Raw genomic sequence first — 288358 nt, forward strand, 5'->3', positions numbered from 1 at the left:
GCAACTGGTTCTTTCTAAGTGACAGTGGGCTTGGCAGCAGGAATGGCACAGCCAATTATCTCAATGGTGCTGACCATAGTGTTGTCTGCCCTGATTAAACACACGTGCAGCTACATTGGTTTCTCCCAGGTGGAGGATTAGGCCACAGTGAAAGCTGACTTCTATGCAATGGGACATATCCCCAACATCATTGAGGCAATTGATGGTACACATATTGCATTTGTCTCTCCCCTGCAAAATGAACAGGTGTTCAGAAATCGAAAGAGTTTTCACTCAATGAATGTCCAGATGGTGTGCTTGGCAGACCAGTACATCTCCCATGTCAATGCTAAGTATCCTGGGTCAGTGCATACTGCCTTTATCCGGAGGAATAGCAGCATCCCAAATGTGATGGGCCAAATACAGAGGCACAGGGTGTGGCTAATAGGTGAGCCCTGATTCCCACCCAGTAGAAGTTGGTGTATGGTTATGGTGTGGGTCATATGGGATAGTGTGTGGCTGATTGTTGTCCCTCGATATTTGCAGGTGACTCTGGTTACCCCAACTTATGGCTAATGACCCCTGTGAGGAATCCCAGGACAAGGGCAAAAGAAAGTTGCAATGAGGCACATGGGCGAACAAGAAGGATTATCGAACGTACCTTGGCCTCCTGAAGGCCAGGTTTCGGTGTCTCCATCTAACAGGTGAATCCCTGTGCTACCCACCCAACAAAGTCTGCCAGATAATCGTGGCATGCTGCATGTTGCACAACCTGGCCCTGAGACGCCATGTGCCTTTTCTGCAGGAGGAGGAGGCTGGAGATGGCCGTGTGGCAGCAGTGGACCCTGTGGACAGTGAGGATGAGGAGGCAGAGGATGAGGATGAAGACAACAGAACTGCAGTGATTCAACAATACTTCCAATGACACACAGGTTAGACAGTGTTACTTCACATTTCATTGGCAATTATTTGTATATCTTTGGCATTGGCATGTTGTTATTTCCCACTTCTATGCCCACTTACTGTACCCTCTGGCAACTCATTTTGCAGATGTTGGTGCCCCACTATCGCTCCTGGTGTGATCACTGCAGCCAACTACAGGTCTTTCCAATTTGAAAATTACTGTACATTTGAATTACAATGTTTGCACATTGTTAAACGAATACATACTTTAAAAAGTTTGACATACTCCATACTTGCATTTTTTCAAAGGGTGTTTATTTAAGTGCTAAGAAGTAGAGGGGCTAGTGCATTGGGGTGGGGTGATGATGGAGGAAAGTCCAGGGTATTGTTCCAGTCTATTTGTTTCACGGGTGCATTGTCCAAGCGGACATAGGAAGGGGAGCAATGGCAGTTCAAGGTGGACAGGGTGACACAAGGGTGACAATCAGGAGAGACTCATTTCCAGGCAGGGGTCTTGGCAATTGTCTATGGCTTCTTCCTGGATCGCAGGGAAGGTTTGTGTGGTGGTTCTCCTTCTGCAGGGGGAGGGGTGCTGGTGGCCTGTTGGTCCTGTGGTGAGTCCTCCTGTCCACTAGCAGCAGCGGAGATGGAAGGAAGTTCAGATGTCTGGCTAGTGGCAGGGGCCCACTGTTGTGAGGCTGCCTCCCTCATAATGTTGGCCATGTCTGCCAGCACCGCTGCTATGGAGACCAGGGTGGTGTTAATGGCCTGCAAGTCCTCCTTGATCCCCTGGTACTGTCCCTCCTGCAGCCGCCTGTTCCCCTGCAGGTTGGCCAGGATTTGGCCCATCGTATCGTGGGAATGTTAGTAAGCTCCCAGGATCTCGGTGAGTGCCTCCTGGAGAGTCGGTTCCCTCTGCCTGTCCTCCCCCTGGCACACAGCACTCCTCCCAGTGTCCCTGTTGTCCTTTGCCTCTGTCCCCTGAACTGTGTGCCCACTGCCACTGACCCCAGGTCCCTGATTGTCTTAAAGGCAAGGTGTGCCCTGGGGTCCCTGTAGTGGTGGACACACTGCTGACGTCCTGCGGACAGAAGTATGGGTACGCTGGGTGGGTGCTGTGGTTGTGTTTCCTGAGGGGGGAGGCTCTGTGGTGGTGTGTGACTGTGGATGGGTAACCGACTGTCCAGAGGTCCCTGATGGGCCAGGTTGGTCATCCAGATCCATGTGACTAGAGTTGCTGTCATCACTGTGGGCCTCTTCTGTTAGGGGACTGGATAGTGCTGGCACCTCTTTGCCACTGACATTGGCTGGGGTACCTGTGGGGATGTAAATGCAGTGTTATTGTTCCTGTGTGTGACATATTGTGCATCAGTGGCTTGCCCTCTTTGGTTGTATTTGCCCTGGCAGCTTTAACTTGTGTAAGTTGGTATGTGGTAGGCTAGCTGATTCTCTCTAGTGTGCATGCATTGGTGATAGGTGTTCATGTAGGGCTGTGAGTGGTCTCAATGCATTGGTATGGCATGCAGGGCTTGGCATTGGGATGGGTGGGATATGATGGTGGGGTGTGTGGGAGGTGGTGGAATGATGGGAGTGAGGGTGAGGCTGAGGGTATGTGATGGCATCCAGGGAGGGGGATGATAGTAGTAAAGAGTTGACTTACCAGAGTCCAGTCCTCCTGCTACTCCTGCCAGGCCCTCAGGATGCATGATTGCCAAGACTTGCTCCTCCCATGTTGTTAGTTGTGGGGGAGGAGATGTCGGTCCACCGCCAGTCCTCTGTACAGTGAGTTGGTGTCTTGCTGCAAGGAAACATACCTTCCCCCGTAGGTCATTTCACCTCTTCCTAATGTCATCCCTGGTTCTTTGGGTGCTGTCCCATGGCATTGACCCTGTCCACGATCCTCCTTCATAGCTCCATCTTCCTTTCAATGGATATCTGCTGCACCTGTGCTCCAAATAACTGTGGCTCTACCCTGATGATTTCCTCCACCATGACCCTTAGCTCTTCCTCTGAGACTCGGGGATGTCTTTGTGGTGCCATGGGTGTTGTGTGGGTTGTGTGGGTGAGGCTGTGTATGATGATGTGTTGGGGTGCGTGGGTGGTGTATTGGTGAAGGTGGTGTGTGGCTCTGGTCTTGTCTGTGATCGTGGTGTCTGTCTTGTGCCAATGGTTTGTAGTCATAAAGGGTTGTGGGTAATGTGGTTGTGTGTTTTATAGTGGTGTGGGTGTGGTGTGTGTATGGGTGTCAGGTGTGTATAGTTTGAATTGTCCAATGTGGTGGTGTTTTGTATGTGTGTGTGTATTTTGAGCATGGCGGTATGTACAGCTAATGGTTTACCACCATAGAATGTCCGCGTGGTGATTCGTGGGTCATAATGTGGTGGGCGTAGTTCTGTTGGCGTAACGGTATGGGTTTTGATACTGCCAGTTTATCACTGACCTTTGGTGTGGCCGACTTGTGTCTGTGGCTGAATAGTGACGGTTTGGTGTGTGTGTGTCATAATATGGTGAACGGATATCCGCCGTGGCAGCGGTATGTTGGTGGCAGTCAGCATGGCGGTGAGTGGGATTCACCGCCAATGTCAGAATGAGGGCCTTATTCTTTAAAAATCCTTATCTCCAGTTCCCCTTTTTGGATTTTTGTAGTTTTAGTGTCACTTTAAAGATAAAAATACAATCTATTCATTTAAATTGATGTTGTTTTTTTATTTTTTATTCTGTTTTGTGTTTTACTTTACTGTTTTGTGATTTTTAAATGCTTTACACACCTGTCTCCTAAATTAAGCCTAACTGCTCAGTGTCAATCTACCAAGGGTTAAGCTGCGATTAATTTAATGACACCTGGCTGGACCTAGTGGGGATTTGTGGCCTATTGCTAAGTGGGGGTACTTACCTGCCCTTACCAATAATCCACTTTCCAACAGTACAATTTTATATTATAGGTTACTTAGCCCAGAATATAAAATAACCCCTGCTCACCCCCTTGGTAGCTTGGCACAGGCAGTCAGGCTTATCTCAAAGGCAATGTGTAAAGTATTTGTACGAAAACAAACAGTAATACAGTGAAAATACTACAAAATGGACACCACACCAATGTAGAAAAAAAGGCAATTGTTATCTAAATCAAACAAGACCAAAACGACAAAAATCCAACATACACAAGTCAAGATATTATTTTTTAAAATAAAAAGAGACTTTATAAAATAAAAACGCATAGGCGAGGGTGTGCCGAAAAAGACAGCAATGCGTCATTTGCTCACTCGTAGGTCATGTGTTGTTTTCTGGACGGGCACTTCGGATCCAAGCAGGTTCACGATGATTTTGCCGCCCAGCGATGATGTGTGTGAAATCCGGGCGCACGGTGATGGGAAGCTGCTCTATGTGGGGCTTGCGTCATTTTCAGCAGACACACTCAGGTATTGCGTCCTTTCTCCAGCCGCGATGCAAGTGATGCGTTGATTTCCCAGGTGCAATGCAGGTGGTGCTACGATTTCAGCTACAAGGCAGGTGGTGTGTTGTTTTTACGGCCGTGTTGCAGGTGGTGCATCAAAACCTTCCCCACATACCTTCCTGTGTGTGGATTTCAGTCCTTGTTCTACCAGCTTCAACTTTCAAGGGCCCAGGGACTGGATAGGTACCACTTGGCAGGAGTCTCAGCAGAGAGTCCAGATGCTGGCAGAGGAAGTCTGTGTTGGTCCTGAGACTTCAACACAGGATGAAAGCTCAGTCCAAGCCCTTGGAGATTCTTCACAAGAAGGAAGCCCTTGGAGATTCTTCTCAAGCAGGAAAAACTTGTCCTCTTCAGAAAGAAGCAAACCCAGCAAAGCACAGTCACAGGCAAAGGGGCAGTACTCCTCCTCCAGCTTTTCAGTTCTTCTCCTTGGCAGAGGTTCCTCTTGATTCCAGAAGTAATCTGAAAATCTGGGGTTTTGGCTCCACTACTGATACCCCTTTCTGCCTTTGAAGTAGGCAAACTTCAAAGGAAAGTCTCTGTGGTTCACAAGACCCTGCCTTGCCCAATCCTGGCTCCAGACTCACACCAGGGGGTTGGAAACTGCATTGTGTGAGGGCAGGCACAGCCCATTCAGGTGTAAGTAACCACTCCTACCTCCACGCTAGCCCACTCTAGTGCAGATGGCCCTGCAGGCTACACCCCAGCTCCCTTTGTGTCACTGTCTAGTGGAGATTCACAAACAGCCCAACTGTCAGTCTGACCCAGACATGGAATAAACAAGCAGGCAGAGTCACAGAATGGTTTAGGCATGGAATGTACCACTTTCTAAAAATGGCATTTCCAAACTGACAATTTAAAAACCAACTTTACTAAAAGATGCATTTTTAAATTGTGAGTTCAGAGACCCCAAACTCTAAATCTCTATCTGCACCCAAAGGGAACTTGCGCTTAAAAGTTATTTAAAGGCAGCCTGCATGTTAACCTATGAGAGACATGGGCCTTGCAACAGTGAAAAATGAACTTGCCAGTAATTAAATTTTAGGTCATGTAAAACACATCGGACCATGTCCCACCTTTAATATACACAGCAACATGCCCAGGGGGCTACCCAGGGCCTACTTTAGGGGTGCGTTACATGTATAAAAACAGAAGGTTTGGGCCTGGCAAGTGGGTACACTTGCCAGGTCGAATTGGCAGGTTAAAACTACCCATCCAGACACTGAAGTGACAAGTCTGAGCCATGTTTACAGGGCTACTCGTGTGGGTGGCACAACCAGTGCTGCAGGTCCACTAGTAGCATTTGATTTACAGGCCCTGGGCACCTCTAGTGTACTTTACTAGGGACTTACTAGTAAATCAGATATGCCAATCATAGAAACGCCAATTACACATGCAATTTACACAGGGAGCACTTGCACTTTAGCACTGATTAGCAGTGTTAAAGTGCCCAGAGTATCAAAAGCAGCAGAAACAGAGTCCAGCACACAGTCCAAACATAGGAAGCAGAGGCAAAAAAGACAGGGGAGACCACACCAAGGATGCCAGGTCTAACAGTCACCTTGGATATTTCAACTTCTTCTGGTCTCTACTGTATCCTATTTCATAACGCAGAACCATATGACATTAATATTCAGTGCCACAAAGTGTTTGCTCTGTCCCTAAAATGGTACGCTAAAATTATTTTCAACCAGTTAATAAATTCAACTTTCCTCTAAGGTCACAAAAGATGTTGCACAAATTGCACTAGTGGCAAGGAAGTTAAATCTCATATGTTAGTTGCATTGTGCATATACACCATGACATAAGCAGTTGGCTTCCAGAAGCACTGCAGTGACTGTTAAAACGGAAAGTGCTCTTGTTATGTAGGAAGATCTATTTTTATGTTAATATGTCACCCCTAAAGTGTGCTCTGGAAACCCACAGAGTAGGGTGCTTAACATATTAAAAAAGTGTCATCCTACATATCTGGAGTGCCCTCACGTCGACGAAATGTGCAAAAGCTGTTTTCACACTGTTGGTTTTGGGTACATTCGCCAGCTAAGGCCTAGATAAAATTAAAATCGTTAATCAAATGCAGTGCCACACTCTTAGCCGTGTCAGTCCTGCTTTCTCTCCTAGCTAGCCTGATCATCCAAAATATGCTTATGAATGAGGTACAATTGTTTTTCTAGCAATTATATCGATCAACTACATGCATTGCCGATGTATTTATTTACTTTTTATATTTTGAACATTTGTAACATATTAAACACAGAAAAATACATCAGAATGTCGTGCAACAGACATGAATGAGATATAGATAGATGGAAATGAATGATGGTGCAGGTCAGGCGAAGAGAAAGTCAGAGAAGGAGATGACGTCAGAATCGATTTAGAGGGGCGTAGGCACAAAAACGTTTGAAGATGGTCTTACGTTGCCATAGGAGTTTAAGAAGGTTTACTTCTGCACTTCGTGGTAACGGGTAGGAAGGATTTCCGCTGTATGGTGTCTTGCATCAAAAAGCTGCGTCTATTAACTCTGTTTTAATTTGACACTTACCTGCAAGCAGCAAACGTTGATGTTAGAGGTCTTGATGGTAACACTGTTTTCAGGTAGATTTTCCTGGAACCTAGGCCTGTGAACCTCTCGCTGGACCACACTGTGACCTTTGAATGAGAAGCATGCACTCACTGACAGCTAAAGTAGGTCAGAGTATAAATCGAATATCAGCCTAGCAGTTAATTTTGTGCCATTTAGTCTCACATCATGACTGTTGCCAAAGCCAGTGTTCTGCATATTTGGGTAATCCAGTCTGGAAAACATTATGCCTGCAACAACCTGAAAGTGTGACGGGCCATTACACTGTTTTCGGTGATTGATAATATCATGTGATGTCGCATCTGTATAACTTCCCTCTTTGCTAACAAAAGGTTTAGCGGTTTCCATAGAGATTGCCTCATTGGACGCAGGAATATTTTTCCAGTGAGGCATGTTAGTCACCAGGCAGTGATGGAATCCACTGTACATGTGTACTGTTAGAAATGGGGTTTCTGGTTGGCTAAGGTATGCACCTAAGCCAAGCAGAACCCACCCACTCTAGTCAGGGCAAGGGAGTAACATGTCCAAGATAACCCCTGCTCAACTAATTGGTAGCTTGGCACGAGCAGTCAGGCCTATCCCTGAGGCAATGTGTAAAGCATTTGCACAGCACCCACAACACATGTGATGCACTATCCCCACCACAAAGGAAACACAACACCAAGTTACATGAAAATATACTGTATTGTACCCAACGCAATTATTAGACCAAACACAACATGTCAGTTATACCCTGCTACCCAAGCAGTTGTCAGAACGTTACACTTTAGTTACTCTGCAGAGCCAGCAGTAGTCACATATAACACACAGGTTACTTATTATTCTGCAACATAAGCGATAGTCAGGAAAACTGTTACAAGATAAAATAGCATAAATGCCCATACCAGGAACATTATAAAACATATGACAAGTCAGGGAAACATATTAGCATGTCATGCCCATAAAAGGAACTTCAGGCAGGTCGCTCCCCTGCACCGCAAGCCGGTGCAGCCGCTGCCTAAGGTTCCCTTTTGTCTTTTTGCTTTTTTCAGCCCGCTGCTGCATCCCTGTGGCCCGCCCCCCCTCCACTTCACTTTCCCTTCTTCCCACCGCTGCGTCCCTGCAGCCCCGCCCCCTGCTCACCATTTCGCTGTCCCCTCCTTCCTCCCTGCTGCCCCTCCCTCCCACCTCCCCTTATATGGCAGCCACAGCGCAGAAGCATGCAGCGGGTGCACCGCTGGCGCGCCAAAGGCACGGCTAAGGCAAGCCCATCTGCGCCCGTTCTCGCTCAGACTGCGCCCAGTGCCATGACCCCTGGTCCCCAAGACCAGCATGGCCAGCAACGCCATTACACCACCAGCAACCTCAGCGCACTCAACACCGGACGAGCACACGCCTGCTTCCTGGCCTCCCCTAAGCACACCCAGGGACCCTTCACCTGCTGGAACTGCGGCCTCAGCAGCCTCCAAATCGCCAAACCTCCTGCCAAGCCTGACCGCAACTACCTCCGATGCATCCTACTTAACACCCGCTCCGCACTCAAACACGTCGTCAAACTCTGGGACCTGCTCGACACCTCCACCCCAGACGTCGCCTTCCTGACGGAGACCTGGATGAATGCCTCCTTGGCCCCAGACACCGTCATAGACATTCCGGATGGCTACAAGATCACCCGCAGGGATCGCACAAACAGAGTCGGGGGCGGAATTGCCATCGTCCACAAGAACACCATCAGGGTCACGACCTGTACTGACAACACCCTCAGCACCGCCGAACACCTGCACTTCCAGATCCACACCAACCCCAACACCACCCTCAGAGGAACCCTCACTTACAGACCCCCCGGACCATGGCCTCAGTTCTGCGACTCCATCGCCCACCTTGTCAGCAGGCACGCCCTAGTCTCCGCCGACTAGGTCCTCCTCGGCGACCTGAACTTTCACCTGGAGAATAACAACGACCCCAACACCACCACCCTAATCGACAACCTTGCCACCCTCGGACTCAGACAACTCGTCACTACCCCAACACACTCCGCTGCCCACATGCCGGACCCCGTCTTCTCCACTAACCCCCACGTTACCTTCAGCCACACCACCGAACTCCCATGGACCGACCACCGCTGCATTCACTTCAACTTCCAGAAACCACCACACACCACCGCACCCAACAGATCCCCCGCCGCAACTGGAGCAAAATCAGCCAAGACCAGCTGAACACCAGCCTTGCCCGAAAACTACCCACCAAGCCCACAAATCTCGACCTCGCAGCCTGCAACCTCTACCGCTGGATCGACAACTGTGCCAACACTCCCGCCCCGCTCAATAAACCTTCCAACAGAGGTGCCAACAAGAGAGCCAGCTGATTCACCTCGGACCTTCAAGCCTCCAAGCAAACCTGTTGGAAACTAGAGAGAAAGTGGCTCCTCGAACAGACACCGGACAACCATGCCGCCTTCAAGAACGCCATCCGCTATCACCATCACCTCATCAGATCTGCCAAGAAAACCTCCTTCAAAGACCGCCTGGACAACAACGCACACAACAGCCGGGAGCTCTTCAACATTGTGAATGAACTCTCCAACCCCAGCTCCAGCACGAACAACATCCCACCTTCACAAGACCTGTGCAACTCCCTCGCCGCCTTCTTCCACCACAAGATCACAGACATCCATGACAGCTTCAACAGCCAGACCACCCGCTAATCACCGACTACTCAGACTCTCCACCCACTTTCAACTACGACCCCCTGCTCGTCTGGGCCAACGTGAACGAAGAGGACACAATCAAAACCATGGGCACCATCCACTCTGGATCTCCGTCAGACCGAATGCCCGCACCCATCTTTAACAAAGCAAGCGCCACCATCACACCCCACCTCCGCAAAGTCATCAACATCTCCTTCGAGACCGTGACCTACCCTGAGAGCTGGAAGCATGCTGAGATCAAACCCCTACTCAAGAAACCCATGGCGGACCCGAGAGACCTCAAGAACTTCCACCCCATCTCCCTGCTCCCATTCCCGGCCAGGGTCATTGAGAAGATCTTCAACAGACAACTGACCCACTACCTCGAAGAAAACAACATCCTGGACCCATCCCAGTCAGGGTTCCGCAGCAGCCACAGTACTGAAACCGCCCTCGTCGCCGCTACCGACGACATCAGGGCCCTGCTTGACAATGGCGAAACTGCGGCCCTTATCCTCCTGGACCTCTTGGCCGCCTTCGACACCGCCTGCCACCGCATCCTACGCACACGCATCCACAATGCAGGGATCCGGGACAAAGCTCTGGAGTGGACCACCTCCTTTCTCTCTGGCAGAACCCACAGCGTCTGCCTCCCCCTTTCCGCTCCGAAGCCTCCAAGATCATCTGCAGCGTTCCCCTAGTTTTGTCCCTCAGCCCTACACTTTTCAACGTGTACATGGACCGCTCGTCCGTGTCGCCCGACTGCACAACCTCAACATCATCTCCTATGCCGACGACACACAACTGATCCTCTCCCTCACCAAGGACCCCCTCACCACCAAATCCAACCTCCACGAAGGAATGAAGGCCGTCGCAGAATGGATGAGGAACAGCAAACTGAAGTTGAACTCAGATAAGACGGAGGTCCTCATCTTCTGCACCAACCCCTCAGCCTGGGATGACTCCTGCTCTGGCAGCAGCCCCAACACCCACCAACCATGCACGCAACCTGGGCATCATCCTCGACTCAAAACTCCCCATGACCAAGCAAGTCAGCGCCGTCTCTTCATCCTGCTTCAACACCCTCCGCATGCTCCGCAAGATCTACAGATGGATCCTCACAGATACACGAAGAACAGTCACCCAAGCCCTCGTCAGCGCAAACTTGACTACGGAAACACCCTCTACGCAGGAGCCCAGGCCAAACTCCTCAAATGACGCAACGCATACAAAACGCCTCTGCACTCCTGATCCTCGATGCCAACCGCCACATCACTCCCCTTCTGAGAGACCTACAATGGCTCCCCGTCAACAAAAGGATAACCTTCAAGCTCCTCACTTGCGCACACAAGGTGCTCCACAACACCGGTCCAGCCTACCTCAACAGACGACTCACCTTCTACACCCCATCCTGCCAACTCCGCTCAGACAGCATCGCCCATGCCACAAAGAGCGACTACCGGAGGCAGATCCTTCTCCCACCTCACAGCCAAGACCTGGAACACCCTACCCTTGTCCCTACGACAGACAGAAGACCTGCTGACTTTCAGGAAGTGGCTCAAAACCTGGCTATTTGAGCAGTAGCAGCACCCTCCCTCCCTCAGCGCCTTGAGACCCTCACGGGTGGTAGTGCGCTCCACAAATACATGATTGATTGATTGATTGATTGACATATATGTAGCACATCAAAAATACAGGTTAGCACATCAGTCCATAACGACCACCTGAGGCAAATTTAGGAAAAAATATCGTACTCCTTTACTTTTATAAATAGCCATTAATCAACTTGGTTTAAATACCTTCTGATTAATGGCGGCACTTCCAGCTCCCCGGAATGGTCTTATGTTTCTCTGCTGAAGAAGGGATTTAACCCAGAAACCCGTTCGTGTCCAGAGTACAGCAATGCCTGCACTCATTTTGATGGTGAAATATTTATAAAAGTAAAGGAGTACGATATTTTCACAAAATGACATTTATCATGATGCAATGGGGTTGTTTTAAAGGCTGGGATGTCTGTCAGTGTGCTTTAAACTGTTTGTACTTAGGAAAAGTATGTGTCTTCTTTCAAAGTATCTGTATCATGATGAAAGGCACTTCCAGTGCAATGAGGAACAAAATGGGGCCCCGGCACTCCGTGCGCTCACTCTGGGGGCCACTCTGATGACTGGAGGAGGAGGGGGGAGATGCGCACCCCTTCCAGTTTTATACTGGGCCCCTCCTGGGGCCCATGACCTCTGGCCCCCCCTGGGCCTCCACTGGCCCTCCAACAAGGGGGGACACAACACAATGCCCACAAAACAACAAGGGACAAAGGGTAGGGGCCCGACCAGTTTCTTGTGGGGGGGCTAAACAGCCAAAGCATCCGGGGAGCATCCGGCACGGCTTCCACCCCACCCACGTCCTGTAAAGGTAACTAGGGGTTCTGTTGGGGCAGGGGGAGCCTCAGATGAGGCTTCCTTCCCCCCTGCCCATTTTGAAAACAATGGAGAAGGGCTCCAGTGGGGCGGGAGAGCCTCCGATGAGGCTCCCTTCCCCGCTTGACGTCTTCTGCTTCAAACATACTTGCCCGGGCCTCAGCGGTGTGCAGGCACCAAAGTGCCTGCTTGTGCCCCGAGGGTGCTCCTCAGAGCGCACTTCACCCCTGGGGCAGGGTAGGAGAGTGCTTGCTCCTCTTCCTTAATTGATGGCGCCACTGGGATCCTGGGTACAGCGCTTCACTCGCGCTTCACAGAAGCAGCCCGCCCGTGCTGCGGTAGTGATTCCAGAAAATTGCCAAAGCGCTTACAAAGCGCTGGGGGGGGCAAATGCGGCGCTAGGACCCAAAAGTAGAGCACTTCAAAAGGTGCTAGGGTCCAGCAGGGACCACCCACGCAGTACTCCTCACACACTGCCATCAGGCAGTTGGAGGGGTCAGGGGCCACAACACTCTGCCCCTGGGGGACAAAGTAAACAAAAAGCACAGGGTGGCAGGGCCCAGCAGCAGACCAGCACAAGGTGAACGCAGGCAGTTGGCAGCTCCTCCACATGACCAAGCGTGTCACAGGTCAGCACAGCAGCAGCAGTTCATGGCGGTTCCTGGTGAGTGCCTCCAGCATTCTGTGTCCAGTTCCAAAAAGTCACCAAATTGTCGGCAGGATTCCCTTCAACTTATACTCAGTTTTACACTGTGTTTATAAAGAAAGGGAGAGAAGGTTCCAACCAGTTACAACTAGTTCTAGGAGTGTCCCCTCTCTCCTCTAGCACAGGCTCCAAGCTTCAGTTGGGGATTGTCAGGAATCCCCAAGGTGCCTCCTGCATTGCCTGTCAGCATCCCCAGGGATTAGGGGTAAAATCATATCTCTGTTCTTGGTTAAACCTTCATATTTCTACGTAAACATAATGTGCTGTGTTACACAATTCATTTTATCAATGCTTGTTTTACCAATGCTTGTTTGCTAATGTGAGCAGGTGTAGACATATGCTTCTAATTGCGTGTGGTGACTCATCCACATGTGGAAACTCAAATAATTTCCTGATTGGCTATAAATAGCAGAGTGAAGCATGCCTCCCTGCTTGGCTTTGTTTTGCTTCCTGAACTCAGCATCTGATTTGGCAGTCCAGTCCCTGCTGTCATCCTCGTATTCAGGACTTTTGAGGCAATTATTTTCTTCGTTCCTGTATCAGCTGACACCAAGCATTCCTCAAGCACTCCAGAAAAGACTGCAGCTATGTGACTAGTATTCTCCAGGGAGTTTGTTCATTGAGCGCCGCGCTTTCCAAGAACAACTGGTGTATTTCAGACCTCGTATTTTGGCAGAGTTCTTATCTTGAAGAGAAAAATTTATTTCTGAACATTCTACATTGTTATTTAAATTACTTGCATAAATGTGCTTCAGGAAATCTGCTTGAGCTCAAGTACTAAAAAAAGTGACAGTGCAATTTTAAAAGAGCATTTACTGGACTTTTCTTTCTCTAATAGCATAACTCTTGGATTCAAATTGTGTCATTCATGCCTGTGTTTCAGGTTTGAAGAATTTGCTTTTTAAGGGTTTTTCACACACACAGTGAAACCAAACCAAACTGTGCCACCCTAACTGTTTAACCCCAGAGTGGACATTTGTATTTCTTGGATTGTTTTTGTTCCTTTTAGTTTAACCCTAAGCATGCAGGAAAATTTGAAGTGATATAATGATATCCCTTGTTTGTCTTTCTTGTGCATGATAAGTGCAACCACAGTTCTAATTGTAGTGTGCAACAGTGAATCTCTGTGAAGCCAGCCCTAGTGCCACAGTACTTATTGTTATGGTACTCAGTTTGGGTTTTTAGTAATGCAGTGTTAGTAATTGTGCCACAGTTATTATTATCCAAGAAAAGTGCTGGAGCATCCCGGTGTTCTTCTACCGCTCCTGTGCCCATATCAGAAAGAAGGATTCAGTTTCAAGGAAGTTGAGTGTACTAACTCTACTATCACTCTGTCAACAACGACCTGCCCCCCCCAAAGATACAGGGTGCCTGGCTGGACCGGCAAGACGTGGCAGTGTTTTGTCTCTTTCTCTTCCTCTCCACCTTTCCTTTTGGGACACCTGCCGGGGTTTCTGTGTCCACCAGGAAGTAACGAGGTGTTCCAGGACGTCAGGGGGCATACTGTTGCCCCTGCAGACATCCTGCTTTTCAGGTGAGTGGCCCAGTCTCCACAGGGGTAAACTACCCTATCGTGTGAGGTTACGGCACAGCCTTTACAAATGCAGTTGTGCTCCGCCTCTCCTTTCTCTCAGCCCAGGAAGACTATTCAGTATGCAGATGCACCTCTGTGACACCTCCACCCTCCCTGTCTACAGGCTGTCTGAATTGTATGCACAAAGCCCAACTGTCACTCTGCCCAGACATGGATTGGAGTCAAGCTGCAAAACACCAGAGTGATAAGCACAGACAAATGCTCACTTTCTAGAAGTGGCATTTCTGTAATAGTAATAAAAATTCCACTTACACCATTAAGCACCATTTCTCACTATCATTATAACCATACCAAACATGCCTACTCTACCCCTCATAAATCAGATAATACCCCCTACACATAAGCCAGGGCATTTCCAATGCAATCCAATGAGAAGGTAACACTCACAGCAGTGAGAAACCAAATAGGCTGTTTGTCACTACCACCTGCCACAAGGGCCAGGTCAACATGTACAAGTCATATTCAGCATTCAGCAACCAATCATTGACGAAGTAGGCTGTGTACCACACATACATTGATTGGCTGGCAAATGTCACAGTGTCAGCAAAGTGAACTAAGTCCAACGCATATATTTAGCTACTATTTTGGCTCAGTATCCCCAAATAGGCACGTAACTGACCTTGAAGCTCACTCGTGGTTTCTTGTTGCAACTAATTTGTACAACATAACATAACCCTCATTCTGTTTTATTCATCGGTTTGAAAATGTCATAGGAGTTTACCAAAGCAAAATTCAAAGTTTCACAAGAGGACGTAATGGCATGGAAACTGGGGTGAAATACAGTGATTATAAATGAAAGTAAAACGTAATGTAGTAAGGGTACACTTGAATGACAATGAGTTTTTGCTGCAAATAAAATAAGATTTAGACAGGGCACACACTTGGAGTTAAATGTTAAAAAATTAGAGGCCTTTACATTCAAAGACAGAAATAATTGTTAACACGTTGGGAGGAAGACTGCAATTACAGCGAAGAGCCGTGAGTGTGTTCAGAACAACAGAGCAAGAAAAATGAAAAGAGATTTACACTGCCGCTCAGTGAATAGACTTAAATGCACAACACAGAAAATGGAATTCGGCAGTTAATCATGTGTGACTTTTGCCCAGGAAGATGACATAAGGCGAAGATATGAGAAGCAAAGTGTCAATGGAAATGTTGGGATTCTGAATACACTTTAAAGCCGGATGGAAAGGTGAAACTGTTTGTCTTTTAGGTACTTTTGTGTCCTCTCACTTACATTGTACTCTCCAATGACATGTTTCTTCTCACAAAGACAATTGATGAGGAAGAACCACATTATTTTTTTTATGTATTTATTATCTCAGGGCATATATAACAGATGAAAACACATTTCCAGTGAAGATTAGAATTCCTGTTTTCCCACTTTTGGACTTGTGCTCACAAACGCACTGATGCATCCAGTTTCAGATCTCTGTACATAGGTCTGCGGATCTGGTGAAAATAAAAAAAAATAAAAAAATACAAGTGAGGGCTCCTGCTCTTGCTTCGGAAAAAGCCCCTGGGTGGGCCAAGTCCAGGAGGCACTCGTTCAAAACAAGGATGGGAACACACAGGGGCCCCTCCTGAAGCTCATTGAGCCCCAGGGACCACCACCTCTCCAGAGCTAAATGTTTGTAATGGGGGCTACATGGACACCCAGAGCCATGGGGACCTCCACCTCCCTGGGCTCAGTTTCAGTAATGGGGGGCTGCCCAGACCCACTGGGCCCCCAAGACCATCACCTCAGATGGAAATTAACGGTAAGTTGGGGGGGGCCTCACTGACCCCCATTCAAGATCCTCATCCACGCGCACAAATCCCTCCACAACACCTGCGCAACCTACCTCAACGACAGAGTGAACTTCCACACTCCCACCAGTGACCTCCAGTCAGCCGACCTCGCCCTAGCCACAGTCCCCCGCATCCAACCCCCCCAGCACAGGAGGCTGATCCTTCTCCTACCTCGCCCCCAAAACCTGGAACTCCCTCCGCACCAACCTCCGCAAAAACCAAAGACCTCCTGCTCTTCAGAAAGAACCTCAAGACATGGTTGTTCGAACAGTGACCCTTCCTGTCTCCCTTTACCCCCCCCCCTAGCGCCTTGAGACCCTCACGGGTGAGTAGCGCACTCTATACATTTTTTGATTGATTGATTGATTGATTGATTGATGAAAGGGCAGTTGAGGTTCTTTTTGTGGCTGACATTCACACATCCACTCACAGACACTCATGCACCCAGTAACAGACCCACTCAGACACTGACGCACCCACTCACAGACCCACTCAGGCACTGACACACCCAATCACACTTAAACACTCAGGCATCTGTTGTGTTGACTCTCCTTAGCCTAATGAGGCTGATAGGTTTGGGCGGCAGCATCACCCAGATTGTGGGGAACTGAGTCCAATCCTACACCATGTGACAACTGTCAGCCTAATATGTTTTCTGCCAGCTAGAAGCAACTTATCTCTGCCCAAGAGCAGGGATAATTTGTGGCAACCAGGCGCATGCCATAATGTCTTCTCAGGGAAATCGTGGTGGATCAGATTGCATTCTTTTCTCTCAGTTACATTAGTCTCACACATGCAAAGACAAACAAAGGCAAACAATGGTTCAATAAGATTTATTGAGTCAGCTGCATCTTAGATAAAATGGCATGAAATGTAATAATGAGAATGATGACACATACTACAAGCAAAATGGTGACAAGGAAAGTGAAACACAGGAAAAGTCCCACCATACTGTCACTTTGCACACTATATGCAATTCCTACTTAAGCTATGTTAGAGTACAGCAGGATAAGCCCTAATTCACCCTTCAGGATTCCCCCTGCGATGACATCAACCCCCATATCTGAATATGACAGTAGCAAGGAAGCTACCTTCCCCAGGTGGGCAAGGGAACCGGTGGTCTCAGCAAGCAGCTGTAACAAAGTCAAACAGCATGCAGTTGTGGTCTTCTGGCTGGAACCTCCCTCTAACGTGCATGGGACAGGGAAAATGTTTTATAATAAAATAGCTGATGTTCCAAGAAATGTCCCTACATAAGGATCCGTGTGTTTCTGTGAATGTTAGAGATGCAGTGTACCACTTGTGCTGACATACCTATCTTGCTGTAGCCTTGAGAAAAGCACAGAGTAAGTAAGTAAAGAATATCCCCATAATTCAAGTTTTACCCATCTATAATTTCATGTTATCAATGGTCCCGAAAGTCATCTGTCCCTACTTTCCACTGATACGCAGGGGCATGAGAGTAATGGGGAGCCATACATAACATCACTTCTTCTCCTGTCCCAAATGTAAAAGAAAATCTGACCTTCTACTACCCACCATCGCCACTTTCTTAATCTTCCTTTCCCTCTCCCCAAGAACCTCGGTTACATTCTCTCCGGAGGTCCTCAGTCATAGTTCCCTGGAATTCCTTCATGATGTAGAAAAAGTGGTTAACAAGTTCTGTTACCCATTGTTGCTACATCATAATGAATTATTGGAGTCAGATTCCGGTTATTCATACTAATGGCTTCCTATGAGAGCCTTCCATGTCATATAGAACTATAAATGGTTAATAGTCAATTATGAGGATATTTTTAATTGTGGGGTTCTGAGTGACATCAAACAGACAATGAGAGTGAAGGTCAAATTATGTCATTCTGAATCCCAGGGTGAAAAACATCTCTATAATTACTTTTTACCAATTTCAAATGTGTTGTTATACATGTCCCCCATAATAATTTGTCCTTGCTTTTACCTGACATGGAAGGGTGAGGGAGTAATGAGGAAGCCATAAATAATGTGGTCTCTCTTCCATGACCTAAATGGGAAGAAAATACCTTACCTGCAATCCCTAACCAATCCCCACCACCTTCCCTGCCTTCTTTCTCCATTCTGCAGCTGTGCTTTCTGCTTTCAGTGAAAGCAGGCAAGCAGCACTACACAGATAGGCCATAGCAGCCTGATTGGAATTACTTTATGATGTAGCAATAGTGGATAATTAAATTTGTTATTAGCTGTTGCTATGCCATACCAGTGAACTACCAGATATCAAATCTTGTGTGAATGATAGAAGCCATACATAATATTATGGCTACTGCCATTTCCAGACACAAAGAAAGTATTATGCTGCTCCAGGTAGTTAAGGATAAACTTTATTGTTTGTAAAATTTTCAAGTGTTTGTATAATAATTATTTCTCATCTTCCAAGCGCTGCTTTTCTTTGACTCCGCAAGCCACAACAGCAAAGAACAATTCTGGGAAAAAGGTCCTAACATAAACTGCTGCCTTCGGAATTGGGTTTGCCATCATGACCTCTTGTTTCTTTCTGCTAACGGTGCGAAGAACTTCCTCTGCTACCTCCACCGGATGTGCACCATATGCCAACTTCCTGAAGAAAACTGCAAAACATGAAGTGTAAATTAGAACAAATTGAAATCATACACCCCACAATAGATGATTAGAAGGGCAAGCAACAAAACCTACTTATAGAAAACCACCTTTTATGCATGGTCCCCCTGGAGTTTTCACAATTTGCAGGACCCTACAGTATTGCTGGATTTAGAACTCTTTGCACTTTACCCCTACCACCACTCATAAGTGCTTATGCTTCACTTTTAAACATGGCCAAATTGGCATACTCCTAATTGTTACATTTAACTAACCTATAAATCCTTAGTGGATGGTACAAAGTGTACTCCTGGCCTGGAAGATAATTGTCACCAGTGGACTGCAGCACCTATTATACTATTCAATACCTTGAAACAAATGGTGGCCCACCATTGTAGCATGACTGTAGCTGTGTACAAATGGCAATTTAACCTGTCAAAATGAACCATTTTAGTCAGGCCATATCTCTTTTTTAAAATATTAATGCATCACTCCTTTGTGTGCCTTTTAGTCCATGGTATTTGAGAGCAGGATATGACCAGCACTCAACAGTTATTTTCACTGTAGGAAGGCTGACTGACGTATAGGGAACATTAGGGAGCAATACTAAATATTATATCTGCTGTTTCATTGTAGGGATGTTTAATAATATTAAGGAAAGGTACATTTTCAAAAGTTACATTTTCCCTGCCTGAAATGCTTAAAGGCTAATTTACATTTACCTTCCAAACTGAGAGCCAGCTAGTCAATGGCCCTAATGAGGTATGAAAACTGCTCTCAGAGCACAGACAAAGGCTTGAGTGTGGGGAGGTATTTTTGTTTCCCTGGCAGGATGGCCAGTTGGGGTGAACCCAGGAACTTTCAACAAGGCTTGCCCTGGCATTAGCAGATGGTAGATGACACCTGGGCAGCCCGCTTCCTTTGTCCCAATAGTCAAACCCAGAGAAGAGCTGCCCCCAGAAATGGTTTGAAGTGAACAGAGTGGAGAGGCTGCTCATTACCCTGGGAGTACTTCCATTTGGGCACAAGGGTTCTGCACAAGGGGAGGAAGGATTTCACCATGTTGGATTTTAAGAGTCAGGGGCACAGAGAGATTGTTTGCAGAAGGAATTCCTGTGGGTAGAGCTACTCCTGGGGGACTTTTATTCCATTGTTTAGGGAGCAGACGGGGTAATCACCCAACCACAATCTAGTGCCTGACATAAATGTGGGATCCCCTGATATCCTCTGGACTTGAGGAGGATCATAAGAGGACGGAATCTCCTGTCTGTGTCTGGGAGCATCTTCCTGCACAACAATAATCCTGAGAGCCATTTTCATCTTACTATGTGTGCTGCAAAATGCAGCACACATAGAAAGAGGAAAACAAAAGGGGAAATAAAGTTATTTCTCCTTGTTATGCCTCTTCTGGTTAGGTGTAAGATTTCGGTTCTTTCCCCGGTTTACACGCCCTTGTAAATCTGGGATTGCTTCAAAATCCATGGGAGTTGCATGGGACCATCCACTGTAACACCCCTGGAATGAATACCCAGGGCCTACCCATGGGAAAAGTAAGACAATGCAGTGATTTTAACAGTGATGCCTTGCTCCATATTTTTAAGCCATTCAAAACCATGCAAAGTGGCATGGCGTGGCTTCAAAAATATGACTAAGTGGTTTGCATCACAAATGTACCATGCTGCATGGTGCAAGCATGGCACAACTCACTCATAAATATGCCCCTAAGGATACTTTGAATGAGGATGTGGTTTCTATGTACATACTGCTTGCTCTCTTTTTTTGAGTGGGTAGCTTCAACCATGTGAGACCTCCCAAACCGAATCTCTTTTGCTTCAGGCCAGCACCTGAATAGGACCTTTTGTGTCACTGCGTGACCAGACAAAACTCAAAGAAGTGGCAGATGCTGTTCCCTGTCATGGAGGTACATTCATTTGAGCCAAAGGAGTGAGTAAGTTGGCCCGGCTTTGATCTGCACAAGAGTAGTCAGAGCACCACCTGAGACTTGATGCTACACCTGTAACTTACAATTCAGAGTAGAAGGCTAGAGTCAGTTTGCAGATGGTGACAGTGGTGGATTTGAAGCTGTGCTCATGATGGCTGGCATGATGTAAAGCTTGCCACTTCCAGCTTTAAGTTTAGTAGAATATTCACATGTTGTAAATAAAGGACATAAATATTCCCATTCGCGAAAGCGATTCCTGTGATATTTCATATACTCATGATTAGGAAATAATACAGGATAACACTGTTAACTTTTGAAAGTCAGCTTCTACCTTTTATCTTATGGTAAATCAAAGTCTGACATACTTGCAAACCAATCTCAGTTGTGACCTACCGACTTCATTCTGGACAGGTGTTTAAGTCTTCAGCCCTCTCTTTACTAACAGGTTGGTCACTCCGAACTTTCATATGTGGAAACGGGCCACCAGTGGATCTATAGAAGTGTTCATTTTGGAAGTCAAGGTGTTTGCGCAGCTATATATCATTTTATCCATTTTAGCTCCTTTCAAATAGAATAATCCTGATATAAATACGTTTTAGTTGTCAGCGGATCGGCCTAGATCTTCTAAGATGGGGAAAATGATACTGCTGGTCCTTTTCAGAGATTACTTTACTTTCAACTCTTTGAGTGGAAGTTTGATTGCTCGGAACTGACGTTAACTTCATGGCAATAAGAGTTAACTGCCTACCAAAGGGTCTGACTATATGTCTGCACACGCTCACCTTACTGAAATTTGGCCTGCTTTTTGAAGGATAAATTATGACTTCAAAATACCATTGTTACTTGACTGTAATTTCCCCCACTGAAAACTAGCGGCTGTAAATGTAATGTAACATTCCTAAATTGCTTATGTACCATACCTGTTCCTAAGTATCACAATTTAAATTGCTCTACCACTTTAAGAGAGAAAGTTATGTCCAAGCTCTAAGGAAAACTGAGCTTCTACTACCAATGAAGTGAAGAATTTAGGAATTTTGGTTGACTCCAGTCTCTCCTTAGATAAGTATGTTTCAGTAGCTTTTATGAGCTATTTCTTTACTTGATAACTTGAGGCAGCTCCAAAGAATACATCAGCAGCTCTTTGCCACAGTGCGAATCTGTTCCATGCAGGAAATATTGCTGCTATGATGAGCCATGTAAACCTCACTTGAAGGTTAGTTCCTGCTACAAAAGCCCTTACCAGTCCCCACCTCAATGTGTAGTTTTAATTCCAATCACTGCCTGCTTCACATTCACCCCAAGTCCAATTCCTAATGTAGTTCCGTACACCAGGGCTCAACCCCCATACAGACATGGCCCTGCTGCTGCCCTCCATACTGACTTTTTCTTCCACATATTCCACCTTGGGACATCACAGAGTGAAAAACATCCTATGACCCTACCCGTCTCCCAGGTAAGCCACCCATCGGACTTCGTTGAGCAGTAAAAGAGAGCTCTCAATTTCTGCTTGCTTTTACTTATCTTTAGCAAACTACAAGAAGTGGCAATTTCCATACGTCTTCACAGACGTAAACAATACCTGACTTTGCATGTCCTTGCATGTGGAAGTAAAACTTTCGCACACTGCTTTTTAAATTATTAACAAATTGCCCTTGCAGAATGGAAATTCCATGGTCTGTACATATTATGCTTCTGCACTGCATATTTTCCAGAGCACTGTTTCTTCTGATGTTTACATTTCTAAAAGATTCTAAAAAGAATAATGTCAGAATTCCATACAGAGGGCTACGAGAAAGCAGAGGTTACTGGGCTCCACTGTGGGGGTTGTGGCCTTTTACGCATGACATTCCAGGGTCCAACCGACGGTGGGTCCTGAGCACCTGAGCCAGTATTTTCCCTTCAGCACGTGACTCTCACTTGTTGCACTGGTTGAGAAGCTATTGGGAATGGGTTCCTTATTTAATTGTAGAGACACTCAGGTTACTACAGAGATAAGCTACTACAGCAAGGGGTAAGTGAGGAGAATGAGTCCTCAGAGTGGTTTGCTACATGGTCCTAGAGCCCAAAAATGGGGGCAAACACATTGGAATGTATGTTGATTTTTATGATCTGAACACATGTATAAGAGTGGATTAACAAACCCTACCCAACATTTTAAAAGATCTGTCCACGGTTACTGGAGTCAATGTTTTTAGTGCCTACTACCGAATACTGCCTCATAAGAGTTGAAAACACCTTATGTCTTTTGTGAGTGTTTAGGTTCATTAGAATGTCCTTTTGATTTACTTATGTTGCTGCTTGCTTTCAGAGGGTCATGAGAATTGTGTTGGAATGGATCTCATATATCTTGGTGTTTCTTAGGATGAGACAGAGCATGACAATGTTAAGACAGGTTTTGAGAAAGTTGCAGGAGAATGGATTGACTGTGAAAAAATGAGAAATGTAAATTAAAAGGTATCTTGGTAATATATCTTGGAGATACAATTTCTTGGAAAGGCATAAAAATCAAGCTATAGTCAGCCGATTTGTGGTTCAGGTAGAACGTGGCCTGGCGGTTGGGCTGGAGCAGGGTCAAGACTCATTTGTGTATGGCTGGGTATGAACTGAGCTGGAATGGTGTGCATATAAAAATGGTCAGGGATGTGACACCAAGAGTAATTATGTGTCTGAGATTCATGCTAACATTTCACTTTCTGTGTACTTGAGTATTTCCCCCTAAAGTGCGATGGCTATGCCCAGATGTGGTCCTGTGCACACTTTGTCAGTAGAACCAAGTTTTACCTGGCTGATGGGACTTAATCAAGGCAAAACAGGTCCTAGGCCGCTTGTGTTTTGGTTCAGGGAGGACATAGCCTGGCAGTTCAGAGTGGGCTGTTCCCATTAGAACAGGATCAAGGCTGATTTGCATGTGGCTAGGTCTGAACGGAGGTGGCATGATGTGCAAAATAAAGATGGACTGGGATGAGACCCCATTAATTACCCATGCTGAGATTAAATAAAGCATTTCATCCATCACTTTTTGTATAATTTACATGGAAACAATTTCAATGTTAACAAGAAAGAAGGACCACGAAAATATGTAACTTATTGTAGCCACAAGATTTTGACTATTTGCAGAATACGAGTGCACAGTTACTGAAAATGAGGACTACTGTTTCCACCCTTTGAAAAAGGAAGACAAGCAGCGAGACTTACAAGTGTAAGGTACAACAGTCAATAAAAGAAACTAGCACCACAGATGGCCAATCACTAATACTGCAACGCCCTCCTATAAAAAGCATAATGGAGTTGTAGACTAAAAATTAACCACCTAAGGAAATAAAATAACAACTGTTTTCTCTCTAGAGGAAAGTAAAGAGAAAAGTAAAATCATTTATTTACCATGGCCAAAACATTATAATTAATTGCAAATATTAATGAAAATCAATCTTATATATTTATTCTTAATGTAGAATAAACACAAACAACGCTGCAGCACTGGTAGCTTACATTTGAATTAAATCGTTATTTAACAATAAACAGTTACATAAAACTTGCTTTTTTGAAGTTTCAAAAAAATACCACCTACAGTGAAAATTATTTTAATTATACATTAATAATTATCAAAAGTGATGTACAGAGTTAATTAAAAGCAATGTAATTATGTGTTAATAGTTATTAATGTCACATCAATTCAAAAAAGGTGTTAAATATTTGATCATAAAATAATGTGATTTATTTACATTTTATTTTATATTTAACATTAAGTTATAACTGTATATATATTATAACTATTTTAAGTAGTTTAATTTAATTTAACATTATTTCCTATAGATTTTTATTTTAAGTTTATGCCTTCATTATTATCTATGAAGGTTGTTGCCATACTGATGTTTAGCCATGTGTGGTGCTGGACTTACACCAGCTTGGAGATGGAGTAACTATTGCTGTGGATGCAGAGAGGCGGACCCAAGCATGGAGGAGCAGTGGGAGCCGTGCCGTGCAAAGCCATGTTGCTGGTTACCGCTGGTCGGGAGTCGCGGACATTTGGTGCTACTGGAGTGGAGAGCTGCCAGCTTCTCTCCCCCTGTTGCCCTTTCCCCGAGTCCAGAGCCCCGAACCGAGCCCTGAATCGAGCTTCTCTTCAGCCTCCCATCTGGCCATTGACTTGGTGTCTCCGGCCACAGCTGCTGCAGGGGGGCCTTTCGACTGGCGCAGATTTTGCGAGGCACACGTGAGGTCCGCATCCACCACCATCCGCCATATGCCGGGTGCTCTTGCCGCCAACCTTGCACCCGCTGCCCCCTGGAAGACGACAACGAGACGGCAACGGGCTTGATGTTCTCTCCCACACTAGCCCCCATACTGGCCTGCCTGCGTACCACCTGATGCCTGGACCAGCCGGAGGGGGTGCGGAGCTCGCAGCTGAGACCCATAGGGGACACATAGGAGACCCATAGGAGACCCATAGAAGGGAAGGAGCTGCCCGACGCTGGAGCCTTGACCTTGGCCCCCAGGTCCTGGACCCCGGATCCTGGATAAGGACTACAGACAATGGACAACAATCGGACCTGGAGCTCAGGAGTGTATGGTGAGGGAGTTGTGAGATTGTGTGTGTGGCGAGTGCAGTGGGTCTAGTCACCACTGCAGAGTGTGTGCCCCCCCTCCCTGCGGAAGCGGCCCGGCTAGGTTGGGTGCAGCTTGTTGGGTTGGTTGGAAGGTCCAGCTCGCCCCTGCTCCTCCTCATCCCACCCCCCCTCAGTTGGACAGACCTTATAGAGCAAGCAAATACGCAAACAAGCAAGCATAAAAGTATATAAGTATATAACCACTATACAACCAATAAACAGCCAAGCCCAGCCTAGGTCCCGCTAGGTCATACCAGCTGCCTAGTCTGGCAACTCCGCTATACTGCCCATACTGCCTATATCTGCCCTAACTGCGGACAGCAGAGATGAGATCAGGCAAAATATGAGGCAGATCTTCACTTACAAGCAAGAGAAAGAGAAAGGAGGAATCATTGCCCACCAGAACTCAAACAAAAAGAAGAGCAGGAGTCTATCTTTTGAGATCACCTAGGGCCCCCTGTACAAGCCCTCAAAGCCCCTCCACTTCGCCTATGGAGCCCTCGTCATTACAGGACTTTGCAATCGAAGGGGCTATAGCTAATCCACATAATGAGGTCATTAATCTTCAGGCCGGGAGGATAGCCTCCCTAGCATCCCCAGCCTTGGCACCAGCTAAAACCCACAAAATAACAGACTACTTTGGGGTAACAAGCAGGACTACTAAGCATCAATCATTCCTTTCCACCTCATTGGCCCAGGACCAGGCCTTCAATCAGAGAAAGGGGCTCGAAGGATAAAGGTAACAACCCCCCACCCCCTCCACTTTCCCTGATTATCAGCATCCTGGAGGGTAGCGCTATAAGGGCTAGCTCCATAGACCCGAAAGACACCAAAACTCTTAAAGGCAGTTCTCCTACACCAGGAGGGTCACAGACCATCACAAGTGGCCGGGAATCAGTACTACATCCCCTGGTGGGGGGAAGACTGACCAAACAGCATCCTGCCTCCCCAAACACTTTTTCAGATGAGGAGGACAATGCCCGGTGGGGAGTGGGGAGAGAGGGGTGACAGTCACCCCCAATGAGCTCTAGACCCAAATATTTTCATTTCCTCATTATCAGGCCTTAACGCAGATCACGAGGATACAGCGTTAAAGGCACCAGAAGAAGTTGGGGGTATATGGCGACCCACCCAGACTACCTAAGCCTCTAGGGCACCCAAAGAAGTGACTCAAACGTGCCCGCTGCCACCCTGGTGCTCGTAACAGACATATGGGCGTCAATCTTGAATTCGATGCAGACAACAGTAACAGCCCTACAGTTCTAGTCTCACAAAATAGACATTCAGGTAAATCTGTTAAACACTCTGACAGTTTTCATCACAGGAATCAATGGCAAACTACAAGAACTAAACTCATTAATAACAAGAATACAAAAAAAAAACTTAAGGACTTCACCATTTGTTCTTGTAAGGCAGTAGTAGATGGGATGGGTCAACTGCCAGTAATCTTCAAAGACATTTTGAAGGAGATTCGCTGCTCAAGCAAAGGAGAGAGAATGGACCTGGCATCCCTTCTGCCACTGGGGTTGCCCCCAACCCCCAAACCCTCAACACCCTCAGAGGAGAATCGGAATAGCCCACAAGACAGCATAGCCTCAAGGCCACTCAACCTGGAGGGGAATGCAACTAGGAATATAGTGCCGGCCACTCAAGGAAGTGCTCTGGATCATTCTCTCCAAATAAAAGAGCCAAAAGCATTGGAAAGGCAGTCCAGCCACCAGTTGTCTAAAAGAGAGAGGAAGCGGGCAAGGAAGAGCAGAAAAAACACTCAGATGGCGTCCGGAGCTGACAAGGAAAGCCTACCTCATTTAGTGAAAGAGGAAGATGTGGGAACAATAAACCCTCCACCGACAGTGTAGCCTTGTATATCAGACCAAGAGGGGCCTTCACCACAGGACCTGGCAGTGGAAGGGCCAGAACCGTTGGGTAGGTCCTGCCCCCCCCAGGACCGACAAGCAACCATCGCATTGCGGCCCCAAGCACCCATCCAGGTTAAGCTAAGGCCCACCCCCGCAGAGGTAAAAACCAAAGTAGAGGGGGCCGATGCAATAATATGGAACCATCACCTAAGGGCAGATTTGGTGGAGATCAGAACAGCACAGTCAAATCTGGCAGACAGTTCAAACCAGGCCACGCCTGAACGAGGCTTGCAGCTGCTATTGATTCCATAGTATAAATCTAGAGGTCCACAAGATGTGCTTAACCACTCTACTATTCTCAAATTAATAAAAGCCCTGCCAGATCTGGCAGAAGCGAGTTCTGATGACATCACCGCCATAACATTTATTCAAGCACAGGATAACCAGTACACAAACACCACGGTGGTGATATTTTCTTCTCTGGAATTGCCAAAGAAAATCATAGGAAAAAAAGCATCCTGAAAGACTGGGGAATTGAGGTATGCGTCTACCTAGTAGAAAGATACCCGTACCCGTTAGCACAGAGAAGCCATTGGAAAAGGAAAAAAGTAGCCACCCAGTCCGTCCTACAAGGAGTATCTGGGAATCCAGAGACTGGAGAACTTGGCCAAGATCCATCGGGACAAGGAGCAGCAGCGCCACTAGATTTACAGATCAAAATAAGGGAAGAGGAGGGCTGGAGAAGGATAACAGCTTGACAACCCCCGAGAGATGGCCATCCACAAGACAACTGTTCTTGGCTCCCAACAGTGCTAGCCCCCAGATTACCACAAAAAGCCTGAATTACAACCCAGCAAACATTTTTGACTCACGGATCATTAAGCATCTGCTCATGGAATATAGGGAGTCTGCAATCAAAATAGAAAGCTACAGAGGTCATCAAATTCCTGGGCTTGTTCAATAACATAATATTGCAAGAAACATGGGCACCTACAAATCTTCCCTTAATAGGTTACAAAGAATATAATATATCTTGGTTAAACACAACACGTTTGGAAGAGCAAAAGGAGGTCTGTCAATTTTTATAATCTCTAAGCTTGAGGCAAAATCGTCCGGGAGTCAAACAGGAGATCAGCCCTTTTTGTGGGTTTGTTTGGACAATTGGGCAAAAAACATAGAGGACCCCCTGATCCTGGTCAATGTGTACATTAACCCCAAAAAGAAACATTTCAAAGCTAACATTCAGTTAAAACATCTGCTTCATATAAAAAATACATACAATTCGGCATATTGGCTAGTGTCCTGAGATTTCAAGCTTAACCTTTTCCATGAACTAAGCGAGGACCATGTACAACTAGCGGTTCCATTGCCCATTCAAAAACTACCACACCAGAGAAAGCAGGACAAAGTTGGTACTAAGTTAATTAAGAATTGTGAGCTAGCATGCCTCTTTGCACTAAACGGGTGGCTACCATCTGACACCCCCTGGCCTTAACAACAGCCACAGAAAAGGTTGTTTCATATCTAGATAACACCCCAGTAAATGCCCCCCTATTCAAATTTGTGAGAGACTTTAGAATTCAAGATCATACAGAAAGCAATCACAATCCACAAATATTCACAATTTGGAGCCAGGTGCCTATCCAGAAAGAAACAACCCTCCTCAATTGGGAACTTTGTTCCGAAAATCTAAAACAATTAAAATGGAGTTTGTTTACGATCACAGCCCAAGCAGAGGATGCTGCAGGGAAACTGGGAAAGATGGCTAATGATACACTAAAGGTAGTTGCCATATGAGAGTCATTCACTGAAATCCTCAGAGAGGAACAGGGCAAGGGGGGCATACCTGGGGCACAGAAAGGCCATACTCATGCCACGTGCAATATTAACGAGGAAAGTGGGAGTAAATAGGCTTCTGAGACAATTACAGAAACATCCAACCGATGAATCAATTATAAAAACTCTACAGCAAGAATGATAACTGCTAAAGTGGGACATCTGGCTTTTTAGACAAGCAAAACAGAAGACATTATGGGCAAAACTACACTATGCATCAACATTGGCAAATTTGAGCCGGTTCTGGAGACTGATTAATAACATTGAGAAAGGTCCCAGAGCTGCGAACAATGCAAACGTCAATGAGGAGGAGGCATGGGTGGGATACTTGATATCCCACTTTAAAGAAACATCCTCGCCAGATACCAGCATAATCCAATGGGAGATAATTGAGGATAATAGGGAGCCTGAGAAGTCCATCGCATTCAGTCCTCTCGAAATAACTAAGATAATAGAATAAATGCGCTGAGACTGTGCCCCTCATCCCAATGGCCTCCCACAGGTCCTATTTAAACAGTGTGCATCAAAATGGGCGGACTTCTTCGTTACAATGTTCAATCATATTCTAATAACAGGTTCTGCTCCAGACAGTTGGACAGGCTTGATAATTCACCCCATTTACAAGGGAGGGAAGGCCTCCTTACCTTCAAATTACCGACTAATCACCCTTTTAGATGAAGACCTAAAATATTTTTCAATAGGAATCTTGCAGCATTTAGAATGGTGGGCCATGGACAAAGGGAGGCCCCCTATCAACCAAACAGATTTTACAAAAAAACAGGGTACGTTAACAAACCTCATGGCATTAAGCCTGGTAATGAATAGAGCAAGGGCCACAGGGACACCACTTTACATGTGCTTTGTGGATTTTAAGGCTGCATTTGATTGTATCCCTAGAGATAAATTATGGACAAAACTAAGCAGTGGGGGCTGCCGGTGAATTTATTAAATGCTATGATTATACTCCACTCTAATACATGGGTTAAAATCAAACTGGGAGATGGCTCTTTTCTATCCAGGCCTATCAAAACTACTGTTGGCCTAAAACAGGGTTGTGTACTAGTGCCGCTTCTCTTCAATCTGTATATTTCAGACCTATCCCCAGCACTGGATGAGCAGTGAGCACATCTACCAAGTTTAGGGGGTCGCAAAGTATCCAACCTACTTTATGCAGATGAACTGCTGCTGCTCAGCAACTCCAGGGTAGGTTTACTGAAACTTTTGAACTACCTAGAAGAATGTGCGCTAGCCAACAATTTAGAAATTAACTATGGGAAATCTAAAATAATCCCCTTTAACCGTGAACTGACCTTATGCCGCAAGTGGTTCTTAAATGGTCAGCATATCGAAGAGGTAGCAGCATACCCATATCTAGGGGTCAGGATTGACTCTAAAGGCACATTTGCAGCTCACAAAGAAGCAATAAGGAAGTACAAGCTTTAAACCGGGCATTCGGTAACTTGGCAAAATCCATTCTTGGGCAGCCCCTAAACCAATGGCCATGATCATGAGAGCGAAATTACTGCCAACTCTTGCATATGGGACAGAAATAATGAGGGGGGCGGAGGTAGCTATGCTGGATAAGCTATTATCGAAATCCCATAAACAAGTCTTCCAGCTAGCTAGATCGGCCTCCCCGGCCCAAGTCAGACTACAGTTTTCCTTAACAAAGCAATCATTGGCAAGGTCGGCAGCTTTCGTTAATGGCTGCTACAAACTTTATTCAGCTCCCATGGGGACATTTGCAAACCTAGTCTGGCATGAAATTTATCTTGAGAGGGGTGACAACAATTTCAAGGATTACTGGGAAAAAAGCATAGCCCTGCTGAAACTGGGTGATTTGTGGGGAAGCACATTACCAGGGTTAGCATTCAGAAAAGGAGCCAACAAATCAGCTAAGATTTTAAGCCAACTAGAAGATATGGAGGTTCTATCGAACCAATCTCATGGATGGCTAGTCTTAAATTCATATGTGCGGGATAAGGAACCTCGTATCCTATCTGCCACATTAGCACGAAAAAACTAAGTTGGCCCTCCTATGGATGAGGTTGGGAGATTTACCAACTCTGGATTTCCTCCCAAAATGGAAAAGAGAGGCAGGATGGCAATCATAGGTTTGTAGATTATGTCATCAGACTAGGGAGACCCTAATCCATGTGGTTTGCATTTGCCTAGTTTTGGGACGCCAGAGAAGGGAACTACTGAGAAATGAATTTAACATCCTAGGAGTCCAGTCCTGTAGGTCGGCTGTCATAACAGCCCTTGACCCAAGTAATGAAAAGTTGAACACCAGATTAATTCAGTTCCTGAGAACCCACACAGCCCTGGCGGCCCCAGCAAATTCATTTAGCACTCCCTAAGTAAAGAAGATATTTGTCCAGTCTCATAATACCAGAATTCACCCCACAGACATCACTTATCGGTGATGTAGGGGCCTTGTCTACCTCAAATGGATCCCTTAGAAAACAGGCCACCCTGCCTCGTATTAGTTTTGTTCATCTCATCTGCCTTCTTAAAAATATAGGTTTTTAGGTTCTAATATTGCACATTACTCTTTGTTTTATTTAAGAGGGGTTTGTTCCATTTCTTATTTCCTGTTTATATTTTACTGTTTGTATGTTTTAGGTCAATAGATATATGTACCCGTATCCTTCAGAAGTGTTCTTTTTTATGGTTTGTATTAACTAATAAAATAATGTTCTACCTGTGGGACCTTTTTGTAGCTGCAGAATCTTTAGAAGTGCAGTTTGTGAATTGCAATGGGCTTATTTTTTTGTGGGTGGTTATATGTGCCTCCCTGAACCAACACTAAAATCTGCCTAAAACACTCCTCCCTAAGTGCCTCCCATTTAGTAGCAAGTATGCCCCTGGTCCCTCCCACATTTAGGGCCAGATGTAGGGAAGTATGGTTTTGCGACTTGCAATTTGCGAGTCATAGCGACTCGCAAATTGTAACTCGCAAAACCAAATGCAGAAAGGTGTCTCAGACACCTTCTGCGACTCGCTATGGGGTCACCAAGACCCACCTCATTAATATTAATGAGGTGGGTCGCAATTTGCGACCCCCATAGCGAGTCTGGGCACTCACGGGGATGGTGGCCTGCTGGAGACAGCAGACCACCATGTCCGTGACTGTTTTTAAATAAAGCAGTTTTTTTTTTCAAAGTGTAGCCCGTTTTCCTTAAAGGAAAACGAGCTGCACTTTATTAAAAAAAACGAAACCTTTTGTTTCGGATTTTTTCAGGGCAGGTAGCGGTCCCTTGGACCACTGCCTGCTCTGAAAAAATATTTTTATGTCCAGTCACAATGGGACCCCTTTCCGTTTGCGACCGGGTTACCATCCACTTCAAGTGGATGGCAACTCCGATTCCATTTGCGACCGCTTTTGCGGTCGCAAATGGAATTGCATAGCATTGCGAGTCACAAATAGGAAGGGAACACCCCTTCCTATTTGCGAGTCGGAAATGCATTTTGCGAGTCGGATCCAACTCGCAAAATGCATTTCTACATAGCAAAGAGGCATTTGCGCCTCGCAAACGGCGATTTTCGCTGTTTGCGACTCGCAATCTCTTTGCTACATCTGGTCCTTAGTGAACTTGCATGGGTGTAATCACAAAAAGGATAGGAGAGGTGGAAGTGGAGATTTACACTCGTAGGTTTTGAATAGAATTTAATATACTTTAGTTGCACTCCTGTAGTATTACTAAACATACTACAAAATTCAGTTTGTGAACAGGCCCTAAACGTATCTTAGATTCAGTTGCAACTTTAGTTCCTTTGGTTATATTTCATGAAGTAGGAGGACATTAAATTTTTAGAGGCCATCAAAAATATGGTAGATCAAAAAGAAGCACTAGTTTAGAAATACTATTTTTCTCCTACCACGCTTTACAGGTAGTCTTTGTGGTACAGGAACCAATTTCCACATACACAAGAAATTTAAAATTCAAAAATTGCTCTAACAAATACTGATGACTAACAAGTACAGACTGACAGACCATATTAGTGCTAGGACTCACTCTCATTATCAGTTGGTTGTTCGAAGGATTTTGGGTCAGCCTTCGTTGGCATCAGTCAAAAGTGATTTTGAGTCTGTCTGAAGCACTGTCAAAGATGCCTCCTATGCTTAAACTGGTACTACACAATCCATTCAATTTCAGAGCATTTCTTCTCATGTAAGGGCAGATTTTCTTTAAGTAGGTAAGCATGGGATGTGAATACTTAAGGCCCGATTTAATTTTTGGCGGATGGAGTAGTCAATACTGGCCTTGCAGAGGACTTTACGTCCGTCAGGCTGTGACTACTCCACCAGCAAAATGTTTTAATGACCACCTAGCAGGTGGTCATTTATTAAAGTACTGGCAGGAACTGTAGTCATGCTGGTTCCTGTCAATGCATTTTATGGTCGGAAGGAGGCAGCCCTGTAACAAACACAAATCTATTTTTCTTTTCAAAAAGAACATTCTGAAATGGGAATTTCCTCTTGGTAAAGAAAAACAAGTAATGCTCCTTTCACAATAGGAGATTTCTCCCATGACAGAGGGAGCATTAAAATGCTTTAACTTTTCCTTTCCACCAGGTTTTACCTGACTGCAAGAAGCAGGAAAAAATTACTACATGTCCGCCCATCCAAATTGGGTGGGTGGACAGATAGGCATTTCTCCGATTGCCCGTGCTCCTCAGCGCAATTGGAGGGGGTTAATCACAACAGAGTAATCTCTGCTGTGATTAACCCCAAGGTCCACCTGCATCTAAGTGCAGTGAACAGGCTGCATTCTTGGTGGTGAGAATACTCCATCGCCATGGCAGTCGAGTGAACTACCACCATGAATTAAATCGGACCTTAAGGCTACAGTTTAAGCTTTGAAATGGTCACTCTCTTTATAGTGGACATTTTATATTTTTGACATTTCTGGTCCTATAGTACAACGTGGCCTACAAAGTTTTCTATAATTTGGATTGGTTCGGCGTTTGCATTTACCAGTGAAAAAAACAGCCTGGTTTTTCCTCAAAGGTCATTTCTGAGAATTCAGTTGAATTTGGTAATGAAACAAAATTGACACTTCAAAAAAGCATGACTTTAGACAGTGATTCCTAGTGTTCCCAAATGATAAAGATGTTACAATTTGTCCTGGTTTTGGTGTGGCGATTCACATTGCACTGGTAAGATGTCCTACGGGAAGAGCACTAGAAAATAACATATCTGATTTCTCAGCAGGGCTGAGTGACAAATCTCAATACAGCAGGCTGTCACCCAAAAGTTGTAGCTGGATGTACTCGTTAGTTTTACATGTAAGCGATGAGGTTCGTTTATTGACAGATGCTAGTGAGATCTTTGATGTTGGGTTCAGTTTTGCTTTACAGTAGCATATGGTTACTTGCAGCAAAGGTATTTTTAAACAACGTTTTAGCATGTAGTTTAATTTGTATACAGTGCTCAACTCACAGCACAGAACACATTTTTATTCAAACAGTCGTTATTGGCGGTTGCTAACAATCAAAGGATGAAGTGAAGAATAATTTGTATAATGAGGGATATGTTCCATTTTTGCTCAAGAAACATATCATACTAAGGGATTAGCATGTGCTTAAAATTTGTAAAAGTCTTGCTGTTAAATTGCCTCGTTTTGAGAGATGGTTGAATGCAATACACTGCAGCTTACCGCAGGTTGGATAATGATGGGCTTTCCACAGTAGATTGGAGGGCTAAGTGGTACATCTGCAAAGAGGAACCTTCTTCATGAAAATGTGTGAGTGTTCATGTCTTGCTTGCACTTCCTGATTCACAAGGACAACTGGATGCAGGGGGTGACTGGGATTGTAGTTATCAGAATATACAGCCTTTTTAAGCCTGGCTGTCCTTGAATATTAGACCAGTAGGCATGCACTCAAAGTGCTTTAATATTAATTACAAATTCACTCTTTTTCCTTGTCACAGTCCAAGGTCAGTCATAATGGAAGTGATGTGCAGAGAAAGGGTGAATAATGAAAATGACCAGTAAGTATTCAGAGTTTGTCCTTTTTACTCATCGTAGTACTGACCCGAAGACTGACTTACAGTTTGTAAAGATGATTTGTATAACTCACAGTAATGAAGATGACCAGAAAGTGATCAGAGTATTGACTGCCATGTGCCACAAAAAAGGAAGGTCAATGCTGAAATAAATAGGGCCCGTGGACTAAATCTATGAGATCCAGGTGTTTCCCCACATGGGTAAATGTGAAGGATGTCGGGCACTATGCACAAACGTTTTGCGAGTCGGTAATCAGTCACAAACTGGTTACCAGTTGCAAAGACTCCAATTTGATATGTATGAAATTCATTTGCAGCTATAAATGTTGCAATGCAGATGAATTACGAATCGTTATTTTACCAACTTCAAATAGTAAATGGTTATTAAAAATCTTTAATTGCGATTCACTATTACTATGTTCATTGCATTCACAATTAGTAATTAGTTGCATAATCATGAATTTGCAGATGCAATTTACCACCAGCTCTAACCAGGTAGTAACTGTGTGCAAACTATAAAAGCTGTCCCAGAATGCATTGGCAGTTATCCAAAATGGCTGATCTGTATGTGATGGCAAGGATGATGAGTACTGTGACTGGTTTGCAGAGAAGGAAGAGAAGACAGGAGAGGATCTTTAGACTGAAGATTACACTAATTAAACAGGTAGATATATGTAAAGTACAGGCTAAGTAGCACTGTTATCCTGGAGTTCTTACCTGATTTAAAACTTCAGCTTGAGAGACACACCTTGTGGAGTAAGTCTATCTCCACCAATGTGTGGGTGTTATGTAGGTTGCATCTGTAAGCCTCTGGTAGTAACCAAGGTGTCATTGCAGTAGCTGCTCGTGTGTTACAGAGTGCCCTTTCTTGTTTTTTCTGTTCATTTTTAGATGTAATGTTAATGCTCATTAAGACCTATAAATGTTTCAAAATAGAATTCTATAGGATTGCAAACTTTCCACGTCATAAGATGAATTGGTGGTACACGTGAGCCTATATGCCCACCATCTGTCACTGAGCATTTATTCAGGAACGAGAAAAATACCCCTTCATTGAACATTCAAGTGGTGTCTGATGCCAACAACATTGTACCGGATATTGTAGCATGCTTTCCTGGAGGAACCCACAACTCTTTCATATTACGAAATAGGGGAATTTAACAAAAGGTACAAACAGGGTATTATAATAACAGATTTGTATGGTGTAAATACAAATAGTTTCACATAACACAGAGCATAAATGTGACTTTTATTCCAAAGCTAATTATGTTTGGTCTCTTTGTAGGTGATAGTGAATATGCCTTACAGCCATGGCTAATGAGACCATATAAGTCTGCCACTACTGCCAATGAATGCTGTTAAATCAGTTCCACTGTAGAGCCAGAGGCATCATGGAATGCACATTTGGATTATTAAAAAGTTGCTTAGAGTCTGCACAAGTGGTGGTGCCCTGCAAAGCTCTCCGGAGATCAGTTGTAAGATTGTAGCAAGATGCAATTCTGCACAACATGGCTGCACATAAGGGACTAACAGTAATAGTGTCAGAAACTGACTAAGATGAGGAGGTATAATTAATCTCACCACCTCCTATACATGAAGAAAGGTGTGCTACAGAAAGGTATTTCATAGGTGCCAATATAACCAATCATTATTCTGCACAGTAAGTATGTACATGTAGACACAAAGAATTAGAAACATGCAATTTAGATTGTGTGACTAAATATACCTTTATTGGTAAGAAGTTGTATATCTGTAAAGATTCTTTTCTTTCCAAACTGTTTTTTTAAACAAAATAATATGAAAGTGAAATGCGATATTGGGATGTAGCAGTACACCCTTTCTAGTGCTTGCATTTGTTACGAGTTGATGGTTTATATCCAACAATTTCTGCAGAACCACTGCGATTCTGCATCATCGCAGATTTAAACTGCCTGTATCTGAGATGCTGCTGACACTTGATTGGTCCTCAATTTCTCCAACTCCAACCTGTGGGCCACTTGCATTGCAAGCTGCTTGCATTGTTTCCACTGGATTTGTCACTTGAATTAGGCCTCTTGTCACATCTGCACTGTAGTGCCCTATTTCCACCTGTAAACTAATGGTGCACTGTGATAAGATGGTTGTGGCTTGTGCCATGTGATGGTACGAGTTAACCCATCAATTCAGGGTGATGTATGGCGCTCTCTTCTCCTTTGCTGGATGCTTTCATGGTGCATCTCTCGACATATGGACTTGATGGCAGCTGCGAGACTGGAGAAATTGTCATCCGTTGCCATCTGATTGGAAACCAGGGTACTTGTGACATTTTCAAACCCATTTTTTTTTGTTTTTATCTAGGGTTACACGTTTTTACTAATCAATTTGATCTGCTTCTGGTGCAGGTGCTGAACCCTGCACATTGAGGATGCTAAAACTCCTAAGAGTTGTTGGTTAGCAGGACTGATATGACATTTGGAGCAAGAGACAGTGGTTGAGTGTGTTGAGGACGATGAGTGTCAAGTCAATGTCATCTGTTAGACCTGTGAGCCTTCGGGTGGTCTTCCCCCAAACGTTTTGCCTACTTACCTCCAATTTCTGTTGCAATATGTTGTTGTTGGCCTTAGAACTCTGTGCACTTTACTACTGCTAAGCAGTGCTGAAGTACTTCTACTCACTCCCGTTATCTTGGTTTTATTACCAGAGACCTAATTGGCATATTTATTTTACTTATAAATCCCTTGTAGAGTGGTGTACCATATACCCAGGGCTTGTAAATCAAATACTACCAATGGGCCTGCAGCACTTATTGTGCCACCCACTTAAATAATACTCTAAAACATTGCCTGCCATTGCAGCCTGAATAAAGTTTTAAACTGCAAATTTCTTGCCAAGCCATAACCTCCACTTTTATTGCATATACCCGATAAGGTAGGCTCTAGGTAGCCCATAAAGAAGAGTACATTTTAATTAAAATGTTGACATGTACCTTTACGTTTTACATGTCCTGGCAATGAAAAACTCCTAAATTCATTTTTCACTACTGTGAGACCTATCCTTCCTATAGCATAGCATTGGGGATTTGTTATTGCATTTAATAAGCTGTAACTTCTAAAAGGGAGCAGGAAGATATGTCATCTTTGATCTCTATGAAATGTTAACGATAAGCCCTCTTTAATGGTATAGTCGGATTTTTCATTTCAATTTTGGAAATACCATTTTTAGGAAGTTCCCATTTTCCTGCTCTTAGCCCTTTGTACCTGCAGCCTGTCTTGGATCACATCACTGAGTATAGCTGACAAACGTTGTGAATTCCTGCCAGAAAGTCACACAATAGAGGGATTAGATGTGACTCAATGGGCAATCTGCTGGCAGGATGGGGGTTAGAGCTGAACACATCCCCTCTTGCAAATAAATAGCCTGTGCTCTGCCTTCACAAATATCACCTAGCAACCCTATGTTGTCACAGCAGCCAGCTTAGAGCCAAGGCAGGGGAATCAGGAAATTCCATGCACTTCATAAAACCTTTCCAGAATGTTCTCCCACCTTCCCGAAGAAGGGCACCAGGGTATAAAAAGACTCACTCTTCAGATATCTCAGAGGGTTGTTTGCTGTTGTGGACTGCAGTACACTTTGCCAGACTGATGCTGTACCTGGGAGGACTTCTTTGCTAACTTGGGCCCGATTGAACTCTCATGGGCCAGCCCTCAGGTTTATCCCTACATTTTCACCAGCACTCAGGACTACTTGAGTGACTCCAAGGACTAGTTTGCTGGCCTCCTGTTCATAGCCAAAGGGACAGAAAAGTCTCCCACTATCTTGAACTCACACCTGGATCCAGCCTGAGTGAGTCATGAACTCGAAAGAGGTGTTCCACCAGTCCTGGCCCCTTGGTTGTGGTGCTAAAAGTGTTCAGATGTCCAGAATCTAAAACTAAAGACTAAATTTGACAGGGTGCTGAGAATAAGGAGGAGACAGGGACCAACCAGCTTGCCTATCTGCCTGAGGTGCATCGCTGATTACATTGGCTTTGCGGCTTCTCTCACTACGTTCTTTACCTTTTCACCAAATCCTTTTCACCGGTCCTTCTCCAAAGGTGTAGCCAACATTGTGGAGCTGTCTTCAGCTACAGCCCTCTGTCTTATCCCAATGGAGCTTTTCAACTTTTATTTCAGAGACTGAGTCTGATCAGAGAAATCCTCACTGCAGCTTCGACCCAAGCCATCCGACAATGACATTCTCTCCTAAAACACTTCCTGCAGCCATTCCCCGCTGAACTTTACCTTCTCAGACAATTTTTCTCAGAATTTCTTCTAAGTCCGAGGGTAAGCGCTAACTGCGCCCAAGCCACTTCTTGTATCTGAACACACGCGCCATAGCAGTTACACTCTTGTGCGACTAGATATCAGTGGTTGCCTATCTGTTCTTATAGGTGATAGTTTCTACTAAAAACTCACAACTTTGTATTTATGGATTGCTTTTTATAATTTTGGTGTCAAATAATTTAATAAAATTTACACTATTTTTCAAAATTGGTTTGGGCTTTTTTTTGTGTTGTGTTTTCACTATATTACCGTTTGTGTGCTACATAAATACTTTATACATTGTCTCTAAGCTAAGGCTGACAGCTTTTGTGCCAAGCTACCCAAGGTCAGGCACAGGTTAATTTAGTGACTTTTTATGGTTCACGCTGCAAGGGTCTGTGGCTATTGCTAGACCAGGGCTCTCACCACTGTCAACCAACACCCCAATTTCTCACATCCTTGCTCCCTTTTTCAGCTGTCTTCTTATGCTACATAACTGCAGGACTTATATTATCACTGGGAGCAGCTACCTGCATATGTACATCTTCTGGGCATTCCCCTTCTGAGCAATCACTTTCTGGATCCATGGGTAACTCCAACTGTGTCTACCTTTTCCTGCATCACCTTCCATAGTTTTTTCTAGGCATTGGATACTGTCAGGGAGGACTTGTCAAAATGTTGGACATGGTTCCTTTGTGAGGATTCCAAGTTCCTTTTCAGAAAACTACAGTTTTCTCTTCCAGATGCCAGCATCATTCTCACTGTCCTTATGTGACACATCACTGTATGCCCAAAATCCCGGTTGTTGTTTGTGACTGCATTCGTTATTAAAAAAATCACTAAATGCAATTTTCTAGATACCAAACTGACTAATTAATGAATGGCTATTAATTTTGTGATTCATTTTGTACATACGGATTAACAAATACCAAATAGCGATTCAAAAGGATTTGCTTCTAGGAGGTCACTATTCTGTATTTTTGTACATATGGACATTCATTTCAAAATTTAATTTAGCAATAGAAATCAAGGGTTCGATATATATTAAGGCATTTTGTGATCACAAAGAGTCTGCTCTGCAAAATCAGACCCACTGTGACCATGAAAAGGCATTTTGGTACATATAAAACCCAAAGTGTAGTTCAGTAACTTGAATTGCAGCACTCAATGCGCCACCACTAGAGTGACAGTGCAAACTATGAATATAGGGCTACCACTGTAGACTGCCTGTGCAGTTGTAAAACGGTAAATCAAAACTATCAAAACACCTCTTTTTTGACAGGCCTAAAACTGTCTTATTAAATATTAGTAGGTCTCCTCTAAGTAGGCCTTAAATGCCCATAGGTCATGGTACATGGTATGTAAATATAGAGCATGTAAACGTTTAATGCTAAATATGTTCTTACAGTGACAAGGCCCTAAAACCTACTTTCACTGTAGTAGTGCTAGCTGTTCCATAGGAAAGTGCTTGGAAACACTATAACGTTATTTTTGCCTGTGAAACTTTTCAAAAGTTAATTATAGGAATATTTAGAACATTTATTACAAACCTGCTTTGAACTAAACATTTGCACAATATACATTTAAAAAGCTTTATTTTACCTGCCTAAAACCCCTAAAAGTCCATTTGCTTGAGCTTCCAATTGCCGTCCAGTAGCTGACCATCTGGGCAATTTCCCGAAACCTAATTAATTTCAAAGAGGCCTAGCCTGTCACTGGCAGATTGAGATAACTCCTGAGCCTCACCCATCATTTGTCCTTCTAGTCAGCAAACACCAATCACATTGGGAAAAGAGCTGCCTCTAGAATTGGTTATGAGTGACCACATAGGAAGGGTTGCTCATTGTGTTGGCCACAAGAGGGTGGGCACAAGGGCACTGCACAGGGGAAGAAAGATTCTGACATTTTGGATTAGGTATATAGGGGCATTCTGGGATTGTTTGCAGTAGGGCACACAGAAAGTGCTGCAAAAGTGGTTAAGGTTACCAGTGTAAAACGTTTACCTATTGGTTAGGGCGGGAACAGGGTACCTACAACCTAGTGCCAGGGCACCACTTGGAACCTTCCTCAGTACACTATGATACTTGTGGAAGACAGAGAATGGACTGTAATTGCTGTGAGAACTGTGAGGAGAACTCTAAGGGCTTGACCCACTCTCATTTTTCCCCAATACTGAGAGGTGCACCCCAAGGGTCAGTTGGCTGACATCATGTTAAGCTAAAGGGACAGAAAAGCTACAAAAAGGCCACTTTCCTGGAGACTCCAGATGAACAGTTCCAACTAGTCCTGCCCTGGACTCTGCTGTTGGCTTCTGTTGGAGTGATTACTAACCCCAAATGCTGCTCAATCAATCAATCAATCACAGGATTTATTAAGCGCATTAATCACCCGTTAGGGTCTCAAGGTGCTGGGGGGTGAGCTACTGGTTGTAAAGCCATGCCTTTAGGTGTTTCCTGAAAGTTAAGAGGTCTTGGGTCTGGTGAAGGTGGAGTGGTAGGGAGTTCCAGGTCTTGGCGGCCAGGTGGGAGAAGGATCTTCCTCCGGCAGTGGTGCGGCGAATGCGGGGAACGGAGGTGAGGGCGAGGCTGGCGGAGCGGAGGTTGCGCGTGGGGGTGTGGAAGGTGAGTTTGTCATTGAGGTAGGCTGGGCCTGTGTTGTGGATGGCCTTGTGTGCGTGGATGAGGAGTTTGAAGGTAATCCTCTTTGGTATTGGTAGCCAGTGTAAGTCTCTGAGGTGGGGGGTGATGTGGTTGCGGCGTGGGATGTCAAGAATGAGTCGGCAGATGCGTTCTGGATGCTTTGCAGCTTGGTTTGGAGTTTGGTTGTTGTTCCTGCATATAGGGTGCTTCCGTAGTCCAGTTGGGTGCTGACCAGGGCGTGGGTGACAGTTTTCCAGGTTTCGACTGGAATCCACTTGAAGATTTTGCGGAGCATGTGGAGGGTGTTGTAGCAAGAAGAGGAGATGGCGTTGACCTGCTGAGTCATGTTGAGTGTGGAATCCAAGATGAATCCCAGGTTACGTGCATGGGTGGTGGGAGATGGTGCGGATCCTAGGGAGGTGGGTCACCAGGAGTTGTTCCATGCTGAGGGGTTGGCTTCGAAGATGAGTATCTCTATCTTGTCTGTGTTTAATTTGAGGCGGCTTGATTCCATCCAGCTGGCAATGGCTTGAAGTCCGTTGTGGAGGTTGTTTTTTGCAGCTGTAGGGTCTTTCATGAGGGAGAGGATTAGCTGAGTGTCATCTGCGTAGGAAATTATGTTGATGTGGTGTGTTCGTGCGATGTTGGCGAGTTGGGCCATGTACACGTTGAAAAGCGTGGGGCTGAGTGACGAGGCTTGGGGGACACCACAGATGATTCTGGAGGCTTCTGATAGGAACGGTGGAAGGCGGACTCTCTGGGTTCTACCTGAAAGAAATGATGAGATCCAGTCGAGTGCTTTATCACGGATTCCGGCGTTATGGAGGCGTGTACAGAGAGTGTGATGACATACTGTGTCGAAGGCTGCGGAGAGGTCCAGGAGGATGAATGCTGCTGTTTCTCCTTCGTCGAGCATGGTCCTGATGTCATCTGTGGCAGCAATGAGTGCGGTCTCGGTGCTGTGGTGTTTGCGATATCCGGATTGGGAGGTGTCGAGTGCCGTGCTGTCTTCCAGAAATCGGGATAATTGGCTGTTCACGATTTTTTCGATGACTTTGGCTGGGAATGGGAGGAGGGAGATCGGTCAGTAGTTCTTAGGGTCGTCTGGGTCTGCCTTGGGTTTTTTCAGCAGGGCGTTGACTTCTGCGTGCTTCCAGCTTTCTGGGAAGGTGGCTGACTTGAAGGAACTGTTGATGGTGTTGCAGAGGTGGGGAGCGATGATGATATTTGCTTTATTGAAGATAAGGTGTGGGCAGGGGTCCGATGGTGATCCGGAGTGGATGGAGGCCATGGTGTTGGCAGTGTCTTCTTTGTTGACAGGGGTCCAGGTGTGGAGGAGGTAGGTGTTGCTTGGGGTGTTAGGTTCGTGGGTGTTTGTAGTCATCTGGTGGGTCTGGGGGTTGAAGCTGTTGTGGATTTCTTCTATCTTTCTACGGAAGTGGGTAGCGAGTGAGTTGCAGAACTCCTATGATGGCGGGGATTCATTGGAGCAGGTCTTGGAAGTGGAGAGCTCTTTGATGATGCCGAAGAGCTCTTTACTGTTGTGAGCGCTGGTGTCAATGCGTTTTTGTAAGTGGGTCCTTTTGGTGGTGCGGATCAGTTGGTGATGTTTGCGTATGGCATCCTTGAACGCGATGTGGTTGGAGTTTGTAGGTTCACGGTGCCAGGTTTTTTCCATTCTGCGGCATAGCTGTTTGGATTCCTGTAGGTCTGGGGTGAACCAGCTGGCCTTGATTCTGTGGAGTTTCTTTTTTTTTTTTAGCAGTGCGAGGGTGTTGCCGCTGTCCTTTATCCAGCGATTCTGGTTAGTGGCGGCTGTGCTGGGGTCCGTGGTCTCAGGGGTGGGTCCTGGGCGAGTGTGGAAATCAGTTGATCCGTTGATATTTTGCTCCAGTTGCGTCGGGAGGGTTGTGTGCGGCGGTGGTGGGTGAATGGTTTCTGGTAGGAGAAGTGGATGCAGCGGTTATCTATCCAGCTGAGTTCAGTGGTGTGGCTGATATAGACGTGGTTGCTGGCTGGGAAGACGGGATCGAGTGTGTGGCGTGCGGAGTGGGTGGGTGAACTTCCGAGTTATTTGAGGCCGAGGTTGGCGCGGTTGTATAGCAGGGTGGTAGTGTTGGCGTTGTTGTTGTTTTCTAGGTGAAAGTTCAGATCGCCGAGGAAGATGTACTCTGTGGAGTCGAGGACGTTGGTACTGACGATGTCGGCAATGGCTTCGCAGAATTGAGAGCTGGGACCTGGGGGTCTATAGATCAGAGTTACTTTAAGGGTGGTGTTGGCGTTGATGTGGATTCTGAAGTGGAGGTGCTCGGCGAGGTTGAGGGTATCATGGGTGCTGCTTGAGACTTTGATGGTGCTTTTGTGGACAATGGCGATTCCTCCTCCTGGTTTGTTGGTGCGGTCTCTTCTGGTGATTTTGTAGCCTTCAGGGATGGCTATGGCTATGTCGGGTTCTGAGGCCGAGGCTGTCCAGGTTTCGGTTAGGAAGGCGATGTTCGGTGAGGTTGAGGTCAGTAGGTCCCAGAGTTCAATTGCATGTTTGTGGATGGAGCGGGTGTTGAGTAGGATGCAGCTGAGGTGGATGTCAGAAGGTCTGTCGTGGTGCTTTAGGGTACAGGTTAAGCGGCAGGCTTGGCAGGAGAAAGGTCCCTTGGTGTTCTTTGGGGAGGACAGGAAGAAGGTGGAGGGGCGTCCTGGATTGAGGTTGTAGAGATCACTGGCAGTATAGTGGCATGGGGAGGTGTGGGGGCCTTGCGGGTCAGGGGGAGTGGCGCTGGACACAGTCCAGGCACGGACGGGCGCAGACAGGCTTACCTTTGGCGCGACTTTGGCACGCCAGCGGTGCACCTGCTGTGCGCATCCGCGCCACGGCTGCCATAAAAGGGGAGGTGGGAGGGAGTGGCAGCTGGGAGGAGGGAGGGCTGGGCGAATGGGAAGGCTGGGGTGGTGGGGCCGCAGGGTTCAGCAGTGGGAAAGGAGATGGAGAAGAGGTGGGGGGAAGGGGGCGGGCCACGGGGACGCAGCAGCAGGGTTTGGGAAAACGGACGAAGCCCAGGAAGCTACAATAAAGTAAGCTAAAATAAACAAATAAAACAATAAGAAACAAGACAGCAGAGTGAAGGCGGCATGGGGCGGCGGTGAGAGGAGTGACCTGTCTGCTGGAAGCGGGGTCAAGGGTCGCTCCTATTACTGCGGCTGCCATAAGACGGAAGGTGGGAGGGAGTGGCAGCTGGGAAGAGGGAGGGCTGGGTGAATGGGAAGGCTGGGTTGATGGGGCCGCAGGGTTCAGCTGTGGGAAAGGAGATGGAGAAGAGGTGGGGGAGGGGGGCAGGGCCGCGGAGACGCAGCGGCAGGGTTTGTAAAACGGACGAAGCCCAGGAAGCTACAATAAAGTAAGCTAAAATAAACAAATAAAACAATAAGAAACAAAACAGCAGAGTGAAGGCGGTGCAGGGTGGCGGTGAGAGGAGCGACCTGCCTGCTCCTGAGGTCCCAGATCCTTTGGCATGTATAAATGTGTTCTCCTTCTGGCTACACCTAGGAACTGTTTGCTGACTTTTTGTCTGGAGAACTGTTGAGGTAGCAGGATAAACCTGCCAGATGATCCACCAATGATGTATTGTCAGTGGACCGGACTTGATCGTAGCTCTTGCTTCATTCTTCTCTGCAATAGCAAATCAATTTCAGAGGGCCGAACAGCAACCACCATCCAATGGCTTGCAGCCTTTGTCCACTGAGGAAATATTACTTCCAGAAGCGAGTCTCAGTCCAAAGGTAGAAAGCTTCACTGCACCCGCAACTGAGCAACAGCTGATCAATGTCAACAACTTCCTGGGAGTGAACTCTAGACTTTTTAGGCTCTGAGCTTTTTCCACCTTTGTTTACTGCTTCAACAAGACTTTTTATTTTATCAACCCATCGTCAACATGCCCATCTTTGGATTCAACATGCTACCTTGCCCTGGTGAAGACTCTCCTATTAAAAAAAATTTTAAGTGTGAAAGTAATTTTCTGGCTGAGACCAATCCAACCTGAGCTCCATTGAGGTCGGCCTTTAACCTCACCCTTGTCACAATCTAGCACAACCAGTTGCCCAATGTTGGCCTTGTTGTGCATCTTGGCACTTTTTTATTTAAATAATTAAACATTCAAATCTCTGGTTCCCCTCATTGGATTTTTGTTGCTTTTGGTGTCATTTTGTTCATTAAATTATTCTCTAAATTTTATGAATTGGAGTGGAAATGTTACCACATTGTGTTTTTGAAGTTTTAACTCTTTTAGTACTTCTAATTGCTTTACAATTTTTCTTAAGTTAACCCTGTCTGCTCTGTGCCATTGCTACCATGGGAAGAACTCAGGTTTAAACTACTTAAACCTTTACCAGACCTAACAAGAATGGTGAGATTATTACTTGTGGTAGACAACCATCTACCTGACCTAATAATCAATTTTCTCACAAAGATGCTGTTTGAAATTGAGCCTTTAATTGGCAGAGGAATATACCCTGTTCAAGAAGAGATCATACTCCTAGTCTGGCTAAGTCATATACACAACCTACATTAACCTGTGCTCACCCTCTGGTAGCTTGGCAAAGAGTAGTCAGGCTTATCCTAAGAGGCAATGTGGAAGGTATTAGTGCAGCATAGCAACACAGTGAAAGACACCACAAAAATACCTCACACTATTTTGGACAATCCGTGTTAGAAATTGGGTTTCTAGTTGGCGGAGGTATGAGCCCTTCACAATCCAAATTATCCTGTGCTTATCCTCTGGTAGCTTGGCACAGAGCACGTAAGCTTAATTTAAAAGGCATTGTGTAAAATATTTCTGCAATAACTCATACAGTAACACAGTGAAAACACCACAAAAAGAAAACAACACCAGTTAAGGGACATAGATAATATTTATCTGAGTAAAATAAGAACAAAACCAAATATCCAATATGCACGAGTCATGGTTTCACTTTTTAAAGGTTTAAATGAGTCTTAATCCTTAAGACTCAGTGGTTGTATCCTTGTAACACACAGTACCTGGGATGAGTAAAAAATAACAATGCATGGGGGCCACAGAGGAGGAGTTGCATTGAAAAATAAGGCGCTGCATCAGAGTTTCCAGCATGGCACAGATGATGCGCTGTTTCTTTTCATGCTACAAGGTGATGTGTTGATTTCCAGGAGCCCAGGCATGGTTTCTCACTGCAATGCGGGGATATGTTGATGCCCAGGCTGACGCATTGAAAATCCTTGATGTGCTGGTAAGAAGGAGCAGGCGCTGTGTCGATCCAGTAGATGATGCAGTGATTTTTCAGCTGTGAGGCAGGTGCTGCTTCAAGTTCTGCAGGCGTTGCGTCGATTTTCAGAGATTTTCTTCTATTTGGTGAAGTCTTTATGGCCCTGAGACTTCAGAACAGGAAGCAAACTCAAGCCAAGCCCTTGTGGGGAAGACAGGGTCCTTCCAGTAGAGTCAGGGGCCAGCAGGCAGCAGGGCAACAAGCAGCTCAGCAGTTCTTCCAGCAAAGCAGTCCAGATAAGTCATTTGGGGAGCCAGGCAGTCCCCCTGTCAGAGTTTGGTTGTAGATCCAGAAATGTCTGAATTTGGAGGGTCCCAGACCCAGTATATTTTCCCAAAATTGACTTTGAAGTTGGGGAAACGTCAAAGAGTGGTTTTGAAGTACACAAATTCCCTTTTCAACCCAGCCCTGTCTGCCAGGATCCCTGTGGGAGGTTATCAGTCCTTTGTGTCGGATCAGGCCACTGGCTTCTGAAGTGTAAGGGAAAGCCCCTTCACCCTCCCTGCCCAGGGAGACCCATTCAGTATGCAGATGTGACAAAGTGTCCTGTGTTTATGTCTGTCTGGGTGGAATTAACAAGGGGAGCTGTCAACCAGCACAGACCAGACGTGGATTGGATTGGAGACAGGCTGTAAGGCAGAGATAACAGTAAGTGCAGAGAAATGCCCACTTTCTAAAAGTAGCATTTGTAAAATAGTAATATTAAATCCAACTTCACCAGTAAGCAGGATTTTCTATTACCATTCTGGACCTACTAAACATGTGTTTTTTACTTCCAGGACATGTAAAACACATAAGTACATAGCACTCTGCTCTATGGGTTAACTAGGGTCTACCTTAGTGGTAACTTATATATAGAAAAAGGTGGGGTTTAAGACTTTGGCAAGTAGTTTTAAATGCCAGGTTGAAGTGGCAGTGAAACTGCACACACAGTCCTGTGCTTCAGGTCCACTAAAAACATTTACTTTACAGGCCCTGGGCACATCTAGTGCACTTTACTACTGACTTATAGGTAAATTGAATATGCCTTTTGGGTAGGAGCCAATGTTACCATGTTTAGGGGAGCAAGCACATGGACTTTAGCCGTAAAACCAGCATTACTGAGTTCCTTCAGTCTCACTATGACCGGGGGGATTGACAGGGGTCGCCCCATCGGGAGATTGGCTGATATGTGCGCAGTGGTTAAAAAAGCCTTTATGAGCTCATCCAAATTGGCCACAGGTCCATCTGGAGTGACAGAGAAATGACAGTTAGTTGCAGTGCGGCATGGGGTGAACACAAAGGACCTTGTGGGCCCCATCCCTGAACGAAATACCTCTTGGTGCAGGAGCAGTCCTCCTGAAGCAAGCGGTGCGGCGTCAAGTCATACAAGGTTATCCTTGGTGGACATGCAAGTTTGGCAAGTTCAAACTCCTTTGCTGTGTGCAGTATGGCATCAGCTGACATGTTCTCATGGGGGAAGCCCGATTGGTGTGACAATGCTGGGGACTCACTGAGAGGCTTCTCTCAGTCTTGTGGCATTGGCCCAGCCCGAAGACAGTGATTGTAATCAGAGCATGCCGCTGACCTTGGTTGCAGTTTAGAGAGTGAGCACTGGCTTTGTTGAGAGTGCAGCGCTTGATCCATGCAGTGGAAGTCCTTCCTTATGCAGGGTGACACACTGTGAGTGCGTTGGTGTTCATGGAATGGCTTCTGTGGAAAACTGACACAAAGGAGGGCACAAAGTCCTTCATGGCCCTGAGTCTGCGAAAACAGGGGGAAAGCCAACAAATCCTTGGAGGTCCTGGAGGATTAGAGGTTGTAGAGTAGGTTTTAGTCCTTCACACTACTAGAGGCAGCCGGAAACAGGCCAACACAGCAGAGCAAGTTGAAAAGTGGCAGTCCCTCCAGGCAGTACAGCAATCAGCAGGCAGCAGGCCAACACAGCTAAGCAAATAGCAAACTGGCAGTCCCTCCCGGCAGCACGGCTCCTCTTCTCCTCTTCTTTGTAGAGTTTCCTCAGGATGCCAGAGTGAACTTATTTGGTGGGGTTTGGGGTCCGGTACTTGTACCAAAATGTGTCTTTGAAGTGGGAGTGGTTTCAAAAGAGGCCTTTGAAGATCAGAAGGACCCTTCCCTTCCTTTTATGTCTCCAGACACTGCACAGGGGAGGTATGTAGCCCTTTGTGTGTGGAGAGGCACAACCCTATTCAGGTGTAGGTGTCAGCTCCTCCCTCCCATCTAGCCTAAAAAGATCCTTTCGGCATGATGATGAGCCTTCAAGATGCAAATGGCACACACACGCTCCCTTTGTGTACTTTACTGTCCAGAGGGAATGCACAAAGTTGTCATCTATCCCAGACAACTATTCAGAGAAAGGCTAAGGCACAGAATGGTTAAAGCAAGAAAATGCCAACTTTCTGAAAGTGGCATTTTCAGACTTACAATGTATAACCTGACTTCACCATAAGTTGTGACTTTAAATTGTGAGTCCAGGGATGCCAAACTCCATTTTCTATATTTTTTCTATTGAAAGTTACACTAAAAGGATGCTTCAGGGTAACCCCAATGTTAACCTATGGCAAAGACAGGCCTAGTATTAGTGAAAAACTAATTTAACAATTTTTCAATACCTGGACATTTTAAACTTGAACGTACATGTCTAACTTTTCAAATACTCTGCACCCTGCCCTTGGGCCTGACAAGGGACTACCATTGGGGTGCCATACAGAATAAAAAGGAAGGTTTGGGTCTGCCAAGTGCGTATGCTTGCCAGGTTGAAATGGCAGTTTAAAACGGCATGCACAGGCTCTGCAGTGGCAGGCCTGAGACATGTTTGCAGGGCTCTTGTAGTGGGTGGCACAATCGTTCTGCAAGCCCACTAGGAGTTTATAATTTACAGGCCATGGGCACACATAGTGCACTTTACAAGGGTCTCACAAGTAAATTAATTATGCCAATTTTGGATACGCTAAGCGTGCCATGGTTTAGAGGACAGAGCACCTCCACTTTAGCACTGGTCAGCAGTAGTAAAGTGCCCAAAATCCTAAAATGCAGCACAAATGAAGTAAAAAAAAAAGAAGATCAGAGGGCAAAAAAGTTATGGGAAACCACACCAAGGATGTCAGATCTAACAGATGCTAACGTGGGCTTTTAGCAAGTGTTGTGCATTAGGTCTTCTATAATTGGAACTGTTCATGCTCTAGTATATGTCAGGTGGTTTGCAGGGTTCCACTTGATGTGACAATTGGATCGTGCCTTGGTTGGGCAACCATCCCACAGTATGACCACTTGAAGTAGCAAGTAAAAGAGTTGACCCTTTGTGTGAAAGAAGTCTATACAGGAGGGCAAGCCATGTACTTGGGAACAGAATGTATAATCCTTGTTTACTGGGTGGGAAAGCAATCAGAGCTTGATCCCCAATTACATGCATCAGATGTGTTCTATCTGTGGAATTGTGTTTGTCTAGTGACCCTGTACCATCGAAAATGACATTGATTGCTATGCTCCAATTCCCCCTTATGGAAACCCTTATGCGGCCAAATTCAGTCAAGAGCCTGGAAATGTGTGAAATGTGTGACAGCACCTAAGATCAGTGTTTGGCCAAGTGTTTTGAGTTTGACAGATGTGTAGCTACCTTCTCTGTTGAGCTGGGTTTGAAGCATCTTGTGCTGAAAGGCCTTCCTGATAAGTGTGGTAATCCTGCATTAGTTAGTGTCAGCAAAGGATAAAATTTGGCTGTTCCCTTCCGCTTTGAGGAGGCAACTATAAATGCCCCACCACCCCAGTCCTCTTTCAACTTGCCTGCTTCCATCAGAGTTGAGTGATTCTCTTGGACCAGTGCTATGTCAGCATGTTTCTCTCTCTAATAAGTCTCAAGTAACTCTCATATGTCAGGACATTTTAACATTTAATGTAACTGTTTAGACCAGTGGTTCCCAACCTTTTGACTCCTGAGGACCCCCAATGAATCATTACTGGAAGCCGGGGACCCCCAGCAATTTGTACAATTTAATTTTCAAACATGAAAACAGTAATTTGCAAAAAATATAACAAGTACACACCAAACAAATACTCAAATTACTAAAGATAAAATTATTTTATATTGAAAAAATATGCAAAAATCGAAACATTTTATTGGGAAGGTTGGCACTGCATCTCGTCAACTACCTTTTCAATTTTTGGGTTTTATTTAGGAAAGGTGAATCCTCAGGTCAGATTCTATATTTCCGGAGCAATTTCTGTTTGCATTTTTTAGGTATGCAGGATCTGAGAAACGTTTTCACATAAATAAGTGAAGGGGAAAGGACGTAAACCATAAGGGCCTCTCATCTCTTCCTAGCCTCTCTGTCACATGTACTTCATTTGTTTTATAGCACCTCTCATACCACTGTAGGGTATCAGGGCACTTTACAGGGGACTACAAGATGTAGGATTCACATGTCATCCCCACTGGTAGGCATTTTCTAAGAGTGCTTGGTCCGGAGAAGCACAAACTTAGGATTCAGAACACACCACAGTGATTAACGATGACGTTAGCACAGTGCTTTATTTGTAAACAAAAACATGCCGGTGCCCAAAGCCCTCCTCTTAAACATGTGGCTGCTGCAATTAAATGTGGGTACATGGAATACTGAGGCAGCATAATCCTAAACAATCTTGGACCTCTTCAATCCATATAAAGCCACTCCCTGCCACTTCAGCTCACTCCAGCAGCTTTCTACTTTCTCCCTTTGTGACGCTTTTTCGTTTTTCCCTTCCTCCGTCTTTCCCATATGTGTCTTTTGCTCACAGCAAATGCTTGAGGCAGAAGAATAATCCATGGCTCTCAAAAATAAGTGCTGGTACTCAGCACCGGAAACAACAAGCACAAATTAAGCACTGCATTAGCAATAAGAATGTATTTCTATGCAAGCAAACCTTTTTAGCAACATAAGGAAAATGAAAGACTAGGAAAAAAACAACTTTCTAATTTGTGCCAGGTGGTTTGCATGCAGCTCTTTAATGGCAGTTCACAACTAACTGTGCTAGATTACGATTATGAACTGCATAGTAACAAAATAATCTCTGTGACAAAAGCAGTAACCCACTGTGCCTTGCACATAAAATACTGTTTTTTGCATGATACCCATTCTTTGCAGCAGGCATATTAACCATCTGCGCTATCTTTGAGTCAAAACTGCTACTGCACAAAACTCCCATCTCTCTCCAGCAAATGCATTAATCACTTGATTTAGCTTGACGCTTTTATTTTTTCAGTACACTGAGCTTTGCAGTGCGTTTAAAACTGCTCAACAAAGGAAGTAATAAATATGAAAACACACACGCACGTGTTTGTCAGAGGCCCCAGCTGGAGAAGTGCCTTCCTCCTAGCCCAGGCCTGCGGACCACCTGGGAATGTGTCACGGACCCCTGGAGGTCCGCAGACCACAGGTTGGGAACCACTGGTTTAGACCATTAACATTCAATGCAATGACACTGCTTGGAACATGAGGTGTGTGTACTCAATCTTCTTCTGTAGCTAGTGTTTCACGAAGAGGATGCATGAGAAGGTCCTCCATACAGTGGAAGCTGAACAAAATATCAGAATGATAGAGTAATGTGAGTGATTGGGCATGCCTTTCTTCTTCAAAGTGGGAGGTGCACAGTTCTATCACACCCGGGGTATAAGACTGTAAAAGAGTACTGGAAACGGTTTGGGGCACAAAAAGATCAGAAGCCTCAGATGACTTTTGGAGAAGTTTGCCTTAACCCTCCTTGTCTGATAGAATCTAACCCTTCAACTGTGAGTCATGCTCTTCTTCTCTCCAGAGGGAGAGACCATTGAGAGCCCACATGGTAAGAGATCTGGGAAAAAGGGTACGGAGGAGATAGAGTGACCTGAGATCAGTGTGATTTTGTCATGGATGACATGGGAGAGGTGCGGTGTGTGAGCGGGAACCCTCTGTGGTATTAACATAGGAACTATCTATGGCCTAGTGTGTCGGAGATGTAGAGTAGGACAGAGCCATGACTCTTTCAAAAGCTGGGAGGCAGCGGGTAGGTCATAAAACACAACTAAGAACAAACTGGCAGCAGCAACCAAAATATGAAAAGAATTACAAAACCTAGATTTAAACTAGGATCACACAATGGACATATTGTATCACAGACTTTAGGTCTTGTGTTTTCTATTTTTTAAGGGAGAGCGCAGCTTGTCTTTATCCTGAGACAGAACCTTTACTACTTTGTTTAGGCTTGCCCAGTCTGATTTCCTATGGTATGTTGTGCGAGTGCTATTGCATTGTTCTATCTGCTTCATGCAAAGCTTGCCTCTCCTGGAACATACTAATCCATCCCAGTACAGGGCACATCAGCTCTGTTTCCATTGGTGAGATGTCCTCTGAGTCAGGAAAATTCAGTAGTTCATCCAGAACATACAATTCAGCTATCTGTCCCTTGATACTTATAAGCATCACAGCATGATCTCATAGGCCAAATTCTATGTTGTGTTGACAGAGGCATGGCCTCAGAGCACAGATTTGTTTGTGATTTATTGCTGTATCATGTGAAATAGTCCACAACAATGTGGTTCTTTTGACCATCGAGTACATGAGGCTCACATGCTTTTTTGTTTTTTGGGGCCTTTCAGGATTAGCTACACCTGATTGTGTCTGGGTAGGCATGCTAGGATACCCTGTGGTTGGAGGGAAGCCTGGATGCATCAAGGTTGCAATCTCTGCACTCAGTGTATCAATGAAGCATTAATATGGGTGTCAAGAAGTTTCCGCAGCAGGGACTGTAGAAAAACAGTCATGTTGTCCCTCTCTGTCACCTCCATTACTCCAGTAATGTTAATATTATTCCCCTGAGAACAGTCTTTAAGATCCAAGATTTTTTGTATGAGTAATCAGAATTTGAACCCCCAGTCCAGTTGTGAATTCACTTGCTGATCATGATCCTTGATTCTGTGATCCACTGCAACGGGGCTCTGGTGGACTTACATGAAGCGCAGGGATCTGATAACTTCAGATAAGCCAGATACTGTGGAGTCAACGTTGGTCATTTATGCACCATTGGCCATGATACATTAGGATTGGTCATTGCTGTTGGCCTCTGTGAGTGTATAAGTGCTTCTCCTGATGTTCTGGGAGGCTTTAGAAGTGCTGTCCTGTGGTGGATTGGGACGTAGAGACTTAGAACCCGATTTTAATGTTGGCAGATGAAGTAATTTTGGTTGGCTTGGCTTAGAACTTTACATCTGCCAGGCTAAGACTACTCCATACACCAAATGTATAAATTAGCACCAAGCTGATGGTCAGTTCTAAAACATTGGCAGGAACCGCCGTCACAGCAGTTACTGTCAATGATTTTTGCAGTTTGGTACATGCCTCTGTCAACATGAGGAAGACCGGCATCAAACTGTTTCTTTTTTGCTTTCAAAACGAAAATTCCAAAGTGAGATTTTCCTTTTGAAAATGAAAACAAAATGCTCCCCTTGCAAAGGGAGGTTTCTCCTATTGCAAGGGGAACACTTAGCAGTCTTCACTGCCCCTTACCACCAGTGTTTTCTTGGCAGTGACAGCAGTGAAAACTGACCTCTAATTTCGGTCATCTAGATTAGGTGAGTCGAATCACAGATCTACCTCCGATGGCCCTTACTCTTTGGCCATGAGAAGGGTTGAGTCACAGCATAGATGGAGTAGTCTTCGCCATGATTAAAACAAAGTCTGCCTGCATTTAAATTTGGTGGGCGGACTGCATTTTTTTCGGTGGGGATACTCCGTCGCTCTTGTCACAGAGAATTCTTACTTCGAAGAAATAAATCAAGCTATAAGTTAGAGGGTAAAGTTTTTGACCAAGATGAACCTGGTTGGTGTATGCAAAATGGGATCCATGGTGGCCAGCCTCAAATTGTGACTAGGTCCTGGTCTACCACAACCACTGACTAGCATTAGCACTTTGTGCTTCTTGGTGCTATACCTATTTAAAGGATTAGGCACTGATATCTCCGGCCCCCCTTGTTGGATCTTATGCTATTTTGGTGTCATTTTGTTTCTTAAATGTTATTCCATTTGTCTGATTCGGTTTAAGATTGTTATTGTTTTGCATTTTTACTTTTTAGGTACTGCAAAAGTATTTTAAGCCTGTCTGCTCTGTGCCATAACTACCAGGGGTTTGGGCACAGGGCAATTTAGTAACTTTAAGTGGTCACCCTGACAGTGTTTCAGATTGTTCCTTGAGGTGGGTAGCCACCCATCCCAAATAATAACCCAATAATACCTGCAGCACTGTGTTGGTTGTAGGGGGGCTACCTGCCCTATTATTCATCATGCCAGGAGGTGCTTGCCCACAAATTGTTGCCACCTGAGTGGGGGAGGAAAGAAACCCTTTAAGCGCTTATAATGCAGCTCCATATCTCACTGCACGGGACCCGTAGGACTGTGGTTGCTGTATGGAAACTGCATGTACTACTCTTCATCGCACCAGGAGGCACATGCTCACAAATTGTTGCCATCTGAGAGAGGGAGGCGAGAAGCCCTAGAGGGGCATATAGCACATCTCCATATCCTGTTGCGTGGGACCCACAGGACTGTGTTGACTGTAAAGGGACTACCTGTTCCAGTATTCTTTGCGCCAGGAGGTTCTTGCCCCCAAATTGTTGGCATGTGAGGGGAAGGAGAGAAACCCTCAAGGTGCTTGTAGCACAGTTCTATATGCCACTGAGCAGGACCCTCATGACTGTGTTGGCTGTACGGGGACTACATGTCTCACTATTCATTGCATAGGGAGGTACTTGCCCACAAATTGTTGAAGAAGAGAAACGCTTGAGGCACTTATAATGCAGCTCCATAACCTGCTGCGCAGGCCACGCACTGGCCGTGCTGGGCCAAGCCCTGGCCAAAGGTGGGCCCATCCTGCCTCCTTCTGTGCCTGGAAGTGGCTGGGCCACTTCTCTTGGTTCCATTGTCTTAAGGTTCTAGACACTCGCTGATTCTTGTGTGTTGGAGGGTTCTAGCTACAATCCTTTTAAGCAATTATTATCAGGTTTACCCAGCTGAGACATGGGTAAGCGTAAGCTTCCCAGGAACAGAGATAGGGCTGATACCACCACCAACTAAGTAGGAGGCATGGTCACTACTCTTGACTCCTTTTTAGTGCAGGCAGTCGGCGTCTTGGCCAAAGAAATCAACTTAGCGGTTGAGACTTTTATTTCTCAACTTCGGACGGGCCTCCAGCAGTTCCCATGTACCACTATTGGTTCAGCTGGACCATCATTAAGCGGCAGGCTGTGAGGGCTGCCCTGTGGTATGTGGCCAACAGCCTAACTTGATGGCTCAAAAAGCCCAAGCTTATGGAACTGGTACACCAACCATCCACAATTTTTTTATTAATAGTGCCAATGTTTTTTTGACCCACAGCCTCTCAGCCAAAAGGAAACACAATCTCAGACATGGGGGTCAAATCAAATCAGGTTGAGCTGGTAGAGTAGAACGGGGCAAAGTCTGGTCTACTGTGAGAAACTCACCAGAGCTCAGCCCTACTCCATCAACTCCTAATGATGCTGTTAACATAGCTGCAAACACTGACTGGTCCTGGTTACTTGAGAATATCAAATCCACAGTGGCAGAGTGCATTACCTCTTTGATGGTTCACTTGCAGAATCTATAGGATACCATAACACATGTAACCCTGGCCCAGTCTAAGCTATTAGCCATGCTGGCTCATGTCAGTTACCAGTAACTAGTTGAACCAGGTCCATGGCCTTGAGCTCCGCTCTCGCTTTAGGTCCCTCTCCCATTCAAGGAGCTCTGTCAGTTTCTAATGCCCAGCCTTCCTCCTTGAATGATGTGGCTTCCTTGCCAGCAGGCAACATTGGTGGAGGTGTCTAGCCTTCCTCCTTGAATTGTGTGGGAGCCCCACCAGCAAATAACCTCAGAAGAGGTGTCCATGGTTGTTCAGAAGCATGGGACAGTCAGCAGATCCGCAAAGTTGTTCCACCTTTAAACCCTATTCCAAACCAGAGTTGTCTTTCCCCCCATCCAAAAGCTGCCCTTATGTTGCTGTTTTGACTGGTGTGCCGTACCTACAAACTCCTAGGGAGAAACACACCATCAAACTTTTAAAAAAAATTGCCACTGGCTGTCTTGTAACTCTGATTTTAATGTCAAAGAATTCAATGATATTCTGTTTGTTAAGAGAGTTGAGTTGGTTGGTCCTGCAGAAAAATGGGCTAAGATGGGATTGTGTCATCATTAATTGTAACCGTCCTGGCCTGGCCAATTGTATAATTCAATCTGGCGCTAGGAGATACATGCAAGAAGCCAATATTGACATTGTTCCCCTCAGTTATTTTTACCAATATGTACAACCCAGGAGGGAGAGGGAGAGGGGCCTATGCCCCCTAGGACAGTTGTGCTACCTAGTCCACCAGTTTCTACATCAAACCGTTTTATCTCCCTTTCTGATTTGGCTAACATCGACTGACGTTCAAGCCCCACTAGTGACGCTTTAGAATCCTGTGCCCAAGTGCTGGAAGATCCAGGGGACCATACTATCTCTTCAACCTCTGACCCTAGCAGACCTATGTGGGGAGCCTGTAAAATCCCCTGCCTCATTACTGATGGTGTCTCCTCTGTGCCACCCACCAAGCTCATTTCTTGGAATGCATCTGGCCTAGCCATTAAACTCTCCTGTGAGGATTGGTATAGGTTTATCAATATGTTCGATACTTGGTCACTAACTCCTTTGTTTTGTCCAGGCTTTGTTAATTTCATCCAAGCTGCCATTTCTACAGGGAAGAGCCGACCATCAGGTGACTGTTTGGGTGAAAAACACACCACCTTGCTTGGTCACTGAGAGTGAATTGGGCTCACCTGATGTTTTATGTGTTAGTCTGTGGTTTACTGCTTATGTGAGTAATTATGTTTACAATTTGTACCACAGACCCGGGGGTAACAGTTCTGAGTAATTTACTATAGACATTATGGGTTCAGATATGGCAGCTGTTAGAAATGGGGTATTTGGTTGGCAGTCAGGTTACCCCCTGTCCAAGCAAGGACCCTCAATCTAGTCAGGGTAAGTCACGCACAATCCAAATTATCCTGTGCCCACCCTCTGGTAGCTTGGCACTGAGCAGTCAGGCTTAACTTCAAAGGCAATGTGTAAAGTATTTGTGCAATAAATCATACAATAACACAATATAGCACCACAAAAATACATCACACAGTGTTTAGAAAAATATATAATATTTATCTGAATATTTGCAGGTCAAAAATTATAAAAGATGCAATAAGAAATTGTAGAGATGTCACTGAAAAGTGATATGAAGTGTCTTAAGTCTTTAAAAAGAAAACAAAGTCTCTTTCAAGCACAAGTACCTGGTTTGGAGTGAAAAATCTCCGCAAATGGCCGCAGAGGAGGAGATGTGTGGAAAAATGGTGTGTGCGTCTGTTTCGCCCCTTCACACACGGACTTGCGTCGTTATTTTTCATGCGGGGAAGACATTGCGTCGATTTCCGGCGCACGGACAGTCTCCTCTGTGGGTCGCAGGGTTTTTCAGATGCCCAGGGGTCTGTGCATGGATTCCTGGGCTTGTTGTCCGGCTGCATGTTCTTCCGGTGTGCTGTGTGTGGAATTTTCTCCCTCACTGCAGGCGTCGCGTCGATTTCCTCTCTGGAAGTCGGGCGGCATTGTCCAGGCGGGTCGTGCGTCGAAGTTCCGGTCGCACCACAGGGGTTGCGCCGATCTTTTCCTTGCGGGGTCGAGCGGCGTCTTTCCGGATCGGCGTGCAGTGAATTTTTCACTGCGGAGCAACTGTGCGTCAAATTGTTTGGCGCACAAGGAGTCCAGTTGAAAGAAAGAAGTATTTTTGGTCCTGAGACTTCAGAAAACAGGAGGCAAGCGCTATCCAAGCCCTTGGAGAGCACTTCTGCAGCAAGGCAAGAGTTCAGCAAGGCAGCAGGCCAACAGCAAGGCTGCAGTCCTTTGTAGAAAACAGTCAGGTGAGTCCTTTGGGCAGCCAGGTAGTTCTTCTTGGCAGGATGCAGGTTCTGGTTCAGGTTTCTTCTCCAGCAAGTGTCTGAGGTGGTAGGGCAGAGGCCCTGTTTTATACCCAAATGTGCCTTTGAAGTGGGGGAGACTTCAAAGAGTGGCTTAGAAGTGCACCAGGTCCCCTTTCAGTTCAATCCTGTCTGCCAGGGTCCCAGTAGAGGGTGTGGCAGTCCTTTGTGTGAGGGCAGTCCCTCCACCCTCCCAGCCCAGGAAGACCCATTCAAAATGCAGTTGTGTGCAAGTGAGGCTGAGTACCCTGTGTTTGGGGTGTGTCTGAGTGAATGCACAAGGAGCTGTCAACTAAACCCAGCCAGACGTGGATTGTAAGGCACAGAAAGATGTAAGTGCAAAGAAATGTTCACTTTCTAAAAGTGACATTTCTGGAATAGTAATATTAAATCCAACTTCACCAGTCAGCAGGATTTTGTATTACCATTCTGGCCATACTAAATATGACTTTCCTACTCCTTTCAGATCAGCAGCTACCACTTCAATAATGTATGAGGGCATCCCCAATGTTAGCCTATGAAGGGAGCAGGCCTCATAGTGGTGTAAAAGCGATTTTAGGAGTTTTACACTACCAGGACATGTAAACTACAAAGGTACATGTCCTGCCTTTCACCCACACAGCACCCTGCCCTAGGGGTTACTTAGGGCACTCATTAGAGGTGACTTATATGTAGGGAAAGGGGAGGTTTAGTCTTGGCAAGTACTTTTAAATGCCAAGTCAAGGTGACAGTGAGACTGCACACACAGGCCTTGCAATGGCAGGCCTGAGTCAAGGTAAAGGGGCTACTTAAGTGGGTGGCACAACCAGAGCTGCAGGCCCAATAGTAGCATTTAATCTACAGGCCCTAGGCACATATAGTGCCCATTATTAGGGACTTATAAGTTAATTAAACAGTCCAATTGGGTATGATCCAAAGTTACCATGTTGAAAGGGAGAGAGCATATGCACTTTAGCACTGGTTAGCAGTGGTAAAGTGCGCAGAGTCTATAAGCCAGCAAAAACAGTGTCCAAAAAGTGGAGGGAGGCAGGCAAAAAGTTAGGGGTGACCACCCTAAGGCATGTCAGGTCTAACAGCAGCCCTTCAGGTTGATGGGCCCAATTCATAAGTGTAAACTGAGACTTTTGGTCTAAGTTTAGACCAAAAGTCTAAGTTTTCAGTTTTTAGGTATTCACAAAGGTAAGTTATGAGTAGTATCTTTGTGCCTGCACTCAGGGCAGATCATCCGCACTCAGGCCGGATCATCCACACTCAGGCCGGATCATCTGCACTCATGCCGGATCATCCGCACTCGGGTGGATGAGGCAAAATGCATACCAACACACCAATGTAAGTGCTTACCATCCCCCACCCAGCTGCAGCTGAAATTGCGAAGCCCACACCCAATTCCAGCCTTGCTGCATACATAAAAGTAAAGCTGTCGCAAACAAAACCTTTCAGATCTTTCAACATGCCATTGAATGTGTTTGTTGGATTGCCCCTTGCTATGCAACAGGATTATTTGAGGACGACGAGGAGGAGAGTAGAGAGGATCGTCAAACAAAGGATAAACCTCTTTGTTTTATTTAATCTTGAATTATAAATTTGTTGATAAAGTTTGACAGTTGGATTTTTCACTTGATGTATTTTTACAGTTCAAACCAGTGACAAAATGGAGGGGGTGAAAAAGTCTCAATGAATAGCAGGACTCACGTATTTTAGTGCAGTGAGCACTAAAATCTGCAAGTTATGCCCCTTTCCCCCACCATTCAGGGCAAAACTTTGAAATGGGTTTTATTCATCACATTCCATGAAAACACGCAGTGCCATAATCTATCAGGTTTAATAAATACAGATTCAAGGTCTAAGTGGAAAAGGAGTCACTACAGAGAACACAGAATTATGGAGTGAATTTTCCCTCCTCCAAAAATACTTTGAAAACATAGAATATCAAAACTACATTAGGAAAAGTTTTATTTATCATACTCTCTCCCAAGGCCTAGAATAACCCTGAGCTGTTTGTATTGGCTTCCTCCTCTTGCTTGAAGTGTGACTGAATTGTTGCTTCTGTACTCTCTTTCAAACTATCTACATGATGTCCTCCTCCCCCTGCCCTTTTCTCACAACTCCTCTTTTACCTTACTCCTCAAAAGTAGATTGTATCTATATATATTTCGACTTTCAAATCAATACTTTGCAATTTACATGGGTCATTTCCAACCGCAAAAGCAGGTCTTATGAGCCTGGGAAAAAACACTTGGCAAATTGCAATTTGCTATATAGAAGGCACAGCTGCTAAAATGGAGGCAAATAATATTCGATGCCCACCATTACCTCCTTGTTCGTCTTCCTCTCAAAATCCTTACGCATGAGTTGATCTCCATTCAAGCAGAACCGATTTACCAAACTTGACTATTCCTCCCCAATCTAAGATAGCCCCATGTAAAGGTAAGGCAAATACCTCACTTCCTGGGGAGGACTTCCTGTTTCTTTTGTCTGCAGCCAACTACCACCTTGGCTGCAGGTATTTATGTTTTTTTTTTTCCTTTTTAATTCATGGGCCTGCTTTAGCTGTGTTTTTTGTTGTTTTTTTGGGTGACCCGATTACAGGGGGCATCTGGGGCTTGCTGGGCAGCCTGTGATGACATCAGGGAAATTTGTTTAATTTTTTAATGTATTTTATCTGAAGGAATGTATGTTTTCCCCACATTTGTTTATTTGGCCGATGTGCATGGTGCAGGGTGCTGATTGTCACATTGGACAACGGTTATTTAATTGAGTCGACAGACGTAGGGAATTTTGTCTGACCGGAGAGCCTCCGGGCTTCTCAATGGGTGTGTCTGTCAGCTTCTGTCTGGCTAGGTGCAGGCAGGGAGCATGTTGGCGAAGGAGCGGCAATGCTCAGGTAAATGCTTTCCTGTGCCGTGCGAGTTGCGCTTAGTGGTTTTGCCTCATCGCTCTTCCTTTCGAGGGTGTTTGGCTGCTGTTTTTGCTCCTGCATCTGCATGAAGAGTGATGCAGAGGAACTTCCCCCGGTGGCTGGGTCATCTGCTGGGGTAGTTATGACCCCGGAGTGTCAGGAAATTATCGCTGTTGCTATGGAGGTTGCATTTTGGGCTCAGGCAGGCCCTTCCCCTGTTAACGTTCCTAGGATGGATCCTTCAGTGGAGGGGGATGAGGAAGACTTTAGGGACCGTTTTGTCTAGGGCATAGATTTGGCTCAAATTCTGCAGCATGTGAGAGACAATTTGGGATTCGATGATTCAGTGTAGATACTGGGTGCTGATGACTTTGTTTTCCCTATATTAGCGTGCTGAGCCTGAATCTTTGCCTTTCTTCTGGCTTCCATTTGATATCTGCTGACGAATGAATGGAAGGATGTGAAGAACCAGTCCTTCCCTCAATTCTTGTTGAAACATTATCCTCTGGACCAGTTTGGAGAAGAGTTTCCATCCTCTGTGAAAATTGATAACATTATGGCTGGGTTGTCCCCCAAGGAGGCTGTGGTGTCGAGGATTGTTTGCCCACTGACGCTGTTGATAAGAAGGTGACTGTGAAGCAGGCCTATGTGGCTTCTAGATTTGCTAATATCTATTCCACTTATGCTATCCAGTACCTCCTTAAAGATTTCCATTTGCTGGCAGAGATGGTGCAGGAGGGTGTGGATTGTTCTGCCCTCATAGCTTTGATGGAGCAGCAGGTGCAATTTCTCTCATCACATTTGAAAATCTCTGTGCACCTACATCAGTTTCAAACACTGCCATTGCGGCCTGTTGCAACATCTGGATGTGCTCTTGGAAGGCGGATGCTGCTCAGAAGGCAGTTCTCTTGATGCATCCATTTACTGGTTCCAAGGTGTTTGATAATGACTAGGAGGAGCTGATCAAGAAATCAGTGTAGAACAGGAAGCTGGTTACTCCTCTTTGTCCTGTCGCTAGGGGCAGAGGCATTTCCCTCTCGGGGAAGGCTACTCAGCACTCGTCCTTTTGAGGCAGTACTCGTGGCCGTGGCACCTTTAATGCTGACAAATCCCGTTACACTGCAGCAGCTGCATCTGCCCCTGGCCCTGCCAAGGCATGACTGTCCCAGGTTTCATCCAGTGGGGGGTCCTCTACTGTTCTTTCAGAACATTTTGGCTTGTATCATTCAAGTTGCAGTGGTCTCAGATGAATGTAGCATAAATTTTAGCAACACTCCTCCTTGCCATTTTTTTGAGACTCCTGCTCCTCGCTCCCTGATGAAGTTGGCTGTGGTACTCCAGGGGATTCAGTTGCTGCACCAGAAGGATGCAATCTTGACTGTTTCTCCTCAAGAGATTTTCTATTGTTATCATTCCCTGCTTTTCCTGGTGCAAAAGAGGTCAGGGGAGTTCCATCCCGTGCTAGACCTTAAGGAGGTCAATTAGTAAATCCCTCATGTGCCTTTAAAAATGGTGTCCCTCCAACTGAATTGGCCCCTCTTGCGAAGGGCAAGTTCCTGACCTCCAGCGATCTCTTGGATGCCTATCGTCACGTCCTGGTGCATCCATCTCAACAGAAATGCCTCTGTTTCTCTGTCCAGGGTAACAACTACCAGTTCTGGGTTCTGCCCTTCAGGCTGGCATCTCAATGAAGGGTGTTCACCATGCTTTTGGCACCATTGGTGGGATTTAGGCATTCTGAAGATATCCAGCAACTCCCTTACTTAGATGACTGGCTGATTGCATCTTGTTCTTTTTCCAAGGCCCAGGTACACATTCTCAGGGTGACCACGCTGTTGCAGGAGTACAGCTTCTTGATCAATTGGAAAAAGTTCTAGGTCCAGCTGTGAAAAAAATGGGCTGACTGCAGAGCCCTCTAACTTTTTGTCCCAGTTTTCACTTTTTGCTGGTGTTTTCCTGACTCTGACGGTGCCCTGGGTACTGCTAACCAGTCCTAGGGCCAGTGCTCTGTGGGAACTGAGTATGCAAATTAGGTTAATTATAATTGGCTATAAATCCCTAGTATATGGTAGAGCATGTAGGTTTAGGGATCATAGCATAGGTAGTGATCCCATCAGTGCACTGCTGAGGTGCCCAGTGTCATGTTAAAGACAGGCCTGCCTTGCTGGCTGCTTTTAAATTAAAGTTATGTGCAAATGCGACTTTGGAATTAAAAGTACTTCCCAAGACTTAAACTACCTTATTTGTACATATAAGTTACCATAAGGTGTGCCCTAGGTGCTCCCAGGGTTGAGTGCACTCTAACTATAAACAGGAATCTTCAAACATATGTTTTATATTCCCTGGTGAGGAAAAATAGCCAAATTAGTTTTCCCTCATTGCAGTGAATAGGCTCCACAGGCTAAAATGAGAAGACTTTATTTTAATTATTAAAGTCTCCAAAGAAGCTGGATATGACACATTTGGTCTCACACTGATTGGTATAATAAATGCAACAACTTGTCATTGTTGGATTTAACTAGTTCAGGGAAAGAGTTTTAGAGCTTTTCCTAAAAATTACTAGTTTCAGCTCTGTAGTGCCCTTCTCTGATTGGCCAGCCTTTGACAGCCTCAAAAGGCCGCCTTGATGAGGTGTGAAGTGGCCTGGGCTGAACACAAAGGAAGTACCTGGGGGAGGAGATCTGCCTCAGCAGATGGTGAAACAGAATGGGGGTAGAGCAGCTAAACAGGTCTTCACAATAGTGTAGGACATTTGAAGCAACTCAGGGCCTCCCTCATTTCCTGCAAACCCAGACAACCAGGTGCCCTTTTAATTACAATAGGAGAGGGCAGGAGAGGGTTGTGTTAAGGATTTCTAGCCCCACTAGTGGGTAGGCTCAGCCACACCTAACCTCCAAAACTCAGTTTTTGCCATTTTTTATTTTTAAGGAATGTTGCTCCCTGGGATTGATTTTTGCTACACTTCCCAGGAAGTGGTCATCCAAGGGGGTAGTGGCCTGCCTGTGATTGGACAGTGCCCCCCGCTTTTCCCCCTAGAGGCAAGGATAAATTTGACAGAACTGCACCCACACCTCAGATCCCTACAAGGAACAACATCGGAAAAAGAAGGACTGCCCTGCTGGACCCATGACCTGCACTTAGACACTGCACTCTGAAGGACTGCACCAGCTGCACACTTGGAATTCACCACTAAAAGGACTTGGCCTGTCTTCAACTGGTTCCAGAAGGGACCCCCTGCTTGCTACAGGTGAAAAATAGCTAACCAGAGTCCCCCTGCATCAACACCTGAAGGAACTGACCTGCTGACCAGTGGCTAGTGGTCATTTGTGGATTTGAACCAGGTGCATTCTGGGAGTTGGAGTCCTAACCTTCAAGGAGCAACTCAGAGCTTCTGGAACCTTGGGGTGAGCTGTGGACTCCTAAAAGACCTTCAAAGATCTTCTGGAAGAAGATCCAGAAGTTTGGAGAATTTTTGGAAAAACGCTCCATAAAGGGACCAACCCCCCCCCTGCAGTGAGTTAATCCAGTTTACCACAACCGTGACCCGGCCTTACTTGCAGGTTCATCCTGCTGAATATTTCTGGAGCCCAGACTTCCATGATTTCACCAGGCACTCCTGAAAAGGTGATCCTACGGCCTCACATCAAAATTGGCTTACTGAGGAAGGTTGACCCCCATTGGAAAAAAATGCTCTATAAAAGTGACAAAGTCCGAATGTAAAAAGTTGACCTGGACTTCCCGTGCAGCATATCTGAGGAGGGCTCCAGGGATGTCGGATCAAGATTCAGCTTTGTCCCAGGTGAAGATTTCTGTCCTGAAAAATCATATAAGTCCGAAGGTAGAATTCCTCACCGAGGCCTCCTGCGATGTGCATCCAAAAAGGGCTCCAAGTAGGTTGGATCGGATTGGTGACTTCGTCCCGCCAGAGAAAATCTTCAAGAAAAAGACTCAGGCCCTCATTATCACTTTCGTGGCCGTTTCACAAGCCAGCCGAAGTCACAGGCGCCGAAGACCGCCATATTATGAGTTACGTTGGATTGGAAATCCAACACCGTTGGCCTGGCCGATGGTGGAAGAGAGGCATTTCCACCGCCAACAGGACTCCGTCAGCCATACTATGATACGTAATAGTGCAGAGCGGTTTCCTGAACAGCGGTGTGGTGCTGGCGGTGGAAACGCCGTCACCCATCCCCTTCCGGATGACCACCTTGCTGAGACAGGTAGGTGAACTGTCCAAAAGGGGGGGGATATGGGTGTGTCTGTCTGTGTACGTGTGTGTGTTTGTATGCAGAGGGGTGGGCATATATGTATGAGTGCGTGTATGTGTGCAAATGGGGGTGTCTGAGTGCATGTTTGTGTGCAAATGGTGGTGTCTGAGTGCATGTTTGTGTGCGAATGGTGGTACATGTTTGTGTTCGAATGGAGGCACCTGAGTGCATGTTTGTGAGCGAGCGAGTGGTGGTGTCTGGATGTATGTGTGCGGTAGGAGGTGTGTTTCTGCATGTGTGTGGATCGTGGGGAGGTGTCTGCATGTGTGTGGATGGGGGTGTCTGCACGTGTGTGGATGAGTGGGGGTGTCTACATGTGTGTGGACATGTGGGGGGGTGTGTCCCGGTGACTGGAATGGACATTCCTGTCGCCGGGTGCATTACCGCCAGGCTTTTCGTGGTGGTGCAAATGCCACGGAAAGCCTGGTGGTGTGCCGACTCAGAATACCACTGGCGGCCTTATGGCTGCCACCAGGCCGGAGGTGCTTACCCACCGCCCGGCAGCCCGACCGCCTGGGTGGTATTGGTAGCGTTGTGGTGGTTTGGCTTCAGCCAAACCACCAATGTCATAATCGGGCTGTCTTTACTGCCGGCCCCACGGCATTAAGACCGCCACCGTGAGTATGGCGCTCTTCAGACTGCCACACTACTAATGAGGGCCAAAGTCTGCAGGGTAAAAGTTTGACCGAGGCCTCCCGCATGTGGTAGCCGAGCAGGGCTCAATCGCAGTGATCCTCAAACTTTGACTTTGCCCCATTCTAATGTGACCAGATTGGCTCTTTTAGTTTCTATGTGCTAGAAGACATTTATTCTTTAAACATTCATATCTCCGGTTCCCCATAACCAATTTTAATGGTAGTGGTGTAAGTTCAAAGATAAACATATACTCTGTTTTTATAAATTGGTGTTGTATTTTTGTTCTGTTTTGCATTTTACTTATTTACTGTTTTGTGATTTTTAAATGCTTTACACACCTGTCTTCTAAGTTAAGCTTTGCCGCTCACTTCAAGCTACCAAGAACTGAGCGGGGATCCATTTTTTTAGACCTGACTGGACCTAGTGGGAGTTAGTAACCTATTGCTGAGTGTAGGTACTTATCTGCCCTTACCAGCAATCCAGGTTCCAACACCAGCCATCGCAAGATCTCCTCTTATTCAGGGCCCTCTTCAGGATGGACTTGAGGGAGGTCTCTGTGTCCGAGGAACATTATGTTTGTCTCTGCTCCCATTTATCCACTGTACTTCTTTGCCCTTCGCCATCTAAGAAGACATGGCTCCACTGTTTGAGGGAGATGTCCCTCACATTAGCCCTTGCCCCTTGGGGGAGGTTGCACCTGTATTCCCTTGTTAACCATCTCCTGTGGCATTGGAACTCATTGTCTCTTGAGTACGAGACTCTGGTTCCAGTGACTCCTCAAATACTCAGAGATCTCCAGTGGTGGTTGGACTCCACTCATCTGGATAGAGGGTTTTCTTAGGTTCCTCTTCCTGTTCTCGTTCTCACAACCAATGGCAGTGGGACAGGTTGGGGTGCCACTTTGAGAGATTCCACTGCACATAGGAGATGGAGTCAGTTGGAGGCTCTTCGAATTAGAAGCAGCTGGGAGCAGCCCGGAAGGCCTTCTTTTTTTTCATCCCCTGTTATTGCAGACTGTGGTGTGTGTTGTGTGTGAGGATGAACAAAAAGATTGTCATTTCCTATTTGAATTGCAGGGCTGCATGTGTCCCTCTCTGTTTTTCCTTTCCTGGAGGATTTGCCTTTGAGCTGAATCCCATCTCCTGTCTCTCTCTGCAATCTATCTTCTTGGGAGGGAGAATGGGCCTGCTGATGCTCTAAGTCAGAGGCTTCTGTCCTCTGTGACGATGTGTCTGGATCTGGTGGTCTTCAGTCCTTTCTGTCTCAGTTAGGTTGCCTTTGACTGGATTTCTTCACCATCAAACAGAATGCCCTCCTTCCTCAATTTTGCAGTCTGGTTCCATCCTCAAGGGCCTACGTGATAGAAGCTCTGGCTGTTCCCTGGTGCAAGGGTCTCTTTTATTATTTCCCACCCATCCCTTTTCTCCCTCAGGTGGTTCAGGACCAGGCAGAGATTCTGTTGATTGACCTGGCTTGTATGAGGCACCCTTGGTTCCATTGTCTTCTCCATCTTTCTGTCAGGTCCCATTTGTTTTTTACTGATCTATACATCCCCTTCTTTGGCTGGTGAGCCTACGCAGGTTGCTGCTTGCAGTCTGACACTTGAAGGGCAGTCCCTACTAGATCAGGAGTGTTCTTTGAAGGACGCAGCAGTCCCGGTGGTTGTCTAACCTTATGGCTTATGGCCCTCATTGGCAAAAGTTTTCAGTTGGGTGTCTGGATAAGGGGTTGTCATCTTCTTTCTGTGACCCTATGGATGTATTGAAGTTCTTACGGGATGATTTTCCGCTCGGTTTCGTCTGTCTCTACCCTCCGTAGTCAGTGGATGACTGTTCAAGCTTGCCCCTCTAGCAGCTTGCTTACTGTGAAGTTATTTTCATCAGTGGGTTATTGTTCATTCCTCTGTGCCTCTTTGCGTCTTGCTGCTGGTTCTGCAGGGTTTGCAGGGTGTGTCCGTTGGAGTCTTTGGACACTACCTCCTACAAGTTTCTTTTGGCTAAGGGTGTGTTTCTGGTAGTTATTTTGTTTGGTAGACAGGTTGGAGAGATTAGGACTTTGTTGTCCTCCACACATTCCTTTGTTTTTTTCCAGACAACGCTGTTCTTCGTCCTAGTCCATGCTTTCTCCCTAAAATTGTGTCCTCTTTTCATTTGGATTCTGATATTGTTTTGCTTACCTTTTGTCCCTCCCCGGTGTCTGACATGTGTTTGCGTTCAGTTGAGGAACAATGTGTGCTTTCTGTCTATTTGCAGCACACTTTTGGTTTTCACAAGTCCAATACTTTGCTTGTCTCACATGGTCTGACGAAGAGGGTTCTCCAGTCTTTTCCCGTTGGATTAAGTTGGACATTTCTCACTCCCATTCCTTGGCTGGTCAACCAGTCCTGTCATCTTGCCCTGGGAGGTCTACTAGGGGTGTTTCCACCTTCTGGGCACCATTTAAGGGTGGTTCCATTCGTGACATTTGTTTTGCTGCCACTTGGGCTTTGCCTCACACTTTTATGACCCATTATCATTTGCAATTGGGAGGCAATTTCTCCTCTGATTTTGATTCTGCTGTTTTGAGTTCTCTGGGCCCTCTTGTAGAGTGATGTACCTGGGTCCATGCATTAAAAATTACTTCTTCTTGGATGCATTGTTGTGTTTTGTTTTGAAATCAGCTGTTTGGCTTGGCGACGTACTTATATGGAAGGACTGGTAGAGGAAGATTGACAAGAAGGTAACTTACGATTACTCACCCATAATTTTCAGTACTCCGAGTCCAGGCCTGAGTTCCCACCCCCCTCCCCCTGTAGTTCAACTGATTTCTTTCTAGGCTTTGTTATTTCAGTCCTCCCCAGGAAGTGAAGTAATTTTATTACCTATAGATGGGGGCCATCTTGTATTGAGGAGGAATGGAGATAAACTCATACGCAAGTACTGTGATGAGGAAGACATGGACTCAGAGTAATGAAAATTTGTGGTGAGTAACCAGGCATTTTTGCTCTACCACTCGGGTGTAAAAGCCGACATTAATGTGACTCTGCCTTGAAGTTCAATACTTCTGATTCAGAGCAACAGCAAAAATAAATGCAACAGCAAGTACATGCTTGCCTATTGCTCCAAAGATGATTCTCTTAGTGGTTGTCTCGAGTTTGCAGGTCTTGCAGCAGTACCGGCCAAAAAAGATTTGTAAATGATAAAATCCTCTCCCAAGCAGATGGAATTAGTGACTTCCTGTCCAGAACCACTGCAGGATCCGTTACCCTAGTCAACAGATATATGAGCAGTATATAGCTCCTGAGTAATGTCGCAGCAAGTGTTGTGGAAAGTAGCGGAGCTGAACTGAACGTGAGGATCAGCCACATTTGATGGGGACTTATAAGATTTACTAATTACAGCATAATGTAATATAAATGAATGAATGAATGATTTAATGGCCTTTGATATCGTCCGCATCTTCAACCGAAAACATCTTGGTTTTAGGGCTGAGAACAGAACAAAATTTAGACGCAGGCTGTACAATAAACGAGCCAACAGAGTAAAAGAGTATGAGGCAGTTTATGATGGTTAGCATAAATGGACGTTTGGTGCAAAGCCAGAGGAGAAGCAATGCAAGACTTGGTCACCATGATCGGTAACTACAAAAACTCTCAAGCAGGAAGCTAAGCAAAGAGATAAAGAAGACGGTTGGGAATGCACTGCGGTGGGGTTCGATAATAGACTTTAAAGGTCAGGCACGAGAGGCTGCATTTGTGTAATTGGAGTTTTGAAGTCTATATAATGCTAACGTACAATATAACATGAACTGCAGTACAAGAACCTTGTCAATATATAACGTCCTTCTAATGTTAGATGAGCTTTCTCTAAGTAATTGTTAGGAGACATGCAAACCACGCAGGAGACCAAAACAGCTTAAAATTAAATACAGCCCGTAATGAGCTGCAAGAAAGATGCACAGTTAAAACACACATTGGCAAGTCGAGTTTGTGTCTGATTGTGCTAAGAGTAAGTGGGTAAGTATCGGAATAAGTCAAGGACTGGATGGACTTAGTGCATGCATAAAAGAGAGGTGTTTTCTGCTAATGTGACGGTGGGTTCCATTGCTGTGCTCTGTTTATTTTCTTTTATTTTTTGTTGGCGTTCTATGCTGCGTGTTAAATTGCTTTTCTTGATTTGTCTTGGTTTTCTGTTGTGCTATGTTATTTTCTGGTGATGACTTTTCTCGCTATCGTTTTGATGTTTTTTATAGTGTGATACATTGTTGTGTTTTGCTATGATGGTCTGCTGTTGTGCTATTGTGGTGTTTTGCTACTGTATTTTTGTGAGGAGTATTGTGAGTTATTATGTTTTGATTTTGTTGTGGTGTTTTTTATTTGTGTGATGCTGTTGAAATCTTTGAATGATGGTATCCTGGAAGCAGTTGCAGATAGGAAGTAGGCGCTAATATCACCAACAGACTGCTCCCGAGCATCTCTGCTGTTGTCAGGTTACTGGCTGCCTTCCTCTTCGGGTAATCGGAATATTTCAGAGGGCAAAAAAGTCACAGTTGTCATTTCCTAGCAAGTGGATTCTGGTGTTTCAGTTGAGTGCAGAAGCACATCAGCATGTCACAGTCTCTGCAGAGCAGGCAACAGGAGGAATGACATTTCCATGCCGTAGACCACTTTCCCTATGTGCTAGAGCAACTGACTGCACACGTGTCCCACCTGGCACAGAGTACACCATTATCGCATCCGGCACCACTGATACGCTATCAACATGCAAGCTGTGTGTGATACCAAGGGTCGCCCAGCTGTAGACATAATACTACACATATGTATGTTTCCACTGAAGCATTTATTTCCCTTTGTAAATTTTACCTAAAAAATAAATAAATTATCTCTGGATGTGCATAACATGCACAAGCACGAAATGCGCTTGTTTTATTAAGGTGGGAGGATGAGGGGTGGAAGAAGAAAGGTACTAACCTGAATACCATGGGAATGCACAGGAGAAAGACTCAAGTTAGCGACGTACACAGTATAATTACAAAAAGCTGCAAATAATTTGCCCCTTTTCGCTCTTCGTAAAAAAGTCATCATTTTAATCAGGCTAAGTTTCAGTGCTGTTCCAAATGCATATTCACTTGATTTTTCTTTATATATTGATTTCGCTTTTCCAAATAAAGGATGCATGTACGTAATGCATCCATTCACTTTTCAATGAACATTTGCAGCAACAATTCGAGTTGCTAGTCATTCATTTGAGTGATTTATCCATTGTGCCGAAACTCTTTTTTTGTACTAGCCCTTGCAGTTATATTAGAACTGGACAATTTACAAGTCCTTCCTTCTTCTTCTTTACAGCATGTTTAATAAATGGGGATATTTTGTACCATGCTGCTCTGCCTGATAGAGGACTCGAAGGCACATAGGGGGTCATTCTGACCATGGCGGTAATTACCGCCATGGCGGAGGTCGGCGGTAGCACCGCCAACAGGCTGGCGGTGCACCGCTGGGCATTCTGACCGCGGCGGTTCAGCCGCGGCCAGAAACGGAAAGTCGGCGGTGTACCGCCGACTTTCCGCTGCCCGTCTGAATCCTCCATGGCGGCGGAGCGCGCTCCGCCGCCATGGGGATTCTGACACCCCCTACCGCCATCCTGTTCATGGCGGCTCTACCGCCATGAACAGGATGGCGGTAGGGGGTGCCGCGGGGCCCCTGGGGGCCCCTGCCGTGCCCATGCCAATGGCATGGGCACAGCAGGGGCCCCCGTAAGAGGGCCCCAAAAAGTATTTCAGTGTCTGCCCAGCAGACACTGAAATACGCGACGGGTGCAACTGCACCCGTCGCACCTTCCCACTACGCCGGCTCAATTCTGAGCCGGCATCCTAGTGGGAAGGTTGATTTGCCCTGGGCTGGCGGGCGGTCTTTTGGCGGCCGCCCGCCAGCCCAGGGCAAATGTCAGAATCACCGCCGCGGTTTTCGACCGCGGTGCGGTGTTCTGACGGCGGTACCTTGGCAGACGGCCTCCGCCGTCCGCCAAGGTCAGAATGACCCCCATAGTGCTGGCTGCAAATAAAAACAAAACAGGCAAACGAGAGAGAGAGGGAAAGCTTCAAGGCTAATCCCACTTCATTGTAAATCACTGTGATGAGTAGCCCTCCTAACTCTTAGATTTGTCCTTGTGACCGCTATTTGGGCTGGTTTCAGGCAGCAGATAAATCTGAGCTATTAAACATACTTAAACAGCATTAATAGAGGGCTTCAGTAAGCTTGTTGGCCCAATGCACCCAGGAGGAGTGTATAATGCCTGAATGTAGAGTTCTTGGTTTATATGGGTCGAGACATCTGGTAATAACAGCACAGTATCTTTCTCTCCAGTCTTTTCTTTGTAGTAACCAGACAGGCTACATTCATTGCGTAAAGCGTAATACTAATCGTACACATTTATAGCATTGTCACATAAGTCAAAATTGTAAATACAAACCTAAATTATTGTTCAAATTCTTTAAAATTAATATGTTTTCAACTTTCATCTGTTGCACTATATTTGGAGCCAGGTGAAACAAACAATATTGGACGGAAGAAACAATAAGACATTCCACATTGATATGAGGAAACACCATGCAAATTTGACTACCTACGTGCCTCCGAGCCAGAAGAAACTTCACTAAATGCTAATCAAAACAGCAAAATATATTAAACCACTTCATACTGCAATTGTGCTATTCCTAATTACTGTAAGCGAGTTTTACAGTTGCCCGATGTAATAGTACTCAATTTAACATCTTCATAATGATGGGAAGCTGAACTGGCTTTTCAGTGACTCATACCTATGAGTTGAAGGTCATAATATTGTATTGTCTCTTATATTTGTTATATTCACCCAATTTACTTGCAATATATTTGCTATGTCCCTCCTGCCAAGTATGTTCTTTTCTATTTGTATGTTAATTGCATTTTCTGTAGAAGAATAACACTTTTAGAGTTTTAATGGAAACATCAGCAGTCACTTTATAAATGCACAGTATGAAAATCTTACATTTCCAGATGGATGCTTCCCAGTTCCCTGGCTCAGGCTGAACATGATATGACCGTATGAAGGTTGGACTCACAATGCTAACCGAAACATCAAACTCTTCTACTTCAGCTCGGAGACAGTCAAAAAATCCCTGTGCGGCGTGCTTTGATGCAGCATCTGAAAGTACACAGAGAAAAGAAGACTCACTCTATCAACTGAATTTTCTCAAGGTGCTAACAGTTGTTAACTCAAAAGTATACATTTTCAAACTCAGAATTATATTATGAGAATAGATTTGACTTGTGAAATTATATTTACAGGCTCATTTTCGCAGTGGATGTGTTTGTCCACTGAGCAAACATATATTTCAATGAAACTGTTAACACAAAGCTGGCCTTCCTCTTTCCAGAGTTCTCTCCCTTTCTACTTCCATCCCTTAATGTGATAATTGTGCTATTCTTCTGATTAACTATTGTATATGCTCTGTCATTCCCAATTGTTCCCTTTTACATGCGCTTTACCCTCGTACGTTCCCTTCTACATATTCTTTGCATTAATCATCTCCTAAATGTGACATTCAGACACAAATGCCCAATGGTCCATTTGATACATATAAGTTGACTTCTACCTCTTCTGTTGCAAACCTGCATGCCTTGTGGACACCCGGTTTATTGCTTAATACCATCGTTCTCATCTTTCTTATTTTTATATATGAGATGTAACAGTGTGGCTTTAGCAGAGAGTATCAATGGCTGACGTGGAATAGTGTGGCAATATAGAATACCTAGGAGACAAGGAGTATGGGATATACAGCATTTAAAAGAGGAAAACAAGAATATGTTATCAGCGAAAATACCTAAAGAAGGCCCCTAGGCAATGAATAGGATGGAGGATGGATTAAGGATGACAGGGATAGAACACACATACTTGATGTGAGGCATAAAGAAAGGCACAATGGAGGAAGAAAAGGCTGTAAGAGATAGATGCAACCATATGTGAAAACCTAGAACAAATATGTGTGGATAGATAGACAGATAGATAGATAGATAGATAGATAGATAGATAGATAGATAGATAGATAGATAGATAGATAAAGAGGACCTGACAAACGGGATGATTAAGGAAGAAAGCTGACTGCTAATGTTGTAATATTATTATATTACTATATTACAATTTTGGTTATTGCAAATAATAGCTACTGCTAATTATGGTTAGTGATAATAACTAAAGCAACTTGTCTCAGTATTAAAGCTGCAGGCATTCAGTTTGCAGATAAAGCTCACTTTTGGAAAGTGCAGTAGATGGTTAGTGACAGAAATAGATGTTAAATTTTCCTGTACCATTTTACGTTTTAAAACGTTAAAAGTGTAAGATCGAACTGGCTTTTAATATAATATATAACACTGATGGCAGATTAGTGATGAGGATCATTACTACATTAGGATACTAACACACAGGGGCGGCTCTTCCACAAAGGCAGAGGAGTGTCGCCCCCCGCCAGCAGCAGAAGCTGCAAACTTTTCAGAAAGAAAGGATAATAAGCTATGTTGGCAGGGCCTGGGGGTGACATGCACTGAGGGAGTGTGTGCCTGCAGAAACGCTGGAAAGGAGAGTGCCTCGGATTGGCGGATCAGGTACGTTTTTAATAAAAATAAAAATAAAAAAATGTAATGTACACGCCGGCCTAACCCACCACCCCCTGCTCCCCCTATGTCACTGTTGATCAGAAAAGGGCAAAGCCAAAATAGGCAAATCACATTTTGCCTGGAGCTCTAAAAAATCATTGCTGTTCGCTGTGACTGTAAAACTTCATAGTGTAGGAGTGAAAGACCCCCTTTCCCTTTGTGAATGCTGATTTTTTTTTTTAAACTCAGCCTTTTTTACTTTACATGAAACAGGCTGAATTTTAAACATAACGGCTACTTCATTTAAAAGCAAACCTAGGCATGGTTGTCTGCTGGTTTTAGAAGCCCACCATACTTGTAATGGCAGAAAATCATAGTGAGTTTCAATCTGTGACTTGCCACATTAATATTCATGAGGTAGGTCGAATTGCAACCAGCTACAATTTAGTGAAACGACCTATTAGTGTATAGGTCCATTCATAAAATATTAACACATTAAAAAAAGTTGGCCCCACATTACGACCATTTTTACAGAATGCATTATCTGCATGAGGTCCATAATGACACTAAAACAACAAAAATCAAATAAGTGGAAGAGGGCATGTGTTTTTATTTTAAAGATTTAAGTGAAAACTGTGCTAAGAAGAGCAAAGCACCTATTATAGTTAATGGCCATGGTAGACTGGGACTAAAGCGTGATTTGAGGACAACCGTGATAGGGTGCATGTCAGTTACACCAAGTAGATTGGCCTCGTTAGAGCCTGCAAGTAGGTAGGCTCAAAAAGTTTCTAAGTCCTATTCTCAATAGGGACGCTGTTGTTTTTCTTAGGGAAAACTGTTCTCCAAGAACAACAAACCCACAGTCCAATCCAACACAGTGGATCTGCTGGTCAAATACTTTTCGTGGAAGGTCCCCTTGAAGATCTGGAGCAAAAGGTTTGAAAAAAGTTCCTGAACCTCTTATGGTGCCCAGACAACCACATGAGTACACTTCCAAGGCTCACTGGACCTAAGGTGGAGCACTTAGGTGCTCTCAGGGGTCCAGGCAGATGGCACCAGCAAAGTCCAGTCTAGTTCCAACTGACACTGGTCATCTGGGATTCTTCACAAAAATGTCCTTTTCAGCTTTTTCATGTTCCTGGAGCCATCCAGGCTTCTTTGTGTCCTTGAACGGCCCAGGGAATGAGCCTTATGATCTCCAGAGATCTTTCTGTCCTTGGAGTTCAAGCTGAAGCACTTCCAAACACCTCATGTCCTTCTGACAGATTCCAGGTGTAGCAGATTCAGTCCACTTGGTATTCTTTCGCAGGTCCAGAAGAGCTCTCATGAAGGTGCCTTGAGGTGCAAATGCAAGCTTGCCACTACTAGTGGTGACTCCTTAGCACTTCCCAACATGTGAGGTAACAGTTTCAAGAGGCAATCTGACCACATTTTCATTAGTTCCTGCTGGCCTTCTTGCAAATAAGACAAAATGCAATGTGCAGGGCATTTTCAAGATGGTGAAATTCCACACTCTCTTGGGATCTTACGGCTAGGTGAGTATTTGGGAGTGTCATAGGGAATTCCCCAGTGGCCTCCCACATCTAACACTAAAATCCAATTTTGTGCAAACACTGCACTCACAACAAACCTAAAGACAGGTTGGACAAAAACAAGATCCTCCAACCACCAGATAGGGGATAGCCAAGAATCATCTTGACATCGTTTTCTGTGCTTTTAAGTGTGCCCTGAGTGTTACATGTGGTTCAACAGAGCTGTCAAGCAGGATTCAACAGTGTGGTATCAACAGGATGCCCACAGCCCCCACTCTTTCTGTGTAGTTCAGCGGGGTCACACCTGCCCATTCAGGTAGGGGGATCAGGAGAGGCTTATGCTATTTCACCTTCAAACAGTTTCGGCAGGTAAAGGGTAACTTCCTAAAAGTTACTGTTTCCTTAACATTTATTACAAATTCAACTTCACTATTGAATTTGCAATCTATTGACTCTCCATAGTTGTAAACCTACTATCAACTCAAACATGTTTTATGTCACACAGAGTTATTAATCTCAGTGCTGGAAACACATATAGGAGCTCCTATGGGTGGCCCTGCTAAGGGGTGCAGAGCTAAATGGATCAGAGAATATACCTATGACAAAGTAAGATGTTAATACCAAAGTTGATGAAGAGGAAAACTGTATTTTATCCTTAAAACATCATGCTTCCTGTGTAGGAGGGGAGTTCTCTAATTCAAAAGATTCCACCTAAGGATTTAGTAAATTTTGGTCCTCAGTGGTCAGTAGAGCATCTGTTTGGGTACTAAGATGGGTTCCCTGCCTCTGCCCTCCTGATAGTCATACTTTGTCAATCACTTGCTTGACTGCATTTGTCACTGCTTGTCAATATACCAATGTTTCCTCATTAACTTCTTTGAGACACTTCCTGTCCCAGCACTGGTTTCAGGTTTTTTATCTCTTAAATGCTCTTTTGAGCCTTCTTTTGCATTTGACTTTCATTTAAGCCATGAGCTCAGTTTAATTGATAAATGCAGGCTATATAGTGTTTGAAAAGCCACCTTTCTCTCTTGGTAAAAATGTAGGGTACACCCGCTGGGGCCCTTCACAGTTATCAGACGGTTTCTTTCCCCTTTGCTCCCTATTTTCAGGGCCTGTTGTAATCTCTTTGGGGTTTTAAACACGCGCACTACTGCTATTTATTCTTTGTTGTGCTTGTCTTAAATTCTTCATTTTTATTGGTGCATGTTGTGAAATGTCCGTCTTTGTGTGCTGAGGTACCTCCCATGTGATTTCACTAAGTGAACATTTTTGTTGGCCATCACACTACATCATCCTTTCTCCTGTTACAGCATGTGATGGCCCCTCCTCCAGTTTCAGTTTGCCTTTCATCCTAGCTGCGATCCTTTCTAGACATTCACGCAGAGAGCCAATAACTCTTGCGCTCACGCCCATGGCAGATGTGGCGCTTTGAAGTGACTTGCTTATGTCAACTGTTTTACTTTTTATTTTCAATTTATGTGGCAAGAAAAGTCCAGTTAGGAATTTACAACGCTAATAACTCTAACTTGAGCTAACGCGTGACCCGCTGCTTTGCAAATGCTTATTTGGTCTTCTTCCCAGGAGGGGGCACACTAGTTGTTGCTAGCATTCCTTACTACTTATCATGCCTATTGGGTTTGTTCCCTTTCTTCTTCCTTGGTATGATACTTTTTTGAACTTCTTCTCATGTATAGTAGATTGGTAGGGCTTTCCATTTTATTAGAACATTAGGATGTTGGGAGCTCCATTGAAGACAAGGCTCCTAATGCATGATAAAAGCCTGATGCTCCAACATTTCAATGTTTGCCTTACAGCAACAGCTGTTAACAAAGGCCTCACAGACCCCGAGGGGATTTGAATCCCCTCGGGCTCCCTGAGGCCTTTTTTATTTATTGCAACATTGTTTCCTCTTGTGGCAGAATGTTCTAATAGCCTTATAGCCCAGTGTAGCTGGGCTCAACCGGGCATTAAAGGCCTGTTCCCTTGTTAAAGGCCCTTGCCTTCGACTCTGGCCTTTAACGCTAGAATGAGACTTAAATGGCCAGTACAGCACATACGATGGGCTATAAGGCTATATTATAGTGCTTATTAATTCACCTCATTTGCATAGCCTTCTACAGCAGGATCCTTAGGACTGCCATTGGTATTGCTAGAAATATTCACAGGAGATAATCTTTGAGTACCAATGGATTCTGGACTTGATATTTTAGCCGCATTTGCGTTAAACGATTTCTTACAATTATCATAGTTTCCTCCAACATTTTGAGCATTAGCTCCTGCAGCAATAATTACGCTTTGACTTGGACAAGGACTCCATTCTGGTGCTATTTCCTCTTCAAAGGAAGACTGGAAATGCAGATCTTCAGTGAGTTTAAGCTTTAACCTTCTAATATTAAAGATAGCAAATCAGGATTATGATCCATGTGTCAGATTCTACTTTCAAGCAATAATAGCTTAGGGCTCAAAATCATCTTGAGTACTTGCAGGGATCTTAAATTTACGGTGTCCTGGTCTACTTGACAGGGAAGACTGTGAGTGTACAGACCACCTACCGGGAAGTCACATGTTTCAGATGATTAATAAAATGTAGCTTTAATGAATGTGTTACTACCTTTAGCGTGCCTAGCAGTTAATAGCCACATAGGATTACGTTTAGCAGAATTATAGTGATATGCACTGATACTGGTTTTCATTAATTCAACAGGCACATATGGCAGAGTATAGTGATTGAGCATGGACCAGTTTGCTAAAGGGGTGGTGCTTTTTAACTGGTTCAGCATAAGCCCTGGCTGAACACAGCCTGTCCTTGAAGAGGGCATCCCAATACAAGGAGGAGTGAGGGGTGGCAGGTGGCAGGTGGCTAGAGCATTATTGGCTGTATAAGCCAGCACAACCACAGTAGCAGTTTCTACATCTATGACATCTCCAGACGGTCTACAGTTCTGTTCCATACATGGTTTCTCACAAGGGCTCTGTGGTAATGTAGCATCACCATGGGAGTTTTCATTTCAGCTTTATGCCTGCTTTATCGGTGTGGGTCTGAGCCAGTAAGTCATTGACAGACCTAGCGGCTTCCTTGGGAGTTGTGTCTTTCCCCGGTTCTTTGGAAATGATTGTGCATACAAGTGCTTCAGTGCCACAAGGCATGGTTACCATCGGACTAGTTATTGAGACAATTGCTCAGTGATGGATCATATGTGTGGGAGGCAAATCTTCAATCAAGGTCTCACCAGCCCTTGAGACTCCTTCAGCAATGTTAATACAGACCCCCGGGTGATCATGACAGTCATGACAGGGTTTTTAATAACAAAATCAGTGATCAGCTTCATACTGTTTTGAAAGTTGCTATTTTTCCCTACCACTGTTTTCCCCTTTGACTTTGTTTTTAAGGAGTCTACTCTGCTGACCATATTGTATACTTTGATTGTTGATTCTCTAATGCATTTAGATTTGTCAGCTTGCATGCACTCAAAGTTCTCATAGAGCTCATAGCACAAGCCACCTTTGGCAATGATGACAGCAGCTTATTATAAATCTGCAGTCCTTCCGGTAAGATGAAGGTTCATGGGCGAAGCTTGAAAACCGTCATGATGCAGAAGGAGCAGAGGGACAAAAAGCAGGGGGTGTGGAAAATATAAAGCATTTGAGAGTTTGAAAATCCTGCTGAATCAAGTAACAGATATGTAGTGGAATTTAAGGGATGCCAAAGGGGTGCAATGACTTAGCTACCTCAATATGGGTCAGATGAAGGGCTTGGTATACACTTCAGGATATGATGGTAATCTCAGTCAGGACAAACTCTTGATAAATCTGAATGCCTTTTTTGATTAAGGGGGGTAAGGTAGAAATCATTAGCTGCACTGGGGATGCCTTCACTAGTAAAAGGGGGCCTCGCCTCAACTCGCCAGCTCAACCCCAGATTCCAGGGGGGAACCAGCAGTGAGACCCTCACAGTCTAGGGGCATGGGCACACCCAGCCACTTCCAATATACTACAGCCACATGTAGAACTTTGACAGTTACATCCTTAACTAGTAAGGACTGGTAAGGCTGAGGAAAAGATGATCATTGCTTACTGATAATATCTTCCTCATCATAGTCCTAAAACCCCTGCCTCTCTTCCTGTTTATGGTATGGATTTTTAACATTTCAGAAAGTAAAGGAGGGGCTATTTAAACAGTGTGGTGTGTATTTTGAAGAACCTGTATTGAGATAGACGAAGGGCAAGTGAAAGAGAATGATTTTCTATGTTAAATATGTAAAGATGTATATAACACAAAGAAAGGGGGAAGTTTAGAGACCTGTCTGGGAAGTAGGATGTCTCAACTAGTAAGTACTGTGATGAGGAAAGTGTACAAAGAGGAAATGACTATATTGCACTCACATACTTTTATATTTTTTATTTTTATATAGTTCTGCATTTGGACTATGCTGCCAAACTACATAGTATATAGAACCGATATGAGTGCCACTGTCATTTGTGACAAATTGAGTTTCCTGCATTTTCTGGTACACTGCGTACAAGTAGCAACTCTGGACCTCTTCTCTCTCTTCTTTTGCTCTATCTCTAAATTATTTTGAAGCTGAGATGATGACTCTTCCTGCAGTCACCGCTGGAATGGCTGACATGCCACTTATACCAACAGTTGTTTCCTAGTTCTTCCCAGTAACATGGCTTATAAGAGCAGGAGGATCCATTGACTCCAGCAATAAGGTAGAAGCATCACACTGGTCCTTATACCTTGTCAGGAACCAGGTAACAGAATCTTCAAAGCTTTTCTTCTGTCTTTTTAACAAAGAACCTTCAGAAGAAAGCCAGCTACTTGCCTGATCTCACAAAGATTTTCTCACAATCTGGCATTATATAGGGTGATCCATAACCAATGGCAGGTGAGGTTAGTAACCCCTGAAGTATAACCTTTCATTCTCTTCACAACAGACCTCCATCTCACTTTCACAACCATGAAAGGTGAACAGGTCCTATGATGATCTCCTTCCTTCTCACTGCATCTCAAGTCCTTCATCCTGTCAGTAAAACATGGATCCCTTCAATGGCTGTCCCTACTATTGGTGTTTGTCTATTACTTCCAGACATTGACCTAAAGGCGGAATAGGTGTGGAAAGGATGGGCCATCTTGGCCGGATGAGGGGACCTGTACCAAGCACCATGTACACTTCAAAGTGCTTTGCCTCCTGCACACACAAAGGAACGTGGCACCAGGCTTGCCTGTCTTTTGTCTATGCACAGCAGTTTAGGACCTTGACAGGGGAAGACAAATAACTTTTCATTACTAGATATGGGGGTAGGTTAGGGATTCCCCTCACACAAAGGCTTTTGTTTTTAGGGGTCAGGGCACATGCACTAGGAACTGGAGAGCAGTTCTTCAGTGTGCAGAGTTAAAAAATAGCAGCATAAGTAATTAGGGGTGACCAAGCAAAAAGAGGTACTTTCTCACAGTCATTACTGCTGAATATGTATATATGTATGTATGTGGTATTTCTATTGATTGGACCTAGCCAAACAACAATGGAGCGCTGTATAATGTCAAAGGCACGTGTGAATTCAATGACAAAGAGGGGAGGAAGCTGTGTTGTGAACTGTTAATGCATTGTATTAATCTGTTCTTTAGGTGTTGTGAGTGGTAGGTAAACATGATAGATGGTCCATGTTTACTTTCAGTGCTCTTAGAAATTACACATTGAATTGGATTTGAGAAAAAGCTCATATGGCCACACTTCTAAAATGGGGGTACAGAAAAGCAAACAAATCCAGTTCAAATCCAAATAAATGGCTTTTCTATAGTAGTACTTTTACTCCTCTCATTTTTTAATATGTGGTTTATGTGGCATTACCCTTATTCTTCATTTATTCTTCATTGATGTGTAAATATAGGGGGTCATTCCGACTCCCGCCGGCGGCGGTAACCGCACGCCCGGCGGGAGCCGCCGAATGACCGCACCGCGGTCAAATGACCGCGGTGGCCATTCTGGCTTTCCCGCTGGCCTGGCGGGCGACCGCCAGAAGGCCGCCCGCCGGCCTAGCGGGAAAGCGCCTTCAACGAGGAAGCCGGCTCCAAATGGAGCCGGCGGAGTTGAAGGCGTGCATCGGGTGCAGTGGCACCCGTCGCGATTTTCAGTGTCTGCTTGGCAGACACAGAAAATCAATGTGGGGCCCTGTTAGGGGGCCCCTGCAGTGCCCATGCCATTGGCATGGGCACTGCAGGGGCCCCCAGGGGCCCCACGACACCCGTTACCGCCATCCTGTTCCTGGCGGTGAAAACCGCCAGGAACAGGATGGCGGTAAGGGGGTCGGAATCCCCATGGCGTCGCTGCTTGCAGCGCCACCGTGGAGGATTCCCTGGGGCAGCGGAAAACCGGCGGGACACCGCCGGTTTCCCGTTTCTGACCGCGGCTGTACCGCCGCGGTCAGAATGCCCATGGAAGCACCGCCAGCCTGTTGGCGGTGCTTCCGCAGTCGTTGGCCCTGGCGGTCAGTGACCGCCAGGGTCAGAATGACCCCCATAATGTCTTAATTCAGCACTTTTGTCAATCATATATTAAGGGCCATGTTGTAGACTACTTTTCAAGTGGCATACTGATATAATCATCAACTGTCAGACTTAGTTATTGCTATATGCTACATTTGTGTCCATTGATGCAAGGCAAATGTGTGGCGTTAAATGTGTTTTGTAAAATACATTTTCAATTTCACTTCAGGAGACAGATAACCGACCTGTATGAAAAGGGAAGTCTCGCTAAGGGCAAATGCCTATTAAAATTACATGGACGCTAATCAGATTTTTTAGGCTCACCTCATATAAATGTAAGCTGTTTGACTGCTAAAACGGTACGCTTTTCATTCTTATGCTGGGTATAATTTATAGACAAGTAAACTCACAGAATTAAAAATGGAATTACATCTGTCATATAAAGTAGTTTATTAATCCTTTATCATCAATTGAAGCTAAAGTCAGTGGCTGCTACCACCAATCAAGGGTGGTAGGGTGGGGGGGTTTGCTCAGAGGGGAGTGGCGAGGTATAATTATTTTTATTTTAACTTACCTGCCGCTGCTGCTCTGTCCCATGCTGCTCCCAATCCTGCTACCAGTCACTTCCTCTCTTCCCAGCAGTCACCACAGGCTCCCAATCCAGACGCTGGTCTCATACTAAAGCTAGCATGAAAGCAGTGCCAGGATTGGGGCGAGCAGCTTGGTCCGACGCTCGCTCACGCATAGGGATCCCTTTGCCATTTCTCCAGCCAACACAGCCAGGTAAAGGAATGTAGATGGCAGGCCAAACAGACATCCGCACTTTACAGTGCCCACCACCCCTCCCTATGGCCTGGCCTGCCCGCCCGCCTTTCATTCCAAGCTGTCAGAGAGACAGCTACAAATAAAATGATAATAACATATTTTATTATCATTTTATTTGCCGCTGCCTACCTGACTGAGCTGGGGGTGACGCTCCACCACTAAAACAGAGGATCTGTCCCTGGCTTATGTACAAAGCAGTTTTCGAAGATTATTGGCAATGGGGTAATCCATAAGTACATTTTTAAAAACCAGTTTGTTTATATTCAGCATACACCATTATGTTTTCTAAATTTAGTGTGGCTCCATTTTTTTTCTTTTCAAACTAAATTCACATGCGTGTGCTATCTTTGTAGTTTCATAAATTAAGTGGTTGACATATTTTTCTGAAAGCATCACATGCTCATAACCTGTGTTTGCAATAACTTACAGGCAGCACGAAAGGGAACTCCTATTTTTCCTTGAATAGTATTTACCAGAACAATTTGTCCAGTTCTTCTTGAAATCATGTCGGGAAGAATGGCTGAAAAACAGAACGAGGGAGAAAAGTTAAAGCTTTAGGTACTGTAATCCGTACTTTGAAAAAGACTGAACATTACCTACCAAAAATCGTTTGGAAACTTTAACCTAAGTGGATGTTTTTGCCATGCATATACATAAGGCAAGAATAATGTATGACGTTTGAATAATTATGTAAATTATATTTACAGTGGAAGGATTTTCACAGCTGGAAGATGCATGCTTATGCAAAAAAGGTGACGTGATACAAGATAGACGTATGGTCAAAGTGAACATGACAAACTGTGTTACACAAAACACAGACATAAAAGATTAAACTGCACCCATATGTACACTGCACCTAGTAAATGACAAAATTATTGTTATTATAGAAAATCAATTATAGGCTCATTTAGTACTTACTAGGTAGCCCTGTAGCCTGCCAGGCAAGTGGAGGTTATATCTCCCACTACCTTGGCGAAGAAGCAGCTGCCTGTCTAGAGAGGATCTCTAATCCTACGATAGGGGCACTGCAGCAGCGACTCCACTGTAAGCCGAGGGCAATGCAGAGGGTGGCCCGTGTTGTTTTGGACCTGCTCGGCTTCTGTTTGTTTTCTAAACGCAAACTGCCAAAGTGGAAATGTTTTTTTGTAAATCAAACAATTCATGGCCCTGCATTGATTGTGTGCCAGGTCATTAAAACATTTCTCTTACTGGGAACTCTGTACCTTGTTTAGTAGTTCTAGGAATGGAAATCAAGTGGTTTGACCAGATCAAACCTGGCAGAATTTGTTGCTGGAAACAGAACTTATATTGGGAAGTACCCCAGAAATGGTGTCCCCACTAATTACCAATCCATAAAAACATCCTGGAACCCCAGGTAATTTAGGGTGCACAAAATTGCACCAGTATTAATCCTCAATTCAGAATAACAAATAATTACAGATTTTTTTTAAAAAAGGAAGGGGTCATTTTAAGTTTAACAATTCTTGAAAATGTAATTCATTCTCCCACTGATGGAAAATGTATACCTTAGTAAGTTATTTTCTGTTTATTTGTGAAGCTCACTATCACCTGTAAGGTGAGAAATCAGATCCACTGAGAGATCAGGTCCACTGATTACAGAAAGAAGTCCGGTACCAGATAACAAAATATTTTTGACTGGTGCTACTACATGAGATTAGCGGTCAGTAAACAATGCTTTGTGTAAACACATTTCACCACTGTAATATGAATGCAGGCTTCTGGAGGTGGTAATGTGTGGCAACGATGTTTGTACATCATCGTTGCCTTTTGTTGCGGTGGTAATGTGTTGTTTTGTTGTTATTGCAGTCGTGTTTTATGCTGTGTTATATCACTGTGTTGCTGTCATGTTGTACTGTGGTTGTTATTTCTATTCCCCTTAGACTGTTATGCTGTTTTCTATCCTGTTGTGCTTTAGTTGTGTTTTTATGTTGCTTTGTGTCATGTTATTGTGTTACGCTCTGCAGCTTACTGTCGGAATGTCAACAAATGCTTCTCATGTCCTATTAAACTTAAAGTTCAATTGACAAACAGCCATTTACCACTGTACAAGGTCCTAATTTTTGTGGTCGAGCCTGTGAGTGCATGAGCTTGTGCATGCCTCTCCTATGTGAGACTCTGCTGTGTTCAGTACAGGGCTCGGGCCCCGCCTGTGACTCACCATTTGTTGGTTTGCATGGCATTCTTCTTTACAGCCTCATAATTCGTCAACACATGCCTGGCATCACTTCCGTTTCTCTGTGTGGATCAGTGATCAAGCACTAATTGATGCAACTTAATTAGTGCCCGTTAGTTGCTCCCAACGTGATCGAGGTACTGGTTGTTGTTTTAACTTCGAGTGCCCCACAAACAGAAGGCTTGTGACTGGCAAAAACGTGCCCAGCAGGCACAAAATTGCAAAGTTTTGTTTTTTAAAGCTAACTTTATTTTCTTTTGCCACATCGTCTTTTCTTAGTTTTGTCTCATGTTTTTTGTTTTTGCTTGTGGGTGCTGTTGTCAAAAGATGATAACTAATTTGTTTGAAATGTCTGAGACCTATTGCATTGATTGGTGGGGCAACAGTTATTTATAGGTTCAATAAACTGATACCTCGAGGATCGTTAGAGTGCAATAAATATCCGCTATCACAACTTTTCCCAATCCACACTGGTCATAACAGTTGTTTTTCTGTGCTGCAACAAAATCTACATGTACCAGTGTTTACTAGTGATTTCCCTCTGGGAAATTTCAGAAGGTATGACGTTGTAAGTTACCTGTACTTGGGCAAAATTGAGGGGGGTGGTAAATACTGCTAAAATCTTTGGAGATAAAGAGCCTCCTTCAGACTGGTATTGCTGTTTTTTTAATTCTTCACACTGGGGCACAGCTCTTCAGGCCCCCACATAAGTGCACTGATCCATAAAACATGATAACATTTGTAAATCCTCACATGGGTTATTTAACATGCCAGTAAGCCATAGTATATGGAGCAGGAAATACACACATGGCATGGAACTGTACGACAGCACATAATGTGCCATCGACTCAGCTGACAAGTAAACTATGGCTTCAGGCCTCCATGTTTCAACTGCAGCTTTCAAACCAGCAGGGAGGTCAGTCAACATAACCTTTTTTGACTTTTAAATATTAAGTACATTATTTGTAAGTGGACCTTGTAGACCACAAGGTAGTCCACTTAGTTTTTAAAAGTGAAGCATGTAAGAATTTATGGCAGGTATGTGACTTGTCCCGAAAATAATTGACTGGACCCCAAAATATTTTTCACTGTAAAGGGTTCTAGCTGTCTGCGTGAGAAAAAGTAAAGTAGAATTCTTTTTGTAGATTTGGTTAACATAAGCTAAAGAGTCATTTAACCACTGTTTCTAATCCAGTTCAGTAGTTAAGTTGAATTTTTGCTAAACAGACAAATCTTTGAAAGTTATACCTTTCATGCCTGTAGCTCCAATAGGCTAATTAACAGCTGTGTTCCTGGTCAGTGGTATCCGCTTGGTGAGGAAAGAAAACTGCCCAAAAAGCAAAGACAATACCTTTGGTGTAGAGGCAGGAAGACCTGGATGTGAAGTAAGTGGCTAATGCTCTCTCAGGAAGGGCATTTGGGGAGGGTTCAGAAACGTCATTAACTTGAAAGAAGCCAGGGTGAAACCTGCCAATCCTATAGTTAAGTGTAGAGTGAGACCTGGGAAAGAGAGTATGTTTAATTCCAGGCCATACTGCAGTCATTCCGGCTCCCTCCCAGTGCAAAAGGGAACTGTCCTAGAAAGAGTGTGGTGTGGTTAAGGAGCAGGGAAGTACTCATTTCCCTAGAGACACTCCTTGGTGCGCCACCAGTATCTCTAGTTGCCAAAAATGTCTGCCATTTTTTTATTTCACTGTTTGCCCATTGGTTAGGAAGTACGTAGGAGACACACCATCCACCGATTTGTTAATTGAACAGAAGTGGCACCTAACCCCTGCTCCTCAAAATACATCTAGACCTTTGGATTACAAAATAGGATGAATCCTGCTGTCAGTTATGTACGAGAGTCAGCTAGTTTGCCATAGGGACTGTTGAGACTTTCCATCCTTGGTGTGGTCACCCCTAACTTTGTGCCTCTGCTTTCCAGGTTGTTGATGTGAGCTGGACTCTGTTTTTGCTGTTTTTGATACTCTGGGCACTTTACCACTGCTATCCAGTGCTAAAGTGCAAGTGCTTCTATGTAAAATGTATGCGTAACTGGCTTATCCATAGTTTGCATGTTTGATTTACTAGTAAGTCCCTAGTAAAGTGCACTTGAGGTGACCAGGGCCTGTAAATCAAATGCTACTAGTGGGCCTGCAGCACTGATTGTGCCACCCACATTTTTAGCCCTGTAAACATGGGTCAGACCGGCCACTGCAGTGTCTGTGTGTGCAGTTTTAAACTGCCAATTCGACTTGCCAGGCCTAAACCTTCCCTTTTGATACATGTAAGGCATCCCTAAGGTAAGCGCTTGGTATCTCCATGGACAGGGTGCAGTGTATGTTAAAGGTGGGACATGTACTGATGTGTGTTACATGTCCTAACAGTGAAATACTGCTACGCTCAATCATCACTGTTGCAAGGCCTATGTCTCTCATAGGTTAAAATGGGGGCTTCCTTTAAATAACTTAAAAGTGCAGAGTCCCTTTGAGAGCACATAGAAATATGGAGCTTGGGGTCTCTGAACTCACAATTTAAAAATACATCTTTTATTAAAGTTGTTTTTTAGATTGTTAGTTTGAAAATGCCACTTTTAGAAAGTAGCCATTTTCTTGCTTAAACCATTCTGTTTGTGGATTGCCTGTCTGGGTCAGTTTGACAGGTGGGCTGTTTGTGAATCCCCTCTAGACAGTGAGACAAAGGGAGCTGGGGTGTAGCCGGCATATCCTGACGAGCCATCTGTGCTAGAGTGGAGGGAGGAGTGGTCACTTACATCTGAATGGGCTGTGCCTGCCCTCTAACAATGCAGTTTCCAACCCCCTGGTGTGTGTCCGGGGCCTGGCATGGGCAAGGCAGGATCTTGTGAACAACAAATACTTTCCTTTGAAGTATGCCTGATTCAAAGCCAGAAAGTGGTATATGTATTGGACCCAAATCCCCAGGAAATAATATCACTTCTGGAACCAAGAGGAACCTCTGACAAGGAGAAGGGATGAAGAGCAGAGGAGGAGCGCTGCTCCTGCCTGTGACTGTGTTTTGTTGGGCTATCCTGCAGTTTCTGCTTCTGCCCGTGAAAGGGGACAAAGACTGGACATTGTGGTGTATTCCTGCTTGTGAAGAATCTCCAAGGGCTTGAACTGAGCTTGCCTCCTGTTTTGAAGTCTCAGGGCCATCAAAGACTTCCTATGCCAGCACCTGGACTCTCTGCTGAGACTCCTGCCCTGCCAAGTGGTGCCCTATCCAGTCCCTGGGACCTTGAAAGGTGATGTTTGCATAACAAGAGCTGAAAATCCATGCACTGAACACCATGGGGGAGATTTTCAATGCACCATCTACAACGCAGCTGATAAACGAAGGGCCACCAGCTTCGTGGCTATAATCTACGCTCCACCTGCATCGCGGCTGAGAGAGCAATGCATCGTGGCTGGAGAAATGACGTGCAACACCCGCTTGCGGCTGCTGATAACAATGCAAAGCCCACGCAACACACTTTTCTAATACCGTGCGATTGGATTTTCCACGCATCATCCCTGGGCATCAAAGTCAACCCGACTCTCCATGGATCCAAGGTGCTCCATTCGGAAATCGACACATCGCTCTCTTGCGAGAGAGAAAAACAACGCATCACCGACCCGACCAGAGAAGAAACAAAGGATGGCCTCCCTTGAGTGAAAGAAATCGACGCATCGCTGCCTTTTCCAATGAACGCTTGCCTGTGCGGCTATATTTTTTACGATAACAACTACTTTGTGCAAAATCAACGTTTCCATTGATTTCTATGGAGTAAGACTCTTATTCATTTGATAATTCATATTTTAACTTGTATATGTTGGATTTTTGTCATTTTTGTCTTGTTGTATTCAGATAAATATTACCTATTTGTCTAAACTGGTGTGGTGTCCATTTTGTAGTGTTTTCACTGTAATACTGTGTGTTTTGGTACAAATACTTTACACATTGCTTCTGAGATAACCCTGACTGCTTGTGCCAAGCTACCAAGGCAGTAAGCAGGGGTTATCTAAGTGTGTTTCTCCATTACCCTGACTAGAATGAGGGTCCTTGTGCGGACCGGGGTTAACCTGACTGCCAACCAAAGACCCCATTTCAAACATTGGAGATCAGCGGTGACCATTTGGACTTGTAATTCTTCTTGACCTACAGTGATTAAGTATACACTACTCTTTCCGGTGCAGACCATCACATGACCACATACCACTTGTTTTTGCTTTTGCTCTTTTTGAACTTTTTTTACCTGCTTCCATATTTTTGGTGATCTTTTTATTGATTCTTGAACTTTTCATTGAGAACTCTTTTTCTGCCTTGGAACTTTGCACTTTTGATTTGCCATCATGTCTCAATCTGGAGATGCACCAGCTGGAGCTGTTTTTGAGTTAGGGAAACTGGAAAGGTACACAGTTGCTCAGTTGGAACAGTTCTATAAGGATCTTTCCTGTCCCATTAGGAGCTCTACCAGGAAGCAGGTGCTGCAAAAGGCACTGTGGGCCTGCATGACAGAAAGGAGGCTGGGTGGCACACAGAGGAGGAGGATGAGGATGAGGAGGTGCAGTTATACACAGTGGTATAGTGTGTGGACCTGTTATGCATGGGGGAGGGTCTCCATGGCAGGTAGCAGTGTGTCATCCAAGGGTCTAACTCCTGAAGAGTTACAGGACAGACAGGCAGAGAGGACTCACCAGTTGGAATTAGAGACGTTTAGGATGCAAAGGGAGATGGAAGAGAGGAGACTGGCCATTGAAGAGAAAAAGTTACTGCTGGCTCATGAGCTCAGCATGAGGGAGCTGGATCAGAGGAGACAGTCCAGTAGGGATGGTGGCAGCAGTACCTCAGTGCAGCCTGAGAGAAGGGTACACATTTCTAAAGACATAGTGAAGGATTGTAAGAGGGAGGATGACATATACTTATGGTTCAAGGGGTATGAGTCTGCTCTCCATATGAACCTGGTCCCTGGGGCACATTGGGGAGCTGGTCTGTGGAAGCACTTTCTATTAGAGGGGAGGGACAGTCTGACATTCTTAGGAGATCTTCAGGGACTCACCTACACCATAATGAAAGATGCACTACTCACAAGGTATGGTCTGACCCCTGAGAAGTATAAGGACAAGTTTAGATCCTACAAAAAGAAAGAGTCCCAAACTTGGTTGGAGTGTGTAGATTCCTTTTGCAGGTCACTGGATGGTTGGGTGAAGGGCAGTAAGGTAACAACATATGAGGGGCTTTACAATTTAATTGCTTATGAGCACTTGTACAATCTTTTTTTTCCAGACCTGTGCCAGCACCTGATTGACAGCAAGCTGACTGACCCCAGGAAGCTTGTGCAGGAAGAAGACCGTTGGGAGAGCACCTGGGTCCAGAAGATGTATGGGGAGACCACTCAAAGGGTGGGCAGGGTCCATCTCAGAAGAAAGGGGGGGGGGGTAAGTGTAAGCAAGGGGAGTTCTCTAAAGAGCCCCAACCTAGTTCCCAGGGTAAGGATTCCCAGCCCCCCCCCCCCCATGTGAGAAGAAACCATGGTTCTCCAAAGGGAAGCCTGTAGAGGAGGGTCCCCGCAAGTGCTTTGCATGTGACTAGGTGGGTCATGTGAGGGGGGACCCCAAATGTCCCAAGAGTACACCAGCATCTACTGGTGCTTAGTCACAGGGTTTGGACAGTGTAGCACTTGGGGAGGAGTTGGTTCCAGGTGGGTGGGAGCCAGCTGAGATGACCCTTGTCTCACTAGGGTACAGTGAGATGGTCCAGAGAACCTTAGTGCCTGCGAACACTAAGAAGTGCAGGCCGTGGGTGACCATCAATAGACAGAGGGTGGAGGCTCTGAGAGACAAAGGAGCCAGTGTCACTACAGTGAGAAGTCACCTGGTGTCTAAAGAGCAGATAGATCCCCGTGTACTTCACCAAGTAGTTTGCAGTGGACAACTCAGAGTGCCTGTGCAGAGTGGCGCAGATTCCCTTTGAATGGGGGGGCTTAGGTTCCTTGAAAGTAGCTGTGAGTCCAACCATGCCTGTAGATTGTTTGTGTGGCAATGACCTGGAGGATTCCCCTTGGAAGGAGGTGGAACACAGGTCACACTTGAAGATGTTGGGTCTGCCTGGGTGGGTGGGTGTGTCTACCCGGTCAATGGCAGCCCACCAGGGTGGTAAAAAAAGCCTCTGGAGCCTGAAACAGTGGCCCATGAGTCCACCAGTAGGAGGAAGGACAAGGGGTGCAGGAAACTGGCACCATATGTTCCTACTGTCCGGGAGGAGGCTGAACCTGAGGGTGACACCCCAGAGCCTACAGGGGAACAGGTGGATGAGCTCGAGGAGGTACCTGAGCTGTCACAGTGCCAGCAGGAAGGGAGACCCATGAGGGAGGCATCCTGTGAAGCACAGAGAGTATGCCCTATGCTGGAGGGTTTGCGGCAGCAGGCTGCAGAGCAGGCGGTTGGTAAGGAGCCAGGATCACACCTGATCTATTGGGAGGACGGTCTCCTGTATAGTGAGCCTAAGGTTGCTGAGCCTGGGTCAGCCTGTGTGCTGGTGGCACCCCAGTACTTCAGAGCATTCCTACTGGGTCTGGCTCATGATGTGCCTTTAGCTGGACATCTGGGCAGGACAAGACCTTTGAACGGTTTGTCACCCACTTTCAACGGCCCTTAATGCGCAGGCACTCAGATGTACACTATAGGTATTCCCCAACTTGTCAGGCAAAGTGGCAAGAGTGGGGGGAAATGCAAGGCTCCCCTCCAACCTTTACCAGTGGTTATTACCCCCTTTGAAATGGTTGGTATTGAGATTGTTCGGTCTCTGGATCCCAAGACAGCCATGGGCAGCAGATTTATCCTGGTCTTGGTGGACCATGCCACCCAGTACCCAAAAGTCACTCCTCCGAGGTCAATCACCTCGCCTGTGGTGGGCCATGCTTTGATGGGGGTTTTACCCACATGGGGTTCCCCAAGGAAATGGTATCTGATAGGGGTACGAACTTCATATCTACTTATATGAAGTCTCTGTGGCAGGAGTGTGGGGTAACGTATAAGTTCACCACTCCTTACCACCCCCAAAGCAATAGTCTGGTTGAAAGGTTCACCTGCAACATGAAAGGGGTGATCATGGGCCTGTCAGAGCTCTTGGGGCAGAACTGGGACGTCCTCTTGCCATGCCTTCTGTTCACCTACAGGGAGGAGCCTCAAAAAGGACTTGGATTTAGCCCTTTTGAGAAACTGTATGGCCACCCTGTTAGGGGACCTTTGAGTCTGGTTAGGGAAGGTTTGGAGAAAGCCTCCAGTAATTCAAAGAGAACCTGGAAGCAAGCCAGGGAGATATGAAACACTGGTACGACCAGATTGCCACTCTGGTTGAGTTACAGCCTGGCCAGAAAATGTGGGTGATGGTGCTAGTGGAGCCTAGGGCACTCCCCAGGACAAGTGGACTGGGCCTTTTGAGGTGGTGGAGTGCAAGAGAGAAGTCACCTACCTGGTGAACTTGTGGACTCCCAGGAACCTCTTGAGGGTCCTGCATGTGAACTACCTCAAGCCGCACTTTGACCAAATGGAATTGTCTATGCTCCTAGATGGGTGGAGAAAGAGAGTGAGCATTTTCCTGACCTCCTCTCAGCTGGAGAGAAGGATGGGTCTGTGGAGGGTGTGAACTTCTGCCCCTCCCTGACCTCAGAATAACAGAAACTCTGTCACCAAGTGTTGGGTCACTTTGCCTCCCTGTTCTCATTGATCCCAGGGGTCACACACTTGTGTATACATGATGGGGACACTGGGGACAGGCCACCTGTTAAACAGAAGGTTTACAGGGTGACTGATAAGGTCAGGGCCAGCATCAAAGATGAGGTATCAAAGATGTTAAACCTAGAGGTAGTTTAATTATCCAGTAGTCCTTGGGCCAGACAAGTGGTCTTTGTCCCAAAGGCTGCTGTTCTTGGTGCCACCCCAGGACTCTGGTTCTGTGTGGATTACCAGGGTCTCAATGTGTCCACCAAGACTGAGGTGCACTCCATCCCCGAGCTGATGAGCTTGTTGATCGGTTGGGAGCTGCCAAATGCCTTAGCAACTTTGACTTGACGTCTGGTATTGTCAGATTTCCTTAACTGTGGGGGTCCAAGGAGAGGGCAGCATTTTCTACCCCAGATGGGCACTACCAGTTTAAAGTAATGCCCTTTGGGATGGAAAATGCTCCTGCCACCTTTCAGATGTGATTTCTGTGCAGCCTACCTGGACGACATTGCTGTGTTCAGTTCTACTTGGGAGAAACACTTGCAGCACCTCTGCAAAGTGTTGGAGTCCCTGCAATAGGCAGGCCTCACTATTAAGGCAAGCAAGTGCCAGATAGGGCAGGGTTCAGTGGTGTACTGGGACACCAGGTGGGGAGTGGTCAGGTGGCACCCCTACAGCTAAAAATGTACACTATTCTGGCTTTGGAGCCACCCAAGACCCAGACAGAGGTGAGATCTTTTTTAGACTCACTGTCTATTATAGGAGGTTTGTCAAGGGATATGGCACCATTGTTGCTCCCTTGAATGAGTTGCCTTCCAAGAAGCAACCAAAGAAGGTGATCTGGACAGAGTCTTGCCAGCCAGCTTTTGATGCCCTGAAGGCAGCCTTGTTCACAGCACCTGTGCTGAGGGCACCTGATTTCTCCAAGGAGTTTGTTTTGCAAACTGATGCTTCAGAGCATGGTATAGGAGCAGTGTTATCACAGCTAAATGAAGAGGGTCTAGATCAACCTGTAGCCTTCATTAGTAGGAGGTTACTTCCCAGGGAATGTAGGTGGAGTGCAATGGAGCATGAAGCTTTTGCTGTGGTCTGGGTGCTGAAGAGGCTAAGACCTTTCTTGTTTGGGACTCACTTCCGGGTTCAGACAGACCACAGACCCCTCAGATGGTTAATGCAGATGAGGGGTGAGAATCCAAAACTGTTGAGGTGGTCCATTTCCCTACAGGGGATGGACTTTACGATGGAACACCATCCTGGCACAGAACATGCCAATGCTTATGATCTGTCCAGATTCTTCCACCTTAGTGATGAGAACTCCCATGAGGTTGGGTAGTTTCTCCCCACTTTCAGCTGGGGGGGGGACACGTGTTAGACTTGGCATCATTGGCATGGTCTCCCTTAATGTTGTGTCTGCTTCCCAGGTTGTTGATGTGTGCTGGACTCTGTTTTTTGCTGTTTTTGATACTCTGGGCACTTTACCACTGCTAACCAGTGCTAAAGTGCAAGTGCCCCTATGTAAAATGTATGTGTAATTGGCTTATCCATGATTGGCATATTTGATTCACTAGTATATCCCTAGTAAAGTGCACTAGAGGTGCCCAAGGCCTGTAAATCAAATGCTACTAGTGGGCCTGAAGCACTGATTGTGCCACCCACATTAGTAGCCCTGTAAACATGGCTCAGACCTGCCACTGCAGTGTCTGTGTGTACAGTTTTAAACTGCCAATTCGACTTGGCAAGTGGACCCATTTGCCAGGCCTAAGTCTTCCTTTTTCATACATGTAAGGCACCCCTAAGGTAGACCCTAGGTAGCCCCATGGCCGGGTTCAGTGCATTTTTAAGGTAGGACTTATACTAATGTGTTTTATATGTCCCATTAGTGAAATACTGCTAAATTTGGTTTTCACTGTGCAAGGCCTATCTCTCTCATATGTTAACATGGGGGCTGCCTTTAAATATTATTAAAGTGTAGATTCCCTTTGGGAGCAGATGGAAATTTGGAGTTTAGGGTCTCTGAACTAACAATTTAAAAATACATCTTTTAGTAAAGTCTGTTTTTAGATTGTGTGTTTGAAAATGCCACTTTTAGAAAGTAGGCATTTTCTTGCTTAAACCATTCTCTGATTCTGCCTGTTTGTGGATTTCCTCGCTGGGTTTGACAGTTGGGCAGTTTGCACCTCTCCTCTAGACAGTGACACAAAGGGAGCTGGGGTGTAGTCTGCATACCGTGATGAGCCATCTGTGCTGGGAGGGAGAGGAGGAGTGTTCACTCGCACAAAGCAGTCTCCAACCTGCTGGTGTGTGTCTGGGGCCTGGCCTGGGGAAGGTAGGATCGTACAAAGAAAGGGGTATAAGTAGTGGACCCAAAACCCCTGAAAACTAGATCACTTCTGGAATCAAGAGGAACCTCTGCCAATGACAAGAGCTGAAGAGCTGAGGAGAAGTGCTGCCCCTGCCTGTGGCTGTGCTTTGTTGGGCTATCTTGCAATTGCTGTTTCTGCCTGTGAGAGGGGGACCAAGACTGGACTTTATTGTGAATTCCTGCTTGAGAAGAATCTCCAAGGGCTTGAACTGAGCTTGCCTCCTATTGTTGAAGTCTCAGGGCCATCAAAGACTTCCCCTGCCAGCACCTGGACTCTCTGCTGAGACTCCTGCCCTCCCAAGGTGTGCCCTATCCAGTCCCTGGGTCCTTGAAAGGTGAAGTTTGAAGAACAGGAGCTGAAAATCCACGCAGAGAATGCCGTTCAGGGAAATTATTAATGCAGCATTTGCAACACAGCTGATAAACTACGCGCCTCTGGCTTCTCAGCTAAAATCAATGCTCCACCTGCATCGTGGCTGCGAGATCGATGTAGCACAGCTTGAGAAACAACATGCAACACCTGCGTACGGAGGCTGATAATGACTCAAACCCCATGCAGCCCCGTTTTCCAATACCGTGCGACCGGATTTTCCGCGCATCATCCCTGAGCATCCAAGTCAACCTGGCTCTGCACAGATCCGAGATACCTGTCCAGAAATCAATGCATCACTCTCTTGCGAGGGTGAACAACGACGCATCGCCGACCCAACTGGAGAAGGAAACGACGCATGGCCTCACTTGCGAGTAAGGAATCAACGCATCACTACCCTTTTTTTTTTAAACAACTGCGTTCTCACTGTTTTCTAAGGATTAAGACTCTTATTCTTTTGAAAATTCATATCTTGACTTGTGTATGTTGGATTGTTGTCGTTTTGGTCTTGTTTTGTTTAGATAAATATTACCTTTTTTACTAAACCTCTCTTGTGTCATTTCGTAGTGTTTTCACGGTATTCCTGTGTGTGTTGATACTAATACTTTACACATTGCTTCCAAAGTTAAGCCTGCCTGCTCGTGCCAAGCTACCAAGGGAGTGAGTGGGGGGGTTACTGAGGGTGATTCCCCTTTACCCTGACTGGAGTGAGGGTCCTTGCTTGGACAGGGGGTAACCTGACTGCCAACCAAAGACCCCATTTCTAACAGGTTCTTTTCCAGATTTACTTAAACAACAGATCTGTCACTCACAGCTCCAGATGAGAAAAGGGCCTGTTTGTTCTTTGGTAAATTCCTTGGATAATACACATCCAGGTTGTCTGCACTGTAGTGTTAATTGATTGATGTGCATCTAGTGGCATTCATTTTCAAATTTTAAGTACAAAACTGTCACAGAATCAGTACAGTACATTCACTACTGCAAGTTTGGTCTAGTCAGACATTGACTGAATAACTTGAGAAGTGCTTCTTTTAATTTCAGGTTGATAATGTGCTACATTACTATCATTGGTCATTCATCCTTCTCATGGATTTTCATACTAACTCATTAACCGAAATGCAGCTATTAAGGTTTATTAATTAATTAATGCATTTATTTACTCGGGAAAACGTCATAAAATCACATCACCGGCAGAGGACGTATGGGGTATGAGAGGCTGATAATGTAGGGTGGAGTTGAATAAGAAATTAGTATATTAGTTACAGATATATTCTATTTATTTTTTAGGTTCATAAGCTTAGCCAAATTGTTAAAATCTCAATGTGTTTAAAATAAGTGGTTAAGTTGTGGACGATTACCAAACTTAAAAGGTTTCATGTGTAGCTGGGTGGCAATGGAAAAAATATCTAATTTCTAGAAGAATGGTTAAATCTGGAATCCAGTCATTTGCAAAATGTTCTCCAAACTGGCTCATTGAAAGTCATGTAGGACAATCAACTGGCAAAATCACCGAAAGAAAATACTTGGTCAGCTTACCTCCTGGTTCTGAATTTTCTCCTTTCAGAATGGGAAATAATACAAATGTTCTGTTTCACCAAATAGTAATCCACATTTGATTCCCTTTCCAACCCACCCATATCCCATGCAACACTACTCTGCAGAATTTCACAGTAAATAGTCTGAAACCATGCATCATTTGCGGGTGGAATCGAATTGGCTTAAAAAAAATTGTGTCCTATTTGGCCTCAGCTGTCAGGAAAAAACACCATAATATGACAGAACAGATTCCTCCATTGAATTCACATCTAGAATTAAGAATCTCTACTGGAGTAAATTATATTACCACCAAACTCTAAATTAAGCTCTAAGAAAGAAGTATCTATAACCAAAGACATTACCTTTAGTTACTGTTATAGGCCCGAAGTAGTTGGCATCCATGATCTTTTTATCCAGATCCAGAGTGACACTTTGGACAGGTCCTTTCACTTTCATGCTAGCATTGTTTATCAGAACATCCACACATCCATAGCTATCCAGGATTTCTTTGGCAACATCTTGGATACACGTTATATCGCTGATATCGAGAAGAACCAGCTTTGGTGTAAATGTCTGGTAGATAAAAATACATCAAATACATTTTATTTCGATTATATGCAAAATAGATCTCACGATATTAAGCTACAAAATATTTGAGTTCGGGAGCTGGATCACAAACCATTTTCAATGGTGCTATTTCGTGTACTAGGTGGTAAGTTGTAGCAGTTCCCTGGAGCACAACACCTTTTAACTTTAACACCATATTATGAAAGCAGATTCCTTGAGGTGGTAGTGTTTGACAATAATGCCTCTGGGGTTTGTTGTGGGACATTTGGTTGTAATGTGTTATTTTGTTTTTGTACAGCTGTGTTTCTGTGTTGCATTTTTAAAATATGGTCTTGTTTTGTTGTAAGGTGTTGTACTGAGCAGGAAGAAAGAAGCAAAACCAGCATCAGCACTCAGGCCCTCCAGTCTGTAATAAAACTAAGACAATTTCTAAACCCCATATACTTCCGCTCTGTTATCCTATTTAAAGTAAATTCATGACTGAACTATGGTAATGCAGTTCTCGTGGGGCTTTCAAAAATCAAGCTCTTACCCCTGAAGGCTAAAAGACTAACGTAGGGGAAGAAAAGCTTCAATCATATCAGATCTGTGTTGCAGACTTCGCTACTAGGACAGGTCTTACCAGTTGATACAGTCTTTTCCATAGGGCTTTTTTAATTCACTTCCACACCAACTTGCCTAGCATCCATTTCCTGCTAAGTGGGCCTCAATCTAGGGCATTGATTCTTTTGAGCCATTCTTTATAAAATCCCTATTTTCTGGTGCTATCCTTTTGCTTTCTCTTACGTTTTAAGTATTCATTTAGTCATTTTGTAATCTTCCATTTTATTAGCACTGATTTCTTCTTGCAATTCCTTCAGTACACCCCTGTTGCTTTCTGACATATCTCCATCTGCCCGCAGGTGTTCGCTGTATACTTGTTGAACTTTCATTTGAGTTTGCCCATAAGGATACCCTTGTTAGACTGACACGTTCTCGATTTATCTGATGCTGTTGCTGTAGATTATAGATGTCTCCTTCAGAAGATAAATCATATTTTAATTTGAGCTTACCACTATATATCTGTACTGCTCCCCAGCTCATAATATCCATGGTAGTCTCTACTGGGAAAGCTGCTGCCGGCAGGCTAGGCAGATTGTACAGGAAGCAGGCGCGTTAGACATCGGACCCTTGTCCCTCTGCCCACCTCGACATGGGCGCACTCCTTACCCAGCACTCTGACACTGGCTCTGAAACAGCCTTCACTGTACTGGGGCTGAGTTCAGTCCCAGTGCAGGTCGAATACATTGGAGATGTGCTCTGAAATTCGTTGTGGACTGGACCAAGAGCAGAGGGATGCAAGCCACATCCACAATTAGGCGTACTGCTTCCGCATCAACAACACACTGAACCCTCGTCAGTTGGCACCTATTGTCCCAGCTTGCCCCTTGCCACATGCAAGCTCCTACTGAGCATAGGACCCCCTCAGATTGACTCCACCGTTTTGCCTCCTATCTTCCCAAGGCCGTGACTCCTGGATCTGTATCTTCTCCTGTGGCTTGCCACCTGCTGTTGGGCTGCAACCGGGGAATACTGTCTGCTCCCCACCACAACTGTAAGAAGTGTTGTCACCACAGTAAACTCAAGTCATGCAATGTGTGTATCGTCACTAAGAGGGGTCCATGACGTGTGACAGTCGAAGGGGCAAGGAGTAGGGGACGAGGATCTTGAATATGAGTCTAAGTATGAGACTGTAAGCGGCCACCAAACCTGGGTGCAAGCTATACTGGCCACCGCTGCACCCTGTGGTTGCGGCCACCGCGCCTAATGTACTTTATAGTCTGCAAGTTCACATCACAGACCTTCGGCAAAGTTTCTCCTACAGCTGTGAACCATCCTTGGGCTCCGTCTGGGTCTGTTTGCCCTTCCTAACTGGCCCCAGGAGGGCTCTGTCTCACCACTCCCCGTTAACAAGTTTCAGTTGGTCCAGCTGGTGGGAATGGCAGAAGAACCAGCAAGTTCTCTCTCTCATCTCTCCGACGGCTCCTTGTGCTCTAGGCACCAAGACCGGCTTTTTACCAGTTAGTTGACTCTTTGGTTGTGTAAGCCCTTCAACCTTGTAACTGGGCACCTCAGCTACTGTGGTATGCCCTCAGCCCAATCCTACCAAATGGGTCCAATAGTAGCCCGGTAGGAGCCCCTGACAGACCAACACAGCCCAATAGAGCCTGATCACGGTTGCAGCAGGTAAGGGGAGAGGATGTGGTGTAACAGTCAGAGCTGCTAACTTCGAAGCTTGGGAACCAGGTTTGAGTCTCGGCATTGCCTCAACATCCTGCGATTCTGGGCAAATCACTTAATCTTCCCAAGTCTACCAAAAAGGAATGTGTCCTTGTGTAATGTAACTAGTGCTCATGTAAAGCGCCCCAATGCATTCAGTTAAAGTTTGCAATATAAAAAACTGCAAAAAAAGCCGCTCCCGGCAACCCCGTGGGTTCCAGCTCTCCACTCCGCATTAACGGCTCCCTGGTGTCAAAGCAGAGAACACTGCGGCCCCCGGCACAGCAATTTCTCCAACACCCCTTGCCAAGATCCCTACAAAAAAGGAAAGGGAATGAGTGAGGGTTCAAGCAAGGATAGCCAGAGCCAACCCAGACAGTTGTTAGCTCCTAGTTCTCCAGCCAGCACTCTGATGCAGGTGAAACGCTATCTGGATCAGATTTGAGATATGGGCTCTTGATTCCAGGCCTCCAGGGGCTCACCAGTCATTAGCCATTCAGCCCAAGGCCAATGAATATCTGTGAGGTGTGGGAAATTGGGGGCCCCTCATCAAAACCTCTGGGGGGGGCATCATTTTGCTTTACACCACTGCATTTAGGAATTCCACTGTTAGAAATGGGGTCTTTGGTTGGCAGTCAGGTTACCCCCTGTCCAAGCAAGGACCCTCACTCTAGTCAGGGTAAAAGAGAATCACCCTCAGCTAACCCCCACTCACCCCCTTGATAGCTTGACACGAGTAGGCAGGCTTAACTTCAGAGTGCTAGGTGTAAAGTATTTGTACCAACACACAGAGTAACTTATTAAAAACACTACAAAATGACACAACACAGGTTTAGGAAAATAGAAAATATTTATCTAAACAAAACAAGACCAAAACAACAAAAATCCACAACACATAAGTCAAGTTATCAATTAAAAACCAAAAAGAGTCCTCATGTAATTTTAAACACAACGCTAACGCTGTGAGCATGAAAATGTACCTTGGGCGTGTCGAAAATAACCCTGCATGGGCGAGGGTGAGTCAAAAATGGCTTGCGATGCCTTGGTATCACTCATGAGCGAGACCTTGCATCGTTTCTCCTTCAGTCGGGCTTCTTCTCTCCGCAGGAGAGCGATGCATCGACCCAGTCAGCACTCTCAGGTCTGGGCAGGCCTTGTGTCGTTTTTACACGCCAAGCGGTGTTTACATCCAAAATCCAGCCTCACGATGATCCAAAAACCACGCAGTGCGGGTTGCGATCTCACCAGTCTCCGTCAGCGATGCTGCTTGTGGTTTCTCCAGCCGCAGGCGTCGATCTTCCGGTCGCGTTGCAGGCGAGTGTCGATTTTCAGCTTCAAAACCAGCGGCGTGTCGATTTTTCAGCTGCAGATCGGAGACACGTCAATCTTTTCCCTGCACAGCGGTCGGTGCGTGGATTTCTTACTCTTGGGCTGCCAGCTTCTCCTTTCAGGGCCCCAGACACCGAATGGGCACCACTTGGCGGAGTAGGAGTCTCAGTAGAGGCTTCAGGTGCTGGCAGAGAGAAGTCTTTGCTGTACCTGAGACTTCAAATAGGAAGCAATCTCTAAATCAAGCCCTTGGAGAGTTCTTCACAAGAAGGAAGGCACACAAAGTCCAGTCTTTGTCCTCTAGCACAGGCAGAAGCAGCAACTGAAGGAGAGCTCCACAAAGCACAGTCACAGGCAGGACAGCTCTTCTTCCTCAGCTCTTCAGCTCTTCTCCAGGCAGAGGTTCCTCTTGGTTTCCAGAAGTGTTCTTAAGTCTGTGGTTTTGGGTGCCCTTCTTATACCCATTTTGCCCTTTGAAGTAGGCTTACTTCAAAGCAAAGTCTCTCTTGTTTGTGAAATCCTGCCTTGCACAGGCCAGGCCCCAGACACACACCAGGGGGTTGGAGACTGCATTGTGTGCGGGCAGGCAAAACCCTTTCAGGTGTGAGTCACCACTCCTCGCCTCCCTCCTAGCACAGATGGCTCATCAGGAAATGCAGACTACACCCCAGCTCCCTTTCTGTCATTGTCTAGTGAGAGGTGCAACCAGCCCAACTGTCACACTGACTGAGACAGGGAATCCACAAACAGGTAGAGTCACAGAAATGGTTTAAGCAAGAAAATGCTCACTTTCTAAAAGTGGCATTTTCAAACACACAATCTTAAAATCAACTTTATTAAAAGATGTATTTTTAAATTGTGAGTTTAGAAACCCCAAACTCCACATGTCTATCCGCTCCCAAAGGGAATCTACAATTTAATCATATTTAAAGGTAGCCCCCATGTTAACCTATGAGAGGGACAGGCCTTGCATCAGTGAAAAATGAATTTAGCAGTATTTCACTGTCAGGACATATAAAACACATTACTATGGCCCTCATTCCGACCCTGGCGGTCTTCCGCGGGTAACGGAAGCACCGCCAACAGGCTGGCGGTGCTTCAGTGCCCGCCGCGGTCGGAAAACCGGGTCCGGCGGTTTCCTGCCGGATTAGCCCCGGCTGGGCGAATCCTCCATGGGAACGGGTGTCCTGGGGCCCCTGGCTTAGCAGACAGTGAAAAGCGCGACGGGTGCAAATGCACCCGTCGCACACCTGCAACACCGCCGGCTCCATTCGGAGCCGGCTTCTGTGTTGTAGGCCCTTTCCCGCTGGGCCGGCGGGCGCTCCCTTGGCGGGCGCCCGCCGGCCCAGCAGGAAAGTCAGAATGGCCCCCGCGGTCTTTTGACCGCGGAGCGGCCAATTGGCGGTTCCCGCAAACTTGGAATGAGGGCCTATATGTCTTACCTTAACCATACACTGCACCCTGCCCTTGGGGCTACCTAGCGCCTACCTTTGGGGTGTTTTATATGTAAGAAAAGGGAAGGTTTAGGACTGGCAAGTGGGTACACTTGCCAAGTCGAATTTACAGTTAAAAACTGCACACACAGACACTGCAGTGGCAGATCTGAGACATGATTACAGAGCTACTTAGGTGGGTGGCACAACCAGTGCTGCAGGCCCACTAGTAGCATTTGATTTACAGGCCCTGGGCACTTCTAGTGCATTTTAGTAGGGACTTTCTAGTAAATCAAATATGCTAATCATGGATAAACCAATTACATACACATTTAGTATAGGAGCCCTTGCATTTTAGCTCTGGTTAGCAGTGGTAAAGTGCCCAGAGTAACAAAAACAGCAAAAACAGAGTCCAGCACACATCAACAACCTGGGAAACAGAGGCAAAAAATTAAGGGAGACCACACCAAGGATGAAAAGTCTAACAGCCACCCTCATATATTCCTAAACCATACAACTGTTCATCTGCAGGTGTGCCTCCTTTGAGGCAAATATTACTGTACTGATGCAAGCTTATTTATATACAGTGGCATTTGCTGAATTTGTGTGGGGAAAAAATCAAATATTTCGATGTGCAGGTAATTAAACCATATGATATGAAGTCTAATTATTTTGGTGCATGTTGGTTGTATGTACTTAAATGAAAAGTGCACATGGTTTGCACGCTGTAAGTAGGCACAGTTGTTTCAGTGGGTTGGTGTGTGATTCCATAGTCTTCATTTGGCTGTTTTTTTAAATTGTCTGATCTTCTGTAGGATAGAGTAGACTGCCAAGGCTTCTCTCCACCTTCCATCTTCCTAGGATGTTATATAGAGATTCCTAAAAATATTGTGCATGGCGCCAGGCGTCGGGCTCAGATGCGGTTTCTCTCGCTACATCGACCATATTACACAAAGTGCTCTGGGTGTACAATGGGTGTTTATGCGTGCTTTTTGCACCCCTGATGCACTTTGCTATTGCGGACAATTGTGCTGCCCTTCTCTAATATGGATTGTGCCAACACAGTAGGAGCCTACTTCTAGGGCACCTCTTGGGAGAGTGGACGGGGGACACAGGGACATCCAGGATGTCTCCCAGCATGGAAGTGCAGTCACATGCTACCCATTTCTTTAGTCCCTCTGCATTGATAGGTTGCCTGTTTCAAAATGCAAGTCGGCATTTCAGTGATGTGCTGTTTAAGTGCAGGCATTATTTCATGCCTGGACTATGCATATTTTCTCTATAATCAGGTGGCCAGCCTAACTCTTACTGGGCACCAAAAATTAAAGGAGCATGAAGGTGTGGAACAAGACAGTGTACGTGATCTGTAATACGATACCAGACGTCACTAGCATTTGCAAATGTTCACTGCTAGAATAATAATAAAGACATGTTGATTGTGCACCTTGAAGTCCTGGGTGTCTTGAAGCAAACTGGCCATACTAAGTGATCATCATTTGCAACCTGTACCTGGTCCATAGCAATGAACTTCCAATAAGCTGCAACATGATTTTTAACTCTCCTGGAAATACAAGGCACTTCCTAGTCACATGGGGCCATATTTATACTTTTTGCCGCACAACTGCGCCAACACAGTTGTGCGTCAAAAATTTTACCGCCGTCTAACGCCATTCCAACGCGCCATGCGGGTGCCTTATTTAAGGAATGACGTTAGCCGTAGGGGACAATGGGGAATGTGCGTAAAAAAATGGTGCACGTCAGGTCTGAGGCAAAAATCAGGCCTCAAACAGGATTTGCGCCATTTTTTTTGACGCACAACCCCCATTGACATGACTCCTGTCTTAGCAAAAACAGGAGTCATGCTCCCTTGCCCAATGGCCATGCCCTCCTGTCCACCGGGCATGGTCATTGGGCATAGTGGCATGTAGGGGGGGCCAAATTAGGCCCCCCTATGCCACTTAAAAAAAACTTTAAAGAAATACTTACCTGAACTTACCTTTACTTACCTGGGATGGGACCCCCCATCCATGGGTGTCCTCCAGGGGTGGGCGAGGGTGGCAGGTGGTGTCCCTGGGGGCAGGGGAGGGCACCTCTGGACTCCTTCCCAGCCCACAGATCCCTTAACGCCTGCCGTGACCCAGGCGTTAAGAAAACGGCACAATTGCGGCCGTGTGCTGTTTTTTAAGGCCCACCCCATCCTGTGCGTCAAAATGACGCTGGGGTATAAATAGGGCGCACAGGCCTTAAAGTCATTTTTTGGAAGGGAACGCCTACCTTGCATATCATTAACGCAAGGCAGTTTCCCGCTTCCAAAAAATGACGCACAAGGTGGAATTCTGACGTCCGCGGGGTCGGGCGTCAAAGTTTAAATATGGGGCAAGGTTTGCGCCGAATGTGCGTCAACATTTTTGATGCACATTTGGCGCAAACAGAGTATAAATATGCCCCATATTGTTTCTTCCATTTGTTGGAACGTTGTTTATTAATAAGGGCAGGCAGGTTCCTACATCACTTGCTAAGCTCTTGGCAGCTAGGCTCATGAGTAGTCAGGCTTAACGTAGGAGACAGGTGTGTAAAGCATTTCATAGCAACAAAACAGTAAATAAGTAAAACACAACATACAATAAAAATCCAGCACCAATTTATAAAAATAGGAAATATTTTTATTGTTAAAGTGACACCATAATGACAAAAATCCAATGTAGGAAACTGGAAATCTGATTTTGTTAAGAATAAATAAAAAAATGTGTTCTCTAGTTCCAAAATCCCAACTGTGACTATCTTGTCACGCTTGAGCGGTCAAAGTCAAAGTTAGAGACTGACAGCAATGGAGCACAATTTGGATACACTGAGCGGTAGGCCTTGTTGAAATGCCAGAAGGTTGTTTTGGGGGCTTTAAGTGTCCAGAACACCAGCCAATGTTCCAGAAGCTCTGAGGTGATCCTTGGAGAGTTGGGACTACGATTCCCACAATGCACCAGGTCAAGTGCTTAAAAATCCAATGGACACTGCTCAGATGGGTTCTTCTTGCAGGAGTTAATGTAGGGGACTCTTAGTCAATCAATCAATCAGGACTTGTAAAGGGTGGCTAATGCAGAAGGGGTAGAGCTGAATATGAGGATCTCAGTGTTGTCCGAGTTGAGCTAAAGGCAGCTAGCCTCCATCCAGGCGGTGACTGCTCTCATCCCCTTCTGGAAGTTCCTCTTGGCTAGCGCAGAGTCCTCGGACAGGGAGTGGATCATTTGGGTGTTGTCAGAGTAGGAGACTATGGCCCTCATTATGACCCTGGCGGTCCATGGACTGCCAGGGCCGCTGTGGCGGTCTCACCCCTGCAGGACCGACGGTGCAGACCGCCATATTACGAATTTGGCGGTTTGGCCATTGCCAAACTGCCGCGTCCCCGCCCGTCCCATGGTGGAAGTTGGATAACCGCCGAGGTTATTCCGACTAGGGACAACACCAGCATTTTCTGGCGGTCTCATCGCCACAAAATGCCGGTGGAAAGGTATCCCGATGACAGGAACTTGCTTTCCTGTTGCCGGGATGTCCTCCAAATACACGCACACATGCACCCACACACACACAATCACACATAGACACACCCCCACTCCCACAAGCACTCACAACATTCACCCCATAGACACGCATACATACCCATACACATCCATACATACACATATCTGCACGCACTCATTCACACCCCTCCTTACCCCTTACACATTCACCCATGTACACCCCCCACACCTTTCATTATGCATACACACACGCATCACCATCACCACATTTACACACAGGCACACACGCATGCATGCACAGACACTCCCCTTCCCCCCCACATTCATGACACACATACACACACTCAAAAAACACCCATTCACACCCCTCATCCTCCCCTTGCGGACAACACTTACCTCATTCAAAGAAGGTGCTCCTCTGTGAGGGGACAGGATCCAGCGCTCCCACGCCACCAGAAGGCTGCCACACAGAACTACTGTTTGTAATTCTGTGGGTGGTCTTTTTCTGGCGTGGTGGTGCCAGCAGTGGAACCGCCTAAGCGCCGCCGACTGCCATGATGAATGCCACCGGATATCCGACCACCAGCGGTGCAGATATCCGGTGGCAGTCATAATACAGCAGTCAGAAGACCACCAATACTGGCGGTCTTCCGGTGACTGTGGCAGTCTTGGCAAAAGACTGCCGCAGTCATAATGAGGGCCTATGTTTAGCTCATGTTGTCTGGTGATCTTGGTGAGTGGGGCCATGTAGACGTTGAAAAGCGTCGGGCTGAGTGAGGATCCTTGGGGCGCTCCGCAGCAAGTGTCTTTAGGTTCTGAAGTGAACTGTGGTAGTCTGACCTTCTGTGTTCTTCTCTTCTGGTGAGGAAGGACCTCATCCAGTTCAGGGCTTTGTCTTGGATGCTGACGTCGTGCAGTCTGTCGCAGAGGGTGGAGTGGGAGACGGTGTCAAATGCAGCGGAGAGGTCGAGGAGTTTGAGTGTGTCAGTGCCTCTGTGGTCCAGTATAATGCATATGTCATTGGTGGCTGCTAAGAGTGTGGTTTCGGTACTGTGGTTGCTTCTGAAGCCGGACTGGGAAGGATCCCGGAGATGGTGTGCCTTGAGGAACTCAGTGAGTTGTTGGTTGACAGCCTTCTCCGTTACCTTGGCTGGGAAAGGGAACAAAGAGATGGGTCTGTAGTTCTTCAGCTACCTAGGGTCTGCGGTGGGTTTCTTGAGTAGTGGGCTGATTTCAGTGTGTTTCCAGTCTGAGGGGAATGTGGCAGTCTTGAAGGACAGGTTGATGGTTCAGCAGAACTCAGGTGCTATGGAGACGCTGGCCAAGTTGAGGATGTGATGAGGGCATGGATCTGAAGGTGCTCCTGAGTGGATGGAGTTCATCAGTCTTTGGGTGTTTTCTATGGTGATGGGGGTCCAGGAGTTCAGTATCTGGTTGGGTGCAAGGTCCGTGGTGGTGAGCAGTGCTGGCAGGCTTTTGTTCCTGAAGCCTTCATAGATGTCCTGGATCTTGCAATGAAAGAAGGCAGTGAGGTTGTCTGAGAGGTCTTTGGAGGGAGGGCTGGATGAGGTGTCTGCCCCTGTAGCTCCCTTGTACCTGTTGCTTGCAGGGACTCCACTCCTTGATCTTTTGAAGCAAGGCAAAGTCCTCTTTGTAGCGAACCCCAGAGTGTTTGACAGGTGCAGTCCTTCAGACCAATGGGGTACAAGGTGCACCCTCTTAGATTACCACTTCCTGGGATGTGTGACATATTTTTGTCCCAGAAAAGCACAGTTTCTCAAAAAACTATAATGGAGAACATCTCAACTGGAGGTTCAGGTCTGGATAAGTCCACCCACAGGTGTGGCTAACTTTCCCCTACACTCCCCTTGTAGCCCCTCTTCTCATCTAATTAGAGGGGCTCCCATCTGGATGGGAGTGCAAGAAATAGGGAGGTCTGGTTTCTGTCCCAAATTTCTTTACCCCTTTGAAGACCCAAGAAAATCGAGAACCCACTTTAAAGATATCAAGGTTATTATAATGTCTCAGTTTATATTCAAGAAATGGTGCATCTGATTTGCATGTTCAGTTTTGGTGCATTTATTAATCTCATACACTGAAGATTTCTTGGGGAATACAAGAAGAGACAGCTGACACGTGTTTCGCCCCCTTGTGGTGAGTTCACCTGGGGCTTTTTCAAGGCTGCAAATGACGAATAGTAGTCAAATCAGGGTAGTAATACTATCGAGATTGATAGATTGGAATGTAAGTGAGGAAACTAAAAAGGTGCCACCCATTAGTTCAAAGTAGTGAATCTACGAAAAGAAAAGAGATATTGGATAGTGATCGTATCCAGGTGGTAGTCCCATAGCCTAACCCAAAGTGGTGAAAAAGATTAAAAATAAATATTCATGACAGTTGATATCCAAGATTTATGCTCATAAGGTTGTGGCGGTAGTGAAAATAAAAGTTGAAATTACAATTAACACTAATACCCTTTCTTGTAATTACAGCGCAAAGTAACTTTGAGAGGGCAACAAAGGGCCTGATTTAGATGTGGGAGGAGGGAACACTCTGTTAAATACATGGCGGATATCATGTTCGCCGTATTACGATCCCAATAGGATAGAATGGGATTGTAATACGGTGGACGGGATGTCTGTCACATTCATGATGGGGTAATCCCCTCCACTGATTTCTAAATGAGGACTTTGGAAAGAAATACAATTCTAGTAACAACAGCATTGCTGGATTCCTGCCAGAGGATGTGATGGCAACTCTCCTTTTATAGTAATGATCCAAATTACCCTTTTTATTAGTCATATTGCCACCCCCTATTCTCTGAGGGACCCCTTGAAAAACAGTTAAGGCAAACCCTGTTCCAGCGGGTGGTCTGATGAATGTCGCCCCTGATTTATGCCTTTTGACCAACAACCTAGTTGAGGATTGAAGGGGTGAGAGTACCATATAGGCTTATAACTATTAATGAACTGAAAATTGTTTTTAGTGATAGTTCTTCAAATAGGCAATTACTGCCCCCCTTCCAGTTCCCAATCATTTGGCTATTGCCCGCTAATAAACAGAGTGGTAGCCCTGCTGGGACACAATGCCCATCCCAATCTAGCAGGGGAGCAACACTAAGATGCTATCCCCTTGATACTGCCCTGCATACAAATATTTTCAGACAGGTAATTGTGGGCTCAGAAACACCAGGCTGCACCGAATGGCTCGGAGCAGTATCTGCCTAGGGGATTACAATTCCAGGCATTAATTATGCAGGTTTTGTATGCTAAATATCACAAGGAACAATGGATATATGGGAGAGAGTGGTATTTACCCTTATCTCCTAAAGAATTCATGTTCTCAAACAGGCACACTCTTTGCACCTCTTTAAGTCACTTGTAGCCAAGTCTAAGTGACCCCGTATGCAGATGTTCAATGTATCTAAGTCACATATTTTTTTATAAAAGGTGCACATACTGAACTTCAGTGTTTCCCTCCTCCAACTACTGGATGCACCTTTCCACTTTTAAAAAATGAGAAACCCCAAAACAGTGTACATGTGTTAGAAATTGGGTCTCTAATTGACTGAGGTATACACCCTTGTCCAAGTAGGGACCACAATCCTAGTCAGGGTAAATCACACACAATCCTAATAATCCTGTGCCCACCCTCTGGTAGCTTGGCACTGAGCAGTCAGGCTTAACTTAGAAGGCAATGTTTAAAGTATTTGTGCAATAAATCATACAGTAACACAGTGAAAACACCACAAAAATATACCTCACAGGATTAGAAAAATAGGTAATATTCTTCTGAATAAAATAAGGTCGAAACAACATAGATTCAACAAGCACAAGTTGATAATATCACTTTTGCATGTTTTTTAAAAAGAGTCTTAAATCTTTGAAATCAACAGTTGTCTCTGGATTACACAAAGTACCTGGTTTACGTAAAAAATATAACAAAAACGGAGACTGCAGAGGAGGAGATGTGCGGAAAAATAAGGTGTGCATCGGATTTTCCAACGCGGCACAGAGGTTGCGTCATTTGTTTCCAGGCTGCAAGGACTTGTGTTGTTTTGTTGGCGTGCAGTCTTGGTTCCTCATTGTGATACGGGGATCTTTTTGATGCCCAAGGATGATGCGGGGAAATTCTTGATGCGCTGGAAGCAGGCATTGATCCGGTAGGCGACGCGTTGAATTTTCCATAGCAAGGCAGGAGCTGCACCGAATTTCCACTTGGGAAGTCAGGCTGCATGGTTCCGGTTAAGCTGTGCGTTATTTCCAGCAGGCCGTGCATCGATCCGGTAGGTGATGCATCCAATTTTCCATCGCAAGGCAGGCACTGCGTTGAGTTTACACTCGGGAAGTCGGGCTGCCTCATTCCGGTTCGACTGTACGTCTATTTCTCAGTCACAAGGCAGGCTGTGTCTCGTTTCCGGCAGGCCGTGTATCAATTTTTGGTGCACAAGGGGTTTCCTGAAGAGATTACGTCTTTTAGGCCCTGAGACTTAAGAAAACAGGAGGCACGTTCAATCCAAGCCCTTGGAGAGCACTTCTCAGCAAAGTCAGGGCAGCATGGCAGCAGTCTTTCTAAGCAAAGCAGTCCAGATGAGTCCTTTTGGCAGCCAGGCAGTTCCTGTTGACAGGTTGCAGGGTCAGGTCCAGAAGTGTCAGAGTTGGTGAGGTCAGAGACCCAGTTTATATATCCAAAAATGCTTTTGAAGTGGTGGTGGGAAACTTCAAAGAGTAGTTTTGAAGTGCACAAGTTCCCCTTTCAGTACAGGCCTGTCTGCCAGGCTCCCAGTAGTGGGTTTGGCAGTCCATTGTGTGAGGGCAGGCCACTAGCCTTTGAAATGTAGGTGCTAGGCCCTTCACCCTTCCAAACCAGGAAGACCCATTCAGTATGCAGATGTGTGCAGGTGTGACTGAGTGTCCTGTGTTTGTAGTTGTCTGGGTGAAATGCACAAGGAGGCTGTCAACCAGCCCAGCCCAGATGTTGATTGGAGACAGGCTGCAAGGCACAGATGGTTTGTAAGTGCAGAGAAATGTTCACTTTCTAAAAGTGACATTTCTAAAACAGTAATATAAAATCCAACCTCACCAATTAGCAGGATTGTTAAATACTATTCTGGCCATACTAAATATGACCTTGTTACCCCTTTCTGATCAGAATCTACCACTCAAAAAGTATATGAAGGCAGTCACAAGTAAATTACATATTTCAATCGGGTATGAACCAATGTTATTATGTTTAAGGGAGAGCACATATGCACTTTAGCACTGGTTAGCAGTGATAAAGTGTGCAGAGTCCTAAAACCAGCACAAACAGTGTTAGATAAGTGGAGGGAGGCAGGCAAAAAAGTTGGGGGATGACCACCCTAAGGTCGTCAGGTCTAACAACATGCAATATAATGAACAAAAATGTACCTATGTTTATACAAAACATGTTTGAAATGTGTCAACAAAACAACCTTACCACACTGGGGTCTGCTACACTTATTAATGCGTCATGCAATGCTTCCAACTTTTCCCAAGATTTACCACACAGCACCAGTCGAGCACCTCCAGCATGAAATACTCTTGAACATTCTGGAAAAAAGCCAAACATTTCTGTAAATATTTTATTAAATAACAAATTACAAATAAACAGGAACAAACTTTCAAATTCATGAATCCACAGTCACAGCAGAATCTGCGTATAATATTGAGTCTTCTGAGTAAGTATGCCAGAGTTTGGAGCTCAACTCCCTTCCTCATCTTGCCTGTTCCTGACTGGCTTTCCTTCAGACCTCTTCTTATTATTTCCTTTCCACTTCTTCCTGCCAGCACTTCTCTTTTGCATTGGGTTTCTCCACTACCACAAACCTGCCTACACTGCAATACCCTTGGATACCTAGCTCTGCATCATTCTAGAAGTACAGGTCATATTTCTTGACTCTGACTTCATTCGTGTTAGGTCTACTACCTGAGATCATCAGGAAATATTTTAGTGCTTGCGTGAAGGTTGTCACTTGACATGTCAGGAAGCCTGATGCGAAGTTGCAGGGATCCCTCCACCTGTGGTGCTGGGAGTTCCTTGGAATCCTTGCATGCATGGCAGGTAAGTGGAAATGCCCCCTCAACCCAAGGAAATACAGCTTAGCTCAAAGGAGTGTCACCTTGGAATCGAGCTCTGAGCACCAACACCCTATTGAAACCAGCCGGTTGTTGTGAAAGCTGCTGGCAGGACTAGAGACAGGCATCTGACACAGATCTTCCATATCACAGTCTCTTTTCAGTCTTGTGTTTGTCATCCAGGAGGCAGATAGTGCGACCTTGGTGAAGAAAGGCTGCTGCATACATTACCAGTGATTCTTCCAGTCACTTCAATAAAAGTCATAAATCTTCACAGGTCATCATTGGATGGTCTGCACAGATTTTCATTGTCTCTCTGAATCTGGCCCACAGACTTCTGCTGAATAGTTGCTACCACACTATGATTACATTACAGTAGTGGTTCCCAACCTGTGGTCCAGGGACCCCTGGGGGTCCGCAAAGCCTACTCAGGGGGTCCGCGGCTGCTCAGAAAATTAACAGATTAGGTCCCCAGCTTTCAGTAATGACTCAGTAGGGGGTCCCCGGATTCCAATAATGATTCAGTGGGGGTCCCCGGGTTCCGGTAATAATAAAGTGGGGGTCCACAGAAGTCAAAAGGTTGGGAACCACTGCATTACAGTACAGATGAGTTAATATTGGTGGCAAGTGATGGACAGTATGTCCATTACCTTATCTGTTTAACTCCCCTAGATCCTTTTTTATGTCGAACACTTTCTTTGCACTTGCATTACCACTAAGGCTACCAGTTTCACATTTTTATTGATTTTTATAGATAAATGCAGACGGCAGACCAGCTATTTCTCTTCCTTCATTCATTGTTAGGTCTCGCCTGAGACAGCGCATGCACTGTCATTTGCTAGATCCAAATGGCCATTAATTCCCATTGGTAGCTTCATTGTCTCTCTCATTTCTGTTCATTCTATTGGTCAGCGGCAGCTGGCTTATTTTGCCTGTCACTCTACAGCCAGTTTTGGCAAGGGCATAGCTTGGTCCGTAAGACTGGGGTGGTGTGAGATTCAGCATTTAACCATCACACTGGCATATAATAAAAAAATACATTATACGACCAAGCAGGGTGCATGAAAGGGGCTTACGGGACAGTGGAAAGGGAGAGGAATGTTGGTTGGAAGGGGTATATGTAAAGATCAGAAAGACACCTTACGGTAGCCAATTGTGCTCCCTAGATGTTATCAGAGCTAAGGTAATATCTGGGAAACCTCTTCACTTGAATGTAATTAACTTAGGTTTAAGAATAACGTTCACTTGTATGGAATGCTTGGCACGCATTTTTCGCAATTTAATTGAAAAAAATGCATATAATTGCTCATGTCCACAGACATTGGGACCTTGATAGTCTGCACAGCCACGCTACAGCTACACGGCTACAGCCACGTGTGCTCATATTTTGCTAAAATGACTTGTGCAGCGCATAGACAGAAATAGTGGCGTGCTATGAACACAACAACATATAAACAAAGTTAACCTCGCTGGAAGGAGCGTGCGCTACATTGTATCCAAAATATTTTCACAGCAGGTTTTTTTTCTAGGGCACATAAACAATGGGGGTGGTGGTCGGAGGGATACTACTTTACAAATAACAAACCTCAGTTTCCTTATAATGCACGATCCTGCCAAATGTATTTTTTTTTTTGGTAAAAACAACACCATGCCAGAACAAACATTACTGCTGAAAGGCTTCATAACCATAGGTGCCAAGTTTTTAGCTTGCTAATGTGTGAATTGTTATGCTTGCCTTGTGTGACATTTTTCTATCTCTCCTTGACCTCATTTTACTACTATGATCTCCCAAACAACCCTTTCTAAATTTTTCCCCAATGTATCCTTCCTTGGCCTCATCCCAATCCTCATTTCACTACTATGATCCCCCAATCCATTTCTAGAGACTCTTTCCACCTCCATCTCTCCTTTTACTCATCCCAAACCTCATATTACTACAATGATCTCCCAAATAACACTTTCTACACTCTTCCCCCTTCTAGTCCTCCATTATCCTATTCAATCCTACAGACTTGCATGTCCACCACTCAAATTAACTTATATACCCCTGTACTAATCTACCACTAATCCTTTTTGGGTGCTACTCGGTGAAAAGTGCTCCGAAGCTTATCAGGAGTAGTAAGCGCTATATAAATACAATTACAATTACAATTACAATGTGTTTGCACATTATAAACCGTAAAATAAAATTGTATTTTTCTAAATGAAACAAAACATACAGTAAGATAGAAAATAATTTTTTATTTTGCATACTTCCACTTTAATAATATTTGAAAAGTTTTCTCCTACTTTGCTAATTGCAAAGTCTTACGTAACACATCTGCGTTGCATAGTTGTTCTGTTGGGATTTTTAATATGCTTCAACTGACAAAATGAAAAACTTAGCTGAGCAATTTGTGACCATTAATGTTAAAAATAAATAAAAGCAAATCTTTACATTTGGAAAAGCACACTCAATATTGTCTTGACTGATTCTTGGTATTACATTTTTTGTTGCATTGGACATATGACACACATATGCGTGAAACTGCTGAAGATCAGCTGAAATTAGCGTTCATATCCTCTGGGTAAGCATCAAATAGGTTTTTGACAACACTGAGAATACCTTTCAATTTCAGTAGACGATGAAGTGCCATTATGTGGCCCATCACTTAGAAAAAACTCTCTGGTATTACTTTCTATATCTCTCCTCTTCTTCTCATCTCAGCTACAAGTTTGTCAACAATTGTGTAAAAGGTGGTGATACGAACTTTATCTCTGGAATTCAGATATACTTCTGGTGCAGCATCTCCATCATTGAGTAGTTTCTTTCTGATACATTAGTGAGCTTGAGCTGCCTTGTAATCAACATCTCATAGCATTTCCTTTGTAGCTGCTTCATATCTTTCAAATTCCTCTTGAGAAGCGCACAGTTGGTCAGCTAATGATCCATACAGATCTGCACGTGTTTTTAAGTTTTAAGTTCATACCAGATGTTCTATTCCCATGATTAATGTATATCATTAACTTCTATTATTACAATTGTATTATTATTTTTATTTTTGTATATATATGTATGTAATTTTTTCATTTATTATGGGAGCCTCTTTTTGTGGAACCTGGTTCAGCTGTGCCATTTGCAGTTTTGCACCATATGGTCAATGATAAATATGGCAATGGAAAATTTCTTTGGTGCCTCCCCTTTCCTTAACACCCTAAGCATGTGCTTATTTTGCCTAAGGGTTAATCCAGCCTTCATTACCTTTCACAAATCCCATGGTGAAGACACTAATAGAAATGTGTATAGAGAATACGTTGTTTTCTTATCTCTAAAAATATGGCTGCACATAAATTCCCCATTTTTGAACCTCACCTCCACGTCAAATCCTCAGTGCATCTCTGTCGAAGCACTGTGCTGGACAGCCTCGTATTCTATTTCTGCAAACTATGTATAATACTGTGCAGAAACAAAATAATTTTGTACTACAAATGTCAGTGTGAAACTGAAATATTGGCACAATTTGTGTGAGTGTGTGTTTTATCTAACAGCATAGTTGCCTTATTCATGCACAGGCAGCAGCAGGGGTTCCTGCTCTTAAAGCAGGTTAACCACAACAACAGGGCTTTAGAAATAGCTCTGCATGCACAATAGAGCGCCTTGCCTTTTAATTGACTTGCATTAACTGAAGGTGTGATTTTATGTTTTTTTCACGGTTCTTGTTATACAAGTACTTCCCATCTCCTTAAACAAGGATATGGGAAGCACTTGTAACAAGGTTCTCCAACAAGACCCGGGCACTGATTTCCCAGAGCACTGGTGGGGTTCAGACCTGTGTTTTTTTATCCAACCCTCCTCAGTTTGGGAAAAAATACCAATGTCCAGAAGTTGATTGAGTTTGCTTAAGCCTGTGGTGGGGAGGCTGAGAAGGAGTATCCCTTCCCCCAGTACAAAGGATCCTTGAAGTCTATTTTCTGCTTCACTGGGCCTTGTGGGCTATCTCTGACCCCCTCCACAACCTTACTTCTGGTAGTGGAGGACGCTGCTGTGGAAGGGACTGCATCCCAACGTCATCCCAACGTCTTCCGATGCTACAGACAGTCCCAGCAAAGCAGACATCCCAAGCCCACAGTGACACAGTGGTAATTTGTGCTAAAACATAAATCACTGCTATATCAGAAGGGCTTTCCTATTGAGTGCCGGATCAAGGGGGATGCTCTGTAAGCTACTACTGTTTAATTGCGTAGTGATTTATCTTGATTGCTAAGGGTGAATTGGCACAAGTGCAATTTCACACTGACATTTCTGCACTACAACTATTACACCAGTGCAACATTGCACCAATATTCCAGGAGGAGGTAAAATATGCAAAAAGACCTTTACAAAAGGATTTCTGGGTTGCAATAATCACACAAGCAACATTTTGCGCTTATTTTTTTGGATTCCAGAGATTAACTTTCGTAAAATATTTTTGGATTGCACTGATTAGACTAGTGTTATTGACATTTTTCACTGACCTTTGAGCAAACGATGTTAATGATACACAGACAACCCTATTTGCCCATGAGGACCAGGGTGAGCATATTCAAATACAATAATTGTCCTGTGGGTCTCAATCATTGGCAAAACCTCTCCTATGTTTCTGAGGTATGCAGCATACTGCAGCATGCTGCATATGTCAGCCATCCACATCTTATTGAATATCTATAAAATGAGTACATGACTTTTTATTGTTCAGGTCTCATCAGGACAAAAGTTGACCAACTATAGTAGCATGCTCAGTGTGAGCATCTGGGCACTTCCAGCCATTTTCTTCTAAATCGAGGAAGCTCTTAACAATGATGGTGGAGTCTTAGATGTGAGCACAAACACATATTAACTTGAATGTATGTGTGGAACCCAGCAAACAATTGGCAGTGGCAGCATGCTGGATAGGAAACACCTCCTCCATATACCTCGGAGCATTTAGATGAAAACTATTGGCGGTGACCAGATGGTCACAGGGCGGTTCGATAGTTGTTCCACTCAGGAGGCAACTGTAAATGAACCTCTCCTCTAGCATGGGTCCTTCACTGCTATGCCTTTAATGGAATGCTAGGGTTACTTCATTTGGGTCCTCTTAGTTGGCACAGAATGGTCCCTCTTACTATTTGGACACAACATAAATTCACTGTTTTTACTAATTACTCCATCTATGATGTTATTCACTCTGGATGGCTTGTCAGAACTCAAGGGATAGTTTACAGGCAGTTTTGCACATGATGGACAAGCCTGCTGTTGGAAACACTGAGTTTGAGGACAGATTTGATCATGTAGATTTTTATATAGTTTCTGAATTAGTTTAGTCAGACTTCTCCTTATCAAACCTGCACATTTGAATTACAATTAAGGTGCATTGCTAGCTGTACGTCCCATCAGCTTCGGATGTATCTCACTTCTACAGACCTACCTTTTTTTTTAAGAAACTATACTGAGCCATGAGAGCGGTGGATGTAAAGGGTCCACCCCACAAATCCCTAGGGGATAAAAAAAAAAAACATTCAAATGTTTATGAACACTGAAAGGAATTGAACAAAAATCTTTCCTGACAGGTTCTAAGAAAACCACCCAACAAAGTCTGGAATTATAGGCCTCTACCCACTTCCTTCACAAGTGAAGGAGGGCAGTAGTTCTCCCATTGGAGGCCAGACAGAACAATATTACTCTTCCCAATCTCTCTTCAGCAAGAACCATCACCCACTTTAAAGATTACTACCCCACCCTTGGCCAAAGAAGAGGTAGCTATACTTTTCTCACGCGCCCTTGCACAATAAGCAGGTCTTGCAAGAAAATTGTGCTTTCGCCTTACTCTTGGTGATGGCCAGTGAGGGACTATTCCTTCGTTTTCCAAGGTGGGTGTAGTGGCACAATTCCCATCCTCCCTTGACAAGGTAACAGGACAGCTTCTAACTGAGCTGCAAAAAAAAATAGAAATGCACACTGTCTCTCTCCTTTGGAACAAGGCGGGGCAAGGAGTCCGGAGAATACCTGCAAGCAGGAATAATTGTTGTTTATGATAGAGTAAGGCATCTATTAGCTTCCCCACAAAACTGACTGAGGGAAAGCCCTACACTATCCTGCATGTGGGCAAGGTAGGGTCATAAGAATGATAAACTCCACAAAATGTCTACCAATTACTGCAATGCATCAACAGCACATCACGTACACCATCACGCCCACGATTATTTGCCAACATACCCACCATTATTGTACATTCTCATAGCCAACATCATACACCAGCACGCTAGTAATGTCCAAAAACATCTCCTCCAATATATACTTTTCACAACATCACCTTTCCCAACAGAAATTACCACACTATGCAATATACAGCATCATTCATTATATCATACTCCAGGACAACTACCATTCTATAACCACATAACCAACCTCACAGACCAACTATGAATGTATGTATGTATTGTATTTATATCATGTAAACTTAGTTAAAAAACAACTGAGCACTGTACATTATATGGGGGTTTGGAAGCGATTCCCATGATTGGATACATCAAGTGCACAATCTTGTCGATGAAGAGGCCACACACAAACCATCATATAAGCATTGACCCACCACATGATGTATAACATAACAACCTTCATCATATGTCCACTCAAACAAAATTATAGGACAACACGCCTCCTATCAGGCAGGCAATAATACATTAATTTTCATACACCCACTTCCACCAATATATGTGCCTACACTCACCATGAAATATCCACAGATCCACCATCCTACATAGACACAATCACCATCATACATCCAAACACCCATCATTGTATAGGCAACTCATACAAGTCTCTTTGTTGAAGTGCTTTGATGTTTGTTTTCATGTGGGAAAAAACTGGGTAGACACAGAAGTCCAAAAGTATCTTGGTCTCTTATATGATGTAGTAAGAATTTTAGGATTTGCTCTTTTTAAGCAATATGTACCCTTTATGGCATAGAGTTATGAAGGCTCTAACATTCTTCTTATCTATTTGTTTGGTGAACCAGTAGATAAAACCATTCTTTGGTCTACCCAGTTCAACTCTGTAAGAAAGTAAAATATTATTTGGGGTGAGCAGTCGCCCACCTTAAAGGGAACTTCTACTACCCCACCATGTAAACCCAAAAGATAGTAACTTTACCTGAGCTCAACCCCCTGGTAGCCGTGGCACACAGCAGACAGCTTAAATTAGGGCAATGTGCAAAATACTTATGTAGTATCAAAACAGTAATAAAAATAAATCACACAACCAAATATTCCCAAGAATATGGTAAATTTAAAGACATAGAATGACACCAAAACAACAAAAAAGGTTATTTGTGTTTTTAGAGCTTTAAGTGAAAATAACCCCAAAAAGAGCTAACCACCAGTGGTAGTCGGTGCTCACATTAGACCCGGACCAGGTTCACTTTAAGGCTAATTGCGATGGATCCTGAGGTTGGATGCAAGGCCCGGTCAAGGATTTTACCTTCTAAAACAAAATGGAACTCAAAATCTCTCAATGAGGTACAGCATTAGGCTGTATCCAGGAATGTCTTGCCAAAGTAGGATAAATGTTTGAATGAGGTCCCGCTTAAGCTACTGCCTTTGGTGGGAAAAGCTCTGAGTAGGAAAAATAGATTTTTCATGCTCAGAGAAGACGTTACTTTGTCCGGATACTTTTGGCACCTTCACCCCATCTTGATTTCTACTTTGGGACTAAGGGGGTCTTTAGGAGTTTGGCAGATGGAAACATCTGTCTGCCAAACTCTGATAAGGGGACCACCACGGTGCTGGTGGTCTCTTCACCGGCCCCATTACAACTTTCCCACCAAGGTTTCCACCAGTCAGCCCAGTGGGAAAGGTGGAGCAGCATTGTTCCTAGCTCATAATTGAGCCGGCGGCAATGCTGCCACATGCAAGGTGCACCAGCACCCTTGAAATGTGCACTACCTGCACAGCAGACAGTGTGCATTTCAAGGGTTCTGGGCAGGGGGGCTCTGCACTGACAATGCGTGGGCAGTGTAGAGGCCCCCTGTGGCCCACTGCATTTGTTCTCTGCCAGCCTTTTCATGGCAGTCAGGCTGCCATGAAAAGGCTGGTGGAGAACAAGGCTGTGATCAGCACGGCAGCGCTGAATTCAGCAAGAGGGTGGCTGATTACAACCATGACCGCCGTCATCCCATCAGGATCACTGATCCTGGTGGAGAATGTGGTCTTTTGGCGTTCCGACCACCAAACTCATAATTTGACAGTCGGACCATCAAAGCCATGTCGATCCAGACTGCCACCGCAAGTCTGGTGGTCTAGTGACCGCCGGACTTGTAATTAGGCCCTAAATCTCTTTTTAAAAGCTTGGGTTCCTTGTGCAGGGTAAGGGGGCAGGCTTACTTCGAACAGGGCTCCACTAGGCCAGATACCTTCTTGCTGGGGTTCCTCTGAAATTGAGTTGTTGCTGATGCTCCAAGTGGGACACACCAGGTATGTTTGAGTCTTGGCCGAATTGACTCTCGTGGTTGATCCTGTTCCTCTGTAGGTCTGGAAGTGCAAAAACATTTCTACTTCCCAGTTTTGCAGAGGTCAGTTCCTTTTTTCCTCAGCTCTTCACCTATGGCTCTCCGGCATCAGGGGACGCTCTTAGTACTTTTAGGGCTTCATCATGCTAAGGCTTTGCAGGGTACAGAGCAGGTTCAATTGGTACTGGGCAACTGGTCTTCCAGAAAAAAAGTATTTTTTCAGCTTGTTGTCCCTGTAGCCACAGAGGAGATCAGGTCACTGACCCTTGGAGTCAACTTATTAGTCAGGGGTACAAGAAGAAGCATTTCCAGCTCTTCAGGGCTCCTCTCAGGTCACAGTCCTCTTCTGCAGTTCCAGCAAATGTTCTGAGAAGGCTGCATTCGGTAAACCTATGGCTGGCACTAGCTAGTGGGTGGGGGTGACTTCTGGCTCCTCCCTAACCAGTGGTGTAAAAGTTTCCAAGGTCTACCCTCCCTGCTTTGCAGCAGTTCCTGTTTGTCTCACTGCACACATACCCGCAGTGCATCTTACTCCTAAAATTCAAGATGTAGAAATCCTTCTTCATTTGGGCAGAGCTGTGTGGCCACCCAGAGGTTTGGCCAGGGATATGAGCAGTCTCCTTCTCTGTGGTCACTTAAAACTGATTTTGTGGGGACTCCTTCCCACTGTGTTTGTTGCAAGCATGGCTGTACGGACAAAGGATTGCCTTCTGCATGTCTCACTTTCTATTTACTTGTGAAAGAGCAGGTCCCTTTACAAGATAATGAAGTTCCTGGGTCCACATAAATGGTGTTACTGCCAGGGGAAGAACAAATATCCCCACACCCAAGCCATTGTTTCTGCTCTGGAAGCAGTTTCATCACCTCATTAAGGGAAGCACTGGAACACCAGCTGTCAATAGGCTAATCCTAATCAGACTACTAGACATAATGCATATTTAAAAATCTAATGTTAGTTTTAAAATTGATTGTTAATAAATAAGAAAAATAGTCTTTAGATTATATCTGCAGCCATTTCCTGTCATGAATTACAGATTACAGACCATAATGTGGACATTTTCTAGGATTGAGCTACAACCCTGCCAGTTAAAGTAGCTTTTGTGGTCTATACAATGGTGGAACATGACAATTTTTATTTTGCACATAATTCACTTTTAAATATCAGGTGTACTTAGTGGTGGCAAATTTATATTTAAAAGTAGTATTTCTGGCAGGCCAAAAAGCATTTGTTTGTCAGATGTGACAGCAGGAGTTTTAGGCTGCTGCAGTCAGGTTACACATTAGGCCTGAAGCCATGCTTTCCAGGCCCACTCTCTGCATGGGGAAATGGATGTCACAGTCCATAGGTGGTATTAAACATCTTAAATACCATGTTCTAGAGACTTATAGGCAAATTAAATAAGTTGATTATGGGTAAGCTAATCTAACCATCTTTAAAGGGGGCTCAAGTACTTTACACCTGTATGACAGGGGTAAAGTGCACAGAGTTCTAACTTTAGCTGAAATTGGTGTGAAATCACAAGATGGTCATTTGACACAACCCCCTACTGGTTCTTTTCATGCACAGACAAGGATGCAACAAGCACAAGCACATTGGATTCTAATGTGGATCAAATTGATAGAGCAGTGCACTAAGGCCCTCATTATGACATTGGTGGTAAATCCCACTTACCGCCACGCTGACGGCCGCCAAGTTACCGCTGCGGTGGCGGATATTCATTCACCATATTATGACAAAAACACACCAATCTGACAGAATATAGCCACATACACAAATCCGCCAGACCAAAGGTCAGTGATAAACTGGCAGTATCAAAACCCACACCGTTATGCCAACAGAACAACGCCCACCACATTATGACCCACGAATGACCACTGCGGACATTCAACCATGGTAAACCATTGGCTGCGCTCACAATGGACACCCACATACAAAACAATACCACATTGGACAATTCAAACAACACACACCTGACACCCATACACACACCACACCCACACACCCACACCACTACAAAACACACACCCACATTACCCACAACCCTTTATGACTAGAAAGTATTGCCACCAGAAGGACACCAAGACCACTGACACAACTAGAGCCACACACAACTCACACCTATACACCACTCACGCACTCCACATCATACACTCCAACACATTACCCAAAACACCCTCACCAACACACATCACATAACACCCATGGCACCACAAAGGCAGCCCCGTTTCACGGAGGAGGAGCTAAGGGTCATGGTGGAGGAAATTGTCAGGGTAGAGCCACAGCTATTTGGAGCACAGGTGCAGCAGATATTTATAGCTAGGAAGATGGAGCTATGGCGGAGAATCGTGGACAGGGTCGGCGCCATGGGACAGCACCCCAGAACTAGGGATGACATCAGGAAGAGGTGGAACGACCTACGGGGGAAGGTACGTTCCATAGCAACAAGACACCAGCTCGCTATCCAGAGGACTGGCGGTGGACCCCCTTCTCCTCCCCCACAACTCACAGCATGGGACGAGCAAGTCTTGGCAATACTGCATCCTGAGGGCCTGGCCGGAGTCAGAGGAGGACTAGACTCTGGTAAGTCAACTCTCTACTATTATCACCCCCCTACCTGCATGCCATCACATACCCTCACCCTCACTCCCGTCATTCCACTACATCCCACATACCCCACCATCACATCTCACTAATCCCACTGCCAAGGCCTGCATGCTTTACCAATGCATGGACACCCCTCACAGCCCTGCATGGACACTCATCACCAAAGCATGCACAGCGTAGAGAACTAACAATCCCACCATACACTGACATACACAAGTGAAAGCTGGCAGGGCAAATCCAACCATAGAGGGGAAGCCAAGGATGTACAATATGTCAGACACATTAACCATAACAGATCATTTACATCCCCACAGATACCCCAGCCAATGTCAGCGGAGAGGAGGTGCCAGCCCTCTCCAGTCCCCCAACAGAAAGGGCCCACAGTGATGACAGTAACTCTGGTCTTCAGGATCTGGACGACCTACCTGGCCCATCAGGGACCACTGGACAGTCGGTTACCCAAGCCCAGTCACACACCACCACAGAGCCTCCTCCATCTGGAAACACCACCACAGCACCCACCCAGCGTACCCACACCTCTGTCCCCAGGACACATCAATCAGTAGTGTGTCCACCTCTATAGGGATCCCAGGCCACCCCTCGCACACATGACAATCAGGGACCTGGGGTCAGTGGCAGTGGGCACACGGTTCAGGGGACAGAGGCACAGGCCAACAGGGACACTGGGAGGACTGCTGTGTGCCAGGGGGAGGACATGCCCAGGGAACCGACTCTCCAGGAGGAACTCTCCAAGATCCTGGAAGCCTATCAACATTCCCAGGACACGATGGGCCAGATCCAGGACAACGTGCAGGAGAACAGGTGGCTGCAGAAGGGAGAGTACCAGGGGATCAGGGAGGACTTTCAGGCCCTTAACAACACCTTGATCTCTATAGCAGGGATGCTGGCAAATATGACCAACATTATGAGGGAGGCAGTCTCACACCAGCAGGCCCCTTCCACTAGCCAGACATCTGAACGGCCTTCCATTTCCACTGCCGCTAGTGGCCAGGAGGTCCAGCCACAGGACTCATAGGCCATCAGCACCCCTCCCCCTGCAGAAGGTGAACCACCCCACAAACGTTCCCTGCAATCCAAACATAAGCCAGAGATACTTACCAAGACCTCCACCAGGAAATTAGACTCTCCTGATTGTCACCCTTGTGACCCATTCAGTCACCCTGTCCACCTTGAACTGCCACTGCTCCCCTTCCTATGTCCCCTTTGACAATGCACCTGTGCTACAAACAGACTGTAACAATACCCTGGACTTTCCCCCATCATCACCCCATCCCATTGCACTTTTCCCCTATATGTTAGCACTTCAATAAACACCCTTTGAAAAAATCCATTTGGAGTCTGTCATGTATATCAAATATGTATAATTTGAAACAGCTACAAACAATGCAAATTAACTGTACATAGAATGAGCATAGATCAATGACCTGTAGCTGGTTGCAGTGATCACACCAGGAGTATATGTCAAGTCACCAACATCTGCAAAATGAATTTCCAGAGGGAACAGTAAGTGGGCATAGAAGTTAGAAATATCAGCATGTCATTGCCACAAGGATTACAAGCAAAGTCATTGAAATGTAAAGTTACACTGTCCTCCCTGTGTGTTTTTGGAAGTGCTGTTGTATAACTGATGTTCTGTTGTCCTCATCCTCATCCTCTGCCTCCTCATCTTCACTGTCCACAGGGTCTACTGCTGCCACACGGGCAACTCCAGAGTCCTCCTCCTGCAGAAAAGCGACATGGCTTCTCAGGGCCAGGTTGTGCAACATTCAGCATGCCACTACTATCTGGGAGACCTTCTTGGTTGAGTAGCACAGGGATCTAACTGTTAGATGGAGGCTCCGGAACCTGGCCTTCAGGAGGCCAAAGGTCCATTCAATGATCCTTCTGGTTCACCCATGTGTGTCATTATAACGTTCTTCTGCCCTTGTCCTGGCATTCCTCACAGGGGTCAGCAGCCATGATAGGTTTGGGTAACCAGAGTCACCTGCAAATATTGAGGGACAACATTTAGCCACACACTATCCTAAATGGCCCACACCACACCCATACACCAACATTTACAGGGTGGGAACCAGTGCTCACCTATTAGCCACACCCTGTGCCTCTGTAGTTGACCCATCATATTTGGAATGCTGCTATTCCTCAGGACAAAGGCATTATGCACCGACCCAGGATACATAGCATTGACGTGGGAGATATACTGGTCCGCCAAACACACCATCTGAACATTCATGGAGTGGAAACTCTTATGATCCCTGAACACCTGTTCATTCTGGCAGGGGGTGACAAATGCAATATGTGTACCTTCATTCGCCTCAGTTATGTTGGGGATATGTTCCATTGCATAAAACTCTGCCTTCACAGTGGCCAAATCCTCAACCTGTGGGAAAACAATGTAGCTTCACATGTGTTTAATCAGGGCAGACAACACTCTTGTCAGCACTATTGAGAACATTGGCTGTGACATTCCTGCTGCCAAGCCCACTGTCACTTGGAAAGAACCAGTTGCCAGGAAATGGAGTACAGATAGCACTTGCACAAGAGGGGTGATCCCAGTGGGGTGTCGGATAGCAGATATCAGATCTGGCTCCAATTGGACACACAGCTCTGTTATTGTGGCCCTGTCCAGTCCATAGGTGAGGCTAATGTGCCTGACCACCAGTGTTGCAAGTCCACCAGGAGTCTGTACACAGGGGTATGTCTCCATCTCCTATTCATCCACAGCGGTAGGTATCTAAGGGACACAAGAGTGTGGAGGGTGTCATAAACTTAACATTGGAGCCACAACAGGAGTTTGCAATCTGTTAACTTGTAATGGGTCAGTGTGATTTGTCAAGTATGTGCCTATTACTCCTGTGACGCAGAATGAATCCATAGGGCTGCCCCACCCCCTGAAAATGGCATCTGCCTGTCCTGTGTGGAGGGACAGGTGGAAGTGAGGTAATTCCGCTGATATTGTGCGCCATGGCGGGAGGTGGTCGGGAACCCCCGTGCAACTCCTCATTGGTTGATATTGGGCCCTATGCAGTACAGTGGCCAATGGTGATCTACGCCATTTTCTATCATATTCCTCACTTGCTACCTGACCTTCCATAGAAGAGGACCTACACTGCATGTACTGTTGTGACCTGTGTCTGGAACCTACCATGGCCCGTGTGACCGGGGAAAGTGCCCCAGCCTTCACTTCAGAGGAGTTGGAGAGACTGGTGGATAGGGTCCTACCCAAGTACGGACTGCTGTATGGGCCTCCAGACCAACAGGTGAGTACACTGTGGACACGATGCATGTGGCATGAATGCATGGAGTTGTGTGTATGTAGGCCTCAGGTAGGGGGGTGGATGTCTTCTTTGTGTTGTACATGCTGTGTGCTGGGCTATGTGTGTGCCAATGGTAATGGAAACGGGTATGGTGGGCCATATGTGTAACAGGCTGGACTTTTTGTCTAATGGTGTGTTCCTGTGTGTATTGCCTCTGCAGGTCAGTGGCCATCAAAAGAAGGGTATATGGTGTTCCATTGCCAAGGACGTGCGGACCCTGGGGGTCTATGGCAGGCAGAGTACCCACTGTCGAAGACAGTGGAGGACCAGCTGGGGATGGCTTCCCAACGAGGAAGTGGTGCCTGTCAAACCCTGACCCACCTGATGGCCTGCATACTGGCAGTGGCCTATCCAGAGCTGGATGGGCGCTTAAGGGCATTACAGCAGCCACAAAGGGGTGAGTACAGTGGCTATCATTACAACTTACACGTGGTGGGGTGGTATCCAGGTGGTGGATGTGTGTCAGTGGATGCCCCAAGGTCAGGCCTGACATCGCAGCGTAGGTCATCTGATGGCTAGGGTTCTGAATGGATAATCCTGCCTACCTCGCTTGAATGCATCCACTACTGGTCAGGGCTGTATGGGTCCCAGGTGTGCTGCAGTTGGCGGTGTGGGCCCCTCCTCATGCCTTGGTGGCAATATCAGTGGTGGTGCCATGCATAGTGCGTAGGCCTGGTCGTTGTGTGTGAGGGTGCTGTGTACGCCAACAGTGGTGTTGGTGCAGCCATTGACCCAGTGTATCCTTCGTCTCTCTCCCCACCTTTCTTGTTTTGTCATGTATTAGCATTATCTGGCATAGGAGCATGGACACCAGTGATGGAGGGAAGTGCATCCCACAGGAACCAGGATGCAGAGTCCATCGACGCTGAGGGCAACAGTGGGACGGAGGGCGAGGGGAGCACAATGGCGGAGACTGGAGAGGACAATTCAGACACAGATACCTCCTCTGATGGAAGCCCCCTGGTGGTGGTGGACACTTCTGTTACCAACCCAGCTACAGGTACAGCCGCCACCCCCATACCAGCACCGCCCTCCCAGCAGCCCCTCATCGAGTTGCCTGTGCCCGCTCACCAAGGAGGGTGGGCATCTCCTTCGCCCCAGGCACCTCAGGCCCTGCCCCAGTTAGCCCTGCTGCAATGAGTGAGGAGGCTATTGACCTCCTGAGATCCATCTTTGTAGGGCAATCAACCATTGTGAAGGCCATCCAGGGGCTGGCAGCCCAGATGCAACAATCTAATGCATTCCTGGAGGGCATTCACACTGGATTGGCCGCCCAACAGAGATCGATCTAGGCTCTGGCATCCTCTCTGATGGCAGCCATTGTCCCTGTTTCTACAACCCCCCCTCCAACTTCCTCTTCCCAGTCCCATTCTCCTCTACCCCAACCCATTCCAAGCACAGAGCCAGACAAGCATGCACAAAGAACAACACCCAAGAGTGGCACAGGCATACACCAGCACCACACTTCATCCCACAAGCACTCACGTAAACACCATACAGTTGCAGACACTACAACATCCACTGCCTCCACCACCTCCATCCCAGTCACGTCCACACTCACACCTGCATGCACTACATCAGCATCCACTACCAGCATCATCACCACACCAAGCAGAACACACACCTCACTGGCAGACACCTCCACAACATCCATGCACACGTCCCTGTGTCCTCACCCACTGTATCTGTCCCCCTCCTAAAGTACATAAACGAAAGCACTCAGACACCCAACAGCCATCCACCTCGCAACAGCATACAACCCATGCACCTGCACCCAAATCCAGCAGACAGACACCTCCAACAACCACTCCCTCCACTCCCATTCCTTCTCCCTCTTCCCGCCCCAATGTCCCTAAGAAACTTTTCCTTTCCACCATCAACCTCTTCCCTACCCCTCCCCCCCCGTCCTGCACGTATGGCCAAGCTATCACAAACCCGGCTAAGCACCTCAGCCACACAGTCCACGGCCCAGTTCCATCCACACCTACTCGTGGTGGAAAGTATTCCAGGCTCAGATACTGAAGGGGAAGGAGCCTACACCAGCAGGCAAGAAGGTCAAGGATCTTGCCCCAGCAGGCAAGAAGGTGAAGGAGCCTGCACCTGCCACTCAAAAGGGGAAGAAGCCTGTCCCAGTTGGCAAGAAGGTGAAGGTGCCTGGACCAGCAGGCAAGAAGGACCAGGAGCGTGCACCAGCAGCTGTCACGGAGCCCCCACCACCAAACATGGTTGTGCATCCATCCTAGGGTGCAGGGGATGTGCAGGAGCCTCCCACCGCCACCACCACCAGCACCTCCACAGTGCATCCATCCGAGGGTGCAAGGGATGTGCAGGAGCCTCCCACCACCACCACCACCGAGGGTGAAGGGGATGTGCAGGAGCCTCCCACCACTACCACCACCAGCACCACCACAGTGCAGCCGTCACTGCTGGTGGACGCCATGTCATCCTGCCCCCATGGGCTGCTGTGCAGCCTGTCCACTTTAGAATCAGTGGGCAAGACACCCACTTGAGAGACTGTAGCCCATCACTCACCAGGACGAAATAAAGGGCATGTTGACCCCTCTAGAACCAGTGGTCTTGTTTCTGCCTCCGGCTGAGGTGTCCCCCTCCCCCTGAGGTTCCTGCCTATTTGACAACGGATGCCCCTGCAGTGTTCTCACTGTATTGATTCAGGTGACAAGTAGGGCCTTGGACTTTGTCCTGTGACCATGTGGCCCACGCAAACTGAGGACTGGGCAGTGTCCCTTTTTCTGTAAATTAGATATCTGTAACATTGGCTAAGTTATATTTCTACTGTGTTGATATTAAAACACTCAGGGCCAGATGTATCATCATGGCCCTTTGCGATTCGGAAATCGTTGGCCCATATCTGCGACTTTTTTGTATTTCCAAAATTGCGATTTATGAACCAGAAATCGCAATTTTGGAAATGCAAAACACCAGGGTGCTGGGGGGCTAAGGCCCCCTCTGCTGCACCCAAAAATGTTTTGGGGGACATGTAATCGTGCACACATGCCAAAAGGGCATGTGTGCTTTACATGTACAATTTCAAAATGCATTTTAAATCAATTTTTAAATTTTGCACATGGTTACCACCAAGTTCAACTAGGTGGTAATTAGTGATTCCTAAATGCCAAAATCGCATTTAGGAATTGCTTCATACATGTGCTAAGAAATCGCAAATAAGGAATTCTTATTTGTGATTTCTAATTTAGAGAGTCCTAATTTGCGACTCTCTAAACATGGTCGCAATTTTAAGGAATCGCTATTTTAGCGATTCCTTAAGATTGCATTCAGAATGTATTTCATACATTCTGAATTGGCATTTTGCATTCGCAAACGGGCATTCGCCCTGTTTGCGAATGCAAAATGCTTTCATACATCTGGCCCTCACTTTGGCAAATTTGTTCTGTCCTTGCATTATTCAGCCGATTTAGGGGATTAACTTGTTTTCTTGTGCATCTGGTTGTGTGTATGGGGTGTGTATGGGTTGTGTGTGGTGCGTGTGTGTGTCACTCTCTTTTTCCTCCCCCCCTCCCCTGTGTGCTAGGCGGCTGTACTCTCCGTTGTCGTCTTCGCTGGCGTTGGTGTTCGTGGTGGAGCAGAATGTAGAATATCATCGGAAATACATGCAGTTCAGGTTCCATGGCGGCGTGGCTCTTCCCTGTGTCTCCAATGGTCTCTTTCACTTGTGTGCTCTGTTTCCACTAGGCATTTGATGTCGTTGGTACCACCCCAGAAAAGGTGGTGGTTTGCTGGGTCTTAATGTGGTGGGCAGAACTTTGACTTCCGCCTGGCTGTAGGTGGCTACCGCCGTGGAGGCTGTTGTTTTCGACCTGGCGGTCGGTGTATTACATTGGCTGTCTTTCGGCGATCTTTCCACCATGGTCATAATTTGGCAGTAGGTATCACCAGCCTGTTGCCGGTATTACCGCCACTTCATCACCAACCGCCAGGGTCGTAATGAGGGCCTAAGTATTGATAAGGGACCTTCTGTGGTAGGCTCAGATGCATTCCTACATTGCTTTATGTTAAAAATCCTATTTGAATTCTGGGCACGCTCCATATTTGTCATATTCCTCAAGACATTTCTAAATCAGATCATAAGTTGAAGAACAACAGGTATTGTGAGTTTGCCCCATTATAGAATTAAGAGACATCCCGGGTGCTTCCTCTTAGGGATTTCCGCACTTTCAGAGATGTTTTCATTGAATCAATTGTACACTTTCAGTTGTTTTGCACAGAAACAAGGAGATGTCGGCTATGGTGTCCTTGTAGGTCTTTTAGCTCTTGTGGCAACAGCAGTTCCTCGTTGGTACCGATAGACTTTCAGGGAACAACTTTTTTAACCTCCAGATTTTATGTCTGCTGTAAAGCCAGCTTTAACCTTTTTGCCAGCCTTATACTTTTTAACAAATCATAATAAATATACATGCATTTATACATGCATATGGGGGAAGTCAGTCAGTCCTCTACATCTATTTTGCTGTTTAAGCATCGTTCATTCTTTGCTTCTCTCCAACACACCATTCAGCAGGGGACAAGGGGTCGCTCACTTCATCCATAGGCTGTCGTACACTGCAAGTGACAGAATTTTGTGTGATCCAATGTACACATCAGCTTGAAAAGAAGTTCAAGGAGGGTTTATATGCTTGGACTCCTAGGCCACTCCTTTAAAAAAAAAAAAATTTATGTTTGAGAAGAATTTCTTTTATACTTCACATGTTTGCAAAATAAAATACATTTACAAATGTACCCTAGCCAAGCCAAGGAGTGGATTTCCAGTTGAAGATTCCTAATGAATTAAACATGTGCTTACTGTGGGTTGCCATAGGAAACTGTGATGATCTACTTCTTACATAAGGAAGGCCAGGCTGAGGAATTGGGGCTTGAGGCATCCTATTGGTGCTGGCTGATTCCCCTGACTCAGCTTGTCTAAAACTTTCCCTTTTTTCTAAATATGTATTAATATCCAGTGACAAGGACTGCAACTTGACTACTGCAGGCTCAAAGCTGCAGTGCAACTTGTTAAAAAAGACATTTATAACAGGTAAAACCCTCCATCTTTAACATTAGTAAGTCATGCCAGTGTAAGCTTTGTAGCGCGCAAAGTATGGTACATGGTATATAGAAGTCAGACATGTAGAATATTAACATTATCATATCCCTACAGTGACACTGCCCTGTTTTGATTGTGGACGGTCTAGCTGTTTTCTGTATAAAATTATACTACAGATTAAAATACTAAGGCCCATATTTATACTTTTTTAGTGCCACATTTGCGCCGCTTTTTGATGCAAAAGCAGCGCAAACTTACAAAATATGACTGTATTTTGTACGTTTGCGCAGCTTTTGCGTCACAAAATGACGCAAATGCGTTGCTAAAAAATATAAATATAAATATGGGCCTAATACTGTATCTCGGAAAAGAGACCAGCTAAAAAAATCATTAATCCCTTATTTCTAATTGTTATTAAACATCCAATTCAATGTTGCTGTTGGATTTTTACTTGATACTGCAGAAAAATAACTTTTAGAAAATACCCCTTTACCTGGCTGAACTGTGAGAAGACTAATTAGCATCAGCCAAACCCAACTCCCTGTGTGTGCTCAGTCCAAGTAGAAGTGTGACAATTTCTCACAAAAGCATGCAATAGGTTAACCTGAAAGGCAGAGAAGGCTCCTTTGAGCTTAATATCACAGGAAATGTGGGCACAGGGCACCCCCTGGTGACAATACAGTGTCAAAAGAAACCCTGCATGACAGGTCTGGCTGAAGCACATTTGCACATTTCTACGGGTACTCTTGTGTACCTCCTATCTGGTTGCTGAAGGACCCTGCATTTGTACTACATGCCTTCTTTTTCTGGTTTGTTCTGAGCACATTGCTCTGGATTTCAGAGTTAGGTCTGTGGGGACACAAGTACCACAGTACACTTCTCACTCATATCCCCAACCCAACCTGAGTCTGCCCTGACATATTGCATTTTGGGACTGCTTGCAGATAAGCAAACTGCTACTGCAGAAGTGGGTAGGTCAGGGCCTGGGAACCTTTCCTCCATTGGTCAGGGAGGAACTAGAACTGAGGATGATTCCCACCCACAGGCTGGTGAATCCTATAAAGCTGGATCCTGACTCAACATACTACTGTAGTTGCGAAAGGATACCAGGCAGGCTGAACCTGCTGCACCTTGCATCTGTGTCATGGGAGAAGGACCTGTGGAGGTTGGGCCCCCTCTACTTCAAATCCAAAGACAGAAAGATCTCCAAAGTCCATAAAGCTGATCCTCTGGACTGTGCTTTGCTGTTGTCCTCTGCCAGACAGCCTAAGAGTCTCTACGTGCTCCTGGGCCTACGGGGGCCCTTGAAGTGTACTCCTGTAGTTGTTTGGCCACTAAAAGAAGTTTGGAATCATTTTTCAAATCTTTTACTCCAGAGCTTCAAGGGGACCAACCGCAAAAAGTACCCAACTGGATGTTCCATGCTGTTGCATTGAATTACATGTGTGGAAAACAGTATTGCCTTAAAAAAAACTAAAAATTCTCTTTTTATATCAGGACTTATAAACTTATTTTAACTTCTCTGCTTCCAAGCTTGGAGGGACCCATATACATGGTGTATCTGACCTATATTTCGTGCCTGTCACATCTACTGCAACTATTGCTCACTACTGGTGCTTTGCTTCGCAATGCTTTTATTTTACTTAAAGTCTTTGAAAAATCACATTTCTGCCTCCCGATAACGGATTTTTGTCATTTTGGTATCATTTTGCTTATTAACATTTTCTCTATTTTTTATTAATTGGTGTTGGATTTTTATTGTGTTGTGTTTTAGACTTTTTAACTGTTTGGTACCTCAAAATGCTTACACCCTTGCTGCTTTGTGCCACAAATATCAGCAGTTGAGATCTGGTTTAAATTATTGAAATCTTTGACTGGACCTAACAGGATAGTGACTTTATTATTTGGGGTTGACACCAATCCACCCCAACTTAGTAAACCACTTTTTCACAGTGCTTAACATCAAAGAGTGCCACATTCCTGCCAATATCCACTTGTCAATTGATTGCCAATATCTTTCCTAACTTGTCATAAAATTCACATTTCATCCTTTTATACATGTGTATGTTCTTTTCCTCCTTAAGATAGTACAATTTATTTTGGGTTATTGACGGATTTCAGTTGTCTATAGATTAAGCCAGAGAAGACTCTTGATCATGACATTTCAGGTCTCTCACTTATTGGTAATGTTTTCCTTCTTCATAAATCCAATGAAGTGTGCCATAAATTGGAGTCCATAATAATGTAATCAAGGTGACTCTTATAGTTCCCCTTAGAAAACGCGAAGACTCTGTGTCTGTCTGATTTGAATCTCCCATTGCAGGCTCTCAAGCCATATAGTGCAGTAAGGGGCATTAATTGTAATGGTGAAGCAGGCCAAGCATAAATGGTTTCTGCTTCAAGTTTCTGAGTGCCCCGTGCTTCATCTTCCATCTCTAAAATGGAGGAGATACAAATTAGGGGCTGAAAGGTAACATTAAGTCTTCTAAAATCAAAAGAGGTTACATATCGCACCTGCTAGCAAGATGATTCATAAGTGTATGGAGATCTGCAGATCCAACATTTTTTTGCACTTTGTGGTTGTACACAAGTTCACTTCTTATATTTAGGTGGATGGATTTTGAAGTTTTAACTAAGCATGATAGCGACCAAAATGCCCTAAAGTTAACACTAAGAGGTTTCCACTCTGCAGATAAAATCAATGCATGTAAACTGATCAGAAGTGGTTGTGTCCTTTAGGGAACAATAAGAGAACAGCTAAAAGGTCAAACATACTTAGCAAGGCTATTACTTTAACTCAAATTTATAACAAATGTAATAATTTTCTTGGACCTATTGAGAACAGTTTGCCTATCTCAATCCCTTTTCTTGGTCTACATTATTTTTTGTTTAGGGCATTACAGGTCCTACGCACCAAGGAAGTCTCCTCTATTAAACAATTTCTTCAACAGTGTTGTCCCTGGCTTTCTGATGACTGTTGTAAGACACAATGATTACTAATCAAAGCAATGTAATCAGGAGATTAATCAGCACCTAAAGATGTGAGAAAGTAGCCTCCTTCTAGCCTTGTTACCCCAACTTTTGGCCTGTTTGTGAGTATATGTCAGGGTGTTTTCAGTGTCTCACTGGGATCCTGCTAGCCAGGGTCCAGTGCTCATAGTGAAAACCCTATGTTGTCAGTATGTTTGTTATGTGTCACTGGGACCCTGCTAGCCAGGACCCCAGTGCTCATAAGTTTGTGGCCTATATGTATGTGTTCCCTGTGTGATGCCTAACTGTCTCACTGAGGCTCTGCTAACCAGAACCTCAGTGGTTATGCTCTCTCTGCTTTCCAAATTTGTCACTAACAGGCTAGTGACTAAATTTACCAATTCACATTGGCATACTGGTACACCCATATAATTCCCTTGTATATGGTACTGAGGTACCCAGGGTATTGGGGTTCCAGGAGATCCCTATGGGCTGCAGCATTTCTTTTGCCACCCATAGGGAGCTCTGACAATTCTTACACAGGCCTGCCAGTGCAGCCTGAGTGAAATAACGTCCACGTTATTTCACAGCCATTTACCACTGCACTTAAGTAACTTATAAGTCACCTATATGTCTAACCTTCACCTGGTGAAGGTTGGGTGCAAAGTTACTTAGTGTGTGGGCACCCTGGCAGTAGCCAAGGTGCCCCCACATCGTTCAGGGCAAATTCCCCGGACTTTGTGAGTGCGGGGACACCATTACACGCGTGCACTGTACATAGGTCACTACCTATGTACAGCATCACAATGGTAACTCCGAACATGGCCATGTAACATGTCTAAGATCATGGAATTGTCACCCCAATGCCATTCTGGCATTGGGGGAAAAATTCCATGATCCCCCGGGTCTCTAGCACAGAACCCGGGTACTGCCAAACTGCCTTTCCGGGGTCTCCACTGCAGCTGCTGCTGCTGCCAACCCCTCAGACAGGTTTCTGCCCTCCTGGGGTCCAGGCAGCCCTGGCCCAGGAAGGCAGAACAAAGGATTTCCTCAGAGAGAGGGTGTAACACCCTCTCACTTTGGAAATAGGTGTGAAGGCTGGGAAGGAGTAGCCTCCCCCAGCCTCTGGAAATGCTTTGATGGGCACAGATGGTGCCCATCTCTGCATAGGCCAGTCTACACCGGTTTAGGGATCCCCCAGCCCTGCTCTGGCGCGAAACTGGACAAAGGAAAGGGGAGTGACCACTCCCCTGACCTGCACCTCCCAGGGGAGGTGCCCAGAGCTCCTCCAGTGTGTCCCAGACCTCTGCCATCTTGGAAACAGAAGTGACTGTGGCACACTGGACTGCTCTGAGTGGCCAGTGCCAGCAGGTGATGTCAGAGGCTCCTTCTGATAGGCTCTTACCTCTCTTGGTAGCCAATCCTCCTTCCTAGGTAGCCAAACCTCCTTTTCTGGCCATTTAGGGTCTCTGCTTTGGGGAATTCTTCAGATAACGAATGCAAGAGCTCACCAGAGTTCCTCTGCATCTCCCTCTTCACCTTCTTCCAAAGGATCGACCGCTGACTGCTCAGGACACCTGCAAAACTGCAACAAAGTAGCAAGACGACTACTGGCAACCTTGTATCGCTTCATACTGCTGGCTTTCTCGACTGTTTCCAGGTGGTGGATGCTCTGGGGGTAGCCTGCTTCCTCTCTGCACCAGGAGCTCTGAAGAAATCTCTCGTGGGTTGACGGAATCTTCCCCCTGCAACCGCAGGCAACAAAAGACTGCATCACCGGTCCTCTGGGTCCCCTCTCAGCATGACGAGCGTGGTCCCTGGAACTCAGCAACTCTGTCCAAGTGACTCCCACAGTCCAGTGACTCTTCAGTCCAAGTTTGGTGGAGGTAAGTCCTTGCCTCCCCACGCTAGACTGCATTGCTGGGTATCGCATGATTTGCAGCTGCTCCGGCTCCTGTGCACTCTTCCAGGATTTCCTTCATGCACAGCCAAGCCTGAGTCCCCGACACTCTAACCTGCAATGCACAACCTTCTGAGTTGTCCTCTGGCATCGTGGGACTCCCTTTTGTGACTTTGGGTGCACTCCAGTTCACTTTTCTTCTAAGTGCCTGTTTAGGTACTTCTGCGGGTGCTACCTGCTTCTGTGAGGGCTCCCTGACTTGCTGGGTGCCCCTTCTGTCTCCTCATCCAAGTGGTGACATCCTGGTCCCTCCTGGGCCACAGCAGCATCCAAAACCCTATCTGCGACCCTTGCAGCTAGCAAGGCTTGTTTACGGTCTTTTTGCGTTGGAACACCTCTGCAAGCTTCAGCGCGACGTGTGACATCCATCCTCCAAAGGGGAAGCTCCTAGTACTCTTCTTTCTTGCAGAACTCCAAGCTTCTTCCAACAGGTGGCAGCTTCCTTGCACCCTCAGCTGGCATTTCCTGGGCTCCTGACCACTCTCGACACTGTCGCAACTATTAGACTTGGTCCCTTTGGAATAAAAGTTACTCAGGTCCGGAAATCCACTGTTGTTGCATTGCTGGTGTTTGTTCTTCCTGCAGAATCCCCCTATCACGACTTCTGTGCTCTCTGGGGGTAGTAGGTACACTTTACACCTACCTTTCAGGGTCTTGGCGTGGGCTATTTTTCTAACCCTCACTGTTTTCTTACAGTCCCAGCGACCCTTTACAAGCTCACATAGGTTTGGGGTCCATTTGTGGTTCGCATTCCACTTTTGGAGTGTATGGTTTGTGTTGCCCCTATACCTATGTGCTCTTTTTGCAATCTACTGTAATTTTACATTGCTTGCATTACTTCCTTTTGCTATTATCTGCATAATTTTGGTTTGTGTACATATATCTTGTGTATATAACTTATCCTCATACTGCGGGTACTCACTGAGATACTTTTGGCATATTGTCATAAAAATAAAGTACCTTTATTTTTAGCATATCTGTGTATTGTGTTTTCTTATGTTATTGTGCATATGACACCAGTGGTATAGTAGGAGCTTTACATGTCTCCTAGTTCAGCCTAAGCTGCTTTGCCATAGCTACCTTCTATCAGCCTAAGCTGCTAGAAACACCTCTTCTACACTAATAAGGGATAACTGGACCTGGCACAAGGTGTAAGTACCTCTGGTACCCACTACAAGCCAGGCCAGCCTCCTACATTGGTTGTGCAGTGGTGGGATAAGTACTTGTAACTACTGACCACTTTGTCATTGTGTACTTTTCATAAAAGAATAATATACAAAACAAGTTCAGTGTATGTACACCTAACCAAAAAGTTTTGCTTTTCTCCTCTTACACTTTCTACTAAGTGCTGAAAAGTATTCTAAAACTTCTAAAAGTTTCTAAAAAGTTAGAAAAAGTTTTTTTTCTCTGTTCTTTAAAAAGTTCTGAAACTTTTTCTCTCTTCTCACTGTCTCTAAACCTTCTCTTATCATGTCTGATGTAGAGTCTGCTCTTAAAATGGTCAATACTACCTATGACAATTTGAATTACAAGAGCCTAAGGAGTCTCTGCTTAGATAGAGGTTTAGTGATGGGAAAGAACCCCACAAAAGAATTTCTATTTAACATACTTATTGTGAATGATGAGTCCCAAGCAGGCACTTCAAATTATAAGTTAATAGATGGCTCCCATTCTGACTCAGGGGATAACCTTGAGGGAGGTGGGAAGGGTTCTGTTCCAAATCTGCCCCTTAGCAGACCACCTAGCAATGCTGGTAGTAATAGAAGCTCCCATCATAGTAGGGGTGTTTTTATTCCTGGAGGCCCGGTTGTTAGAGTCCAGTCAGTTAGGGACAGATCTCCTTCTGTTGTTTCCAATTTATCTTCTGTATCCAAGCATTCCCAACCCACCCACCCTGAAGACAATATGTTAGAAAGGGAACTCAAAAAGTTGAGAGATGAAGAGACCAGACTGAAGCTTAAACAGCAACAACTGGCCTTAGATAGGGAATCCTTAGACCTGGAGAAGGAGAGACAGAGATTGGGGTTAGGACCCCATGGTGGCAGCAACAGCAGTATTCCTGATAGTAATCCTGTTAGAGAGCATGATTCCAGGAATCTGCACAAGATAGTCCCCCCTTACAAGGAGGGGGATGACATCAACAAGTGGTTTGCTGCACTTGAGAGGGCCTGTATGGTGCAGGGGGTCCCTAAAAGGCAGTGGGCGGCTATATTGTGGCTATCTTTCACTGGAAAGGGTAGGGATAGGCTCCTTACTATTAGAGAAAGTGATGCTAACAATTTTGCAGTTTTGAAGGATGCACTCTTGGGTGGATTTGGTTTAACCACTGAACAATACAGGATTAAGTTCAGAGATACCAGAAAAGAGTCCTCACAAGACTGGATAGACTTTGTTGACTGTTCAGTGAAGGCCTTGGAGGGGTGGTTACATGGCAGTAAAGTTTCTGACTATGAAAGCCTGTATAATCTTATTCTGAGAGAGCATTTTCTGAATACCTGTATGTCTGACTTGTTACACCAATATCTAGTGGACTCAGATCTGACCTCTCCCCAAGAATTGGGAAAGAAGGCAGACAAATGGGTCAGAACAAGAGTGAACAGAAAAGTTCATACAGGGGGTGACAAGGATGGCAAGAAGAAAGATGGTGAGAAATCTCAGGATAAGCATGGGGATAAGGGTAAAACCAAAGATCCTTCTTCAAATCCTAAACATTCTTCAGGGGGTGGGGATAAATCAAATTCTTCCTCTTCGTCACAACATACACACATTAAAAAGCCTTGGTGCTATGTGTTTAAAAATAAAGGCCATTGGCAAGGGGATAAGTCCTGTCCAGGTAAACCCCCTGAACCAACCACCACTAATACATCAAACTCTAGTGCCCCTAGCAGTAGTGGTAATAGTGGTGGGACTGCTGGCAACAGTCAAAGTAAGGGTGTAGTTGGGTTCACTTATGGATCCATCATAGAAACTGGGGTAGTCAGTCCCAAGACAGTTTCTGTCACACCTAGTGGCATTGGCCTTGCCACACTGGCTGCTTGTCCCCTTACAATGGATAAGTACAGGCAGACAGTTTCAATGAATGGTGTTGAGGCCCAGGCCTACAGGGACACAGGTGCCAGTATTACTGTGGTGACTGAAAACCTTGTGCCTCCTGAACAACACATCGTTGGACAACAGTACAAGATTATTGATGTCCATAACTCCACTAAGTTTCTTCCCTTAGCTATAGTTCAGCTTAGTTTGGGGTGGAGTTACTTGCCCTAAGCAGGTGGTAGTGTCACCTAGCTTACCTGTAGTCTGTCTCTTAGGTAATGACCTAGAGACCTCAGGTTGGGCTGAGGTAGAGTTTTATACCCATGCAGCCATGCTGTGTATCCCTGAGGAATTGCTCCCTCTTATTTCTACTGAAATGAAAATGCAAAGGAGAGAAATAGGCCTGAAAACTCAGTATTCCCTCTCCAACAACAGGTAAAAAGGGTATCAAAGTATCCCCTACCCACCCTGCCATTCAGGATAGCATTCCTGTGGTGGGAGAAACCTCTCCTGGGGTGGCACCTGTACCAAGGGAACCATCAGCTGGAACAGCTGTACTCCCTGAGGTGGAAGTACCTCTCTGTGGGATTACTAATATTGGTGAGAAAAAGTCCACCATTGTAGTTAACATGGAGCATCCCTCCAACCCTCCCAGAGAAACTTTAGTGCAGCAACCCTGCACTGCCTCAAAACACTTAGGACAGCAGCCCTGCCCTAGTGTGGAGCTCATAGAACAGAATCTCTGCCCTGCTCCAAAACAAGAGAAACAGCATCCCTGTTCTCTCTTACAGCCATATGGACAAAGTTTTTGCCCAGCTATGGCATTACTGAGACAGCATCCCTGTCTGGCATTCGCATCACTAGAAATAGGTCCAGTGGACAATTCCCACTGTTCTAAACTAAAACTTACTGATAGGAACTCTGAAAATATATCTTCACATTATTGGTTAGCTAAAAAACTTCAAACAGGGTGGTTTACATCCCCACAGGGAAGTAACCATATAGTGGATGATAAAGGGAGTAACCAGTCTATTGCAGAGCTACTCTCCACTTATCACCACTTAGACAATAAAGACTCAACTGGCCAAGGTTAGCCTTATTGTCCTTCGTTTGGCGGGGGTTGTGTGAGAAAGTAGCCTCTTTCTAGCCTTGTTACCCCCACTTTTGGCCTGTTTGTGAGTATATGTCAGGGTGTTTTCACTATCTCACTGGGATCCTGCTAGCCAGGGCCCAGTGCTCATAGTGAAAACCCTATGTTGTCAGTATGTTTGTTATGTGTCACTGGGACCCTGCTAGCCAGGACCCCAGTGCTCATAAGTTTGTGGCCTATATGTATGTGTTCCCTGTGTAATGCCTAACTGTCTCACTGAGGCTCTGCTAACCAGAACCTCAGTGGTTATGCTCTCTCTGCTTTCCAAATTTGTCACTAACAGGCTAGTGACTAAATTTACCAATTCACATTGGCATACTGGTACACCCATATAATTCCCTAGTGTATGGTACTGAGGTACCCAGGGTATTGGGGTTCCAGGAGATCCCTATGGGCTGCAGCATTTCTTTTGCCACCCATAGGGAGCTCTGACAATTCTTACACAGACCTGCCAGTGCAGCCTGAGTGAAATAACGTCCACGTTATTTCACAGCCATTTACCACTGCACTTAAGTAACTTATAAGTCACCTATATATCTAACCTTCACCTGGTGAAGGTTGGGTGCAAATGTACTTAGTGTGTGGGCACCCTGGTACTAGCCAAGGTGCCCCCACATCGTTCAGGGCAAATTCCCCGGACTTTGTGAGTGCGGGGATACCATTACATGCGTGCACTGTACATAGGTCACTACCTATGTACAGCATCACAATGGTAACTCCGAACATGGCCATGTAACATGTCTAAGATCATGGAATTGTCACCCCAATGCCATTCTGGCATTGGGGGGAAAATTCCATGATCCCCCGGGTCTCTAGCACAGAACCAGGGTACTGCCAAACTGCCTTTCCGGGGTCTCCACTGCAGCTGCTGCTGCTGCCAACCCCTCAGACAGTTTTCTGCCCTCCTGGGGTCCAGGCAGCCCTGGCCAGGAAGGCAGAACAAAGGATTTCCTCTGAGAGAGGGTGTAACACCCTCTCCCTTTGGAAATAGGTATGAAGGCTGGGAAGGAGTAGCTTCCCCCAGCCTCTGGAAATGCTTTGATGGGCACAGATGGTGCCCATCTCTGCATACGCCAGTCTACACCGGTTTAGGGATCCCCCAGCCCTGCTCTGGCGTGAAACTGGACAAAGGAAAGGGGAGTGACCACTCCCCTGACCTGCATCTCCCAGGGGAGGTGCCCAGAGCTCCTCCAGTGTGTCCCAAACCTCTGCCATTTTGGAAACAGAGGTGTCTGTGGCACACTGGACTGCTCTGAGTGGCCAGTGCCAGCAGGTGACGTCAGAGGCTCCTTCTGATAGGCTCTTACCTCTCTTGGTAGCCAATCCTCTTTCCTAGGTAGCCAAACCTCCTTTTCTGGCTATTTAGGGTCTCTGCTTTGGGGAATTCTTCGGATAACGAATGCAAGAGCTCACCAGAGTTCCTCTGCATCTCCCTCTTCACCTTCTGCCAAAGGATTGACCACTGACTGCTCAGGACGCCTGCAAAGCCGCAACAAAGTAGCAAGACGACTACTAGCAACCTTGTATTGCTTCATCCTGCCGGCTTTCTCAACTGTTTCCAGGTGGTGCATGCTCTGGGGACAGTCTGCCTCCTCTCTGCACCAGGAGCTCTGAAGAAATCTCCTGTGGGTCGACGGAATCTTCCCCCTGCGAACGCAGGCAACAAAAGACTGCATCCCCGGTCCTCTGGGTCCCCTCTCAGCATGATGAGCGTGGTCCCTGGAACTCAGCAACTCTGTCCAAGTGACTCCCAGAGTCCAGTGACTCTTCAGTCCAAGTTAGGTGGAGGTAAGTCCTTGCCTCCCCATGCTAGACTGCATTGATGGGAACCGCGTGATTTGCAACTGCTCTGGCTCCTGTGCACTCTTCCAGGATTTCCTTCGTGCACAGCCAAGCCTGGGTCCCCAACACTCTAACCTGCAGTGCACAACCTTCTGAGTTGTCCTCTGGCGTTGTGGGACTCCCTTTTGTGACTTCGGGTGGACTCCAGTTCACTTTTCTTCTAAGTGCCTGTTCAGGTACTTCTAGGGGTGCTGCCTGCTTCTGTGAGGGCTCCCTGACTTGCTGGGCGCCCCCTCTGTCTCCTCATCCAAGTGGTGACATCCTGGTCCTTCTTGGGCCACAGCAGCATCCAAAAACCCTAACCACGACCCTTGCAGCTAGCAAGGCTTGCTTGCAGTCTTTTTGCGTGGGAACACCTCTGCAAGCTTCAGCGCAACGTGGGACACCCATCCTCCAAAGGGGGAGCTCCTAGTCCTCTTCTTTCTTACAGAACTCCAAGCTTCTTCCAACAGGTGGCAGCTTCCTTGCACCCTCAGCTGGCATTTCCTGGGCTCCTGCCCACTCTCGACACTGTCGCAACTATTGGACTTGGTCCCCTTGTCTTACAGGTACTCAGGTCTGGAAATCCACTGTTGTTGCATTGCTGGTGTTTGTTCTTCCTGCAGAATCCCCCTATCACAACTTCTGTGCTCTCTGCACTTTACACCTACCTTTCAGGGTCTTGGTGTGGGCTATTTTTCTAACCCTCACTGTTTTCTTACAGTCCCAGTGACCCTCTACAAGCTCACATAGGTTTGTGGTCCATTCGTGGTTCGCATTCCACTTTTGGAGTATATGGTTTGTGTTGCCCCTATACCTATGTGCTCCTATTGCAATCTACTGTAATTTTACATTGCTTGCATTACTTCCTTTTGCTATTATCTGCATAATTTTGGTTTGTGTACATATATCTTGTGTATATAACTTATCCTCATACTGAGGGTACTCACTGAGATACTATTGGCATATTGTCATAAAAATAAAGTACCTTTATTTTTAGCATATCTGTGTATTGTGTTTTCTTATGTTATTGTGCATATGACACCAGTGGTATAGTAGGAGCTTTACATGTCTCCTAGTTCAGCCTAAGCTGCTTTGCCATAGCTACCTTCTATCAGCCTAAGCTGCTAGAAACACCTCTTCTACACTAATAAGGGATAACTGGACCTGGCACAAGGTATAAGTACCTCTGGTACCCACTACAAGCCAGGCCAGCCTCCTACAAAAGATGCACAGTGTCATTACAAACATATCATGCCCTGCTCTAAGCAGGTCTGGATAGACTCCAACTGTAAAGCGCTCGCTGAGCCTTCTAGACAGAAAGATGCCACAATGTTCTGGTATATTTTAGAACATGGAAGCAAAAGTAATTACAGCCCTCTGGATTTCTATGTCCAGCCCCATGACTGGGTGGCCCACTTCACAAAAATGTACACTCCAAAAATCCTAGATTTGGGTGCTTTACCGAGAGTCAGAGCTCATACCAGTAACCCAGAGTGTGTTCCCACCAAGACTGACATTTGCTTCATGGATCACGTCCTGTTCAATTTACCCTGAAAGAAACTATTGGGGCCATACACTCACTGAAGCCAGGTAAAGCCCCAGGTTCCAATATGATCCCATGTGACTTATCCCTCAGAACCAGCTGTGTGGGGTCCCTATGTTAATCTTCTGGTTAATAAGATCATGGCAGGGGAAAGTATCCCCCTGATTAAAAAATGATTCAAAAAAGGAGATAGGACTATTCCTGGTAATTATCGATGTGAGTATTCGTGTGTACTATATGGTACGGCTGGGTGGCCGTATCTTGAAGTACACTTGCAAATACCATCTTGGGTCCAGTCAAGTATATTTACTTAACCTTAAGCTCAATCCTGGGTAGCTGTGGAGGTGAGCAGAAGGACTTAGCAAAGGAACAATGTGTAAAGCATTTAACAGCACCAAACAACATAATAAGAAAGTCACACAACATGAAAGAAAAAATAAAAAAGACACAAAATTATAAAAACAGATTTGATTTTTTTTTAAAATTTGTAAAGACCTTAAGCATCAAAATCCACCAGAGGGTTCCATAGTTTGAAACGTTTGTAAAAGTTAGTTTGACAACTCTGGCCCAAGTTGGGTGATTAAATCAGACAGAATAGAGGTCTAGGGGCCAGAAAGGATACTTTGGGCAGTTACCTGGCCATCAGAAAAGATCCAAATTTTACAGGATGACCCCCATAGACATCAACTGAGTGGTCCTGATGCTGAGAGATTCAGGCAAAAAGAAATCAAATCAAAAACATTTATAAAGCGCGCTACTCACCCGTGAAGGTCTCAAGGCGCTAGGGGAAGGGGGTTACTGCTGCTCGAAGAGCCAGGTTTTGAGCTGCCTCCGGAATGCAGGGTGGTCGTGGGTGGTCCTGAGGTTGGCGGGGAGGGAGTTCCATGTCTTGGCCACCAGGTAGGAGAAGGATTTCCCACCTGCCGTGGTGCGGCGGATGCGAGTGACGGCGGCGAGTGCGAGGTTGGCGGAGCGAAGTTGACGGGTGGGCGTGTAGAAACTGAGGCGACGGTTGAGGTATTCGGGTCCCTTGTTGTGGAGGGCTTTGTGTGCGTGGGTGAGGAGCCGGAAGGTGATTCTTTTGCTGACGGGAAGCCAGTGCAGGTGTCTCAGGTGGGCGGAGATGTGGCTGTTGCGGGGTATGTCGAGGATGAGGCGGGCGGAGGCGTTTTGTATTCGCTGCAGACGTTTCTGGAGTTTAGCGGTGGTTCCTGCTTATAGGGTGTTTCGTAGTCCAGGCGGCTTGTGACGAGGGCGTGGGTCACAGTTTTTCTGGTGTCGGCAGGGATCTAGCGGAAGATCTTTCGGAGCATGCGGAGAGTGAGGAAGCAGGAGGATGATACGGCGTTGACTTGTTTGGTCATGGTGAGAAGCGGGTCCAGGATAAATCCGAGGTTGCGTGCGTGGTCTGAGGGGGTTGGGGCGGTGCCTAGGGCCGTGGGCCACCAAGAGTCGTCCCAGGCGGACGGGGTGTTTCCGAGGATGAGGACTTCAGTTTTTTCTGAGTTCAGTTTCAGATGGCTGAGTTTCATCCATTCTGCAACGTCTTTCATTCCATCTTGCAGGTTGGTCTTGGCGCCATTGGGGTCCTTGGTGAGGGAAAGTATCAGCTGAGTGTCGTCGGCGTATGAGGTGATGTTGATGTTGTGTTTGCGTACGATGTCGGCGAGGGGGCTCATGTAGACATTGAAGAGAGTCGGGCTGAGCGAGGAGCCTTGTGGGACGCCGCAGATGATCTCGGTGGGGTCTGAGCGGAACGGAGGGAGGTAGACTCTTTGGGAGCGGTTAGAGAGGAAAGAGGTGATCCAGTCCATGGCCAGTCCTTGGATACCGGTGGAGCGCAGGCGGGATGTTAGGGTTCGGTGGCAGATGGTGTCGAAGGCAGCCGAGAGGTCGAGGAGGATGAGGGCGACTGTTTCTCCGTTGTCCATCAGAGTTCTGATGTCGTCTGTGACTGAGATGAGGGCGGTTTCTGTGCTGTGATTGGCTCGGAATCCAGACTGCGAGGGGTCGAGTAGGTTGTTTTCTTCAAGGAAATTGGTCAGTTGCTTGTTGACGGTCTTCTCTATGACTTTGGCAGGGAAGGGGAGGAGCGAGATGGGGCGGAAGTTCTTCAGGTCGCTGGGGTCCGCCGTAGGTTTCTTCAGGAGAGCGTTGACTTCTGCGGTTTTTCCAGCTCTTGGGGAAGGCGGTAGAGGCAAACGAGCTGTTGATGATGGTCTGGAGATGCGGGGCGATGATGTCGTCGGCTGTGCTGAAGATGAAGTGTGGGCAGGGGTTCGAGGGGGCACCGGAGTGGATGGAGTTCATGGTAGCTTTGGTCTCCGCCGTGCTGATGTGAGTCCAGGTGTTGAGGGTGATGGCTAGGGTAGTAGGTTCTGTGGTGGTTGGCTGGGTCTGGTGTCCAAAGCTGTCATGTAGGTCGGTGATCTTACGATGGAAGAAGGTAGCGAGGGAGTTGCAGAGGTCTTGTGAGGGCGTGATGGAGTTTGAGTTTGCGTTCGGATTGGAGAGCTCTTTGACGATGTTGAAGAGTTCTTTGCTGTTGTGAGTGTTCTTGTCCAGTCTGTCTGTGAAGGAAGTTCTTTTGGTGGCGCGGATCAGCTGATGGTGTTCGCGGGTGGCGTTTTTGAGGGCAGACATGTTTTCGGCGGTGTGGTCTTTGCGCCAGGCTTTCTCGAGGGTATGGCAGGTTTTTTTGGATTCCTTGAGGGTGTCTGTGAACCATTGAGGTTTCCTGGTGCTGGTCTGTCTTGGGAGGCGTCTGAGAGGTGCGAGGTTGTCCGCGTAGTTGGTGATCCAATGAGTGAGGCTGAGGGCTGCGTCGTTGGGGTCGGTGGAGAAGGTGGGTTGGTATCGCTGAGAGTGGAGCGAAGCTGCTCTGTGGGGATTTTGTTCCAATGTCTGCGTGGGATGGGTTGTGTGCGGAGGTGGAGAGTCTTGCGTCTGAAGGTGAAGTGGACACATCTGTGGTCAGTCCAGTGTATTACGGAGGAGTGGCTGAAGGATACGTGGTTGCTGGCGGAGAAGATGGGGTCGAGCGTGTGTCCGGCGATGTGGGTGGGGGTGTTCACCAGTTGCTTGAGACCGAGGTTGTCGAGGTTGTCGAGCAGGGTGGTGGTGTTGGCGTCGTTGTTCTGCTCCAGGTGGAAGTTGAGGTCACCGAAGAGGATGTAGTCCGGCGAGGCAAGGGCGTGCGGGGAGATGAAGTCTGCGATGGATTCGCTGAAGAGGGCGCGTGGACCAGGGGGTCTGTAGATGAGAGTTCCTCTGAGGGTGGTCCTGGGGTCGGTGTGGATCTGGAAGTGCATGTGTTCGGCGGCGAGGGGGGTGTCTTCGGTGGAGGTGGTGATGTTGATGGAGTCCTTGAAAACAATGGTGATTCCTCCACCGACTTGGTTGGTGCGGTCTCTCCTGTGATCTTGTAGCCATCGGGGATGGCTATGGCGATGTCGGGGGCCGAGGAGGCGTTCATCCAGGTCTCAGTGATGAAGGCGACGTCCGGTGCGGTGGAGTCCAGGAGGTCCCATAGTTCAGTGGCGTGCGTTGATCAGGATGCATTTGAGGTGGTTATTGGGGCGTGGGCTGGCGGGCGGTGTGCAGTCGCGGTGGAAGGTGAGTTTGCAGGTGAGGCTTGCGAAGGGTCCATGGGTGCGTTTAGGGTTGGCTTGGAAACAGGTTCTGGAGCGCCCCGGGTTGAGAGCGTGGAGGGAGGTGGGGTCGTAGCGGTGCTGCGGGGTTTGGGAGTGCTGGGGGCCAGGGGTCGTGGCGCTGGGCGCGGTCCAGGCGCGGATGGGCGCAGACGGGCTTGCCTTTGGCGCGCCTTCGGCACGCCAGCGGCGCGGACTCACAGCTGCCGCCATAAGAGGGAGGAGGGGTCAGCTGGGGGCGGGAGGGGGGGCAACGAATGGGAGCAGGGGGGGTGGGGCCGAGCGGGAGGTGGCGGCGGGAAAGCGGAGGGCGGGGGGTCAGGAAGAGGGGGAGGGAAAAAAGATAGGGAAGGGGGGATTACAGAGGAGGAGAAGAGTCAGGGGAGAAAAGTCAAGAGGGGGAGGGGAGAGAAGAGTCAAGAGAGAAGAGTCAAGAGAGAAGAGTCAAGAAGAAGAGGAGAGAGAAGAGTCAAGAAGAAGAGTCAAGAAGAAGAGGAGAGAGGAGTCAAGAAGAAGAGGAGAGACCAGAGAAGCAGCGGAGGGAAGCGTCCAGAAGATGAGGAGAAGGCCACAGATGAAGAAAAAGAAGAAAAGAACACGCAGGACGTGGTGCAGAGGAGGAGAAGAGCACAGAAGAACACAGATGAAGAAAAAGAAGAAAGAACACGCAGGACGGGGTGCAGAGGAGGAGAAGAGCACAGAAGAACACAGATGAAGAAAAAGAAGAAAGAACACGCAGGACGGGGTGCAGAGGAGGAGAAGAGCACAGAAGAATACAGATGAAGAAAAAGAAGAAAGAACTCAAAGATGCTCAAAGGATGCTCTGGTTGTGGTGCGGTCGACAGGAGAGTCTCTGTGATGATTCCTTGGTCCACAGGTGAAGTTGGGTGAACTTGACCACAGAGGATGGGATCCCTCAAAGCCCTCTATGTTGCATTAGCTGGCCAGCCAGTGATGGCTACTAGTTAGTCTGCACCACGATTTGAGCAAAATCCATTGGTAGTGGCTAGTGTTCCTTGGATACAACAAATCCAGTCATAGATAGAACTCCTGGGGTCAGCAGACACAGGTGTAGGTTTTGGCTATCTCAGATTTGTCCACTTGGGTGCCTGGCGAATGGTAAAAACTTCTACGGTGTCTACAACTTTGCACCTTGGGCAACTTCAGCTCTTGTGTCCCGGGAGCTGGTTCCAGGCGATCAGCCTCGAATTTCTGCTGTTGTTGGATATAGGAATCAACCTTTTTCCAAGCCATAGGCACAGTCCAATCTTTGCTAGCCCAAAGTGCAGCAGGTTCAGTCCTTCAGAACGTGCATCCTCTCTTTGTGTGGGTTCAAGGGCAGCTGGGCAGTCCTTCTTCAGTCCTCTCTCCAATTCCAGTGTGACCTGAGGGTCAGGGCTCCTTGGATGCCATATTTATCTCAGTAAAGTGCCCTGAGCAGACTACATGGTCACTAGCCAATGGGCAACTGGGTCCCCTCCTACCTAGAGATGAAGGTCCTGTTATATGTGGCATCTGGCTATCCAAGAATGCCACATTTCTGCCCCTTTCAAGATGGCACAACCCTTCCTCAGTCATCAGGAGCTTGGTATCCCACTGTGTCTACCTGAGGGCTACATGCCCATGCACATGATAAAACCAGTTTGGGGGTGAGTTTCCCCCTCTCTCCATGCTGTCTACAGAAACAAAAGGCATCCTGTTCAGGGGTGTTAGGCCGGGTGGCCCATCAACAATGGCTTCTCCTTTGAAGCACAACTCTGGGCTAGCTCCTGGATTTGGTCATCCTGGCAGAGTAGATGACAACTTGCTGATGCAGCACTGCCTTTTTTCCTGAGCCAGGGAGTCATTCAAACATCTCCCCAGGTGGTCAGAAAGCTGTCTATGTGTGTGTGCCTTTGTGAGGCTACTGGACAAGCAGAGTACAAAGTGGCAACTTTCTAGAAGTTGCCTACCTTTAATAGTGACATGAATTTTGACCTGGTCATCAGGTCGCATTTATTGCCACAATTAATTTGATATTTTACATCATCCAGTTGGTAGTCCCAATCAAACGTTAGGCGGATTGTGATTGCCACCTGCCATGGGACTCGATAGGCCTTAGGAGAGACTTATGTATAATGTTAAGGTAAAGGGGGCTCTGCCATTGTTTTGAATTGCAAAGTCAAACTGGCAGTGAAAACACTGTCCTTCCAGTCTGCAGTGGCAGGTTGGGAGCCATTTTGAACTTTGTCACATGAAGAGTGGTACAAACAGTGCTGCAGCCTTGAGTGGACCCTCTATTTTACTTGCCCTGGTACCATATGATAGGGACGTATAAGTGAGTCAGGCCTTGCCAATTGGGTGCATCAAATTCAACATGTACTTTGTATGTGGTTAAAACACAGGTACTGAGGTCTGGTTAGCAAAGTGGTCATCGAGGAGTTTTAGAAGGAGCAAGCTTCAAGCTGCATCTGAAGCAGGACTTGATGATGGAGGGTTGCTAAAGAGTGGGTTCCTGGTGCAGATGGCAACAAAGATTGGAAAGCTCTGAGTAAGCAAATTCCGGATTCTGTGCTCAAGAAGGCCTTAATATAGATCAGATGCTGCTTGGCGCCAGTCCCAGTCAAATCTTCTACATTCAGACTAAGAAACTTTTCTGGAAATTGAGGTGCCTTCAGCTGGATAAGTCAGAAAGTTTAGGAAAACCTGTGATTCGACTGGTCTCCATCCATTCTCCAAACAGAACATTTCTTAGCCCTACTTCTTGCAGTTTGCGGACAGAGACAACACTCTAACAGCAGTCAAGAGACCAGGACCTTGGGGTTACAATGGAGGTTAGGACTCACTACAAAGGAAGCCACCAAAAGGTCCACAACAGGTCCAGTTGAGGCTGGTCAGTTAGGCTCCTTCAGGAAAGTGGGCCATTCATAGCTGTTCTGTCCCGGCATTTTGATATGAAGACAGCTAACTGACCCCTGGAGTCTACTTTTTTGGTGGGGATACAGCCCTTAAAATTCTCCTCATAGTTCTCAACAGGTCTCAACACCTGTATTTCTAGAACGTTGTGTTGGAAAATGAATTACTGGTAAGGGCAGGTAGGCACCTACACTTAGCAATAGGCCACAAACCCCCACTAGTTCCAGTCAAGGTCTCAGTAAGTTAATCTTTGCTCAACCCTTGGTAGCTTTGTCCACTAGCAGTTAGGCTTAACAGGTATGTAAAGTATTTCATATCAACAAAACAGTAATTAAGTAAATCACAACACACAATAAAAATCAAAAACCAATTCATAAAAAGAGGAAATATTTGTATCTTTAAAATGACACCAAAAGGACAAAAATCCATTGTAGGGAACCAGAGATATGAATTTCTTAAGACTAAATATAAAGAAATGCTTTCTGGCACCTAAAAATCAAAAGTGCCAACTGGGGACATCAGGTCGCACTCAACTAGGGCAAAGTCAAAGTTTGAGGCTGGCCGCGATGGAGCCCTGCTCGGCTATACTGAGTGGTAGACCTCAATCAAAATGTTACCTTCGGACTTCAGACGAGGCTCCTCTTCAGGCTGGGCTGTAATGCAACGACAGCGGCTTGCTTTAGCTTGGGGTCCTGGTCAACTTCTGGGTGTCTAGGCGATGGGGAAAAACTCCAGAGCTTCAGTGGGCCAAACATGAAATTCAGACAGGGTTGCGGTTCAATGTCGCCAGCTTGACTCTCATCGATGGATCAGTCACCTTATGGAGCTTTTTTCCAAAGTTGCTCCAAACTTCTGGATCTTCTTCCAGAGGTACTTTTTTGGTCCTCAAAGTGTCCACAAACTTGATCCAAGGTTCCAGAAGCTCTGAGTTGCTCTTTGGAAATAGGGACTACAGTTCCCATAATGCACCTGGTAAAAATCCTCAAATTGACACTGGTCAGCCGGCTGATTCTTGCAGGACCTGATGCAGGGGACTCTGGTCAGATCCTTTATACCCTTAGCTTACAGGGAGTCCACTCCTGAAGTTGCAGAAGCAAGGCAAAGTAATTTTCTTTTTGAAGCCCAAAGTGTGCAGCTGGTGCAGTCCTTGTGAATGCAGTGGCCAGGTGCAACCCAGAGGTCCAGCAGGGTAGTCCTTCTTCTCCAGTATCTTCTTCTAGCAGAGATCTGAATTGTGGGGCAGCTCTTTTTTTTTATTTCTTGCTCCTCTACTATCTAATCAGCGGGGCTCCTAGCTGTCTGGGGGTGCAGGAAATGGGGGATGTCCAGTTTCTGTCCAAAGTGGCTTTCTGTCCTTTGAAGACCAGTTTGGCTGCTCTTCCCCATCCTTCTCTGCCATCTACTGTAGCAGTTCTATGCCCCCATCTGCTTCCTTTGTATCAGCCCAGGCCACTTCACACCTCATTAAGGCAGCCTGGCTCAGGATGCCTGAGGCTGACCAATCAGGAAAGAACTCTGCAGGGCTGAAGTTGGTAACTTTCAGAAACAGTTCTAAAACTCTTTATCTGTGCTAATTGAGAGCTGAGAGCACCTTCTCTCCCACCAGAACTGAAGCCTGCCTGGCTATGAAGACAAAAGGGAGACAGGCCTGGGTGTGAGCTACATCTACCAGGAACATAGTAGGCATCTTTTGAAGATATGCAAGGGGCTGGGCACAGCCCCCAGGCCATCTTGTTTAAAGGTAGGTCAACCTTTCCCCACCCCCAAGGCCAATGACTCAGGTCTAGGATCCAATTCACATCTCTTTAAGAGATGGATGACAGTTGGAAGTTCAGTCAAAGGGGTTTCTAGTAGTGTTAGGCAGGTAATCAGTGACTTTAAAAAAAGATTATTTGTAAAATATTTAGTACAAATCAGACTTTACCAATGATTTAGAACTGCAATAAATATTTTTCAAACTATAAATAATTATTTTTTTATCTACTGCCTAGGTGAAACTTTATTTAATTTTAATGATGCATTGTCACTGTGAGAACATTTTAAACATTAAACGTTTATATGTCCTTTTTTATAATAATATGCACCCTGCCTAATGGCCATTTAAGGCCTACAAAGGGATGACTTACCAATGTTTGAAATAATGGTTTCATTGTTTCAAATTAAGTATTTTGGCTGGTCATTTCAAAGGTGGTTCCTCTTTAGGTGTAGGAGCATTGCCCCCTGCTTGTGAGTTGCCGTAATTTAAATAGTCCCTGAGTCCCACTCTTGACTCTCCTAAGGACTGGGGTCGACTTTGCTTATGAGTTTGTACATTGTGGGGGCAGGGTGTGGCCTACATTGTTTCTTGGCAATGGTGGAAGCTGGCTGAAGTTCATTGTGCATGTCTGGTTGTACATTTTACCTCTATGTCCAAACTGACAAGCGCACTTTGAGCCTCTCACACCCATGCTCTGTTCGGAAATCAGAGGAAACACAGCACAGCCCCTTGGAGTCTATTAGAGTGCCGTGTTAACCAGTCCAAACCAGTTCCTCAGTTGCTCTCATGCAGTTTGAAGTATAAAACTCATGAGAGCAAAGTCATGATTGGTTGTGGTCTGGTTGGCCTGATCCCACATGTGCATTTGATTAGACAGCGAGGGGGCAGGATCATTAAAGAACATGACCAACCACTGTATGACCTTATTGTGAAACCACACTGTGATTGATTATGTTTCTTTAAGGGTGTGCAATGATGATTCTTTTTGCCTCATGCACAGTGTCAGTGAGGGGAGCAGATGATCGTTCTCCTGCAGGCCACAGAGAGCATGAGGACACCGACTCTCTGAATGGCCAGGTACTGCAAATATAACACTGTCCCTTATTTAGTAATTTTCGCAATATAGCTCTCCTAAAAGATGGAAATCACACAAAAAAAGAAGCAATTCATGTCAGCAATTCCACCCTAAGTCAGTCCCACCGAATTACCCATCTCATGTTCAGTACTTAAACAAAGAATTCTTGTGAGCTTTTTTCCGATTCCATCCTGAAACTCTGTAAGAGTTTAATCACGTGTGCTGCGCAATGGAATGAAGAAATTAGCCAAAAGAGCCAGAGCACAATTCATCAAGCATTAAAAAAGAGCACAGTTATCATATCTAATTAGTGTTAAAATGATGTTTCCCTTTGAAATATTTAATTAGCTCAGTTTTATTACACAAACATTCTTGATGTGGAGCATTCTGCACAGTGTGGGGCAAAACCTGAAGTCGTGCTTGTTGTTCCCAGATGTCCAGCAGGCCACAGAGGGCATGAGTACAGCACACAGAATCTCAGGAATGCCCGGGTACTGCAGAGCACTGAAACTGCTCTTTCATTTTGTGATCCTGACTGTGAAACCCTGATCGAGGAAATAATATGATCGCAATATGTCAGTGCTGGAATAGTGGTCCAGTGTAGACCAGAGTAGTATTTCGGGTTTTGAAGTCTGTTATTTTCTCCTATTCTAAGTTTTTGTGAGGGAGAACCCACAAAATCTCCACAATGTTCATCAGCCTTACTCACTATGCACGCTCAAGTCAAACCTGCCTCTAACATTTATGCTCCACCACTTTGAAAAGTCACCAGCCACCACTGGGTCAATTAATCCTGCACATCTAAGTTACTGGTGGAGGTTACTAAGTCATGTTTACCGTGTCACTTTAGCAACACTTAGGCCCGTATTTATACTTTTTTTGCGCCGCATTTGCGTCGTTTTTTGACGCAAAAACGGCGCAAACTTGCAAAATGCCATTGCATTTTGTAGGTTTGCGCCGTTTTGTGCCAAAAAGCGGCGCAAATGCGGCGCTAAAAAAAGTATAAATACGGGCCTTAATTTATAGGCCCAGGGCACACTTTGTAAGGTATACTAGGGATGTGGAGAGAAGTGATCATGCAAATAAGAGGGATTATCCAACACCCACGTCCTCTGTGTAGACACCTACCTGCAAGACAACTGCTTACATGCAAAGCAGATTAAGAAAATCCTTCACCGAAGAAGTCAGAAACAAACTCTGTGCTGCAAGGTCCAAGGCCGCCTTTATTAGGCAACATTGTAACAACTCCTGATATAGACTAATGTCTCTACTTCCTTAGGTAAATTCATAAACGACTCGAAGAAGGCATTGATAGATCATGGAACGCATGCCAAACTGAACGTCTGGATCTTTCAGCCCCTTTCAAAACGTTTATATGTGGCATTCATTGCTGAAGAGCAAGGTACCCAATAGACTCTGACATCGTAGCAGGCCGGTTGGATGTTACTTCGAACTGACCCTAAAACTAGACTTCGAAGAAATGAAGCGAGTCCTTCAGCTGAAGGACACCTATTTAGCAAACTGTTTGTCAACGAATTTCTTAAATTTGTCAACACTTTCCTTGCTTCCCTGTCACCTTTTCCCACTTGCAGGCCCTTTTTAAAAGCTGCTTTCTTCCGTTCTCACTCTTTTCCTATCTCTATATCTTCCTACTTTCTCTATTTTCTTGCTTTATGCATTTTGTTGTGGGTCAAAGTCTGATATTGAAAAATAAGTTGCAGTCCCGAAATGAATGAGTCCACACCATCTGCAACCACCTGCATAAATTAATCACTGCGCAGAGCATATAAAGCTTATTGCAAAACATATATGGGCTATGTATAGCACACATTGCATTTGAAAACTAAAACTGAACAAGAAAGTAATTTTAAAAAGAACAACCTATTGGAACACTAAAAAAGAACTAATGTCGAAAGTAGAACTACTTCAAACAAAATCTCATCACGTGTACCACTTAAATAAAATGCCCGGCTGCTGCATTTTATCGGCTTTGCTTAATGTGCACCAACTGTTCTGCATCAATCGTACTATTGTACGTTTAAGGCACATTATGAACAATGTATTCTGTTACTGCCTGACAGCTATTAGAGCCATAAAACGAAATGAGGCAAATTACACACTATTTACAAATATGTCTTTGGGCGCTAAACGGCACCACCGAGGGAAATTAGAGCACAGGAAAAAAGACACCAACCTGGAAAATCAATGTTATCCAGGCCTCTATCTTTTCTTCAAATTTTTATTTTACACAGCGAATTAAAAGAAAACATTCTTCTTACTGAAGGTCGTAAAATGCTATTTTCACAAGAGAAAGGTCCAGCAGGTGGCAATGTTGGACAGATGGAAAATAATGGCTGTTTACTAGGGCTCAGACAGAATTTGGTATTTAGACCTGATATTATTGTGGGATTTTAGAAGAGGGAAATCTATGAGATATTTATCCCCTCTACAATGTCAGTGTATCTTGCAGATGAACTACCGACCAAATATAATACAATTTAATTTGCAAAAAAATGGCTTTAGTTTGCGCACAGACTATTTGCAAATTCAATCTGATTTTGGGAACCGGCCTAAATAAACACTATTAGGCTGGTTTCCACAATTGCCATTCGGAGGGGTTGCAGAATGACCTGCCTAATTATTATTCATTAGGTAGGTTGCAATTTGCCATCCTCCGTAATTGGCTGCAAAAACATGGATACAGTCCGGCAAAGGAGGGCGACCGCAATCCCCTATTTGCATTCCCAAACAGGAAGCTTATGTTTTCTGTTTTTTTAAATGCAGCCCAAGGTCCTTAAAGGGATTAAAGTCGTCAAGGCCAGAGCTGAAGATGTTTACCTTGAGAGCCAACATCTTGTGAAACCGCAACCCCTCTCTCCGTGTTATGTCGCACTGTCAGATGACAATATCAGCAATTCTAGGGAGGTCTTAAGGATGGAATGCGGCTTTGCATGTAAAGCTTAGCATAAGGAATTCCGAACCAGTTTTGAAGGGTGTCGGGGATACCATTTACTCTCCTGAAGCCAAGGATTTCAGAGTGTCATAAGACAACATGATGGAGCCGCCTATCAGAATGTTTGTCTCCCATAACTCACAGATATTCATTGGCCTTGGGCTGAACGGGGGTGGCCTGATTGGTTCTGCCCCGTGCATTCAGGGGCTGCAGGGGCCTGCATTACGCCCTTGGGATTACACAATTTACAGACACAAATGTAGCGCTGCATTGATATTATATAGTCTTGCCACATATACTACAGTTTAGTGACCCTCATGTAATTTAAGAAGCCCCTGTCCAACCCCGGGCCTATTGTGTATTACCCCAGATCATCTCTGCTCCCCTGATGCCCCTCTTTGTCTTTTCCCCCATCAAGTCTATCACCCTTATGCCTCTAGTGTGCTATTACATCCAAGGGGTAGGTGTGACATGCATTATAGTTCAATTACTGTCAAGTATGAGGAACACTCCAGCGCTGGCATAACAAAACTCGAGGAGTTCCCCTGCAAGGTGAGGTAAGGAGGAACCTGAACCCTGGCATTCGTACCCCGCTAGCTGTCCTCTCTTCCCATGTTTATATTGTTCCCCAACTGTTCCATCTCCACAATGTAGTACACCTTTTGAAAAAACACATATCCTTAAAGACAATTTATCGATGCAATAAAATTCAGGTGTTCTAGAATAATCCTTCAGCATAAACTCTTCTAAGTACATGAGTTTTGTTACTTACAATTTGAGTTCAATAAAATCTCCCACTATTACAGAGGCATAGCCATCAATAGAGGGAAAATACATAAAGCATTGGCATCCTGAGAGCAGCCTGGGTTTAGTCCTGAAAACGCATAACTTTGGCTGTGCCATTGTGGGTCGCAGGATTGACATAAGACTGTAAGCAACATTACTTATTGTAAAGTGGGGTATCTAAATGAGTTATTGAAGGTGAATTCACAAAAGAAGATTAATAATTCATATGTGTGTTCTAATGCTACTTTTAACATGTTGAATTATAATATGTGCACATATTTATATTCATTCACTTTCAATAAGAAATTATGGTAAACGTGCATATTATCATATTTATATATAATTATGTTACAATTATGATACAAGATGCACATATAATCATGTATTTTGAATGTGCATTGAAATGCCATATTAAGTTAGCTTAACAAAACAGGCCTGAAATGTTGATTTGTGTGTCTAACCTTCAATGTGGAGTTTGCTCGCGTTGCAATATTCTTTATTTGCAGGTGCACCCGTCCGAGTCTACCATTAATGAAAAGCATATTGTGTGTCTGAGATAGTAGGATACAAGAGGATACTTTGGCAATGACAAGGGGAGTGCTAATGAACCGAGAAGAAAGACTCCTATTTATGTACCATGGTCCTAGAGGGTCTCAATGTCATCCTGATGTTTGATTCATGGATAAGAACTTGAAGACAGTTGCCAATTTCAACTCTCCAAGGAAGATGGAAAGTTACTGGTGTTGGATGGCGTGGTTTTCTCAAAGATTCTGTAAGGTTTAATTGGTACTTACTCAGCTAGAAAAGATAAGATTCCCTTAATCCTTTGATGAGAGTAGGTTCCCCTGAGACTTGGAGGGGAACAGACTTCTCTACGTTTTCCTGTTGAGTGGCATTGCACCACACAGTGCCTCTCTATCAGAACTTCTACTGAGGTTTCTGCTATGCTGACACTTTCCTAATATTTCCATAGTTTCTTATATTTCCTGAGCTATAATCAGGATTTCCCTATAGCTTTGCTTGAATATTTAGATTCAATTATATTTTTCCAATCATGAAGTAAGAGGACCATGACCTGTACACTGATCACCAAATCCTATTTCTTTTCTTTCCTTATGCTGCAACCGAGATCCTTGTACGCCTTATTCTTGTATGATTTAATTTTATTCAACGCTTTGCTTCACCTTTGCTGATTTTTTACTTATATAGCATGTTTTTGAGACTTATTTACATATGTTTGGCCTTAAATTTGTACTAAATTATTTAACTTTACTTTTCATCCCTGAGATTTAATGAGTGACCAAATAGGTTAAACTATTACATATTGAAGAGTCAATTGTAACTCCCTTTACACCTCAAGCCTCCTAGAAAGGTCAGTTGAAAGAAGAGGAACAAGAAAAATGGGCCCAGAATGTCAGCAATCCTCTAACAACTGATAGCAGGCCAGATATAATGACAAGACAGATAAGTAAATAGTTATAATTTTCACTAACTCAAGAGCTGCCTAATTATATACCCTTTTAATTCCCGAGAACGGGCTGTTATTATGCAAATACAATATTACTATCCAGCTTTGAGCGTATCCTCTAATGCACTGAAACAGGTGATATGTTAGCCCATTACTGATCTTTAAATCATTAATTTAGCTGATATCCGCTTGAATGTACTACTGTATTGTCTGAGGGTTTGTCTTTTGTTACTTACAGTAAGTCTGTAAATAACTGACAAAGTCACCATCCCATAAACCACATAATTCTACTCCTATGATGGCCTGGGAAAGTGCCCTGTAGTATCGCATGACAGATCTGTAAATTAGTGGAAATTAACCATCCTAAGAGCTAATTGTTCGGAGATGAACACTAGTCAAAGCTGGGCTAAAAGTCTTTCCAGGAAGGGGATGAGGAACACAACGCCTGAAACTTTGTGAGGGTGTAAATTAAAGGGTTTCTCCATGGGGAACATGTTTTCGTAGTGCATAAAAATGTGCAAGGTAAAAGGGTGCCTTTCACCATTGCAGAATTGCACTGTGCAGAGGAATCTGATGAGTGACTGTGCCAATTGGGTCTTCCAAAGCATTCAGTCATACTCAAAAGATCAATGATTAGATACTTTCACTACATTTAATCAAGCAGGCTTGATGTCTTGTGATTTTGATTTCTTATGTAGTATGGCTGAGTCTATTCTAAAACTTCTACGAAACACCTAATGACCACACGTCATGTTGCAAAAATAAAATGTTAAAAGAGATTGTGATGACTAAGTTTGTCAGTTATTTAATTATTCCTTTAGGCAAGATCTGTATAACTTTGCAAATTAAAAAATGCTGTATACATAAATAGAGAAAAGTAACAAATGATCCCTTATTACTTCAGTACTTCAACATCAATCTCTTCCCCCAAAGTATGGTACCAGTAAAGAGTGAACTTCGCCAGGCATGTTGTGCATATTGTTCACTCACATCACTTAATTGCATTTGGGAACCGTGTGTGCATGGTTTTACAGTGGAGCGTGACATTTGCCTTCAAGCACAATGACATGTTGCATATATAACAACAATTTAATGCTAAAATAGACTATTTCACTGCCCATTTTCCAACAAAGTCAAACGTCGGAAGTGCATCATAACATCTCTGCTGCAATTTGACTCTTAAATGGAGCTAAACAAGCAAGCCAGAGACGGTCCGATGCGATTTTCACCTAAGAAGGTAAGTGCCTTGTGATGTCAAATATTTGAGAGACAGTAGCAAGTACTCCAGTGCTATGAGCAACTTCCTCTTCGCAGATCATTTCAATTTCACACACACAGATACCCCCAAAAAGCAACCACAATAGTGACAATGCTGCAGTATATATGTTGATCGATGTAATTGTTCACATAATCCTGCAGATAGGTGTGCCATATGATGCTCTGAAAAGCTGTTGTTGTATCTGCTGAATACACTAAAATATTAGTAAAGAATTGTTATTTTAAAAAACGGCGAGCATGTGTTTTTATTAATCATCAATCACGTTCAATTGATGTGTACCGCATTCTGTCAGTTTTTTATAACACAAGCTAAGAATGCCTGAACAGTTCCACAAGAAGGATAACACCAGGATGATGGACACGCAGTGGAATATTCACTAATTTTCATAAAACTAAATAAGGTGTGGAAGACAGGGACTCCAGTCCCATGCCTCAGGGAGAAGAGCTAGCCATAATCGCTGATGTAACATAGAAATGTTATAGCTTTTTGTCTTATAAAGCAAGGTGGTGGTTGCTATGGTTTTGAGTCCAATAATTTGCCTAACATCAGGAAAATGTTAGGAGTCAGGGCAAAAACCAAGAAACACACGATAAGAAGCAGTCTTGGTGGCATTTTCCTTACCCATCCACATACACACTGAGGGAAGGAGTTGGATATTTTGGAAGACTGGGCAGGAGAGTCTAGAAAAGACAGATTTACCCCTTATAAAGTCTATAGATACTCACTTATGGATTGGGCATTCACTTCAGCAAGTATTTAAACCCTTCAACTCTGAAGGCAATGATTTTGTAGTTGTTTGGCTTAGGTCCTGGATGTCTAGATCAGTGGTTCCCAAGCTGTGTTCTGGTGACCCCAGAGGGCCCGCAAAGCCTCCTCAGGGGGTCTGTGACTGCTCAGAAACTTTAATAATATTAACAGATTAGGTGCCCAGCTTTCAATAATGACTCTCTGGGGAGTCCCCAGATTCCAATAATGATTCAGTGGGGGTCCCTGGGCTCCAGTAATGATAAAGTGGGGGTCCAGAGAAGTCAAAAGTTTGGGAACCACTGGTCTAGATCATCAGCCAACCTCCTGTTCCTTCATGTTAGTATTTTACCTTCCTTTCGTTTTCTCTTGGTCCTTTGGTTAGAGAACCTATGCCCATTCTCTGTTTATATGTTAGCTTGTGATTCCTACTGTTGTGTTTTGCTTCACCCTCACCTCTCCTTGGCATGATGTGGTTCTTTCGCAGTGTTTGATTGGTCCGAGTGCTTATGAATGCTATATCTACCTTGGGGAATGGTAAGTTATAAAAAATGTCTCTTTCATCATATCTATAACCCACTAAGAGTGCACTACACATCTGAGAAACACCTATGTTTTTTATATTATAACATCTGCATTGAGGCACTGTAAGGCTTTGCTGTAGTTAGTGAAAATCTTTATGCACAAAGGAAATACAGGACTCCATAATGTATAAGAAAACTTCTTCTACATTAGTTCTCCATGTTAGACAAAGTATTGTAAAAAGATGAATCATGGCACCCACATGCCTTCCTCTAACATGTTCACAGAATAACGTGCATTGACTAAGCATATGTCATTATCCACAGGACTAATGTGTTGAAAGATGGTAGAAGCACGTAAATGAATCAAGCCCTAATTCTCATTAGGCTGTCACGCTCTCACTTCGGGTATAGTCATGTGGCCACACTGTAAGGAAGTGGGATTGTAGGTACTGCTTATGTGCATGGAGGTGGTGCTTTAAATCAACTACTGCTAGGTTCTTTTCAACGAATGAAAGGCTGTCCATCATCACGGAGTTTGTACTGTCTCCAAACCCTCTGCTTCTGTGAGGGCCTGCATCAGGTTTGTCTTGCTTATCAGTGAGGGTGCTAATAACATTTCTAAAGTCATCTCATCCGAAAAGGCTAATTCAGTTTCGTCTGCCATTTTTTCTACAGGCCATCACTAGTTGTCAGTCCTACCGATAATTTTCGATAGGCCAAATCTTTCAAAGGACATTGAGGTATTTACATACAGGCCTTATTTTTTAGAAAGTTTGCTCAATGTGCTTCCCACAGATGTGTGCCACTCATCTACTCTGATCTCCAAAGCCATGCCGCCATCTAGCATTACGACAAAACCCACTTACTTCTTCAAGGGTAGCATGCGTTGCCCCAACCTACTTAAGTCCTCATGTGATCCTTTCCCCGCAGATGTTATAGGGAGCCATAAGGCCTTCATTTATAAGTGTTTCCATGTAGTCGCCTCGAGGAAGCACTCCTGTGTTGATGCGTTCTACACCAGAGGCTTTGGAGATTAAAGCCACTTGATGGATCATTTGGAGATTGAATGATAATTTGCATACTTTTGTTTTTCCTTCCTAGTGATACTACACGCTGTGCATGTTGTCCACTCCTGATTACAAATGCTTGTGTATTTCGTGTCCCGTTGTTTTCGCACAAAACATGAGTTTGTAGAGTGGGCAGTGGGGTGAATGATAAGCACACAACTGACATGTGGAGCCTTTAAAAGCAAATATATTTGTAAAAGTATTTGCGTTTTTTTGTAATTTTCTATTTTTTCTGGCAACGAAAGTGGGAAACTCTACATTAATTAAAGAAAAAAATTTTCTTAAAAAATACATTATATGTTTAAATGTTGTATGACTTGTTTGTGACTGAAAAGTCGAATATCCAGACATCCAGGAATTAGACTTGTCCCGGAGCATGTAAACATTTCCTTATAGCCCTGATAAAAGCCCTGAACCCTTTGGTCTAATGGGACTCGGGCTGAATTATGTTGACTAACATAGAGAGGGCATAGGATCATAATTTCCACATACTCAGATTTTATTTTTAACCATACCAGAAACCCCACCACTAATAGGGATCCCTTAGATGTTTTCTAGGTACTTTTAGCATATGACCCTGGTAGAAGAAATTATCTTAAGTGCTCCGGTTGAGCCCATCCGGATTTTTAGGGACCAGGAGGAGACCTGAGGATCAATCATGACACTAATAGGGTGCGTGAGGGTCTTCTAAATAACACTGAGTGATGTCCTGACTAGGACAGTGCTCCACTTTACAAATAATTTCAACCCGCCGCTGAGATGGGTCAATACAGCTAGGACAGTTGAGATGATTTATGAAAATCATTGTCATTGCCAAATGATTAAAATGAAGTGGAACTAGTTGTTTCACATTTCAGTGGAAATAATGCTAATTGGAGTGCTCCCTTGCTAGGTATAAGCTTTCCATTCCTATAGAATGTCTCTGGCTTCTACAAGCAGATAAGGAAAGTATGCTAATTATGCTAACGCAGCAAAGCATAGGGCGACCCACTGCTTTAAATGGGAGCGTCCTCTTAACTCCTGCCTTTGACCTTTAATAATGACGCTAAAAATGGCATCGTGAAATCTAGTAAATTTCACTGCACTATTTTTCTGGGCCTCCCTATGTGGGAACACCCCCCTTTCATGCATTATGCCAGGCGCAGGCGTAATGTGGCATAAGGGTTTACAAAGTGGTGCAATGCTTGCATTGCATCACTTTGTAAATGTGGTGCATGGGAAATGCCACCTTAAAGCCACATTTGCGTCAAAACAATTATGCAAATGTGGTGAAAGGTGGTGTTAGGGGCATCATAGAGAAGCCCCAGGGTGTTCAAGAATATGGCAGTGTTAGTTTATGTAGCCAAAAGAGGGACTATGGGCAGAAACAGGTTGGTTCTATAGGTAAGCAATTGCACACAGCCACTTAGCACCAACCACAGGAGGGTGCCAGATTGCTGCTGGTAGGAGCAAATGCTGCAGGCATTACTGTACATAAGACAAGATTAGTTGTCTTCAATAGGCTAGTATCACACAAATGGCAGAGGAGGAATTGGACTTGCTCCAAAGTTATGGGGGGTCAGGGGAGGAAGGAGGACATGTCCTCCCATCCAAAGCATAAAACACAATACAGTGTCCTAAAAAGGCATTATGTAGCATCCTACTGTGTTACCACAAGTCCACAGTCATTACTGATTAGTCTTAAGACCACTGTTGACTCAGCTTGAGTAGGATAATGCATCTCTTTCACCACCACTACAGGTAAACTGAGTGACTGAGCAAGAAATGTGGACATTGTAATAAGAGAAGGTGGCAAAAAGTCGAGCCATGTAAGGTGACAAGGTTCTTGTGCAGACCCTGGACATAACCCAAGCACTAGCCCATGCATCAAGCATGTGTCAGTAAACAGGCAGGAGTGGTCTGAAACTTAGTATTAATGTCCTGGCTATGCTTCATAGCACAGTTGCAGTAATAGCAGGAGTCGTGTTATGAAGATGTTAATTGTTTCACAGGAGGTCTGTGTACCCTTTGAGGTACTGCGTTGTCTAAATGCAGACGTTTACCTTGGGTATTTTTGAGTTTGTGCACAAACTGCAGAGCTTGAAAAGAATAAGCAGTAGTTACTGCTTCTTGGCTTTAAGCTGTGCTGAAATACAGTAAATGAGCGAATTTCTGAATGAAGTGCTTGTACTTTAGTCAGTGCAATATTTTCAAAGAGGCTTTGTGCCAGCACACCCTTTCATGATATGCTAGGTCGTACGCCCGTGTCTGTGGAAATGTGTGCATGTGTAAAAAAAATTGCACTTTACATAACATTGCAAAACCTATTGCCACTGGCCATATTGCCAAATTAGATTGATATTTCAAATAAGTACCAACCATTTTTCTTTAGGCACTTTGCATTAACATTCAGATACATGCAAATACCTTTGCACATGAGCATTCTTTTTTAAAACACCCCTGGGACTATATCATTCAGTCAAGCAGCGGTTTCTATGCGTTTGCGAAGCCTAAAGCTCATACTGGTAACTCTGAATCTCCACACACAAACTTCAAATAAAAAATAAAACAGTTGACATAACCGAGCGGATTCAAAGCTCCGCCTTGATCGCCGAGAGAGAGACGAAAGGAAAAAGAAGTTCGCTCCCAGTCAAAGTTATGGACAAAAGTGCAATTATCCATGTAACTGGGCTATGTCCAATGCGGTAACAAAGCCGCCCTAAGAAGGGATAAACCTAAAGCAGTTACCAACCAAAACCAAAGATTTTTGGATGGCAATCCCATGTATGAGTGATAGTGATGGGCGTGAGGTGGTCGTGGTTACAAGCCCAGATACATACTAACACGTCAGAAAAGCAGTGCTTGCGCGCTACTATGTTCGAGCTAAAAAACAGGTGCTCAGCTCTGCGCTGAACAAGCGCAGCAGTTCGTAACATAGCAACTGGGGCCATATCATGGTGGCCTTGCTCCAGTACTGAATTTGTGCTTGCTGTTTCCGGTGATGAGCGCGCCTCTTATTTTAGAGGGCCGGGGCTTATTCTTCTGCCCCAAGCATTTGCTGCGCACAAAAGCCTCATATGAGAAAGACGGCGGAAGGGAAAAACGAAAACGCTTCACAAAGGGAGAAAGTAGAAAGCTGCAAGAGTGAGTTTAAGAGGTAGGGGTGGCTTTACATGGATTAAAGAGGCCCAAAATGTCTTCAGGATTACGCCGCCTCAGTATTTCGTGTTCCCACAGTTAATTGCAGCAGCCGCGTGTTTTGGGCACTGGCACGTTTATATTTACAAATTAAGCACTGCCTTGCCCAGAACCACGCATCAGTTTTTTTTCGCTTTATAGTTTTAAAATATTACTCTTAATTTTTCCGAGTTGATGCATGCACTTTACACAGACCAAGTAGGAGTCAGAGGGAGGCAATCTCTGCGCCCTGTTTCCTACTTGCTTAAAGTTCGTACGTTAACTCTCGGAGAATTTAAATGTTTGAACTGTAGACGCGTCCAACTTAAAAGAACAGAAACTGTGCTCTGCTCAGAGCCATCATAACACACCCCTTGGTTTTGTTTAGGGACGTTGTACTTGATTGTGCGAACTTCGTATCGATGTTTTTATTTATTTTTTAAATCCTGCAATTGTACTGAGAAAATACATGTTTCTACAAACTAAAAACATTCATCAATCAACATGAAAAAACATAATTTTGCATATTATTTCAAAGAATTTCCCTGTCAAATGCGCCTACCCCATATTAAAAAAAATTGATATCACAGCATTCCATCTGAAACAAAGTAGTGTCCAAGTAGGCCGTCTGCCCACCCGATAGACATGAAGCTGCGACTGTACCTTTGCCGAGCCCGGATATGGCGTCGGTTATCACCACCACTTTGTTCCGCACAGCTGACTTGGACATCAGTCTGACAACTTCTCTATAAATATAAATGATTCCACTGATTCCAAACAGAAGGAGGGGCAACACAAGAAAAGCCAAGACGCCCATCGTTCACTGGAGAGGAAGAAAAGGCACATTTGCTTTACACTGTATACTAGGAAGACAACAGCAAACGTTGACAATATTCACACCACTCTTAATCGAACCATTATATATAAATGGTGGAAGCAAGGATATTTTTAGATTGCCAAGGTACTGCACGTTTTTCTTGTGGCACAGTTAACATGTATTAACAAAAAGTAGGTGAATATATCAGGAAACATCGTTAAATACTAGTATTCATTAAAAACACGCATTCAAGGTTTCATTACTGTAAAACGACTTACAATTGCCAGGACATAAACGGGACCTCACTTCAGATGTAAACTTCTTGGGCGCTCCCCGGACCCGATATGTATGGAGGCCTGGGGATGTCATGGCTAATTTTAGATCCCAGCCAGTCACAAACTGGAGGCGGTAAATATAGCGTGGACCCATGATCCGTGCGAACAGATGATTGCACTCTCAGGTTTCAAAGCATATGACTGGCGAGTGTGGGAACAGTAAGTCTACCCTCTAGCGGTTCAAAGTCCACCCTTGTGACGTGTCTCAGGATTACTTTCAATTGTCTGTGAATTAGTGGTTACTTCAGTGAATGCATTTAATTCATTGTTATGTGAGCTGCGTGCCTCGTGGTAATGGTTCATCCGGTCCAGGGTATACTTTGCATTGCAGCACTACCAGTTAATATTTCCATGTATCAAAATGTGATTCGCAAGCGCCTTACAAACGTATGGGATACATTTAATTAAATAATAATAATGATAATATTTACTTGTTTTGTATGGTGCTTAATACTCCACCTCCGTTTCTAAGCGCTGTGAATTGCAAATGGTGCCATGTTTCAGAATGATCTCCAGAGACCTAATAATCTGGAATAAGAACACCTTTAGCAATCCACTTCTCAATACCAGGACGCAGTCAAGGCATGGGCCTTAATTACGACCCTGGCGGTCCTGAGACCACCACGGTCGCAGTGGCGGTCGGACCGCTGCCAATGTGGCAGTCCAGCATCCAGATAACGACTGTGGCGAACGTGCCATGGTGGGACTGCCAGCAACGCCATGTTTTCATGGGTGGTCTCAATCCGCCAAGGCAGCACTGCAAGCTGCGCTGCCCTGGGGATTAGACCCCTCTCTCCTCTGGCGTTTACATGGCGGTTGCACCACCATGTAATTGCTGGCGGAGACGGGGTTGAAAGGGGCACCATGGGGGCCCCTGCACTGCCCATGCACTTGGCATGGGCAGTGCAGGGGATGAAATGGCCAGGCCTGTCATGCTTTTCACTGTCTGCTCTGCTTTGCAGTGGAAAGTGCGACGGGTGCTGGTGCACCTTATGCACCACAATATTGCCGCCGGCTCAATTAAGAGCCGGCCTCAATGTTGTGAGCTGTTTCCCACTGGGCCAGCGGGAGGAAACTCTGTTTCCACCCACTGACCCAGTGGGAAACTTGTAATAGGGGCAGCAGGAATTTTTGGTATTCACAAACTTCGAGTTTAATTTTCGTAATAGTAATTTTATGACTGCCGAGACTCTGCAAATAAAAAGGTAAGCATGACCTATCTTTTTATGTGCTGAGTTCTCTGTCCCAACTGCTTGGTCTCCTCTGTGAATAAGCCCCTCTGAGTGTAAACTTTCTACAAAAGTTAGCTACAATTCTCCACCCCCAGAGTAAAGCAATTTGATTTCTGTTGTGTGGGTAGGTGACATCCCTCCCTATATCTCTCCATGTTCCTCCCTAAACACCATTTATTTCTCCTTAATTCCATCCCCTTTAGTTATATGCCTTTTCCCCACCGACTCACTCCAATCCCTCCATCATTTACTAATAAAATGTATGCTTACATATGTGGGGAATCCACGTTTGGGGCACAGAACTCCCCACATAGTATATGCATTGCAGAGTCATAAAACTCTGCACATAGTTTCTGAATTTCAATTTTTGGAACGTTTTGTAGGAATATAAAGTGTAGTTTGAGAATAATTCCCTATATGCTAAAGGACTCACAACACAGTGGGACTTCCCTGGATAGGGCAGCCCTTTGGCCTTGCCATCAGAATCAGTGCCACCCAAGCTGTGGCCCTTTGGACTAGTTCAAAACATAAAGCCAGGAGACACATTTGTTAATCTCGGCCTACTATTTGGGCTCCTGTGATTCAATTTTCTGGCTCTAAATTTGAAAAAGAAGCAGAAAAAGATGATTATCTGATCTAATGTGGGAATTGCATCATGATGCTCACATGCAGGCATTTATACTGTAAGCAGGAGGCATTGTGATACCTCTGCGACTACTGTGTAAACTCAGCTATTCCAAATCTCATATGAAAAATGTCTCCCTTGAAGACTTGAAGGCGGCCCATGTAAGCAGTGGCAATGGGAAAAACAGGGAAATTCCTGGCTTCAAGGGGCTGATTCCAAACCCACTATTTGTATTTCATGTTAGTTTTCTATTTGGAGTATTCATGACACAAGGTTTGTTAAAAGCTGAAGCTATCAGCAGCCAGACCTACTCAAACAATCCCATACTTAAGAAGTACAATGTTAAAATGTAATTTTCCATATTAACAAATGTTCAATTAACCAGAACAACAATAAATTTGTGAACTGGAAAAGGTTTAAGACCTTAAACCTTGCTATAAATGTGACCAGTGGAAGGTCCTAAAATAAAGAACAGTACATCCCAAGACGCTCTCTCCGCTTATCTATTGTGAAGTGTCAGATCCTTGAACAAACTGCACCTTGAGCGGAAAATGATTTGATGTCCAATGAACCGAGGCAGTTAGTGTTTCCTGTTACTTTCCATGAACAAATATAGCAAACTGACCAACAAAAAAGTATAAATTCTAATTTTTCTAAATAACTGGTCGACCCACTCACCATACGCAAGAAGAACCCAGAAGTGATTCGATTTGAAGAGTCATACCTTTCAAAGAAACAGCTTATGACAGAAGTATTTGAATATGCATGTTTATGACTCTCCTTACAATGTATTGAAATCTTGACTAATTTAATCTAGGGATTAAACAGGATGCTATTTTAACCAACATCATACTTTGGGGAGGCATCTGGGGAGCAGGCAGTGTAAACATATTCCAATCTGTGTTTTTTTAAAATATGTGCTTAGGTACATCATAGTAAAAGGTAGTGGTATATGGAAGACATTTTTAATTACTTCCACAAATGTTTTTTGACATATAAACACACTAATATGTGTATACATAGAGCATTTTCCTCCACCACAAGCGTCTTGAGGGAAAGAATTGGAGGGGTTTAATGTTATGAACAAACCACCAACAATTCTGTGCAGGCCACACACAGGTCAAGGAAGGGATAGACTACATGCCAAAATTGTGGGTACACCCCACACACTGAAATACAGCAATGATAAGACGCTTGATACAGTATTAAGTACCTACAGCAGTACCTCTTGGCTATCCTGTGAGGTGTTGGCCCAGCACTTGATTTCACTCTACACTACAAACAGTGGTTAGAAGGCGGACATATAAAATGCAATGGCTATTTAGAAAAAGATGTCTGCAAAAACAAATCAGTGCATTCACAGTTAATAAATGTAGCTGCTGCAGTTTACAAGAGAAATACTGGTTGTAGCTATCAAACTATTTTCCAATATTCTATTTCTCAGCTTAGGTCTTGTTCACACGTTTTTGCAGAGCTGCATAACTCAGGAACATAGCTGAATATTTCAGTTTTGGGCTTTTTCACAGAATTTATAGAGTTTCATGATTCAGGAGGAAACAACTTCTCCCGCCTACCCCTTTCTGAACCCCCTTCCATGGCTAATCCCACCGAGGGCTTTTCAAGGCTGTTGATAAATTAGTTACATAACAATACAGTTAAAATGAATAACATAGTTATATAACGGCATAAACCCATAAGGAAGCACAGTATAAGCAATCAGGTTTGATATATCACTCATAAACACTGCACACTCACAACCACACGTTTGGTGCAGGGCAATATAATTCCAGGCATGTATGTGTAATAAAAGGTCTTAATGCGAGGGCTGAAAACAATACAGTTGATATTCTTAGGTCAATGAATGGAGTTAATCCCATGATATAAACTGATTCACCTCGACATTGTCATGTCTTCTAAACTAAGAATAGGATAAAAAGGTGCAAGTGACCTTGGGTCACCCCTGGCACTGCGGGGGCCTTTGTTACGCCACTGCATACTTACGAAAATATACAATATTGTCGACATACTCGATATCTTGTCTATGAGACTTTTTATAGAGCAGATCATTTGCAGATTATTTGCACCTAATGTTATGATGGAAGACCATCTCTAGTGATGCATTTTTTCTAGAAGATTGTCTGCTTGGATGAGTGACCTAGAATGTCCACCTCTCAGTGTCTACTTTGCAGACCCAAGGAGGAGGTAATTCAGCCTCAGCATGTTCTTTTAAACCATGGGTACTCGCAAACATTTTCCCAGGGGCCAAAACGTTTGGTCTGTGATGAGCCTGGGGGCCGCATTGATGCCAGGGCTGTGGCGGTCAAGTGGGGTGGCTCGGGGGATTGGTGGCAAGGTAGGTGTAGGAGAAGCAAATTGTATACACCTAGTGACTGAAATAAACAATGGAAAACCAGAAAACCTGGAATGAATCCCAGCTTACCCACTTTTCCAAATTGTGTGATCCTAGGCAATTGTTTAGTCTCACTTCACTCCTTTTTCTGCATTATCACATTTAAGATGACCTTGAAATACATGATTCATGGTGTGCGCTGCACAAAACCTGCCTCTATGTTTGATTTATTAAACTATAATGTTGTTAATGTATGATAGGAACCCAGGCCACTGATAAAGTGCACATACCAAGTGACTGGCCTCTTCAATTTACTATTGGTTGTGTTCTCAGGATAAGGGAAATAATTAATGTTTCAAAATTTATGTTTCCAAATGTATGTTTGAAAACTATCACTTTTAAAGGAATACATCTCAGTGCACTGATAAAAAAATTGTACTAAGGCAAAAAGTTTCTGCATGTTAACTAAATACACATTTTTAATTTTAAAGAGACTGACTTAGTTTTACACTTGTGCTGCAAGATATCTTTAAAACTGAAGGTGTTTCTAAGTGCAGGAGTCCCTAGTTACTTCCTTTCTTTAATACCAATTAAGTTTGAAATAAATGACTGTGTGTGTATTTAATATTTTTATTGTTAGTGCAGAGTTGAGCAAACAGTTGCCAGTGCTCCTGTTGCCCAAGGGGCCGCATGTATAGGTCAGAGGGGCCGCATGAGGCCCACGGGCCGTACTTTGAGTATCCATGTTCTAAACCCTCATTTATCCTCAACGGGGCTCATAAATTAGTTTAAAGTGATTGCTTAGATCAATATTTTCTATAAAGGTTGAATGAAGGGTTAAGTAAGCAATATAATGGGAAGGGACAATAGAGCAAGCTGTAGGCTAGAGCTAAGATGAAATGCGGGCTAGGAAAGGTAGAGGGGCAAATTTGATTCCCGCCCAGGGAGCCACTGGAGCAAATATTAGCTCAGTTTCCAGCATACCTTTGTAAATGTGTGTGCACTCTAAAAAAGTTGTGACTCTGCACCCGCAAGTAGACAGGGGCAGGTTTAATATTTTTTTGTGAATCGGGCCACATGGAACTATAGTAGCTGGAGGTAAATTTGTCACGTTTTCTCACATTGTTGTATGAAGATCATGTGCTTGTATGTTCCATTCCTTGTATCTTATACATCTCTGCTATGTCCTTCTGTAGCAGTGATGTAACAGGTCCATCTTTTTCAAAGAACACGTTCTGCTTTTCTCACGTCAATACCACCATGAGTACACTAAGGGAGCAGCGATAGCTAGAACGTACAGTTAGTATGCAATCCTTAAAGCAAAGCAGAACATGCTGTACATCGCTCATGCTACTTGGGGTGGTTTCATTTGGGTGAAGCAGGTATGCTAACAAACTGTACTGCAGGCCTAATGCACCGAACGTTGGCTGTGCCCTGCTTGTTTTTGGAGTCATGCACGGCTATTTTTAGGTCAAGCGCGCAAGTGCTCTGAAGTGATGTAATCTATCCATGGGCTTTCAACCACGCTCACCCCAGGTCCATCACTATCACTCCTTCATGGGCTTGCCTTTCAAAAATCCTTTGTTACCATTGGTAAATGCTTTACGTTTAACCCTCCTTTAGGCAGTTTTGTTATCGCCTTGGCCATCGACCCTGTTCCATGGATAATTGCACGTATGCCGATACGTTTGACTGCGAGCAAACTTATTTTTCCATTTGTGTCTGTCCTTCACGCTCACACTCATTGCAGCCATGGCTCTCTGAATTGGCTTATTTACATCAACTGTTTCACGTTCCATTTTCAGTTTATGTGACAAGAAAAGTCTAGTTAGGAATTTAAAATGCTAATAGCTCTAACTCAAGCAAATGCGAGACCCATTGCATTTCAAATGCTTGTTATATATTTATTATCATATTCCTTCAAAGAAAGAAGTCAAGAAAAGAGCGAAGAGCAGTATTAAAGAGCAGAGAACTCCACTCATGCAATATCAAAAGTATCAGAACCTAATCCCTTAAACACAACAAAGTGCTCCTGGCCCACCATTGTTAATTTTGCAAATAGGGCACCGTGAATCTCTGTACAATAATTATGTCCTATTTCTATCTCAAAAGATGTTCTAGTGTTGGCCCTGGATGGGTGAGATCAGCAGCTAACTGGAGAGTTACAACAGTTGATCATGAAATGGGACCGAACTGGAAGGCAACATTGGGTCCAAAGAAGACTTTTCAACAAAGTAGTTATTATTGCTTTTTACATCGAAACTAAGACGAATCATTGTGATGACACATTATTAACAGACTTTATCATTAAGGAGGGTTTTAAATTACAATTCAAAAGGAAACCAATAAGTACTTTTCTATCTGCTCCCAAGTTAAAGTTACCACTTATTAAATGTAATATGGCAACCCAGTGTTACTCTCTGGAAGATGTAGACCTTAAAACAGTGAAAAACTACTTTGGGAGTTTTTCACTGCCAGGAAATGTAAAACTTAAACCAACATGTCCTGCTGTTCAAATACCATACACCCAGCCATAGGAGCTTTTAAGGTCTACCATAGGGGTGACTGACAAGTATTAAATAGAAGGCTTAGTCCTGGGAAAAGCTTTATTTTGCCAGGCTGAAATTGAACTTAAACACTGCACCACCGACTGCAGTGGCAGGCCTCAGACTTGTTTTGAAGTGCTACATTGGTGCACAGCACAATAGGAGCCACAGGCCCACTAGTAGCATTTGATTTAAAGGTCCTGTACAAGGGAGGTACGAGAAAATTTGATGTGCCAATTAGGTGAAAACCAGTTTTACCATATTTTAGGCAGAGAGCACAAGCACTTAGCACTGGTGCATAGGGTCCTAAAGCCAACATAAACAAATTCATCAAAACAGGAGGGGTGAAGGCAAAATGTTTAGAGGACTACCACCCAAGTTTGTCATGTCTAACAGGCCCAATCTGCCTATATATAGGGAAACCATAATTGATGCATTGTCTAATCCTAAACATACTAATTGTACTCTTCAGTTTATTTAATCCCATGTTTGCCAAAATGTGACCTCCCCAAATTTTTAGAAAGCAAATGTTCATGCTGTCCAATACACCTGAGTGCAAAACGTGGTTCTAGTGAGCTGAGCTGAGCATCACTGTATTAAAAATTTCATCACCAGGGAAACTAACACCTACTTGACTCAATATTTTCCAGACACTGAACCCTTCATGCATTAGGTTGAAAAAAAGTTTTACAAATTTAACCTCTCAGAGACTACAGGCCTGTTATATGAACATGTAGTGGGGAAACAGAAGGTGCAAATGCTCACCCACTTGTGGGACACACTTATCCTTTTGCGACCTAACGTGTGCAGATAGGATGCATTAAACAATCCAAATTTGTGGAGGGGTCAAAATAGACTGTATAATAAATATTATTTAGGCAGTTAGAGAATTGTAATTGACTGCAAAGACAGGAATGGTAGCCTGAAAGGGGCAGTAGAATTACATCTCAGCGTTTGCATTCCTAAAATGGAAACAGGTTCTACTTAATAATATATATTTTCTGTTTGTGCAAATATTGGGAGGAGAAAGTCTTTCAACCTGGTTTTCAAAGGAGTAGCTGTTACACAGGGTTAGATTTCCCATTGTGAATCTGATACCAACCCACCTCAGGTGTCAGTATCTGATCATATTTGGCAACTGCAATTGCAGTCAGAAATCATTGATATATGTCATTGTGAATCACAATTAGGAGTTGGCTCCGGTTTGACAGCCCCTCCTAATTGTGTTTCATAATGAGTTGATGCAGGAGGCTGGCTTGGCTTATAGTGGGTACCTTGTGGTACTTACACCTTGTGCCAGGTCCAGTTATCCCTTATTAGTAGAATAGAGGTGTTCTAGCAGCTTAGGCTGATAGAGGTAGCTATAGCAGAGCAGATTAGGCTGAACTAGGAGACATGCAAAGCTCCTACTATACCACTTATATCACATAGCACTATGGTGGTCATTACAACATTGGTGGTAAAAGCCGCTTACCGCAGTGCAGAACACCGCCAACATAGCGCCGCGGCCGCGGAAATCCGCCACAGCTCTTATGACCCACATCTCGAAATCCGACAAAATTCAGACACCCACACAAGTCCGCCACACCAAAGGTCAGTGATAAACTGGCGAAAACAAAACCTCCACCATCACGCCAACAGAAATACGCCCACTCTATCATGACACACGAATCCATGCGGCTGTGTTTCAACCGCAGTATTCCATTAGCGGTACACACCGCCGCACTCAAAATACACACACTTCTACAAAACACCGCCACATTGGACAATTCAAAATACACACACCTGAGACACATACACACACCACTCCCACACACCCATTACAATATAAAACACACACCCACATCACCCACAAACCCCAACGACCAAAAGTTTAGAAAGAAGGCCAGAGAGAGACACCACCAACCATAAACTAGCATCCACAGGCACTCAACACCATCATGCACACAACTTCCACGCACAAAACACCACACACCACTACATATCACCACACTTATCACCACACACCCCACCCCACACATCACCTACACCACCCCATGGCACGGCAAAGACACCCCAGGTTCTCGGAGGAGGAGCTCAGGGTCATGGTGAAGGAAATCGTCCTTGTAGAGCCACAGCTATTTGGAGCACAGGTGCAGCACAACCTCAATTGCAAGGAAGATGGAGCTATGGAGAAGAATAGTCGACAGGGTCAACGCAGTGGGACAACACCCAAGAAATCGGGACGACATCAGGAAGAGGTGAAACAATCTACGGGGGCAGGTGCGTTCCGTGGTCTCAAGACACCACTTGGCGGTTCAGCGGACTGGCGGCGGACCCCCACAATTAACAACATGGGAGGAGCAGGTCTTGGCGATTCTGCATCCTGAGGGCCTCGCAGGAGTCGGTGGAGGAATGGACTCTGGTAAGTCAAAGCTTTACTAATATATCCCCCACCCTTCCTGCATGCCATCACAAACTCCTACCCGTACCCTCACCCTCAGCACTCCACCAACTCACATATACCCCACTATCACACACCAACCATCCCAACACCAAGCCCTGCATGCAACCCCAACTCATGGACACCCATCACTAAAGCATGCCCACTGCACATACCCATACAACCCCGTAAACCATCATCACACAAGTCCCCACATAGGAATGCAAGCACTGGGGTACACCGGTCATCCACCCATTGCCCACCATGACACACACAGATGCAATATTAAGCTTTTACACCCCTGCAGAACCACTACCCAACGCCACCAGACAGGAGGGTCCAGACATCTCCACCCCACCCACAGAAGAGGCCCACAGTGATGACAGCTCTGTCCAACTGGATCCAGATGACCAGCCCGGACCATCGTGGGCCTCGGGACAGTCCGTTCCCCTCGCACAGGCACAGGCCACCACAGACCTTCCACCCTCTGGTAACACCAGCACAGCACCCACCCAGCGGGCCCATACCTCCGTACCCAGGACACGTCAATCAGCTGTGTGTCCACCACTACAGGGAACCCAGGATAACCCACCATCCCAACAACAACAGGGACCTGGGGGCAGTGGCAGTGGGCACACGGTCCAGGGGATGGAGGCCCAGGAACACAGGGGAACTGGGAGGGCTGCTGTGCGAAAGGGGGCAGACAGGCCAAGGGAACCCACTCTCCACCAGGCCCTCTCCTCCATCATGAGAGCATACCACCACTCCCAGGAAATGATGGCAACGGTTCTAGCCAAGTTTCAGGAGACCCAGCGCATGCAGGAGGAACAGTATCTGGGGTTCAGGGAGGAACTCAGACCCATCAGCTCCGCCCTGGGCACCATCGTATGGTTGCTGAAGGAAATACTAAACACCAGGAGGAACACTGTGGCACTCCGAGGGGCCCCTGACACTAGCATGGACGATGAACTGCCCACCACCTCTGCCGGCGCTAGTGGACAGGAAGCACCACCACAGGACCACCACACCAGCACCCCACCGCCTGCAGATGGAGAACCACCCTGCAAGCAGTCCCTGAGATCCAGGAATAAGACAGAGCACGATGCCAAGACCCCCGCCAAGAAATGAGACCACCCTGATTGTCAACCCACTGTCCCACTTTGTCACCCTGTCCATATTGGAACTGCCCCAGCTCCACTTCCTATGCCCATATGGGCAATGCACCTGGGAGACAAATAGACTGGACCCTGCCATGGACACTCCTCCGCCATCACCCCTCACCATTTAACTTCCCCCTCCAATATTTTGCATTTAAATAAACACACCGAAAGCACCAAGATCTGGAGTCTGTCTGTGATTTTGAAATAGTGTATTTGCAATTACAGTGACAAAATGTTCTTGAAATAGTAATGTCAACATACCTATGTCAGACAGCTCTAGTCCATGAGGAATCTAAGCAGATGACACACGTTGGGACCCACACCTGTGAAACCGTAAGGGAAAGTGACAACTCAGTGACCATACACTGGGTGAGATCGACAGACAGGATAGAGGTAGAAGAGTAAAAGTACTTGTAGTAGGCAGGAATGTATTCTCACCTGTGTTTCACTGGAAATATTGCTGGATGACTGAGTCCCTGTTGTCAATGTCTTCTTCCTCTGCTTCCTCCTCATCACTGTCCACAGGCTCAACAGCTGCCACAACACCGCCATCTGGACCATCCCCCTGCAGAAAAGGCACCTGTCGTCGCAAAGCCAAATTATGAAGCATACAGCAGGCCACGATGATCTGACACACCTTCTTTGGTGAGTAGAATAGGGATCCACCTGTCATATGGAGGCACCTGAAACTGGCCTTCAGGAGGCCGAAGGTGCTTCGATCACCCTCCTAGTCCGCCTGTGGGACTCATTGTAGCGTTCCTCTGCCCTGGTCCTGGGATTCCTCCCTGGGGTCAGTAGCCATGAAAGGTTGGGGTAACCAGAGTCCCCTAATAGCCACACCTGGTGCCTCTGTAGTTGACCCATCACATAAGGGATGCTGCTATTCCGCAGGATGTAGGCGTCATGCACTGAGCCGGGGAACATGGCATTCACATGGGAGATGTACTGGTCTGCCAAACATACCATCTGTACATTCATGGAATGATAACTCTTCCGGTTCCTGTACACCTGTTTACTCCTGTGGGGGGGGGACCAAAGCCAGATGGGTCCCATCAATGGCATCTATGATGTTGGGGATATGTCCAAGGGCATAGAAGTCACCTTTCACTGTAGGCAAGTCTTCCACCTCAGGGAAAACGATGTAGCCCTGCATGTGTTTCAGCAGGGCAGACAACACTCTGGACAACACGTTGGAAAACATCAGCTGGGACATCCCTGATGCTGTGGCCACAGTTGTTTGAAAAGACCCACTTGCAAGGAAATGGAGCACTGATAGCACCTGCACTTGAGGGGGGATTCCTGTGGGATGGCGGATTGCTGACATCAGGTCTGGCTCGAACTGGCTACACAGTTCCTGGATTGTGGCATGGTCAAACATGTAGGTGATGATCAAATGTCTTTCCTCCATTGTCGACAGGTCCACCAGCGGTCAGTACACCAGAGGATTCCGCCATCTCCTCACATGTCCCAGCGGACGGTGCCTATGAAGGACAACAGCGAGCACAGAGTCAAACAACTCAGAGGTATGTACCCACAGTATGCACAGAATACCAATCATACACAAAAAGTGGCCTGTATGTGTGTTGAGACTAGGCCTAGGTATGTGTGACGCAGTTGGTAATTAGGCCATGTGGGCCCCTGAAATGGCGGCTGCCTGACCTCTAAAGCAGGACAATGGGATGTGAGGTAACTGCACTGGCGTTGTACACCTTAGCGGTAGGCGGGCGAAGACTGCGTCGCAATGCTGCATTGGTTAACATTGGACCCTATGGGTCACAGGAGCCAATGACGATGTACGTCGGCGGTGATGGTACGCACTGCCGCGGACGTGACAGCCGTGGACGTGACTGACATTTTCTAACTGTTTAATCACTCAATACCTGATCTTCGACAGGAGAGGACCTACACTGCAAGTGCTGCTGTGACCTCGGTCTGGAAGAGACAATGGCTTGTGCGTCTGGGGAAAGGGCCCTTGCCTTCACTGCAGAGGAGTTGGAGAAGCTCGTCAACGGGGTCCTCCCCCAGTACACGCTACTCTACGGTCCTCCAGGCCAACAGGTAAGTACACAGGGAGCATGTTGTATGGGCTATGCCTGTGTGGAGAGGGGTGGTTGTAAGAAGGAAGGGGGCAGAGTTCTGAGTGCATGAAAGTCGGTGAATGCATGTGCCACATGGCAAGGGTAGGGATGGGGGCCACTCACTTTGACGGTGCAGTTGGTAATGACTTCTCTTCTTCCCCTGTACATTTCCTGTAGGTCAGCACCCACCAGAAGAAGGATATTTGGCGTGCCATCGCCAAGGACGTCCGGACCCTGGGGTTCCACCACAGACGGAGCACCCACTGCCGGAAGAGATGGGAGGACATTCGCCGCTGGAGCAAGAAGACGGTGGAGGATCAGCTGGGGATGGCCTCCCAACGTGGGAGGGGTGCCCGTCGAACCATGACCCCCCTGATGTTCCGAATCCTGGCGGTGGCCTACCCTGAGTTGGATGGGCGCTTGAGGGCATCACAGCAGACACAAGGGGGTGAGTACACTATCATTCAGCTGACTTTGCACGCAGTGAAGGTGTCTGGGTGGTGGAGGAGGGCTGTGGGTTCCCCTAGGCAAGGGCGAGTTCCGTAGGCTAGGCCCATTCATAAGGCATGGCACTGTGTCCCCCCACCCCACCTCTGTAGAGTGCCAAGTACAGCTATTCATGCCCCTGGGTCATCTATGTGTGCAGATGTCGTCCATAGTCTTGTAGGCCATTTCCCAGGAATTGCACTGTAGAGCCCAACAGCGTGACGTAGTGCAAGGGGCTGCTGTGTCTGTATTGTCCGCCAACGGTAGTGGTAAGCCATGCACTCAACCTGTCTTTCTTGTGTTTCCCCCCCCCTTTTTTCCAGTCTCCCTGTTCTTGTGTACATTAGCATCATTAGGTGGTGGTACAGTGGCACCGGAGCACGAGGGAGCTGCATCCCACATGGGCATGGAGGCCCACACTACGGACTCAGAATACACCAGTGGGACGGAGGGCGAGGGGAGCACCACGGCGGTCACAGGATCTGCAACCAGTGACACAGACTCGTCCTCCGATGGGAGCTCCCTTGTGGTGACGGCAACATTTGTGCCCCCCACTTCAACAGGTACAGCCGCCACCCCCCCTACCAGCACCGCCCTCCCAGCAGCCCCTCAGCGTGTGCCCAATGCCCGCTCACCCAGGAGGGTGGGCATCACCTTCGCCCCAGGCACCTCAGCCCCTGTCCCTGTCACCTCTGCTGCCCTCAGTGAGGAGCCCATTGACCTCCTCAGGTCACTCACTGTTGGGCAGTCTACCATTTTGAATGCCATCCAGGGTGTAGAAAGGGAGTTGCAACACACAAATGTATTCCTGGAGGGCATTTATTCTGGTCAGGCTGCCCTTCATCGAACCCTTCAAACTCTGGCCTCAGCACTGATGGCAGCCATTGTCCCTGGGTTTAGCCTCCCCCCTCCAACTTCCTCCACCCAGACCCAATCCCCTGTACCTCTGCCTATTCCAAGCACACCATCAGACCAGCCTGCACACACCTCACCACACAAGGGAAGCTCAGGCAAACATAAGCACCACACATCCCACAGGCACTCACGCAAGCATCACACACATGCAGACACACCAACATCCATTGCCTCCACTGTGTCCCCCTCCTCATCATCTCCCTCCTCCCTCCCAGTCTCGTCTACTCTCACACCTGCATGCACTACCTCTACAGCCACTACGTCCCTCTCCAGCACACCCACCACCACACCCCGCTCACGTGCAGTCACCACCCCCACTACCATTCACACGTCCCCTGTGTCCTATCCCAGTGTGTCTGTGACGCCCCCTCCCAAGATACACAAACGCAGGCACACACCCACCCAACAGCCATCCACCTCGCGACAGCCTCCAGCGCATGCACCTGCACCCAAATCCACAAAAGTTACACCTCCTACAACCACCACCTCTTCCTCCACTCCCAAACCCCCTCCAGCTATCCGTCCCAGTGTGTCCAAACAACTTTTCCTGTCCCCCCTCAACCTATTTTCCACCACCCCCCCTCCAACTCATAGGTCCTGTACTAGCACCTCAGCCAAATAATCTCCGGGACCAGTGGTGCCTGTTGTTACAGGTATTTGGAGTGCACCGGCCACCAGGCCAGCCAGTCTGTCACGGAGCCACAGCACAGCCAGTCCCCCCTGTGAAGCATCAGAAGTTGGACAGTGCCCGGCGGAGAGGGGGAAGACTCCAGCCAGCCAAGCCGCTCACAGGGGTCCTGGGGGGAGTGTGGACTCGGCAGTGACTCCTCCCAAGGTGGGGAAGGGGCAGAAGAAACCTGCAAAGGCAGTGAGGAGCAGCACAGCGGAGAAGACCGCCATCATCCCCGCTGGCCAGGAGGCCACTGCCAGCCCCATCGTCGCTGCCCAGGAGGCCACCGCCAGCCCCATCGTCGCTGCCCAGGAGGCCACCGCCAGCCCCATCGTCGCTGCCCAGGAGGCCAACGCCAGCCCCATCGTCGCTGCACAGGAGGGCCCCGCAAGCCACAGCCCAGCTGCCCAGGAGGGCCCCACAAGCCACAGCCCAGCTGCCCAGGAGGGCCCCACAAGCCACAGCCCCGCTGCCCAGGAGGGCCCCACAAGCCACAGCCCAGCTGCCCAGGAGGGCCCCACAAGCCACAGCCCAGCTGACCCATGAAGGACCGCCAGCCACAACCCAGCTGGGCAATGACGGACCGCCAGGGCAAGGATTGCAGAACAGGGCAAAGACCGCTGAACAGGGCAGAGACTGCCAACTCAAGCACCGCTGAACAGGGCAAAGACCGCCATGGCAAGCACCACTGAACAGGGCAAGCACCGCTGAACAGGGCAAAGACCGCCATGGCAAGCACCGCTGAACAGGGCAAGCACCGCTGAACAGGGCAGAGACTGCCAACTCAAGCACCGCTGAACAGGCAAAGACCGCCATGGCAAGCACCGCTGAACAGGGCAGAGACTGCCAACTCAAGCACCGCTGAACAGGGCAAAGACCGCCATGGCAAGCACCACTGAACAGGGCAAGCACCGCTGAACAGGACAAAGACCGCCATGGCAAGCAGCGCTGAACAGGGCAAGCACCGCTGAACAGGGCAGAGACTGCCAACTTAAGCACCGCTGTACAGGGCAAAGGCCGCCATGGAAAGCACCGCTGAACAGGACAAGCACTGCTGAACAGGGCAAGCACCGCTGAACAGGGCAAAGACCACCATGGCAAGCACCGCTAGCCCATTAGCGGCAGGGGCAGTGACACAACTGGGACCGTCACGGGGTGAGTGCTGCACTCTGGGCATCAGTCCCCCTCCAGAACCAGTGGAGACATGCATCCACTACCTCTGTCCTGCACAAGATGAAGCACTCTGGGCACTAGTCCCCCTCCAGAACCAGTGGAGACATGCATCCACTACCTCTGTCCTGCACAGGATGAAGCACTCTGGGCACCAGTCCCCCTCCAGAACCAGTGGAGACATGCATTCACTACCTCTGTTCTGCACAGGATGAAGCACTCTGGGCACCAGTCCCCCTCCAGAACCAGTGGAGACATACATCCACTCCGTCTGTCCTGCACAGGATGAAGCACTCTGGGCACCAGTCCCCCTCCAGAACCAGTGGAGACATCCATCCAATACCTCTGTCATTCACAGGATGAAGCACTCTGGGCACCAGTCCCCCTCCAGAACCAGTGGAGACATCCATCCAATACCTCTGTCATTCACAGGATGAAGCACTCTGGGCACAAAGTCCCCTCCAGAACCAGTGGAGGAAGTTATCCACTTGAGAGACTGTGGCTTTGCACTCCCCAGGATAAAGCAGTGGGCAAACCACCCACTGGAGAGACTTGAGAGACTGTGGTTTTGCACTCCCCAGGATGGTACAGTGGGCAAACCAACCACTGGCGAGACTTGAGAGACTGTGGCTTTGCACTCCCCAGGATAAAGCAGTGGCCAAACCACGCACTGGAGAGACTTGAGAGATTGTGGGTTTGCACTCCCCAGGATGGTACAGTGGGCAAACCACCCACTGCAGAGACTTGAGAGACTATGGCTTTGCACTCCCCAGGATGGTACAGTGGGCAAACCACCCACTGTAGACACTTGAGAGACTGTGGCTTTGCACTCCCCAGGATAAAGCAGTGGGCAAACCACCCACTGGAGAGACTTGAGAGACTGTGGCTTTGCACTCCCCAGGATTGATCAATGGGCATGGAGCCCCCTCGTGGATCTGGCGTCGTGCACTCATCCGGCTGAGGTGCCCCCCCTTCCCCCTGAGGTGCCTGTTGTATTTCTATCTGATGCCCCTGCAGTGTTCTCTCCGTCATGTTCGGGTATCTTGTGTGGGCCTCGCCCATGCATTTTGGGCCCAGTGGTCCACGGAATATGAATGATGCAAAACCTGGACTACTAATCGTGGTATACATTTTGTTTATAGTGTATATATATATATATATATGTATATTTTTGCTTACAGATTTTTGATATATTACAATAGTTACACTCATTTCCTTTTGTCTTTGCATTCTTCTGGGGGGTGGTTGGGGGGTGTTACTGTAATGTATAGATATGCATTGTTGTGTGTGTTTTAGTGGTTGAGGGTCGGGTGGGGTTTGGGGTGTTGCGTGTGTGTGTCCCTGTTTTTTACCTCCCCTATGTCGTAGGTGCAGTACTCACCGTGGTCTTCGCCACCGGCGTTGGTGACCCTCGTAGAAGAGCAGGAAGACTAGCGCTGGGAGAATATGAAGTTCCAGCTCCATGCTGTCCTCCTTCCTCGTGGAGTGTGTAGAGGTGAACGTTTTTCATTCAAAATGCCTGTTTCTGCCATGTTTTTATCCGCATTGTATCCGCCCCGGAAAAGGTGGCGGATTAGCCTGTCATCATAGTGTGGGCGGTACATTGTCTCCCATCTGTCTGTTGGCGGTGACCGCCAAGCTGTTTGTCTGTACCGCCGTGGCGGTCTGAGTGTTAAAGTGGCTGTCTTTGTTGGCAGTTTCCACCACGGTCATAATTGCAAAATGTTTACCGCCGGCCTGTTGGAGGTCTTACCGCCACCTTAACACCGTTCGCCAGGGTTGTAATGACCCCCTATATCACAAGAAAACACAATACTCAGAGTTACTAAAAATAAAGGTACTTTATTTTAGTGACAATATGCCAAAAGTATCTCAGAGGATATACTCCCTTAGGAGGTAAGTAATATACACAAATTATATGTACACAAACCAAAAAGAGGTAAATAACAGTTAGAAAAGTAGTGCAAACAATGTAGAATCACAATAGAATGCAATAGGTAGAAATAGGCCTAGGGGCAACACAAACCACATACTCCAAAAGTGGAATGCGAACCACGAATGGACCCCAGGCCTAGTGTAGGTTGTAGAGGGTTGCTGGGAGTGTCAGAAAACACTAAGGGTGTCCAAGATACCCCACCCCAAGACCCTGAAAAGTAAAAGTAAAGTTACCCTACTACCCCAGAAAGACAGTAAAGTCGAGATAGGAGATTCTGCAAGGACAACAACTGCCAGCAAAACACTGAAGACGGATTCCTGGACCTGAGGACCTGTAAAGGAAGGGGACCAAGTCCAAGAGTCACGCAACTGTCCGGGGGCGGGGGGGGCAGGAGCCCACTAAACCCCGGATGAAGGTGCAAAAGGGCAGCCTCCGGGTGGAAGAAGTCAAAGATTCTGCAATGGAAGGTGACAGGGGCTTCTCCTTTGGTAATAAGATGTCCCACAGCGTGCTGGAGGATGCAGAGTTCTTTTCACACAGAAAGACTGCAAACAAGACTTGCTAGCCGCAAGAGTCGTGGTTGAGGATTTTGGGTGCTGCTAAGGCCCAGGAAGGACCAGGAGGTCGCCCCTTGCAGAAGGAGACAGGGGGGGCACTCAGAAACTCAGAGAGCCCCCACAGAAGCAGGCATCACCCGCAGAAGTACCTGAACAGGCACTTAGAAGATCTGAGGACAGCGGTCGACTCAGAGTCACAAAGGAGGGTCTCACGTTGTTGGAGTCCAAGTCAGCGATTTGGACAATGCAGGACAGAGTGCTGGGGACCTGGATTAGGCTGTGCATGAAGGAAGTCTTGCAAGAGTGCACAGAAGCCTGAGCAGCTGCATTTCATGCAGTACACAAGATTACTGTCTGGCGTGGGGAGGGAAGGACTTACGTCAACCAAATTTGGGCAGAAGGGCAACTAGACTGTGGGAGACACTTGGGCCCAGCTCCTGTGTTCCAGCCACCACACTCGTCAGGATAAGAGGGGACCCAGAGGACCGGTGATGCAGAAGTTTGGTGCCTGCGTTGGCAGGGGGAAGATTCCATCGACCCACGGGAGATCTCTTCTTGTCGTCCAGTGCAGGGTGAAGGCAGACAGCCCTCAGAGCATGCACCACCAGGAACAGTCAAGAAAGCTGGCAGGATGAGGTGCTACGATGTTGCTGGTAGTCTTCTTGCTGCTTTGTTGCGGTTATGCAGGCGTCCTGGAGCAGTCAGCAGTCGATTCTTGGCAGAAGTCGAAGAGGGAAGTGCAGAGGAACTCTGGTGAGCTCTTGCATTCGTTACCTGAGGAATAGCCCACAGGAGAGACCCTAAATAGCCCACAGAAGAGGATTGGCTATTGACAAAGGTAAGCACCTATCAGGAGGGGTCTCTGACATCCCCTGCTGGCACTGGCCACTCAGAGCTGTCCATTGTGCCCTCACACCTCTGCATCCAAGATGGCAGAGGTCTGTGACACACTGGAGGAGCTCTGGGCACCATCAAAGCATTTCCAGAGGCTGGGGGAGGCTACACCTCCCCAGCCCTTCACACCTATTTCCAAAGGGAGAGGGTGTAACAGCCTCTCTTAGAGGAAATTCTTTGTTCTGCCTTCCTGGGACCAGGCTGACCAGGCCCCAGGGGCAGAAACCTGTCTGAGGGGTTGGCAGCAGCAGTAGTTGCAGTGGAGACCCCGGAAAGCAAGTTTGGCCGTACACGGGTATTGGGGTGACAATTCCATGATCCTAGACATGTTACATGGCCATGTTCAGAGTTACCATGGTGACGCTACATATAGGTATTGACCTATATGTAGTGCACGCGTGTAATGGTGTCCCCGCACTCACAAAGTCCGGGGAATTTGCCCTGAACAATGTGGGGGCACCTTGGCTAGTGCCAGGGTGCCCACACACTAAGTAACTTTGCACCTAACCTTCACCAAGTGAGGGTTAGACATATAGGTGACTTATAAGTTACTTATGTGCTGTGAAAATGGCTGTGAAATAACGTGGACGTTATTTCACTCGGGCTGCAGTGGCAGTCCTGTGTAAGAATTGTCTGAGCTCCCTATGGGTGGCAAAAGAAATGCTGCAGCACATAGGGATCTCCTGGAACCCCAATACACTGGGTACCTAGGTACCATATACAAGGGAATTATTAGGGCGTTCCAGTGTGCCAATGAGAATTGGTAAATGAGTCACTAGCCTGCAGTGACAATTTTAAAAGCAGAGAGAGCATAAACACTGGGGTTATGGTTAGCAGAGCCTTAGTGATACAGTTAGGCACCACACAGGGAACACATACAGGGCATAGTTTATGAGCACTGGGCTCCTGACTAGCAGTGTCCCAGTGACACATAGGCAAAAACAAACATACATACAGTACAAATGGGGGTAACATGCCAGGCAAGATGGTACTTTCCTACAGTTGAACAACCCCTTTTACAAGCCAGAAAGTCTTTTCTGACTAGCAAAAACAGATTTGCACATTACAACACCATATCTGTGTGCCACAAACCATGTGATTATGCAGGATTTGCATTTGAAAATTGATATTGGACATGGGGCCCAATATTTCTAATTATGATACTAGTATTTGTGATTTCACCTATTTATCAATATACCATTCATATAAAAGGTCTGTATCTTCATCCACCTTATATGTAAACCATAAATACAGCTGTAGGACATCTATAGGTGCTTTTGGCTACGCAGCCAGTGGACACAGTGAGCCCTAGCCTGGAAGGTTCAGGACAGATCGTTGGATCTTAGGACATAGATTAGATATTTTCTGCAGAGAAACTTCACAATGTTGCATAAATACCATGAAAGTGGCTTTTGTTGCAGTATGCACAACACATATGACACAGTGTAAGTTTCATAAAAATGAAACGTCTGAGCCGTAAGCTAACTGGATTGTCAGATGCCAGCTTACTCTCCTCCCTAATGCATGGACTGTGGTAGAGTGGATTGTTTAATAGTTTACAAAGAGCTTTTAAGGACAAAGACAGATTTAGATACTTCACTCTCCAGCAGCAGTCAGACATTATAGTAAGAGTTGGCAAAATAAGGTGGAGATATATAATAGGCAGATGGGATTTCTCACATGCATACTTTGGAAGAGATGCTGGGCTTCATTTTCATTTACTCAGATAAAAGTGGTTTATTTCTCTCTGCAAGTGACAGTTTTTTCAAAGCTAGTCTTTCTTCCTTCCTCTTCTATAGGTATAGCTGTTCATAATTTCTTTGGTCCTGGAGGCAAGAGTACCTTTTGTCCTCAAGGGTTATCTAAGTCTCTCACTTTGTGGTGTCTTCCTTTCCAATTGGTATAATGGTCTTGGAGGAGTCCCACTACTAGCTCTGGAAAGTGAATTTTTCAGATAAGTGTCCAAACCTCATGATGTATTCTTAGACCCACCCCCAGTGCTATGTTTATTTCATTGGATTTTCCTCTATTATGGGTCCTGCTTCTGCCCACTGAACAGTGCTGCTTTGTAGTATATGTGTATTGCATTTAGACTATTAATAGAAAACTCTGGGGGTCATTACGACCCTGGCATCCGGCGGTAAGGTGGCGGTAACACCGCCAACAGGCTGGCGGTATTCCGCCAGCAATTATGACCGTGGCGCAATAGCCACAGCCATACCGCCGGCCCCTCCAACATACCGCCAGGCTTCTGCCTGGCGGTCATAATCCCCAGGGCAGCGGTGCAAGCACCGCTGCCCTGGGGATTATGAGTCCCCGACCGCCAGCCTGTCCGTGGCGGTAAACACCGCCATGGAACGGGTTGCGGTAAGGGGACTTGGGGTGCCCCTGGGGTCCCCTGCACTGCCCATGCACTTGGCATGGGCAGTGCAGGGGCCCCCAGGCATAGCCCCGTCGCGCATTTCACTGCCTGAATTTCGGGCAGTGAAATGCGCGACGGGTGCTACTGCACCCGCTGCACATCAGCATTGCCGCCGGCTCTATTACGAGCCGGCAGCAATGTTGATGTGACATTTCCGCTGGGCCAGCGGAAATGTCATAATAGGGAGGCAGGAATACCGCCGGCAATGGCGGTATTCTGTCTCCCGCAGCCTCGGCAGTCTTTTTGCAAGACCGCCGAGGTTGTAATGACCCCCTCTGTTTTGCACAGGACCCTGAAAACATGGCTCTTCAGTCCATGCAATGAGCTAAATCATATTCCCATTTTCAAAAGATAAATATATTGGCATGTTACATACGCTTTATTTTCTTAGTCCTAGGACTGATTGTGAAGTGTGAGGCCTATACATAGTGGGCCTGATTCACAAAGGGCCTCTACACATGTGGAGATGGCCCTGCAGTTGTGGTGGTGGCCTACACTTGTAGCATGGGCCAACACTCATGGTAGGACCTCTTCCATGAGGAACTGAGGTGCAGAGGTCCTGCCAGTAGTGTGGGGCCCACAACACGAGTGTAGTTTCACCACCATGACTCAAGAGCCTCTACCACGAGTGCAGATGACCTTTGTGAATTGGACCAGGTGCAAATAAGGTTAAATATTTAAGAAATCTGGCTGATGGTCTGTGTGGCATTTGAGACACACTGGCAAATGCATCACAACAACCTGATCAGGAAATTCCATGGAAGTAAACTAAATCATGTCAAAGGTTTCCACTGATCCACCTTAGATAATGTGAGTCAAACTCAAGACTCTCACTTCCAGCAATAACCTTTGAGGGATCCAAATGAACAAATGCATTAGAGAGATTACCTAAAGGAAGTCAAGAGTTTAACAAAGTGAAACAGAATAAGTACACACATTTCAATTGTACACCATATCATTTCCCTGTAATAGTTGAGTCAGTGATGACAATATCAGACTATTGGGAAAGGTAAATATTTCAGTACAATGACTATGGGGGTCATTCTGACCCTAGCGGCCGGTGGCCGCCAGGGCCACCGACCACGGGAGCACCGCCAACAGGCTGGCGGTGCTCCCACGAGCATTCTGACCACGGCGGTTCAGCCGCGGTCAGAAGCGGAAAGTCGGCGGTCTCCCGCCGACTTTCCGCTGCTCGGGGGAATCCTCCATGGCGGCAGAGCGCGCTCCGCCGCCATGGGGATTCTGACACCCCCTACCGCCATCCTGTTCCTGGCGGGTCTCCCGCCAGGAACAGGATGGCGGTAGGGGGTGCCGCGGGGCCCCTGGGGGCCCCTGCAGTGCCCATGCCAATGGCATGGGCACTGCAGGGGCCCCCGTAAGAGGGCCCCACTGTGTATTTCAGTGTCTGCAATGCAGACACTGAAATACGCGACGGGTGCAAACTGCACCCGTCGCACATACCCACTCCGCCGGCTCCATTCGGAGCCGGCTTCCTCGTGGGTTGGGGTTTCCCGCTGGGCTGGCGGGCGGCCTCCTGGCGGTCGCATGCCAGCCCAGCGGGAAAGCCTGAATGGCCTCCGCGGTCTTTCGACTGCGGAGCGGCCATATGGCGGTTCCCGCGAGGCGGGCGGCTACCGCCTCCCGCCTCAATGAGAATCACCCCCTATGTGCCCATGTTATGATTGCAGCGGGTCCCATAGTTGAAGGGGGAAAAAACCATAAGTGAATGCAATTGAACCAAACTGAGGGTCAGAGCCAGTCAAGAAATTTACCACCTTCCTTGGCCACTCACAAAGATCAAAAATCAGCCCAGCAGGGTAAAGTCAAAAGTGCTATTCAAACAGGCTTTCACAACTCCAGATACATTTGATGGGAGCTCCTAAGAAAGGTGCAATGTAGGACATACAAATTTCCAATGGGGTATATGTGCCCTCTGGCAGAAAATTGTCAGTGCTGAGAGGTCAGGTTGGAGCCTACTCTATATTTGTTTAAAGGAATCACCAGTGTTCATTCATCTGTGCCAACGGAGTCAGCCCATAGAAGAAGCTAAAGCTTGAGGGTTTTTAGTGACTTGATTTTTTCCCAGAGCGGGACCAAGAACTTTCTATGATTTGGTGGATGGATAATCTGTGGGGAAATGTGTTTGGTTATTTGTTCTTTCATTGATTACATTTTGTCAACATTATTGTCGCAGGGTAGTCTTACCATTTGCTGCTGCTACAGAGGTGTTTGAATCTGTATTACCCAACTGTGGTTATGAAATCATCATGTTTGGGTGACATAATTTAATTACAAAACGTTGGGGAATGAGCACATACTGAAGAAGCAGGTCCGAAGCTTCTTGTAAACAGGCCTAGGTGCCAGGTTTGCACTAATATGGTAATTGAAACTGAACCAATGATAATATTCACAATTCTCCGTACTCACTGACAACCATGTGAGGAATATGTGTGACGGTCAGCAGTAAAGCTGAGGGCAGGAAAATGGGACAAAGAGAGAGAAACAGAGGTACTAAAGATATTCACTCCAATCTACCTGTCCTTACTGCTTGGGTCAATGTACTTGCACTGCAACAGTGTTGATGGCTAAAACAAGAAATAATTATTTTAGCATTTGTCATTTCTATTCACTGTTTGTAAATGACAGATGACAAATCTTGTGTTAATCTCTGTATTGTTGACTTCCTATTGTTGGTGACAATATAATTTTATAAATAAACACTGACCAAAACAACAAAAATCCAATCAGTAGAAGTCGAGTTATGAATCTTTTAAAAAATAAAAAGAGTTCTAGCACTTAGAAGCAATAAGTGCCAATGGGAGATACCTGGTTTTACTAGACCGTGGCAAAGTCAACAGTTCAGGCTGAGCACGAAGGAGCACAGGTCGGGGAAAAGAGCCACGCAGACACAGAGTACCTTTATCCTGGGCGCAACAGCCAGATGCGGGGTGCAGACAGGTGGTGCATTGAGCGATGTATCTGTGTCGAGCCCACGGTTGAGATCATGCCTCAGTTTTCTTGACGCAGTGGTGGCGATGCAGCAGTTCCAAAGATGAAGTGCTGAGCTGCGATGCATTGGTACAAAGAGGGATGCACCGGGTTTCACCTAGCAGTCAAAGGGATGCATCAATCTCTCTAAGCTTCTGCAACAGCGATGTGAGGTTCCAAGTGTTGGGCTCTCAAGGCTTTGTTCTGAGAGCGATGCATCACTCCTACTCCCACAACAAGGTTGATGCTCTGATTCTGCTCCAAGCAAACTAGAGATGCATTGATTTCTCTGATGCAAGTATCTGGGTCCACCTCCAGAGAACCAGGCACAGGAGGAGGGGTAGAGAATTTACTATCCCTGAGGCACAAGCAACAGGAAGCAAGCCAGCAATCCCTCCCTTGGAGAATACTTCAGTCAGAAAGCAGAATCCAGCTCTTCCTCAGCAGGGTCAAAGTACAACAGGTAGCAGGGCAGCACAGCAGAAAAGCAGCCCTTCCAGGTCAGCAGTTCAGCAGAGTAACAGTCCTTGATGCAGCACAGTAATTCTTCTGACAGTGTCCAGTTGTAGGTCCAGAGGTGTCTCATTTGGTGGGGTCAGAGACCAAGTACGATTAGCTAGTTGTGCCTTTGAAGTGGGAGTGCCTTCAAAGAAGGGCCTTTGAAGTGCACAGAGGGCCTTTCTTCCTAGCCCTGGCTCAAGACTTTTAGTAAGGGGTAATCAGTCCTTTGTTTGGGGACAGGCACTACCTATTCAGGTGTGTCAGCCCCTCCCACCCTTCCTGCCCAGAAAGGACCACCAGAATGCAGATGAGTGCTCAGACACATCTAACCTTCCTATGTTTGTGGCTGTCTAAAGGGGATGCAAAAAGTGTAGCTTTCACCCACCCCAGACGTGTATTGGAGACTGACTTCAGGCACACAGAGCTGTGAGAGCAGAGAAAATTCTACCTTCTCAAAGTGGCATTTCTAAGCTAGTAATTGTTAGACCTGGCATCCTTGGCGCGGTCTCCCCTGTCTTTTTGCCTCAGCTTCCCATGTTTTGACTGTTTGCTGGATTCTGTTTTTGTTGTTTTTGGTACTGTGGGCACTTTATCACTGCTGACCAGTGCTAAAGTGCAAGTGTTCCTGTGCAAAATGTATGTGTAATTGGATTTCACATTTTATCTACTAGTAAGTCCCTAGTAAAGTTCACTAGAAGTTCCTAGGGCCTGTAAATCAAATGCTACTAGTGGGCCTGCAGCACTGGTTGTGTCACCCACATAATTAGCCCTGTAAACATGGCTCAGACCTACCCCTGCAGTGTCTCTGTGCAGATTTAAACAGCCAATATGACCTGGTAAGTGTACCCACTTGCCAGGCTTAACCTTCCCTTTTTATACATGTAAGACACCCCTACGGTAGGCCCCTTTGGTAGCGCCATGGGCAGGGTGCAGTGTATGTTAAAGATGGGATATGTACTGATGTGTTTTACATGTCCTAACAGTGAAATACTGCCAAATTTGCTTTTTACTGTTGCAAAGCCTATCTCTCTCATAGGTTAACATGGGGGCTGCCTTTTCATATCTTTTAAGTGAAGTTTCCCTTTGGGAGCAGATCGAAATTAGTAGTTTGGTGTCTCTGAACTCACAATTTAAAAATACATCTTTTGGTAAAGTTTGTTTTTAAATTGTCAGTTTGAAAATGACACTTTTGGAAAGTGGCATTTTCATGTTTAAACCATTCTGTGCCTGTTTGTGGATTCCCTGTCTGGGTCAGACTGACAGTTGGGCTGTTTGTGAATCCCCTCTAGACAGTGAGACAAAGGGAGCTGGGATGTAGCCTGCATATCCTGATGGGCCATCTGAGCTACAGTGGAGGGAGGAGTGGTCACTTACACCTGAATGGACTGTGCCTGCCCTCACACAATGCAGTCTTTAACCCCCTGGTGTGTGTCTGGGGACAAGCCTGGGCAAGGCAGGATCCTGTGAACAACAGAGACTGTCTTTTGAAGTTTGCCTCCTTCAAAGGTAGAAAGGTGTATACATAGTGGACCCAACCCCCCAGATTTTTAGATTACTTCTGGAATCAAGAGGACCCTCTGCCAAGGTGAAAAGCTGAACAGCTGGAGGAGGAGTACTGCCCCTGCCTGTGACTGTGCTTTTCTGGGCTGGCCTGCAGTTGCTGCTTCTGCCTGAAAGAGGACAAAGACTGGACTTTGTTGTGCATTCCTGCTTAAGAAGAATCTCCAAGGGTTTGAACTGAGCTGGCCTCCTGTTTCGAAGTCTCAGGGCCATCAAAGACTTCCTCTGCCAGCACCTAGACTCTCTGTTGAGACTCCTGCCCTGCCAAGTGGTGCCCATTCCAGTCTCTGGGCCCTTGAAAGGTGAAGTGGGCAGAACAGAGACTGAAATCCATGCATAGAACACTGTGCAGGGAAAATTTTGACGCACCACTGGAACACGACTGAAAAATGACATGCCACCCGCTTGGCAGGTAAAATCGATGCTCCACCTCAGTCGCAGCTGAGAGATTGACGCATCGCAGCTGGAGAAACGATGCAACACCCACTTGCGGCTGCTGATATCGACTCAAACCCCATGTAGTGTGGTTTTCCATTGCCGTGCATAGAAATTTCTCATGCCTCATCACTAGGCTTCAAAGGTCAACACAAACCTGCGTGGATCTGAGGTGCCCGTCTGGAAATCGACGCATCGCTCTCTTGTGGGGGAGAAAAACGACACAGTGCCTACCTGCCCGTGGAAGAAAACGACACACAGTCTCGCTTGCGAGTGAGAAATTGACGCATCGCTGAATTTTTTGACACACACTCTCCTGTGCGGCTTTATTTTTGACGTAAACCAAGTATTTTGTGTAAAATCAACATTTCCGTTGTTTTCTATGGAGGAAGACCCTTATTCTTTTGAAAATTCATATCTTGACTTGTGTATGTTGGACTTTTGTTGTTTTGGTCTTGTTTGATTTAGTTAAATATTTCCTATTTTTCTAAACTGATGTGGTGTCCATTTTGTAGTGTTTTCACTGTATTATTATGTGTTGGTACAAATACTTTACACATTGCTTCTGAGATAAACCTGACTGCTTGTGCCAAGCTACCAAGGGGGTGAGCAGGGGTAATCTTGAGTGTATATCTCCATTGCCCTGACTAGAGTGAGGGTCCCCGCTTGGACAGAGTGCAAACTGACTGCCAACCAGAGACCCCATTTCTAACAGTAATGTTAAATCGAACTTTACCAGCAAAAGAGGATTTATCAATACCATTCCAATTATATGAAATATGACATAACTACTCCTTCTCAATCAGGAATTACAGCTTAAAAGTGTTATAAGGAATTCCCAATGTCAACTTATGAGAAGAGTAGGTCTCACAGTAGTGAAAAACTCATTTGAGTGTTTTTCACTACAAGGACATGCAAAACTTAAAAGCACATGCCCTACATTTACTTACACAGTACCCTGTCCTATGAGCTACCCTACCTAGGACCATCCTTAGGGATGGCTTGTGTGTAATAAAAGGGGAATTTAAGGCTTGGTAAAGGGTTTTAAATGTCAAGCCGATGTGGCAGTAAAAGGGCACACACAGGCTCTGCAGTGGCAGGCCTGACACATGTTTAAAGGGCTACTTGTGTGGGTGGCACAATCAGTGCTGCTGGCCCACTATTAGCATTTAATTTACACACATTGGGTATATGGTATACCACTTGTCAAGGGACTTACAGCTAAATAATTTGCCAATTGTGTACACAAATATTATCATGTTTAGGGGAGAACAAATGCACTTTGGCACTGGTCAGCAGTGCTCAGAGCAATAAAAATTAATTCAGCAAAAAGTGGAGGGGAAAGGCAAAAAATTTGGGGTGACCCTTCAGAGAGGGCCATATTCCAACAGTCACTTAAATGCAATATAAACAAATTCTGTATGACATCAGGATTCCTCTTGTTCCTCGTGTGAATTATCAAATGCAATACAGTTCATAATCTTTGGAAGGGTTACTTGGGTACTAGTGTGCAAATCCTTGATATCTAGTGTTATCCTAGAATTCTTTTCCTTTTACAGTAAGTCTTTGTTAACTTCTCATGAAAACATGCTGAGCTCCGATCTCCTGACAGCAAGGTTCTTGCTTGGGCAACTAAGCATCTTGATTGCTGAGCAAACAACACTATCAGACATGAGGAACTTGTATTCTATGGCCCCAATGACTTTTGTGAGAGCCCTGTGGTGCTGTGGATCATGTAGTTAGTCTCACACCATGTGGAACCACACTCTGTCAGCACCACTGATCTCCTCTGCAGCAGAGGACTCAAGTATCTATAAAATTCATTATATTGCATCAACATCCTCCCCAAGCATTTACAAGTCTTTTCCACAGTCCTATTTTCTTTAGAGTAAAGCAGAAGGCATGAACCTGACAATGCCATGCTGAAACACAAGATTCCACCACAGAGAAAAGTGAACACTTACTTCACTCTTCCTAGTTGGTGGCATGGAGGTGTGGTAGGCCAGGCAAACGATTCTCACACAAAAAATGCATTTTAAAACAGCATGGTATCCAGACAGTAGGATTATGATTTGGATGTTCAGGTATTATATATTCTCAAAAGCTAGCTTTCTGAAGTTTTTCAAAGGACACAAATGGAAATTACCGATAATATTTTTAATCTTCTCACTATTTCAAAAATTGATTCTTTGCAAAAACTGTCATGAAATGTTGAAATGCAAAATTTTGTGAATTTATGGATAACTTATAAAGCTTGTTTGTCCCACATTCTCTACTGCCTAGGCCTAGGAACTATACTGGAAACATATTTGTTCATTCAAACAATGTATCCGCATTCACCTCAAAAGCAATTATTGAGCCCATTTCTGCTGCGAGAAAGTGGGGGACTGAAGATATGATTTTCACATCTGTTTAGAGCTCATCTAACTGATTAAGAGACATGTAAAATGTCTTGATTAAGTAATCCTTGACTTCATATGTTGTCAACTTGGTAATAATGTGATATCGTAAAGTGCACAAAACCAAAAGAGTATTGAATAACGTGAGACGCTTACTACAAAACTGCATCCCTTATAAGATCCTCTTTCGGATTAAGACATATGTTTCTGATCTCCCATGGCAAAGAGTTAAATCACAGTCAGATGGTGGTTTATTGAAAAATCCAGAAGAAACCAAAACACTAATATATATGCCCATAAGACTCTACAGATTCTGCCTAAAGGAGTGCTGTAGGCTAAACACTGAAACAAGGCAAGGTGGACCTCTCAGCCACCTTCGACACTGTCTCCCACCACACTCTTTGCGCAAGACTCTACGTTACTGGCATTTGTGACAAAGCCCTACAATGGATCCGCTCATTCCTCATCAGCCGAACACTGAGAGTTAGACTTCCACCATTCAACTGAAGAGACCTGCTGTGGAGTGCCTCAGGGATCCTCCATGAGCCTCACTCTCTTCAACATCTACATAGAACACCATGCAGGGAAAATTTTGACGCACCACTGGAACACGACTGAAAAATGTCATGCCACCCGCTTGGCAGGTAAAATCGATGCTCCACCTCAGTCGCAGCTGAGAGATTGACGCATCGCAGCTGGAGAAACGATGCAACACCCACTTGCGGCTGCTGATATCGACTCAAACCCCATGTAGTGTGGTTTTCCATTGCCGTGCATAGAAATTTCTCATGCCTCATCACTAGGCTTCAAAGGTCAACACAAACCTGCGTGGATCTGAGGTGACCGTCTGGAAATCGACGCATCGCTCTCTTGTGGGGGAGAAAAACGACACAGTGCCTACCTGCCCGTGGAAGAAAACGACACACAGTCTCGCTTGCGAGTGAGAAATTGACGCATCGCTGAATTTTTTGACACACACTCTCCTGTGCGGCTTTATTTTTGACGTAAACCAAGTATTTTGTGTAAAATCAACATTTCCGTTGTTTTCTATGGAGGAAGACCCTTATTCTTTTGAAAATTCATATCTTGACTTGTGTATGTTGGACTTTTGTTGTTTTGGTCTTGTTTGATTTAGATAAATATTTCCTATTTTTCTAAACTGATGTGGTGTCCATTTTGTAGTGTTTTCACTGTATTATTATGTGTTGGTACAAATACTTTACACATTGCTTCTGAGATAAACCTGACTGCTTGTGCCAAGCTACCAAGGGGGTGAGCAGGGGTAATCTTGAGTGTATATCTCCATTGCCCTGACTAGAGTGAGGGTCCCCGCTTGGACAGAGTGCAAACTGACTGCCAACCAGAGACCCCATTTCTAACAGTAATGTTAAATCGAACTTTACCAGCAAAAGAGGATTTATCAATACCATTCCAATGATATGAAATATGACATAACTACTCCTTCTCAATCAGGAATTACAGCTTAAAAGTGTTATAAGGAATTCCCAATGTCAACTTATGAGAAGAGTAGGTCTCACAGTAGTGAAAAACTAATTTGAGTGTTTTTCACTACAAGCACATGCAAAACTTAAAAGCACATGCCCTACATTTACTTACACAGTACCCTGTCCTATGAGCTACCCTACCTAGGACCATCCTTAGGGATGGCTTGTGTGTAATAAAAGGGGAATTTAAGGCTTGGTAAAGGGTTTTAAATGTCAAGCCGATGTGGCAGTAAAAGGGCACACACAGGCTCTGCAGTGGCAGGCCTGACACATGTTTAAAGGGCTTCTTGTGTGGGTGACACAATCAGTGCTGCTGGCCCACTATTAGCATTTAATTTACACACATTGGGTATATGGTATACCACTTGTCAAGGGACTTACAGCTAAATAATTTGCCAATTGTGTACACAAATATTATCATGTTTAGGGGAGAACAAATGCACTTTGGCACTGGTCAGCAGTGCTCAGAGCAATAAGTGCAATAAAAATTAATTCAGCAAAAAGTGGAGGGGAAAGGCAAAAAATTTGGGGTGACCCTTCAGAGAGGGCCATATTCTAACAGTCACTTAAATGCAATATAAACAAATTCTGTATGACATCAGGATTCCTCTTGTTCCTCGTGTGAATTATCAAATGCAATACAGTTCATAATCTTTGGAATGGTTACTTGGGTACTAGTGTGCAAATCCTTGATCTCTAGTGTTATCCTAGAATTCTTTCCCTTTTACAGTAAGTCTTTGTTAAATTCTCATGAAACATGCTGAGCTCCGATCTCCTGACAGCAAGGTTCTTGCTTGGGCAACTAAGCATCTTGATTGCCTAGCAAACAACACTATCAGACATGAGGAACTTGTATTCTATGGCCCCAATGACTTTTGTGAGAGTCCTGTGGTGTTGTGGATCATGTAGTTAGTCTCACACCATGTGGAACCACACTCTGTCAGCACCACTGATCTCCTCTGCAGCAGAGGACTCAAGTATCTATAAAATTCATTATATTGCATCAACATCCTCCCCAAGCATTTACAAGTCTTTTCCCCAGTCCTATTTTCTTTACAGTAAAGCAGAAGGCATGAACCTGACAATGCCATGCTGAAACACAAGATTCCACCACAGAGAAAAGTGAACACTTACTTCACTCTTCCTAGTTGGTGGCATGGAGGTGTGGTAGGCCAGGCAAATGATTCTCACACAAAGAATGCATTTTAAAACAGCATGGTATCCAGACAGTAGGATTATGATTTGGGTGTTCAGGTATTATATCTTCTCAAAAGCTAGCTTTCTGAAGTTTTTAAAGGACACAAATGGAAATTACCGATAATATTGTGAATCTTGTCACTATTTCAAAAATTGATTCTTTGCAAAAACTGTCATGAAATGTTGAAATGCAAAATTTTGTGAATTTATGGATAACTTATAAAGCTTGTTTGTCCCACATTCTCTACTGCCTAGGCCTAGGAACTATACTGGAAACATATTTGTTCATTCAAACAATGTATCCGCATTCACCTCAAAAGCAATTATTGAGCCCCTTTCTGCTGCGAGAAAGTGGGGAAGTGAAATTATGATTTTCACATCTGTTTAGAGCTCATCTAACTGATTAAGAGATATGTAAAATGTCTTGATTAAGTAATCCTTGACTTCATATGTTGTCAACTTGGGAATAATGTGATATCGTAAAGTGCACAAAACCAAAAGAGTATTGAATAACGTGAGAAGCTTACTACATAACTGCATACCTCATAAGATCCTCTTCCGGATTAAGACATATGTTTCTGATCTCCCATGGCAAAGAGTTAAATCACAGTCAGATGGTGGTTTATTGAAAAATCCAGAAGAAACAATAACACTAATATATATGCCCATAAGACTCTACAGATTCTGCCTAAAGGAGTGCTGTAGGATAAACACTGAAACAAGGCAAGGTGGACCTCTCAGCCACCTTCGACACTGTCTCCCACCACACCCTCTGCGCAAGACTCTACGTTACTGGCATTTGTGACAAAGCCCTACAATGGATCCGCTCATTCCTCACCAGCCGAACACTGAGAGTTAGACTTCCACCATTCAACTGAAGAGACCTGCTGTGGAGTGCCTCATGGATCCTCCCTGAGCATCGCTCTCTTCAACATCTACATAGAACACCATGCAGGGAAAATTTTGACGCACCACTGGAACACGACTGAAAATTGACATGCCACCCGCTTGGCAGGTAAAATCGATGCTCCACCTCAGTCGCAGCTGAGAGATTGACGCATCGCAGCTGGAGAAACTATGCAACTCCCACTTGCGACTGCTGATAATGACTCAAACCCCATGTAGTGTGGTTTTCCATCGCTGTGCATAGAGATTTCTCATGCCTCATCACTAGGCTTCAAAGGTCAACACAAACGTGCGCGGATCTGAGGTGCCCGTCTGGAAATCGACGCATCGCTCTCTTGTGGGGGAGAAAAACGACACAGTGCCTACCTGCCCGTGGAAGAAAACGACGCACTGTCTCGCTTGCGAGTGAGAAATCGACGCATCGCTGACTTTTGTGACACACGCTCACCTGTGCGGCTTTATTTTTGACGTAAACCAAGTATTTTGTGTAAAATCAACATTTCCGTTGTTTTCTATGGAGTAAGACCCTTATTCTTTTGAGAATTCATATCTTGACTTGTGTATGTTGGACTTTTGTTGTTTTGGTCTTGTTTGTTTTAGATAAATATTTCCTATTTTTCTAAACTGATGTGGTGTCCATTTTGTAGTGTTTTCACTGTATTATCATGTGTTGGTACAAATACTTTACACATTGCTTCTGAGATAAACCTGACTGCTTGTGCCAAGCTACCAAGGGGGTGAGCAGGGGTTATCTTGAGTGTATATCTCCATTGCCCTGACTAGAGTGAGGGTCCCCGCTTGGACAGAGTGCAAACTGACTGCCAACCAGAGACCCCATTTCTAACAGTAATGTTAAATCGAACTTTACCAGCAAAAGAGGATTTATCAATACCATTCCAATGATATGAAATATGACATAACTACTCCTTCTCAATCAGGAATTACAGCTTAAAAGTGTTATAAAGTATTCCCAATGTCAACTTATGAGAAGAGTAGGTCTCCCAGTAGTGAAAAACTAATTTGAGTGTTTTTCACTACAAGGACATGCAAAACTTAAAAGCACATGCCCTACATTTACTTACACAGTACCCTGTCCTATGAGCTACCCTACCTAGGACCATCCTTAGGGATGGCTTGTGTGTAATAAAAGGGGAATTTAAGGCTTGGTAAAGGGTTTTAAATGTCAAGCCGATGTGGCAGTAAAAGGGCACACACAGGCTCTGTAGTGGCAGGCCTGACACATGTTTAAAGGGCTACTTGTGTGGGTGGCACAATCAGTGCTGCTGGCCCACTATTAGCATTTAATTTACACACATTGGGTATATGGTATACCACTTGTCAAGGGACTTACAGTTAAATAATTTGCCAATTGTGTACACAAATATTATCATGTTTAGGGGAGAACAAATGCACTTTGGCTCTGGTCAGCAGTGCTCAGAGCAATAAGTGCAATAACCATTAATTCAGCAAAAAGTGGAGGGGAAAGGCAAAAAAATTGGGGTGACCCTTCAGAGAGGGCCATATTCCAACAGTCACTTAAATGCAATATAAACAAATTCTGTATGACATCAGGATTCCTCTTGTTCCTTGTGTGAATTATCAAATGCAATACAGTTCATAATCTTTGGAAGGGTTACTTGGGTACTAGTGTGCAAATCCTTGATCTCTAGTGTTATCCTAGAATTCTTTTCCTTTTACAATAAGTCTTTGTTAACTTCTCATGAAAACATGCTGAGCTCCGATCTCCTGACAGCAAGGTTCTTGCTTGGGCAACTAAGCATCTTGATTGCCTAGCAAACAACACTATCAGACATGATGAACTTGTATCCTATGGCCCCAATGACTTTTGTGAGAGTCCTGTGGTGCTGTGGATCATGTAGTTAGTCTCACACCATGTGGAACCACACTCTGTCAGCACCACTGATCTCCTCTGCAGCAGAGGACTCAAGTATCTATAAAATTCATTATATTGCATCAACATCCTCCCCAAGCATTTACAAGTCTTTTCCACAGTCCTTTTTTCTTTAGAGTAAAGCAGAAGGCATGAACCTGACAATGCCATGCTGAAACACAAGATTCCACCACAGAGAAAAGTGATGGTAGGCCAGGCAAATGATTCTCACACAAAGAATGCATTTTAAAACAGCATGGTATCCAGACAGTAGGATTAGGATTTGGGTGTTCAGGTATTATATCTTCTCAAACGCTAGCTTTCTGAAGTTTTTCAAAGGAAACACATGGAAATATTGTGAATATTGTGAATCTTGTCACTATTTCAAAAATGTATTCTTTGCAAAAACTGTCATGAAATGTTGAAATTTAAAATTTGTGAATTTATGGATAACTTATAAAGCTTGTTTGTCCCACATTCTCTACTGCCTAGGCCTAGAAACTATACTGGAAACATATTTTTTCATTCAAACAATGTATCCGCATTCTCCTCAAAAGCAATTATTGAGCCCCTTTCTGCTGCGAGAAAGTGGGGGAGTGAAATTATGATTTTCACATCTGTTTAGAGCTCATCTAACTGATTAAGAGACATGTAAAATGTCTTGATTAAGTAATCCTTGCCTTCATATGTTGTCAACTTGGGAATAATGTGATATCGTAAAGTGCACAAAACCAAAAGAGTATTGAATAACGTGAGAAGCTTACTACAAAACTGCATCCCTTATAAGATCCTCTTCCGGATTAAGACATATGTTTCTGATCTCCCATGGCAAAGAGTTAAATCACAGTCAGATGGTGGTTTATTGAAAAATCCAGAAGAAACCATAACACTAATATATATGCCCATAAGACTCTACAGATTCTGCCTAAAGGAGTGCTGTAGGATAAACACTGAAACAAGGCAAGGTGGACCTCTCAGCCGCCTTCAACACTGTCTCCCACCACACCCTCTGAGCAAGACTCTACGTTACTGGCATTTGTGACAAAGCCCTAAAATGGATCCGCTCATTCCTCACCAGCCGAACACTGAGAGTTAGACTTCCACCATTCAACTGAAGAGACCTGCTGTGGAGTGCTTCAGGGATCCTCCCTGAGCCTCACTCTCTTCAACATTTACATGGCCCCACTTGCAGCCGTCATCAAAAGCCACGGAATCAACATTGTCTCCTATGCCGAAGATACCCAGCTGATTCTCTCCCTCACAGACAAACCCACAGCTGCCATGAGCAACATTCACAATGGGAAGAAGGCAGTGGCCTCGTGGATGAAGGACAGCTGCTCAAGCTTAACTCAGACAAGACCGAAATCATCATCCTGGGCTCCACCCCCTCCACCTGGGATGACTCCTGGAGGTCAGCAGTTCTGTGAACCCCCCTCACCCACAGACCATGCACAAAACTTTGGTATCATCCTGTACTCCTAGCTCAACACCGTTTTGTCTTCTTGCTTCAACTAGCTCCGCCTGCTTTGAAAGATCTTCAAGTGGATCCCCACCGAATCCTGGAAAATAGTCACCTATGAGCTCATCAGCATCAGCAAACTCATCTACGACAACGCACTCTACACCGGCACCACCCAGAAACTTCCAAGGAAATGGCAGAACATCCAGAATGCCTCTTCCAGACTCATCCTGAACATCCCACACTGCAGCCACATCACTGACCACCTGGGAAACCTTCACTGACTACCTATCAACAAAGGAATTACCTTCAAGCTTCTCATGCATGCATTCAAAGCCTTCCACAACGCCAATGCTTCATTCCTCAACCACCACCTCTCCTCCTACACTCCCACCAGACATCTTCACTCTTCCCAACTTGCCCTGGCCACCATCCCACTGAACCGTAAGAACAGGGCTGGAGGAAGATCCTTCTCCTACCTTGCTGCGAAGACCTGGAACTCCCTGCCTCTGCACCTCAGGCAATCACCATCACTGCCTCAGTTCTGGAAGGACCTCAAGATTTGGATCTTCAACTAATCCACAAATCTCCCCCTCAATGCCCCCCAGCACCTTGAGACCCTCACAGGTGAGTAGTTGTGCTTTATAAGAACCCTGATTAATTGATTGATTGAAGGGAAAATAGCTAACAAACAGTCACTTGGGCCAGCTTTTCATTCACCTGGTTCAGTAACTGGGTACTTATAATATACACTGTGATCTTGACAGTTATGCTAGGATCCCCCAAAAATCATAAACTGTCAAAAGACTCCATGAAGCTTTGCTCGGTGCTGGTTCTCTTCTTCAAATCACTGTCAACATCACTGTGCCCCAGTTCCCTTCGTTAGGCACCCTTCTTCCCTCTGAACTGGCATTGCCTCGCACACAGTTGATCCTCTAGCAATAGGGACTGAGGAAGGAGAAGTTAGTTCAAAAAACAAAGTTACTAGCTAAAACAGAAGCATCAGTAACCTTTCTGGCATACCTTCCTGATAAACCATCACCATGCATAATGTTGACACACATTGACTGTAACCCAGCGGCGGGACCTCACCAAGTAGGGTAAACAGAAAGCAGTAAATTACTGTTGAAGGTATGGAATTAGAGGTATAACACTATCAATTTGTCTAAGTAATGTGTTTTTCATAGAGGCAAACATTTTATTTGTATCAACATCCATGAGAGAAAGAAGAAGACTAAATATGTTTTTAAAAATGAATGCGTAGGCATCGTCTATAAACTCCACTGCAACCCCCCATGTATATACTGCAACCATTGCCAGTTTTGCTTTGCATGTGGCCACAATTCACACTTCAAATAGTAATACACACATTTTGAAGACGTATTTAACAAGTGCCACAAAATCTTTGTACTTTTGTATATGGTTACTTTATTATCTGAATATGTATCTGGTGGAGACATTTCTAATGGAAATGTAAACACCTTTATATTCAGATGTTTTCTTATGTGTACTTTGTGCTCACAAGAAAAAGAAATGAAAGCAGGGCTGGTGGCCAAGTACAAGTTGATTGTGGTCAAATATTGCAGATCAAGAAACTTGGGGAAGTCACAGAGAAGAGACTCAGTGAATGTCATATGTCATAATGCAAGGGGGTTGGCAGATTGTACTTGCAATGTCTATTAACTATTTTCTCTGCAAATCATAGGATTTTCAGTTACACACAATATCCTTTCTTCCCTTTGAAGGTGCAAACCAGTACAGGCCTTGTATTGTCTTTGTGCCCCTTTACAATCTACATGGATGTCTCAATTATAGACAGTAGCCGGATCTCTCTGCTCTGTCTTTGTTGGCCAGTTCTCATATTTGTCAGGAGACAAAACTGAGGTCCTCCCTGCATATGGTTCTTGGATGATGGTTCCAGGTTGTTATCAGACAGTGACCCTCTAACCCCCTGGGACATGCATCTTAGGGTTCAGCAGGACATTCTGTAGATTTGAAGGAGTCAAACTCCTCCATTAGTATAGGTGGATTTCTGATAATAAGGTTCCAGTTCCTCAGACTCCTTAGGTCCCCTGGAGAATTTTCTGTTCAGAGACACACTGTGCTCCTACTTCATATCCTACAGTCATTTTCCAGTAGCTCTGGATTTTAAATACGTTACAGGCATTCAAACCTGAAAGGCAGGATTGGGGCCATTGTTCACCTTTGCTATGGAAGAGAAATTCTGTTTCTGAGTGTTTTCACTTTTAGATTGGATACTTAGCTACTTGGCAACCTTGTGTAGCCCAACCTCTCTCTGATGGACGCACTTCCTCAGGTATGTGTAGTGAGAGAATGGTTAATCCTCACATTCAGTTCAAATCCACATGATCAAGAACCTAGATAGGGTTAATTTTACTTTAAGTTATCTGAAATCATCCACGGTGAGCCCAAGTGTTAAAATCAGAATTAGTTACAGCCAAACTAAATGTTCCTGATTTGCATGGAATAATCTAAAGCTATACCTGTGGTTATATGTGGACAGGGCAAATTCAGCTATAGAAGTGTGTTGAGGTTATACCAGGTGCTGCTGTGAAACCACAAACTCCCAAATCATGGTGGAATAGTGTCATGTTTACCAGTCCACATTCTTCCATCTCATAATTGAGATACATAAGCATACGTTAGTAAAGAAAATCTGACTATGCAATCTCCTACTACAAATGACTGTAATCAGTGCAAGGTGCTAGGCTGCCTATTTCTCTATTTGTGAAAATCAACCTAGTATTGCTCAACACATGTAAGTCAAAGGTGAAACAAATGTTTGCCATTGTTTTACAACTCTATGTGTAACTTAAATTAAGGCACAAAACCGAAGCGTTTAAGCTCAATCCATCCCCACAGTGGATCCTAGATCCCAAGTATGCCTACTATTAGCAAGGGCTCCAGTGGAAAGACTATGGCCCTCATTTAAACCCTGGCGGTCAAAACACAGTCAGGGTTAAGGTGGCAGTATCAACGCCAGCAGGCTGGTGTATACTGCCACATTATGGCCGCAGTCAACCCGCCACATCGCCACTCATACCACCATGGCAGTATGAACCGCTGAGCCAGAGATGTGCATCTCTGACCCGGCAGTCCACACATGACCGCCAGTGGTATAATGAGTTGGCCTACCGCCATGGTTTTTGCAGTGGTACCACTGCCACGAAAACCATGGCGGTAGGGCTATAGGTGACAGAGAATTCCTTCCCTGTCACCGGTAACAGGCTCCCCCAACCCCCAGCAATCACCTAAAAGCCCCCCACACCCCTTAGAATCACACTACCCCCCAACCGCTACCCCTCACCCCCCAGAATCACATCATCCCCAACGCCACCTCCCTGCAATCATGCACACACACATGCATGACCAATGCACCCATGCACCACCACATCCATACATTCATTCACTCACGCTAATCCATACACGCATTCACTCACACATACTCACACGCATACACACTGCCATACAGACACACACATACCATAACATTCATACACGCATTCACTCACATGCATACAAAAGCGCATACACCACAACACTCACAGATGTATGCAGACACCACGCATTCACACACTACATCCCCACTCACCACCCCCTCCTCTGACTGATGCCCAATTTACCTTGTCCAGCAAGATGGTCGTCCAGCAGGGAACGGGAAGGGATGCTGCTACTGCCAGCAGCCCCCTGCCAGCAGGAGACCGCAAGGCCATCTTTTCATCAAAATACAGCTGGCGGTGTCCTTCTAGCAGGACGGTGCAGATGGTAACACAGCCCAGGCGCCTTGACTGCAATCATGGCTCCTTCCGGATTTCCACCCTTATTGTGGCAGAAATCCAGCAGTAGCCATATTATGGTGGGCAGAAGACCGCCAGCACAGGTGGGCGGAAGACTGCCAGCACTGGGGGTCTTTTGGCGCCCTTGGCATTGGCGGTTTCCTGAGGAAACAATCAATGTCATAATGAGGGCCTATTTCTCAAACTACTTGGATTCGTGAACAGTTTTTGATGTCACATTAAAACGATTCCTATTTTAATATTGTTCTCCTTCTTCAGCTTAATTAGGAAGCCCATATTTTCTGGTGGTTTGTCCAAGCTTAACTCTTAAAATGGTATTCCCTATTTCTACCTGTGGTTTCAGCATTTTTGATCTCATGGTAATTGAATCTGTTCATTAAACATGGCAGCTCTTGTTGTGATTGGAGTAAATTATAGGGCAGCAGTGACACAACATCTCAAACATCTATGTGTACTGAACACAGGGGTGCAGTCACTTTAATAGATCATTCACATGCTTCATATGCCTTTGACATTGTTTATTCATTTGTGGAGTTTGAGCTACTGGATGCCAGTACTGGACATTTCCATACATAGAAAGTTGCAACCAGCTGTTCCTGCACAATACCAAACATATCAGTACTTGAAGATCCCTTTTACCTACTGAGAACACCAAAACTGGTTTTGGTGGTCACATTTCAGAATGTCCGACTGGGTCCTCTGAGCAATGAAGGGGCAGCTGGCTTATATTTGCTCGGTATGCACCTTTTGTTAATCCCTAGCTCTTACAACTTGTGGAGGTAGTAAAATGATTAGGTCAAGGAGTAGCCCTATATAGGCAAGTTATACAGTATGTACTGCAGAACATAGTGAGCAGGGACTAGACAAATGGAGGATTGCAGAAAATAGTAATATATCAAGCAAAAAGGTGAATGAAATGAACCTGAAGTTAGTGTACAAAGTGAAGGAATGTTTTGGACTCCATGACTCACTTTAAAAAGAAAATAATAGTTGGATTAGCTAAAAAATATGCTCTCCAAACTACAGATAGATCTTTGGAACCAGACTTGTGCTGCAGCACTTCTGGACACCGCATCAGAAGTGATGATAGCGCGCTAGTCTTCAGAGGCATAGCTTCATTGGGTGTTTGGTGCATCCCAACCCCCTAATAAATTAACTCACATTTTTAAAGTATAGTCATGGGAGCCCGAGTTGGATCTGGTTGTGTCTCATCAGTTTTCACCTGGAATGAGCAGTAGGGCACAGGTTTCTATCAATGGTGCACTCTGCGAGATAAAAGAAAGATCAGAAAGATAATTAAAATAAACTGTAAAGAGTTTTCTTGGGTACCTAATAACCTCTTGCCACTGTGAAACTAAATCTTTTTGTGAATGGATTTATTTGTGAAGTCTGAAAATAGCCGGCTTTCACACGATTATGCCACACAAATAGGTTAGAAAAGATATTGAAATTGAAATGTTAATACATTCATGATCATTTTCCCATGATTTTTCATGCTGCAATTAAGTCTTTGCTTGCAAGATGCCGTGCCACACTAAAATGCAAACAAGTATATACAAACACATAGGCCCTCATTATGACATTGGTGGTAAATTCCGCTTACCGCCATGCCGACTGCTGCTAACATACCGCCGCCGCCGTGGCTTACCACTACTCATATTATGACACACACATACCAATCCGTCACTGTACAGACACACACACAAGTCCGCCAGCCCAAAGGTCCGTGATAAACTGACAGTAGCAAAACCCACACCGTTACACCAACAGAACTACGCCCACAATATTATGACCCACGAATCACCGCAGCGGACATTCAACCGTGGTAAACCATTGGCGGTACATACTGATGCGCTCAAAATACACACAACCTAACAAAACAACACTACATTGGACAATTCAAACTGCGCACACCTGACACACATACACACACCACACCCCCATACCACTATAAAACACACACTCACACTACCCACAACCATTTAGGACTAGAAAGAATTACCAACAGGAGCAAGAGACACCAAGAGCACCTGCTGAACCAGAGCAACATAACACCATCACCCATACACCATCCATGCACCTCACAGCACACACCCCAACACATCACCCCACACACCCTCACACACACCACTCACACTACTCCCATGGCACCACAACAACACCCCAGATTCTCAGAGGAGGAGCTAAGGGTCACGGTGGAGGAAATCATCCGGGTAGAGCCACAGCTATTCGGATCACAGGTGCAGCAGACATCCATTGCCAGGAAGATGGAGCTAAGACGGAGGATCATGGACAGGGTCAACGCCGTGGGACAGCACCCAAGAATAAGGGATGACATCAGGAAGAGGTGGAACGACCTATGGGGGAAGGTGCGTTTTGTGGTAGCAAGACACTAGATAGCAGTACAGAGGACTGGCAGTGGACCCCCACCTCCTCCCCCACAAATAACAACACGGGAGGAGCAAGTCTTGACAATCATGCATCCTGAGGGCCTGGCAGGAGTAGAAGGAGGAATGGACTCTGGTAAGTCAAATCTTTACTACTTTCACCCCCGACCTGCATGTCATCAGATACCCCCACCCTCACTATCACTCCCATCACTTCACCACCCCCCACACATCCTACCATCACAATCAACCCCTCCCACAACCAAGCCCTGCATGCAACAACAATGCATGGACACCACTCACAGCCCTGCATGGACACTCATCACCAAAGCATGCACATTTGAGACAATCGCCTAGCCCATCAAATCACCACTCACACAAGCCTAAGCTGCCAGGGCAATAACAATCATAGAGGGCAACACATCCATGCACAAGATGGCACACGCAGAAACAATAACACTCCATTTACATCCCCACAGGTCCCCCACACAACGTCACTGGAGAGGAGGTGCCAGCAACATCCAGTCCCCCCACAGAAGAGGGCCACAGTGATGACAGCAACTCTGCACGCCTGGATCAGGATGACCAACCTGTCCCATCAGGGACCTCCAGACAGTCGGTGACCCAGGCACAGTCCCATACCACCATAGAGCCTCCCCCCTCAGGAAACACCAGCACAGCACCCACCCAGCGAGCCCATACCACTGTCCTCAGGACACGTCAATCAGCAGTGTGTCCACACTACAGGGGCCCCATGCCACCCCACAAACACAGGACGATCAGGGATCCGGGGTCAGTGACAGTGGGCACATGGTTCAGGGGACAGAGGCACAGGAGAACAGGGAAGATGGGAGGACTGCGGTGCAACAGGGGTTAGACAGGCCCTGGGAACCGACTCTCCAGGAGGCACTCACCAACATCCTGGGAGCATACCACCATTCCCAGGAGACAATGGGCCAGATACTGGCCAAGTTGCAGGAGACCCAGCGGCTGCAGGAGGAAAAGTACCTGGGGATCAGGGAGGACCTGCAGGACATCCACACCACCCTGGTCACCATTGCAGGGGTGCTGGCAGCCATGGCCAACACCATGAGGGAGGCAGTGGCACACCAACGTGCCCCTGACACTAGCCAAACCGATTAACAGCCCTCCACCTCTGCTGATGCTAGTGGACAGGAGGCCCTGCCACAGGAACAACAGACCAGAAGCACCCCTCCCCCTGCAGAAGGAGAACTACCATGCAAACGGACCCTGCAATCCAGGCAGAAGCCAGAGAATATTGCCAGGACCCCCACCAGGAAATAAGACTCTTCTGAATGTCACCCTGTGTCCCACTATGTCACCCTGTCCACCTTGAACTGCCATTGCTCCACATCCTATTCCCCCTTGGATAGTGCACCTGTCATACAAATAGACTAGAACTTTACCCTGGACTCTCCTCCACCACCACCCCAGCCCATTGCAATACCCCATCCACTTATTAGCACATAAATAAACACCCTTGTAAAAAATAAAAGTATGAAGTCTGTCAATTGATTGAACTATGTATTTGTTTAACAAGCTGAAAACATTGCAATTCAACTGTACCGTAATGTACACATAGGTATGACCTGTAGTTGGTTGTAGTCAACACACCAGGAGCCAGAGTGGGGCACAGATATCTGTAAATAGACATGCCGAAGGGTACAGTAAGTGGCCATAGTAGTAGGAATATCAGCTTGCCAGTGACAATCTACACTACAAAACTGTCAATGAAAGGTGAAGTTACAGTGTCTTACCTGTGTGTGACTGGAAGTAATGTTGTATGATTGCTGTTCTACTGTCCACATCCTCATCCTCTGCCTCCTCTTCGTCACTGTCCACAGGGTCCATTGATGCCACACGCCCATCTCCAGCCTCATCCTCCTGCAGAAAAGGCACCTGGCAACGTAAGGCAAGGTTGGGCAACATACAACTTGCCACGATGATCTGGTAGATCTTCTTAGGTGAGTTGCACAGGGAACCACCTGTTAGATGGAGGCACCGAAACCTGGCCTTCAGGAGGCCGAATGTCCTCTCTATGATTCTTCTGGTTCGCCCATTTGCCTCATTGTAACGTTCCTCAGCCCTTGTCCTGGGATTCCTCACTGGGGTCAGTAGCCATGAGAGGTTGGGGTAACCAGAGTCACCTGCAAATATCGAGGGATACCTGTTAGCCAAACACTAACCCTTAGGGCCAACCCCATACCCATACACCAACATATACTGGGTGGGAACCATGGGCTCACCTATTAGCCACACCCTGTGCCTCTGGAATTGAGCCATCACATATGGGATGCTGCTATTCCTCAGGATAAAGGCATCATGCACACAGCCAGGATACTTTGCATTGACATGGGAGATGTACTGGTCCGCCAGGCACACTATCTGAACATTCATCAAATGAAAGCTCTTTCAATTTCTGAACACCTCTTCATTTCTCCAGTGGGGGGACAAAGGCAATATGTGTACCATCAATTGCCCCAATAATGTTGGGGACATGTCTCATTGCATAGTAGTCAGCTTTCACTGTGGCCAAATCCTCCACCTGGGGGAAAACAATGTAGCTGAGCTTGTGTTTCATTAGGGCCGACAACACTCTTGTTAGCACTATTGAGAACATTGGCTGTGACACTCCTGCTGCCAAGCCCACTGTCACTTGGAAAGAACCAGTTGCCAAGAAATGGAGCACAGATAGCCCCTGCACAAGAGGGTGGATCCCAGTGGGGTGACGGATATCAGATATCAGGACTTGCTCCAATTGGGTACACAGCTCTTGGATTATGGTGCTGTCAAGTCTGTAGGTGAGGATAATGTGCCTGTCCTCCATTGTTGCCAAGTCCACCTGGGGTCTGTAGACGGGGATGTCTTCATCTCCTATTCCTCTGCAACGGTTGCAATCTAGGGGGCAAAACGATGAGCATCTGGTCAGTATTCCACATTTCCAAAATGTACACTGCATTGCATGTTGTGATTGAAACAGTATGTTGTTGGGTAGGCCCAAATGGTGCCTATGTGTACTGTGATGCAGTTAGGTGCCATGGCCTGCCCCCACCTGAAATGGTGTCCGCCTGTCCTGTGTGGATGGACAGGTGGAAATGAGGTAATGCCGCTGACGTTGTGCGCCGTTGTGGGAGGTGGTTGAGTACCAGTGTGCAACTCCTCATTGGTTGTCTATGGGCCCTATGAGTTGTAGTGGCCAATGGTTATATACGCCAGCGGTGACGACGCAACGCGGACGTGACCGCCATTTTCTATCTGTTCTCTCACTTGCTACCTGACCTTCAACAGGAGAGGACATACACTGCAAGTGCTGCTGTGACCTGTGTTTGGAACCGACCATGGCCCGAGTCACTGGGGAAAGGGCACCTGCCTTCACTGCTGCAGAGTTGGAGAGACTGGTGGATGGGGTCCTACCCCAGAACCGAATGCCAAAAACAGGTGAGTACACTGGGAGCACGATGAATGCATGGGGTGCTGTGTGTGAGGGCCTTGTGTAAGGGGGGTGGAAGGGTCCTGGGCGGTGTGCTGCATGTATGGTGGGCAATGTCTGTGCATAAGGGGATGTGAGTGATATGGTGGGCCATGATTGTAAGAGGTCAGATGGTATGGCTGATATCTTTTTTTTATGTTTATTTCCCTGCAGGTCAGCGCCCATCAGAAAAAGAGTATATGGCGTGCCATTGCCAAGGAAGTGCGGACCCTGGGGGTCTACGGCAGACGGAAAATCCACTGTCACAAACGGTGGGAGGACCTGAGACGCTGGGCAAGGAAGACAGTGGAGGCCCAGCTGGGGATGGTCTCCCAACGAGGAAAGGATGCCCGTCGAACCCTGAACCCCCTGATGTTCCACATACTGGCAGTGGCCTATCCGGAGCAGGATGGGCGCTTGAGGGCATCACAGCAGCCACAAGGGGGTGAGTACACTGTCCCAATATACTACTTGCGCTTGGTGGGGTGGTCTCTGGGTGGGGTATGTGGGCCTGTGGGTGCTCTTAAGCCAGGCAGGACATCACATGGTAGGTCCCATGTTGGGCAGGGATACAATGTGAAACTTCTCCAACCAAGCTAGTAGTCCTCCACTACTGGGCTGGGGTCTGTGGGTCTCAGGTATGCTGCTATTGGCCTTAGGTATGCCTCTCCTAGGGCTAGTGACTAGCATTGTGACTTGTAGTGCATTGCATGGTGCGTAGGCCTGTTCCCTGTGTGAGTGTGCTGTGTACTCCTCCGGTGGTGTTGGTGCAGCCATTTACCAATTGTATCCTTTGTATCCCCCCCCTTTTTGTTTTGTCACCCTGTCCTTGTGTGCATTAGCATCATCTGGCAGAGGAGCAGAGGCACCGGTGACAGAGGGAGCTGCATTCCACAGGGTCCAGGAGGCCGAATCCACTGATGGTGAGGGCACCAGTGGGACGGAGGTCGAGGGGAGCACCACGACAGAGACTGGAGGGTACAGTTCTGACAGTGATACCTCCTCCGACGGAAGCTCCCTGGTGGTGGCGGACACCTCTGTGTCCATCCCAACTACAGTAACAGCCTCCACCTCCCGTACCAGCCCCGCCCTCCCAGCAGCCCCTCAGCGAGTTTCCTATGCTCGTTCACCCAGGAGGCTGGGCATCTCCTTCGTCCCAGGCACCTCAGACCCTGCCCCAGCCCCTGCCCTGAGTGAGGAGGCTATTGACCTCCTGCGATCCATCTCTATTGGGCAGTCAACCATAGTGAATGGCATCCAGGGGCTGGCAGGCCATTTGCACAAACAAATGCATTCGTGTAGGGCATTCCCTCTGGCATGGAGGCCCAACAGAGATCAATCCAGGCTCTGGCCTCCTCCCTGTTGACATCCTTTGTCCCTGTCTCTAACCCCCCCTCCAACTTCCTCTACTCAGTCCCATTCCCCTGAACCCCAACCTATCCCAAGCACACATTCAAACCAGCGTGCACCCAAGACAACACACTGGAGTGGCTCAGGCAAACACAAGCACCACACATCATCCCATAGGCACTCACACAAACACCATCCAGAATCAGACACACCAACATCCACTGCCTCCACTGTGCCCACCCCAACTACAGGTACAGCCACCACCCCCGTACCAGCACCTTTCCTCCCAGCAGCCCCTCAGTGAGTTTCCTGTGACCGCTCACCCAGGAGGGTGGGCATCTCCTTCGCCTCACGCACCTCAGGCCCTGCCCCAGTTAGCCCTGCTGTCCTGAGTAAGGAGGCTATTGATCTCCTGCGATCCATCTCTGTTGGACAGTCACCCATAGTGAATGCTATCCAGGGGCTGGCAGGCCATTTGCAACAAACAAATGCATTCCTGGAGGCCATTCACTCTGGCATGGCGTCCCAATAGAGATCAATCCAGGCTCTGGCCTCCTCCCTGTTGACAGCCATTGTCCCTGTCTCAAGCCTCCCCCTCCAACTTCCTCTACTCAGTCCTATTCCCCTGAATCCAAACCTATCCCAAGCACACATTCAGACCAGCATGCACCCAAGACGACACACAGGAGTGGCTCAGGCAAACACAAGCACCACACATCATCCCACAGGCACTCACACAAACATCATCCAGAATCAGACACACCAATATTCACTGCCTCCACAGTGTCCCCCTCCTCCTCGTCCACTACCCTCCCAGTTGTGTCTCCACTCACACCTGCATGCACTACATCCTTATCCACTACCCCATCACCATCACACCTATCACAACACACCCCTCACTGGCAGTCACCACCCCCACATCCATGCACATGCCCCCTGTGTCCCCTCCCACTGTGTCTGTACACCCTACTCCCAAAGTACACAAACTCAAGCACTCAACCACACAACACCCATCCACCTCACAACAGCATCCAGCCCATGCACCTGCACTCAAACACAGCAGACTGACACCTCCTACAACCACTCCCTCTTCCTCCACTCCCAGACCTTCACCCTCTTCCTGCCCCAGTGTCCCTAAGAAGCTTTTCCTCTCTGCCGTTGACCTTTTCCCTCCCCCTCCCCCTGTCCTTCACATAGGGCCAGGTTGGTCAGAACACAGGCTAGCAACTCAGCCACCAAGTCCATGGCCACAGTAGAGCTGGCAGCTACTGCAGGTGGAAGAGGCTGCAGGGAACCAGCCATACCCAGTGTGCCAGCACCAGCAGCCAAAGGGAAGCGCAAGGAGGCATCACCATCTGTGAAAGGCAAGGGCAAGGAGGAACCACCAGCTGTGAAGGGCAAGGAGGCACCAACGGCCGCTAAGGTGAAGGACAAAGAGGCACCACAAGCTGGGAAGGGCAAGGGGCCTGCCCCTGCAGGCAGAAAGGTCAGGAGGCCTAGTGCAGGGACAGAATCTGAGCCCCCACCACCAACCATGGCGGTTCAGCAGGGGAAGGGCTGGAGCCTCCCTCCACCACTGCCAGCCCCGACACTAGCACCGCCACCAGCACCGCCACCAGCCACCACCACCAGCATCACTGCCTGCAGCAGTGCCAGCAGCCCCAGGGGGCAGCCGTCTGAGGCTGCAGGGGAAGGGCTGGGGCCTCCTCCCCACCAATGCCAGCCTCGACACCAGCACCGCCACCAGAATCACTGCCTGCAGCAGTGCCAGCAGCAGCAGGCCCAGTAAGCAGCCGTCCTAGGAGTTACGTGGGGCCTTGGCCTATGTGTAGTGGCCCTGTGGCCCACGGACATTGTGGACTGGGCAGTGTCCCTCCATTTGTATATATGTATATACTCTTTTGATTTTGGAGGACGTATTTCTAGTATTTTATCCTATTACACTCACTTTAATCACTTCCTTTTGTCCTTGCATTATTCCTGAGGGGTACGGGGTGGATATGCAATGTTTGTGCATCTGTTTGAGTGTTTGGTGTAGGGGGGGTTGCGTGTTGTGTGTGTGTGTGTGTGACTCTCTTTTTCTCCCCCCTCCCTTGTGTGCTAGGCGGCAGTACTCACTGTGGTCGTCTTGCCGACGTTGGTATTCATGGTGAAGAATGAGATAGACGAGCATGGGGAACACCTGCAACTCGGGCTCCATGGTGGCATGGTTCTTCCTTGAGTCTCCAGAGGTGAGACATTTCCCTTCTGTGGACTGTTTCCGCTGTGCCTTTGATACCTTTGGTGCCACCCCGGAAAAGGTGGCGGATGGGCCTGTTGTAATAGTGTGGGCGGTACATTGTCTTCCGCCTGGCTGTTGGCAGTTACAGCCGTGGTGCTTGTTGCTACCCCCACGGCGGTCAGTGTGTTAAAGTGGCTGTCTGTGTGAGCGGTTTCCACCGTGGTCATAACTTCATTTTTTTTACCGCTGGCCTGTTGGCGGTGTTACCTCCACTTTATCACCGACCACCAGGGTTGTAATGAGGGCCATAGTCTCTCTCTCTCTCTCTCTCTTGCTTACTTGTGCCATAAGCATAGTAACTAAACCTTTGATGTGCAGGCTATACAAAGTGCACAGCAGGAGGTGCTCAGCTTCACATTAATAGGTTTATTGACAACTTTTCTCAAAGTGTTCTTTAACAACATACAGATACAGAAAAACGTGAATAGATCTGTAGGGATTCAAAAATGTTGTTTAATTTTCAAGATGATGTCCATTCTCCTACTGACATCTCTAAGAAACCCTGGAAACGTCTTTCCTTTCGAAAATACTCACTGCTTTCTCTCCCCAATGCTCCACTTGTTAGTTCTGCACTTTTTTTTTTTAGTTGGCTATGTTGCTATGTTTCTTGGGAAATCTCAGGCTTACTATTCATGAATCATACTGTCAAATCAATGCCCCTGCCAGTCTTTGCGAGTATGTTTGGTGATGAATCAGACTGAAGAATGTGTATAGGTTGACAATCCAGATGGCTAGTAGCGTAACCAAAAACTGTGAAGGAACTACATGTCAGAATGTGATGAGGGACCCCGGGTCTCCTCTTTATCACAGCTATTTATTGGCTTTGGCCTGAATGGGGCACCCTGAATGTCTGGGGCCCCCCTGAAGTTTTGGGCCCCACCCACTATTTCCTGTGTTACACCCCTGAGGTGGATATCTATACTTTCTAGAGAGGGTTTATAAATTAAAATACAAATTGAGGGGGATGTGCCATGCGAATTGAAAGAAATATTCTGACTGCATTTTTCAGATGCATACATCATTCATGCAGAAGGTGACTAGTTTTCAATTTTTTTAAAGGGTGCACCCCTAGGAGAGGCAATAATAACATTGGTATTTTCCTTCTAAAGAGCTCAGGAAAAAAGTGCACGGAAGTGGCATTTAAAACAGGATTCAGCGCTGTATAGAAACCAAGCATGGTGGGATAAAGAATCTATTCCACATATCATTCCTTTACGGATGGAGCCCCAAATAAAGGCTCTATATAATCTGAAGCCAAATGCAAAAATCACATAATAGCTGGTTTAGAACAACTCCAGTATCAAGGCATCATATCACCTTCTAGTTCTACAATGCACGCCCTCTTTTCCCTGTTTAAAATCTGATGGATCATATAGAATAGTCTAGACTGCAGAGATGATGGAGATCTTACTGGAAGATCCCAAGGCGCTATCTTATATCAACAAATTGTACATCACAGATGTTGACCTAAAACAACACCTGATTTGGGTGGACCCAACAATCACAAAATTGACTAAATATGGGAACACAATTAACTTAGAAAAATCTAAAATTGCTTATTTCAATGTTCATTTTAGAGGTTATGAATTATTCAGTGAGTGTAGTTGTTAGAAATTGGGTTTTTGGTTGGCAGTCAGGTTACCCTCTGTCCAAGCAAGAACCCTCACTCTAGTCAGGGTAAGTCACACACAATACAAAACTATCCTGTGCCCACCCTCTGGTAGCTTGGCACGAGCAGTCAGGCTTCACTTAGAAGGCAATGTGTAAAGTATCTGTGCAATAAATCATACAATAACACCATATAGCACCACAAAAATACACCACACAGTGTTTAGAAAAATATATAATATTTATCTGGATAATTGTAGGTCAAAACGAATAAAGATGCAATGTCAAATTGTAGAGATATCACTGAAAAGTGATATAAATGCCCATATTTATACTTTTTGACGCAAAACTGCGCTAACGCAGTTTTGCGTCAAAAAAATTAGCGCCGGCTAACGCCATTCTGAAGCGCCATGCGGGCGCCGTATTTATTGAATGACGTTAGCCGGCGTTAGCCGCCGTCGCCGTCTGGTGTGCGTTAAAAAAAACGACGTACACCAGGCAGCGCCGGCGTAGGGGGATATGGGGCTTGGGCGTCAAGAAATGGGGCAAGTCAGGTTGAGGCAATTTTTTCGCCTCAACCCGATTTGCGCCATTTTTTTCCACTCCCAACCCCCATAGAAATGACTCCTGTCTTAGCAAAGACAGGAGTCATGCCCCCTTGCCCAATGGCCATGCCCAGGGGACTTCTGTCCCCTGGGCATGGCCATTGGGCATAGTGGCATGTAGGGGGGCACAAATCAGGCCCCCCTGTGCCACAAAAAAAATAAAAATAAAAACTTACCTGAACTTACCTTAATGTCCCTGGGATGGGTCCCTCCAGCCTTGGGTGTCCTCCTGGGGTGGGCAAGGGTGACAGGGGGTGTCCCTGGGGGCATGGGAGGGCACCTCTGGGCTCCTTTAGAGCCCACAGGTCCCTTAACACCTGCCTTTTGCAGGTGCTAAAAAACGGCGCAAAAGCGGCCGTACGTCATTTTTTTTGACCCGCCCACTCCCGGGCGTGAATTTTGCCCGGGAGTATAAATCCGACGCACATGCCTCGGAGTCGATTTTTTAGACGGGAACGCCTACCTTGCAAATAATTAACGCAAAGTAGGTGTCCACGCAAAAAAATGACGCAAACTCCATGGACTTTGGCGATAGACGCGTCTAACGCCAAAGTATAAATATGGAGTTAGTTTTGCGTCAGAATTGCGTCAAAAAAAACGATGCAATTCCGGCGCAAACGGAGTATAAATATGCCCCAAAGTGTCTTAAGTCTTTAAAAAGCAAACAAAGTCTCTTTCAAGCACAAAGTACCTGGTTTAAAGTGGAAAATCTCTGCAAAGGGCCGCATAAGAAGAGATACGTGGAAAAATGGAGTGTGCGTCGATTTCTCCCCTGCACACACAGACTTGCGTCGTTATTTTTCACGCGGGGAAGTCGTGCGTCATTTTCTGGCACGCGGACAGTCTCTTTCTGTGGGTCGCGGGATTACCAGATGTCCGGGGGTCTGTGCGTGGATTCTCCTGCTTGTTTTCCGGCTGCGCGTCTTTCCGTGGGGCTGCACATCGAGGTTTCGCTCTCACGGCAGGCATCGAGTCGATTTCTCATCTGGAAGTTGGGCGGCGTTGTCCTTGCGAGGCCGTGCGTCGAAGTTCCGGTCGTCCCGAAGGCGTTGCGTCGATCAGCGTCGGTGTGGGGCGTTTTTCTTGCTCCGGAGCAAGCTGTGCGTCAAAATTTTCGCCGCACGTAGAGTCCAAATGAAAAAGAGAAGTCTTTTTGGTCCTGAGACTTCAGGGAACAGGAGGCAAGCTCTGTCCAAGCCCTTGGAGAGCACTTTTACAGCCAGACAAGAGTTCAGCAAGGCAGCAGGGCAACAGCAAGGCAGCAGTCCTTTGTAGAAAGCAGTCAGGTGAGTCCTTTGGGCAGCCAGGCAGTTCTTCTTGGCAGGATGCAGGTTCTGGTTTCTTCTCCAGCAAGTGTCTGATGGGGTAGGGCAGAGGCCCTGTTTTATACCCAAATGTGCCTTTGAAGTGGTGGAGACTTCAAAGAGTGGCTAAGAAGTGCACCAGGTCCCCTTTCAGTTCAATCCTGTCTGCCAGGGTCCCAGTAGGGGGTGTGGCAGTCCTTTGTGTGAGAGCAGGCCCTCCACCCTCCCATCCCAGGAAGACCCATTCAAAATGCAGATGTATGCAAGTAAGGCTGAGTACCCTGTGTTTGGGGTGTGTCTGAGTGAATGCACAAGGAGCTGTCACCCAAGCCCAGCCAGACGTGGATTGTAAGGCACAGAAAGATTTAAGTGCAAAGAAATGCTCACTTTCTAAAAGTGGCATTTCTAGAATAGCAATATTAAATCCAACGTCAGCAGGATTTGGTATTACCATTCTGGCCATACTAAATATGACCTTCCGACTCCTTTCAGATCAGCAGCTACCACTTCAATACTGTAGGAGGGCAGCCCCAATGTTAGCCTATGAAGGGAGCAGGCTTCACAGTAGTGCAAAAACGAATTTAGGAGTTTTACACTACCAGGACATGTAAACTACACAGGTACATGTCCTGCCTTTCACCCACACAGCACCCTGCTCTAGGGGTTACCTAGGGCACACATTAGAGGTGACTTATGTGTGGAGAAAGGGGAGGTTTAGGCTTGGCAAGTACTTTTAAATGCCAAGTCGAGGTGACAGTGAAACTGCACACACAGGCCTTGCAATGGCAGGCCTGAGACAAGGTAAAGGGGCTACTTAAGTGGGTGGCACAACCAGTGCTGCAGGCCCACTAGTAGCATTTAATCTACAGGCCCTAGGCACATATAGTGCACATTACTAGGGACTTATAAGTAATTTAGTCTAGAAGCCAGCAAAACAGAGTCCAAAAAGTGGAGGGAGGCAGGCAAAAAGTTAGGGATGACCACCCTAAGGCATGTCAGGTCTAACAGTAGTGTTCTGGCATTGGTCTTCCTCCAGAAGTGTGCCACCTTTCAGCATCCTAATACCAGTGAACCAAATGTATTCCACACAGCACTCAGGTTAAAAATTCTTCAACACTAAACATAAAAAAAAGTGACGAGAAGTACTGACTGAGGTACATTACTTCACTAGCCCGGAGGCAAAAATAGCATAACACTTTCAACACTGTGTTTTTACAAACCCACATACAATTGTGATGCATTCCTATCACAAACTGATATTGATGCTTGTCCAGAAGCATGGCAATAAATGTGTGACCTTTTCTTACATGTGTACACTTAGAAAGGGCCCATCCATAGTCTGCAAAAAAAAGTAAAGAAATTCCAAAGCCATATTTATTTACAGGTAGCATTGTTCTTTGGATTAATAAGGCTTCCACCCCAACCCCCATTCACGTGGTTTAGCCCAGACTGCTGCAGCTTTCAGAGAACACATTGTTTTAGCTGATGTGTACTGAGCTGTGGCTTAGATGGGTCCTCAGTGACAGCCTCCTAAATATTTGGTTGTTCATCCAGAGCTTGAGCCAGAATTTGAGGTGCATACAAACACATTTTAGACTTCATTCTGAGATGGGGAACAGACAAAAAGTTAGTTATGCTCCCCACCAAATATGATGACACCAAGGTAAAAGTGTGACATGGATATATTGCCACTGAAAAATACAGAGGAACAGATAAAAGAAGGTAAGAATATTGTTTTTAAGCACATAATAGTGTTTTTTAAACTATTTTTGTAGATAATACTATTTATATCAATTCAGTTGTATTAAATATTGTTTTGTAGTTAGTTTAATAAATAAGAGCTTTTGTATTATGTTTAGGTATTAGTATTACTAATAATATTATTTTTAAGTGTTTAGCATAGTATGTAATTTTTAATGTGTGATTTATTTTTTAACATTTAATTAGTCATTTACATTTTAGTAGTGGGTTATTGACTTTGTAGATAAAAGGGTTGGAAGGCTTTTAAATTATACATTTTATTTTTTAATTCATGTTTATGTTAAATATTTAATTGTAATGATCATTTAATTGTTATTTTAAATGTTTAAGTGTATTTTGTGATTTTTATTGTATATTTTTTAACTGTTTAGTTTGAGTACACATTTATATTTTAGTAGCAGTTGCTGTATTTGTACAGGACTAAGCTGAGATGTTATGAAAATCTTATTTTTGTTTTTATAAATTCATTTTGGAGATTAAATAAATTTTTCATTGTTGATTAAAATTACATAGCTGATTATTTACTATTTTGTATTTGGCCTGGCTCTTTTTGCAGGGTTACCCCAAACATTTTCCCTTCCTCCTTCTATTTTTTTTCTGACATTCTTTATGTTGTTTTCTTGGCTTTAGCACTCTGCGCACTTTACCACTGCCAACTAATGCTTAAGTGCATTTGCTCTCTCCTCTAAACATGGTATAATTGTTTTACACCTGTTTAGCACATTTGATTTACTTGTAAGTCCCTTGTAAAGTGGTATACCATATATCCAGATCCTGTAAATTAAATGCTACTAGTGGGCCTGCAACACTGATTGTGCCACCAACAGAAGTAGCCTTTCAGACCTGTCTCTGGCCTGCCACTGCAGTCCCTGCCACTTCGACTTGGCATGTAAAATTACTTGCCCAGCCTTTAACTCCCCTTTTATTACACATAGGTCACTCGTAAGGTAAGCCCTTGGTAGCCTAAGGGCAGGGTGCTGTGTAAGTAAAAGGTAGGAAATACACTTTTATGTTTTGCATGTCCTGGTAGTGAAATCAGCCTATTTCATTTTTTCCTTACTGTGTGGCCTGCTCCTTTCATGTGTTAGCATTGGAAATTCCCTTATGCCCTGGTAAGTGGTAATGCCCGATCAGAAAGGAGCAGCTTTGTCCTGTTTGGTATGTTTAAAGTGGTATTTATAAATCCTTACTTGTGAAGTTGGATTTCACATTACTATTTTAGAAATGCCATTTTTAGAAAGTGGGTATTTGTCTGTGCTTATAACACTGTGTGCTTTGAAGCCTGTATCCAGTACACATCAGGCCTGGGTGACAGCTACACTTTGTGCATACTGTCTAGAGAGCCACAACACAGGAAGGGCTGGGTGTGACAGGGGATACAGCTGCATTAATTTGCATACTGATAGTCTTCCTGGGCTGAGAGAGGTGGTTCAAACTCATATGTCAATAGGTTTTGGTCTGCTCCCACACAAAGGGCCCTACTGATCATCTGGAGTTAGGGCTGGACTGTTAGTTGTTGTGCACTTCTAAGGGTCCCTTCATAAAATACATTTTTGAGCACAAGTGCTGAGGCTCTGACCCCATATTTTTAGACACTGTGTGGACTTACAATCTGATGCTGCTGGCTCTACAAACTGCACATTGCCAAAGGATTGCTGTGCTGCCAGGCAGAACTGCCATTAGGAAATCTTGCTTTGTTGTGCTGATCTGCTTCCCTGCTGGGCTACTGGAGGAACCGCCACTCTGCGAAGAGACTTTATGTGCAGGCCTGCCTGCCTGCCTGCTGCTCCCTGTGTGCCCCTAAGTGATCTTCAAGGTCTTGTTGGCTTGTACCCTCTTCTCCCATAGTCTCAGGACCAGAAAAGACTCTGCCTCATCTTTGCTTTGCCATGGCACTCTGAGTCCGGCAACCACCATCTTTTTAATCCATGTGGGTTGAGCGCTGACCCCCTCTCTAAATCAGCGTGAACCCATGAGTATCGCTATTGCCTCCAAATCACTGTGTCTGTGCAGGGAGCCAGCACGGTGCTGTGGCTAATGTCAGTGCTTCTCCGCTGTCTTGTGCTTCTGTCCCAGCTCCTGCTGCATAACTGGGCATTGCCACAGTTTATGGTGACTGAAGATGTCAGCCGTCTGAAAAGGAGCCGACCCAGCACCTCTCAGCGTGATGCATTGCCGGGCAACCATGGGTGGGCCAGGCACATGAGGTCTGGTAGCCCGGCCCTGCACCGGATCAGCGACGTGTGAGACTAGCCTGGTTAGACTGGGATTTGGAGAGGAGGGCTCATTCTCAATGCCTGCCAGCCTGAAGAGTCCCCTTGGTGCCACAGGGCTGCACCTGCTACACACTGGACAACAGGTACTGTGCCCTCCAACCTCTGCAGCAGCATTGTTCTTTCAGGGGTAGCTAGGATTGACCAGAGGAGGTCTGCCGTGTGTACTCTGGGGTGGCAACACCTCTCATCAACTCCACACCCTTCTGGTGGTGACATAGGGAGTCCTGAGTTCTCCCTGCACAATCCTGATGTGTGGGTGCCCCTCCTTTTGAGGACATATCAAGAGAGAAAGGCATCATCAGCCCACAGTTGTCCACAGTCACTGGTATCAAGAAGTAGTAGAGCATTCAGCAGAAACAAAATGGAAGGAGCCTTGTCTTTTTCTGGCATTCAAGGTGATCACAAAATTACTGTATTGCATCAAGTAGGCATGCAGGTGCTCCTGTGCCCTACACCTTGATCACAACTACGCTTGTTTCAGTTAGGCCCACAAGGATTCAGCAGACACACTGGGCCCTATGTTTTTATGGCTTTATGGCTATATGGATGATTCATGTGTTGGTGCTGCAAAAAGTCTGCATTACCTGCAAAGTATCTATGGTTTGCTTGTGATACATTGTAATGCATGTGCTCTTCCATAGTCTAACTTGCATTACATGCACTAATGTGATGATGTATGTTATTCTGATCTTGCCTTGTACAGTATAACGAGTGCTATTGGAGTAAATGCATAGTGTGCACCGTATTTATAATTCATGTTGTTTTGGTCTTGGTTTGTGTACAATATAATCTATTTGTATATGATCATGTGTGGAGTTTATTTTGTGGCTTATTCATTGTGGTACTGTGTGTGTGTTGCCCAAATGCTTTACACATTGCCCCTGACGTTAAGCCTGCCTGCTCTGTGCCAAGCTACCAGAGGGTGAGCACGGGTTATCCTTGGTGTGTAACTCACTTGCCCTGACTGGAGTGGTGGGTTCCGCCTGGCTTAGGTGCATACCCTAGCCAACCAGAAATCCCATTTCTAACATATATTATTTGTTGTATTTCAATTGAATGAGTCTAAACGTATTTAATAGTAATCTTTGTAAAATGTATTTTACATGTATTATTTATTTTAAATGTATTTGTTTTATTTGATTAGTATTTAGTGCTACTATAATTTTTTTCATTCATTTTTATTTTTTGGGTGGTTTAGTGGTTTATTTTGGGTAGTAGGAAGAGAGCTGTATGTATTATAAATTAATTTATTTTGGTTATTGTTTGCTAAACTATTTTACATTACTATTTGTCACGTTTACATTTTACGTATACATAGCATATTTTTATTAAGTTTAAATAACTATGTGCTGTTAGATATTTAACAATATTTTACAGTGATCATGAGTTGAAATAGTATATGCAGCTCTTCCTAAGTGCAGCCCCTTCCATGTGTTGTTTACTTTGGAGTGGGAATATTACTACTAATGTTGCTTAGATTGTTGTGGGAATCGTAAATGTAGGTCCTCCAAAGTTCAGCACTTTCCCTACAGTTGGTTAAATTGGAGCAGGGGGAGTAAATCTAACTGTTTGACCTGACATCCTTGGCGAGGTGTTCCCCTAACTTAGGACATCGGACTCTCTGCACTAACAAAGGATTTGACACGAGTCCTGTATGACCCAGGTCAAGCTGAGACCAGGGCAGGGAGGCAGGAAGTTCTAAGCACCTTTTAGGGTGGAAGCCTATAGAAACCTTTGCTTCATCAAAGTGGGCAGCAGGTATAAATACTGGACCCTCAGACCCAACTCTTCAGTACTCCTATGGACCTGTAGAAGACTCAGAAGGATTGCTGTGCTGCTCTGCTGCAAGAAGGACTGCTATTCTGATGCCTTAGTGAGAAGTGCTGCCCTGTTGCCTGCTGCGCTGCTGCTTGAGTGAGGAGTAATGAACCTGCAAACCAAGGGCAAGTTGGCTGGCTTCCTGATCAGAGCCTCTGGGACAGAAAAGGCTCCAACCACCTTGGACCTAGCACCTGGAATCTGTCTGATGGTAGTCCTACCCCTACAAGTGGTGCCACCCTTGGAAGTAGGCCCAAAAGTACTGTGCCAGCCCAGCTGTGGTCCCTTGGGCAGAACTATGAAGTACGATAAATCTCCTCACAGCTCCATAATGGAACCGTCACTGCACAACGCATCCCAGATGCAGGACATTGCATCACAGCCTACAGCTCTTCGGAACTACCAAGTCACAATGCATCCTTAATGCCAGACTTTGTGCTGCAAGCTCCCGACATTGGCCTCCTCGATGACGAAGCAAGACATCATATCACAGTGTGCAGGTCCTCACACCTGACACATCTTCGCAGCAAGACCTTGCATTGTAAGCCCCCCCTCGACGGCATCCTCAAAGACAGCGCAGGACCATACATCACAGCCTAGCAAGCTTGTCAGAACTCCTGCTCTGCGACGCATTCTCAATGAGAGATCTCACAAGGATCCTCATCCAGTTCATAAGGAACTTTGTTCAGTGGGCCTAACTTGGTCAATGTTTTCCCTAGTCCAGCACGACTAGATCACCACAGTTGCTGATGGGAATACTTTCAATTAAAGATTTAGAATTGAATATCTCCTGTTTAATGATTGGATTTGTCGTTTTGGTCTGAACTCATTTATTAAATTTGACCCTATTTTTCTAAATTCGTGGGCTTTTTCTTGTGTTGTGTTTTCACTTTATTACTGTTCAAAGTGCTGCATAAATATTTTACACTACACATTGCCTCTAAGTTAAGCCTGGCTGCTTTTGTGCCAAGGTACCAAAGGATTAAGAATTCAGGTTTGCTTGAGTTCCGCCATGACAAAAATGTGGTTGCTGCTTGAGTAGGGTTTCACTCCATCAACCAGTAACCCAATTTCCTACACTAACATTCCTAACTACAACACTTTCCTTGATGTTGCTTATGTTAGGCCCTGCAGCAACTGTGAGTGGGTGTATGAGTGACCGAGTGGGTCTCTGAGCGGGTGTATAAGTATCTGAGTGAGTCTGTGAGTGGGTGTAGGAGGGTCAGTGAGTCACTGTGGGTGCATGAGTGCCTGTGTGGGTCTGTGTGTGGGTGTGTGGGTGTGTGAGTGCCTGAGTAGGTTTTTGAATGGGTGTATGAGTGTCTGAGTGGGTATTTGAGTGGGTGTATGAGTGTCACTATGTGTGTGGGTAGGTGTGTGAGTGTGTCAATGGGTCTGTGAGTGGGTGTATGAGTGACTGAGTGGGTCTCTGAGTGGGTGTATAAGTATCTGAATGGGTCTGACAGTGCACACATTAGTGTGTGAGTGAGTGTGTGAATCTATATTTTTTGGCAAGGTTCGCAGCTCCAATGTGGCGTTACACAGGGGGCCACACTGAGCACCGCGACAGAGTCGCGACTCCATGATCATGATTGGATCATGGATAGTAAGGGGTCCCTGAGGCACTCATTAATCAGCCTCATGTGGTCAGAGTACCTCTACCCTGACCCCTTCTATTGTTTTCAGCCTCTAATTCCATCCCCCGGGATCGCTGCCCAGGTGATAAAATAGTGGCTGCAACTTTCTGCACAGGTTGCAGCCAGACAATCACACTGCTGCTTCTGGCATGCGGAGCCGCGATGTTTGACGTAAGAGTCACGACTGATCAGCGTCCCTATATATACAATATTTTTTCCAATAAATTACAAGAAAAACACTGAACGGATTTACACCAAATTACAAAAGGGTCACATTCGGGACCAGGACCTAGCTATCTGGCAAATTTGGTGTAATTCTGTCCCGCTTTTTCTTGGCCCCGCTTGACAGATCAAACCAAAACTTTCCAGACAACAGCTGACATGTGTGTCAAATTGTTTTGTAAAATTTTGTGAAGATTCATCGACTGGCACCAAAGATATAGGCAAGTAAAAACCAGTTTTTTCTATAGAAGCTAGGTCCTAATTAGAAGTACTTAGTGGCGGCCGCTAGGTTTTATAGTTGTAGAAAGCGCACTCCCAACAGGTTGCAGTTTGCATTTTATTTCGGAAAGCAGCTAAACCAGTCAGCTTCAAAGAATTATTTACATTTCCCAGGCCTTACGCCTTTCAGACATCTGGTCCTTGATCAAAGGCCACATGCTTGAATTGAGCAAATAATTGCAGGCACCTGATTCCTTCATTAAATACTCTGGTGAGTTGCACATTGCATTTTGGTAAAGGTAGTCCTGCACGTTTATATTGTATCTTTAGTACATATATACATCTTTGCCTCAGTAGGTTGCTCTTGCCAAACACACATTAAAAAACATTTTGAAAACCTTAGTAGGCGAATTCAAAGCACAGTTACTGAGTTGCTGAAATAGTTTCATCCTGTTGTCCAGTGTATGACGATGTAGTAAAGTCACACACATCTGCTTTCTATCTGCAGTGGTGCTGCTTTCACGGCTGGACAGGCCGTAAATTATGTACAAAACAAAGTTGTCCCCCGACAGAAAGCGCACTCCCAACAGGTTGCAGTTTGCATTTTATTTCGTAAAGCAGGTCTGGGTGTGAGAATAGGTGTGAGGGGGTATCTCTTGCTGCAAGAGTGGGTGTAAAAGTGTCTGAGTGTGAGAGGGTCTATGTGGGTATGAGAGTGGGTGTGAGAGTGTCTGGGTGTGAGAGTAGGTGTGAGAGTGTGTCTCTGGGTGTGACAGTGGGTCTGAGAGTACCTCTGTGTATGTGGGCCTGTGAGTGTGTGTCTGACAGTCTGAGTGGGTCTGTGAATGTCTGAGTAGGTCTGTGAGTGGGTGTGTTAGTCTCTAAGTGGGTCTATAAGTGGATGCATGAGTGTCTGAGTGGATCTGAGAGTGGGTGATTGAGTCTTTGAGAGGGTCTGTGAGTGGGTGTGTGAGTCTCTCAGTTGGTTTGTGAGTGGGTACGGGAGTCTGTGAGTGGGTCTGTGAGTGGGTGTATGAGTGAAGGGGTCTTTGAATGGGTGTGTGAGTCTCTGAATGGGTCTGTGAGTGGGTGCATGAGTCTCTAAGTGGATCTGTGAATGAGTGCATGAATGTATGTGTGGGTGTGTCAGTAGCTGTGTGAGTGACTCTGCTACAAAGGAACCTCACCAGCCCTTTTATCTAACAGCTGTGCGTGAAATATCTACCCAAGTGGAGTTCTTTCTGCTTCCTTGGGTAAATGTCCAGTATGTATTCTACACTACAGCTGTGTAATGGAGCAGAAGGAAGTGTCACCAGTGACCTTGCATGCATTTTGGCAACATGACCTGTTGCCCATTTCTCTAGAATTCTGTGATACCATGAATCCTCCTATAGAGAGGCCAACAAGACTACAAAGATGTAAATCTTCACCAAACCAGGGTCCTTCCTCTTATCTGAATGAAGTAAGTGCTTCTTTGTTTTGTGGAGATGTCCTCATATTCCTCTGCATCAAAACCAGCGGGAAAAGCACTGGAGGGCACTTTGAGAAGCTGTACATCATCCTGGCAAAAGGGGGAAGGACTTTGCATACTACTAAGGTGGACAGTGGGGGGCCAGGAGGTTGCAACTTCAATGGGATTTGCATATTTGTGTACTCGTAGCAATTTAGAGGAAGAACCATGTGCTCTAGTGGAGGGGGGCTGTGTGGCCCTCCCTTTCCTGGCCGATTTGAGACCCAGGGCCCCTTCCCCCAGAGCCCAGCACATTCATTGGGGAAGGGGGGACATGTGGTCCTCTCCCAGGCCGATTTTGGCTCCGGGGACCCCACCCCTTTGGGGCCCGGTCATGTCACCTGGGTGCCCTGTGCACCCAGTGTGCATGATGGAGACCACTGGAGTGCCTCAAGACCCTCGCAATCCCAGTTAGCTCACCACCTCCTGTGGGAGTAGGTATTGCTCTTGCACGCAGAGAGCTGCTAATAATGGAGCTCTCTGTGTGCAAGAGCAATCATTTCAGCATGGCAGGAAGGAAGATGAAACCTCTGCTTCAAGCTGGCAAAAGCACTTTGACAGCTCTCGCCCGATGGAAGCAGAGTGTTTGCTCTGACTTGGCGGGAGCTATCAAAGCTCCTGCCAAGTCAGAGCAAACAGATATGTCCCAGGGGTGGGCACCACGGGACATAGCAGGAGCTAGACTGGGAGGTGGCGGTCCCCAGGGCAATGCACGGCTCCAACCTTTAATTTAGGCACAGGCCTACCCCATTTTAAATAAAGATTTTGCCCTGAGAAGGAGGTTGTCCCCATAGTGCCGTGCTGTGCACCCCCCAAACACATTTCTGCAAAATCGCCTGGGGAGGTAGTGATCCCTGGGACTAATTTAAGCCCTAGGAGGCCCCATGCGCCCCCCTTCTTTTTCAATCCCCCAATGCCCCAGGGACCTGGCTTACCCAGGGGCCAAATAAAAGAAAAGAGGAGGAGACAGCCTTTAAAAAAAAAATAATAATAATTTTTTTAAAAAGTGAGATTTAAGAAAAAAACTTTTTTAGCCCCGGCGGGGTCTGTGGGGGACCCCTAGAACAAAGCTAGGGGCTCAGGGGGACCTGAACCTGGCCCCTTTTCTTTTTGTAACTTTTTTTTAGTACTCGGCTACAGGAAATGCTTTAGGTCTTACAGTTTTGATTACATCAAGATGAAGTCAGGTGAGCTACACTCTTGTAATAAGTATAGAATGTTAGCAATCTAGTTGTTCATTAGAATACTATGGGAAAGCAGAGGTCAGGAGCACAGACTCGGATGATTGAGGGCAGGGAGGAGGATGCAGAGGCAACAGGGTAACCATGCTGGGCAGGCGGGAGGGGCAGTCACAGCACAACAGATCATGGAGGGCAGAGGAAAGGGAAGCGGGGCAACAAACACACCATGCAGGACAAGCAAGAGAGGCTGTGGTAATACAACAGACCATTGAGGGCAGAAGGAAAAGGCAGTGGCAGTACAACCATACATGCCAACAGACCTGATTCAGGCAGAATACTCCTGATGTTTTTAAGACCAAACAGGCTTAATTGTATCTGTCTCCTGCTTAAAATCTCCTCTTTTTCAATGGAATTCAATGGGGAAAATTAATTTCCCACTTTTATTTTTCAAAATCTCCCTCTTACCAAGTTCAAAATGTTGGCAAGTATGGTACAGTGGATTACAGAGGACAGGAGGAATGGGGTAGGGACATTGACTTGGATAACAGTGGGGAAGGAGGGAGATGAGCAAATGGCACCAAACTGACCTTAGAGGGCAGCTGCCAGGGGTTGCATCAGCACAATACATCACACAGGGAAGCGAGACAGCAGGGGCATCACAACAGACCATGCAGGGCAGGCTTGGGGAGCAGTTGCAGCACAACAGAGCATGGAAGGCAGAAGGGAGTGGTAGTAAAATAGACCATGAAGAACAGGAGGGAGGGAATAGGGGTATGGAACTCCAACAGACAGGTTGGAAGTGGCAGGGACAGGTGTCAGTCATCTGACCATGCTGGGCAGGTGGGAGGGGTAATGGGAGCTCTACAGACCACCTAAAGTAGATAGGAGGGGCAGCGAAAGGTCCATGGAACATGGTGGGGAAAAAAGAGGGAGCATGGGCATGCACAGAGACATTGGAGGTTAGGAGGAATGAGGGTAGGGTCAGCAAGCTAAGCACAGAGACTAAGCAGGAGGGCAATGATGGGGCATAGAATTAGGCAATAGAGGGCACTAGGAGAGGGCGGGGACATCAAGCTAAATGGAGGGCAGTGGAAGCACATTGCTCCATGCAGGGCAGGAGGGAGTGGGCTGGTGCATAGACTCAGACAATAGAGGGTAGGGAGGAGGTGGATGGGGCAATAAGCTAACTGTTCAGGGAAGGTGGGAAGGGCGGTGGCAGACAATAGAACAATGACCATACAGAGATTTAATGAGGGAGCAGAGGCACGGACTTGGACAATGGATGGCAAGAAGGAGGAGGCAAAAGCAACAAGCTTGGGTAGTGGCAGCACAATGCCAGACCAGGTCCTGCCTCCAAACCCCGCACCGTGCTTTGCGATGGCATCTAACTTAACATTATAAAAACCCAAGAAATTCACTGAAAATATCAACGGTACAATATAGTTAGGAAATATAATTTTTTTAAAAACCTTAGCAATTCACTAAAAAACAAAGGTTACAGGGACGTTATAGTTAGGTTCAGATTTTATACGCATAAAACCATGGAAACTCACCTGTTATAGTTAGAGTTATTTCAAGTAAGTTTAACTTGTGCCCTAAGGTAACTATAACTCACACCTTCACACATCAGGGTGCAGGTTATAGTTACCTTGGGGCACGAGTTATATTTACTTGAAATAATTCTAACTATAGCAGTTGAATTTCTATTGGCTTGTGTGTGGAGAATCTGAAACTAACTACAGCATCCCTGTAACCTTTGGTTTTTTAGTAGGTAGTTACTGTTAGGACCTAATTTCCATAGACAAAACGTTTTTTGTTTTGCCAATAACTTTGGTGCCGTTTGACAAATCTTAATGACATTTCCAAAACTTGTACACTAATTCATTCAGCTGCTGTCTTGAAAGTCTTGGGGTGATCCATCAAGCGGGAGCCAAGAAAAAGTGGAGGTCCTAAAACATGTTTTCCTCATGCAATTTCCCATAGGACATCTACAGCCAGAACTGCTGCAAGGTAATTACACCAAATTTGGTAGAAAGGTAGATCTTGGTCCATAAATATCTATTTTTGTTCTTTGGTGTAAATCCACTCAGTAGTTTTTGAGATATTTAAAGTAAAAAAAAAATATAGCTGTTTAGTGACACGGGTCCACCGCAGATTTAGCATATCTCATGCTGAGATCTGATTGGCTGTCAACACTTCAACTAGGAAGTGTCCAAAAAAAGTCCAAAATAAAGAAAAGGGGGCAGGGTAGGATTACCCTGACTCCCTAGACAAGGGGCTGGGATCCCTAGGGACCCTGCCTGGGCCACAAAGTATTTTTTAATTTTTTTGCTGGAAAGTCACAAAGGATCTGCGGACCTCAGCAATTTTTTCTTTTAAAAAAAACAAGCGTGGTCTCCCGAGCTTGTATAAACTTGCCCCCCGGGTTGGTCAGGTCCCAGGGGAGGTTTTATAAATAATTAGAGTTCTGTGAAGCTGCAGTTTCCTGCTACCTTTTTCCCTGCCTGTAGAGTGAGACTGAGGTGACAGCATGTTATTACCTTGAAGCTTGCAGCACATAAGGGGACTAACCTTCTGCAGTCCTGGGTTGGCTGGGTGGTGCATCTGGACTGGAGGTGGGGAGAACGACCTGTGACTGGCAGTCAATGCAGTGCTACATGGCAGTGCACTTGGCGCTCTGCACAAACCAGGATGAACTGGTTAGGGCCAACCAAGCAGGTTTCGCTCTGCCCCCTGCAGTCCACGGGGTTCCCCCCATGCCCACCACCTCTGCTTCCTAGCTGCTGCAGTCACCCATGGTGAGCACAGGTGCTACTCTGTGTAACCCAGCTGCTGGAGACAGCTGTTCCTCTCTACGCTGCCTGATGCTGCTGAAGGACAGGATGCACTTGATCAAAAGGCTCGACTGGGAAGAAAGCAAAGTTTGGCTTTCCCAATAGTCAGATGCTGTTAGGTACAGCAGTGCCCCTGCCCAGCACTCGTTCACCTGATGGCTCCTCTTGAAACTTTCCATCCTCTGGCCTTTTCTCTCTGTATTCTCATTCTTCTTTTCTCCAGCATCGATATGTGCTCACTTTGCTTTTCTTTTTGTCTCTTCCCCAATCAATACATATTCAATTTTTCATCTTATTCTACCTCTTAGCTTCCGAAGATTTGGACTACTGCTTTCACTTACATGACTGATGAGTGCCACACAAGTTCATTTATTTTTCTCTACATTTCTTTTTTCATAGCAACCCAAGTTCTTTAATGCTTTCCCCCTCCTTTGATACCACTTTTCATTTTCTTCAACTTCAAATCTTTTCTTGCTGCAGAATTTTCCCTTTCATTTAATAGATTTTCCCTTCTCTCTCACAGGTGCACTACAAGTGGCCCCTGTCTGTACTTAGCATTCTGTCTGACTATGCTGTGTGCTCTTTGTACTTGGATGGAGAATGATTTTTGTAACCTGTTGGGGCGTATTCTTGCATAGGCTTCTCCGATGTGTTTGTATCAAAGGATGCAGGTCAGTCTGGCTCCCTCTCTGGCTTCAGTTTCAGTATACAGTAGTAAATCGTAAAGTGCATTGCTTCCTTCTCCCTATAGGGTATGCAGATTTAAGAATAAGGTTGCTCCTACACAACAAAGGCATCATTTACGTCATGTGTTTCCGTGGCTCATGGTGAATGGCTCCCTTACAGTGTTCTTGTTTTGTCTCAGGACTCTCATCATGGGGACAAGACTGCTGCTTTCGGGTGGCAGAACCACAGCATGTAGGAGACTGAGTCAATCCTATACCATCTGGTAGGGTCGGCCTAACCATTTTGGCTAGCTAGCAGCACCTCACTGAAACCTAGAAGTAAAGGTGATTTGTGGAGCCTGACGCATGACACTTTGTGACTCTTTAGAGAAGTTGTGGTTGGCAGATCTTGTCCTTTTCTCTCATTAGCACAGGTCTCACACATACATAGGCAGACAAAGAGATGCAGGACAGTTTTCAATGCATTTACTGAAAAGACTTCAATCTATGATGAAGTGTATGAGCTGTGATTTTTAGGAAGATGAAACATAGCACAATTAACGTGCTACCAGAAGTGAAAAGCAAATAACAACCCCAGCATATTGGAATAAACATGTGCTTAAGAATTCCTACCCACACTTCCTAGCTTCTATGCAAGAGCATGGCAGTGTTAGACATTTTCACTGCCTGTAATTAGTACAGGAAGGAACACCTGCCCCATACCTGAAAAGCAGGAGTCTGCCTGCTGTCTCCTTGGTTGGCTGTAGTGACAGGGCTGTGGTTAGCAACGAGATATTGAAATAGCATATAGCATAGGATGGATCTCCTGGCTGGAATGAACTCTCTAACCTTCTTTGGCTTGTGTGATGTTTTAGAATAAACATGTTATGTTCTTAGAAAGAGGCCTGACGTGATCATGTGTCTAAATGGCGAGGCTGGCTACATACTCTTGTGGTAGCAATCCTAGATAGCTCATCATATGTAGTCCTCGAACAGCCTTGGGCATAGGTAAACTGTGAAATGTTGTGCAAGGAAAGTAATAACAACACTGTCACAGAAAAGCAGCTGACTAGAAAAATAAATCAACCCCCCTAAAAGGCAGTTATGCTAAAATCAATTAAAATGAATAAATGAAATTAAGCCTATAACTAGGTAAAAGGGCACAGGCTTAAGCTAAAATATGAGTGCATAAGCAAGGCTCTAAAATGAACCCATGATACCTTTGCCATTGTTGGAACAAGAGTGCAGGACTAAAAACCAAAATACAGCTACATTCTCAAACTATAATACTAAAACATTCTAAAATATAATAAAAAGACATAAATTGTCGAAGTTAAAAGTAGACAAGCAAGGCAGGCCAAATTAAAAGGACAAATTAGAATTAGAAAATCAAAAATGCCAAAGGTCTAATTCAGCAACAGTCATGGTCCTGCAGGAAATCTCTGATGTCCACAATAGAGATTAAAACCAGGAAGGACCCCACCTCAGCAGGCAATATTAACCAGCTCATTAGATGAAAGATCCACGGAGCACACATGTGCATGTGCCTCAGCCACAGATCTGGCCGAGGGGCAGCATTTCATGCAGTGCCACATATGGAAGGAGCCATAACATCCACAAGTAGTGGCTCATGGGATGCCTTGTGTAATAACCACGGTCTCAGTAGGCTAGTCCCTGAATGAACCGTCATCAAGAACTTTAACAGATCCACGCCCAACTAAGGCACAGGCTGCACCGCAAGACATACCTTTGGTGCGCATTCAAACAAGCATCACAGGCAATGAAAAACTGTTTGCACATAAATAAGAAATGGACTCCATGACAGTGACCAAATCAATTCAAGTTCCTCCAACAGTGAAGCTCCAAAATACTGCACCATGTGAACATGACGAAGGTGGGTTGGTGGGAGCTCCATCACTCTGCTTTGTTGAGATGGGACAGCCATTGCAAATCGAAAAAAGCAAGAGCAGTATAACTCTAATCAGTGCCAAAGTTATTGGGAATCCACCAAAGACACTCAAAAAAAGTGAGTGGTTGGCTGAAGGAATAATTCTAAATGCAGCCTGGAAAGTACTAACGAATCCAGAACGCATAGCCTTAAAAAAGTGCACAATCCCAGCAGTGTTAGATGTGTGAACAATCCTGCTCACCAATTCTTCAAAATGTTTGGGGAAATCGGTATTTAGAGACTGCATCTCTGCAGATGACCTTGCTACGTGGAGGTCATAGGTCTCTCTGGCAGATGTCAGAGCCATTTTCTTTTAAACACAAAAGCCTTCAGTCTGCTCAGCTTGTCAAAATTTACATTTGAAGTAGTGATGTGGGGATGGAATAACACATTGCAGCAGCAAGTTAGAATTTGGGAAAACAAAATCATGTAGGTGATTCCAGGTTTCAGCCCACGGCAGACTTCATCACTCAGCATCAAATAACTTCTGTTTGAAAGTATCTGAAAGACTGGGGGTATCAAAGAAACAGGATTACCCTTCAGATAGCAAGCCAAGTGTGCCACAGCAGCATTGCATGTGTTGTACAAGGACATCTGATTACAAATCATAGAATGACCAACAGAAGTCTTGCATTCGCTTCTGCAAAGAAAGACATCTCTCTCACCATTCATACATTTGTAATCGAAAGGCAGCTGCCACACATTGTAGATGTAACTGTCTCCTGACTGCTCAAATCTGCCTATTAACCTGCTGCTGTGGCAGATGGCCACTTTAGAGAACTTGCAACATACAGCCCATCTGCATTATGGTCCTAAGTGGACTTTGGCCATGATGTAAATTGCATGTCATATTGAATGATGTCAATTGCAGATGAGACAGTATTATTTAGTGTTTAAATGTGGTTGGACAATGTGTTCATACCATTATCGTCAACAGCTAGAGTCTTCTTTTAATGTTTTCCGTATCAATCTGCCTTAAACGTGGAGTTGTTTCCATTGCAAAAGCTTCCATATCTCATTATATATGGCATATAAAAAAACATTTTGGGTGTGGCTTTCTAGGACCTAACAAGAAGTCTTGTAAGTCGACACGCTCTGAAAGGAGACTAAGGTATTCTTTTACAGCTGTTAATGAGGATGAGTGTAACCACTGTTTGCCCACACTATATGTTATGACAATACCCAAGTGTTGAGATATGATGTAACAAGGGTCCGATTGGCTTGCTCTAAAACCCTGTGTGTAGTTTACAAAACATGCATGACAATCATTTGTGTCCACTGGCCACAATAACCACATATTGGGATGTGAAAGTGATGAATTAAAGGAATCATTCTGAGCCCAACTATTGAGCTGTTCTTCTGTGATATTTGAAAGCATTTGCCAATTGTCAAACTTTGCAGAGGTAGGAATACTGGGCACATTCAGCTCTTTTATTTTTTCTAACGCAAGGCAAGTTGTTTGCTGAACAGTGTAATTTAAAAATATCAATTACAATAGAATAAGGCATGATTTAAATAAAAATGTCATACCCTGCATTTGCCAATCTCGTGTCCATGACCCATTTTTAAATCAATTGTTTTCTTACAAAACTCATAACATTCAATGGCCAGCTGTAAGATAAAAGAATCTGAATAAATCAATTTGGTGTCAGTTAGCAATATCTTTCTCACTTTAGACGAAGGTATTTGGAAATATTATGACTCAGCAGTCTTAGCCTAATGCCCAAACAAATATGCAAACTTGTCTACATATGTTTTAGAACTCCCCACCGGTGGAGTTAGACAATGTTCCCACAGTGTGCAATTATAATATTGGGGTATCATCTTGGTGCAGAAAATAATGTCCATAATGATGATAACAGAACATTTCCCCATATTTCGCTGTCATGTAGGCATCCTCACTTTCAAATTCAGTGTAATGTTCAAGCTCAGAAAGCATAGAATGAACTGTTTTTAAATCCCAGTCATCAGGTACAACCCCAGTGTAATAACATAATTCATAGATACTTTAATAACATAGGGATTTTAATTACTTCAGTGTGACCAAATATATTATTTTGTGCTTTATCCTAAGCAATCCCATTAGAAATTATAACTGCTAAAATGTTCACTAGGGAAAAGTCTCTTTGGACCTTGTGTGATGATAGGCAATGTGTTAAAACCTCATCTACCAGTTCAATAGCAGAGCATTCAGGAAGATAGTGACCATTTATCAGCAGAAAAAAAACAGATGACAAAACCAATCCAAAGCAGAAAGGCAAGCAGTGTCAATAGTATCCATAGATAATACCATGGACGGACCAAGTAATTGTTTTTAAGCCAGTTGCAAAGCTTATGTGCTCTTGATACAGGTGAAGTTGCTGATGCTGAAGAATTTAAAGAAAAGTCATCAATGTCGACAAACTAACCAGAAGCAGTCTGTGCAAAAACTGGAGGCAGTGCAGAACTGGCTAATGTACCCAACGGTGGTGGTTCATAATACACAATGTCATATTTTTGTTTTGCATTGGCATAGTAGAGATCCTTATCTTGGACATTTCTTGTCAGTGAAGTATTGACAGTACTTAACAAAAGCTCATTCTCTGCCTTCCACAAGCTCAGGAAGACAACTGTAGCATTGTTGTGTGTTGAAGCAGCTTTGAGTTTTTGAATAGGTGTATACCGTGGGGTGGTGAGAGAGGCAAGGGAGCTACCCAGGAATCGTCTTGGACTACTGTGCAGGATCGGCCACATGGTGCAAATTGACATTGTCAATAGAAACAAAGTGATTTTCTTTGGAACCAGGCAGCGGTGGTAGGATGACAGTTTTGCTACCATGCATTCCCAGGACTGGACCCGGTGCTCGATATGCTGGGCCAAATTCCTTTTTTACAGCAATTGTTTTCATGCACTACAGCCCCAACTTTAGGAATCCAGCCAGTAGATGTTGACAAATCCCTCATTCCCAAGGTGGTGCATATGCAGATGAATGTTTATCATAGAATTGTTGTGTTTCCTTTAAAACAGCCATACGTTCAATTATGTTAAAGGGGGTTTATGCCACCACCCTGCCAGGGCCAAGGACCTTCTGAACCTAGTCGCCTTGCTGTGAAGGATTGCTTTCCACAACCAAATTTCCCTCTGAATGGTATGGTGAAGAATAATGGGGTTGAATACCCATAATTGCCATGGTGTGCCTGAATGCCCTGGAGGCAAAAGCAAGGCCCTGGTCCAAGTAGAATGCTGCAACCTCATATGTCCAGATGAAGACTTGCAAATCTTTGATAACAATTTGGTCGTCAGCCGATCGTTGTGGCAATACCCACAGAAATCTGGAGCATGAATCTACAGCGACTACGATCTATTTGTAGCACCATCAGGTTGTAAAGTACCACAATGGTCCAGGTACATAGATTGTAATGGTTTGTTTGAAACTAAGAGGAGTGTCTGCGGATGGTGTTTAATGGTGAACCCTTTAATTTGTTGGCAAATGTCACAACAAAGGACATACTGTTTGGTCTGTTAGTAAAGACCTGGCCACCAATAAGGTTTTTGCGGAAAGGAGATGGTAGCCGCCCACCAGTATGGGTAGAAGCAGCACCCACATGCACTGGTTTGATGAGACCTAATATCTGGTCTTGGTTTGGAATCACACGATCGCCCCCCACTGAAATTGTTGCAAATTCAATGTCTTAGGCACGTAAGTGGTAGGAATACTTCGAAGGGTATGCTTCTGGTAAAGACCTGCCATCAGGTGAGGCTTGCACAGCAATCATTGTTTCATCATACAGTCTCATCTATAAATATGTAATTGCAGCAATAGCCCTAGCAACTGCAGATTTGATAACTTCATCAGTCAAAGTGCTTCTAACAGTCTGTGTTCCTACACATTGGTGGCCCAATGTATGTACTACACAAGCTTTTGGTAGCCTATCTTTAAAATCTGCTACCCTCCCCGACAAAAAATTATGTTTGATGGTGTTCCCTTTTAAATCTCTAAACCTGTTTAGCCACCAGTAATGTAAGTATTTATTGAAGGACTGAAAACAGTGGAACGAATCACACACAATCAAGGTCAAAAGTACAGGATTCGTATGTTCCAGTCCCAGAAATAGAGCCTTAAGCTCTGCAAGTTCTGTGGTGCAGTCCCCTAGGGTCTGCGTGGAGGAGTTTTAAGAGAGGAACTTACCATCCCTCATTACTCCTCTAGCATCAAGCATCAAGCGGTGGAGTATTGGTGTTTGGTACCTGCAGCTGATTGTGCTGAACCATTGGTTTAAATGATTATTTGGTATTGATCAAGAGGCAACATGTTAGTGGGCATGAGGTACTCAAGCTCATGTTGAAGGAATTCTTGGGTCTGAAGTTTTGGGTCGAAAACATAATCTACATCAGTGGCCGTCAGAGATGTCGCCCACTGAATCCAACATGGATGTAATACTTTTGCATTTGGGATGTAAGCCTTGATGATAGCCTCAAAGGCTGGTATTGGGCTAACAAGGATGATGTGTTTCCCCTGGCAAATGGTCTCTCCTTTATGGCAGCCATCTGGACAGCAGTCAGTACTTTTTCTGTTGGTGTGGAAAGTTGTTCTGCATTGGAGTACAAATTGGATTTGTATGGGTTCGGTGTCATCCTCATTAAATGTGACATAGGGGAACCCGATGGCTCCAGGAATTATTCTGATGACCACATTTGTTTTGTTGTTATGTCTGTGTAAATGTTTTGCTTCAAGCATGTCCTGTTGTAATATGTATGTTCAAGTGCTCAATGTTTGCTTGAGAAATCTGGGCGTATTGACTCATAAAGAGGTTTTATGCATTGCGCGTATCAAGGAACGCAAGTTATGCAAAAGTTGAAAAAGCTCAGTAATGGCTGCAGCTTTCTGATGGTATTTGAATGTTGTAAGTTGCACATATTTTTCTAGAAAGTGCAGAGCTAGGCTCTTGCCTTCATCTTATAATTCATATCCTAAAATAATGACACTAAGAAAAGCAATTTTGGCTTTCTTGAAGTTAAATGTATAGCCCTCAGCAACAAATCCAAAAACAATGTAATCTACCATGTCTATTAAGGTCATCAACTGTGAGATAAATATCATCCACATAGGATGACGTCTCAGAATCAAAATCATGCAATATTGATCTCACATGAGTAGAGAACATGAGAACAATCCTGGACTGTTCTATACCATTGGGGCAAAAAACACAATTACCTTTGGGAGCCAAAAGATGTGAAGGTGCTCAAGTCCCGGCTTTCAGGGTGCTAAATTTTGGCAGAAAAAAAAACATTGGAAATATCCAAGGTTGTTTTGTATTTTTTATGCACTATGTTGTTGATCAGTGCTGTGCTGTGTGCATTTTGTATTGCAAATGTGCATGTGGGACTGTTTAAGTGTCTGTAATGTAACACTATTCTACATGAATGGTCAGCTTTTGCTATGGGAAATAAATGGTTATTCATTGTGGATATGCAGCGCTCAATCACTCGCTGGTACTCAAGTTGTGTGAGAATTTCTCTCACCAGTACTTTAGCTTCATGTTTAATTTGGTAGTGAGGTTGGATCTGTGGTGCAGTTCTTATGGGGGAATCACATGGTGATTCTCACCCTACATGGTTGCGTTACAGCGCTGATGCTTGCCCCAATGCCAGGTCCGCGGCTTAAGCTTCTTTTACTATGTCTGGAAGTAGGACTGAGAAAGAAAGCAAAATTACAGGAAGCCAATCTTTTTCCGCCAATAAAATGTCATAATTTGGTGTTAATCTTCTCCAGAAGATAACTTTAAAAGTGCGCTCTATGACTCCCTCAATCTGTATGTGTGAAAAAGTAGCCTCCTTCTGGCATGGTTACCCCCATTTTTGGCCTGTTTGTCAGTGTGTTTTTACTGTCTCACTGGGATTATGCTATCCAGGACCCCAGTGCTCATCGTTTAAGACCTATTTGTCAGTGTATTTTTACTGTCTCACTGGGATCCTGCTAGCCAGTACCCCAGTGCTCATAGTTTGTGGCCTATGTGGGTTGTCAGTATGCATTACTGTGTCACTGGAGTTCTGCTAACCAGAACTCTAGTGCTTATGCTCTCTCTGTTAACCAAATTTGTCACTATAGTTTAGTGACTCCATATTCCAATCCTGATTGGCACACTGGACCCCCTCCTTATAAGTCCCTAGTATATGGTACCTAGGTACCCAGGGTATTGGGGTTCCAGGAGATCCTTATGGGCTGCAGCATGTTTTTTGCCACCCATAAGGACTTCATACAAACCTTTCTTCAGGACTGCCACTGCAGCCTGAGTGAAATAGTGCACACACTATTTCACAGTCATTTTTCACTGCACCAGTGCCAATTCCCTGTACTTTGTGAGTGCAAGGACACCATTATGAGCGTGGACTACATATATGTCAATACATATCTGTAGCTTCACAATGGTAACTCCGAATATGGCCATGTGAGGTATCTAAGATTGTGAAATTGAACCCCCCAATCCAAATCTGGTATCGGGGGGCCAATTCCATACACCCTGGGGGCTCCACCATGGACCCCCAGTACTGCCAAACCAGCTCTCTGAGGTTTCCACTGCAGCCCCAGCTGCTGCTACCTTACAGACAAGTTTCTGCCCTCCTGGGGATTGAGCAGCTCAATCCCAGGAATGCAGAACAATGCATTTAATTTAGGAGAGGGGAGTTACACCCTCTCCCATTGGAAATAGGTGTTACAGGCATGGGAGGGATATCCTCCCGGAGCCTCTGGAAATGCTTTGAAGGGCACAAACTGTGCCCTCCTTGCATAATCCAGTCTACACCGGTTCAGGGACCCCCCAGTCCCTGCTCTGGCACAAAATTGGACAAAGGAAAGGGGAGGGACCACTTCCCTGTCCATCACCACCCCAGGTGGTGCCCAGAGCTCCTCCAGAGTGTCCCTGGTTTTAGCCATCTTGGATTCCAAGGTGTGGGGAGTTTCTGGAAGCATCTGAGTGGCCAGTGCCAGCAGGTGACAACAGAGACCCCTCCTGATAGGTGTATACCTAGGTAGGTAGCCAATCCCACTCTCAGGGCTATTTAGGATCTCTCCTCTAGGTGTTTCCCCAGATTCGATTTGCAAGATTCCTCCAGGACTCCTCTGCATCCTCTGTTTCAGCTTCTGACCATCAAATCAACCGCAAACTGCTCCAGGAACCTCTGTAACTGCAACAAAGTATCCAGGAAGGCTCCTGTGGCCTGCAACTTCAGCTCCAGCCAGCAACTGCAACAGTTTCCAAGGTGTGCACGCTCTGAAGACTGCCTGTCTTCACCCTGCGCCAGAAGAACCGGAGGAATCTCCCCGGGAGTGACAGAGTCACTTCCCTGCTTCAGCAGGCACCTCTCTGCCACGAAGACCGATACACTGGGACTCCTCTCCTGTCGACGAGCGTGATCACTAGAACACAGGTGGTGGACTGAAGTAACCCTGACTGACCCAAGGTCTAGCTGTCCAAATTTGGTGAAGGTAAGAGCTTGCCTTGCCATGACAGACAGTACCCCTGTGCATTGCGTCCTCTAAAACTCCTTGGGCTTCTGTGCACTTCTTCCAAAATGTCTTCATGCACAGCATAGCCCAGGTCCCCATCACTCCATCTTGTGAGGCACAGCTCTCTGAGTTTTTCTCCGGTGGCGTGGAATCCTTCTGCCTAGTGCTGCCAAGACCGCACTTTGCAACTCCTTTGTCTCCATGTCCTGGGACTCCCGTGGGTGCTGCCTGGTCTTCTGAGGGCTCTCTGAAGTGCTGAGAGCTCCCCCCTGTCTCCTCAGTCTGAGTTGAGACCCCCAGGTCCCTCCTGTGTCCAGGCAGCTCCGTTTTGATGCAAAACGCATACTTGTGTGAACCAAGGCTTGTTGGCGGAATCCAGCAATGCAAACAGCCTGCATCCAACAACTCGACATCAGACATCTCTTGCACCAAGGACGAACCCGCAGCTATCTTCTTTGGTGCATTTGTGTACTTTTCTTCCAACAGGGGAATCCACTTTTGCATCTTCTTCCAGGTGGACAGGGGCTCCTGTTCTTCCAGGAGTCTTCATCGACTTCTGGACTTGGGGCCTGATTACAACTTGGATGAGGTGTTCATCCGTCCCAAATGTGACGGATATACCACCATCCATATTACGAGTTCCATAGGATATAATGGACTCGTAATACGGCTTTACCATCACTTTTGGGACGGATTACCACCTCCTCCAAAGTTGTAATCAGGCCCTTGGTCTCCTCTCTCCACAGGTCTTCAGGTCCAGGAATCCATCATTTGTTGCTTGCAGTCTTGCTTGCTTCTTGAATAACTCTTCATCACGACTTGTTGTGTGTTCTGAGGAAACTTGCTGTACTTTACTCCTACTTTCCTGGGCCTTGGGGTGGGGTACTTTACTTACCTTTGGTGTTTTCCTACACTCCCAGCACCCCTCTACACACTACACTTGCTTGGGGGGGAATTGGAAATTCGCATTCCACTATTTTAGTATATGGTTTGTGTTGCCCACAGGCCCATTGCAACCTATTCTATTTTTCACTGTTTGCACTATTCTAGGACTGTTTACTTACCTAATTGTGGTTACTAGCGTATATATTGTGCATAATACTTACCTCCAGTACGAGTATTGCCTCTAAGATATTTTTGGTCTTGTGTCACTAAAATTAAGTACCTTTATTTTTTATAACACTGAGTATTGTCTTTTATTGTGAATAAGTACTGTGTGACTATAGTGGTATTGCAAGAGCTTTGCATGTGTCCTAGTTCAGCCTTGGCTGCTCTGCTACAGCTACCACTGGACAGCCTAAGCTACTAGACACTGCCTACATTTCCCTAATAAGGGATAACTGGAAACTGGTATAAGATGTACGTACCTTAGGTATCCACTAAAAACCAGGCCAGCCACAGAGCTGTAGATTTAGTTTGTAAACCCTGACGGGTGGGGAGACGCACCTATCTGCTGTTTTGACGTCAAGGAAGCTGTTAGTCAGTGTCATATTCAGAAAATCTATAAAATTCTGGTGACATGTCATGCCTTCTGCTGCACTGTCCAGCAGAGTCACTGTCCACGTCCTGTTCTACAGTAGTGTTACAGTATTTCTGCCATGTTTGACTGAGAAAGTCGCAACCTTTTTCTTTCTCAATTTGGGATTTTGCTGTGAAAGCTTACCTTCCTTTTTCATGAAGGTTTCTGAAGACATTGTAAGTCCTTTTTAGGCTTCACCTAGTTACTTCGGTGTTCTGACTGCCCTCTACTCTCACACTGTATATCCGGCATGCCCTGGAAGGAACCAGACGGGTGACTGTTAGTATATTGGTATCTGTTAGGAGTTTTCAAAGTTTCCCTATTTCTGAGATTGTCTTTTTTCTGAGGTTCCTGGTTGAGGAGATTCTCCTCATTAGCTTCTTTTTCTTTATTTTGTTTTTGTTTATCCCAGTGATTTTTAAAGCTCTGCATGAAATTCAGAAGCAGAGCACTCCAAAACTATGTCCACTTCTCAGATTATATGGAATTCCTAGCCCTGTCATGAGACACTATAATACATATTCTTAGAGAATGTGTAACAGAAAAAGTGTTCCTTTAGTTATCACCAAAGTCCAATCATTGATATTGTGCTCAGCTAGTGTATGTTAATACTCTTAGTGTACACAATTTGGATGAATCATCTGTATTTGATCTCATATCAGACCATTAGCTTAATATAATGTATCAGAACAGCTATTTTCTTGCCTTGTACATGAAAAGGCTGGTACTGGGGATGCATTGAGCAGCCAATGCATTGCTTCAGTTCCAATGAGTGGTGAAGCTGCGATGCAGAGCTTTGGCATTTTCATCAACGCTGCAGTTGACGAAGGATGTGAGGACCACGTCACGCTGCAGTGCTTCTGAAGGCGATGTGCCAAATCCGTTGCAACAATGCGATTCGTCTGCACCAGGTCCAATCCACTCAGCAGCAGTGATGGGTCTGTTCTGCTCAAGGATGCGCTACTCAGCCAAGGAGATGAGTTAGTTCTGCTTGGGGATGCGCTACTCAGCAGAGAGGATGCCTGTACCTAGCATCCTCCCACTTGATGACCCAAGGAGACCATTATCCTCTGCCCTATCTGGCAAATACTGGCCTTGATAGTCAGACCTGCCCTTTGCAGAGTCTAAAGCACTTCTCTGAAGTGGCACAGGTGGTCCTCCCAGCTAGAACTGAAGACTTCAGTGTTGTCCAGGTAGGCAGCACTGAAGTTCTCCAACCCATCCAGGACCTGGTTAACCATGCTCTGGGAGCTGGCAGGGATGTGCTTTAACCTGAAGGGCATTACCAACAACTGGAAGTGCCATTCTGGGATAGAAAATGCATACCTCTCTTCGGCACCCTCAGTCAAGGGAATCTGCTAGTACCCAGATAATAAATCAAATGTGCTCCTAGCCTATCAATGAGCTCATCACCTCTGGGGTTTGGGTATGTATCAGTCTTGGTGACTGCATTGAGCTCTTGGTAGCCCACACAGAACCTGAGTTCTGTAGTAACACCTGGAGGGGAATCCTTGGGAAACAACACCACTGGACTGGACCAAGATCTGTTTGAGCGCTCAATAACCTTTACCTCCAGTATCTTGGAGACCTCCTCCTTGATGCTGGCTCTCACCTTATCAGACAACCTGTCAACTTGACTCATCACAGGCATGCTGTCCCCAGTGTCAATATCATGGGTACACCATGTAGTGAGTCCTGGGGTAAGGGAGAATAAAGAGGCAAATTGCCCCAACTGGTGGCAGTTTCTCTGTTGTTCTAGGATCAGTGTAGGGAAGGGGCTACACCCTCCATTGACCCATCCTGCTTCTTGGTAGTACGGAGGTCGGGGTAGAGGTACACTCTGCTCTTCCACCTCATGATCTGTGACTAGGAGTATGGTCAACTTAGACCTTCTAAGTGATGTTTGAAGGGATTGACATATAAGACTCTCAAAGGATTCCTGGGAGTCTTGAGGTCCATCATGCATGGGACATCACTCTTTCAATTCTTCACCTCACAAAACCCAGACCAGTTGTCTTGCAGAGCCCTTGGCTCCACAGGCTCCCTCATCCACACTTTTTGACAAGGCTGAAACTTGACGCATATGGTCATATCTTCATTTCATGTCCTCCTGGTTGACTTATAGATTTGTTTGTGCTGTCTTCGAGAAGCATCTTGTCTGGCTACCAATTGTCAGCCTTTAATTGTAATTATATAGCACTTACTACCCCTGGCAAGGCGTCAAAGTGCTTTTCGTCGTATTGCACACTACTCCAGAACCCAAAAGGATTAGTGGTGGATTACTAAAGAGGAATATGAGACTTGTATCGTATAAACGCAGACTTTTAAGAGTTGCAGTAGTTGCAGTTCATTTATTTGTGTACTTTTATAACATTATTTTATCTTTCCTCATGATTTCAAACGAGAAATGCTTGTAGATAAACAGTGAAGATAATATTTACCTGTTGCAATAAATAAAATAAAAACATAGACTCTCAAACCCTTCGCTGCAAGGCCTTTTCCCCCTCAGGTGCCAGACCTTTTTTTGGCTACTTGGGGCAGGGCGCGCTTAGGCCCTCATAAAATTTTGTCCACATAAGCTACCCACGCCAAATTTACGTCCTTTTTTTCCAACATCCTAGGGATTCTAGAGGTACCCAGACTTTGTGGGTTCCCCTGAAGGAGACCAAGAAATTAGCCAAAATACAGTGAAAATGTTTTTTTTTTCAAACAAATGGGAAAAAGGGCTGCAGAAGAAGGCTTGTGTATTTTTCCCTGAAATGGGCATCAACAAAGGGTTTGCATTGCTAAAATCACCAGCTTCCCAGTTTTCAGGAACAGGCAGACTTGAATCAGAAAACCCACTTTTTCAACACAAATTTGGCATTTTACTGGGACATACCCCATTTAAAAAAAAAATTGTGCTTTCAACCTCCTTCCAGTCAGTGACAGAAATGGGTATGAAACCAATGCTGGATCCCAGAAACCTAAACATTTCTGAAAAGTAGACAAAATTATGAATTCATCAATGGGTCACTTGTGTAGCTCCTACAAGGGTTTCCTATAGAAAATAACAACTGAAATAAAAAAATATTGAAATTGAGGTGAAAAAAGCTGCCATTTTTCTCTACGTTTAACTCTGTAACTTTTTCCTGCAATGTCAGATGTTTGTAAGCAATATATTGTTATGTCTGCTGGACTCTTCTGGTTGCGGGGATATATAGGGCTTGTAAGTTCATCAAAAACCCTAGGTACCCAGAGCCAATAAATGACCTGCACCTTGCAGTGGGTTTTCATTCTATATCGGGTATACAGCAATTCATTTGCTGAAATATAAAGAGTGAAAAATAGGTATCAAGAAAATCTTTGTATTTCCAAAATGGGCACAAGATAAGCTGTTGAGGAACAGTGGTTATTTGCACATCTCTGAATTCTGTGGTGCACATACTAGCATGTGAATTACAGGGCCTTTCTCAAATAGACTTCTTTTTTACACACTGTCTTATATTTGGGAGGAAAAGATGTAGAGAAAGAAAAGGGGCAATAATACTTGTTTTGCTATACTATGCAAACCTCCAAATTTGGCTCCAAAAACACCTTTTCCTCACATTTCGGTGACAGAAAGTTCTGGAATCTGAGAGGAGCCACAAATTTCCTTCCACCCAGCGTTCCACCCAAGTCTCCCGATAAAAATGATACCTCACTTGTGAGGGTAGGCCTAGTGCCCGTGACAGGAAATGCCCCAAAACACAACGTGGACACATCACATTTTTCCACTGAAAACAGAGGTGTTTTTTGCAAAGTGCCTACCTGTGTATTTTGGCCTCTAGCTCAGCCGGCACTTAGGGAAACCTACCAAATCTGTGCACTTTTGAAAACTAGAGACCTAGGGGAATCCCAGATGTGGTGACTTGTGGGGCTCTGACCAGGTTCTGTTACCCAGAATCTCTTGCAAACCTCAGAATTTGGCAAAAAAAAAACACTTTTTCCACATATTTCGGTGACAGAAAGTTCTGGAATCTGAGAGGAGCCACAAAGTTCCTTCCACCCAGCGTTTCGCCAAGTCTCCCGATAATAATTATACCTCACTTGTGTGGGTAGGCCTAGTGCCCGTGACAGGAAATGCCCCAAAACACAACATGGACACATCACATTTTTCAACTGAAAACAAAGGTGTTTTTTGCAAAGTGCCTACCTGTGGATTTTGGCCACTAGCTCAGCTGGCACTTAGGGAAACCTACCAAACCTGTGCATTTTTTTAAAAACTAGAGACCTAGAGGAATCCAAGATGGGGTGACTCGTGGGGCTCTCACCATATTCTGTTACCCAGAATCCTTTGCAAATGTCAAAATTTGGCAAAAAAATACTTTTTCCTCACATTTCGGTGACAGGAAGTTCTGGAATCTGAGAGCAGCCACAAATTTCCTTCCACCCAGCATTCCCCCATACCTTCCGATAAAAATGGTACCTCACTTGTGTGGGTAGGCCTTGTGCTCGCAACAGGAAATACCCCAAAACCCTTTCTGGACACATCAAAATGATCAAATACAAAACTACCTGTTTTTGCGGGGGCACCTGCGCTTTTGATCCTGGGCTCAGCAGCCATCTAGGGAAACCTACCAAACACTGACATTTCTGAAAACTAGACACCTAAGGGAGTCCAGGGAGGTGTGACTTGCGTGGATCCCCCAATGTTTTCTTACCCAGAATCCTCAGCAAACCTCAAATTTAGCTAAAATAAATCAAATTTTTCCCACATTTCTGTGTGGGATCACTGCATTGGAAAACAATTCCTATAAACCCAACGTTCCACTCAGTTTCCCGGTAAAAATGATACCTCATTTGTGTAGGTGGGCCAAGTGTTTGTGACAGGGAAGAGCCAAAATCACGTTGAAATTGACGGGGAACCAAAGTGGGTTCAAAAGGGAAGTTTGAGAAAAAACACTTTTAGGCTGACAAGTGCAGCAGAAATTTGATCAGTATAGATAAGACAATGCTGGGTGGTAGGAATTTTGTGGATTCATGCAGATTCCGGAAGGTTCCATCACAAAAATGTGGGAAAAATGTGTGCTTTCCAGCAAAGTTGCAGGTTTGCAAGGCATTGTGGGTAAGGAAATGGTGCAGGGTGCATGTGAAGCACACCACCCTGGAATCAACTAGATGTTTAGTTTTCAGATGTGTCTAGGTCTTGTGGATTTTTCTACATGGCAGCGTCCCAAAGCAAAAAAAAGTGCAGCCCTCACCATTCCAAGTGGGACGATTTTGAGACTTACCATACTGGTTGGTAACCACCACCCCATTATTTTCTTTTATTTTTTGTATACCCTGGCATCTAGTAGACTTTCTGTCCCCCCAGGGTGTGGATCTAGGGTAATTGCCCAATCCTCCCACTGGTGGGCAGAACAACTTTGGCCCCATTTATTTGGGGTGGGGGTATGGCTGTACCCCCAACCTCTTATTTTGGAAAATAAATCTTCTGTGGTCTCTGGTGGGCTTTCTGCCCCCCTTGGGGCAGATGGGCCTTCCAGAAATAAGCCAATCTGCCCCAAAGAGGGGCGGTTATGGGCAACAGTAATGTGCCCCCATGGGGAGCGACCCTTGCGCAAGGGGCTGTCCCCCCAAACAAAACACACACATACACACACACCAATCTATGGTGTCTAGAGGTTTCTGCTCCCTTTGGGGGCAGATTGGCCAACACAAATAGGCCAATCTGCCCCCAAGAGATGCAGAAATGGCCTAAATACAATTTGCCCTTCAGGGGAGCGACCCTTGTCTAAGGGGTCGCTCCCCATACATAGAAACATAAAGTAAATTAAAAAATATATATATCCCTGGTCTCTAGAGGTTTCTGCCCCCCCGGGGGAAGATCCACCTAATTATATTAGGCAGATCTGCCTCCAGGGGGGCAGAAAAGGCCTACAAATATTTTGCCCCCGCACGGAGTGGCCCTTGCCAAAGGGGCCGCTCCCCTTATGCATTAGTATAAGAAAAATAAAACTTCACTGGTGTCTTGTAGTTTCTGCCCCGGGGGGGGGGGCAGAAATGGCATAAAAATAATTTGGCCCCCTGGGAGCGACCCTTGCCTAAAGGGTCGCTTCCCAAACATAAAAAAAATAAAAATAAACAAATTTTTTTTTATCCCTGGTGTCTAGTGGTTTTCTGCCCCCCTGGGGGCAGATCAGCCTAATAATATTAGGCCTATCTGACCCCAGAAGAGGCAGAAATGTCCTAAACGTCATTTTCCCCCCTGGGGAGCGGCCCTTGCCCAAGGGGCCGCTCCCCTTTTGCTAAAGTATGAAAAAGATAATCCTTGGTGTCTAGTGGTTTGGGGGCAGATTGCAAGGCCAATATGTCCGAGGAGGGGCAGAAACGGCCTCATAATTATTTGCCCCCCGGGAGCAACCCTTGCCTAAGGGGTTGCTCTCCAAACATAATAAAAAAAAAAAAAAAATTATCCCTGGTGTCTAGTTGTTTTCTGCCCCGTCTGGGGACAGATCGGCCTAATAATATTAGGCCGATCTGCCCCAGTGAGGGCAGAAATGGCCTAGAAATAATTTGCCCCCTTGGGGAGCGGGTCTTCCCCAAGGGGCCGCTCCCCTTCTTGAAATACAAAAAGCAGCAGAAATGCTCAGAGAGACATAAAAGTAGAGGAAAGGCCTTTTCTCTACTTTCATGCCTCTCTGCCCCTCCACGTGATCGGAGGAGAAATGCTTTAGCATTTCTCCTTCAATCGGGGGGGAAGGCCTCTGATGAGGTCAGCGTGTGAAAGCGCGCTGATGTCATCAGACACTACGGGGAGGTTGGGGGGGCCCATAGCAGGACAAGCTGGTCTCGTCCTCGGCACCGGGCAACCGTTGCTGAGGGCGAGACCAGCTTGTCCTGGGCACCCTAGGGGTTAAGCATCCAATCAAACAACTTATATGGAAATTATGCAATGACCTATGAGCATGTTAAGCGCAGAATAATGTACACATATCTATCTATCTATCTATCTATCTATCTATCTATCTATCTATCTATCTATCTATCTATCTATCTATCTATCTATCTATCTATCTCTCTATTTATATATATATACACTCATACATACACCTACACATACACACATATATATACATTTAACTCTGGGTAATATATAAATTTGTTGCAACATTCGTAAGGAGTATGTATATATTTTAAGATAAAGTGATTATTATACCTATTTCTACAAAGAAATACACATAACTAGATATATAAATATAATGAAATTCTAAATGTTTACAAATACAGAGATTTGCAGTCCATGGCTTTTTGAGTATGGTGGATATGTAGGAAAGAGACAACTCTTCGGTAGTCTTCTGAAAATGATACAGTTATCCATGGCACTTATATGTGGGGTTTATGAATTTCATAGTTTAGCTGCTTAAAGAGAGTGAGATGTACCACCTATTGTCTTTTTCGTGTATGCTGGTGTTTTGAGGTGGGGTGCCAATCTTGAGTGGAGATTTCTGTTTTGAATGTATTTTGTGATTTTGTTCCTGATGAAAAGTGGTCCTGCTGCATGTATTGCTTTGTGGGTGATGCAAAGCAGCTTGCTGACATTGTTCCCTCACACCTCTGCATTCAAGATGGCAGAGGTCTGGGACACAATGGAGGACCTCTGGACACCACCCCTGGGATGGTGATGGACAGGGGAGTGGTCACTCCCCTTTCCTTTGTCCAGTTTTGCGCCAGAGCAGGGGCTGGGGCATCCCTGAACCGGTGTAGACTGGTTTATGCAAGGAGGGCACCATCTGTGCCCTTCAAAGCATTTCCAGAGGCCGGGAGAGGCTACTCCTCTCAGGCCCCTAACACCTATTTCCAAAGGGAGAGGGTGTAACACCCTCTCTCAGAGGAAATCTTTTGTTCTGCCTTCCTGGGTCTGGGCTGCTGGGCATAAACCTGTCTGAGGGTTGGCATCAGCGGTAGCTGCAGAGAAAGCCCCAGAGAGCTAGTTTGGCAGTACCCAGGTTCCATGCTGGAGCCCCGAGGATGCATGGGATTGTCCCCCCAATACTAGAATGGTATTGGGGTGACAATTCTATGATCCTAGACATGTTACATGGCCATGCTCGTAGTTACCATTGTGAAGCTACACATAGGTATTGACCTATATGTAGTTCAGACGTGTAATGGTGTCCCTGCACTCACAAAGTCCAGGGAATTTGCCTTGAACAGTGTGGGGGCACCTTGGCTAGTGCCAGGGTGCAGTCACACTAAGTATCTTTGCACCTAACCTTCACTAAGTGAGGGTTAGACATATAGGTGACTTATAAGTTACTTAAGTGCAGTGTAAAATGGCTGTGAAATAACGTGGACGTTATTTCACTCATGCTGCCAAGGCAGTCCTGTGTAAGAATTCTCTGAGCTTTCTATGGGTGTCAAAAGAAATGCTGTAGCCCATAGGGATCTCCTGGAACCCCAATACCCTGGGCACCTAGGTCCTATATATTAGGGAATTATAAGGGTGTTCCAGTGTGCCAATCAGAATTGGTAAAATTAGTCACTAGCCTGCAGTGACAATTTTAAAAGCAGAGAGAGCATAAACACTGAGGTTCTGGTTAGCAGAGCCTCAGTGATACAGTTAGGCACCACACAGGGAACACATACAGGGCACACTTTATGAGCACTGGGGTCCTGGTTAGCAGGATCCCAGTGACACAGGCAAAAACAAACATACATATAAGTAAAAAATGGGGGTAAGATGCCAGGCAAGATGGTACTTTCCAACAGAAGGTGGATCTTCTGGCAACCAGTAACCAATGTAGGGCCCTCAAGGCAGGGGAGATGTGGGGTTGTGGCTTTACATGTACATGTAGGAGTAGTCTGGCAGCCAAGTTCTGAATGTGTTGTAGTTTTTCACAGCAGATAGAGATGATCCATGGTAGAGGCCATTGGCATAACCAAGTTTAGGTAGTAGAATAGAGATAATAGCCACCACCTCCTAAGGTGCCTTCCTGGGAGCCTGTTCTCAGCCCTCCTTCACCAGACTGAGAGGTCCTCTCACAAGGTGCCCATACAGAAGTTCAAAGGGGCTGAAGCCAACCCCGTTCTGCTGTACCTCCCTGTAGGCAAACAAAAGGCATGGAGGGAAGGCGTCCCACTTCAGACTATAAGAGTCTCATGAGCGGGTTTCCCATGCCTCTTGCTCTTTCTCGTCTTCACAGGTACCTGAGCCACTTTTCCATGCTCCAGGTTCTCTTGACTACCCTCTTGGGCTGCCATGAACCATGTGGGAAGGCACACACACTCAGGCAAACCTAACATCCCCAGATTGTGTTCTCCAGGACATTGCCAAGCACACAATCTACAGGCATAGACAGACTCACAGCTATCCTCAAGGAAGATGAGAACCCCCCTCAACTCTAAGGGAACCAGAGAAACTGAACCCACTGGATAGTGACTAACATGGTTGTCAGCTGAAACAAATTAGTGGAATGTACTAGAGGCTACCTACTTTGAGGTCACCAGATGACATCTGACAGTTGTAATGCTGGCTCCAGTCTCTCTCAGAGCCTCCACCCTTTGATGGTGAACCACGGCCTGTATTTCCCAGTGTTACTAGACATGAGAGTTTGCTGCACAATTTCTCTGTCACCCAAGTGTCCTAGAGTAACCTCTACTATTTCCACCACACTATCTGGGACAATCTCCTCCCCAAGCACTACAGTAGCCAGACCCCAATCTCCCACAGGGATCTTGTGCATCTGCAAGGCAAGCTCGAAGGCTTCAAACCACTGGTTCATGTCATCTCTCACAACAAAATCAGGCTCCAAACCTTTAAGAAAGTGGACCCTCTTGATTTCAGAGGAAAGTAAAGAAATGCTGCCAAAATCACTACTAGACTGTGCCTGTCGGGCCTTGATGTCCAGCGCCATAAGAATCCTCTCATGGCCAAAATCTCCAAAGCAATTCTCTCCTCCATGGCTAGTTTATTTTCCTCCATTGCCAGGTCCCTTGCTCTGCCTCCAGGACCAGCCTCTTATCCTCCATTGTGAGCTTATCCAACTCCAGCTTGTACTCCCCCTCCGCCTTCCTCACCACCAGCTCCTCTGGGGACAGGGTCCAGAAGGACACAGCTCCCTGCATGTGGAAGGATCTCCAATCCTGGAAGCATGTTAACCCCCCTCAACAGGTCATATTCTAAGACCCCCCCCTGCGGATCCTGCTCTGATCCTTTCTCATCCTCCTGGTAATCTTTTATGACTGGTTTCTGCCCATGCTCTCAAGATATTTTGGAGCTCCAGCTTCCTGGATCTCCTTTTGGTGGGCAACACCTTCTACTGGCAAAACGCCTTGAGATGAGACTCCATGCTGACAAGCTCAAATTCCATCTTTGTAGGTGAAGTCCCAGACACAAACAGTCTATTAGAGTAAGAAAGCATCTGGAAAAAGAAAAAAAGCCTTTTAGGGAGAATTTCAAACGTAAATTGGTCTTAGATGAGATGGTAGTGTACACCAAAACACTGTATGGCATTGCAGTAACATAAGTTCTATCTTCACCGATGACCACCAATGTGAGAAATAGTGTTGTTAGTTGACTGGGTTGTGAGCCTCAGTCAAGCAGTAACCACAATTTTTGTCAGGGTAAGGCACAAGCAAACGCCAAATTATACCGGGCTTACCCTGTGGTAGCTCGGCACAGAGCAGTCAGGTTTTACATGAAGGCAAAGTGTAAAGTATTGGTGCAACACTTCAAACAATAACATAGTGAAAACACCATACAAAAAGATCACTCACCAGGTTAGAAAAATATGATTTAATTGAATAAATATAGCAAGATCAACATGACAAAAATCTAATCAGTAGAAATTGAGTGATTAATGTTTAAATAATAAACTGTACTATAGCGCCTATAAGCCAAAAGCATCAACTGGGGATATCTGGTCATGTCGGAGCAGGACAAAGTAAAAAATTCAGGCCGACAACAATGGAGCATTGTTGAGCAACAGAGACACAGTTATGCCCACTGAACAAAGTACCTTCAATCGTACTGTGGAGTGTTGCATGGATCCAAGTAGAAGATGCATTGCACAGCCAATGCATTGCATTGGTTCCCGCTGCAGTGTGAGGGCCTGTCACATTGATGTTGAGGATCACATCTAAGGGACTTGCAATGTGAAAGCTGATGTTGGAAATGCGTTGAAAAGATGATTGGTTGGTTCTGATGAGTGTTGCAGCTGCGATGTGGAGCTTGGGCACCGTCGCTGAGGCTGCCATTGACAAGGGATGTGAGGATGTGTGCAGATTGGTGAAACAGAGATTCAGTGGTAGATGGGCTGACAGGATAAGTGCCAGAGGTGCGACATCTGTAGCCCTGGGTCAGTGTTTTAAATCGAAATACAGAACGGCTGGTACTCTGTATTCATTTAAAGTACTGCCTTGGGTTAATAGTCTTATGACAGACCTCGGCTCAGGACTGGACTCTGTAGGACAGATACATGCACTTGAATCTCCTGGGCCTTAACGGTGCCTTTTTGGTGCATAGATTTGTGCACTGGCTGATGCTTATGAAGTTAGAATTATCTCTGTTAGGGTGGCTATTAAAAGGTTTTTTGGCCTTTCCATCTGGACCACTCAGAGTACAGCGGGAAGCCTGGGTTTGAACAAGAAGAGTGTTCAGTGAGGTGCTCAGTGAGGATTCTAGAGGGCTAGTTCACTGGCACTTTTTCGGGCTCTTTAAAGGATTCAAATGTATGTTTTCCTGGGAATCCAAAGTAGGACCAAAACCATGTCAGAGTTTCTTGATACCCACATAACATAATTTACGTAACATAATTTATATGGAACCTAGTTACACAGTGGTTACACTGCAAGCCTGGCATGGATCCTGCCTGTTTGTTGTCTTATTAAAAAAAAGACTACACACAATGACACATTTGGGTTACATAAGTGCAAGCAGTGGCTGGTCCTGGTTTGCCACAGTTTGTGAAACAACAGTTCTCCTGTTTGAAACATCGCCTGCCCATGGAGTCTTTACTACTACTGTCCAGGATTGACTTTGAGGTGTAGTCCTTGGGGTGTGTACACATAGAAACATATGCACATATACTCCTATGGACACGGGCAGGTATGGTGAAGCACTGAGAGCATCACCACTAGAAGCAGAAGTGGGAAAAAGGCCACTTGATAGGGACAGAAAGATATTTTCCTGACATTGATTTTCTATGTACTTGGTAACCAGAGCAATCAGAAATAATGCATAGAGTTTACATCAAATGATGCATGGGAACTTCGTGGAGTGGTTACATGAAGCCTGGGTTTGGAAGAGAGGAGAGCAGGTTAAACATTACTGGTCTGTGACAGACGATGCATAGATCATTATACTCAAGAGTCCAGAGAGTGATGGGAAAGCGCTCCGTGCCTGTGACAGCCACTGTGAGGGGATATTCAGGGTGGTGGCGCTTCAAACAGGAAGCAGTGCTATTCGAGAGCTGTTTTAGACAGCGCTTCTGGAAATGGCATCTGCAAGGTCAGAGAAGCTGTAAGGGGACTGCCATCAAAGTCATGACCAGTGAATTCTGAGAGGAGGAAGTGATGGTGGTTGCTCCACTTTTGTGCCCTATGATACACTGCTCCTCTCACTGCGGCACCCTTGTGTTAGCTTCTTTGCGCTACAGGGTTAGGGAAATGGTTATCTCTACCAGCTGAAATCTATTTGAAGAGGCCCAATTTACATCCAAAGGCTAGATGTTTTTGCTATCAAGTTTGAGGCCGTGAAGTGCTTGGGTCTGGAGTCACAAATCTTTTTCCACCATTTTGGAGACAACATTTTTTGCCATATTCTTGCCTACAACTAACCTATGTGCTTGTTTGGTGACCCTCCAGAGGTTAACAAGGGCACAAGCTATTGCCCAGTGTTATGCTCTAATCAAGTCAGTTGGTTAATGCACCCACTGCAGAGATCTTGACAGTACGAGGATGCTACAGATTACAATCCTGACATAGCTTTTTCACCTCTTCATCTCTGCAAGGAGAATGCAAATTAATTATAGCGATTTTGTTAAGAATGGCACCTGCTTTGTGGTGCAATGAAATGGCAGAGCCTGTATTACCAAGCTCTTTATAAAAAAAACAAGTTTTTTTTCCAGAATGTCCCAACATGCACCAGACAAAGACCCTAGGGAAGAGGATGTGGTGTAAGGGCCAGAGCTGCTGACTTTGGAGCTCAGGAACAGCGTTTGAGTTTTGGCACCGGCTCAACATCCTGTAATTCTGGGCAAATCACTTAATATCACCTTGCTACCAAAAATGAATGTGTTCTTGTGTAATGAAACAGGTGCTCATCTAAAGCGCTGTAATACCTTTGTTTCGAGTTCTCACTATATAAAACTGCAAAGAAAATAAAGTGCTCCAATACCTTCGTGTCGAGTGTGTTCTACATAAAACTGCAAAAAATAAATAAGCAGTAGGGTGTATGCAGTGTCCCCGAGCTCAGCAATATGAGTACATTGACCCACAGGAGCAGGAAACGGAGAAAAAAAAGTCACTCAAAGAATTAAACAAAGCTGAATTATACAGTACTAAGTCCCTGCTTCCAAAGAGAAAAGGGAGCGAAAAAGACACTGAAACAGCTTTAAGTCCATAGAAGTAAGGGCCAGATGTATACCTTTTCACTCAAAATTGTGCAAACGCAGTTTTGCGTCAAAACGTTTAGCACTGGCTAGCGCCGATTTTTAATGCCACCCAGGCGTCATATTCATACTATGATGCTGGGTGGCGGTAAGAATATGTTAGAGCCATTTTTCCTGACGCTAACCATTCCACCTTGTCGTAAGGCAAAATTACATTAACCCAGGAAAAATTACTCTAACCTGGTTTACGACAAGTAAACATGTCGCAAAACAGAAATGCGCCATTTTGGCCAGCAATAGCATCAAAAAGTGATGCTAATGGAGAAAACAGTGCAAAGGAGAGGCAAGATGGACCCACAAAGCCAGGAGAGACCCCAGGGAGACCCCAGACAACCGGTAACCAGCCAGGAGGACATTGACAAGACCCAGGGGACAGACAAGAGAAAGAGGAAGTGCTGTTTCAGTGAAGAGGAGCATGAAATACTGGGCAGAGAGGTGACGGGAAACCAATATCAACTCTTCATCACCTCTAAATTGCCAATTGGAAGGAGAGAGGCAATTTGGCAGCAGATAGTGACAAGATTAACAGTGTGGCAGAGGTCAGGACAACTGTCACTGAGTGCAAGAAATGCTGGTATGACTGCAAGCGGAGGAAAAAGGATAAAATGGCAAGGAACAGGAAGGCAGCACTGCAGACCAGAGGTGGGAGTCCAGCACCACCAGAGGACCTGGACGACATGGAGGAGATGGTTGCAGCAGTCATCCAGGAAGAAATTGTCACTGGTATCGCAGGACAGAACAGTGCAGACTACCAGGAAACAACACATATGCAGGGTACGTTGCAAGGGGAACAAATATGCCAAAATGTCAAGGGCAAGAAGAGGAAGGCACATAGCTACTACACAATGCATGTTAGCCCTGAAAATCAGGCGGTGGAAAGGGCAAAGAGGCAGGAAATGGGACCCCCTGCACTACCCATACCAGGTGCATGGTCTGTGTATGGGCATCCAGGGGCACAGCACAACACAAGACCAAGAACATTTTCATGGGGGTAAACTGCCATGCCAAGGCTGGTGGAAATGCTGAAGCAGACCAGGAGGGTAGCCTTCAACGTAAAACTGGTCTGATATGACAGGACAGCTGGTATTGCCAGAGTGTAAACTGCAGGAAACTGCCCAGTGCCAGGCCATTGGCCCAGGGGGCATTCCCCATTGACAACCGTTGCCACTACCACCTGTGCTGTTGGCACTGGTCATTTAGGAAATGGCAGTTAGATGCTCATAGAACAAACACACTTGAAATGAGGGTTCAGTATGACTATGTGATCAATCCCCATCAATCCCTATCCAAGTGTAACTCCTGTCAACTGGTCATATCCATAGACTCAATAACCATCAGGCACTGTCACATACATTATAATGTACACAACAGTAATCTCATACCCATGCTGGCCATCCTCCGGTTTACCCCTGTGCCTGTGTCACATTAACTGCAATGCCACCATACAGCATCTCAGGTATCATAGTGCAAAGACGACTGCATTGAGGGGGAGGACTTTTGTGGGTAGGAAGGTGAACACACGCGCAGAGTCACAAGAGGAAATGGAAGTCTGCCAGGTCCATCAGTGCAATGCAATGTAGCACACATATGCAAAAATCAACATGAGGAACTACCAATGGTAACAAGTGCATTGTCTCCTGGCAATCCTATGCATGGGGTGCTGCTAGGTATTAGCACCGCATAGGTGTATGTGATACATGAAAGACTGGGACAGGGCCATACTGTCATGTGTGGTGCTGTGGCATCAGCACAGCAACACCCATTGCAAGGTCTCACCATGCAAATGGAAGCATAGGGAGGGTTGAGAAGGACAAGAAGGTGGCAAGCCACAAATTGGATAGAACACACACCTAGAAGATGTGACACAGACAATTGCACAAACTGCCCTTCCCTACATGTGACATGCAGGTGGGGCATAGGGCTGAGAGACTGCAAACATTAAGTACAGGAACAACGCATGGGAACCAACATGAGAAGGTGCCACCAATAGAAAGTCAGTGACGTCACATATCAACTGCCACAACACAGACACACTAATTTTACAATCTCTCATTGCAGAGGACGATGGATCTACCTGTCCTGGACTACCCTGATGACCTGGATGACCAGCTGACAACCATCATCCAGGAAACCCTCCAAGATGTTCTGGGAACCCTGCAGAGGCCCCACTGTAGGAAAGTACCATCTTGCCTAACATGTTACCCCCATTTTTACTGTATGTATGTTTGTTTTTGCCTGTGTCACTGGGATCCTGCTAACCAGGACCCCAGTGCTCATAAAGTGTGCTCTGTATGTGTTCCCTGTGTGGTGCCTAACTGTATCACTGAGGGTCTGCTAACCAGAACCTCAGTGTTTATGCTCTCTCTGCTTTTAAAATTGTCACTGCAGGCTAGTGACTAATTTTACCAATTCAGATTGGCACACTGGAACACCCTTATAATTCCCTAGTATATGGTACCTAGGTACCCAGGGTATTGGGGTTCCAGGAGATCCCTATGGGCTACAGCATTTATTTTGCCACCCATAGGGAGCTCAGACAATTCTTACACAGGACTGCCATGGCAGCCTGAGTGAAATAACATCCACGTTATTTCACAGCCATTTTATACTGCACTTAAGTAACTTATAAGTCACCTATATGTCTAACCCTCACTTAGTGAAGGTTAGGTGCAAAGTTACTTAGTGTGTGGGCACCCTGGCACTAGCCAAGGTGCCCCCACATTGTTTAGGGCAATTTCCCTGGACTTTGTGAGTGCGGGAACACCATTACATGCTTGCACTGCATATAGGTCAATACCTATATGTAGCGTCACAATGGTAACTCCAAACATGGCCATGTAACATGTCTAGGATCATGGAATTGTCCCCCCAATACCATTCTGGTAATGGGGGGAACAATTCCATGCATCCCCGGTTCTCCAACTCTCTGGGGTTTTCTCTGCAACTACCACTGCTGCCAACCCTCAGACAGGTTACTGCCCCCCTGGGGCCTGGGCAGCCCAGTCCCAGGAAGGCAGAACAAAGTATTTCCTCTGGGACAGGGTGTTACACCCTGTCCTTTTGGAAATAGCTGTTAAGGGCCTTAGAGGAGTATGCTCTCCTGGCCTCTGGAAATGCTTTGAAGGGCACAGATGGTGCCCTCCTTGCATAAGCCAGTCTACACCGGTTCAGGGATCCCCCAGCGCTGCTCTGGCACGCAACTGGACAAAGGAAAGGGGAGTGACCACTCCCCTGACCAGCACCTCCCGAGGGGAGTTGCCCAGAGCTCCTCCAGTATGTCCCAGACCTCAGCCATCTCTGAGGGGCCAGTGCCAGCAGGTGACGTCAGAGACCCCTCCTGATAGGTGCTTACCTTTCTTTGTAACCAATCCTCCTCTGTGGGCTATTTAGGGTCTCTCCTGTGGGTTTCTCTTCAGATAACGAATGCAAGAGCTCACCAGAGTTCCTCTGCACTTCCCTCTTTGACTTCTGCCAAGGATCAACCGCTAACTGCTCCAGGACGCATGCAAAACCACAACAAAGTAGCAAAAAGACTACCAGCAACATTGTAGCGCCTCATCCTGCCGGCTTTCTTGACTGTTTCATGGTGGTGCATGCTCTGAGGACTGTCTGCCTTCACCCTGCACTGGAAGCCAAGAAGAAATCTCCAGTGGGTCGACGGAATCTTCCCCCTGCCAACGCAGGCACCAAACTTCTGCATCATCTTGATGAGCGTGGTCCCTGGAACACAGGAGCTGGATCCAAGTGCCCCCGACAGTCCAATGGCCCTTCTGTCCAAATTTGGTGGAGGTAAGTCCTTGCCTCCCCATGCCAAATAGTAATCCTGTGTACTGCGTGAACTGCAGCTACTCGGGCTTCTGTGCACTTTTGAAAGACTTCCTTCTTCCACAGCCTAGCCCAGGTCCCCAGCACTCTGTCCTGCATTGCCCAACTCGCTGAGTTGGACTCCGACTTCGTGGGACCCTCTTTTGTTGTGCTGAGTCGGCCGTCATGCTCAGATCTTCTGAATGCCTCTTCAGGTGCTTCTGCATTTTCTGCCTGCTTCTGCGTGGGCTTTCCGTGTTGCTGAGTGCCCCCTCTGTCTCCTCCTCCAAGGGGCGACCTCCTGGTCCTTCCTGGGCCCTGGCAGCACCCAAAACCTTTAACCGCAGCTCTTGCAGCTAGCAAGGCTTGTTTGCAGTCTTTCTGTGTGGAAACAACTCTGCATTCTCCAGCACACCGTGGAACATCTTCTGACCAAAGGAGAAGTTCCTGGCACCTTCCATTGTTGGAGAATCTTTGGCTTCTTCCACCTGGTGGCAGCCCTTTTGCACCTTAATCCGGGGTTTAGTGGCCTCCTGCCCCCCTGGACACTTGCGTGACTCCTGGACTTGGTCCCCTTCCTTTCCAGGTCCTCAGGTCCAGGAATACGTCTTCAGTGCTTTGGAGTCAGTTCTTGCCTTTGCAGAATCCCGTATCTCGACTTTACTGTCTTTCTGGGGTAGTAGGGTAACTTTACTCCTACTTTTCAAGTCTTGGGGTGGGGTATCTTGGACACCCTTAGTGTTGTCTTACACTCCCAGTGACCCTCTACACACTACACTAGGCCTGGGGTCCATTCGTGGTTCACATTCCACTTTTGGAGTATATGGTTTGTGTTGCCCCTAGGCCTATTGTCTCTTATTGCATTCTATTGTGTTCTACAGTGTTTGCGCTACTTTTCTAACTGTTTATTTACCTGATTTTGGTTTGTGTGTACATTTTGTGTATATTATTAACCTCCTAAGGGAGTATATCCTGTGAGATACTTTTGGCATATTGTCACTAAAATAAGGTACCTTTATTTTTCGTAACTTGGAGGATTGTGTTTTCTTATGATGTAGTGCTAAGTGATATAAGTGGTATAGTAGGAGCTTTGCATGTCTCCTAGTTCAGCCTAAGCTGCTCTGCTATATCTACATCTATCAGCCTAAGCTGCTAGAACACCTCTAATCTACTAATAAGGGATAACTGGACCTGGCACACGGTGTAAGTACCACAAGGTACTCACTATAAGTCAGGCCAGCCTCCTAAACCCACCCACCACCCAAATAATACGATCTGCCAGCTCAAACACAACTGAGGGCTCTGACGACACAGAAATCACCTTTGAGGGGACAGTAGTGGGAGACCAGCGGGAGCTGGCCAAGGAGGTGAGGATGCAAAGTATGGCAGCCAGCCTTGAAGGTATGCGCATGTGCATCATAACGGCCACGAACAGATAGCAGCCAAACAAGGCACACTATCCCCACTGCATGGAGTCCAACAGTATGTGAGGGACCTAACCACTGCCGTGAGGGAGTTGACACAACACCAGCCCTCCCAATCTTGCTTCTGCATGCATGACAACAAGCAGGACTCCATGCACCGGGAACTGGCCTCCCTCAGGGCAGACATGGCTGCCTACCACAGGGATGTTGATGCCATACTCAATAATCAGCAGCCCCTCCTTGCTGCAGTGATGCCATGTGTAGTTCCACAGATGGCAGCTGCCAGGAATTTAGTATCTACTTCTTCAACCACTGAAGAGTGTGTGGCGCCCTCTACCCCACCACTGCCACCATCAAGGGCAGAGGAGACAACACACACACATCAGAGGATGAAGATGTGGAACAGATCATCTACACCCATAGGAGTACCCAGTAGCACCAGCCCATGCCACATGGGCAGTGATTTCCCTTTGTCCTGTGCTTGACATCATGCCAGTGCTGCTACAGTTGGTGACATGCACTCTTCTCCGACACACTGTTAGCCTTTCCACTATGGACTTCAATTGTCTCTCACTACTCATTTGGCAATTCATGTTCCCCTGCACTGAACAACACTTCACCCCAGCATGTCCAATGGCATGTCCCTCAACCCTGTGTTGTGTCATAATAGATTGGTTTTCACTAATGGGTTAACAGACCTGGACAATATAAATATTGCACTACAGTACTTTGAAATAAACAGCACCTACACAACCACTTTGTCTCTGTGTAATGTGACTCATCTTCTTTGTAGTTGATCTGTGATGCGTGTAACATGTCTATAGACAGAGTGTCAGTACAAGAGTGCAGAAATATTGTGGACCCATATCTAGGCACAAGGTACCTACATGATCAACGTCAATGCTGGCCAAATCCCCTACGAGCAAGTTACTGTGTATGTGACATTTGTTTAACTTAACACATGTAAGACTCACCCACTACATACAGCAGTAATGGCTGTGTAAGAGTGCCCAGGCAATAACGCCAGCTGTGAGTACCAGTGAAACACATTGGTGTGAAATAGTTTTACCTTACCTCATCTGAAATTGGCACTGTTCCGTTTAGCAGTGTTGACATGAACTTCAGGCTACAGGCAGATGTCCCATAGTGGCCAACATTCCGACACAGGACCCAAACAAGTTTAAAAACCACACCTATCTATCCAATACATGGGAACCATAGTCACCTTAAGTGGTAGGTACATTAGATGGAAAACGCATTGAGAAGTAGATGTGTTGTAGCTGCCAATGTGACAGCTCAGTTGGAAGTGGGAATGAACATGTCAAGAGAGGGATCTGGATGCGGGATGAAATCCCCAGGCCAACAGACAATTGGCACTCTACACTCATGCGAAGACCCTGAGACCCAAGCATATGACACATGCAGTAAGGGAGCACCCAAACTTTTATTATATATGTAGAAAACTGAACTGAAAACTATGTTAAACACCTATCCTAACTGTTGGACCTGGCTTTTTGACAGGGTCATCCCCAAACTTTTTGCCTCCTTCCTCCTATTTTTTCTGACCTATTCCTGTTGGCTTTTCAACTCCGGGCACTTTACCACTGCTAACCAGTGCTAAAGTGCATATGCTCTCTGTGTAAATTGTACTATTGATTGGTTTATCCATGATTGGCTATTTAATTTACTTGTAAGTCCCTAGTAGAGTGCACTATTTGTGCCTAGGGCCTGTAGATTAAATGCTACTAGTGGGTCTGCAGCACTGGTTGTGCCACCCACTTCAGTAGCCCCTTAACCTTGTCTCAACCCTGCCATTGCAAGGCCTGTGTGTGCAGTTTCACTGCCACTTCGACTTGGCATGTAAAAGTACTTGCCAAGCCTAGAACTCCCCTTTTTCTACATATAAGTCACCCCTAATGTGTGCCTAATGGGGTAAGGTAACCCCTAGAGCAGGGTGCTGTGTGGGTAAAAGGCAGGACATGTCCCTCTGTAGTTTATATGTCCTGGTAGTGTAAAACTCCTAAATTCGTTTTACACTACTGTGAGGCCTGCTCCCTTCATAGGCTAACATTGGGGCTGTCCTCATATATTGTTTAAGTGGTAGCTGCTGATCTGAAAGGAGCAGGAAGGTCATATTTAGTATGGCCAGAATGGTGATATGAAATCCTGCTGACTGGTGAAGTTGGATTTAATATTACTATTTTAGAAATGTCACTTTTAGAAAGTGAGCATTTCTTTGCACTTACATCGTTCTGTGCCTTACAATCCACGTCTGGCTAGGTTTAGTTGACAGCTCCTTGTGCATTCACTCAGACACACCCCAAACACAGGGTACTCAGACTCACTTGCATACATGTGCATTTTGAATGGGTCTTCCTGGGATGGGAGGGTGGAGGGCCTGCTCTCACACAAAGGACTGCCACACCCCCTACTGGGACCCTGGCAGACAGGATTGAACTTAAAGGGGACCTGGTGCACTTCTAAGCCACTCTTTGAAGTCTCCCCCACTTCAAAGGCACATTTGGTTATGTAAACAGGGCCTCTGCCCCTTCCAACTCAGACACGTCCTGGAGAAGAAACTTGCAACCAGAACCTGCATCCTGCCAAGAAGGACTGCCTGGTTGCCTAAAGGGCTCACCTGACTGCTTTGTGTGAAGGACTGTGGCCTTGCTGTTGCCCTCCTGCCTTGCTGCTCCCCGGCTGTGATGAAGAAGTGATCTCCAAGAGCTTGGATAGAGCTTGCCTCCTGTTCCCTGAAGTCTCAGGACCAAAAAGACTTCTCTCTTGCAACTGGACTCCTTGTGCGGTGAAAATTCGACTCACAGCTTGCTAAAAACAATGCCCAGCGGTGAACAATTCACTGCACGCCGAACCGGAACGATGCAGCGCTTGTGACTTCGCTCCACAAGACCAGGATTCCACGCACAGAGCCCGGGGCGTCGGAAAACCCTGCAACCCGAAGAGGATCCACGACCGAGCGCTGGAAATCGATGCACAGCCATCCCTGCATGGAAACTAAATGACGCATCACAGTGTGCGGCCCGAGAAATCGACGCACACCTCCTTTGTTTCCACGCTTCTCCTCCTCTGTGGCCCATTGCAGAGATTTTTCACGCGAACCAGGTACTTTATGCTAAAAGAGATTTTGTTTGCTTTAAAAAGACTTAAGACACTTTAAATCACTTTTCAGTGATATCTCTACATTTACTTATTGCATCTTTGATCATTTTGACCTGCAAATAACCAGATAAATATTATATATTTTTCTAAACACGGTGTGGTGTGTTTTTTGGGGTGCTATATTGTGTTATTGTATGATTTATTGCACAAATATTTTACACATTGCCTTCTAAGTTAAGCCTGACTGCTCAGTGCCAAGCCACCAGAGGGTGAGCACAGGATAATTTGGACTGTGTGTGACGTACCCTGACTAGAGTGAGGGTCCTTGCTTGGACAGGGAGTACCCTGATTGCGAACCAAAGACCTAATTTCTAACATTAGTGATCAGCTGTGAGGATAGGACTTGTAATTGTGCAGTGACATACAGTAGCTAAGTGTTTCACTACTTACCCACAGTTGAAGGTCAACTTGATTTTTATCTTTTTTCTGCAATTTAATTATTCCTGTCAATATTCTGACCAAAATCCTCACTCAACATGTCTAAGGCTTGGTCTCAAGCAGGAGATTTTGACCTACCCCTGTTGGAGACATACACTGTCAAACAGCTGAAAGGGTTCTGCAGGGATTTGGGAGTACCCACCCAAGGTGCCTCCAGAAAGGAGGAATTTCAAAAGGCGCTGAGGGCCTGGGCAGAAGCCCATTTAGAGGAGGATGCTGAGAAGGAGGAGCCAGGAGATGGCTTCCCAGATGATTTTTTGCCATCAGTGGACGTAGCCACTGCAACTGTGCCCCCTGCCAAACCAGGGAGCAGTGTCTCTGATCAAAGCCTGACCACAGAGGAAAGGAGAGAGGAGAGAGAGTTTCAGTTGCAAATGGCAAGGCTACAAATTGAGACTCAACAGGAGGAAAGGCGGGTAGAGAGCTAAGCCAAGCAAGCTGAGGCTGAAAGAGCAACCAAACAGATTGAAGGTGAAAGAGCTGAAGCTGCAGCTGAGAGAGCCTTGGCTGAGAAAAAACTATTGTTGGCTCATGAACTGAGTCTCAAGGAGCTGGAGATCAAGGCAAGACAGTCTGAGTCCAGCAGTAATGGTGGCAGCATACAGGCAGGACCTGCTGGAGGAAAGAAGGTTCGTATACCCAAAAATGTGGTGCCCAGTTTTGTGGTGGGCGATGACATAGATAAATGGTGAGCTGCTTATGAAGTTGCGCTAAAGGCTCATGAGGTTCCTGAAGGGCAATGGGGTACAGCTATATAGAGTTATGTGCCAGCACTGGGAAGGGACACACTTCTGATACTGAACCCAAGGGATCAAAACACATACCCACTTCAGAAAGCCATATTACTTGCCGAGTTTGGGCTGACCCCATAAGAAATACCATCAGAGGTTCAGGGACAGCACTAAACATTCCACACAAACATGGATAGATTTCTTGGACTTTTCCAGTAAAGCACTGACTGGATGGGTGCGGGCAGCAAAGTAGATGATTATAAAGGGTTATATGACTTGATTCTAAGAGAGCATATACTCAATATTTATTTTACAGAGTTGCGCCAGCACTTAGTAGATAGTAAGCTGACTGACCCCAGGAAGCTTGCTGAGGAGGAGGACCTCTGAGGTTAGCACCAGAGTGTCCACAAAGGCATCTGGTGGGGATTCCCACAAAGGTGGTCAGGGTTCCCAACAGAAGAAAGAGGGGAGAGAAAAACTTAAGAGAAGGAGTTCTCAAAAGGCCCCTGAAAGAATTCCTGGGGGCGGGTGGATACCATTCCTCTTCTAGCTTTGCAAAGGAGCCAGAGTATTTGGATAAAACATTAGGGAAATTAATCCCCAAATGCTTAGAGTGCTACCAGCATGGACACTCTAAGGGCGATTCCCAGTGCTTCAAGAGGGCACAGTCCACCACTGGACAGACACCTATATTGGCTAGTGTAGCGCTCGGGGGAGAGACAGTCCCAGTTAGCTTTGGGGAGCAGGCAGAGGTTTCCCTAGTGTCCCTGGGAGAAAGAGAGATGGTGCCTGAAGCCTACATGCCAGAAAATACTTCAAAGTATAGGCAGTGGGTCACCCTTGATGGCCAAAGGGTGTAGGCTCTGTGTGACACAGGAGCCAGTATAAATACTGTCAAGAGTCAGCTTGTGTCATCAGAGCAGATAGTCCGAGATACATTCCACCAGGTCATAGTCGCGGACAATCGCGAGAGTCACCTACCGGTGGCTCTGGTTCCCTTTGAGTGGGGGGGGTCTCTGGTACTCTCAAAGTAGCTGTGAGTCCTGCCATGCCTGTAGATTGTCTGTTAGGTAATGATCTTGAGCATACTGCTTGGAAAGAGGAAGATCTCAGATCCCACCTGGAGATGTTAGGTTTGCCTGAGTGGGTCTGCATGACCACAAGGTCCATGGCTGCCCAGGAAGGGAGTCAAGGACGTCTAGAGCCTGGCATAATGGGACAGACAGCTGCAAAGAGAAAGGGCAAAAGGCACGGGAAACCCGCCTCAGATGTTCCCACGGTGGTGGATGGGGCCCCTGAGGAGGAGGAGGCCCCTGAGCCAACTGGGGAGGACATAGCTGACCTGGGTCTTACCTGAACTTGCTGGCTGGCAAGTAGACGGTGGGCCAACCCGGGCAGAATTCTGCAAGGCGCAGAAGGAATGCCCCACCCTTGAGGGTCTGAGGCAACAGGCCACAGCCCAAGCAGCAGATGACGCCTCTGGCACTCACCGTATTTATTGGGAGAATTATCTCCTTTACAGTGAGCCTAAGGTTCCAGGTCCTGGGCAGCACGTGTGCTGGTGGTCCCCCAGTGTTACCAGGCCTTCCTACTGGGTCTGGCTCACGACATTCCCTGACAGGACATCTGGGCCAAGACAAGACCTTTAACAGGCTTGTCACCCATTTCCATTGGCCCAGAATAAGGTTAGCTTCAGATAATTTCTACAGAGCTTGCCCCACCTGCCAGGCTAGTGGGAAGACTGGGAAAAAGCTTAAGGCTCCCATGCTCCCACTTCCCGTCATTGGCACCCCCTTTGAAAGGGTGGGCATCAACTTTGTTGGTCCCTTGCACCCCAAAACTGCCTTGGGCAACAGGTTTATCCCGGTTTTGGTGGACCATGCCACCCGCTATCCAGAGGCAATGCCTCTGACAACAGTGACTGCACCGATAGTGACCAGAGCCCTGTTGGGAATATTTACCCGTGTGGGATTCCCTGAGGAGGTTGTGTCTGACAGGGGCACAAACTTCATGTCTGCATTCATGAAGTCCATGTGAGATGAGTGTGGGGTTTACTACCCCGGTTTCCTACCCCTTATCATCCTCAATCCAATGGGCTTGTTGAGATATTGAACAAGACACTGAGGGCATGATTAATGGCCTGACTGAGCCATGAGATGTAAGTGGGATGTCCTGTTACCATGCCTGTTGTTTGCTTACAGAGAGGTGCCCCAGAAAGGGGTGGGTCTCAGCCCCTTTGAGCTTCTCTATGGCCACCCTATCACGGGACCTCTAAGCATTATTAAAGAGGGCTGGGAGAAAGCTCCCAAGACACCTCCCCAGGATGTGGTCAGCTACATGCTGGCCCTCCGCAACCAAACCCAACACTTCTGGAAGCAGGCCACGAGTAACCTCGAGGCCAGTCAAGAGGTGATGAAGGAGTGGTATGACCGGAAGACCACTCTGGTTGAGTTCTCACCTGGAGACAAGGTTTGGGTAATGGAGCCAGAAGAGCTCAGGGCTCTCTAGGACCACTGGACTGGCCCCTTTGAGATCAAGGAGCATAAAGGGGAGGCCACTTACCTAGTGGACCTCAAGACCCCTAGGCACCCCCTATGGGTCCTCCATCACAACAGGCTCAAACCTCACTTTGAGAGGTCTGAGATCAGTATGCTCCTGGTCACAGATGAGGGCATGGAAGAGGATAGTGAACCTCTCCCCGACCTCCTCTCTGCCAAAGAAGGTAATGGGTCAGTGGAGGGTGTCATTCTCTCTGACTCCCTGACTCTAAACCAGACAGGAGACTGCTATGAGCTGTTAGAGCCGTTCTCCTCCCTGTTCTCCCTTACTCCTGGACTGACCCACCTTTGTGTTCATGACATTGACACGGGTGGCAGTCCCCCTGTGAAGAATAAAATGTACAGGTTATCGGATAAGGTGAAGGCCAGCATCAAGGAGGAGGTCTCCAAGATGTTGACTTTAGGGGTTATTAAGAAATCCAGTAGTCCCTGGGCTAGCCCTGTGGCGCTGGTTCCCAAGGCTGCTGCCCCCGGTGCGAAGCCAGAACTCAGGTTCTGTGTGGACTACCGGGGCGTCAACTCAGTCACACGAACTGATGCTCACCCCATCCCCCGAGCTTATGAGCTTGTTGACAGACTAGGTGCTGCCAACTTCCTGAGTACGTTTGATCTTACTTCAGGGTACTGGCAGATCGCCCTGACTGAGGGTGCTAAAGAGAGATCAGCATTTTCTACACCTGATGGCCATTACCAGTTCTGAGTGGTGCCATTTGGGTTGAAAAATGCCCCCACTACCTTCCAATGATTGGTTAACGGGGTCCTAGCTGGCAAGGATGCCTACTGTGCAGCCTACCTGGATGACATAGCTGTCTACAGTTCCAGCTGGGAGGAACACCTGCTCCACCTCAAGGAGGTGTTTCAGGCTCTGCAACAGGCAGGCCTGACCATCAAGGCTAGTAAATGCCAGACTAGGCAGGGTTCCGTGGTGTACTTGGTTACACCTAATAGGGGGTGGCAAGGGGCAGCCACTCAAGGCCAAGATTGAAACTATCAAGGCCTAGCAACCACCTAGAACACAGACTGAAGTGAGAGCCTTTTTAGGCCTCACTGGACACTACCGCAGATTCGTCAAGTGCTATGGTACCATTTTATCACCCTTGACAGAACTCACTTCCAAGAAACAACCTAGGTTGGTGAATTGGACAGAGGCTTGTCAGAAAGCCTTTGATTCTCTGAAGGAAGTCATGTGCACGGACCCCGTGCTCAAGGCCCCTGACTCCTCCCAGGAATTTATTGTGCAGACAGACACTTCAGAGCATGGCATAGGGGCTGTTCTAGCACAGCTAAATGAAGAGGGCTCAGACCAACCAATAGCCTTTATTAGCAGAAGGCTATTACCACAGGAACAGAGATGGAGTGCTATTGAGAGAGAAGCATTTGCTGTTGTCTGGGCACTGAAGAAGTTAAGACCCTACCTGTTTGGGACTCACTTCCAGGTTCAGAAAGAGCACAAGCTCCTCAGATGGCTCATGCAGATGAGGGGTGAGAATCCAAAACTCTTGTGGTGGTCCATTTCCCGACAAAGGATAGACTTTACGGTGAAGCAGAGCCCGTGGATTGACCACGCCAATGTTGATGGGCTCTCCAGATACTTCCGCCTTAGCGATGAGAGCTCCCAGGAGGTTGGGTAGCTCTGCCCACTTTCAGCTGGGGACACACATGTTAGACCTGACAGCCTTAGGGTGGTTACCCTAACTTTTTGCCCGCCTCCCTCCACTTTTTGGACACTGTTTTTGCTGGGTTTTAGACTCTGCACACTTTACCACTGCTAATCAGTGCTAAAGTGCATATGCTCTCTCACTTTAAACATGGTAACATTGGATCAGACCCAATTGGACTATTTAATTTACTTATAAGTCCCTACTACTGTGCACTATATGTGCCGAGGCCTGTAGATTAAATGCTACTAGTGGGCCTGCAGAACTGGTTGTGCCACCCACTTAAGTAGCCCCTTAATCTTGTCTCAGGCCTGCCATTGCAAGGCCTGTGTGTGCAGCTTCACTGCCAATTCGACTTGGCATTTAAGAGTACTTGCCAAGCGTAAAACTCTCTTTTTCTAAATATAAGACATCCCTAAGGTATGCCCTGGGTAACCCATAGGGCAGGGTGCTGTGTAGGCAAAAGACAGGACATGTACCTGTGTAGTTTACATGTCCTGGTAGTGTAAAACTCCCAAATTCGTTTTTACACTGCTGTGAGGGCTGCTGCCTTCATAGGCTAACATTGGGGCTGTCCTCATATATTGTTTAAGTGGTAGCTGCTGATCTGAAAGGAGTTGGAAGGTCATATTTAGTATGGCCAGAGTGGTGATATAAAATCCTGCTGACTGGTGAAGTTGGATTTAATATTACTATTTTAGAAATGTCACTTTTAGAAAGTGAGCATTTCTCTGCACTTAAATCTTTCTGTGCCTTACAATCCACGTCTGGCTGGGTTTAGTTGACAGCTCCTTGTGCATTCACTCAGACACACCCCAAACACAGGATACTCAGCCTCACTTGCATACATCTGCATTTTGAATGGGTCTCCCTGGGCTGGGAGGGTGGTGGGCCTGCTCTCACACAAAGGACTGCCACACCCCCTACTGGGACCCTGGCAGACAGGATTGAACTGAAAGGGGACCTGGTGCACTACTAAGCCACTCTTTGAAGTCTCCCCCACTTCAAAGGCACATTTGGTTATATAAACAGGGCCTCTGCCCCTTCCAACTCAGACACTTCCTGGTGAAGAAACTTGTAACCAGAACCTGAATCCTGCCAAGAAGAGCTGCCTGTCTGCTCAAAGGACTCACCTGACTGCGAAGGACTGCTGCCTTGCTGTTGCCCTGCTGCCTTGCTGCTCCCTGGCTGTGGTGAAGAAGTGCTCTCCAAGGGCTTGGATAGAGCCTGCCTCCTGTTCCCTGAAGTCTCAGGACCAAAAAGACTTCTCTCTTGCAACTGCACTCCTTGTGCAGCGAAAATCTGACGCACAGCTTGCTAAAAACTATGCACAGCTTGCCCTGTGGTGAAAAATTCACCGCACACAAAAAACGGAACGACACAGCGCTTGTGACTTTGCTCCACAAGCCCAGGATTCCACACACAGACCCCGGGGCGTCGGAAAACCCTGCAACCCGAAGAGGATCCACGACCAAGTGCCAGAAATTGACGCACAGCCATCCCTGTGGGCAGCCCGAGAAATCGATGCACACCTCCTTTGTTTCCACACTTCTCCTCTACGGCCCATTGCGGAGATTTTTCACACGAACCAGGCACTTTGTGCTAAAAGAGACTTTTTTTGCTTTAAAAAGACTTAAGACACTTTGGTGGTCATTACAACCCTGGCGAACGGTGTTAAAGCGGTGGTAAGACCGCCAACAGGCCGACGGTAAAAAAATTGCAATTACGACCATGGCGGAAACCGCCAACAAAGACAGCCACTTTAACACTCAGACCGCCACGGCGGTACAAACAAACAGCGCGGCGGTCACCGCCAACAGACAGGCGGGAGACAATGTACCGCCCATACTATTATGGCAGGCCAATCCGCCACCTTTTCCGGGGCAGATTCACTGTGGATAAAAACACGGCGGAAACAGGAATTTTGAAGGGAAAACGCTCACCTCTACACACCCCACGAGGAACGAGGACACCATGGAACCGGAACTTTAAATTCTACCTGTGATAGTCTTCCTGCTCCTCTACCAGGAGCACGAACGCCGGTGGTGAAGACCACAGTGAGTACTGCACCTACGACACAGGGGAGGGGGGAGGCAAAAAACAGGGACACACACGCAACACCCCCACCCTCACCCACTACAACACACACACTAATACATGTTGATATATTACAGTTACACCCCCTAAACCCCCCGGAAGAATGCAAAGACAAAAGGAAATGATTGTAACCATTGTAATCTATTAAAATCCAGTACTCCAAAATATATATACACTATAAACAAATATATAAATCAATAATACAAGTCCAGGTATTGCACCATTTATAGTCCGTGGACCACTGGGCCCAAAATGCATGGGCGAGGCCCACACTCAATACCCGGTCAAAACAGAGAGAACACTGCAGGGGCATCAGATAGAAATACAACAGGCACCTCAGGGGGAAGGGAAGGGGAGGCACCTCAGCCGGATGAGTGCACGACGCCAGATCCACAAGGGGGCTCAATGCCCACTGTTCAATCCTGGGGAGTGCAAAGCCACAGTCTCACAAATCTCTCCAGTGAGTGGGTTGCCCACTGCACTATCCTGGGGAGTGCAAAGCCACAGTCTCTCAAGTCTCTCCAGTGGGTGGGTTGCTCACTGTTCAATCCTAGGGAGTGCAAAGCCACAGTCTCTCAAGTCAATACAGTGGGTGGGTTGCCCACTGTTCAATCCTAGGGAGTGCAAAGCCACAGTCTCTCAAGTCTCTACAGTGGGTGGCTTGCCCACTGTAACATCCTGGGGAGTGCAAAGCCACAGTCTCTCAAGTGGATAACAGTCTCCACTGGTTCTGGAGGGGGACTGGTGCTCAGAGTGCTTCATCCTGTGAAAGACAGAGGTAGTGGATGGATCTCTCCACTGGTTCTGGAGGGGGACTGGTGCCCAGAGTGCTTCATCCTGTGAAGGACAGAGGTATTGGATGGATCTCTACACTGGTTCTGGAGGGGGACTGGTGCCCAGAGTGCATCACTCACCCCGTGATGGACCCAGTTGCGTCAGTGCCCCTGCCGCTCATGGGCTAGCGGTGCTTGAGTTGGTGGTGCCCTGTTCAGCGGTGCTTGATTTTGCGGTGCCCTGTTCAGCGGTGCTTGATTTGGCAGTGCCCTGTTCAGCGGTGCTTGAGTTGGCAGTGCCCGGCCCAGCGGTACTTGAGTTGGCGGTGCCCTGTTCAGCGGTGCTTGAGTTGCCGGTGCCCTGTTCAGCGGTGCTTGATTTGACGGTGCCCTGTTCAGCGGTGCTTGAGTTGGCGGTGCCCGGCACAGCGGTGCTTGAGTTGGCGGGCCCTGTTCAGCGGTGCTTGATTTGGCGGTGCCCTGTTCAGTGGTGCTTGATTTGGCGGTGCCCAGCGGTGCTTGAGTTGGCGGTGCCCGGCCTAGCGGTGCTTGTGCTGGTGGTCCTTCGTGGCCAGCATTGCTTGTGCTGGCGGTCCTTTATGGCCCAGCGGTGCTTGTGCTGGCGGTCCTTCATGGCCCAGCGGTGCTTGTGCTGGCGGTCCTTCATGGCCCAACGAGGCTTCTGCTGGCGGTCCTTGATGGCCCAGCGGGGCTTGCGCTGGCGGTGGCCTCCTGGGCAGCTGGACTGGGGCTGGCGGTGGCCTCCTGGGCAGCTGGGCTGGGGATGGCAATGGGCAGCTGGGTTGGGGCTGGGGGGGGCCCTCCTGGGCAGCTGGGCTGGGGCTGGCGGTGGCCCTCCTGGGCAGCTGGGCTGGGGCTGGCAGTGGCCTCCTGGGCAGCTGGGCTGGGGCTGGCGGGGCCCTCCTGGGCAGCTGGGCTGGGGCTGGCGGGGCCCTCCAGGGCAGCTGGGCTGGGGTTGGCAGGGCCCTCCTGGGCAGCTGGGCTGGGGCTGGCGGTGGCCCTCCTGGGCAGCTGGGCTGGGGCTGGCAGTGGCCTCCTGGGCAGCTGGGCTGGGGCTGGCGGTGGCCTCCTGGGCAGCGGGGATGATGGCGGTCTTCTTGCCGGGTTTCTTGTGGCCCTTCCCCACCTTGTGAGGTGTAACAGCTGACTCCACACTCCCACCGGGACCCCTGGGAGCGGCTTTGGTGGCTGGAGTCTTCCCCGTCTCCCACCGGGCACTGGCCATCTTCTGATGCTTCACAAGGGGGGCACTGGCTGTGCTGTGGCTCCGTGCCACACTGGCTGTCCTGGTGGCCGGTGTACTCCACATACCTGTGACTACAGGCACCACAGGTCCCGGAGATGTTGTGGCTGAGGTGCTACTTCGGGACCTATGGCATGGACGGGGTGGGGGAGGTGTGGGAAAAAGGTCAAGGGTGGACAGGAAAATTCTTTTGGACACACTGGGACAGGTAGCTGGAGGGGGTTTGGAGTGGAGGAAGAGGTGGTGGTAGTAGGAGGTGTAGATTTGGTGACTTTGGGTGCAGGTGCATGCGCTGGAGGCTGTTGTGAGGTGGATGGCTGTTGGGTGGGTGTGTGCCTGCATTTGTGTATCATGGGAGGTGGCGTCACAGACACAATGGTAGAGGACACAGTGGACGTGTGAATGGTAGGTGGGGGGGTGACTGCACGTGAGCGGGGTGTGCTGGTGGGTGTGCTGGTGAGGGACGTAGTGGCTGTAGAGGTAGTGCATGCATGTGTGTGTGTAGACGAGACTGGGAGGAAGGAGGGAGACGAGGAGGAGGGGGCACAGTGGAGGCAGTAGATGTTGGTGTGTCTGCATGTGTGTGTTGCTTACGTGAGTGCCTGTGGGATGTGTGGTGCTTATGTTTGCCTGAGCTTCCCTTGTGTGGTGAGGTGTGTGCAGGCTGGTCTGATGGTGTGCTTGGGATAGGCAGAGGTACAAGGGATTGGGTCTGGGTGGAGGAAGTTGGAGGGGGGAGGCTAGAGACGGGGACAATGGCTACCATCAGTGCTTGTGCCAGAGTTTGAAAAGCTTGGTGAAGTGCTGCCTGACCAGAATGAATGCCCTCCAGGAATGCATTAGTTTGTTGCAACTGCCTTTCTACACCCTGGATGGCATTCAAAATGGTAGACTTCCCAACAGTGAGGTACCTGAGGAGGTCAATGGCCTCCTCACTGAGGGCAGCAGGGGTGACTGGGGCAGGGCCTGAGGTGCCTAGGGCAAAGGTGATGCCCACCTTTCTGGGTGAGCGGGCATGGGCGAAGGGAGGGTGGTGCTGGTAGGGGGGGTAGCGGCTGTACCTGTAGATGTGGGGGGCACAGATGTTGCCACCACCACAAGGGAGTTCCCATCAGAGTACGAGTCCGTGTGGCTGGTCTCAGCTCCTGTTCCCGCCGTGAAGCTCCCCTCGCCCTCCGTCCCACTGGTGAATTCTGAGTCCGTAGTCTCCCCCTCCAGGGCCATGTGGGATGCAGCTCCCTCGTGCTCCGGTGCTACTGCTCCTCCGCCTGATGATGCTAATGCACACAAGAACAGGAAGACCACAAAAAGGGGGGGGGGGGGAGACAGAAGAAAGACATGTTGAGTGCATGGATTACTGCTACCGTTGGCAGACAAGACAGACACAGAAGCCCCCTGCACTACGCCGCGCTCTTGGGCTCCACAGTGCAATTCCTGGGAAATGGCCTACAAGGCTATGGATGACATCTGCACACACAGATGACATAGGGTCATGAATAGCTGTACTTGGCACTCTACAGAGGTGGGGTGGGGGGCCACAGTGCCATGCCTTATGGAGGGGCCTAGCCTACGGAACTCGTCCTGGCCTAGGGAAACCCACAGCCCTCCTCCCCCACCCAGACAACTCCCCTGCGCACAAAGTCAGCTGAATGAGAGTGTACTCACCCCCTTGTGTCTGCAGTGATGCCCTCAAGCGCCCATCCAACTCAGGGTAGGCCACCGCCAGGATTCGGAACATCAGGGGGGTCATGGTTCGACGGGCACCCCTCCCACGTTGGGAGGCCATCCCCAGCTGAGCCTCCGCCGTCTTCTTGCTCCAGCGGCGAATGTCCTCCCATCTTTTCCGGCAGTGGGTGCTCCGTCTGTGGTAGACCCCCAGGGTCCGGACGTCCTTGGCGATGGCACGCCAAATATCTTTCTTCTGGTGGGCGATGACCTACATGAAATGTACAGAGGAAGAAGAGAAGTCATTACCAACTGCACCGTCAAAGTGAGTGCCCCCATCCCTATCCTTGCCATGTGGCACATGCACTCACCGTCTTTCATGCACGCAGCACTCTGCCCCCTTCCTTCTTACATCCAGCCCTCTCCACACAGGCATAGCCCATACAACATGCTCCCTGTGTACTTACCTGTTTGTCTGGAGGACCGTAGAGTAGCGTGTACTGGAGGAGGACCCCATCAACGAGCTTCTCCAACTCCTCCGATGTGAAGGCAGGGGCGCTTTCCTCAGACGCACGAGCCATTGTCTCTTCCAGACTGAGGTCACAGCAGCACTTGCAGTGTAGGTCCTCTCCTGTCAAAGATCAGGTATTGAGTGATTGAAGTGATAGAAAATGGTGGTCACATCTGAGGCGGTCACGTCTGCGGTGGTGCGTACCATCACCGCCGGCGTACAACGTCATTGGCTTCTGGAACCCATAGGGTCCAATGTTAACCAATGCAGCATTGCGCCGCGGTCTCCGACCGCCTACCGCGACGGTTTACAACGCCAGCGCTGTTACCTCACATCCCATTGTCCCACTTTAGAGGTCAGGCAGCCGCCATTTCAGGGACCCACATGGCCTCATTTTCAACTGCGTCACACATACCTAGGCCTAGTCTCAACACACATACAGGTCACCTTTTGTGTATGATTGGTGTTCTGTGTAAACTGTGGGTACGTACCTCTGAGTTGTTTGACTCTGTGGTTGCTGTTGTCCTTCATAGGCACCGTCTGCTGGGACATGTGAGGAGATGGCGGCATCCTCCGGTGTACCGACCGTTGGTGGACCTGTCGACAATGGAGGAGCGACATTTGATAATCACCAACAGGTTTGACCGTGCCACAATCCAGGAACTGTGTACCCAGTTGGAGCCAGACCTGAGGTTAGCAATCCGCCATCCCACAGGAATCCCCCCTCAAGTGCAGGTGCTGTCAGTGCTCCATTTCCTTGCAAGTGGGTCTTTTCAAACAACTGTGGTATTGGCATCAGGGATGTCCCAGCCTATGTTTTCCAACGTATTGTCCAGAGTGTTGTCTGCCCTTCTGAAACACATGTGGAGCTACATCGTTTTCCCTCAGGTGGAGGATTTGCCTACAGTGAAAGGTGATTTCTGCGCCCTGGGACATATCCCCAACATCGTAGGTGCCATTGATGGTATCCATGTGGCTTTAGTCCGCCCCCACAGGAGTGAACAGGTGTACAGAAACCGGAAGAGTTATCATTCTATGAATGTACAGATGGTATGTTTGGCAGACCAGTACATCTCCCATTTGAATGCCATGTTCTCTGGCTCAGTGCATGACGCCTACATCCTGCGGAATAGCAGCATCCCTTATGTGATGGGTCAACTCCAGAGGCACCGTGTGTGGCTATTAGGTGAGCCCCTGGAAGCAAGACAGTGGGAATGTTTGTCTGGGGTTATCCCTTCAGGTTAGTGTGTGTCTAACAGTTGTCCTTCGCCATTTGCAGGTGACTCTGGGTACCCCAACCTGTCATGCCTACTGACCCCAGAGAGGAATCCCAGGACCAGGGCAGAGGAACACTACAATGAGGCCCATGGGCGAACTACGAGGGTGATCGAGCGGACCTTCGGCCTCCTGAAGGCCAGGTTCAGGTGCCTGCATATGACAGGTGGATCCCTATTCTACTCACCAAAGAAGGTGTGCCAGATCATCGTGGCTGTATGCTTCACAACTTGGCTTTGCGACGACAGGTGCCTTTTCTGCAGGAGGATGGTCCAGAGGGGGGTGTTGTGGCAGCTGTGAAGCCTGTGGACAGTGATGAGGATGAAGCAGAGGAAGAAGACATGCAGAACAGGGACTTGGTGATCCAGCAATATTTCCAGTGAAACACAGGTGAGAATACATTCCTGCCTACTACATGTACTTTTACACTACTACCTCTATCCTGTCTGTCGTTTTCACCCAGTGTATGGTCACTGAGTTGTCACTTTCCCTTACGGTTTCACAGATGTGGGTCCCACTGTGTGTCATCTGCTTAAATTCCTCATGGACTAGAGCTGTGTGACATAGGTATGTTGACATTACTATTTCAAAAACATTTTGTCACTGTAATTGCAAATACACTATTTTGAAATCACAGACAGACTTCAGATCATTTTGTGCTTTAGCTGTGTTTATTTAAATGCAAAATATTGGAGGGGGAAGTTAAATGGTGAGGGGTGATGGCGGAGGAGTGTCCATGGCAGAGTCCAGTCTATTAGTCTCACAGGTGCATTGCCCATATAGGCATAGGAAGGAGAGCTGGGGCAGTTTAATTATGGACAGGGTGAAAAAGTGGGACAGTAGGATGACAATCAGGGTGGTCTCATTTCTTGGTGGGGGTCTTGGCATCGTTCTCTGTCTTGTTCCTGGATCTCAGGGACCGTTTGCGGGGTGGTTCTCCCTCTGCAGGGGGTGGGGTGCTGGTGTGGTGGTCCTGTGGTGGGGCGTCCTGTCCATTAGCACCGACAGAGGTGGTGGGCAGTTCATCGTCCATGCTAGTGTCAGGGGCCCCTTGGAGTGCCATAGTGCCCCTCCTGGTGTTGAGTACTTCCTTCAGCACCCCTACAATGGTGCCCAGGGTGGAGCTGATGGTTCTGAGTTCCTCCCTGAAGCCTATATACTGTTCCTCCTGCATGCACTGGGTCTCCTGAAACTTGGCCAGTACCGTTGCCATCATCTCCTGGGAGTGGTGGTATGCTCCCATGATGGAGGAGAGGGCATCGTGGAGAGTGGGTTCCCTTGGCCTGTCCGCCCCCTGTCGCACGGCAGCCCTCCCAGTTCCCCTGTGTTCCTTGGCATCCGTCCCCTGGACCGTGTGCCCACTGCCACTGCCCCCAGGTCCCTGTTGTTGTTGGGGTGGTGGGTTATCCTGGGTTCCCTATAGTGGTGGACACACAGCTGATTGATGTGTCCTGGGGACGGAGGTATGGGCCCGCTGGGTGGGTGCTGTGCTGGTGTTTCCAGAGGGGGGAAGGTCTGTGGTGGCCTGTGCATGTGTGAGGGGAACCGACTGTCCAGAGGTCCCCGATGGTCCGGGCTGGTCATCTAGATCCAGTTGGACAGAGGTGCTGTCATCACTGTGGGCCTCCTCTGTGGGTCGAGTGGACATGTCTGGACCCTCCTGTCTGGTGACATTGGGTAGGGGCCCTGCCAGGGTGAAAAGGCATGATTATTGCATCTGTGTGTGCAATCGTGTGCAATGGGTGGGTGACCGTGTACCCCAGTGCTGGCATTCCTGTGTGGGAGCTTGTGTGATGATGGTTTAGGGGGGGTGTATGCGTATGTGCAGTGTGCATGCTTTGGTGATGGGTGTCCATGCTTTGTTGTTGCATGCAGGGCTTGGTGTTGGGATGGGTGGTTTGTGATATTAGTACATTTGTGAGGAGTTGGTGTGATAGGGGTGAGGGCGAGGGTGGGGGTATGTGATAGCATGCAGGTAGGGGGGGGGATGTAATAGTAAAGCTTTGACTTACCAGAGTCCATTCCTCCACCTACTCCTGCGAGGCCCTCAGGATGCAGAATCTCCAAGACCTGCTCCTCCCATGTTGTTAGTTGTGGGGGAGGAGGTGGGGGTCCGCCGCCAGTCTGCTGAACCCCCAGGTGGTGTCTTGAGACCACGGAACGCACCTTTCCCCATAGGTTGTCCCACCTTTTACTGATGTCCTCCCGATTTCTTGGGTGTTGTCCCACTGCGTTGACCCTGTCCACTATTCTTCGCCATAGCTCCATCTTCCTTGCAATTGAGGTGTGCTGCACCTGTGATCCAAATAGCTGTGGCTCTACCCGGACGATTTCCTCCACCATGACCCTGAGCTCCTCCTCCGAGAACCTGGGGTGTCTTTGACATGCCATGGCGTGGTGTAGTTAATGTGTGGGGTGGAGTGTGTGGTGATAAGTGTGGTGATATGTAGTGGTGTGTTGTGTGAGGTGCGTGGAAGTTGTGTGGGTGATGGTGTTATGTGCCTGTGGATGCTGTTGTACTTGCTGGTGGTGTCTCTCTCTGGCCTTCTTTTGGAATTTTTTGTCGTGGGGGTTTGTGGGTGATGTGGGTGTGTGTTTTATATTGTAATGGGTGTGTGAGAGTGGTGTGTGTCTGTGTCTCAGGTGTGTGTATTTTGAATCGTCCAATGTGGGGATGTTTTGTAGGAGTGTGTGTATTTTGAGCGCGGCGGTGTGTACCGCCAGTGGAATACCGCGGTTGAAAGACCGCCACGTGGATTCGTGTGTCTTGATAGTGTGGGCGTATTTCTGTTGGCGTGACGGTGGAGGTTTTGTTTTCACCAGTTTATCACTGACCTTTGGGTGTCTGAATTTTGGCGGGTTCCGAGATGTGGGTCATAATAGCTGTGGTGGAATTCCGCAGCCGCGGCGGTGTGGTGGCGGTCTTATGCACGGCGGTAAGCGGCTTTTACCGCCAATGTTGTAATGAGGGCCTTTATATCACTTTTCAGTGATATCTCTACATTTACTTATTATATCTTTGATCGTTTTGACCTGCAAATAACCAGAGAAATATTACATATTTTTCTAAACACTGTGTGGTGTATTTTTTGTGGTGCTATATTGTGTTATTGTATGATTTATTGCACAAATATTTTACACATTGCCTTCTAAGTTAAGCCTGACTGCTCAGTGCCAAGCTACCAGAGGGTGGGCACAGGATAACTTGGGTTGTGTGTGACTTACCCTGACTAGAGTGAGGGTCCTTGCTTGGACAGGGGGTAACCTGACTGCCAACCAAAGACCCAATTTTTAACAAGGGATGACTGGACCTAATATAAGGTGTAAGTACCTTAGGTACCCACTTCAAACCAGGCCAGCCTCCTACAGTATGTTTAGTTTGTAAACCCTTACGGGTGGTGAGACGCATCTATCTGCTGTTTTGACTTCAAGGAAGCCGTTTGTCAGTGTCATATCCAGAAAATCTATAAAATTCTGGTGACATGTCATGACTTCTGCTACACTGTCTAGCAGAGTCACTGCCCACGTCCTGTTCTACAGTAGTGATCTCAGTATTTCTGCCACGTTTGACCGAGAAAGCTGCAACCTTTTTCTTTTTTAATTAGGGATTTTGCAGTGAAAACTTCCCTTCCTTTTCCGTGCAGGTTTCTGAAAACATTGTAAGTCCTTTTTAGGCTTCACCTACTTACTTCGGTGTACTGACTGCCCTCCACTCTCACTGGAGGGTGACTGTCAGTATATTGGTATCTGTCGGAGTTTTCAAAGTTTCCCTATTTCTGATATTGTGTCTTTTTTTCTGCGGCTCCTTGTTGAGGAGATTCTCCTTGTTAGCTTCTTTTCCTTTATTTTGTTTTTGTTTATCCCAGCGATTTTTAAAGCTCTGCATGAAATTCAGAAGCAGAGCACTGCAAATCTATATCCACTCAGATTATGTGGAATTCCTAGCCCTGTCATGAGCCACTATAATACATATTACAGGGACCCCAGGCAACCCCACAAACACAGGACGATCAGGGACCTGGCGTTCAGTGGCAGTGGGCACACGGTTCAGGGGACAGAGGCACAGGACAACAGAGAAGCTGGGAGGACTGCTTTGTGACAGGGGGAGGACAGGCCCAGGGACCCTACTCTCTAGGAGGCACTCACCAGCATCCTGGGAGCATACCACCATTCCCAGGAGACGATGGGCCAGATACTGGACAAGTTGCAGGAGACCCAGCGGCTGCAGGAGGGACAGTACCTGAGGATCAGGGAGGACCTCAAACACATCTACACCATCCTGGTCACCATTGCAGGGGTTCTGGCTGACATGGCCAACACCATGAGGAGGCAGTGGCACACAACGGGCCCCTGACACTAGCCACACTGAAGAACAGCCCTCCACCTCCGCCGGCACTAGTGGACAGGAGGCCCTGCCACAGGAACAACAGGACAACAGCACCCCACCCCCTGCAGAAGGAGAACCACCATGCAAACGGTCCCTGAAACCCAGGCAGAAGCCAGTGAACATTGCCAAGACCCCCGCCAGGAAATAAGACTCTCCTGATTGTCACCCTTGTGTCCCACTCTGTCGCCCTGTCCACCTTGAACTGCCATTGCCCCCCTTCCTATGCCCCATTGGACAATGCACCTATGATACCCAGAGACTGGACTCAACAGGACATCTCCCTCTACTTATGAGCACTTAAATAAACACCCTTGGAACAAATACAAATCTGGAGTCTGTCAAATGATTCAAATATGTATTAGTACAACATTATCAAAGCATTGCAAGTCATATGTACAGTTATATTTACATTGGAATGACCTTTAGTGGGCAGCAGTAAACATAGCAGGAGCGAGAGTGGGCCACAGAGATCTGAAAATAGAGATGCCAAAGGGTACAGTAAGTGGCCATAGACATAGGGAAATCAGGCTGCCATGTACAATGTCGAACAGGAAACTGAAAAGTAAAGTGAAGCTAGTGTCTTACATGTGTGTCACTGGAAGTACTGCTGTATTATATTACTTCTGTTGTCAACATCTTCTTCCTCTGCCTCCTCTTCCTCACTGTCCACAGGCTGCACGCTGCCACAAGAACATGTCCATGCCCATCCTCCTGCAGAAAAGGCACCTGGCGTCTCAAGGCCAGGTTGTGCAACATGTAACAATGATCTGATACACCTTCTTGGGTGAGTAGTATAGGGATCCACCTGTCAGATGGAAAGGTTCTTTCAACTATCCTCCTTGTTCGCCCATGTGTCTCATTGTAACGTTCCTCTGCCCTTGTCCTGGCATTCCTCAGTGGGGTCAGTAGCCATGATAGGTTGGGGTAACCAGAGTCACCTGTAAATATTGAGGGACAACTGTTAGACACACACTAACCCTTAGTGACAACTCCATACCCAGACACCTACTTATACTGGGTGGGGACCTTGGGCTCACCTATTAGTCACACCCGGTGCCTCTGGAGTTGGCCCATCACATATGGTATGCTGCTATTCCTCAAGATAAATGCGTCATACACAGAGCCAGGTTACTTGGCATTCACAAGGGAGATACACTGGTCCTCCAAACACATCATCTGCACATTCAAAAGTGATAGCTTTTTCTATTCCTGAACACTTGTTCATTTCTCCAAGGTGGGACAAATGCCACATGTGTACCATCAATGGCACCAATGATTTTGGGGATATGTCCTAGGGCATAAAAGTCAGCTTTCACTGTGGCCAAATCCTCCACCTGTGGGAATACGATGTAGATACGCATGTGTTTCAGCAGGGCTGACAACACTCTGGTCAACACATTGGAGAACATTGGCTGAGACATCCATGATGCCATGGCCACTGTAGTTTGGAAAGAACCACTTGCCAGGAAATGGAGCACTGACAGGACCTGCACTAGAGGGTGGATACCTGTGGGCTGGCGGATAGCTGACATCAGGTCTGGCTCCAATTGGGAACACAGTTCTTAGATTGTGGGCCGATCAAGTCTGTATGTAATGATAATGTGTCTGTCCTCCATTGTTGCAAGGTCCAGCAGGGGTTTGTACACCGGAGGATGTCACCATCTCATATTCAGCCTCAGCGGTTGAAGCCTATGGAAAAAAACTGAGCAGAGGGTCATATTCATACATCGATTGCAATAATGATGCATCTTTTTGTTTACAGAACCAATATGTGAATCCGAGAGTCAGTTGCTGTGCCAATGTCTGCTGTGATGCAGTTAGGTGCCACGCCCTGTGATCCCCTGAAATGGCAGCTGCCTGACCTGTGAGGAGGGACAAGTGGAAATGAGGTAATTCCGCTGGCGTTGATGACCACCCAGCAACTTCGCATTGGTTATTATTGGGCCCTATGGGTTCCAGGAGCCAATGGCGATGTACACCGGCGCCGCAGACGTGACAGCCATTTTCTATCTGTTCACTCATTTGCTAACTGACCTTCAACAGGAGAGGACCTACACTGCAAATGCTGCAGTGACCTGTGTCTGGAAGCAACAATGGCTCATGTGTCTGGGGAAAGGGTCCCTGCCTTCACTGCAGAGGAGTTGGAGAAACTGGTGGATGGGGTCCTACCCCAGTACGCATTACTCTACGGTCCTCCAGACAAGCAGGTGAGTGCACTGTGAGCATGATGTGTGGGCCATGAATAGATGGATTGCTGTGTGTGTAAGCCACATGTGGGGGGGGGGGGCTGAGGCGTCCTGGCCAGAGTGCTGCACGTATGGTGGTCAATGTATGTGCATCAGGGGATTGGAGGGATCTGGTGGGCCATGAGTGTGACGGTACGGACGGTTGACTAATTCCCTTTTCTGCTGTCTTTTCCATGCAAGTCAGCGCCCACCAGAAAAAGGGTATTTGGCATGCCATCAC

The 288358-nt window shown here is 46.1% G+C and overlaps 1 protein-coding gene across 1 annotated transcript; it reads right to left on the reverse strand.

Annotated features, from left to right (window-relative positions):
* Positions 1 to 16901: 16901 nt before the first annotated feature.
* On the reverse strand, positions 16902 to 168307 carry DHRS7C (dehydrogenase/reductase 7C). Its single transcript, XM_069200421.1, has 7 exons — positions 168214 to 168307; positions 167782 to 167941; positions 113142 to 113254; positions 98944 to 99154; positions 84844 to 84936; positions 73966 to 74121; positions 16902 to 18684 (listed from the first exon to the last, which is right to left on the reverse strand). The coding sequence occupies exons 2-7, from the start codon at positions 167933 to 167935 to the stop codon at positions 18476 to 18478; spliced, it is 936 nt and encodes a 311-aa protein (XP_069056522.1). The 5' UTR covers positions 167936 to 167941; positions 168214 to 168307; the 3' UTR covers positions 16902 to 18475.
* Between the last annotated feature and the right edge of the window lie 120051 nt (positions 168308 to 288358).

The sequence above is a fragment of the Pleurodeles waltl genome, chromosome 7, assembly GCF_031143425.1.
Source record: "Pleurodeles waltl isolate 20211129_DDA chromosome 7, aPleWal1.hap1.20221129, whole genome shotgun sequence".
In the NCBI taxonomy this organism is placed as follows: domain Eukaryota; kingdom Metazoa; phylum Chordata; class Amphibia; order Caudata; family Salamandridae; genus Pleurodeles; species Pleurodeles waltl.

Excerpts from the sequence above, each read along its gene's own strand:
- DHRS7C (XM_069200421.1), bottom strand. The coding sequence starts at position 167,935 with ATGGGCGTCTTGGCTTTTCTTGTGTTGCCCCTCCTTCTGTTTGGAATC. Across the intron at positions 113,255-167,781 it reads CATATCCGGGCTCGGCAAAG|AATGTTCAAGAGTATTTCAT; the intron begins GTACAGTCGCAG and ends GCTTTTTTCCAG. Across the intron at positions 18,685-73,965 it reads GGAAGCATCCATCTGGAAAT|TTTTCTTCAGGAAGTTGGCA; the intron begins GTAAGATTTTCA and ends CATGTTTTGCAG.